This window comes from Spea bombifrons, chromosome 1 (genome assembly GCF_027358695.1).
Source record: "Spea bombifrons isolate aSpeBom1 chromosome 1, aSpeBom1.2.pri, whole genome shotgun sequence".
NCBI lineage: Eukaryota > Metazoa > Chordata > Amphibia > Anura > Pelobatidae > Spea > Spea bombifrons.
In genome coordinates, this window is record NC_071087.1 from 125,348,983 (window position 1) to 125,627,755 (window position 278,773).

At 39.2% G+C, this 278,773-nt stretch overlaps 13 protein-coding genes across 25 annotated transcripts; 5 read left to right on the top strand and 8 right to left on the bottom strand.

Annotated features, from left to right (window-relative positions):
• Nucleotides 1-6,171: 6,171 nt before the first annotated feature.
• CLIP1 (CAP-Gly domain containing linker protein 1) lies at nucleotides 6,172-49,527 on the top strand. Of its 10 annotated transcripts, none has more exons than XM_053472470.1 (28): nucleotides 6,172-6,269; nucleotides 14,799-14,981; nucleotides 15,270-15,811; nucleotides 17,440-17,564; nucleotides 18,115-18,340; nucleotides 18,613-18,810; nucleotides 18,959-19,062; nucleotides 19,288-19,348; nucleotides 22,290-22,394; nucleotides 23,151-23,177; nucleotides 24,089-25,033; nucleotides 26,045-26,161; nucleotides 26,297-26,354; nucleotides 26,699-26,782; nucleotides 26,863-27,019; nucleotides 28,323-28,485; nucleotides 29,271-29,486; nucleotides 31,118-33,856; nucleotides 34,503-34,640; nucleotides 35,713-35,819; nucleotides 37,122-37,242; nucleotides 39,367-39,419; nucleotides 41,786-41,806; nucleotides 43,032-43,149; nucleotides 45,970-46,129; nucleotides 47,133-47,188; nucleotides 47,717-47,844; nucleotides 48,675-49,527. In XM_053472470.1, exons 2-28 carry the CDS (start codon nucleotides 14,891-14,893, stop codon nucleotides 48,901-48,903), a joined length of 7,089 nt encoding a protein of 2,362 aa, XP_053328445.1. In that variant the 5' UTR covers nucleotides 6,172-6,269; nucleotides 14,799-14,890; the 3' UTR covers nucleotides 48,904-49,527. The 10 variants fall into 10 exon arrangements, with proteins under 10 accessions (XP_053328445.1, XP_053328486.1, XP_053328454.1 ...); XM_053472511.1 differs by having other exon boundaries at nucleotides 24,089-24,805; XM_053472479.1 differs by lacking the exon at nucleotides 41,786-41,806.
• A 3,797-nt stretch (nucleotides 49,528-53,324) lies between these two features.
• Nucleotides 53,325-57,858, top strand: LOC128475005 (uncharacterized). The gene is made up of 4 exons (XM_053457457.1): nucleotides 53,325-53,446; nucleotides 55,140-55,269; nucleotides 55,540-55,673; nucleotides 56,815-57,858. Exons 1-4 carry the CDS (start codon nucleotides 53,327-53,329, stop codon nucleotides 57,631-57,633), a joined length of 1,203 nt encoding a protein of 400 aa, XP_053313432.1. The 5' UTR covers nucleotides 53,325-53,326; the 3' UTR covers nucleotides 57,634-57,858.
• A 234-nt stretch (nucleotides 57,859-58,092) lies between these two features.
• Nucleotides 58,093-59,260, bottom strand: LOC128472120 (hydroxycarboxylic acid receptor 2-like). The gene has a single exon (XM_053454224.1). The coding sequence runs from the start codon at nucleotides 59,017-59,019 to the stop codon at nucleotides 58,093-58,095; it is 927 nt and encodes a 308-aa protein (XP_053310199.1). The 5' UTR covers nucleotides 59,020-59,260.
• A 3,129-nt stretch (nucleotides 59,261-62,389) lies between these two features.
• VPS33A (VPS33A core subunit of CORVET and HOPS complexes) lies at nucleotides 62,390-71,238 on the top strand. Its single transcript, XM_053457468.1, has 13 exons — nucleotides 62,390-62,529; nucleotides 63,608-63,673; nucleotides 63,787-63,914; nucleotides 64,330-64,519; nucleotides 65,610-65,726; nucleotides 65,867-66,041; nucleotides 66,170-66,363; nucleotides 67,510-67,636; nucleotides 68,309-68,376; nucleotides 68,947-69,084; nucleotides 69,592-69,729; nucleotides 69,917-70,085; nucleotides 70,463-71,238. The coding sequence occupies exons 1-13, from the start codon at nucleotides 62,428-62,430 to the stop codon at nucleotides 70,654-70,656; spliced, it is 1,806 nt and encodes a 601-aa protein (XP_053313443.1). The 5' UTR covers nucleotides 62,390-62,427; the 3' UTR covers nucleotides 70,657-71,238.
• Nucleotides 71,239-85,149: 13,911 nt separating this feature from the next.
• On the top strand, nucleotides 85,150-92,290 carry DIABLO (diablo IAP-binding mitochondrial protein). Of its 2 annotated transcripts, none has more exons than XM_053472555.1 (6): nucleotides 85,150-85,219; nucleotides 85,881-85,995; nucleotides 86,380-86,508; nucleotides 87,423-87,533; nucleotides 87,865-87,961; nucleotides 90,294-92,290. In XM_053472555.1, the coding sequence occupies exons 1-6, from the start codon at nucleotides 85,170-85,172 to the stop codon at nucleotides 90,524-90,526; spliced, it is 735 nt and encodes a 244-aa protein (XP_053328530.1). In that variant the 5' UTR covers nucleotides 85,150-85,169; the 3' UTR covers nucleotides 90,527-92,290. The 2 variants fall into 2 exon arrangements, with proteins under 2 accessions (XP_053328530.1, XP_053328537.1); XM_053472562.1 differs by having other exon boundaries at nucleotides 87,423-87,509.
• Nucleotides 92,291-96,741: 4,451 nt separating this feature from the next.
• On the bottom strand, nucleotides 96,742-98,933 carry B3GNT4 (UDP-GlcNAc:betaGal beta-1,3-N-acetylglucosaminyltransferase 4). Its single transcript, XM_053457491.1, has 2 exons — nucleotides 98,869-98,933; nucleotides 96,742-98,197 (listed from the first exon to the last, which is right to left on the bottom strand). The coding sequence occupies exon 2, from the start codon at nucleotides 98,171-98,173 to the stop codon at nucleotides 97,079-97,081; it is 1,095 nt and encodes a 364-aa protein (XP_053313466.1). The 5' UTR covers nucleotides 98,174-98,197; nucleotides 98,869-98,933; the 3' UTR covers nucleotides 96,742-97,078.
• Nucleotides 98,934-105,838: 6,905 nt separating this feature from the next.
• Nucleotides 105,839-129,544, bottom strand: LRRC43 (leucine rich repeat containing 43). Its single transcript, XM_053472575.1, has 12 exons — nucleotides 129,403-129,544; nucleotides 128,234-128,473; nucleotides 126,562-126,672; nucleotides 126,314-126,453; nucleotides 124,887-125,125; nucleotides 121,499-121,680; nucleotides 119,746-119,827; nucleotides 110,240-110,376; nucleotides 108,099-108,203; nucleotides 107,462-107,662; nucleotides 106,146-106,227; nucleotides 105,839-106,043 (listed from the first exon to the last, which is right to left on the bottom strand). Exons 1-12 carry the CDS (start codon nucleotides 129,487-129,489, stop codon nucleotides 105,913-105,915), a joined length of 1,737 nt encoding a protein of 578 aa, XP_053328550.1. The 5' UTR covers nucleotides 129,490-129,544; the 3' UTR covers nucleotides 105,839-105,912.
• Nucleotides 129,545-133,933: 4,389 nt separating this feature from the next.
• Nucleotides 133,934-174,360, bottom strand: MLXIP (MLX interacting protein). 2 transcript variants are annotated; one of them, XM_053472595.1, is made up of 17 exons: nucleotides 173,971-174,360; nucleotides 148,613-148,719; nucleotides 146,662-146,747; nucleotides 145,915-146,004; nucleotides 144,877-144,918; nucleotides 143,449-143,605; nucleotides 142,206-142,295; nucleotides 141,536-141,645; nucleotides 140,690-141,284; nucleotides 139,606-139,715; nucleotides 139,030-139,201; nucleotides 138,089-138,201; nucleotides 136,847-136,948; nucleotides 135,756-135,883; nucleotides 135,415-135,538; nucleotides 134,346-134,475; nucleotides 133,934-134,211 (listed from the first exon to the last, which is right to left on the bottom strand). In XM_053472595.1, the coding sequence occupies exons 1-17, from the start codon at nucleotides 174,291-174,293 to the stop codon at nucleotides 134,090-134,092; spliced, it is 2,601 nt and encodes an 866-aa protein (XP_053328570.1). In that variant the 5' UTR covers nucleotides 174,294-174,360; the 3' UTR covers nucleotides 133,934-134,089. The 2 variants fall into 2 exon arrangements, with proteins under 2 accessions (XP_053328570.1, XP_053328563.1); XM_053472588.1 differs by having other exon boundaries at nucleotides 139,606-139,727.
• A 6,067-nt stretch (nucleotides 174,361-180,427) lies between these two features.
• Nucleotides 180,428-191,504, bottom strand: BCL7A (BAF chromatin remodeling complex subunit BCL7A). Of its 2 annotated transcripts, XM_053472607.1 has the most exons (7): nucleotides 191,278-191,499; nucleotides 186,917-186,998; nucleotides 186,010-186,072; nucleotides 184,678-184,774; nucleotides 182,661-182,828; nucleotides 182,142-182,260; nucleotides 180,428-181,920 (listed from the first exon to the last, which is right to left on the bottom strand). In XM_053472607.1, exons 1-7 carry the CDS (start codon nucleotides 191,367-191,369, stop codon nucleotides 181,843-181,845), a joined length of 699 nt encoding a protein of 232 aa, XP_053328582.1. In that variant the 5' UTR covers nucleotides 191,370-191,499; the 3' UTR covers nucleotides 180,428-181,842. The 2 variants fall into 2 exon arrangements, with proteins under 2 accessions (XP_053328582.1, XP_053328589.1); XM_053472614.1 differs by lacking the exon at nucleotides 186,010-186,072 and having other exon boundaries at nucleotides 191,278-191,504.
• A 2,714-nt stretch (nucleotides 191,505-194,218) lies between these two features.
• CFAP251 (cilia and flagella associated protein 251) lies at nucleotides 194,219-216,273 on the bottom strand. Its single transcript, XM_053472796.1, has 22 exons — nucleotides 216,240-216,273; nucleotides 211,709-211,994; nucleotides 211,079-211,399; nucleotides 210,148-210,288; nucleotides 208,796-208,905; nucleotides 208,193-208,301; nucleotides 207,900-207,980; nucleotides 207,400-207,477; nucleotides 206,617-206,661; nucleotides 205,394-205,611; nucleotides 205,065-205,259; nucleotides 204,084-204,334; nucleotides 203,218-203,369; nucleotides 202,671-202,844; nucleotides 202,263-202,447; nucleotides 201,252-201,363; nucleotides 200,175-200,338; nucleotides 199,073-199,163; nucleotides 198,340-198,483; nucleotides 195,865-196,093; nucleotides 195,278-195,379; nucleotides 194,219-194,530 (listed from the first exon to the last, which is right to left on the bottom strand). The coding sequence occupies exons 2-22, from the start codon at nucleotides 211,982-211,984 to the stop codon at nucleotides 194,400-194,402; spliced, it is 3,309 nt and encodes a 1,102-aa protein (XP_053328771.1). The 5' UTR covers nucleotides 211,985-211,994; nucleotides 216,240-216,273; the 3' UTR covers nucleotides 194,219-194,399.
• A 2,166-nt stretch (nucleotides 216,274-218,439) lies between these two features.
• PSMD9 (proteasome 26S subunit, non-ATPase 9) lies at nucleotides 218,440-224,939 on the bottom strand. The gene is made up of 6 exons (XM_053472771.1): nucleotides 224,765-224,939; nucleotides 224,217-224,319; nucleotides 223,316-223,509; nucleotides 220,319-220,420; nucleotides 219,556-219,644; nucleotides 218,440-218,665 (listed from the first exon to the last, which is right to left on the bottom strand). The coding sequence occupies exons 1-6, from the start codon at nucleotides 224,882-224,884 to the stop codon at nucleotides 218,638-218,640; spliced, it is 636 nt and encodes a 211-aa protein (XP_053328746.1). The 5' UTR covers nucleotides 224,885-224,939; the 3' UTR covers nucleotides 218,440-218,637.
• Nucleotides 224,940-229,590: 4,651 nt separating this feature from the next.
• On the top strand, nucleotides 229,591-238,737 carry HPD (4-hydroxyphenylpyruvate dioxygenase). Its single transcript, XM_053472676.1, has 14 exons — nucleotides 229,591-229,611; nucleotides 229,793-229,819; nucleotides 231,474-231,536; nucleotides 232,126-232,230; nucleotides 232,323-232,365; nucleotides 232,543-232,625; nucleotides 232,720-232,809; nucleotides 235,305-235,408; nucleotides 235,658-235,735; nucleotides 236,169-236,331; nucleotides 237,142-237,213; nucleotides 237,330-237,452; nucleotides 237,548-237,664; nucleotides 238,082-238,737. The coding sequence occupies exons 1-14, from the start codon at nucleotides 229,609-229,611 to the stop codon at nucleotides 238,190-238,192; spliced, it is 1,182 nt and encodes a 393-aa protein (XP_053328651.1). The 5' UTR covers nucleotides 229,591-229,608; the 3' UTR covers nucleotides 238,193-238,737.
• A 5,192-nt stretch (nucleotides 238,738-243,929) lies between these two features.
• SETD1B (SET domain containing 1B, histone lysine methyltransferase) lies at nucleotides 243,930-264,156 on the bottom strand. Its single transcript, XM_053472784.1, has 18 exons — nucleotides 263,944-264,156; nucleotides 263,616-263,770; nucleotides 263,227-263,325; nucleotides 262,482-262,752; nucleotides 259,242-259,354; nucleotides 257,451-258,590; nucleotides 253,339-254,109; nucleotides 253,010-253,183; nucleotides 252,233-252,320; nucleotides 251,836-252,056; nucleotides 251,170-251,254; nucleotides 250,292-250,750; nucleotides 248,198-249,706; nucleotides 247,146-247,312; nucleotides 246,768-246,899; nucleotides 246,481-246,600; nucleotides 244,801-244,938; nucleotides 243,930-244,503 (listed from the first exon to the last, which is right to left on the bottom strand). The coding sequence occupies exons 1-18, from the start codon at nucleotides 264,014-264,016 to the stop codon at nucleotides 244,330-244,332; spliced, it is 5,889 nt and encodes a 1,962-aa protein (XP_053328759.1). The 5' UTR covers nucleotides 264,017-264,156; the 3' UTR covers nucleotides 243,930-244,329.
• Nucleotides 264,157-278,773: the final 14,617 nt, after the last annotated feature.

A 278,773-nucleotide genomic window follows, 5' to 3' on the forward strand; every position in this document is an offset into this window, starting at 1 on the left:
CTGTGTTAATATTAAACTATTGTATTTTTTATTTTCTCTTTTTTTCCTATATTGCTGAATGTTCATATACAAGAGATATTTTCCAAGGAATATCTAAAGGTTAAGGTATTTCTTAGACGTTTAGATTTGTTGCATTTAAGCACACTTTGGTTTGTTTTTTGTGTGCTTTCACACTTGAGTGGTTATAGGAAGACCCAAACATACCATTTATTGCTGATCATATATATATATATATATATATATATATATATATATATATACTGGTATATATATGTATATATGTTTTTTTCAGTGATACTGTAACCTTTACTCAACTATACAGCAGGTACGTTAACAACAGGTTTGGATTAAGACCAGTATTATAAAATATTTATTTATTTTTATTCCTATGAATAAAAATAGGAACTGCAAGCCAAATGATTCCCTAATATGCCCTCAAGTAAATTTTCTTTTGAATGATACAACAAATACAGAGTGCATGGTAAGAATGATAATTGTGCAACCATTAAAAAAAAGATTAAAGTGTAATGGTACGGAGAAGGGTATAAAGATAAGATGGGTTCCAGCTTCATATACCCTGCCCTGCACCCTCCCTGAAAGGGTACAAGCTGTAGTGTATTTCCCAGTATTCCCTGTCTTTGTGTAGATGAAACATGGCTAATTACTGTATAAACTCTTTATATAAACAACATTTGATGTGTTATTCCATTTAGAAATGCAATACTGGATAATTGAGCATTGTTTTAAGGGAACACATATCTAGGATGTTTTCCTGAAATAAACTGTCTTTATAAAAGGCATATTGTTCCAAATACCATTCCACAAATATAGCTGTTACACAATATGATGACAGATGATGCTGTCTGTGTTTAGTGTACACCGTATCACAGCAACAGTTACAGAACCTCTCCACTGCTATAGGGATTTCTCCACATGCTCTTACCAATATGGTACATAACACTGAAAAACGGACCCACTGATCATTCAAAAATTACAAATCTCAGCGTGAAGCCCGATCATATTTTTGCTAACTTAGTCAAAGAATTCAAGGCATTGTTGATGATTTTATTATTTTGCTTGTTATACTATATAATGTAGGCTTGTGCAAATGTGGCAAAAACTATTATAATTTTTCTTTCCATTTTTGGTTCATTCATTTTCGGACAACAAATTTCAGCTCCTGCCCTTTCAGTCCAAAAAATTGGAGGGCTTTTTCCATTCAGAAACTAAATTTGTTCTCACTCAACCACACCAACGGTCTCTCATTGACTTTCTTTCTCACACTCTCATTGACTTTCTCTCACGCTCTCTATCAATGTCTCCCTACCATCTTCACCAACCAATTTCATGTCCCTGTCTCCTTTTCCGTAACTTCTTCTCTGGCCTCTTTTTGTTCTTCTTTCATTGTCTGCTTCTCCCAGGTAACAGCTCCGATAACCAGGCCTCTCGGAGCGCCTCTGCAAAATGGTGATTGGAGGAATGGGGGAGAGACTGTCCCTAAGGGGGGCGCCATGGCTCTGCCCCAAGAAGCCAGAAGAATGCAGACAGATTTCTGAGAGAGAAAGAGTGAAAAGGCAACAAAAATGCAAATGAAAATTAAGAGCTTCCTTTTCATTTGTTTCGTTGGAGCCCTTCCTCATCTTTAGGCATTCGCACGAAATAATGAAATTACAAATTTTTTTTTGTTTTATTCGTACAAATGCACAATACCGCAATATCACATCATATTCTACAAAAGATTCATTCTTGCAACTAATAAAAACCGTTTACTAAAAGAAAAACAAGCTGATACATTAATTAGTTGATAATTTAGCTGATAATTAGTTGTCACTTCTTTACCGATTTTCTGCATCTCTGTCTCCTTTTCTGCAGCTCAGATTCTATTTTCCACTTTATTAATCGTCTGGTTCTTCCAGGTATCAGCTTTGTTAACCAGGCCTCTTGCGGCGCTTCTGCAGAAGGGTGATCGGAGAAATAGGGGAGAGACTGTCCACGTGGGGTGTTCCGTGGCTCTGCCCTTTTGCGGAAGTATTCCAAGGAGCCGGAATAATGCAGACGGATTTGCGGGATTAGGGATTGAGAGGTGGGGGGAAAGAAGAGGGTAAGCGTGAAAAAGCAACAAAATGTAAACGGAAATCCAGAGCTCTCTGCTTCCTTTTGCGTTTGTTAAGTTGGGGTTTCTCCTCATTTACGGACATTCGTATGAATTAACGAAGTTGGCAAATTTAATAAAAACTCATACTAATCCAAATACACGTTTAATATAATGGTCCTCTCTCAATATTTTGTTCACCAATCATACCCTAGCCTGCCTGTGTCAAATCACAAAATCACATCATATTCTGCAAAATTTTGCAATTCACTGTTGCAATAAATAAAACTGTTTGCTAAAATAAAAACAAGCTGATGGATTAAGCTATTAAAAAACCTAATAAAATTTGTTAAAATGTGAAGCAATCACTATGAAAACCAAAGTATGGTTCCTGCTAATTCATTATCACTTCTTCCTGACTACTTTTGTGGCCCTGTCTCATTTTCCACAACTCTGCTTCTTCTCTTGCCTCTATGTGTTCCTCTTTCATTATCTGCTTAGGATCTCCTAGGTATCAGCTCCATTATGCAGGCCTCCCGGAGCGCTTTTGCATAAAATACTCTAAAATTATCTATACATTATCAATAACACAAAAGATTTGAAAAAATAAATAAAATACTGTATATGTATATATATATATATATATATATATACATACAGTATATACAGTATCTCACAAAAGTGAGTACACCCCTCACATTTTTGTAAATATTTAATTATATCTTTTTCATGTGACAACACTGAAGAAATGACTCTCTGCTACAATGTAAAGTAGTGAGTGTACAGCCTGTATAACAGTGTCAATTTGCTGTCCCCTCAAAATAACTGAAAGCACAGCCATTAATGTCTAAACCTTGGCAACAAAAGTTGCCTTGCTGGGTCTGTCCTGGTCTTCTAATGAGTAACAACAGTTCAGCCATGAAGCAGTAGAACACACACACTCACAGAGCAGGGCTGCCAAGTGCTGAACCGGTTAGTGCATAAAACTTCCCAGTCATCTGTAGTATCACTCATTACAGATTTCCAAACTGCCTCTGGAAGCAACATGAACACAAGCGCTGTGTGGAGGGAGCTTCTTGGAAAGAGTTTCCATGGCCGATCAGCTGCACACAAGCCAAATATCACTATGTGCAATGCCAAGCGTTGACTATTGAGGTGTAAAGCACACTCTGGAGTGATAAATCAATCTAATGAATGATAGACAATGCTGGGTTTGGAGGACGCTAGAACACTACCTACTAAAATGGATAGCGCCTACTGGACTTGTGCAAATGGACAAAAAACTATTCTGAATTAAAAGAACAATAGGTAAAAGTGTACATGCACTACAACACTCTGTGGGAATCCCACTCTCCCACACTTCAACAAGATAAAAGTGCAACCCATAAACAGTGAGCGGACCGACAGAAGTAAATATAAACGTAACTCACCCCAATGGGTTATGTAGAATAAATGACAAAAAAAGGATAATAGTGCACTCTGTATGATAAAATATAGCAATTCTTTTTAAAAAATGTATAAAAAAACTCACATTCTGATGAGTCAGACAACGCCTGGTGTGATTAGGGATCACACACCCAATTGTACTTGATTGGAGATGTCTTGCGTAGAGCCTGTAACCTGGCTCCAGGGATAAAGAACACTGTACTGACAGGCAGTACTCCCCCTTTAAGGTGATGAACAGCAGAGTGGATCCAGCAGAGTGTATGAAGTATATGTATATAAATATAATCTAAAAAGTGATGTAAAATGTAGAATAAATACTTTATTACATAAATTACAACACTATCTTAAAATATACTCAATTTAAGTGTCCCTGTGAGTCCTCCGGTCCTCCGTGGGCTTCCTTAAGTCAGTTTCTTGCCCACCAATACCTGTCTTTTAAAAAACAATTCTGGTTCATTCACAAAGCAAATGTCCAGGGATTAAAGGCAGACAGCACAGGATCACAACTGGTTAACAAGGAAAGGAGATAACCAGGATAATCCAGAAACAAGCTAGAGGTCAAAAGCTGGGAGGTCAAACAAGGCCGAACTGGGTCAAATAAGGTGATATGCTGCAGCTAGGCAAAGGGAGACTGGTGACTGTATAGAGACACCAAAGCTTGGCAATACTCAAGCAAGGTAGTGAAGCTGGCAGGGTTAAAAAAGGGCTGCAGGTGACCAACTCCTTGCAGTAATTAGTTGATATATTTTTGCAGAGTGGGATTGGCCAGATATGTCTATCCTAGAATTCCCACCAATAAGGACGCACACAGGACAGTATGACACACCCTTCTAGAGCTGCAGCTCATTCAATCCACTACACGTGGAGTCTAAGGTACTCGGGGACGGGGATGCAGCCTTTTCCGCAACTGCGTCACCAGATGCGGCATGAGCACTACTGGAAGCTAGGGATTCGGCCTATTCTGGAACAGACACTTAGCGAGAGAGCGTGAATTGAAAGTGTGGAAAACGTTAATGAGAGTGTGAGTGGGTGAGTGTGAGTGGAAGAACCAATGAAATCCAAAACGAAAATTCAGCTCTTTGCTTTGTTTTCATTTGTTTCGTTAGGGGTCCCTCCTCGTTTTTCGAGATTTGTACAAACTCACAAAATTGGCAAATTTAGTTAAAGTTGCAATTTGTACAAATCTAAATGCACAAGATTACTGTAAAGTTTTCTGGGATAATAGCCCTGTTTTTCAGGGTTTGGGTCCCTAAGCTCCAATGAAGGGTAGCGTTAATGCTACGGCATACCAAGACATTTTAGACAACTGTATGCTTCCAACTAGAGCCAACGGGGCTGCTTTTTTAATCCCACTCCCGCAGATTTTGTGTCCAATCCCGCCCGCTCCCGCAACGTGTGTTCCACTCCCACAACATGTGTTTCCAATCCTGTCCGCTCCCGCCACATATATGGTCAATCCCGCCCGCTCCCGCCACAGCGTCTCTTTTCTTGTTCTGCCCAGGAACACAGCGGAGTCACGGGAAGCGACGTCACATCACGTGACTCCACTGTGTTCCTGGGCGGAGCAAGAAGAGACACTGTGAGGGAGCAGCGCGAAGGCAGCCTTGCGGGACTACTGGGACCCGCAGGTACAGTGTCTGACCGGCCGTTCCTGCCTCCCACCAGCAAGCCCGCCGCAAGTTTTTTGGCGGGACCCGCATCCCAAATGCAGTCCTCTACTTCCAACTATGCGGGGACAACTTGGGGGAAGCCCCTTTCTTGTCCCAGACCTTAACAAACACATTTGGGATGAACTGGAACAGAGATTGCGCGCCAGGTCTTCTTGTCCAACATCAGTGCCTGACCTCACCAATGCTCTACTGGATAAAAAGACAAAAATCCCCACAGAAACTCTCCAAAATCTTGTCTCTTCCCAGAAGTGTAGAGGCTCCATATTAATGCTGATGGTTTTGGAATAAAATGTCCAACAAGTTCATATACAGTAGGTGTGATGGTCAGGTGTCAACATATTTTCATATTTTTCGTCATATAGTGTATGTATAGTAAAAACTGCTCTGGGCAAATTGTTGGCACTGTATAAATAAAGAAAAATTATATATATATACCGGTGTTTATATATATATAATATAAAATATATATTAATATATATATTAAATTGTTGCCAATTCCTTGGAATAAAGTCCCTGCATTGCTGGGCACAACTTTGGTCAGGCCAGGTAATGCTAATTTACCTAAAAATAACCCTCCTATGTGGCCTTTAATCAATACAAATATGATTTCCTCAGTGGTACACTTCTGATGACGACTTAATTACAAATAGTTTAATTTTTTAAAACCTATACTTGCGCACTGCTCACTAAGACATCACATTCATGCGCACTGCATTATTCCTTTACATGTAAGAACAGAGGAAGCGTCCCTCCTGCAGGAACCGCCAGCATACGCCGCCACCGACTGATTGCACAATGTCCTGATCAGCAGGTTCCCTCTACTCCAGCCAAGACTGCTGACTCCCGCACACCCAGTCTCCCTGGCTGCCAATCCCGGGGCGCGCTGCTAATGACGTCACGTATGCGCCCGCCCCTTGCCTTGCGCCTGATTCTCGGAACCTACAGCGCCTGAGCTTGAGGTGGGGCTGCGCGCGCAGGGTGCTCGGTGACCGGATAGTGTATTTTTTTTTTATTTTTTTTTTGGAGAGCCGCGGTTTGTTGGTGTGAGGGAAGCCGGGGAGGTAAGTGACAGCTGTGTCACCTTAACGTTCACGTCCATTACCTTGAAGTGTCAGGGTTGTTCAATGACAACTTGATAGGTATCAGCAGCGCTGACGAGCTTCGGGGCTGGGAGGAAAGGCCTGCTAAACGTTGCAGAGCACGCAGATACCGAAACGGCCGGGACGGAAACCTGGAAGGGAAGGTGGGGGGGGGGGTGCTTGTGTAAAGCGGACTATGGGCTTCCGAAGCACTGAGCAGCAGCTGGTGCCCTGAGAGGTAGCAGCAGTCCCGGAGGATGTATCTGCTAAGGCAGCCCGGCAGCTATTAGACCCCCTGGCTGTTTACATGTGGCATGCTGGCTGCTCAATTGATTAGATTCCTTAACACTGCTCCAGGAGCTACAGGAGTGTAGGCTTGTGAGCAGGCCCCTCTTTACCTCATCTATTTGGCTGTCTCAGTCTGTCAGTTCTAGTTTTGACTATATGTGCTGTAAGAAGTGCTGCATACATTGTTGGCGCTATATAAATAAACGATAATCAATATTGAGAAGTCATGTGATTTTGTGTTCTAGAGCCATTTCACCCAATATAATGCTGTAAAGGTGTTTGTGTGGTCGCCCAGGAAATATTTAGTATTGCTGGCTATTGTCTGTATGTGGTTTGTAAATCTTGTTGACACGGAGTTATGCTGTGTCTGTATCAGTACAGGTTTTACAAGGTAATCATACATAAAGCACCTCAAACTATTCCTGGAATGCTTCTAACGATTTAAATATGTCCCATATGAGCCTGTCAAGTAGTTTGAACAAGTAAATGTAAGATAAGCTTAACTGGCGTTCAGTTTAAACATTTTCTTAGTTTGTTGTGAGAAACATGTTTGTAGTTTCCGTTGTAAACAATGTCTCTTCTTGGAACTTGTATTTGGAATCTATAATGGAATTTGTCTAAGCGGGTAACAGATCTGGTTTGTAATCACATCTGTTTTTTCAGTGATTTATTATATAGATGCATAACATTTCTCATTAACTGCCACTTTTTCCTCCTTGTAAACGTTACTGTTTTTTACGTTAAATAAACCTATGTCATGGTATTCAATGAGACAATGGGGTTTATTCATTCAAGGGAGAGTTTAAGAGGAGTTGTGGTTTTAGTCCCGCTTCTCTATGCTTTACGAATAGCCAGCGCTAGGAAGTTTCTCGATTGTGTAGTGCTGGGAAATGGGCTGATGCTTCTGTGGAAATGTAATGGGGCCATGCATTAAAGTGCATACGATGGCTGGAGTTTCCCTTAAAGAGCTGATTTGGCCCTGTATAATGTAATTCAAGGGCGAGGAGACTGTGATGAAATCTCACTTAATGATACATTATACAGGCCGTGTCCCTTCATAATAGTGAAATCAAAGAACTACAGCTCTCCTGCAAACCCTCCCTTTAGTGAATAAACCCAAATGTTTCAATGTTTACCAGTTGTCGAACTTCTCCCTCGCATTCAGTAGATGTCTCATCTTAACTTTTTACCTCGGTTTGTCTTATCCTGTAATTTTAACATATATATATGGGGCGTGCCTTTCCATTTTATTGCATTATAAAATACTATTTTTGCATAGTATCAACAGATTCTGTAGCGCTGTACAATGAGTTTGTACATGCAGTGGTATGTTTAGACAGACACGGGCGTTGAGATCTCTGCTCGCTAAGGCTTTTAAATCTCCACCTTGTTCTTTTTTTATTAAACACAACTAATTTTTGGGTTACAACCTTATATTTATAATGTTTAATTGCAAAATTAATTAAAATTAATCACACACTGGTAATTATTGAATTTCTTAACGCATGTTACTTTCTGGAGGCCAGTAACGTTTAATTTAATCACACATTGCATCAAAGAAATTTTCTTGTTTCATAAATTCTGCATTTGGCTGAATCTTGGAAGTTCCATAATGTTTCTTATTTCACCATTTAAGAAAACCTCATAGTCTCTTGATTGTGTATAAATTACTATTTCTGGATTGGCAAAATATTTATGGTTTGTTGTAAAATGGCCAGTATGATTGCTATTCCGCAGCATTTAATTGTTAAATCCTTGCAGTGGTTTTTGTTTGAACAGAATTGTAACTATAGAGCTTTTACATTTTATTACTGGCTTAAATCCATCTTAAGCGTCCTTTCGCTTATGACCTGTGAATGAGCTAATGCTGTGTTGTCAAATTATATGCAGGTGTGCCAGTTTCCCATGAAGCGCCTTAAGATTGTCAGCAGCATAGTCCTCACCCATCATACCTTGGATTTCTTACTGCAGGCTAGTCAATTTCCAGCCTCCCCTTCTAACATTGCATAGATATGCTAAGCAAAACAATATTTGCTTCTTTCTGAATTCTTTCCATTCCTGTGAGCATTTTCATAGCTGCTGTAATGCTGCTATCAGTCAGAGAACATAGTCTGTTGGTAAAAAGAGGTCCACACACGCATAGTTCAACAGTCCTGAGCAGTGGGACTCTTTGCACCAGTTCATTGTGCTCCTGATGAACTGATCCTAGTATTAGACTTTATACAAGCTCGCTGCTGTTTTTGGGGAAGGATGGTACTAAAATCTATACAGCCTTTCTTGTGGATATTATCTTTTATTTGTATAGCGCCAACAATTTACGCAGCACTTCTTACATACCGTATTTGCTCGATTATAAGACGACTCGATTATAAGACGACCCCCCAAAATCTGAATATTAACTTAGGAAAAAAAGAAAAAGCCTGAATATAAGACGACCCCAAAGGAAAAAAGTTTTACCAGTAAATGTTAATTCATGTAAACTATTTTTTTTAATAAAAGCTATGATTGAGAAAAATATTTTTTTTGTTTTTATTTCTTGTATTTTCCAACCTGTCCCCCAGTTACGCACATCTGCCCCCAGGCTTGCCACTCCAATATGGCACTGTGGCCCATGATATGCCTTTTAACCCTCTATATGCCACTGTGCCCCATGGTATGCCTTTTGACCCCCTATGTGCCACTCTGCCTCCAGAAATGCCTTATACCCCTATATCCCATTCTGGCATTTAGGGGGTTAAAATGCATATTATGGGGCAGAGTGGCAAATAGGGAGGTATAAGGCATTTCAGGAGGCAGAGTGGCATTAAGGGAGTTAAAAGGCATTGTATAGAGCACTCTGCCTCCAGAAATGCCTTATACCCCTATATGCCACTCTGGCATTTAGGGGGTAAAAAGGCATATTATGGGGCAGAGTGGCATATAGGGAGGTATAAGGCATTTCAGGAGGCAGAGTGCTCTATTAAATGCCCCCTTAACGCCACTCCAGAAATGCCCTATGCCCCCATTTAACACACACACACACACCCTATACCCCCATTTAACTAACACACACACACTCTCCCCCCCCCCCTCTCTCACCCCCCTTCCCCCTCTCTCACCCCTCTCAGCCCTTTCTTACCGGTGCTTCCAGCCGGGGCAGCGGGTTGACGTCGCCTTCCGCTGCAGCCGGAAGGAGGTGGAGTAGGCAGCGGGGGTTGTCTGCGTCCGTCGCGTATACTTTCCCCGGCTGTCAGAGATCAGAGTTCCCCGCACCAACAGTCGGGGAAGGTCTACGCGATGGACGCAGACAACCCCCGCTGCTAGCCACACCTCCTTCCGGCTGCAGCGGACGTTGTCTACGCGGATCGCGTAGACGTCAACCCGCTGCCCCGGCAATACAGCAGGAAGCACCGGTAAGTGTGTGTATGATGGGGGAGGGGGTGAGACAGGAGGATCCAGGTCCCCTGCAGCGGTGCGGGGGATCTGGATCTTAGTCTCCTAATCAGACCTCTATTTTAGGTCTGATTAGAAGACGACCCTGATTAGAAGACGAGGGGTATTTTTCAGAGCATTTGCTCTGAAAAAAACCTCGTCTTATAATCGAGCAAATACGGTACATTCAATGACAAGACTAGTATTGACAGACTAAGACAAACCGATACATTAGGTGGAGAGAGCCCTGCTCGCAAGCTTACAATCTTGAGGGAATGGGGATGAGGACAAACATAAGGCACAGAGAAAGGGTGAGAGGTAGTGTAGTGGTTGTATCAATGACAGGGAAGTTCTAACAGGTAAGATGGTGCAGCTTCTCGGTGGGTTTTGAGATGTTTCTTGAATGTTGGGAGGGAGGGTGAAAGGTGAAGATTCGGTGGAAGTAGATTCCAGAGATATGGGGCGGCCCGAATTAAATCTTGTAGACGGTGGAGGAGAGCCATAGCCCATGAGAAGAACGTAAAGATTGAGTAGGGGAATATCTGGTTATGAGGGCAGAAATGTATGGAGGGTCTGATATGTTAGTACCAGGATTTTAAGTTTAATTCTAAAGCGTGCACGGAAGATAAGCCTAGCAGCAGCATTAAGGACAGACTGTAGAGGAGAGAGTCAAGACAGTGGAATGCCAACCAGAAGAGTGTTGCAGTAGTCAAGATGGGAAATAAGTGAATGAACCAGAGTTTTTGTGGATTCCTGGGTGAGGAATGTGCGGATGCGGGAAATGTTTTTTAGGATCTTGCAAGGGACTAACTATGAGAGATGATAGGGAGATTTGAGTCAAGGATGGCTCCAAGGCATCAGGTATATGCCAGAAAACAATGGAAATTTAAAGTTTATAGATCCATACTTTTATATGAAAATGTTTTCTTCACTTTGTTAAGCTCACATGCTGTTGTAAGTCTGTCAAAAAGTTTTTTTTTAATTATAAATTAAAAACAAAGTTCTCCCAGCATTTTTGATCTCTTGGTTAAACAGGTTAACACATTAGTTTTAATACCGTTAAAGTGCGATGAGTTTGAGTGCCTTGCCTCCTTAAAGCTTATGCAGAGCTGTGATTTTTGTTAGATTGTAACATTGTACATGATTGTTGCGATTATGCTTATCATCTTTGCTGCTGGAGGACCAAGGTGTGTTTCAAATCAATTATTTTTTTGTCCTCTGGTTAATATGGATTTTGATCATGTGTTCATATTTTTTAAAATTATATTTTATAAAGTAGTGTTTGCAAAGTTCTAAGAAGTAATTAACATTTTCTGCCTGTTCAATATTGGTTATTAGTTTTTCAATAAAGGATCAAACACAAGTAGCATTGTGTGGGTTTATCATATTGGTTACAGCTCCTCCAAAAACCTGTGTTAGATGCTGCCTGCTGCAAGCTTACAGTGACGCACACTTTCTTTTACGGTAGTAATTGTCTAATTCACTGAAATCTTAGAATTATATGTACATTGGTTCTTGATGGGTAATCTATGTGATCATTGCCTCACAAGTTGGACATGCCAGCTGTAAACAAAATAAATGATAAATACGAACGCCCGTCTTATGAGCATTTCTACTTAGCTGACGCCTTCGCCGTTTAGGCCTTACCAGTGATTGCTTGCTTTCTTCCTGATATTTTGTACTGTTTAAGATAATGACTACAAATGCATTTGTACTTCTTCATAAAACTGCTGCTTATTATAAGAAGCACTTTTATTTCTTGGCTACGTACGGAGCATTTCAGGTCATGGAATACATGAGTTGTCTTGCGGCAAAATAAAAGAAAACAAGCAAAGACAAATCAATTCTGAAAAGGTTATATCTGAGGATATCTGAGAAAAATAAACTCACTGCTTTTGTCGCTGGGAGAGTTGTAGACAACTGACAGCTAGAAGGTCAATATTTTGCCACTGTCCTGGACCTTGCTTAATCAGACAGTATCCCAGTAAATTGGAATTTACTGTTAATTCAAAAGTCATACTATAAGAGCAGAAATGCTTATCCTTTTTTCATTTTGTGTATGTATATGCTTAAGCGATAACAGATTCCCTTAGTGTTTTTACGGTGTAATAGGGAAGGGACTTGTGTATAGTGGTCTACAGTGCAATAGGTATGAATACATTAGGGATGGAGGTCCCTGCCCCCTAAAGCTTGGTCTAAGTAGGTGGAGGAAGTGGGCAGATATACAGATGTGATGGAGTGCAATTCTATAGGAATTCTGAAGCTTTGTAAGTTACTGTAGTGCTAGTATCAGAATGTGTTCCTTGATTATTATTTTTATTTATATATTTCTAACAATTTACGCCGCACTTCTTACAGCACGTACGTTTAAAAGGTATGACAAACTAGAATTGGCAGACTAAGACTCACCGTTACGTTGGGTAGAGGGCCTTGCTTGTAAGGTTACACTTTGTTTTTGATGTTTTAGTATTTTTCCAGGGCTTGAGGAGAAGAGCAGTTCCATAAATGTTTGTTTGATCAATGCATTCACAAGCATGACATTTTTCATGCAAACTCTTTGGTCACCCCTCTATCCCCTCCCTTGCACATAACCTGACATTTTCCATGATGCACCACATCCTTTGCACAGTACACTAATTGTACATGCATGGAATTCTCAACCTTACCTAAGTCCTCCAATATTTATCCTTGTGCACGCCAGTCATTCCTGCGCATGACCCAAGCTCCTCAATAAAAGGCAAGGAGTTATTGACTCGCTACGGATTGCTGTACTGCCCCCTGGCAACATACGGCCCAAGTTGAGAACTCGGACCACCACATCCAGAGCTATACTTCGACACAAAGCATGCCCGTCGCAAGGTGCTCAGTTAAGAAATTCACATTCCCCCTTATTAGTTACTACGGCCCATGAATAGAACATTCGTTGCCTACATGTGCAAATATAGGCCCCACCCAGTGCAACCAACAGTAATCCTATGGGTTCCGTGCCAAGGAATTAATAAAATACATGCGGCATTGAAACTATTGCACATCTTTCTTAGATTTGCTTATATGCTGTTTATTACTTTGATGCTTCACTTTTTTGAAATTAGATTATTAGTGTAGCCATTAGTGTAGTCATAATTTGTCTTATCTGAAACTCTGTAACTCTGTATTTGCCTCAGTGTTCTTGTTTTTCATGCATGACCAACAGAAGTACCCGTGCTAGTTAACGCAAACCAGACTTCATTGTTGGCAAAACAATCCAGTTGTACTACTTGAAGACAATTCAAAAAAGGAAGCATTGGCCGTAAGCCATAATTATCCTTCAGCAATGTAGCAGCACAAACCCCATACAGTACCGGAAGACAACCACACAGAAGTATACCTATAAAAACAAACGTGCGGTATAGTCTTTGAGATCCTTCCCTGCAAGACCGGCCAAGTCATTCCCCGTTTGATTCATGATGGGTGGTTTTACTCATTTAAATATGCGTTATACAGGCCTAGCTTCGCCTTTGGTGCGGTCCTTCATGATGTGTGTGTGTGTGAAGTTGAAATGTTACTGTGACCTCCCATGACTTACACATGATGCTTTCTCAAGATTCAATGGTTTTAGGTGTAGAGCAGCATTTCTCACACAAACTTTGATGGTGGAACACTTCCTTCACCAAATTGAAATTATTCCCTGAGGTTTAGTGCCTGAAAAATGTTTGGCAGCCCAACCCATTACACAATCTAATCCCTAGCTCTTATACACATACAGTCTACGGAAAATAATTGTTACAACCTGTAAAGCCTTTTTTTTTTTTTTGTTCTAAGCATCTCATGTACAGCTAGCGTATATCGACATTATTTAATGTGTATAAAACATCACTTACGCAAGACTAGAGTTTAGAATTTGTTTCACAGAGCGGGATTATTTTTATACACTTGTTTGTTATATTTACATGAAAAATGTAACCCATCTCGAGAATTTTAGCAATGTAAGGGTTTGGAATATTCCATATCTGGTAACGATCCTTTCATGGTTGGGACTTGGATTGCGTTGTTTAGAATGGAAGAAACAGTATTTTTCATTATTGGCCTATAAGACGGAGAAAAACCTAGTTTACAATTTTGTATCTCCTAATATGAAAATGGCTTATCATAAAAAAAAATAATAATAATAATTATAATAATGCTTTACCACTTTGCAAGAAAATCTAATCAAATAAATGTATTTATACTTGGTAATATTATATAGAGCACTTACTGTTTATTATTTATAGATATCATAGAATTTTTGGTGTAGACTGTGATATTGCTCGCTATATTAGTGTGATAATACAGACTACAATAATGTTTAAACCTGCCTAAATGACACGATGAAATGCAGCATTGCATCACAATTTAATTATACATTTAAGTGCAATCTTTGAAACTCAACTCTGCCGTCTCAGCAATGTCACTTTTAAATATTTTATTAGTGGAGAAGACTACCGGCTGGTATATTGTTAAACACCTGTCATTATCAGCAGTACAGTTGTAACAAAAATGAATGCAATTTTTCAAAATGTTTCTTCAGTTTATGAAGAATGTAATGCTAGCGCATGGAAGGGAAACGTGTCAGATACTGATCGTTTGGGGCTACTGGCTCTACGTTTAACTATTTAACCTTCTATGAGCAGGCAAGTGAGACATTTTCTAGGTACCCTAAGCACCTCGTGCATTACATCTGGGGAATAACAATGTGCCTCGTATAGTAGTCAGGAAGTATGTTATGTTATGTTTGTATACATTTAAAACTTTTTTTTTCTTTTTCTCCCCCCCCCCCCGTTTTCTTTTTTCTAGGTTTGGTCTTTTCAAAGAGAACCATTTTTTTTTATCAATGGTTACAAAAAGATAGCAGTAATTAGTGGGAAGTCATTGACTTGAAAGGAAGAATGAGTTCACTTAAACCAAGTGGGCTTAAGGCGCCATCGAAGATAGCAAAGCCTGGAACTGTAGCTGCTAAAACATCTGCTACTGCAACTAGTAAGAACCTATATATTTTCACCTATATGAAAAGGAGGTCTAAGATGAAGATTTCCTAGTGTAGCAAATCTTCATTTTAACCTTCATTTTGTTACCTAGTAAGAGCACTGCAATGAGACTTGACATAGTGAGAACGTAATTTAATACAATCTTCTTGTATTTCTTCAGACTGAACACTCTATGTTGATGTCTGTTTTAGTGATCACTAATTGCCCTTGTTCCTAATCAGATTTATTTGTTGTTAATGACATATGCATTGATTTTAACATTTAATCATTTCTTTTGTAGATCCCCCTGTAAAAGCTGTAGAGAAACCCGCCACATCACCAGCTTTAGAAGCTCCAGAAGGTTTTGTGGATGATTTCAGAGTAGGAGAACGTGTCTGGGTAAATGGAAATAAACCAGGATTTATTCAGTTTCTTGGTGAAACCCAGTTTGCTCCCGGACAATGGGCTGGAATAGTTCTAGATGAACAAATAGGCAAAAATGATGGGGCTGTTGCTGGTGTCCGATACTTTCAGTGTGAAGCCTTAAGGGGAATTTTCACAAGACCCTCAAAGTTGTCACGGAAACCTTTGGAAGATGAGAGCAATGGCACCCAATCTGCGGCTGCAACTAGAGCTACCTCGCCAACCTCAGTGTCTTCTAATTTGTCTCCACTGCCGTCTGCCCCAACACCTCTGAAAAGCACAACAACTCCTGCCAAGGAGTTCTCAACACCGCCAAACAGCAACCTGACCCGAACAGCAAGTGAATCCATATCCAATCTATCGGAAGCTGGATCAGTGAAAAAGGGGGAAAGAGAGCTCAAGTTGGGTGACAGAGTCTTGGTAAGGGGCTTGTAATTATTGGTCATATTGCGTTTGCTTTCGTTTGTGTTGGAGAAAGGAACATAGGTAGTGGCTGCTTCAATTAAAACAAACGTTGCTTTATTATGTTTAGTTTCGTTTGCTGTTTTGGTGATATTCTTAAAGTAGCTTAGTGCTCCAGGTACAAGTTATAATGTTCCTAAATTCATCTTAAATTATTTTATGTATGTATTTCTAAAATAACCAATTTAAAATGAAATAGTTTAGACAGATGAATGCCAAGCTTGGTACTAGAATACACAGGCAAGGATTTATATTTTTAGGAAATAATTATTTTGGGAGTATGATTTTCTTTCTCTTTTTTTTGGCAGCAGTTCAAATTAATATGGAGCCCTTTTATAAAGGAATAAAAACAGTTTGTGTTGCTTAGATAATGCCCTATATTTAAAGAGTCTTCTTACTTTCTAGGAAATAGAATATAACCTTAACCCAGGTAAACCTAGCAAAGAAAACCGATGCATAAGTTATTATACATTCAACATAGTCGATCCCAGTTTTATTTTGAGTTGGATCTGATCTTTATATTAGTAGCCTGTTTTAACATTACTGTTATACCCCAAAAGGAATGGATCTGTTTTGTATTATTAAATAAGTAAAACACTATGTTAGACCTCCAGTAAATTGAAAATAATGCAGTTTGTGGCTATTAAATCCACAGCATGTGCTGGTGATATGAATTCTATATACAGAATGGGGACAATGGTTATAATGAAGTAACGAAGCTAGAGTGATATGTGGTTCTATCATAAGCCGCGGTGATGTTACCACACCCCAGACAACTATAGGTAGATGCCTGGGTGTTTCTGCACAAACAAGGGCGGAGGAGATTTTAACATCACCGTAGCTTGATTTTATTATCCCCAGCTGATTCATTTCAAATAATGTCTGCTTCCTGGTGCCCTCCCCCTGTATATTATTTTAATCCCAAATTTATACTAGCCACATCTTGCCTTGGATTTATTTTCCTCCATCCTGATTTGTGTTTGTGTTCGATGCATTACTTCAACCCCCCCCCCAAAAAAAAACCCCAAGTCATTAGAAAAGGAAATGTAATGAGGCTTATTTATGGCTTATTTATTATCTGTTGACGAAAATGTTCGGGTAAACAGAGCAGAAGCAGGTTGTGGGTTGCTGATCCCCTGTGCCTCTTAGGATACAACTAAAGTGAACAAGAAATGAGGCTAACTCATCTACCAAAGCATGTTCTACTATTTACACTGACTGAAAACTATCATCTTAACCATGGCTTTCATATTGATGAGCTCTACAATTCCTTCTTGTGTGTGCAGAATATATTAAATGTTGACCCTACGGTCCTTTAAATAATTGAATATTTTGGGAATGTGCAGCCATGTAGGCAACCTAAATGCAAATCCGTTTATATTTATTTTACATAGAAATATTCACTTTCTCACTTTTAAAGCTTTCTAAAATGTAAAACATTTAATATATATATGCAATTTGAAATTGTTCTCCGTCGGACAGTACCGGTAATATAGCAAATGGAAAGGCTCTTTAAAATTAATAATTCTGCCCACTTCCCTTTTAGAAGAAGTAGTAGTTTGTTTTTTCTTTCTGTTTCATATTAGGTAAGTGGTTCCAAAGCTGGAGTAATCCGCTTCTTGGGGGAGACAGATTTTGCCAAAGGTGAATGGTGCGGTGTTGAATTAGATGAACCTTTAGGAAAGAATGATGGGGCAGTTGCAGGAACAAGGTGAGCTTTGCAACATGAAGCAACTAATATATATATCATTGTAATAGTAATTGTTATACCTATATATTTTCTATTTTAAAATAATTTGTCTTTCCCATTTTGCCCTCTGTAAGAACAATTATTTTACCCTTGCTTACTGCGTTATAGCTTAATTCTTCTTCTTTTGCCAAGTATCTGAGCCCAATTGGTTCTGACTGCTTTTTAAGATGCGATAAGACAAAGTTTTAGGCGTTTATGACAAAATAAATACAATGCTAGTCTATTGCCGCATCTCTGCTTTCTTGTAATCATCAATATACAACCAAAACACTGCCTGTTAGCTAAGGGAGTTTAGCGGAAATTATTGATGGCAAATGTTGTGTTCCGTTTAATACAGACTGGGCTGGGAATTGCAGCTAGACATTTTCTGTCCTGCTAGTGACTTTTCATTGGTCATTGAAATTTAAACAGATTTTCCAAGCATGGAAATAGATAGAAAGGATTAACATCCTTGAAGCATGCGTGGTCCTACTTAAATAGGAGCTAAAACGCTGTGTTTTCATTGGTTTAGGTATTTTCAGTGTCAGCCAAAATATGGATTATTTGCACCTGTGCACAAAGTTACACGGATTGGATTTCCGTCAACCACCCCAGCCAAAGCCAAAACCTCCGCAAGAAAAGTACCTGCAACACCAAGTACTCCGGCATCCTTAAAACGTAGTCCTAGTGCATCATCCATTAGCTCAATGAGTTCAATTTCATCTTCTGTAAGCAACAAGCCAAGTCGCACCGGACTGGTAAGTATAGTTAATGACCACTGGACAGTAATTAATAGAAGAATTAAGTCAAACGTTTTGTTGCAAAGATGGTTGTCCTGTAAAAACAAAAACCTCTTGTAGCACTTTTAACATCCTTAGGTGGTAAGAGAGCTTTTTAATTGTATATTTGCATTACGTATTTAATTTAGGTATTAGGTTTAAGTTTAGCAAACTTTGCTTTACTGTGTGCTTTTGTTTCGATCATCCGTTAATCCTAAATGTTGCCCCTTGTATTCATTGTCAATGAGCAGTTAACAGAAACATCGTCCCGATATGCAAGGAAAATCTCTGGAACAACAGCTCTTCAGGAAGCGCTGAAAGAGAAGCAGCAGCACATTGAACAACTTTTGGCTGAGAGGGACATGGAAAGGGCAGAAGTTGCAAAGGCAACAAGCCACGTCGGAGAAGTAGAAAACGAGCTAGCAGTCATAAGAGATGGACATGATCAGGTAACATATTAGCCTGCACACTATTGTGTTTTACGACGGTATAAAATGTTTTAATAAAAATAAAAAGTACCAACTATTTTTACGGTGGTATCCATCTTAAACGAAATACGTGAATTACCTTGACAGTTTGAAATTTTTCTAACTATAGTATGTGATGGAAATGGAAGCAAAGATGGATCAGTTGCGTTCCTTAGTAGAAGCAGCCGATAGAGAAAAGGTGGAACTTTTAAACCAGCTGGAAGAAGAGAAGAGGTAATTTCCATAGTCACTTATATGTACATAGTGCTTGTGGTTTCCATGGTTATGTTCAAATTATGGATAGAATTCTCTTGCTGGTCTGTATCTGATTTGTGAGTTCACTGGTCCAGGCTCTCCAATAACTGGAAATAGTAACTTAATGTTTTTTTTTTCTTTTTGAAGTGATGACCTTTTTCCAGCTCATAGCCTAAAGGAAGTGACTTCATTTTTATTTCGCAGGAAAGTTGAAGACCTTCAGTTCCGTGTCGAGGAAGAATCTATAACTAAGGGTGATTTAGAGGTAAAACCTTACAGGACTTATATGTTATTTGCTTTCTGTTTGTGTTTAAAAGGTATTCTGATTTGAGGGACAATTTTAAAGGAAAAGAAAGCTTTTGGTAGGAAGGAGTTAACTTATTGGGCAACTACCTTTTGGTTCATTGTACAGCCACAAATAAACCATATCTTCCGGAAGCTCACTAAAACGAGGCTAATGTAGAACAATGTAGAGTCCATGTACACACTCAGTGGTTCCATCATCTTCTCTAGTCGGTTGCGCTTCTTGCTTGCTATTGCTTTTATCTTTATTCTAAATTAACCTATGTGAAGTTTTGGAGATCTATAAAACTTGGTAATCTTAAAGCAATGTCCAATGAACACTTTTTGGTGATTTGCTTTATACTTCCAGTTTTATAAACAATGCTTTCTATATCGTGATAGAAAAAGATAAATGCTTTCCTTAATGCTTCCTTTTAAAAGGTGCTAATTTAGTAATTTCCAGTTATTAGCTTTATAAAAAAAAAAAAAAAACACCACTAAATTAGCCATTCCTTAACGAAGAACAGTAAGAAAACATATTGACTGCCTGTATGCATTATTTCCATAATGGCATTTCAGTATTTCCTTCCATATTATGAAAAAACAACTTCCATACATATTTTTTTTTTTTTTTAATCATCCGATTCCAAAATAATTTTAAGGCTATTACCATGACCCCCCCCTTTTTTTTCTTTTCTTTTTTCACCTACCTGGGCTGTAATCTTTTTGCAGATCCGTTTTTGTTCACAATCCTTATAGGTTAGCTTAGTAAAAGATAGTGAGCAGTCCTGGCACTTATACTTTACTCTATTAAGCACTAATTTAAAAGTCTACTTTTAAAACGTGAGCATAAATTCACTAGCGCATGTTGCAAATTACTCTGATGTATGAGATTAACAAATGAAGCAAAATTCTAAATGTATAACCACTTAACAAGTAAGTCATAAACATATTACTCCCGTGTAATGACAAAACATTTAACACTTGTCCAGCTTTTAGCAACGTGGGTTCAGTGTTAATTAGGACAATCCAAATTTGCTTTACTGAAACTTTTTTTTTGAAGTAGTGCCATACCATGGCGTAAAATACAAGGTTATGGCTATTAAAGGGGCAGTAATAGTTATGCTCTTAGTCTTTGCTTTACTAGGTTTTATCTTTCATGGAAATGACTGTCCCAGGCATTAATTAGCTTAATAATGTACTTTTTATTAATAAAGACTTAGTAGAATCGGTAAAGGCCACAGGGAAGCTGGAAAAAAGCTTCTAACCATAACAAGATCAGTGTAGGGAATCGTTTTAAGACTATTATATTTATACATGCCATTTGTATTTTTGAAGCATCCTTGGTTACAACAGAAGGGGGGGATAACATAAAAAAAATCTTGCGGTTTTTGTAAATGTTACTTATGTCCTAAGCATTATTTTTTTACATTTACCTTTCTTATGGTAGGATGGGAGGACAATGAAACATTAAAATGACTCCCAAGAAAGAGACACTTTCCCATGCGTCCTTTTATAAAAATAGATTACTTTTAGATGCTAAAATATTTTAAGAAAAAAAAAGTGACATTTGTGAGGCATAATATAATTTTAACCAGTTGCTATATATATATTATATAATCAGTTATAAATGTCTGTATCTGATAGACATATTTTTTTTTATTTTTATTTTCTCTTAGTCTGGGTACTTGTGAGTCCTTAAGAGGCAACATACATTTTACCCATAGGTGGTGGTTCTTTCATAACATAAAAAACAGTAGGTAAAGCTAAGTAACTTCAAAATATGTGAAGCATGAGCCTCTACAAAAATCTTGGCAGACACTCATAGATTATTTCTTCAGTTGCCGCAGTGCAAACTTTCTAGGCCCCTCTGATGTATGAACAACATTTATGGGTTTATTTACTGAACCGTAAGTTAAGATGAGAGAAAATGTACCATCTCATTAACTGCGTAAAAGGCGTTAGCTCTACATAATACATGTCAATGAGAAACCTTCCCTTAAACTAGGAATTGTACAGGGCCAACTCAGCTCTACTTGCAAGAGTTGGTCGTCCTTTAATTAGGTGAGATAAAATGTCTAATATTGCCCAACTCACCTGCAAACTCACAAGTGAATAAAATTATCTGCTGACATTCACTCAATCTAGGCTATAGCCTGCGAGCATATTTACCCTTTGATTTAAACGCTAAATTTAATTAAACTGTTTTTTTTTTTTAGCCCCCTTGATATTGTCGGCAATGTAATTTTGCACATTAAAGCAAATAGGAAAAACCAGGACATGATCCCTATAAGGTTGAATGACCCGCTTTGATTGGATAAAACACTCGCAAATTGTGAGCATTGGCTGGACAGAGTACCTGCTGTTCTTACGAATGCCTCAGGTGTAATTATATCATATTAGGCAAAACTATTGTTTGTGCGTCAACACAGAGGCCTAGAAACTTTACACTGGATCTTTACTCAATGTAATCTCTGCTTTATATAAAGCAACTGCTCTGAGCTCCCTGAAATTTTTACATATTCACGTGAGGTTTAATTTATTAAAATGTTAAAAAGGGATTTATTGCTTGTCCAATTATTAACTTTCTAAATTATGCTCTAACATACTACTTATTTTTCTGAAAAAAAACCTAAAACAAAACATACTTGCTGCATGCACCTATCTTATGTTTCTGTTTATTTCCTTTCTTCTTGTGTGTCTTCTATCATTTAATCCCTTTACCTATTGATCACCCTCATTCAAGCATCATCAAGCCATCCCCTGTCATCTGTTTCTTTTCATTCCTTTGTTCCCCCACTGCATCTTTTGCTCATCGATGGTCCAGTGGTGCCGGAGCACAGCCTGCATGTCGCTCCTTCCTTTCGTGCTGGCATGTGATGGTGGCACTGTTGTGTTCTCTTCCTCTCCCTTTTTACTAACAGACGCAGACCAAACTGGAGCATGCCCGCATTAAGGAGCTTGAACAGAGCCTGCTCTTTGAAAAGACCAAAGCTGACAAGCTTCAGCGAGAGTTAGAAGATACTAGGGTAATGGTTTTTAATTTTTGATGAAAACTCTCCTGGTAATTATGTTTTAAATATTAAATATGGGTTAGTAGACCCAAGAAAAAAGTTGGTCCCTTAGTGGACTTAAGAAGAAAAAAAAAAGAACTTGGGCAAGTCAGAAAAATGTTTTGAAACAATATTTTTTCCATTTTTGTTTTTACTTTTCAAAGCCTCCTAATATTGGTTCCTTCAAAACCATGGAATGTATTGATCTATGTGATTAAAATTGTACATTTAGTGTGATATCCAATATGCATGCACTTTTCTTAAATGTGCTTCAAGCAGTGCAGTCTGTTTATTTTCTCTAATAAACGAAATCCCATTGGCAATCTCTGGGCTAAAATATGTGCACATCAGCTAACTTTAGAATAGAACTCCCATCAAGCATATTCAACTTGAGCCTCTTTGTGGCGTCCTCATTGCATATTCTTGCTTCCTTTTATAAATAATGACCCGCAAAACACACTATTAAGTATATCGGACCTTTTATCTTGTCAGCTGTAGGATATTGTGGCCCGGAAATGTGAGGTGAAATGTTTAATGTTGCCTCAACTTTCCTGCAAACTCACAGTCTCTGACATTGCAAGTGTCCATTATTTGTTTAGTAACGGTTTGTGGCTGTTTGTGTGCACATGGCGATATCTAGATTATCTCTGGCTATGTGATTCTGCTTAATCTTAGCACTGTGTGGCCACTGAAGAAAGTGTTTCGTATTTTGAAATTTCTTGTTACTTTCAGGCCATAACAAGACCAGTATCCCTTAATGTGAGTATTTGTGTGTATGTCAGGTACCATATCTGTGTTTGCAGCTTGCGGTGTTAGGGGATGCACTAATATTTGCTTTTTCATCGCGTAGGTATTGAGTAGCTCTGGGTCTGTTATTGTCTAACGTCATTACATGTAGCGTCAGGAAAACCAGCAGCATATGTGGATGATATACAGCATCTTAGACGTTTGCCACTAGTGACATATATTTCAGATCCTTTCGTCTGGCGTTGAGGGGTTAATAATGCTTGTTAACATGATTCTTGCAGTTGCAAAGTTATGTTCAGATTTGATTATATTGTGAATTTTTTTTGTGCATAATATTGGTTGGCTAAAATATAATTCATGACAATTCCATGCACTCAGGAGACTGTTCTACAGGTAGCTCGGGACACCTTTTAATTTAAGTATGGCCCAGCGTGTTAAGTGCATGGAACGCAGGACCTTAATATTTATTTTATTTAGTGTTCTATGGTAAAACTTTCCCTGTTTTAGGCTTTAGGAGCACCTGACTGACATTTGCATGATAACTAGCTTGGTGTGCCTAGATATGAGGGGTATTTTAAGAGAGAGACTAATTGTGCCTTGCATTTAAAATTCACTAAAATGTTCCAATAGACGGATAATGTGGTTTTATGTTTTGCTGGCCCATGCAGTTCAGTTATATGAGCACCTAACGCCACACTCCGGTGTGAATCTTTGCCCTGTGTTATTGGCTTCCTATTTTCGGTACTGCTTTATATCTGGACACTCGTTAATGAATTAGGAATGTAAGGTTGTGTTTACCTTTGCACAGATACTACCACATTAAATATCATCCTGCTTCCAATAGTCATTGTCTAAAGACTGGATACAGTCATACCTTTGAATATGAGATCTTTGTCTCCATGTACTAACTTTTATAATCATAGGTGGCAACTGTTTCTGAGAAATCTCGCATTATGGACTTGGAAAGAGACTTGGCTCAGAAGGCAAAAGAAGTAGTGGACCTAAGACAGAAGCTAGTGGAGTGTACCAAGCAGCCTGGGGATGTAGACACGTCTCTTTCACTACTACAAGAAGTGAATTCACTACAGGAAAACATAACTGTTTTGAACAAGGAACATGAGCAAGAAATAGCTTCTCTTAAAGAGAAACTACAAAGTGTAGAAAACAGTGAAAAGGAGGTAGCTACTCTCAAGGCATCCGTGGACAAGTTCTCTAAGGAGAACGACACGCTGAAAATAAAGCTCAACCATGCAAATAAAGAAAATGCCGACGTCATAGAGCTTTGGAAATCCAAATTGGACTCTGCGATCAGCTCCCATCAACAAGCAATGGATGAGCTGAAGATTTCGTTTAGCAAAGGCCCCAGCACAGATAACTCTGCTTTAATTGAACTCAAGGCGCAGATAGAGAACCTCAGGTTAGAGTATCAGAAGGAGACTGAACAACTTAAATCTAAACAAGACGCAGAGCGTGCTGATCGACTGAGAGAAATAGAGCTCTTGAAGGTGAAACTGCAAGAGTCTAATGAAGAAAAAGAATCTGAGCTCGATGTCCTAAAAGCCAAGCTGGAGAGTGCAGAAGAACAGCACCTGATAGAAATGGAAGATGCATTAAACAAGCTACATGACACTGAAATTAAGGTAAAAGAGTTAGAGGCTCTGCAAACCCAATGCAGAGACCAGAGTCTTACGATTGATAAATTAACAGCCCAAGTGAAAGACACAGAGGAGAGACTGTTGAGTCTTGATGCAGGGCAGAAAATAGAAACTGAATATAAAGAGGACATTTTGAGATTTAAGGAAAAAATTGAGGCAGCAGAAATGCAAATAAAAAATCTTGAGTGTGAAAAGGTTGCAGAAAGTATTAAGGTTTGTACATTTATTTTTGTTTTTTGTATTCCTCTTTTTCTTTTCCCATTTGAAGACTTGCATTAATTTTAATGACCTGTTCTCGCACGTTATCCTGGCGGCATTGTAGTATTGGGATTCAATAAGAACTATTCAAAAGTCACATCAAAATCTCCACATAGCTTACAATATTTTACATACATGGTACCCAGCTAAAAAATTGACACTTCATTATAGTACCGCATGTACTGATGTTTCCTGTTTTAGAAGAAGCTTATTGGTATTGAAGAACATTCCACTTAAGTGTGTTATCTATATTAAAATGTTATAGGAAACCAGATTATTGAAGTCTGCTGCTTGTTTCTGGTTCATTTGTGCCGTCAGATGGACATCACAGCCTATAGACTGTGGTTACCGGTCACACAGAAGCTAGAAATAAGTAAAACTAGCATTTGTTATTAAAATCGCTATCATTCTACAATTAGTCACTATCTTTACTATTCTTGGTTGTTCCTCTTTGTCTACACACTGAACCCAAGATCCTGAAAATATGTCAGAGTAAAATCACTTTGACTGCAACATATTGATTAGTACTTAATCTGCATTAAAATGCATAGAAATATAAAAACTATGAAAAACCCTTAAAAACACATGCTCCTGATATTATGCCCTACCTCAAATTATATGTAGAAGTAGTGATTAAACATTGACGCTCCATTAGTTATTATAACATCCTCTCGTTTTAAAACTGGTTACATTGATCATTTTTATAAAGGCTAAAAATAATTAGGGCAATTGGGGGTAAGAAGGCTTACTAAGAAATATTTTCTGAACTAAGGGAAAATAACATTGATTAGCAAGTTGCTATAGTACACACAATTCATCTTTAAACAATTTCATTAAATTAATGCACAGAGCTTCATTTTGTCCACACGATATTTTTTGTTCTTTTTTTTTTATTTTGAGTTTGTTACCATTCTATTTATTTGTTCCATTGTTTATTTTTCTTTTTAATTTTTACAACTTCATTAGTCCAATAACTTAACTAACGAGTTGCTGAAACGTGATGAAAAACTTGCTGTCCTCGAGAGCAAATTAAGTTCATTGACTGAGGTCAAGGCTTCCTTTGAGAAAGAAATAGAAGAATTGGTAAGATCATCATATCGTAATTTATATTTGATTACATAGAAACTAGGACTTTGCATTCATTAATTGTTTTTGGAATACAGAAGGGCAGGAGCCATAAACCCCATTAAACTAATCCTAATCCTTTTTCCCCCCTAGAAACAAAATGTCAGTAACTCTACTGAGGATGCAAACATTGTTAAACAAACTATGCAAGGTAAGTGATCAACATTGCAAGTGATCTCTATGGTTTAAACTGGGAATTTATGGCAGCATTGTCGAAATTCTTAAGGTGAGCTGAGCAATACTTGCACATTTTTAATACTTTTTAACACTTTAATACTGGGATGAGTAAGAGCTTAAGAGGATGGACAGTATCAAAATTGAAAAGTGACACAAAGTTCAAACCGTGAATAAAAGTTCAGTACCAAATGTGTGAATCTACACTTATGTAAGACATGTGGACTGTAATGTAGCATAACTTAAGAACTGAGTGTTTTAGTTCCCACTGTTATCCGAGGATCTTATTTAAATATTTAGGTTTTCTTTCCCCCCAAATAGAGACTCTGGATAAGCTTACGAAGAAAGAAGAAGAGTGCGTAGAGATGTATAAAAAGCTGGAGCACCTGCAGCCACAGTGTACTGGTGAGTTAACAGAATTGTAAATACTCACTTTCTTTATTTTATTTGATCAGTAATGTATTAAGGAAACTGTATTTTGCCAGCCCTGGAGAAGAAGTTGAAAGAAAGTGAAGAAAAAGAACAACTATTGCTGACGGCAAAAGCAAAATTAGAGAATCAGATATCAGAAATGATTCAGTCTTCTGGGGACAGCTCCTCTCAGCTTAACAAATTAAATGAAGAACTACAGTCCAGAGAAAGGTATTTTGAGTTTTAATCTGTATTATTCATTTTGTATCTTAATGTTAACTGGATTAATTGGGCAAATATTGAATTTACTCACTGTGACAAATGCATGTACATAAATAATGCCAACAGGGTACAGTGGGTACATTGCCAGGAAAGAAGCTGCTCAGATTGTAGATAGACTGGGGTAGTAAACATAGATCGGATCGCTGCTCCTGAGGGGAAAGTGCCATGCATTACTCTCCTTTATAAATGGATTGTTTAGTGTCCCGTGCAGACCCTCCAATGAAGAATACATGTTAAAGAACTTTAATATGCATTATTTAACCTGTAGGAGAAATAAATGCTGCAGCTCTAGAGCCCTTTTCCATGGTATGGTTGCTTGAAGCAGCCAATTAATGGCAGGAAAGTGCTCCCGTTTAAATCAATGGAAGCGCTTTCTGTTAGTTTTGGCTGAACGCATTTCCTGCAAGCATAGAAGGCCAATGTATAGGAGTTCTTCAGAAAAGATGTTGCTGAACACATATTGGAGGGTGTTTGACAGAGACATATACCAAGAGCTGTAAATTCACACCTGAACTACTATGAGTGTGGGGGAAAAAAACAAAATACTACCACAAACTTTGACAACAGCTGGTAGTAGAAATAGTGCCTGAAAAGGGTTAAAATACTAGCAATTTCAATACTCTGGGGTGTCTAGTCATCAAACATATATGGTTTGATGAAGGTAAATTTTATTGGTTGGCTTCAACGATCTTCCAAATAGGACATGGTGCAGAATGACTACATTATAATCTTTTATTGATTAAGCGCCAACAAATTACCCAGCACTGTACAAGTTAAGTGGGGCAGTTAACACACACAACACACACATTAGTACCTACAGACACATCAGCAGATGAGAACCGTGCCCATAAACGTGTCATCCAGTCTTATGGTACTTTTATACAAAGTTCCAGTCAGTAATGGTGGGCTTTTGCAGGCCCTTCTTGAGAGCTTACCATCTAAAGGATGGGCAATTTAAAAAAAGGAGGGATGAACAGAGGGAGTAGTAGCTCTTTAGCTCTGTAGCAGTAATTAGGACTGAGTGGTTTTAGCATGAAAAAAATGAATTGCGCATGCATGTTTTGCTAGTGGTGTCTCAAGGGTAAAGACTTTGACAAGTAGACTCTACCTACATCAGCGAGATGGGGTTGCATGTGCCACTGGATTAATTTGACTTTATATGTTGTCTTAAAACAAAATGGATCCTCTGTCTGTGTATGACTTTTTTTAATTGTATGGAGATGTGTGATTTGTGCTTGTTTTATGTGCTTAGGGATTCTGAAGAACTACAAAAGGAGCTTTTTAAAGCAAAAGAAACGATAATAAAGCTTCGTGAAAGTATTGACGTATTCAAATCTAACAAACTTTCATCTGAAGAAGCTCAACAGTCTCATCAGGCTGAAATAAAGAAAATGGCTTCCCAGATAGAAGATTTGGTAAGGAAGTATAATATGTTATTTTTTAGGGATTATGTATATGATTGTAGTCCAGTTTTTTAAAAGTGGCCTTATCACTTCACTGGACTGTTCCCGGCCTCAAACTGTACATGAGAATCTCTTATTATACACAATCCCCATTGTATTTGTTCATTCTTTCATACAAGTATGTTTTTATGATATCTGTACATGAACACATTGTAGAATTTTGCAGAGCTTGTAGCTTCTTCACATCAGTTCTGTACACTAAATAAAACCATGTATCTGCAGTTACAGATTAAATGAGAAATGTATGAGAATATATTCCCATAGGGAAGGTATCTTAACTTCAATTTTTTAGGGATATGCAATGCTAATTAATCTTAATTATGCTGACCTATTAGATTGCTGGTTGTTGTCTATGGAGTAGGGTTGGGTGGGGAAAATAAATCATCTCAGCACATGTAGAGAGGCAGGCATTCTAAGATGCAGGTTTTAGTTTTCATGTGGTTAACGTTTTAATCTAAATATCTCCAAAACACTATCATACCTGAAGCACTGTTTTGGGCCCTTTTCTGCGTATGTAGTTTATTTGTTCCTTTATTCACCCCTTTATTACCTTACAGTCCATTACTGCTCCTGATGTGGGTTACTGCTGTAGAAATCAGTGCTATCCTTTGCTTCTGAGAGCCCGTGTTGCAGTACTAAAACAGTTATACATTTGTATTTAAATATTTCAATCTGATTTACATTTTTGTCAGATGTGTGTTAAGTTTGTTTTATATGTTTGTTTTTTTTACTTTAAGAAATCATTAGCTGAAAAAAGCCAAAATGAATGTAAGGAGCTACAGAATATGCATGAGAAATCCGTTGCTGATTTGGTCTCTCAGCACCAAACATTGATAACTGAGCTTAAAGATAACCTGCAAGCTAAAGAGGAGCTGTGGCAAGCCGCACAAGTCGGTCAGACCGATATGGTGAAACAAATGGAGGAGCTGAAGCAACAGGCTGAACAAGCCAAGGTATTTGTTGTATTACTTTTTCTTTGTTGATGAATATTTATTATGGGACACTCTGGTTCGGGTGTGTGTGTGGGGGGCGTCATTCCTGTGCTGTTGCAAGATGGGCAACATCAATTAATTTTCTGACTAGAGTCCATAGCTTAAAGCGGGTGGTAGATAAATGAAACATGTAAATCCAGAAGATGTGGTGGAGATCAAATACAGTGAGGGAATTTAGACGTGCATGGGAGAGCCATAACGCTATACTGAATATAAGACCGAGGGCCAAATAAGGTTTGACGTTTAGGTCAATAAAGAATTGCCCATTGGGTAGAAAAGTCGAGTTTAGCAATAACCATATTGCTGGATTAGAATGAGAAAAATGTGACTTGGCCCCGAGTCCTGTCAAACCTTCCCAGTAGACTATTGGCCGAAGTATTGGGAATTGCAGCCCAACAAGTAATGAAAAGCCGGTTACCATCTATAAGATTCTAGTAAATGTTCCCACAAGTAGAGCAGAGACAATAGTTAAATTTAAGTGGTTAATAATACAGGTGTGCCCATTGTTTAAAAGTTTCATCTCCAGAAACCGTTTTTTGTTAAATCATGAAATCTTCTTGACCAACTTTAGTATTGGTATAGGAGCCAACTTACCAATACCCTAAAACCCAATGCCTTGAGGATATTCCTACCTTGAACTAGTGATGAGTTACTGTGGTAGAGGACTTAAGACTTCCCTTATTCCCTGGAATGCAATATCCCCCCCCCTCCCACCATGAGGAGGAAACAAATGTCTGCTATTTCTAATAACTGTTGAGTCACTTTTCCCATGGCAAAAACATATGCCTATTTATCAGCTTATGGCTAATACACACAAATAGCTCGCACATCATTCATATCCACTGCGCATTTATTATTCTCACAGAGGTTTTTTTCTTTAGTCAGATTTAACATGTTTGGTTGGTCATTTCCATAACCATTAATTCCTCCCCCTTTGTTCTATTTTTTTGTCTTTGGGCTGCCTCCCTGGTGTCTTTTTGATTTAGAATTTTATATTGCTTCCGTATACAATGTATGAATTGACACATTCTTTTTTTAATTCACACTAGCGGGAGTGTAAAGGCTGGGCTTTTTAAATGGACGGTGGCAAATTGTATGGATGGTGCCAGAAGGGTTTTGTATTCTTTAACAATGATACGGATGCTTGTTTCAAAAAATAAAACTAGTCTTTAAAAGAATAATTGATGGAGCCATTTTCTAGATGTCCAACATACAAATAGGGTTAATTAAATGGTTATATTTAGTACTTTACAGGTTTTTACAACCGTCTGGGCCCTATTATATTCCATATTTCAGAAGGCTCACTTGGAAAGTTGTAACATTTCTATGTAATTAAGTATAAGAAAAAATAATTTTATGAAGGGCACCATCGTAAACGGGGTCATCTATTTTCTACACTAAATGTTTTTGGGCATTTATTTTTAAACAGACTTATTATCCTCTAATAAATAAAAAGCACACACACACAACTCACTCATTAGATTGAATGTGTCAACCCATACATGTAATTGCTGTATCTCTGCTTAGCCCACATTTCCATTTGTCTGCTTGATTTCATTTTTGTTTCCTTCTTCCCAACTTTATCCCTATAGTCTTTAACCTCTGTGTTAGCATCTACAAGGAAAGAGTTTGAAATAATATCTGAAGAGCTGAGGGGTTTGAAAGATGAAAGAGACACACTGGCCCAAGAGGCAAACAGTTTAAAGCTAGGGAAGGAATCACTGCAGTTAAAACTTACGGACTATGAATGCCGCGTTGATACATTACAGCAAGAGCAAAGACAACTAAGGTCTCTAACAGAAGAACTGAGTGCTACAAACCAACGTATCTTAAATGAAAAACAAGAACTTGAAAACCTTTCGGTAACTCGCACTATCGATGTTGATGCCCTGACCACGGAAAAAGAAACACTTCTGTCTGATCTAGAAAGTATGAAACAGGAACTTTTGAGGATTACTTTTGACAATGAAGACTTGCAGTCTACTGTGACCACAATGGACAAGGAGATAAAAGATCTCAAGCAGAACAATGATACCATGGTTACAAATTATCTGGATCTTCAGAAAGAAAAGCAAGAAATGCAGGAGATTCAGAAGAAGCTTACAGAAGACAAAATTGTGCTTGCCAAAGAAAAGGATGAAATTATTGAGATGCTTCAGAACTCCACAGAAGACATGCATAGTAAGCACCGTTCACTTATGGAAGAACTTGCTCTTCTTAAAGCAGAGAAAGAAACTACTCTATGCAAGCAGTCAGAACTTGAACGCAAGCTTTCTGATTTATTAGTGGAGCAAGAGAGATTGATGAAAACTTCAACGGATGTAACATCTGAAAGAGAGCATCTTTCGGTAAAGCTTAGGGAGTTAAATACACAGTTTGAAAACGCGCTTCAAGAAAAAGAAACCTTAAAGTCTGAGCACATTGCGCTAAAAACAGAACTATCTGCTGTGCAGGCGCAACTGGACAGATCCATGAAAGAAAATAAAGAGCTTTCTAGTAGTAAAGACGCATTGCTTATCATGTGTGCTAAAATAGAAGAAGAAAAGCAGCAGTTGGAAGAGTGTAAAAAGATGCTGAAAGAGGAAAACCTCTTTATTTGTAATGAAAAAGATGGTATTATCCAAGTGCTCACAGGCTCTAAGGAGGACCTGGCAAAAGAGCAGCTTAACCTTACTAATAAAATATCTGCTCTGGAGACGGAAAGGGAAACTATGTTAGTAAAAATTTCAGACCTTGAAAGTAGGTTGGTTGTTTTAACCGGTGAGCGCGATGGGTTTGTGATAGTCAACAAGGACTTATCATCTAAAAACGAGGAACTCTTATTTAAACACGGTGAGCTAAATTCCATATTAGGGGACGCACTTAGGGAAAAGGACAAAATAAACATAGATTATAATAATTTAGTATCGGAAATGAGTGCCATTAAAACTCAACTTGACAGGTCAATCAGGGACAACGAAGAACTGCAGACTGCTAAGGAGAGGCTATCCAACTGCCTTGAAGAGATCAAAACTAGCAGTAGTGCCACTGACTCTGAACGTGTCGGTTTGCTGCAAGATAAAGAAAAACTGCTTTCATCGGAGAGGAGATTGTTAGCGGAAAAGGAAGATCTCCTGAAACAAAATGAGGAGATTACAAATACATTCCAAAAGTCATTGGGAGAGGCCGAGTTGGTTCAAAACGAAATGAAAGAAGAGATAAATCATCTAAAAAATCAGAATGTGTCATTGGGCTTAAAAGTGGCAGAGTTAGAAAAACAACTTCAGTCTGCTGCTGAAGAGAGAATTACAATGAAAGAAAAGTTCTCTGAGCTTGAATCTCAAGACAAGCTGCTCATGAATGAACTAAAGGTTAAATGTGAGCTTTCAGAGTCTTCAAATATGTTACTAGCTCAAGAGAAGAACAGTCTCTTAGAAAATATTGAGTCTATAAACACCAAAATGGCTGAAGCAACAAAGAAAATTGAAGAACTGACAAAAGCTAAAGATGATTTATCAGCGTTATTGGAGCAGACGCTACAAGAAAAATCCCTTTTGGAATCGGAACATAGTAATATACTGTTAGAAAAGCAAACGTTGCTTGATGAACTCAGTAAACGTAGCTCTGATATGGATAAGGTGATGAAAGATAGAGAGGGACTAGAGGAGAAGTGCAAAGAACTTAATAAGGGATTTCAAGGTTTTGAGCAAAGGTTGATACAAGAACGAGAACTCTTTGAGACTGAAAAGTTGAAAAATGCTGATCTCCAAAAGCGTCTCGATGTCACTGTGGAGGAGAAGGAACAGGCGGAGATCCAGAAGGAAAAGCTTCAAACTGAGATGCATAACCTTGCCCAACAAAAAGAAAACGTCGAGAACAGTTTGCACTCCATAACGGAAGAAAAGGGCATTCTAGAAGTGAACTATAACAATCTGTTAGACAGCATTAATCAAGTTAAGTGTGAGTTTGAGTCGCTGGCAAAATCAAAAGCGGGGCTCCAGGACTCGTATAACAGCGTTTGCAAAGCATTGGAAGACCTTCGTGGCGAACATGAAGTGACCGAGTCCCAACTGAAGAAAATACTTGAAGAAAAAATGGAGTTAATATCAGCTCACGATAATCTAATAGCATCAAATGCCAATATCTTAAAAGAAAAGGAATCCATAAATAATAATTACGAAAAGCTTTCCCTTGAAACTGATGTTTTAACCAAAAAAAACAATGAAGTTTCATCCTTTGCTCGGGATATAGAGAACAAGTATAAAGTTTTGATGAGTGAAAAGGAAGACCTGGTAATGAAATTAAATGACCTCCAGACTCTTCGCGGCAACGCCGAACAGAAAAATAAAGAGGTATCACACTTGTTAAGGGAGTCCCAACTAAGATACTAACACTGCGCACTAATTTCCAGGGCTAATGAGATTTTTACTTCCACTTGCATGTCTTGCACTTCACAGCATGTCTTTGTGTGATCTCATTTTGATTCTTTGTTTTATTATTCTAATTGCACATGTAATCAAACAAATAATAATTTTAAGACAACCAATGGACTGATACAGAGGAACTTAAGGTATTGTGGGTAGTAGCAACAAGCTTTTTAATTCAGTAGAATTAGTTGCTATTGAAATAAAATAACAACAATAGAAACATTGTTCCCAATGCATGGAAATGTATCGCTAATGTACTACTTGTGCACTTTAACACACTAAGGGAAAAGTTTACCTTGTCGTTTTTTAATATTTATATTTAAGCTTTATTAAACATACTTTTCAATTTGTGCATGTTAACAACCAAATCATAAAGGATTACTTACTTTCTATTCAAGAAACTCCTTTATTCGAAAGCTTAAATGCTACTGCCCCAAATATAACGTTTCTCCTGGACAAATAGTGATTTTGTATGTAAAATGATTCATTAGCGTTTAAGGTGGTGTCTTGGAAATGTTTTAGCATTGCTTGCTGCTGTATTTTATAAAATATTGAATATTGATCAATACAGGTGAGTCAGATGGCAGAAGAATCATTGCAAATAGTTGAGCAGTTAACCGCGGAGAAAACGACGCTAATCAAAGAAAAGGCAGAGGCTGTAACAGCAGTAGAAGAACTCAAGAAGTTGCAGAAAGAAGTACAAAAGGAAGTAAGTAACGCCGTTATATAATTGTTATGGCCCGTACATCTTGGTACAATAACTTTGTTTTTGGTAGGTTTCGTCCGAGTACAATGTATCCAATCGCAACCCAGCACACGTATGCAAGTACCAACGATTGTGTTTTCTCACTGTTAATATGATGCGGTACATGATTATCACATCGCCTGGGAACTGTAGAAATATATTTGCGTATTAACCTTTTGAAGTCCCTAACGGCTAGGTTATCATAAACAGCAACTAACTGAGCAGCTATTCTATCTGTATACAATATATGAGAGATCTTCATTTCTGGCATTTATAAAAGTTTGAAGCAATGTGGTCTGGTATAACCCCTCATAAGACTATTTCAGAGAAACTGGTCAATGCATTCCTTATCTATGTATCTTTCTTATCAATCCCTATTTTAAGTTTATTTTTAATCCTGCAATTGTCTGGTTGACTAAGAGTTAATACATTCTGGTCATCGCAGTAATGTTTCACGTTCAGTATGACATCTGGTGGAATGAAGACATGTTGCAGTTGCTTTGACCCTGCTTGTGTAGGGGTTTAGTTGTTTGCTTTTTATTTAAAATGAATCTGTTATCTTTTTAAAGTCAGAAAGCAATACGTTATTTATGGCCTAAAAATAGGCTGCACCCTAACATCTTGGAAATAAAATTACTATTTTATGGTAGCTTGTTAAGCTTTCAGTCATGAAAGGCACATATTTTTAATATTAACCCCTTAATGACAAAGCCCGTACATGTCAAAATGCATTGTTTTCAATGGGTTTAGGGGACCGGCCATTGTCCTTAAGGGGTTAATAAAAAGAGCAGGGCAAATATTCAGCCCATTAAAGTATTCTAGGCCCAGCAGGGATTATTTACGAGACTACTTGTTTACTAAATTGTATTGCGGACACACATTATTAGTCTGATGCAGGATTATCAGTTACGTATATAAAGTAATCCTCTCATTACAAAGTGATTAAAGCAGATGGATAATTCTTTGTACTACAGAATTAAAACAGACACCACAGGATCTCCTGTTTAGTTCTTTCTTCTGACATATATTTTTCCAGTTGGATGATCTTAAAGTGCAGCATAAATCAGCAGGCGAGCAAATGCTTAGGACGAATGAGCTTCTAAAAGGAGAATGCTGTAAAACGGAAACTCTCAAAAAAGAAGTGTAAGTATGTATGTTTTGTTAGACATGAACAATGCAATTCGTTAAAAATGTAATTACAATAACCTGACATTTGCGCAAAATATTATTTTGTCTTTAGAAGTAATAGTGCAACATGTCGCATCTCATGACTATATTTGGCTCGCTTGTATTGAATGAACAGATTTACTTTTTAATTCTTGCATTGATTTGTTGATGCAATCCCAGTGGATTGGGATCCTTTCTTGTGTAATAAAGCAGAGGGAGAGCAGAGGTTTGGTTATTGCAAACATTCTTTGTTTCATAGGTCAGTCACCGCAAAATGCATATGCTTGTAACTTGTAATCGCATTCTCCAAGATTATTAATGCCGCTTGTTATTTTATCGTGATGAGTAGCCAATAGGCCAGGGAGCCTGTATACAGTACATACAGGGGTAAGATTTAAAAAGGAGGATTTGAGGAATTCTTGATTATCAGCGATGATACTTCATCTCTAACGACTTTAGTACTTGGCATTGTTTCCTATCTGTTATGGACCATCATTTTAACGGTGACTTGAGTCTGCTTGCCACAGTGGGATACCGTTTCAGCTTGTGTGTACTGTCAGAACCCACAGTACATCGTATACGCATCTGTTGCATATGGGGATGCGTTGCCGCAGTCAGGGTGCCCATGCTGACCCCTGTCCACTGCTGAAGGTGCCTACAATGGGCATGTGCGCATAAGAAGTGGACCACTGAGCAATGGGAGAAGGTGGTCTGGTTTTCTTTTACATCACGTGGATGGCCGGTTGCGTGTGCGTCGCTTACCGGGAGAAAACGTGGCACCAGGATTCATCCATGGAGGCCCCACCTCACAATTTACAGGTCTTGTGGAGTCCATCCCTCAGTAGGTTAGGGCTGTTTTGGTGCCAAAAAAGGGAACGTCACAATATTAGACGGGTTGTAATAATGTGATTGGTGATCGGTGTACGCACATGTACATTGAAATATATACATCTGTCTCTGATATTACTGAAAACCACAGGACTTTGTAAGAGCTGGGCAGGTGGGCGGCCCACTTACCATTCAGTCCTGCTTACCATTTTCTGTGTACTGTTAATATATAGTAGACCTAGCCTGAATGCCTTATACATGTTATCGATATTGTATATCGTGTGTGTGTGTGTGTGTGTGTATATATATATACACATATATATATGTATGTATATATAATTACACATTCAGAGGAATGATGTGTTTTTTGAGCTGTGAACATGATTCTATCCCACAGTTTTTCTTGCCTGACATGTTTCCATAGTAACTCTGTTCTCATTGTACTCATAGGGAAGAGCTGAGGCTGGCAGCTGAGCACAAGTCCCAGCAGTTATCAGCTCTGCAGGAGGAGAACCTCAAACTTGCAGAGGAGCTTGGAAGGAGCAAGGAGGAGGTGACAAGTAACCAAAAGGTTAGTAGGACCACACTTAAAAAATGACAGTCCTGGCTAGGACGTTTGGCTTGAGTGTATATGTGCTTGAGAACATCCAGTCTAATCGTGTGTACCATATGTTGTTAAATGCCTCTAACTTACCCTTGCATCAGTAATTCAAATGTTTCAAATATTTTGGTATCTAAATCTTCAAGTGCTTTGTGGGCTAATGTTATGGTATATGTTTAGAGGTGCCTGTTAATGGTTTTTTTCAGAGGTTAGCTTGTATGTCATATGTAAAATACACCTAATATACACCTTCATTTCATGGATTTAACGGTCAGTATCTTTTTATAAACGTATTTACACACTTTTCTATAATTTATATATATATTTGGTGAGGTTTTGTGATATTTGTCGCTATGGCAACTGCCCATTTTATTTGAATGTCCAGGATGGAGAGATTCCCTTTTAAAGACATGGCACACAGACAGTATCTTATACTATAGTTAATTAGACCACAATATCTTGTTAAATGTCAGTTTTGAATATATTCTTTGCAAATATTTTTTCACCTACTGCATCCTTAACTCAATTTATTCTTGTACATGGTGTGTACTTTGAGCTGAAATTCTGTGTGTATGTGTGTATATGAATGCATGCGTGTATATAACATATTCGTGATAACGGTATTCAGGGGTATCCAGCCGCTGAATCGTTGGTGATTGGCATATAAGGTGGAAATGAGAGATTCTGTGTTAAATAACATGCATAAAGTCCTTATTAGTATTAACATTGTGAGCGTGTGAAATATCATAGATTTATATAATAGAAATATCAGTTACTATATTGAGATCTGTGTTTAAAAAGACAAAGCAATTTAAAGAAACGGCAAAATGCTGGAAATGCTTTGAGATAAATCTGTAATTAAACGTTGGAAATGATTTTTTTATGGTAAAATAGCAGGAATAGGTTGTACAGTCCTCCTGTGTGTGGGTGTACGCTGTTGGAATGGAATTGCTATTTTTGGCTTGTGACAAGCTCCACAAAGGTGACAACAGCAATTTCAAGAATCCAACAGGTTTTTTTTTTATACGTTATACATACAGTATAAAATATATCAAGAGTTTGTTTGCCCTTACAGCTGACGTGATTTTGTTTGTTCAGAATCAATTAATCTTTGTAGTGTATTCCGCAGAGGGGCTGAGCTGGCCCTGTCCTATGCATAGCTAAAGCAGTGAGAAGAGTTTTCAGAAATCCCCCACATTGGGAACGGGATTACATAGCTTTTATTTCTTTGCGTTACAAATGTCATAAATTTGTAGAAGTATAGGTGCAGATGTACAGAGAAGACTTTTGATTCTGTGCAGAGATGCTCGTATTTTGCCTACAAGCAGATATCAAGTTTGTATATGCGGAAACTGTTCGTATACATATCTGATGGACTTCTTCCTCAATAACAAATCCCCACATGACCTGTGTGTTATGCAGGACAAACTCTGACCTTCTTGAAGGAGGAGCTCATTGAGTTTTGCCTTGGATAATGCGTAATGGTATGACCGGGTTCAAATGTTCAGCGCTCCTGCATTTTTTACATTTTGTTTCATTTAAGGAAATAAAAGACTCATCAGATCTGGTTTCATCTCATACATGGTGAAGGCAGTGACTCGAAATGACTCGCCCCATCTTCAAGTTAACTTTTCATCACATGCATTACTTGTGATACTAAGGCCCACCTTTTTATGAAAAATGTTTTATGTTCTCTTTCCCCTCACCTGTTATCCATCAAGTATATTAAATGCAAGTCAATGAGTTCCTTTTTACTATTAAACTAAGTAAAATGTGAAGAAAACTTACCATCAAAGGGAAAAAAAGCAGCGTGTGTTCCCCTTCTGTAGGTCTTAGTTCTGTTTTGTGTTGTCAGTGTTTGTATAACTATTGTATTGATTTAAGGGTTATTATATTTGATTCGCTTGGCATGAATAAAGAAACTGCAAGATCTCTAAAATGGTCAATATAACACAAGCTTTAACCCCTTAAGGACAATGGGTGGTCTCTAAACCCATTGAAAACAATGCATTTTGAGCACGTACATATACGGGCTTTGTCATTAAGGGGTTAAAATGCCCTACGCTGAAAACAATTTACTTTTGTTTCTTTTAGCTTGAAGAGGAGAGATCAGTATTGAATAATCAGTTGCTAGAGATGAAAAAAAGGTATGTTTGTCTTCCCTCTTACACGTTCATAATCTGTGAGAAACCCTGCATCTTACTAAAACTTTGAGCATGAGAGCACATATACGTTGCTGTTGATTTGCATTTTATCAGTGGCACTTGAGTTCTTTGCTAAACATATAGTATATGTTCCATATCATATAGCCTTTAATCTTGTGGGTATAAACACACTATGTTTCCATACTTCTTGAACAAAGTTAGAAGTGTAACTAAATTATAGTAACATCCCATGAGCGCTTAGCTAAAGATGAAAGCACTTGCCAATATGTTCTTGATCTTTTTCGTATGCGCTAACATTCTGGATCAATAAGTGTGTGTAGTTTCTGCGGAGTTGTTTGGAGGGCTTTTGCGGTTTGATTGTTTGGTACCTACAACCACAGTACTTCTAAACATGTCATTCCTTTACCACAATCCCATTATGTTTCCTTGACTACAGTTCTTGTTCAGTTTAGTAGTAGGTTATGGATTGGTGCAAAAAAGAACAAAAGAATTACTACACAAAATGTTATGCTACATTTACTCTATTTCCTCGGAAAACTGAAAGAAATGTGTGCAGAATGTTTTATAAAACCGTTTAAATAGCGTGTAGGATTCTGGAACAGAAGCACTGATTACCATGTAACTGTGCCTTAATTAGAGGTTTTATCACCCAAGCCAGCCACATTGTGCATCTTACAAAGCGTAATGAACATCTTAATATTCATTATACGTACTTCCTAGTCATTTATCATATATTTATATATTTTGTGTGTCTTCACGTGGTAATAAACGGCTTATCTTATTTAGGTATATGATGTAAATCACTGGTGCTTGGGGCTTTTTTTTATTGCCCCAAATACGTTCTAGTGGCTTTTATAAATAGGTACACACTCATACTTTTACTCTACATAGTCCTGGAATAAAACTACACTGCTAGCTACTGATCCACACAGGATAACACTTAAAATGATTATCCTTTGCTTTTAAAACAAGCATGTTTTTCTGGATTAAAATTGAGAGTTAGTTAATCCTCAATATGCTTAGCTCAAGTTTTTTAAGGAACTTCTTACGTGGCAAGCATTCTCTAAAACCTAATTTTTTGACAACTTTTGAAACCAGTGATGGCTGATGGTTTTAGAAAGAAATGCAAGATGGGCAGTTCTCTCCTTGACCGGCGTCCCAGATATCTGTGGATATTTTTCTGTCTTTCCTTTTATCTTAAATCTTAAATTCCAATATTAGATTATCAAAATGTTAGGAAAGAGAAATATGAATTTGAACATAATGGCTATGACAGTCCTTCATTTTCGTCATGTTTTTTTAAACATCTATTTTGTATGTATTTAAGTTGTTGCTTAACATAAAAAATGCCTGCAAAAGGGCCGGGAAATGTTGGATTAAAGATACTGTTTAACCTACCCTGCTGAATGTAACACATTTGTAACTATATGATGTATAAAAAAAGAACATTCTTAGTAGAGCTCGATGCCCAAACCCTGAATGTCATATCATGCAAAAGTAGGCACTGATAGGTTGTTGCTATAGAAACTGAAAACATTTCTTGAACATTTCTTTGTGGATTTTTTTCCTCTGTGCTCAAATAATGTCTGTTTGGACCTGCACCTTAAATATGACACTTTAATTAGATCCTTTTACATTCATGCCTGCAGTCCTGGCTGCTTTGTTCCAGAAGATCAATTCTACTCAATAATAATGCAATGCAAACGTCACACGTCCAGGGGAATGTATATTATACTGCCAGTAGTCAGTCTTTGAACTTGATAACTACGTGTTCTCCAAAATAATCCAAAAGTGAATGCATCTGACCTTAAAAAGCTTTCATGTCCTAGGTAAAAGTTTCTCTTGATTTTGGAATGGTTACTATGTATAGTATGTTGTTACCCACCCTTTGGCATTATGAATTATTGGTATTTAAATAGAAATTTCCCTGTAACTGCAGAACGATTCTTGTTTGTGGATTGCTAGCTGGCATGCTGTGTTCCAGCTTGTGCTGCTAATCAATGCTCATTCCATTCCTCTCTCCCTCTCTACTTTTGCTTCCTTTGCTATATCTGTGTGTCTTTAATGGTAAGACTGAAGAAAGTCTATCCACGTTACAACAAATAATTTTTCCATATCTGTATATTTTTTGTTTATAGTACAGCATTGTTGTACGTATTTTGGCTGCTTATGTCCCAAACTGTCTTGCTTTAATTTTTTTTTTTTTGTATATCTATATATATATTTTTTTTAAAGCTAGCATTCCCCTCTCAGCCAAAAAACACAGTTGTCTTTTACTTTCTTCCGTGTTTCACAAATATTCTGTCGCGTTTTCTAACATGTGGTCTTTGTTATTTTACATTTTTAAGCTTGCCCAGTAAAACAATAAGGTACTTGTTTAATTTATTTGGATAATACTTGCAGAATAGTAAACTCTTAGTATACTAATGGGAATGTAACCATTATCAGCTACTTTACTTGGGGTTCTACTCCGTCTATGCAGAACTGATGCAGTTATACAGAAGTAGTCTGGCACATAAGGTCTGCCAGCGATTGAACAGTTGGGCTTTTGGAGTACTATAATACATTGGTATTTGAAGCGTTAATAGACACACTATTTTATATAATACATATTTTAAAAAAATATGGTTAAACTTGCTAATAGCGTAACAAGTTATAGTTTTGCAGTAACACTTTGCCTTCATTCCCTGCACCATTTGCCATATCTGACCCGTGATATGGTAAAGTGTTCCCTGATACTTAGTAATGGCTAGATTCTCCATTTGCTCCTCTTTTTCTCTGGTACATAGCGTATAAATGTGCTTACACCTCAGTATCTTGGTTTTTGCTTGTTTTAGTATCGCATTGTGTTACATGTGTTGGAAGTCAAAGGTCTTGTTTTATATATTCTAATACCAAGGTCTGAAACACAATAATTTATAGAGAGATTGTGTTATAAAGACTAGTCTTTAGTTCCATACAAAATACATCGCTTTTCCCCACTACAGATCTATGCTATCGTCTACATTCCAGCTACACTGCCAGAAGAGCTTGTAGTTGCATTAACTTTCAGATCTTCAAAGTCTCCTCGCATAGGAAAGACTTCATTTTTTTTCAAATCTTGGGCCAATATGACATAGAAGAAAATGCACTATTAACTGATTCCCCTTCTTTATGAGCATTATACAGTATGCATGTAACCTCAGTGACAAGATATAGAATCACTAAACATACCTTTCACATTGTTTGAGGACCAACTGATAATTCCATCAACATAACCAATGCTTTGCATGATGACTGTTAACTTTGTAAAGTATTGCATGTAATTGTTAACTGTTCAAAAAAACACTGTAAATCTGAAAGTAAATGTGTATTGCGTTAAACCTTTAATTGCCCCTCATGTGAAAAATGTTAAATATGTTTATCCACATAGTATTAGTTGTAGTCAAACTGTCATTTTAGTGTAATTGGCTCATTTCCCATAATTCTGGCCATTGTAAACCTTGCATTGTAGATTGTAGGCTCATAGTTAGAACCTAATTGCAGGCATACATTATTCAAATATGTTCTCCAGTTTTTTTTTCCTGTTTGGTTTCTGACTTTATTTCTGTGCAGAGAAACCTTAAAAAAGAAAGAATTTGATGAAGCGAAGGCCTCTCTACAGAAAACTCTTGCCACTACTAGTGCCTTGATCAATGAAAAGGACAAAGAGCTGCAAAGGCTTAGAAATGAGGTAAGAACTTTGACATGTATTTGTTTAGTTCCTTGATGTTGTTTTTTTTTCTCTCTCGTTATGTTTTGTATTTTACTATTTGTTATCAAACTGTGTGCCATTGATTAAAAAAAATAAAAAATGCAACCCCAATTGACAATGACAGGAACAGCATTGCAGGCAACCAACAAAGTTAGTGAGACTAGTATTCATTGGGGGATCTTCTTGCTCTGATGTGAGGCCATACTCACTCCCACTTACAATACATATGGAGATGTGGTGGCATACTCGCTTCCTCTTACAATACCTGTGGAGATGTGGTGCCATACTCCCTCCCCCTTACAATACTTGTGGAGATGTGGTGGCATACTCGCTTCCTCTTACAATACCTGTGGAGATGTGGTGCCATACTCCCTCCCCCTTACAATACTTGTGGAGATGTGGTGGCATACTCCCTCCCCCTTACAATACTTGTGGAGATGTGGTGGCATACTCCCTCCCCCTTACAATCCTTGTGGAGATGTGGTGGCATACTCGCTTCCTCTTACAATACTTGTGGAGATGTGGTGCACTCTGGCTGACAGTGATGAGACTGTAACAACCGTAACTGAACCAGTCTGCACTTGTCTGGCCTAGCTGTCCCATCTACTCTACTGCATGCACTGAAAGAATGGGCTTCAAACTCTTTACACACATAATTTTGGTTTTAAAAAAATAAAGACCCATGCATGTTCTGTTTTTTGTTTTGTAGGGTACATGTCCTTAAATTAAGACATAATTGCTGTGAAGGGGTAAAGGTAGTACGTAAAGAATCTTGCAGATTCATTGGAGAATTACTATTGTAGATGGACTTATACAAATATACCAAAAGCGATTCAGACAAGTTTTTTCATTTTCAGACAGCGAGTTTCATTTCCTGCCCTTTCATATTCCGCACAAATTATAAATTTGTTGTCATTAACGCTCTCTAACCCTCTCTCTCAATGTCTCCATAACTTCTTCTCTGACTACTTCCATGACCCGAATAATGCAGACTGATCCGCTGTGAAAGAGCAGAGTTTTACCACCTCTTTCTCCACCTCTTTTGTTTATTATTCTGGCCTCTCGGAGTACTTCTGCAAAAGAGTGCAGCCACTCGCTGTTCCTCCATACAGGGGACGGGGTGTGATGGTGGCTTCGCCTTTTTCCGGAAGTGTTCTGGAAGGCCAAATTAACAGCGTTGATACAGAGGAGAAGCGGACAAAGAAAGAAGAGGCAAGAGAAGACGTGGAAGTGGTTGGAGGAGAAGGCAGGAGCCATTGAGGGAGACGGGAAGCTTTAGTGCCAAAGCAACAAAATGCAAATGGAGATCTAGAGCTCTCTGCTTCGTTTTGTGTTTCATTAGGGTCACTCATCATGTTTGGGCTTTCATACAAATTAATGAAATTGGCAAAATTGTCACTGTGTCAGTACCAAACATGGCTTTCGGAAAGCTCTACATTTGCCAACGTACAGAATAATATTGCAAGCTGTTTATCATTCAAGATATTCCAGAAAATTAAATCCAGATACCCCTTTAGGGTAAAGCAACAAAAAAGAGTAACTGTTTAGAGTCAGTACTTCCTCCCTCTTTACTGTCTGAAGATCTACCCATTATTCATGTCAGCTTGGATTTTTGAGTAATGGGACCAATGCGCCATCAATGAAGAGGTTGATTTTCAGAACTTCCCAATAGACCTGTTGTACACTTTTGTTTGTACAAGTTAGTTTATAAAACTATACAAATAGAATTTTTCAAATGGATCATCTATAATATTTGTAAAAGTTCTTGTTTAGAATATAGAATGCACAAACCTAATTGTGTGTATTTTAAAATATTTGTAACATGTTTTGTAACTGTAGCCAAAAGTAAAAAATGGTCTTAGAAATAGAGCTTTCCACTAGCTAGAGTCATAATTAACATATTATAAAAGCACATAAAGAATATAAGGCATCATTTTAACATGTGTTCTGATTATCCCATTGTTCTTTATATATTTTCCACCTATATAACACATTATTTTCAGCCAGTATTATAATTTTGCCCACATTTAGTTCTTTATATTTTCTTGTGCATTCGTTGCAAGAAGGGTATGTAAATTAAATGTTTGTCTTCTTGAATAAATGTCTACTATGAGCTGGTCCCTGCATCCAGCTTAGATTCTGCAGATACAATGATTTGTTTATCGTGAAATTCATTTGGTAGCCACCTCCTTGGCATCACATAGAATCTCTTTGAGCATCAGTTACATTCATCAATACTTGTACTGTTCAAATTACTGAGTGTCAGAGAAGACAGAGAGGAGGAAGCCGGGTAACTTCATTTCAAACCACACACAGCGACTTGTAATGATGGCAATTGTTGCAAAGGTTCGTATCTAATATAAATATAACAAATGTTTGCAGATTGTACCCCAACCATTGTTTTAAGTAAATATTTTGGCTTTCTAATTGAAAGCTGCCGTTGTTTAATCGAGATGCCTTTCCTGTGCTAACTCCGGGTTGCTCCCAAATGTTGGCCTGTTTGACCTTGAGACCTGAGGTTGTGGTCTGAGGTATACATCAAGAAAAAAGGGCCAGACTAGAATGGAGGGATGGTTCTTATCTGCTGTGAAATACTATGTTCCTTTCAGTGTATGTTTTTTTTTGGAAAGGGAAATTATGTTGCAGTAATGGACGTTGTTTTGGAAAGATGTATATGATTATGAAAACCTTGTAGCTTCCATTTGGGTTCATGCCTCTAGGTAAATGTCGATGACATTGTAGCTGCCCTGGTAAAATAGCTTGGTTGTATACTAACATTGCCTTCCCATTTGGTAACAGGTTACAGAGCTGCGGGGAGAAAATGAATCTGCAAGAAATTTACAGTCAATTGTAAAGTCATTACAGTCTGAAAAAGAGAAGTTGGAGAAAAGAGTGCAAAATTTAGAACAGGAACTCAATGAAAACAGGAGACAACTGAGAAGTATTTCTAACTCTTCAGGTAATCCTACATACTGAACCTTAACAACCTGTGAAAACAGGCTCACGTACTCAAATGTTGAATGAATTAAGTACATTAAAAGAATGGTCGAGAAAGGGGGAGCAGCAGTTTAATATTAATAAATGTAAAATAATGCATTTGGGATGTAAAAATCTTAAGGCAGAATACAGCATTTGTGGTGTTGTAACAGTGGAAGAGAGGGATTTAGGAGTAATTATTTCCAATGACTTAACGGTAAGCAGAAAACACGGTAAAGCATCTGAAAAAGCAAGAAGGATGCTGGGTTGCATAGGGAGAAGCATTAGTAGCAAAAAGATGGAGGTGATTATGCTACTTTACAGATCTCTGGTCAGGCCTCACCTAGAGTATTGCATACAGTTCTGGAGACCCAATCTCCAGAAGGATATAAACACATTGTAGAGAGTTCAGAGGAGAGCTACAAAAATGGTAAGTGGTTTGCAGGACAAAAATTATCAGGAAAGGTTAAATGATCTTAAAATGTATAGCTTGGAGGAAAGAAGAGAGAGGGGGAATACAATAGGAACATTTAAATAGATAAGCTTATTTGAAAGGTGGAGAGATGTTAGAACAAGAGGTCATGTTCTAAAACTTGAAGGGCAGAGGCTTAGATGTAACGTAAGAAAGTTCCGCTTTACTCAGAGGCTGGTAGATAAGTGGAACAGTCTCCCAGCAGCAGTGGTGGAGCATGGGGTAGACGTAAAGCTTTCCTCACTATAGGACCTGACCAAAGACTTTATAGCAGTTTAAACCCCTTAATTAGGAAAAATGGACAGACTAGAAGGGCCGAATGGTTACTATCTGTCGTCAAATTCTATGTACTTGCTGCTTTGCCTTGTATTACATCATTTCCTACCTTTTATGTGCTGTCCAATCCCCTTTCCCAGTTGTTATTGGCTTCCCTTATTTCCTATAGCTTGTCATGTAGCGTGGCATCTTTTTGCTTCAGTGCTCAACCTAATCTATATTTAAATATACTTTAAAGGTGACGCGTCTTTTAACAGCCAATCCCAAGAAGAAAAGGCTTCGCTGGAAAGCCAGGTACAAATTGATATATGTGTGTATATATATATATATATATATATATATATATATATATATATATATATATATATATATATATATATATGTATATATATATGTATATATATATATGTGGCCCGATATGTTGTATAGTAATGTGTGTCACAAATAACAGTATGTCAAGTTGAATGAAAGAGAGGCAAAACAGTATTGTGTTGTAGGCCAGCCATGTGTTATCAAAGTTTTCACTTTGTGCCCACTTTGTGTTTCCCTTGTCCCATGTGTAAGCATGTAGAAAAAAAATCTATTTAAAAGAGTTGAAATTTTAGAGGTTAGATACCATGTTTTGACATTAAATGTTACCAGTCTCAAAGTTATCAGAGTATACGTTTCATGTAAAATGTTATGATTAAATAGTCTGTGAAAAAAGGAGATATGGAAATTGCCTGCTAACTAGTGGAATCTGCAGATATATACTATGTTAAAATATGTTTAAAAAAACAACTATTTTGGGGTCAGTTAAACCGCTCTTTGTTTTATCCGTAGGTTGATTTCCTCAATTCAGTCATTGTAGACCTTCAAAAAAAGAATGATGATTTAAAGCTCAAGTTAGAGAAGATGATTGAAGCATCACTGAATGGCAATACAGTGGAAGAAATGGATAATCATGACAGGTATTTAGAAGTTTTAGTTTGGTATGGAATTTCCTTGTCTAGGACTCTAACTGCCCTGGAACTGTGCTGCATATACATGTATGCTCTCTGGGCTCTTTTTAGACTAAGGCTAATTATTATTTGCAGTATTTAAAGGATTTCTGGGATGCCTTACCAATGTCTTGGAAATGCTACATTTTCATTAACCATTTTGCATACTTCCCAACACTTTGGAAAAGAAAGGATACTCTTTTCAAGGGTTCTGGTGGTTGAGCATTATAAGTAATGTGTAGATAAAATGAAGACCCACTCATAGTTTTTTTTTAATATTTAGAATACAAATTCATTTCTGTATACAGGATTGTTGAACACATTTACAGCAGCTTATACATGCATTGCCAAGAGACTTTATTATTGTGAAGCACTGTGAACCCGTTATACCCATCAATCATTCTAAACTCCAAACAAAAGAATAGAACATAAGAGTCACTCTTATTCCAAAAAACAAATGAATGATGCTTCAGCTGGTTAGAATACTATTTTATTAAACTTTATATGTAGGAGCAACAAATTCATAACTCTTTACCTATACAAAAACAAAAATCCATACTTTTTTATAGTCCATAACAATTGGATAACATATGATAAAATTGTTAATTCTACCAATGTTGGCTTCTTAAGACGGCACATGACTGCGAGGTTCTTATTGGCTGCAGAGGGGTTAGCAAGGCTTTCGAGTACTAAAAACCGGAGCTCCATGGCTGCCGAAAATGCAGCTCTCTGTCTTGATATTAAAACATTGTAAAATCTGTGATTGTTAATAAAATTCCACCCCCCCAATTCCATTTCAGCTTGAATGGCACTCGGGCCAAGAAGAAGGTCCCCCCTCGCCTTTTCTGTGATATCTGTGACTGTTTCGATCTCCATGACACAGAGGATTGTCCAACCCAGACTCAACTGCCCGACTCTCCACCTCACTCCAACTTCCACGGGAACAGAAAAGAGGAACGTCCCTACTGTGATATTTGTGAGGTGTTTGGCCACTGGACAAGTAGCTGCAATGACGATGAGACCTTCTAAATGAATCTCTCTCTACAACTGTCTCATTCTGTTTTATGACTGAACTCTCACCAGCATTGTGTGCACGTGCTTCAGAAAACTGTAGAAAAAGGTTTACACATCCAGTGAGAAATATGCATTTATTACTTGGATTGGCTGAATTCAGACTTGACCTATAAATCCATATAGTCAAATGTTTTTGTGCATTAACTGCTGCTTCATTATTCCATTAAGGGCTTGTAAGGAAATAAGATATAAGTAGCGTGACATTTTGTGCAACTTAACGTTTATTTTACAAAAAACAGATATCTGTTCAGGTGTGTTAAGCATAAGGTTCATATTCGCACATAAATTGGCAATTACGCATTTCAATGCCTTTTGATAACATGACACTGGATGTACTATACATATCAGTTTAGTTTTACGTTTCATTACTACAAAACCGCGATTACAGTAAAAGACAATTATCGTACCACCAAATAATACAAACACGCCTCTGAAGATTAATGGTGCTGCGAAAGGTAAAGAGAACCGAAGGATTCTGATGTAATATGATGAGCGTTTAGTGGTGTGGCATATCCAAGGCAAAGTTTTCTGAAATTTCTTTGCGCCAAAGTGAACTGACTAAACCTCTACCATACGGTATCATTTTTCTGTTTTTATTTATATAGTAAACTGTATTTATTCGATAAGACGCGACTTTATTGAATATATTGGCTTCATCAAGTACTGCTGCCACTATATTTTATGCCGCCGAACACAGTATAAGTTACCGCACCCATCTGTGCCAGACAACACACTTACCCACAATGTATTATTTTTTCATTCACATATCCCAGTGTCCTGGGTAAGATCTCCCCGGGAATCTATGTACATATTTGTTTTAACTGTATTCTATCCCGTGTTAACACATGTATTGAATGTCGAGCGTGACATTCTGCATTATTTGCCAGCCTGGTGCTCTAAAGATAAAATGCTAGCAAGCAATATTGGGTGCTTACAAAACTTTCAATAATAGTTTTGTAATATATATCGATTAAAGGACAATAGTATGTATTAATCAAAAGAAAACCAATACAGTTACTCAGTTCTCCCATAAACCATCTGCATATACCTCATTTAAATGTTCAGACTGCCATGAATTTTACTCCAAGCTTATGAAAAAGCGAATAAAAATGGTGAAAACGTATGTTCTATAATAATAGATTTTCACAATCGCTGCATGTCTGTCACTTCACATTAGTGTCCTATTAAGGGGGTAAATGAGTATTAACTTTGAAAGAAACCTGGTAACTACAAGATCAGCAATCAGCATCTTACCTCTGAGGCCTCACATTACCCGGAATACATAACCTTCCAACTCTGCGTTCCAATCAGCTAGTGGAATAACAGGGTGCATAGTGGGCTCCAACGCCTGAATTGTCTGGAAAATCACTAAAATCCAGTTCCATTTGTGCCTACGACCCCACAAAAAGAAAATCCACATTTTTAACCCCCGCGTATCATTTGTAACTGGAATTGAAATGCTACGTACCTGTATCGGTAAATGTTTCCCCTTTTTAACTTGAATTTACCAACGCCCCCCGAACCTTTATGTAACAGATATCAATATTTATCATACCAATGGTGTACTTAACAATTTATGCTATTACTGTACAAAATATATTTATAGAGGACGTTCCTAAGTTAATTTGAATTAGATACACTTGAACTAATTTGAATATGTATATGAATTGGGTGATGCATATTAAATGTATAGTAGATGTAAGAATGGATGATTGTAAATATACATATTCTCCAAATAAAGTTTAAAATGAGTCATTAAAAACCTTTTGATCGGCATAATGTATTGTTATCCACTACATATTAGGTGTTCTTGTAATATGTATGTTGTAAGTGGGTTTTCTTATATTGAGAATTATGTACCTGGCTTTCCATGGATGACTTTGTAATTAGTAATAAAAAGCTATATTTAATAAACACATTTGCTGATACTCTGTGTCATATTACAAACCAGGGGCAATATAACAAATGGACAACTGATTGCCCTGCATGCCGCTTTCATGTGCTTAGGGCGCATAAGCAATGTTCATGTGTGTTTGCCAGCAATTAGCTCTTATATATAATTAATTTAATTTTTTTAAAATCCTTTACAAAATGATACTTTTACCCTTAGAGCCACAGATTTGCCGTTTGGGTTGTTCAGGTATCGCTGAATACCAGAATAACTACTGAATTTGTAACTTTAAAGAAATTGTGCCGCTGTGATCAGCCGATAGGTTTGGCAGGTGTAAAATAAAGTGCACTTTTTCCAGAACTCTCTGGTGTGAGAGTGCAGTCAGAATCACTCAAAAAACTGTTAAACTGCAGATCATCAAACAGGCACTGGGTTTAAAACTATGATCTATATTATTTCATTAGCGGACAGGCAGTTGATGTGAAATGTCCAAGGTATCTCATATTGGGTGATGACGGTTATCATACATGGAACTGCTAAGTGACTGATAGGACTGGGCAACCAAGTGGCAGATGAGATTTAATGTTGACATACAAGGTTATGTGTTTTGGGCAAATTAATAAATGTGTAAATTATACCTTAAATGAGGCTTTGCCACCTACTGTATCAACAGCATGGTCTTGTGGGGCGGACTTACAGATAGAGCCGATGTAGGGTAGCCTAAAATACGGGGAGATAGCCCTTAGCTTATTGGTCCCCAAGAAAGCAGGCAACATATGCCTTATGAAAAGCTTGAACTGCTTTATTTTGGGGTTTTCAAGGTTTATATATATATATATATATATATATATATATATATATATATATATATATATATATATATATACATACATACATACATACATATACACAACAGGAAGGTTTGTGATTTTAAAATTATCCTACCGACTGATTGTAAAGCGCTATATAAATAAATGTGATGAAGGGCATAGCTAAAATAATCAATCATGGATTGCTCGGATTCTGCTACTAAAACGTGATGTCAGTGCCAAGATAACAGTGACAAAGGTGACAAATGAAGTCATACAGTTTCAACATCCTGATTACACAGATGAAATGGATTAACACCATTTACATTGAAGATAGACTTGTGTCTTTAAATAATGTGATTTATTATTGTACAGCCTCATCAGGCACACCTGAGCACAGTATTAAGCATTCAAATCATAGTTTAGACATCTGAAGGCATGTTAGGTCCTTATTTCAATATATTTCCAGAGTCATTTGCGTTTACCAGCACAATAACATCCACACCTGTGGCTTCAGTAGTAGGAATACCGAAACAGTACAATATGTCCAATCTGACGTGTCATAGGCCATTTCATTACAGCCAACACAGTGTTAAGTCACCTTTTCACAGTACCTTCACCGGATGCTGAATTTGTCACGTCTGCGGTAACGCAAATAGAAAAAAATCATGAAAGAGTCACAAAAGGGCCACGTAATACGTTTATTTAATCGTAACCAACGACTCATAACACTTTAACCACTCACGAGCACCGAATCTACTGCCATCAGCAAAGATGGCCGCTTGCGCTTCAACCAGCGGTGACGTAGAACGGTGGCGACAAGAATCATTTGCTGTTGCGAAAAGTAATTTTTTCCCTGCCAGGTAAACTGACCTTGTGTGCATGTCTGCGTGTGACTTGGAGTATATTCTCCAGCACGATGGGTATTCACAACCAGGGGGGGGGTTCGTAAAAGAGAATCGCATACTGGGCTGTTTTGCCATTTGGTGTCCCTGTAAATGCCTTACAGTCCACAGCTGCGAAGATTTAAGATTATATACAATACCCCAAACCTTCCTGGCCCAACATAACCTATTACTTATCAGTGTACTAAATACACATATATATATATATATATATATATATATATATATCTTAGAATCTCACATGTATTTAGAATGAAACAAAAATCTACATGTGCAATGATAAGTAAAAGGTTAAAATATTATAAATGAAATAGAGCTTGTTTGAGCAGGGACCCTCCTCACTTGTTGTTTCTCGAATTGTTATATTTTATACTACTTATGTCCTGTCAATCCATTGTGCAGCACTAAGGAATACGATGGCGCTATATAAAACAATAATATCTATATAATAACAACTATATATAATATAATATATATACACACACTTCTGGATTATCTGTCGTGATTTAAAATACAGTTCACTAATTTGGTAAATCCATAATTTGAAGAATAAAAGTAATTATGGGGAAAAAATCTAAATTGGCTTGAATTGGATTTTATAAAATCTAAGAAATTTAGAGTTTCACGTCAATCTGTTTTTAAACTAAGATTCCCTTTGAAGAAAAGCCTCCAAATCTTATTTAAAGATTGCATTATATATTTGTGTGCAAGTTTGGGAATGATTCTTAATATTTGGCTGGACTTCGCAGAAGGAAAAAGACAATTCAAACCAAATGTCTGCAGAAAGGGGAGCGTTGCAGTTTTCAGAATGGGACACCGGCAAGAGAAGACTGAGATATTTGTATATCCGCTCACCGTGTGCCTTTACATTGTGCCACGCGCAGCAAGCAGAGGTTGGTATTGATAATACAAATTCAGAATGTATTTTAAAAAGACAGGTTTTACCTAAAACCTTTTACGTCTACCATCTGCAGACCAAAATGGGATCACTAAATATATGCTTTAGCATTAGTGTATCCACAACAGTGTATCTTCATAATAATGTTTTTATGAGCTAAATAGTGCAAAACTAATGTATTATGTACCATGAGTCAAAGTTCTAATGGGCCATTTAATATCTTTCCATTTCATGAAGGTTCTGTTTGACAAGAAATGGGTTTACTTATTAAATTGTCCCAGCGAGTCACCTAAATAATGAATGCATGTTAAAGTACTTTGTAAAAACATTTAAAGGGACCTCTCGGTTATCATATGCGTTACAGTGCATATGATGGCTGGACTGCCTCTTTAAAGTGAACGTTTACAGGAGAGTAAACACACGAAACGTGTGCCACAGTGCCATCTTTGCCCTAAACAACTTGTGATTGCCACGTTTGCCCCCAAACAGCTTGAGTGCCATTGCCCCCAAGCAGCTTATCACTGCCACCCTAACCCCCAAACAGTCTGTCTATACCATCTTTGCCCCTAGCTTGTTGGTGCCCCCAAACAGCTTGTATGTGTCAACATTGCCCCAAACAACTTGTCTGGGCCTTCTTTGCCCCTTGCCCCCCATTCCAACATACACGCGCACACATGTAAAAACACACAAATTACACACACATACAAATTCATTCTAACACACACTCCATCACACCCAAGTTACACATCCATGCTCATATATATACTGTACATACAAACACACATACATACCCCTGCCCATCTCCGCTTACCTCTCCCCTCTCCAGCAGCCTCAATATCACCGTGGGGTCACGTGACATAACGTGACTCCTATACATTCCTGTTTCCCCGTGTTTATTGTGAACAAGTACAAGGAGACAGGAACAAGGGGTCGCACTGTAGTTACAGCACTGAACTTCACTGTCCATTATTAAGAGAATACACTAGTGAGATTCAACTGGAAGAACAACTTGCTTTGCCCTGCATAATGCATAGTCTAATTAGTGACCTTGTGAACTATACATTATTAAGGGCCGGCTCACCCTTTGAAAACAATAAGCTCACTGGGGTTATCTTTTCTGAAATGCATTGTGAAGTTAAAAATCTCCTTCAAACTTCTGTTTTAGTGAATAAAGCCCACAATCTCTGCATAGTTTTTTGGACGATTGTGAAAAATAGCACATGCTGTTTGTCAAAAATAGAATTGTTTTTCTACATCTATGAAATAGACTTGCCTTGAGGATCTCTTGTAGTGAGGGTTGACCTTACCCAGTTGTGCCTTGTCTTTTTACTTTACGATCTTATTATCTTGATATTTCCTATTTTTTTAGGGACACTACAGTAAGTACTTTCAGATGTTTTATTCAGATATGGTTAAATACTTGAAGCAGCCAATCAGTGGCAGGAAAGCGCCTCTATTAAAATCAATAAGAGCAGGCGCTTACTGGTGGTACGTATATCATGGGCAGGTAGGGTGTTTAAATCAAGCACTGCTTTACCCTCCATGACACCCACAAATACCATAAAGATCAAGTGTGACATAGCTGTAATCCAAAAATAATGAGTTGCAGCGCAACTTTTGTATGACTATTTTTTTATTATTTGAAATGTATTGCTCGATAGATATGTATTCTGTATCGTGTTTTACAGGAGAACTTGATTCCAATGTTTCTTGGTGCTGACGTTGTTGCGCAGACAGGCATTCGGACAGAAAATCACCCCAAGCTCCATGCGAAGTTTGCAAAGAAAGGCTTGGCAGCAAAGCTTACTTTCAGCCCTGGTGCGTGGTCCTTATTGTTTGTCTTGGTTTATATACTTTACAGGAGTTGATTGGCGCTGACAAATCCAATCCTTCAGATCCATTTAAATAGGGTATTTTAACCTTTAATTTACTCAATTTGATGGCTTTTCTCATTGCCCGGGCCTGTCTGTATAGTTTATTGCACAGTTACTGTTAAAACACGCATGGATATAAGAATATTAGTTAAAATCTAATAGACTGGTAAAGGTGAACACATTTCAGATAATTGTATAACTTGCATTGTTCCAGATTTCAAGTTTGAGAAGTTAAGACTACCTTCTGGCGTGAACACTCTGTGGTTTTATAGCATTCAGGGAGTATTTAGAGTGGCTTTTGACCTATACAGCAGAGATGACCAGCTGGCAGTCATCGAAAGCCTACAGGTATCCCGGTTTTGTTAACTGCTGATGTATTGTTTGAGTTTTGCATGTAGACATGCTACACTGGCGTGTTATATTTAGTTATAATGTAGATGCATGTTAACATAACCAAACATGTCATGCAAATCGAAAAGAGCTGTAGAAATTGTGCTGACAACGGACATTTTATTTTGTTTTCCTGCCATCTCCATGGTGAGTTTCCTTTAATATAACATGAGAAGTATGATTATCATTATATTTACTAAAGAACTGGTTCAGTGGCATGTGTTGTACCTCAGACAAGCATTGGGAGAAAAGCCCCAAACAGTAACTTTTTGTTCCAATGTGTTCTCCGTGCTTCCACATCCCCCTCCTTACGCTAAACCAAAGCCCACCACCTTCATGCATGACGTGGAGATCTGCGTACACCCCAATTGTTGTGAGCATTAGGGGCTCCTGTGTATATTATGTATATTAGGGTGGCACAAGTATTTTCCACCATTGTATGGAAGGTCTGATCCTGGTCTTCAGCTGATTCCACCGTAGTTCGAATGCCAAGGAATGGGCCGGCAAGGTGCGTGATGGAGCTCTGGGATCTTTGGATATTTTTTTGCCATTGTAAATACAGTGCTGTGAAAAAGTATTTGTCCTCTTCCTGAGTTCTTCTGTTTTTGCATATTTTTCACACTTAAATGTTTCAGATCATCAAACTAATTTAAATATTTAAAATAAATAAATATTCGACAAAGGTAAACTCAGAAGTATCCAACCCTACCTGGCCCTATGTAAAAAAGTAACTGCCCCCTCAGTTACTAAATCAAAAACGGCATCCATTCGAAAACCTCTGCTGGCCAAAAACAACACAAAGGCTCGTCTTACATTTGCCAAAAAACACTGCATTCAACAATAGGAACATCATACCAACAACCAAACATGAAGCACACAAGCAAGTCCACCTCTGAATGACTCAAAAGAATATATATATATATATATATATATATATATATATATATATATATATATATATATGGGACAAACAATCGGTCACTAAGCAGCTGGTCCAGCAGATAACATACATTCGCATTTAAATGTTTTCTACATAAAGGTGACTTTAATGCACGGAAAGCATTGTTTTTCTTACATAAAATATCATTGGTTGTTTCAGGAGCTCTGGAGGTCTCGGCTCAAAGACAGTCCTCTGAAGAAATGCTACAACTTAAAGGAGCGCCTCGAAAATACAGATCATGTAGCTCAGATCTGTAGCCATGCAGACCAACCTAGGGCCCAAGAGCAGCTGGTGACCTGGTCTTCTGATTTTATACACAAAGGACCAAATGTTCTTCATAGCATTCCAGCATTTGGAACTGTAACAGAACATAATTACTGTAAGTCGAATACAAGTCACCCTCCGGAAGCCACATCCAGTGATGTGATCGTCCGAGGAGCTAGAAATGTGTTGGACATGTGTACAGATACGGTTATCCAATTGAGCGAACAGTCAAAAACCGCTGTTCTGATGCTGTTTGATGTCATTTGTCAGATGCTAAAGGGACAACAGTATATGGATAAAATGATCGTGAGCATAGTGCAGCTTCTAGATGCTGCAAGTTATATGTTTGACAAAAACAGCTCACAGAAGGAAATACCCTCTGTTTACGATAACAAGTTATTACTTGAGGTCAGCAGCTGGCTGGGCAATCGATTTCAGAGTGAGTATGAGTGTATAAGCCAGCAGGTGGAAGAGTTCAAACGGAAACATATAGATCGAATCTCTGACCTTCCTCCTGCAGAGGAACTGGTCTCTGCATTGTTCCCAAAGGCCATGAAAATTCTATTACTCAACTGGATGGGGCTATCTGACGAGGCTTTTGTATCAAAACTCCAGAGCGAATACCCAATCCTACTTCTCATCTTAGAATTTGCAAATCGCAATCTGATTACAGGAGTAGCTCACGTTTTATATTCAACCCTTATATGTAAATAATGTATGTGCACCCAAAATCATATGCTCTCAGATTTGGTATTCAGGCATCCCTAACTATCTGGGTTTTTTAGATCTCCTTGCTTGTGTGAGGAGATCATGAAACCACCAAAGTGATATCGCTTAGTATATTATATTATATTTTTATCTGCTTAGAAAGAATATAATGTTTATAATATTTACCTGTTTTCAAAATGAATTGTAAATAAATGGTTTGATTATATATAATTATATAGAAGTCATTTGTAATTAGGTCTTCTTGAGTCTTAAGAAAAACTGATATCAACCCTTCAATGCATGCATTTAATTAATAAAATAAGCTTAAATGGCTCTTTTAATGTGGTGAAGGAGATCAAGATACGTAAACATAAGCAGTTTGCAAGTAAAATACATCTACGTGGATCTAAGGCTATTTTACCACATTGAAGTCTAAGTTAAAAGAATAACAGAACAGTAAAAGAATCATGATTGTGTCCCTTTAAAAAATCTATTCCATAATCTGTGAAATAAACCATTAAATGACGTGCTAGAAAAGTAATACACAATGGGATTGATCATGCTGTAAAAATAGGTAAAGCAGATAGTGATGTAAAACGAAAGGCTTGAATCTCTATAATAGGCACAGTCTTCTTTCCTCTGCAACTTAAGGATCCAAATGGCAACTCTGACCATCGTGCTGGGCAAGTAACAGACTGTAAAGGCAACAGCAATGGACAGAACAAACCACATAGCTCTCTTCACCTTCCCATTGGTGTCAATAGTGTTGTTTTTTAAATGCAAGTAAATACACACTGTACAGTATACAATGCCAGCAAGGGATAGTGTTGTCATTAATATAAAGAAGATATCATGCCAGGCAAACCCGGAGAATGATTTAGGACAAATGTTAAAGCTCTCGCACTGCAGTTTGTTGTTTACCTTGAAGAAATGTGGCTCGGTGAGCAGGTAGCAGTATAACAGGATAGAGCATGACCACAGAAAGCCGCAGATGACGAACGCTTCCTTCAAAGTAATGTTATTCACTCTGTGGAAAGGGTGTAGAATTTTAAAGTAGCGGTCAACGGCAATTACAGTGAGGAAGATCACGCCAGCACATCGACACACACTCAGCGTAAAGAGCATCAGTCTACAAAGGATGTCTCCATAGACCCAATCTTTTCCTCTGATATAGTAATCGGCGCGGAAAAGGACACAGAATAAGACGACAAAATCAGCCATTGTCAAGCTGAACAGATACAGAGAGTTCGGCTTCCATGATTTTAGCTCAAGGCAGATCATCCATAAACCAAGACAGTTACCAATGAAGCCCAATATGACCTCCAACAGTAAAATAGGCGGTAGAACCACATCTAGTATAGGCTCTTCAAAAGCACAGCAGGTGGAATTCATTCTGCAGGCTTATGGGGTCTTCTCTTCGGCACAGATGTGATGGTAGTCCAGGGACTGGAGACGTTGTTATATATGTACACAGCATTTTAGCTTAGTGCGGCAGAGCTGAAATATTTGGTTTTTCAAAAAAACTGCGTTACTTCACGGTCTTCTATTCAGCATTTCATGGTGTGTGTGTGCAAAGTAAGATGCAAATGTGTATATATTTATTTTGTTCGTGCAGCGGTTAACGCAGGCCCAACTGGACATAAAATACAATGGTAGTAATTTTGCATTTTTTGACACACGCCATTTTCATATGTGATAATGAACCCAAAAGAAGGCGTTTGCATGTAATCACGTTCTTCACTGAGACAGGCACAGACGACAGACTCAATGTATGCCATGAAATGATGTCTACTAAATGTGCGCAAGCCTGCATATGGAAGGTTCTTGCAAACGCCTACATGAGAGGAGCATGAACTGGTTCACTTCCAGCTTGGACAGCGATACTACGCCGCACGCGTTCAAGAAAGGGACCACGTAAACTGGAGTCCCTCTAACAAACGTCCTATTGGTTCAGTACATCAAATTCATCATTTCATGAATTTCCATATACACATTGGGTATAAAAGGTCTACACACCTCTGTTAAAATGCCAGGTTCTTGTGATTTCAGCTGGTTTTGCAATTGAATTGTTCATGTTATAGGGCACATCAAAGGTGGAAAAAGTTCTGACATGATAGATCTTTGTCCCATTATTTAACATCACAAGGACCTGGCATTTTAACAGGGGTGTGTACACTTTTTATATCCACTGTATATGTATTCAATTCAATATGTAAGCCACTAAGAGAAGATGGAGTCATAGTTAATATTTTATTGGACTAACATAGAAAAATGTAGCTTTTGTGATCCGTCTGACTCTGCATCTGTTACGCCAATAAACAAAGGAATCCATCACGTTAAGTTTTGTTGCTTTTTTTCACCAAACTTTCCATGTTTCTTAGGATTGTTTGCACTTATTACATGTAACTGTGTGAAAAACCAACAAAAACATATTCAGCTGTATCTCCACGTTACAGAAATACCCCACAAGAATAGACTTTTTATTCCTTTTGGAAATTACGGGGCAAAACATGCCCGCTCACTTTTTCCAGACTTCAAATGTCCCAATTTTTTTTCTGAAGCCCATGTCTCATTTGGGACTGTTTAGCAGCCCATCAGCTCAAAACACCTCCACAAAAGTATATTTTTGTGGGGCTATTTTTATTTTTTTTGTTGAAGAAAATAATTTGAATCTTCAAGAAAAAAATCTCATCTAATTATTACCAGACTACTTCCCTGGAGTAACAGAAACAATCCTTCCTCTGTATAATATATATATATATATATATATAGAGAGAGAGAGATATATATATATATATAAAGAACAAATACCCTAAATACAAATTCTACCTATCCTTCCATTGAGGGAACACAACACCTCAAGCAAAGGTTACTTTAGATTAACCGTCATCTACTCTCTGATAAAGCCTTATGGCGAAATGCGTTAGGGTATCCATATAAATTCTACCAGATATTTTGGCATCAGAAGGATATTTTTGCATGTAAGAGGATAAATGAGATGTGTTTTATATTTTCCTTATTGGAAGCATGATGTAGAATAATACCGTACCTTCAATTGGTGGTAGAAAATGTAGCACAAAGTTCTTAGCCCACAACAGGCCAGTTAGTAATTGCTTTCCTCGGCCAGTACACCCAAGTAGATAAAAATATTATTTTTAACATTTCATTTTAAGAAATAGAGGACTATATGACATGAAAATGTTTCTTTGAAGGGACCCTCTTGCAAACCAAGCTGCACATCATGTTTTCCATGCAAATCAAGGATGAAAATCAGCGGTAGCTGTAGAAGCCAATTTGTATTTTGCGTTTAGTGTTTCTCAGAACAATTTTCTTAACATATTCTCATATTATTCACGTATTCTTTACATGTTATACATGAGGGGAAAGCAACCACTGCAACTCCAGCTCCGTGACTACTGTTCTGATTCCCAGTCAGGTAATAACTGCTGAAGGTATATCATTTATTTTGAAACATATTTTATTTATCGACAAATCTATGTACACAAAAACTTAAAAAGCCAATGAAAGCCAAACCAAGTACAGCGTGTGAAAGCCAACAGTGACTCAAATGTCTGAAGTCAATTTATTCATGTTCTAGTTGTCCATTTATTTAAACCCTAGTAATAGAGAGCGTGGTATTCTGTAGATCTAACTCCTCTATGAGTTTTCTCAGGCTAGATTCTCATCGTTTAGACAGCAAGACCACCCAAGGGTCCAGAGGAAACATATTTTGGAACACCGTCATGAAAACGTGATTCCAGAAGTGTTACGGGTGCAGGTTAGACCACCACGTGTGCAGACAAGTACCTTTGTGGCTATAGCCTCTTCACCGAAGGTACATTTTGAAACATACCTGGACAAGGCATACAACCTTATCCAACCGTATTTGGGATGAAGTACCATTTTGTTAGAGAGGATAATGTGCAGAATATGAACTGTTGGAGCTCTTTCTTCTGTGTAATGTCATAACCACAAAGGATTCCAACTAGAGGACTTCTCTAATGTGCATTCCATAACTTCCAACTAGTATATTGAATGCCAGTTTTCTACATTCTCATGTAATCAGTCATTGCTGAATGCCTCACTGTCGAGGCATCGCAGCAACATCAGCTGAGAGTAGAAAACAATTGTTGATCACTTTCTAAGCTCATTTAACCCCATGATGGGCCTTGAATCTCAGTTAGTCAAGGGGTTAAGCAAGAACCAGACAATCGCCATAGGCACTGATGGATCACGGCAGGGTTCAATGCTCAACTGCTACAACTGGAGGATACATATTTCCAAAATGTTTGTTGGGTATCACATGTATACCCAAATCATGGAAATAAAATACATTATTATTCTTCTAAATGCCATACTCTCTTATATCATTTATCCCGAAGCTCTGTCCCATAAAACCAAAGTTTTTCCTCTTTTGCAATTTGTAATGTTGTGAGGCATACAGATTGACCAGCAATGCTGTTTGCCTTTCACCAGTCTTTTAATATACTCAGATTCTCCTTTTAACATTAGAAATGTACACACCCCTCAAGCACCAGTTTATAATTATAACACATTACATCACATTCTTCTCTGTCGATTTTACCATTGTGCGCTACAATTATAAACCACCAAAAACATGTCTATGTTGGGTACATGTGATAAATGTAATATAAAAATTCAGCCACGCCTCCGCTATAACGCCACCTTCCTACAAGGGGAAAACACACGACCCGGAAGTGAAGCCTCGCGTGCCCTTCTTCCTGTCAGGTGACTCGGGGAATTGTGTCTCGTGACTTGGGCTGTCAACAAGCTTCCAAGATGGCGTCTCACCTGTCTTGTGGTCGGGTGAACCTAAATGTATTGAGAGAGGCGATGCGAATAGAGCTGCGGGAGTTTTTGGATAAATGTGCCGGGAGCAAGGTGAGGAGAAGCTGCCAAGAAGAACATCGCTAAATCCGCCATGCATTACAGCATTAATATACTGTCGCGATAGTGCCAAGTTCGCCGGGGAGATTAACCCCCTTCTAGTGAGAGTTTCACTATTTAAACGATGTGTGCGTTGCAATACATTAACCCCACAGACGCTCATTGTATCCACTTGCTATCTAATCTCTATCCAATTATATCGTTAAAGAGTTAAAGAGATCTCACTGCTTTAGCTATACATTATACAGGGCCAGTCAAGATTGCTGCAGCAGAGATGCTCCGGGGTTGTTCCTTCATGATGTATAGTGAAGTGAGGAACCACATCTCCCTTTAGTGGAAAAGCCCAAATGACTATTAAATAGCAGCTTTTCTGCCTCATTTTGTCAACAGGCGCCCTGCGTTTGAAATTCTTCCACTATCCCATATTTAAGATGAGATCCCATATTTAGAATTATGCAGACATATTTTGACCTATAAATGTACTAAAAAGTGCTTATTAAAAACATTAAATGAAAGAATGTTTATAAAACAAACCGTAGCAGATTTATCATTATATGCTCGGTTTCCATGGAAACGTGGTATGCGGACTTGCTTTGTGTTTCGTGAAAATGAAGCATTCCCTGCTATACATAACCCAGCACTGCTCAGGTCCAGTTAGCGGAACGCTACATTCTACATGCTTTGTTTATGTGGTGCATTAAGAGTTAATAGTGGTAGGGGTTTCTATTAACTGACCAGAATATTGGTGGTCTTGTGCGTTGAATAGATTATCGCGACATATTTGCTGTATTACTGCTCGCCTGTTGACGTTCTCTTTTATATATGACTATGGTAATTGTTTTTGTTTATTTCATTTTCACTATTTTTACTTTATTAGCACATTGTTTTATATGCTATTTTGTGCACCGGAGGTAGTTATATGTGTATACTTGCCCTTTGTGTGTATTATTTGAATAAAATGTATTGTTTAGCATGTTTACCTGATTTCTTATTATACTGTAACTGTGAAAAGTGTGACTATTCTTCCAATGTGTTTACTGTTTTTATATAAATGTGTTTTATATTTTTGCAGGCAATCGTATGGGATGAGTATCTAACGGGACCCTTTGGATTAATTGCACAGTATTCACTTCTACAGGTATAATTCCTATTCATTTTACAAAGCTGTTTCTAAGGATTTTCGTTGAAATAACCTTGTTTTCATTATCATACCCACTGTTTAAGGATCATTTGTTTTCCCTTCTCTTGTAGGAACATGAAGTTGAGAAAATGTTTACACTTAAGGCAGGACCACTGCCTTCATGTGATGTTAAAAACATCATATTTTTTGTCAGACCTAGGCTAGAACTAATGGATATCATTGCTGAAAACATCAGAAGGTATTTCTTCTTTTGCTTTCCTACGTATAGTTATTTTGTTTCTGACTTGCATTGATTATAAGCAGGCTGTTGGATCTTCAGGTCTTATTTGTTTTCTGCCCTATGTGTCTCATGTAGTCAGTAAATTGGGACATGCAGAACTTTTGTGGCCTTGCAAGTACATTATACTATCCGGTGGTTCTAGTAGCACACTGTTCATGATTTAGTCTAGACCAAATATTTATCATCGAAAATACTCGACAATGTGTGCACTGGACAGCACAGGAGACCTTTTCTTTTAATGCTATACTTTCATCAATGATTGAATCCATCACAGATTGGTCCATGAAATACCTAACCTTAATCTTTGATTACATTTTTATCATCCTTTCCAACTTGTGATGTCGTTGACATTCTGAATTCTGCTCTCACGCAGGGAAGACAAAGGACGCTTCCCACAAAGGGATTTCCATATCTTGTTTGTGCCTCGCCGTAGCATGTTATGTGAGCAGCGGCTCAAGGACCTTGGTGTCCTGGGGTCTTTCTATCACCGAGAAGAGTACCGTTTGAATTTAATTCCTTTTGATGGTGATTTGTTGTCCATGGAGTCTGAAAGTGCTTTCAAGGTGAGACACCATTTCAGCAGAGTTGTTAGAAATGGCAGAAGGAGATGCATGTTTGTAACTTGATTATGGGTAAACTTAAACCCTATTCTGTTATAGGAGTCTCTACATAAGCCTTTAATGCCATTGACTGATAAGGTTTGAACAGTGTTGACCATTGGCCAAGCTATTATTGTTCTTCTACTTGATGATTCTCAATTTAAACTAGACCCTGAGCTTGCTCATCCATGTTTTCATTATGTTGTGTTGAATTATAAAGCAATATAGTAACATGTAACTAATAAATTGCGTAGCTCTTGCTACAGGCCAGGCTTCTTTGTCAGCTGTCTGATGGACATATAGGAAATCCTAGCAAGAAAAACACACTGAGTAATAATAACCCCCCCTCGCATCCAATATTTAAATCTCCCAGGAATGCTGACAGATGTTTAAAATTGTTTGCAAACCTACATTTGCATAAACACGGTCTACAGTACAGTTGTTTAGATACTATTAAAGTCTACGTTGGTTTTTAGTCGATTTCAAAGTCTGCGCTGCTCATTGATTTTGTTTTTATGGTTGCACTCCAATGCCTGTGTCTAGACATGGAGGCTAATGTATTTTCTTTCTTCCTTCTTAAGATCTATGATGTCTTTTAATGTGTAAAATATACACCATTTTCTATTGATCACTGGAAATGCTATTTTCAATAATAATTTTAAGTGGATATTTACAAATTGTATTTAAATGTATCAGTGGCATTTATAGATAAATTCCCTCTCTCTTACTACTTGTCTTTTAATAGAATAAATCATAAATATCTTAATTTCATTTTCTTCCACCTTTGGCTCATTCTTCCATTATTTTGTTCATTCATACACTCTTTCATTCTTGCTTATCCCCAGGCTCTTTGTTGTTGAGAATTCCCTACAAATCTAAGACTGGGCACGTCTCCAAATTTTTCAAAATATTTATCAACCTCTGATTAGTTGGGTTGAACATGCTAGTAATATGACAAAAAAAAGCAAGTTTGGTATGAAGTGTTGTGTCACTTAAAATGTTTAGTAGTCACCGAAAATGTTTCTGTGTTTTTGGTTTTTTTTTTTTTAACTAGGAATGCTATTTGGAGAATGATCAGACCACACTATACCATGCTGCTAAAGGCTTGACAACTTTACAGGCCTTGTATGGGACAATCCCCCAGATTTGTGGGAAAGGTGAATGTGCCAGGGTAAGACATTTCATTCCTCCATTTGCAAGTTGTAGAACATTCATAAAAAAGGGCATTTGGGTCCAAGAGGCAGAATGTCTCTCATGAAGCATACTTGGGATGATCTATAGGTTTGGTTTAATATATGTTTGCTTCCCTAGCATGTTGCAAGCATGATGATCAGAATGAAGAGGGAGCTTGGTGGGACCCAGAACCAGATATCCCCTGTGTTTGATACTCTGTTGCTACTTGACCGTAATGTTGACCTGTTGACACCACTGGCAACCCAGCTCACTTATGAAGGCCTTATAGATGAAATCTATGGAATTCAGAATGGTATGTTTTACAGAACTTTTTTTTCTATGTATCAAATCAATAATGGGGTTGATGACACTCTTCTTTTTATAATGACCTTTATGAATGTTGTCTACTGTGTACAGTTGCTAAATAATTATCTATGATAGGTAACGTGAAGCTTCCTCCTGAAAAATTTGCTCAGAAAAAGCAGGGTGAAAGCGGGAAGGATCTACCTACCGAGCCTAAGAAACTGCTGCTAAATTCAGCTGAGGAGCTGTATGCAGAGATTCGGGACAAAAACTTCAACGCTGTAGGCTCTGTGCTGAGTAAGAAGGCCAAAATTATTTCTGCAGCATTTGAGGTAATACACGAGTACCTATACCTTAAAAAATATGCATTTATCTGGGAGGGAATGATCTCTCAAAATAACAATTAAGTGTTGTGTTATTTTATTTGGAAAATGTCATCTTTGTCATTTATCAGTTAATCGTTTCATGCTGAGGTAATATGTAAATGACAACTGTGCTGATTTCTCGATAGTTTCCCTGAATACCAGCAGGTGATGCTATAACACAAGGTGTTCACTGGCACCCCGGGAAATTGCTTGGTAGGCAAGTGGCTGATAATGCCTCCTATCTACATTTCAAACACCCCTGTGATTTATTGGCCACTTGTCTTAACATGCTAAGGAGGGTTTTCTAGCCCAGCCTAGTTCTGTGTCACAGTAACTACATAGTGGATGTTATAGTTAACGTGTTTGATGAAACAAGGTCCATAAAGACATGATTGGATGAGTTTGGTGTGTAAGAACGGAGATTCTGAACCAGGTCTTCTCGACCAGCATCAGTGCCTGATCTCAGAAATGCTCTACTGGATGAACGGGCAAAAATTCCCACAGAAACTCCCCAAAATCTTGTTGTATGCCTTCCCAGAAGAGTGGAAGCCGTTATAGCTGCAAAGAAGGGACCAACAACATATAAATGTCTATGTACTTAGAATGCATTAAAAAGTCCCTGTGGGTGTAATGGTCAGGTGTCCCAATACTTTTGTCCATGTAGTGTATATGTATATATTTACAATGATAATAGACGCATCACATTGTGAGCAAGATAACATTCCTACTCCTGCAGTGCATTTCAAAGGGTACTATGGTAATGTCACATTGATCTTAAATATGCAGATTTAGCAAAGGGCATGTATGTAATAGGTGTTAATGAGATTACAATGCCCAGCAGCCCACCAGGATTTAAGCGCCTGGAGTCATTATCACCTCCGTGCCAAGACTTGCTCAAGCCATCTCACCAGGGCATTAAACATTAACCCTTTTTAATTAGTTTGTGTTAATTAGTTTTAAATTATAGTGACTCAAATTTCAACCATTTCATTAAAAGATTTCTGTGCGATTTTCCAAAAATCCTCTGTTGTTGTGAAAAGGTTTCCTGAAAGATTGATTGTTTTTTTTTTTTTGTTCATGTCAAAGTATTTTTTTTTTTTTTAACCACTTAAGGGAAGACACAATGCTAAGACAGTGGGAGAGATCAAGCAGTTTGTCTCCCAGCTACCTCACATGCAAGCTGAAAGAGCTTCCTTGGCCAACCACACATCCATTGCTGAACTTATTAAGGATATAACAAGTAAGAAGACATAGCCCTACATTGTGTGCGCAGGGCATTGTCATGTCATTATTTTGTGCAAGATAGTTTACTCTGTTATCCAACTTCTTTTTAAATTTATTCTATACATATCTCTAGCTCTCTAAAACTAAATTCAGATTAGAACAAGCCCATGTTGATTTGCTACATTACATAGTTAAGGCTGCTGCAATTACCAAGTATAATAAGAGTAACTGGGATTGATTCCAATTTAGGATGTTGATTATTTAGTACATTCAATCATATTCAATGCTGTATTAAGTGAATAGTGATGAGAGCGTGGCATATTTCTTTCTGTCTGCTTATTAATACTATGACTTGGTTGAACACAGGTAAGACTAGATGAACCCCAGTGTCTTGTGCACAAAGAATTCACATTAAAGTACTTTATAAGTACTCTGTAGAATAGCCTGGCGCTTGCAATGGACACCACACAAAGATTTAAAGGGACCATGCGGTTATCGTATGCTTATGATGGCTAGAGTGTCCCTTTAATACTTATGAAAAATATCTGCCGTATTGTTACGTTTTTGGGAAATATATAATTGTCAGTTATATAGAACCAAAGCAAGTATTTCAGAAATCATTGATCCTGTCTACATGGTGTGCTGCTAAAATAAGGTTTTAATATAGAAAATGTTTGTTTTTTCCCAGCTTCTGAAGCGTTTTTCGACAACTTAACTGTGGAACAAGAATTTATGTCTGGGTTTGACACTGATAAGGTAAGTGATGTCATTTCCTTTGTTTCTGCATAAAGCAGAAAGAATATAACCAACCATCGTTATATATGTTATGACTTGCGTTGTATAAATGAAATTGGTGGGGGCTGAAGGGAACATTCCAGATCATACACTTGTACACAGCGTCAGATTTACATTCTAGGTGCCTATAGACACAGAAGTAAAAAAACACAGGGCATGTGTGGGGAATGGGCTATACTGCCTCAGATGGCTCGCCAAAAATGATTGTGTTCCAAGCACATCTGCCTCATAGAAAATGCAGCGCAAACAATATCAACTCAGGTTTCATAGAGCTCAACCCTTAGCTTTAGTGCAGGCTTCGGTCCATTACTGTCTGAAACTTACATGTCACTGTCATTCAGGCAACCCTCCAGTCTAAATTCTTAAACCCACCTCCAGGGTAAATTCTGACTGTGACTTTTCAGACTTTTTTTTTAATGTTGCCAAATATGCATTAGTCTTTTAACCAACATTCTTTCCCCATTATCCTTCTATTAAAGGGTTACTTATTCGCTTTTGTAACTAACATGTCCATGTGTTTGTGCGTGAAAGGTTAATCCGTACATAGAAGACTGCATCGCTAAGAAAGACCCCCTAATAAAGATATTCCGTCTGGTCTGCATGCAGTCCGTGTGTAACATGGGGCTGAAGCAAAAAGTTCTGGATTACTACAAGAGAGAGATTCTGCAGGTAATCACTGATGTTTGTGTAGCTGCAATTGTGGTAGAAATGTACAAATTGTATTTGGTGATGGTCAGTGTAGCAGCCAGTACAATATGGCTTCTGTTTGCTCCACTTTAACCAGTGTGCACCCAAATTGTCTTTTATTGATAGTAGGGTCAGTAGTCTACTTTTGGGTTTCCTTTAAAAGGTCTTGCGATATCATCGGTATAAATCTCTCTGAATAAGCCACCATCGTTAAGTTTTCCTTTTCCAGGTGTTTGTTATTATGATATAAATTTATTTACATACATTTTAATAATGCTAACTTCATTCATATAGTTTTGATGACGTCACAGGAGCCAATTTATGCTCTTGCTATTTTCCCTGGAATTCTTCCATAAACTATAGCCCTTGGTGCTGTTATTTCCAGCAAAATAAAGCCCAAAAACCTCCCAATTCAGAGGTATATCATATATATTTAAATTCAATGGTTGTTTGGTTGGTCTATTTATTTATTTTTCCCCCCTCCGACAGACCTACGGATATGAACACATATTGACGTTACACAATCTAGAAAAGGCTGGCCTTCTAAAACCTCAGGCCAGTAGCAGAAATAATTATCCAACAATCAGGAAGACCTTGCGTCTTTGGATGGATGATGTCAATGAACAGGTAAACTGGTCACTGAAAAATACAATACAGGGAAATTCATCCCATAAAAACAACTAATGTCATAAGAATTTGTATTTAGTCTTTTATAAATAAATTAACCCACCTTCTTGCTGCCTCCAGAGTGATTGTGTTGTGTTTATCTTGTGAAACGTTTGCTATGTGATGTCTACCTGCTTTTCTTTTCCAGAATCCCAATGACATCTCCTATGTATATAGCGGCTATGCACCCCTGAGTGTCCGACTGGCTCAGGTGCTTGTGCGACCCGGGTGGAGAAGCATTGAAGAAGTACTCAAACTCCTTCCTGGACCGCAGTTTGAAGAACGTCAGTCCCTACCTGCCGGGCTTATGAAAAAACGTAAGTGATCATCGTAAATTGACTCTATTATCAGTTCAGATGTGGAAGACATTTCCAGTACCCTCCATGATCTCGGCATGAATTATTTTATAAACTTGTATCCTGTAAATATGTCAGCAAACACTTGATAATCTATTTGTATGTTTATTCTGCAGCACTTGTATGTGCGGTACTTATTAAGAGCACACTAGAGGAATTTATATTCCAGAAAATACCAACGTGTTTACAAAGAGAGACTAATGAACAGGTCAATGAGGGAGGGGGCTTTTGAGAAATGTCCTGTGCACAAACTGGGGAAGAATGTGGCGAAAAATATAAATAAGAACATTTTTAAGGTGAACATTTTACTAACAAATTTTATTTTCTTACAACTCCAGGGCAGCAAGGCGAGAACAAGGTGATGCTGATATTTTTCCTGGGTGGAGTGACATTTGCCGAGGTTGCCGCCCTGAGATTTCTGTCACAGTTGGAGGATGGAGGAACAGAATATATTATTGCCACTACCAAGCTGATCAATGGAACAACGTGGATTAAGTCGCTAATGGAGAAGCTTGAGCCACCCCCGTTTTGAAGCTGAAGCTCGTTTCAAACCAAGGAACCTGAAGACTTGATTGTGGGAGAGAAAAGGCTTTTTTATGAAGTGCTTCACCGGGGATATAAATGAAGACATTAACATTTCTGACGTTTTTGGAGGTCACAAGCAATAGCATTTGTGGATTATGATGATATTTTGAAATAATAATCATCTGAAGTGTATGGCATAAATGGCAATTGTGAATGCCTTCAAAATGGCCCTAAAAAGGATTTGCTTACCTTGCACCAAATGAGTGCTAGTTAGCATTTTCAGTGCGAGAAGTCAACCATCCTTATACTAAACTGTAATAAACCACCAGGATGCTGCCATTGTGCTACTTTTATAGGAAGCATGCATGTGTTTGTATCAGGCGTGTCGGCCGGGTGTCTTAGGTGTCGGTCATGCACTTATCTCATAACTGTTATAAACAGTGCCAAGAGGAATTCATCCATTTATTCCACAACTTGCTGTTATGTTTGCTATTCAGTGTAAAAGCTTCGCTATTTGATTGTATATATTTATCTATGGGATTATTTTAACTAATAATACATTACACTGTTTACTGTGTTATGAATTACAGCTGCTGATTCATTATTGATTTCCAAGGAACTGTCCGAAGCATTCTCTTCCTGTGAAGGATCCAAATTCTAAAGTAACAGCACATATAGGGCATGTGTGCATATTGAATGCGTATTTAAAAAGGAATTGGACACAATGTTCACTAAAGAGATTTAGGTACCCAAAACACACACCTTACACGGACCCTTCTACATCACTGAACTTTGTTTTGTCAGATGGGTTTATTTGCTAAACAGGGAACATTTCCACTCTCTGGTATTCGTATGCTTAAGGGGTTAAGAGGGCTGAGCTGCTCCTGTGTAATGCACAATTAAATCAGCGAGGAGAGGTTTAATAATTTTCTTACCTGTGTATTATACAGGGCCAACTACTTTAAAATCCCCATATTAAATGCATTATTTACCCCTGTTTCATGTGTGTATTATACAGAGTAGAAATGTGTTTATGCAGTTTGATTGCTTCATGAGGAAGATAACGCTAGTGTCTTCAGTCCCCACAGCTATATTATTCACACAGCACTCAAGGTAACATTTATTTCAACTTTTGCTAAAATGAGAGGTGCAATGAACACACACTGAGACAGTCCAGCACATAGTGGTGGGGTGTAAGATGCTCGCAGTAATAGCATACACTGAACGGCACAACCAAGTAGCTGGCGTTGTGTACAGGAATATCTGTACAGTGTACAGGAATATCTGTACAGTGTATAGGCTAAACCAGGGGTGTCCAACCTGCGGCCCTCCAGCTGCTGCAGGACTACATCTCCCATAATGCTCTCTCAGCTAAGGGGTTGGCTGAGGAGTATGAGATGTCGTCCTGCAGCAGCTGGAGGGCCGCAGATTGGGCACCCCTGGGCTAAACCCTCTAAGGTCCAAATGGGAGATTCCAATCAACCCGATCGACATTGTGGTGGTAGACAAGGACCAGAAGACAGCGGTGGTGACAGCTGTAGTGGTGCCAAGTGATAGCAGCATCAGGAAAAAGGTATGAGAAGCTGGAGAAGTACCAGGGCCTGAAAGAAGAACCATAGAAGATGTGGAGCGTGAAGGCCAAAGTGGTCCCAGTGGTCAGAACTGGTGCCTGTGACTCCTAGGTTGGGTGAGTGGTTCCAACAGGTTCCAGGAACAAAATCAGAACACTGTCCGGAATAGTGCAGCGCTAGGAACAGCTAAGATACTGCGCAGAACCCTCACACTCCCAGGCCTCTGGCATGGGACCCGAGGTTGAGCAAGAGACATACCACCCGGAGGGCTGAGAAGGGAATTTTATTTTAACAAATTATTATTACAATATACTAAATATATTGGATATAAACTCTTGAGACGTTTTTGAAAACACTGTCTTGGAGGTTCAGAACATATGTACAATCTTCATAGGCTTGTGAGGACCAAAGTCACAATCCTACAGTCTTTAACCTAATAAATTGTTATTGATCAATAATGAATGACCCTTTAAGGCACTGATAATTGATCACTTCCAGCAATCATGAGGCAGTGACCTATTCAGGCAGGTGTATATTATACATAAGTACTTCATTTTCCCCTACATAATTCTGTGTAAAGTTATACCTGCATATTATACACATGTGCGTATTATTATACCTGGGGTTTTATGGTGTAAGGGCTTCTTGCAGGAAACTCTGGGGTTTGTCCAGATAATGTAGAGTGTTATCAGGGAGTGGAAATGTTCAAATATTCTGCAGTTGAATAGACCTCGTTGTTCATGTTACATGTATGGTATAGCAGATGGCATACAAATGGGGTCGTTAATTATAACACCTTCTTAGTTATACATAATGCACATATTATTGCCCGTTTGCTTAATTGAGAATCCTCTGGTAGTTGTGTGGATGACCAGGCTATCCCAGTGCTTTGTCGCCCCTCTCTTCATATTTACCTCTTCCATTTATTTGTGTTTCTGTAATATTTTGGTGCCTGCTGGCTTTTCCCTCTTTTCACTGTTTGTTATTCCTTTATTTCATTTTCTGTACCTGTTGTATGTTACTTAGTTGGCAGTTCACATTTCATTATTAATATTTGTGTTTGTACTTGTCTCTGATGTTTGTATGTCTATGTCAATGAACTGTCTTAATATTAATCAAAAAAAATTCAGATGTGTGACTCTAGCTAATCGAGCATCAGGCGCTCAGAGGATAAAAGAAACTCCCTAGACATCACAAGCTAGTAAATGTGCATGTACCAATAGTCTAAATGGTTAATTGTGGGGGGCAATTGGGAGGTGGGTTGGGGGGTAGTGTTAGGGAGAATATGTTAGATTGTATTCCATAAGGTAATGCAAGTGTATTTTGTGCAATGATCTTTGCTGCAGCATTTTTTACTTGTTTTTCTTTTGTTGTATTTTCTTTGGAGGTGGCTTGTTTTAGGTTAATTGGTAAAAATGTGTTGTTAATTGTGTATTTATTATAAGAAGTGCACCCACACACACCTGCTCGATTGCTTGTTAACACAAATAGCTCATCAGCCAATCACATTGCAGCAACTCAATGCATTTAGGCATGTAGACGCGGTCAAGACAACTTGCTGGAGTTCAAACCGAGCATCAGAATGGGGAAGAAAGGGGATTTAAGTGACTTTGAGCGTGGCGTGGCGTGGCTGTTGGTGCCAGATGGGCTGCTCTGAGTATTTCAGAAGCTGCTGATCTACTGGGATTTTCATGCACAACCATCTCTAGGGTTTACAGAGAATGGTCTGAAAAAAGAGAAAATATCCAGTGAGTGGCAGCTGCGTGGCCGAAAATGCCTTGTTGATGTCAGAGGTGAGAGGAGAATTGGCAGACTGGAATGCAGAATACCATCTCTAAATGCACAACACGTCGAGCCTTGAAGCAGATGGGCTGCAGCAGCAGGAGACCACACCGGGTGCCTCTCCTGTTAGTTAAGAACAGGAAACTGAGGCTACAATTCGCACCGGCTCACCAAAATTGGACAATGGAAAACTGGAAGAAAGTTGCCTGGTCCGATGAGTCTCGATTCCAGCTGTGACATTTAGACGGCAGGGTCAGATTTGGCATAAACAACATGAAATCATGGATCCATCCTGCCTTGTATCAACAGTTCAGGCTGGTGGTGGTGTAATGGTGTGGGCGACATATTCTTGGCACACTTTTGGCCCCTTAGTACCAACTGAGCATCATTTAAACGCGACAGCCTACCTGAGTATTGTTGCTGACCATGTCCATCCCTTTATGACCACAGTGTACCCATCTTCTGATGGCTACTCCCAGCAGGATAATGCACCATGTCACAAAGCTCACATCATCTCAAACTGGTTTCTTGAACATGACAATGAGTTCACTGAACTCCAATGGCCTCCACAGTCACCAGATCTCAATCCAATAGAGCACCTTTGGGATGCGGTGGAACGGGAGATTCACATCATGGATGTGCAGCTGACAAATCTGCAGCAACTGCGTGATGCCATCATGTCCATATGGACCAAAATCTCTGAGGAATGTTTCCAGCACCTTGTAGAAAGTATGCCACGAGGAATGAAGGCAAAAAGGGGGTCCAACCCGGCGCTAGCAAGGTGTACCTAATAAAGTGGCCAGTGAGTGTATATATGTAATATGGGAGATTTATAAAAATTTATAAAAATCTATTACAAAAATAGTTACATTAGAAATTTGTCCAAAACTCTTGGCTACAAAAAGTTATGCCAGATTTAAAGAAATTAGAGATACTCTATTAAATATAAATAAAACAGTATTTATACTTTAATTCTAATGATTTTGAATGACATGAATTGTTGCATAATGTCAGTACACATCACTCTATTTTACTTTTTTTGTTATAGGCTTATTTTATTTTTGAGATGTTTAATACAATGTATTTCCCTAGCAGAAGACCCTTGCATGAAATACATAACTAATAGTGTTTTATTTCAGCCATGTAAAGTTTTATGGCAAGACCAACATGTTGGGCAACTACAGACATGCCTTTTCCATCTGGTTCTGTCGGTTCACACCGTGTGTGTGTTAAAATACTGATTATAAATGGCGCTAATTCAGGGCAGCAAGATATATGTGAATTTTTAATTAGTGACGTTTGATTATTGACAGTTTGATTTCTTGGTTTTCTGACATTACTATAGAAGAAGCTGTCTGACTACATGCCTCTTAAGACTATTATTAGTATTATCTGTGATTTATTTTATGCAGCACTTCTTATAGTGAATACATGATAAAGCGACATATGGCCGACTAAGAGGAACCGTTACCTTAGGTAAGGAGGCCCCCACTCTTGGGTTCTTATTATTAATAATCATTATTTTCAAGCATTAGAGATTGGGAATGGAAGCCCTTTGTCTCTAGGTTGGAAGCCCCGTTATGCTTGCCTATTGTTTTGCCGGTGAAGGTCTGCGGATGTTAGATCAGCTCTAATGATCAAAGTGTCTGTTTTTACTGTGCATTCGTTTATATTGGTTGCAGTTTCCAGCACTGTGTATCTTTTATGACTCTGTATTCTTGTAAAGTTAGTGATATAATAATAATATAATAAGGAGGCGCAGGTCAGCAGACAGGGAATGCAATAGAAACATTTAAAGGAACAGTCTAGATTCTAAAATGGACTTCAATAAGTATTTAACATTAAAATAGGACATGATCGCTCCCTTATGTACATAAATGGATTGAAGTACAAGGGGGCATCTTAAAGAGGGAGAAATGTTCACAAAAGGGTTCATAATCTAAAACTAAATGATCAGAGGCTTAGGTCTAATGTAAGGATACCAAAGGTGGTAGTAGCTAAGTGGAACGTCCGCTCAGCAGAAGTTGTAGAGAGGCCAAGGACCAGATAAGGTTTGAGGTTTTTAGTTGGTTTTTTTTCTTGTTTTCTGCCAAATTTTAGCCTTCTAAGTTGTAGGTTATAACCAGTGATCGTGGAAATATAATCTATGTAATAGAGTTTCTCCGAGTGCGAGATGTCCGCTATGTTTGAAACAGTTCCAACAAGGCTACTTTTAGATTTACAAGGTTGTTGCTCGGAACCCATAATTGTGCATATGACATTTAAACTCACTTATATTATGGAGCAAAGAAACAGAACATACCAATTTGTTCCACAAAAATGAGACAGTAATCTGATAAATACATCTTATCAGTTCTTAGTAATAAATAATTATTGAGGTCCTTAGCAGCAGACGTCGACAGTGCAGCTACAAAGGGCCTGCCTATGCATCAGAAGCCAAGGGGATCCCCGTGAACAGCAGGTGCCTATATTACACCCCTAAAACAATGAGCGGAAAGCATTAGGGTGAGCAGGGGCCTATATTGCACCCCTAAAACAATGAGCGTAAAGCATTAGGGTAAGCAGGGGCCTATATTACACCCCTAAAAACAAAGAGCGTAAAGCATTAGGGTGAGCAGGGGCCTATATTACACCCCTAAAAACAAAGAGCGGAAAGCATTAGGGTGAGGCGTGTATGGAGTCAATGTTTCCGCCGCATACCGTGTGAGTAGCAACACATCCAAGTCTTTTACTTGTAGGAGAAAGCCCAGGGACCTTCCCATTCCATCCACACAAATGACATTATGCCTTTTTTCTTTTCTGCCACATCATATTTCCCTTGATTTAATAGACTAATTATTAAGCCAATTTATTATATGACATTGCCATGTTCATCAGAGACACAGAACAACACCACAACTGAGTGTCCCTTAATATTCTGTTTTCCCCCTACTTTTTAGATTCTCGGTTTATGCTTTATTACCGTAAGCTTTTTTTTTAATTTTATTTTCATCCATTCTATTGTTTTCTGTGTAGTCGCATTGTCTCAAGACACTGTCTCGGGAGTACCAATTATCCAGAATAAGCTTCCTGCTTGTACTCCTCTGCTGCATGTCGTTCTTGTGCCAGAACGGCAGTAATCTGATAACCAGAGCTGCTGATTATATTAAAATGCTATTTGCTTCTACTTGCCACTACCTAATGTATTTCTGAAACAAAATAAAATCTGATTTTTGGTAAATAAATCTAGTCAGTATGGATATCACTAGAACATTTTTTTCCAGCTCAATAAAAAGTTGATAATTATAAGAAACCTGTATTTCTGTCATTGTCTAATAAAGGTTAGGAATACACAGACATATTCTCACTACGCATCACGTGTAGTTCAGACTGTGGCGGTCTCCTTCCCTAACCACAGACAAATCAATCAAAATGAACAATCATTGGACTGTCATGCTTGTGGTGAAGGTACCTAAACCTTAAAACTGACCTCTTTAGGTCAGCACAGGACGGTGATGGACAATAAGAAATAATATAGTTAATTACAGTCACACTCAGAGGCCATTTGAATTTTCAGTAGTTGCTGTATCTACACGTGGAGCATGGAAACCAAGCCGCCCGCACACATATGACCTATCGCTCAATCTGTGCTCTACTGTTACGGTATATGTTTTAGAAATACATCTCTGCCTGGCACCATTAAAAGGTTTTATTATGGGTTTCTCTAAACCTTTACTTTTAGTTATACGTATGACTAGTGCTAAGTCCTAATGAAATGTTGATATTATTATTATTATTGAAAAAAATGACCAATTGCAAATTTTTTTGTTGTTATTTACAAGAAAAGTAAACATACAATGTCACGTTAAAAAAATAACAAATATTGACATAAAAATGATATTCATTCCAAAATTGAATACTTGTTTGGAACCATTCTAGTTTTTGCTATTAAAATATATTGTTCCTCTTAATTGTACTCTCTAGCATGTAAATGTTAACCATAGAAATGGCGGATCAATTTGCCCATCTAGGCTCAAAGCTTAGTCGGTCCTTGGTCTCATCTTAGTTTCGGGACAGCCGTGTGTTTAGGCCATGCATGTCCATATTCTCTCATTATATTAGCCTCTACCTCTTCTGCACGGAGGCTGATCCACTAAGTATAAAAGTAGTGCACTCAGTAAATTGTTATGCCCTTACCATTTAGGACATTGACAATTACTCGCAGATAATTATTTTGCCATTATCTTTTGAAAATACCTAATTCTTGTGGTTGTAGCCCCGGGTCTTATTGGTCGCATGCAACTTTCACATTGTGAATTATGTGTCCTGGGCTGTGTGTGTATAGAACCAGAGTTTTCAGTTTTTATGGCAACAACCTATGAGTTTTTGCTTTTGTGTCACATGACAATTGCATGTTACCAGGGAGAATTATGTATGGGACAAAAAAAATGTCTTGAAAAAGTGGCCAAAATATCTATCACGACAGCATAGAACATCATGAAGAAAGTAGCGGTGTGCATGCCACTACACTGGGTTCCTCAGCAATGTGTTATATAAAAACAAAGTAATAAAAAATTAATAAAAAAAAAAGAAAAAAGTTTTAAAAAAAGTTATCCTGTAGCAGGCTAGATCACCGTGAACAACAATTCCTAGTGGAGGGGACTGCCTTGCACCCAAGGCTGTCCTTGGGAACCGCCATTCATGCTCCCCTACGTAATGACGTGATCACACAAGGCTTCCTCTATGAAAGGATGCCCTGCATTTTCAATTAATGTGGTCAGAGACTGAGCAGGAGCCTTAGGAGAAGTTAATAATAATTATAATAATAATATTTTAAAAAAAGGAAAACATGTAATCCACAGAGAGTTGGTATTTTAACTCTCATCACCCTCAGAAAGGCTAGTAATATTGGTGATGAGATTTGTGGCCCAGAAAAGCGAGTGCACGAAAAAATCAAAAGGCTGGCAAAATTGTGAAAACGTCTTTTTTTTTAATCTAAACTGTTTTGACTATAGTGTGTTATCATTTAACCCTTTCATTTCTGTGTGCCTACCTTGCCCTATTCTGTGTACTGAAATGAGCGCGTCATGTATTGTGCCCTGTAGATTGCACAAAAAATAACAAAGAATGTATGTGGGATATTTCTGTAATTTGGAGATGAATACATGTTGGTGGGCTTCTCTACAGTTGCATCCAATCTGTCCAAACAATAAAAAAAAACCCGTGGAAGGTTTGGTGAAAGCATGAAAAATGAATGTTACTGCTCCTTTCGCCAGTGATTGGTGACCAACTATGCCTAGTGCCTGGTTTGTCTTCACTCCAAAAAATTATTGCTACCTCCTCCACTTTCCATGTTGCCAGCACCACTGGTAGTACTGGACCCCAAAAGAAGAAGACTGGGGGGTCTGTGGCCCACTGAACAAAGCAATAGCAGCTTATAGAAGAGTAAAAAATTATTTGAGGATGTAGTCATCACATCTAAGCATCTGACCTTCTGGTTCTGTTGGGCTAGCCCTCTGCAGAAGTATGTTTATCTCTCAGCAAAGTGGGCAAACTTACAATGTTGTGCATGCTGGAGCTGTTGTCCTGGCTGCTAGGTCAAGATTAAAACTTGGAATGTGTTTTTCTAGTAGCAATGAGAGTTTTGAGTAAAAAAAAAAATCTGTTGAAATATTAGTCTTTTTTTGGCATCCTACTAAAACTCTGATGGTGACAAGGTGCGTTAATAAGGACATGTTGCCAGCATACCATTCTCAACCAATTCATTTGAGAAATATCCTATACCTAACTGGGAGACTGAGCATACTGGTCCTATGCAGAGTCACTTAGCACCATAATACGGGTTCTCTGACCACACCTAGTCCATTAGTAATTGCACAGACTAAAGACAAGATCATTACTGTAGGATCTGGGGATTAGCAAGCAGGAAGAGGATCAGGCAGCATCAACAAGCTGCCAGAAAGCAGACAATCACAGCTACAGGGCAGAAGGGAGCCTCGTGCAAGCAAACATTACCTTTGGAATAAAAAACACATTTTAAGGTAAGAATTTGATGGGGATTTGAGAAGCAATATGATTTTATTACAAAACTTCTATTTAAAGTATGGAAATGTATGTTATGTATAGCTACATGTATTCATATCTATTGAACTTTGTTTGCATTACCGTAATTTGCTTTCCAGTTATAGAAAGCAGTGATCCATATATATATAGAAATGCACATTTTAATTCACAAGTTTCTCCAATGCGTATGTATATATCTAAAATAAATAGAACATAGAAGTATAATTTTAATAAGTGAACAATATCAGTTTAACTACATTTTTTTTTCCATGGGAAAAATGTTTCCATTTTGGAAAAGAACAAAATGTAATGTAAATCTATAATTATATTTGAGTTGTGCAAACAGCTTTGATCCTTCTCACACTACTTTACAAGTACATTATAAGCAATTATAACATTAAATATTAAAGCTCCTGCCCTTGGATAGATAGATTTATGTTTACTGCAAGCTGATGGCAGCGAACCATCAACCCCATAAAGGGAATAGACTGACAGGACGGTTTTATCCTTCCTTCCTGTAACTTCTTTACATGGAAAATATTAAGAAATAAATAAAATATAACCCTCTCTGGTAATAGAAGCACCAGACAGCACACCTTAAATTTCCCATGGAATTTAAAGTAACAAAATGTAATTATTATAAATAATAGTTCTATGTAATTCTGTTACATATTGGATGGGGCTTCATAACTAGAAACTGGAATAAATTACAGGAGACTTGCCTAAACTTTTATTTTGCTTACCTTATTTTTACTGATCATTTTTGCTATGTTCTGTTTCTTACATTTAAATAAAAAAAAATGCTAAATAGCTTTTTTATTACTGGGGTAATAGATCGCATGCCATATGTTTCTGAAACTACTAAGTATGTTTAGTTTCTTTTATCTGAATACCCTGTATGTTTGAACTATGGGTCTTTTGTATACACTTAGGTACATTCTAATATGTGGTTTCATTCTAAATGTTTGATATTAATAAAAACTTTGACTTGTGAACAGTGATTATTATGCTAGAACTTTGATATACCCCTCCCTGGTAGGCATCGATTATCAGTAGTCCGTGCACTCATTGTTAGGGTTGGGGCGCTCCTTGTGTTTTGTGTCTGTACGTCCAAATTGTTATGTTATGCACTACTTGTGTCCTGTTTGCCCGTTGTACGGCACCACTGAATATGATGGCGCTATATAAATCAATGACTAATAATAACTTGTTCTCTGTCTAGGGTGATAGCAGCTCCTTGTCGCAGGTGCTTATGGCTCCCAGGCACTCGTTCGCTGTCCACTACCTGATGGTGCTGAAGGAGATGCTGGCTTTCGTGCTGTTCAGTTACACTGTTTTGATCGGAGCTCTCTTGGTGGCCGGATGGACAACTTACCTTCTTGTCCTAAAATGACCAAGCCTGCTTGTTCACATTTGCATCTCCTAGAACAGGGGTCCGAAGGGTATGCGGATGTTTTATCTTTCAAGGACAAGAAATAATGACTCTTCAAAGTAAAGACTGCCAGAGTTCTACTATATGTTAATAATAATTCTGATGAAGATATTGGTATAACTTATTTCCACATTTAATTTATTAATGAAAATACTTCTTAATTATTTATATTTTGTATCAAGTAAGCACACCATTATCCTATATATATATATATATATATATATATATATATATATATATATGTATTAAAAAATGTTAGAACACTTGCAGCACAAAGAATGTAATAGATCCATGTTGATTTAGGGAGTGGAAAAGCTTTTTTAGCACTATGATTGTTATTATATAGGGTGAAGACGTAAAATATAAATAAACAAATGTAGGAAAGTAAAGGAACCTAGTGCCCTGTTACAATTGTATTTTATTTGCTCTAAATCATTAATAATAGCACAAAACAAATGTCTGTCATTCCCGCTGGATTTGTTACTGTCTTGCCTTATGACATTTACGGATTACACCCGAGGTACTCACAGTTCAGTACTTTTATGAGGATGAATTTTGCTGAATTTAACCAGGAATATTTTAAAGCTTATAGCACTTTATTTTCTGATGTTATATTAAAAGAAGACACTTGTATACAAGACTTAACACAATACACAATGCCCATTTTCACTATATGTCTTAGGCTATTGTATATTATTATATATTATTTTCAAAAATGAATGTTTTATGGACATGTATACCACACGCATATAATATACCTTGTAATAAACATGGATTGCTTTTATTTTATTTACTTATGTATTTTTTTTAGTCCTTGTAGGACTTATCTATTCAGTGTTGTCCAACTTTGGAATATATCTAGAACATCATAATAATAATTGCAATAATAATAATAATGTATTTCTGAGAAAATAACGCTGGTTTTCTAATACTGGTTAGTTTAGGAGGTTTTTTCCCAAGGTTCTACTACTACATTATACATTTCTTGTGAGCGGTCTCTAGGCTGGAAATGAAGACTTCTTTGGGGGAAAAAGAGGAATTATCCCCATCACAGCTTAAAGCATAACTAAATTCATTGGGCATTGAAGTTCTATATTCATGTTTAATGCGTATTACTGAATGAAAATTAGCGCAGGCATTCCTTAGTTACTGGAGTTAGAAAATGACACGTCCGCCTCATTTAACTCCTCCCCAGCTACTGGAAACAAGGAGCATACTACAGTTGAAAACAATGGGCGTAAGCAGCAGCCAATCAGATGTATCTGAAAATGTGATGTTTTCTAGCACATGTGTGATTGGCTGCTGCTGCAAAATTAATTTGCAAGAACTTTACATACTATTGCTTTCTGGTTTCGGTACAAACGAACAGGAGAGGATAAAAAATGTTCCATGGACAAACAAATATGTAGAATGCTGCATACACTACTTTTTGCACTAAAAAGATTTTTGGTTTATTCCTTTTTGTTCCAGTAAACTTTTTTTTTGCAGACCCCAAGTCTATCATTGTAGACAATCGTGATATTTTGGGTGACATTCCCTGTTCAAACATTACACCCCTTACCAATGAGAAACTTAACAATAGGGGTGAAATTACTCAATAGGGAGGAGTAATTATATGAACAAGTTAGAATGGGTAGTCAGCTCCTGCACACACATATATACTGTGGGTAGGTGTGTTTGTATATATGACTGTTAAATAATGCCATTTTGTCTTAGTTCCCAAAATAACATATTTTTAAGGCTCTACGCAATACCACAACAGAATATTGGGGCTGACACTAGCTTTTTTATAATCAGTCATCCACTTGCTACAATCATATAGCTTACCATTCCTATGTAATGTTCCATAAAATGTGCACTTCAAACTTTTTCTAACATTGTAACAAGTAAAACATCATGTGAATAACATGTGCACTCACTGGCCACTTTATTTTGTATACCTTGCTAGTACCGGGTTGGACCCCTTTTTGCCTTCAGAATTGCCTAAATACATTGAGTTGCTGCCATGTGATTGGCTGATTAGGTATTTGTGTTAACAAACAATTGAACAGGTGTACCTAATAAAGTGGCCAGTGAGTGTATATACTGTATGGTGACACTGCAAAGCCTGGGTGTATGTGCAGGGCTAGGCACCAACGTTACTCATGATGGACATTTACCGGGATCTGTGCTGGACAATTTAATGATGTTCTATGGACCTTCACAAACTTTGCCATGGACACTGGTGTCCTTGTACAGCCACTCTGCCTAACCTTGTGTATGTGGCTAATGCCTATTTGAAGTCACAGAAAGACCACGCTTGTGTTTGAGTGTACTTCCGTGGAAATCACAATTTAGAGACCATATAACATATTCAAATTATAATACAGTTTCAGAAGAGGTAGACACAGCGGGGCTTGCAACTTAATTCTATAGCCATAATATGTCCTTTTCTGCTAATTTCAATATGGCATTACCCAGGATCAGCATAAGACATGTGTCCAAGGATCAAAGTCTTCCTCCTCCACACCAAAGCCATACCAAGCAAAACCATGCCTACACCCATTATTTTATATCATGATGAATAAATTCACTCTTTCAAGCTCTCTCACATGCTCTTATTCACACTCTCTCTCTCAGTGTCTATCTACCTTCTCCACCAACTGCTTCCGTTTCCCTGTCCCCTTTCCTGCGGCTGCGCTTCTTCTCTTGGCTCTTCTGTTATCTTTCTTCTATCACTTCTTCGTGAACCTGGCCTCCTGGTGCTCTTCGGCTAAAGGAGCAGAGTTTCTGGGCACAAACTCTCCCCTGATTGGAGGAACGGGGGAGAAGCTGGCCTTATGGCTCCGCCTTTTTGCGGAAGTGGCCAGAATAACGCAGATGGATTTGCGGAGAAAAAGTAGTGCAAAAACACTTCTCTTTCCCCACAAATCTATGGCATTACCTAAATATCTGTATGTTTAACATTGGCGACCCAATGTTCACAACCGATACAGATTTGATGTTTTAACTTTAATTACTATTTTTTTTCTGATCTATTAGAGATTTAGTTCCCACTACTAGTCCACTATTCCCCTAAACGGTGAAGGTGATATCTGTATATGTATTCTTATTTCCATCCTATCCATGCCATTGACAGCTATAAAACAGCATTATACAGAAAGAAAAAAATAATAATTCTGGTGGTCACATATCCTATACATGTATCGGTTTCAAATCATAAGTGTGGCTTATGTCACCCATGACCAAGCATAACAGACACAGTACAGTACATAAGCCATTGGTATAATACTGTTTTCCCTTTGTTGTTTACTGTACATTAAAATTATATACGCTACCATTTAACTGTTTGGGGTCACTTACTGTCTTTGGCTTTAAAAAGCTGGAAATGGCAGATTTATTTTCCATGTCTTATTTTGTAACTATTATTATATTTTTCCATTGATAATTTCATTTTTATTCTCTGCATAAACTGTAAAAAAGTAAGTAGATCCACAAAACCGGTTTTGGTACGTCGAGAGCAAATTTAATGTGCTGCCTGCCGTATTTATATAAAGATTACTTCTTTTCCTCTTAAATTTACATTACTACTTTCTCACAAAACATCCTTGTATGACTTAACCATGAGATAACCTCAGCTTGGTGACATTCCTTCTGCGTACGGTCACAACAGCCAGTAACGGCCTGACGTCACTTCCGCTTGCCACACGAAACATGGCGGCGGTCAGTAGGCGGCTGATTTGGGGCTTTTCTTCCCTTCTCAGGTATTTTCATGATAATCTGCTTCTTTTACTTAGTGGTTGCGTGTCACGGGCACGTTCAATGTCATTTCTGTCAGATAAGGTGCGGTTATAGTCCTGGCAATGAAAAAGGTAGCGTCGGGGAAGCTTTGTTCTATGAAGAAGTATCTTGGGCAAACTGTGAATAGTGTATGAGTTGTTAAACTTCCTGTATATTGTTGTTCAGTATGCATATTCATAACTTTACACGAGCTTATATGTGTTCGCAGTATGAATGGTAACTATCCATATAGGCAAACGTAGAATTACTGTGTGTAAGCATGAGTACACTGTGTATATTTTAGCTTCTACACATATATATATATATATATATATATATACATATATACATACATATACATATATATATATGAAAATACACACACACACACACGTAGATAGTTGTAGCCTTAATTTAAGTCTGTCAGGTGAGCTGAATATTGGAGGAACGAGGTTATGAGCACAACGTTTTAAATCCAAATGAGGAAATAATGAGATATTTAATGCTTCTTTAAATGGTTTTGATATGCTCCATAAAACGGTTGTACTGTTAATGTTATCGTTACTAAGCAGCTAAACTATAGTCATAGCCACATCTGCAAGTCTGGGTGGTGGTATTAGAGTAAACTTATGATTGATTTTTCAGGCAAAGCTTGCCCTTTGTCCCAAGGGGAACCTGTATCCGAATTTTGAGAAGTCCATGGCTTAAAATGATTCCTGTGGGTGTTGGCACCAGCCTGTGTGCGGTTCCAGTCGGTCAGGTAATATAATGATTCGTAGATCTGCAAAACTATTTTACGGTATATGAATAGTAAAGCACACGCCAGATATATGAGATTTAATGATAAGGAAAAAGGAAAGGAGGCCGAGTGAGCACCGACTAATGTGATTACGCAGAAGCTGAGTCCTACTTCCCTGTTAGGAACAGTACAAAGTCGGAAGATCAGAGCTGCTGCTGAAATACTTTTTGTCTCACTATACATTCCCTTTGCTAGCTGTAGCCTTACATCTTCTGCTCCGTAAAATTGTAAAAAGAATTAGAGACCGAAACCATGAAACACAGTTTATTATAATTGCTAATGAATCAACTCTGTCCCATTGCATATTGTTTGTATTTACAGCTTCAGTTATGTTTGTTGTTTTAGAGGTCAGAACCCACTCTCTCCAATGAGTCCTTAATAAAGAGGGCTGCATCTCTGCTAACAGACAGTACACAAACCTTCCTGTCGCAGACGACGTATGCGCTCATTGATTCACTAACAGAATACACCACGGTAAGACATGCCCATTGTATATCTAGAGGGATTTCTTGAAAAGGCAAAATTGGATGACATCAAAAAGCTTTGGCTCCACTTAGTTTCAACATAGAAAAGGTTCTGTTCCACTTACACAAAACATTTATTGCAATCTCTGGTATTAAATATGCAATCCATCGATGCACTTTAATGCATATTATGGTGGTGTTTTTCCATATTAATTGGTGGGGTACTGTAGAATCCCCCCATATGTATTTGCCAATTTCCCCACCCCCAGCTATTTTGCATGCAGGGGATGTCTTCCCCGACCACATCTTCTTGCATATGATGTACTTGTTGCCAGTAAGCTCCAGCAGTGGCTTGGTGAACACTGCAGGCGGTGGTCTGTGCAGACCCCTGTGTGCATGTGCAGCAACTGTTCTCATTGAATTTAAGGGGATGGCTTTCCTGCCACTAACTGGCAGTGTCAAGAATAGCCAGACCTACAATGATTTTAGAGACCTATACTTCATAATGTTTACTGTAAACAATTTACACGTTTGAGTGTCTTATGTACACCACTCTATTTAATTTGTCCAAATGTGGCCTTCCATCTTTATAACAGGGAATTATTTCTCTTCTATTTAATTTTTCGCTTCAATATTATAGTATCTTTTTTTTCTTAAGGTCTTATTTATAGTCTTCCTTTCTAGGGTGCTGCATGAGTGATTTTATATAATATTCAAAAGATATATGAGGGAAGGGAGAAACACTGTGGAGCTGTTATTAACATTGATTATATATATATATATATATATATACACACACACACTTAATGGAAATAAACTTTGGAACTCACTGAGACCACAGCTGTTAAATTCCCACTTTCAAAGCAGGTACTTGGCATACTCATCAGGCCACAGCAGTAAGTGTCCGCTTTCCCCTGTTTGCAGGCTGTGTACACACTGATCTCGCTACAGCAGAGATACACTGCACTTCTCGACAGAATGAATCCAAATGAGGAAAGTACCATTTGGCAGGTGATTGTTGGAGCCCGTGTACAGGTAATCTCTCTCTTTAAATGTCTGGAACTTTTATATATGTTATGTTACAAATTAGTCTATTATTTATGTAGCCATTAGGTGGCTCTTGAAATTTAAAACCGTACAATGCATATGGAATAAAAGCCCATCCTGTGCAAGAATTCCATAGGCTGTATTATAAACATCACTGGATTAAGATAGCTCTTAAATATGTAAATATGTATATTCACATCATGGAGTACCAGGTTATTGTATGTGTAGCATAGAGTGTCATTTTCTATTAATAACAATTCAGTTAGTAGTATACTTTTCGGTTGTTCATAGTTCTTAGATTAAATTGTATCTTTTTCAGATGAAGAATCTAAAGGAGCAGTACTTGAGGTATGAGTCTAGCTGGGAGCGCGCATTGAGTCTCTCGGAGATGGCAGCAGAAGCTGCTTACCAGGCTGGTGAGTAGCCACACTCAGAAGATATGGTCTACATTGGGTCTGCAATATTCATCCCATATTTTAAAATGCGTACACTCACACACATTTTAACATACAGCTTGTTTAAATTCTTAGATTTTTATTTTGACATTAAAATGTTTAAAACAAATATATCGAGTAAACATAGCTTGACGCACCCCTGGGATTTATGGAATAATGTATATAGAGCGTGCATATTAGAAAACGTGTCCTTGTGCAGGGAGCTGTAGGAATCCATTTGTTGACAGTGTTTACCTTGGATCCTTTTGATGTTTTACAAAACTTGTACTTTGGGACTACTAAAAGTGCATATATATATATATATATATATATATATATATATATAATATATATATTGTAGGGAACAGCTCACGCATGGGGCGGCAATGACAGTATTCACACAGGTTTCAAACGTAAAGCGTTTGTCCGTTTGTCCGGCTCTAACTAAACATCCGGATACCTCTCTGTCTGGCACAAAGCAAAGTAACAGGTTTTCCCTAGGTAAAGCTTCATACCTGGTGGGCTGCAGGGCTGGTTGTAGCTGCTCCTTCACTCAGTTTCTCCTCCCCCCTGCAAACCTAACAGCCCTCTCTTTTAAGGCTTCCTCCCCAGTAATGAGGTTAGGAAGCCTCACCTGAGGGCTCCTGGGTTTGCCAGCGTGCCTGGATGAGGAAACCAGGTGAGATATATATCCCATCAACCACTCTCCCATACACTTTACCACTATATATATATATATATATATATATATATATATATATAAGCGCCAGTGATTCCCCCCCTCCTGAGTTGGCCCTACCTGGCAAATGTAATGTGGGGGATTTCATAAAACTGTCAGCTACTGAGAAGTTATCAACTATCCAGCAAACTTCCTCTTTAGAGAATACATTTTTTAACATTGTTTTTTTTTAAACTTCCCCCATTATATGCAGAGTGTCTCTTGGATTAATAGCATCTATAGAAAAGCACGTGTTTTGCTTTAGACTGATCCCAGCAGAGTTCCGTTGTGAACTCTGCTGCTAAAGGTGAATGCACTTGGAGATGTGAATACATACACGGTAGAGCAATCACTGTCAGGAGACAGAAATACCACTGATGTACTTTCCAGGTATCCGCTGCCTAAATGAAACGCTGCTCTTTTTGCTTAAAGAAGGATATAGATGAGAAAGAAATGCACACCTTTAAGAACACACAGCTTGCCTCATCAGGATAGTCTTTTACCTATCCACACATCTTTAATTTCCTTCACTGTACTAACCTTTATTTGCTTGAAGAAAATGTGACACAGCCACTACTCTCTTGGAGATTAAATGGTTTCTTACATTAAACACACTTAAACTGCTGGCCCTCCAATTTTAGTCTCAGACCGATTGTTCTAATATGGCTTCCTTCCTTGGAATATACTTCCCTACTGGATTTCTTTTAACCCATTTTATGTCTGTCATGCCTCTCATGTCTCTTCACTCATTTATCATCTTATTTTCATCTGTACATGTCATTACATAGGGTTATTTCGGAATGTAATGTAAGGAAATGTAGACATGCATGCAATAAGCATATAGATATCCTGACTACATGTCAAGAGCAAGGACAGATAAAGGTCTTGGAGCATATCTATATCTCAGAATATTTATATCCTTCTGGACATGTAGTCTCTAGTACTGTGCTGTTCTCTGGCTGAAGTCTGATAAGTAATCTCTGCAAACACTGCATCAGCTCAACTGCTTTAATTTCTTAACTCAAGACCTGCAGTTTTGCAGTTCCAAATGCCGTATTAAAATAGGCATTTAATTTTCAATAAACTAGTATTATATCCCTTTTATTTTCCATAGTTTTGTTAAAAAAACATTCAGGTGCATATGTAATCGCTTGCTTTGGGTATTTGCTTTATATCTCCTCCACTCCTACATCACACGGGTCAAGCACAGCGTGAGCTCCAGACAATAGCTAAAGCAAAAGATATGAAAATGATTGTGGGAAAAATGTTTTGTTTTATTTCATTTTGTTGTAGTCAACATCATTTATCAGCAGACCCAGAGACTGCCATTGTTGTTGGTTATGTGATATTTTGTGTAACTTTCCGTGCAGCGTTACCACACTAAGGTGATTCTTTATGGCAACACTAATGAAGTCCGTTCCATAGACTTTCATTAGTCAGTGTCAGGCTGGTTGATTCAGACTAAACCATTGTATTGTTTGCTGCAGGAAAGAAGTTAGAGTATTTGTCTAGTAGACTAGGTTAGGATAATGGAACTAGAACCCAGACAAATTGGCCGAAATGCAGCTGCCTGAAAAGCCTCTTCTTTGTTTACAGGTGCAGACCAAGCTTCTGTCACAGTCCGCAACCACATCCAGTTGGTACGATCTCAGGTGCAGGAGACTCTGGAGTTGGTGTTGAAGGCTGAGGCCCAGCTGGCTGCTGCAGTAACGGAGGAAATAAGGAGAACTGTCACAGAGGACAACGACGACAAACCCGCTGGTGGAGGAAGCCCAAACAGCAGCCAGTCGGAAGAGGAAATCCCTGAAGCATATCTTCGTGAAGATTAAATTATGTTGTCTAGCATTATCCCCTTATTTGCTGACAATGAGCATTGGCATGTAAGCCCACCAGGAACACTATACGGGTAGTGAGCTTAAGTCTAACCTTGAATGGAAATTGCAAAGGGGTCAGTGATGTGGAAACAAATAACCTATTTCAACTATTTACCAGTGATATAATTACTGGATTGAACAGTGTTGCCTCATTACACAAAAAACTCCTTTGTCTCCCACTGTATGCCTAGCTTGTGTTACTGTAAAGCAATGTGAAAGAAATGTGATGCTGAAGCAGTCCTAAAAAGAGACTGTCATGGCTATCAATTTCCCCCAGCTGATGAGTGAATTGCAAGGGTCTATTCAAGACTCCTAGAATAAGCGATGAACTTGAGTTTTTGTCCCTTTGTGTCCTGTTGATTATGGAATCAGTGTCTTTCTTTCTTTCCATATCGCAAATAGCCGCCTTCTAGACTTAGCACCAACAAAGTCTTGCTTCCAGATGCACCATATTGCAAGTTCTTGGCAGTCAGTGGATTAAGTGCCTTACAGCAAGATTGCATTTTCAGTATTAAGGCGCTTACCATGTTAAGGCACTTTTTAATACTATGTTCCAGCAATGGCCACATAGAATGGGCTTTGTATGTTGAGGGAGTCTTAAAAGGAAAAACAGCACTGAAAACGAAAGTGTTATTGTATGATTCTGTAAGTGTTTGGGTGGTCCGTTAAACCAATTCTTCAAGGGTTTACAATAATGTGTTGAAATTAGGAGCCATCTATAAACTTCTATGTAAAACGCATAAAAATGTTAGTTGCCGATTTATAACTTGTTCATGGAACGCAAAGCATGTTTATAGACAGAGCAGTTCTGGTGCAAAGTTTTAAAAGTGGTGCTGTCACCATACCAACTTACAATGCAGGGGACAAAGCATTTATTGCAGTTTTGTAAATAACTTATATTTTTTATTTACATGTCCGATAAGTGTCTTTTGCATACTTTCTAAACATAGCACTCGGGTACAAATTCCTTTTCAGACGTAAGGCAGCAGACTTATCAAGAAACTTGTTCCACATTTACACCACATCAGGAACGCTCATTGTACGTTAACCCCTCTAATCCGTTACCGCTCTAGAAGCACTAGTATAATTAAGTCATTCGGACATTATGCAACTTTGATGGTTTTTGCTGGAAAACAGGCAAATGTTTAACCACTATGGAATGACACAATATTTTGTTCAATTTCAGAGCCACATTTCAAAGTTTGATGAAAGAAAGACGTTTAAATGTAATTTTGCAGGATTATTTTTGCTTTAAAACAGCATGGTCTTTGATACTGAAATTAAACGGCACTTAATTTTTTTTACAATCTTTAATACTAGAATTAAAACAGGTGTTTAATTTTTTACATTTGTTAATATACTATTTCTAGACAAATTTGTGCTATTATTATCAGGTTAGAGAAACAATCTGCATTATACTATCCTCGCAGGAATTAGGAATGCTTTACTAATAATCACAATATCCTAGAGTGAGTCTTGTGTGATCCTCATTTACTTAATAATACCAGACATTAATTTAATGTCATTTAAACAGACATTTTTAATGTAGGTTTGAATTAAATAACACAATTTAGATGTGTCAACAATAAACTGTGTAGCTTGTCTTAAGTTTTCTGCAGAAACTACCATGTTTTGTTCCTACTGTGCATGCTCCAATTGTTTTGAGAACAGACATACAATGTTTCCCATATGTGACTAAAATGTATTTGCCAACATAAAGTGGTTTTGCCAGTGTTGACATTTTTAGTGTTTGCCTTCTATAGTTTTATAGTAATCCGAGGGCTCGTTTACTTACACCGGGTACTATACATATACATTGAGTGGCAAATCTTAAATTCGCTTTTTGTGGAGGTGTAGTTATACAATTCTATGCACAAGGTGACTACTCCTCCACCTAATGCTAACTGAATCATGCTAAATAAATGGACATGCTTTGATATGTATTGTTTAATCCTTTGAGTGCTGTGAGTTGGTGGCACAGTTTTCATTGTGCAAGACCTGACCAATTTTCATAGTTTTGCTGTACCGATTACTTAAGGAAATTATTCAGTGTGTGCCAAAAGTAGATACACAGTACTGACCAGGTCATGTTTAATCTCTAATGTGCTACATTACTAAAACCTGCCATCGTTCTCAATGCCTGTACAGAACGATGATAAAATGCCATGATCTGATTAGTACTGTGTGTGTGTGTATATAGTTATTTTTTTCTTTTCAGGACAGATAACACTATTGATAGACAAACACAAAATATGAGGGAAACATATATTATATGTAGTGGTAAATACAAGTGGATTGCGCATAAAGCCATTTTAGGTGATCCCTTTACCCTACCCCATCTTTATAAAGATTCCTGAAATTAACAACAGATTAGGCCAGCATCAAGTCAGGTGCACAGCACCCAGGTGGCAGGGAGCTGACAAGAGAGAGGGTCGCTGAGTGGTTGCTGAAAACTTTCTTGCGAACTTTCTGCTCCTGACTGCAGTGGCAGGAACGCAATGACTCTTTCCCCATTCGGCACTTGATGCTGAGTGTCAGAATATGACTTCATATCCCGGCGCTCAGCGGTGAAGCAGCGTGCACCACAACTGAAAAGTGAGACATCGTGCTCTCACTGCAGGATTTCAGCAAGGTAAGTGAATAAGAATGAGGGTGGGGTTGTAGATAGTGAGAAAGTGGAGAGAGTGAGAAATAGAAAGGTGGAAGGTCCCATGTGTGCAATCTGGGTGCAGATCACAATATAATGATAGGAGTCATACTGTTAGGTTGATGGGAATTGTATACCATCGTCAGGCTCAGTATATATTGGTGGGAGTTATGCTGTATAACCTTAAGTGTCAAAATGTGAATAAATCACTACATTCAGGGTTTTTTTTATAACTGTAGTTCCTATATCATCAATGTCCTTGTTATTTATCTACTGGGCACAAAATGGCATCAACAAGCTGTTTGGGGGCAAACACGGCCCTGACAAACTGTTTTGGCACAAACATGGCACTGACAAGCTGTTTTGGGGCAAAGCCGGAACTGTGGGAAACTACATGTTGCAAGGTGAAGAGGTGGTCCCTGTAGAAAATGGGTGTGGTTAAATGGGTTGTGCTTAAGGGGAGGGGTTATCCATATTGCCACACCCATTCAGGGGCACCAAAAAAACAAGTAGTGATCGATCAGTTCCTCATTCGGTAAAGAAATTGGGACCTGCTCCTTCATGCATTATGCAATTTACTGAGAATTTATTTAATTTACCGACATTTGTATATTTTTAGCACAAGCGAATCATTTCATTTACTGTGAGATTTCCTTTTTCTTGCTTGTGTGTTTCAGATCATTGCATCGCTGCAAGCCGCGTTTTTACCAACGCCCGCCATATTTTATTACTAGTATCAGATTAAAAAAGAAGTTAAGAAAAGACTAGGTTGTTTTAATCTTTAAAAATATTTGCATATCAGGGAGCTGCAATGTATGTGCTCTAGTCGTGTTATCTTAGCTCAGTCGGCTAATCATACCGCCTGCGCTTAACAATAAAATCACCCGGCCAGACACTCAGACTAGCGAAAGTTACGACAGAACAAACTCTATTAGCATTACCATAAATAATCAGCTAGGATGTGGTGCTTGAGCAGGAAAAGTCACCTACAATTTCACATTTGGCAACAATGTCACCTAAAAAAAAGTTTATTTTATACAAAATTAGATAAAACCAGGTTTTTTTCAATGCTAACCTACATTACCGTATACAGTAAATTCATTTTATACTCAAGGCAAAAGATTTTTTTCTCCATGGAACTCGGAAGCTCACAGATGGATGGCCGGACAGTCTTCTGTAGTAGAAGAAAGCAGAATTTATGATTCCTTTAAGGATGGCAAGGTGGTCAACTTCTAATGCAGCAAACCTTCTCCAATGGCCAGTGACACGGTCATCATCTTGTTTGACAGAGGGGGTTAAGTTTGAAGGCATTATTTACTTTTCATGAGACATACCATGGACGGTCATCCAAACAATTCTACTTTTGACTCATCTGTGCACATTGCTTCAGAATTCTTTAAAGGGAACCCCCACCTTTTTTTTAATTATTATCAGATTAAAACAGTTCTGTTTTTGCGTAGCAATGTTTTCACAGCTGCATTTCGCCACTTGTAGGATTTGTTTTCCAACTTCCCCTTTTAAACTAGATAAGCATTCACTTTCTTATTCTTTTTATGAGACACTGGCACAATGATGGCCATTCCAGTGACGATTCACTACTTACCAAACTGTCTGTCTTTGGTCAATATGGCGTTGACAATCAACCTCAAAAGCCTTAAAATTATCGTGTAACCTTTTCAAGGTTCCTGAACACTTATGCAAACCTTTGAACGTTGCACAATCAACTTCAATCTGATGGCAAGGACCAACTTTGATCAGATTTATAGCGGGCAAGGCTGGGTAGATTTGTCACACCATGTTTGAGGACCTAGCACATAGAAAGTCCCTCTATACATTACTACAAGCCACAAGCTTATCTGGCCAAAATTAATGTGAAACAGGTATATAGAACTGTTAGTACTTTAAAATGCCACGGCTGCCATAGCGGCCCAGAGTTCTGCAACAGGATTCTATGTCATCCCGTGGTTTCCGAAGGCTGATTGACAAGAACACAAAACCAAACTGTGAAAGATAGCAATAAACCACACTTGGCTTCACGGGTTCACTCACCTCAGCATCCCTGCAGCACTCCTCGACATTTTTTAATCAATGCAAGCTTGTGAGTAGGTCATAGGGGTCCTGGGGAAATCCATTAACAAATCAACAAAGTCCAGATAGTTGTAGCAGATGATCTTTCTTCTTACAAATAAAATATAGGAGAGGAGATAAAGGGAAACAAGCCTAAACATCTAAATGCTTGTTACTTGGTTACGGCTTTCTTTTGAAACCACACGTATATTGAATTTATATATATATGTATATGTATACACACACATATACACAAAATTATTCATTTAATAAATTATTTTAATTTATTGCTTTTACATATATTTTTTATAGGGGGGGCACTTGTTATCAGCTATTGTTTTATTTTACTAGCATCCCAGCCAGTTTATCCCACAGAGTATGTTACCCTATATCACTGGCTGTTCCAGGGGCCAATTCCTGCCCAAAGGCAGCAATTATATGTTAACTTTAGTTTTTTTCCTGCTAGGGTTCATCTACAGCCAATCGACAGCTTGCTCTTTTTTTATGAACAGTAAATGCGCAGGATCTTGGCTTCCACCTGAGCTCAGGAACAGTGAGAGAATCTGTGTGCTGCTGTACACAGCAGTAATGTTTTTATGTGATCACGTCTAGCAATCTCTGATAGGGGATCCTATAGTGCCATTATGTACATAGCCCTTGTGGAAGAGCTACATACCACATTACAGTGGCACTCAGAGGGTTAAAAGTCAGTGGGGAGTAGCAGCAGCCAATCGCATGTTAGTTAAATAGATACATAAATTCAGCTAACATACATACTATTGTCTGTCCCTACTCCCTTTGATTTTAACAGGGGGGGGGTTCTACTCAGCATTAGAAAGAAGTGTACCTACAAATGCTTCCTGTTTTTGAAACATGTGCCCCTTGTTTTTCAGCTCCCCTCAATCTGCCGCTGTATTGTTAGATGGCCTGAATGTTTCTGGAAATTATTAGAATCAATCATTTACAATTTTGCCAAACTCATATGTTTCAGCCAGGAACACTTGTTACGTATAATGCAAAACCAGTCTCTGAGAGGTTGGTGGAACAAGCTTCTTAAAATGTTCCTGTGTGCTTACATTTTATTCATTAAATTACAGTGTTTCTTTACATATACATTTCAAACATAGGCACAGACCTCTTCCGTCTGGTATTTGTATGCAGGGTCGGTGTATTTTAATGTTTCACCCTCTCTTTCTCTCTCCTGTTAAGTACCGGTTGCAAATCCCAGACATAACGCTATATTAATGGCTAACGAATAGGGAAATCCAAACAAAACTGTTTCAAGCAGAATGAAAGCTAAAACATATTGCACAACAAATACAAAGGCTTACATAGTGTACCTTATTCTGATTTAACCCCTAAAAAAAAAAAAAACAAAAGGACAGTGAAGCTAAATTCAAAAAATATCATAACTGAGGGAAAAGAACCCACACATACTATAGAAAAGGATTCTTGCTTTTGTTTTTCGGTCTTGTTTGGAGGGACAAGTTTCAAAATAAATGCCATTTTGAAAATCAAAGACAATTAAAATCCCAGGCTTAAAAATAAGGTTATTCTATAGGTACAATGCGGCAAGTGTATTCAGTGGGAATTACATCAATCTAGAAGTGGCTGTGCTCATGCAGAAAAGACGCATCAACCACGGAGAACTCAAAAGGCCTAACTGAGCAAACAAACCAATAATGTACAGAATTGAAATTACCCGACCTGTAATACAGTACTTTATGGGATGAGTAAACAAGTCTCTGATGCTCATCAAATCACAACACATAATAATACAATTTTTGCTTGCGTCACAAAGTTCTCTTCAACTGTGCACACCTCATCGCCTTATCTTTCACCAAAGTCCACATAATCCACATTTCTGTAGGATTTAATTTGTGCACCAACATAAGGCCTTTATACAAGCATGGGTCAAATGGATTTACTGGACTTTGGATTCCAAATGTTTTAAAACCTGCATGAAATTGTGGTGTCACTTTCATCTTTTCTAGACACATGCCCACAAAAACGTCATCTATTGGAAAGAGGTCGGTGGTTTCAGCGGTGGTATGAAGACGGTGAGTAGTCCTTCTTGACATAAGGTAGCCCCCACCACCAGCATATAAAGGGTAATTGATTCCACTGTACATAGAATGCGGGATGAAATATTTCACTTGGGTGTTACGGATGGGGATAGCATTTCGGATCACATCGCCAACTAAGAAGTCATCATCTGGATTCAACCCTTCAAGAAACTCAACAATGTTGTACGTGTTGATAAAGACATCATCATCTCCCTTCAACACAAATTTAGCACGTGCACAATCATTGGCAAACCACTGTAGAAAATGTATCTCCTTAAGTGTAAGATTAAAAAAATTGTCCACAAAATCCCACTGGATTAGGTCCTTAAATTCGGCGCTTTCATAAGCCAGAAGTTGGTGGAGTGATTTAGAGGGTGAACTGGCCTCAGTTTTACCGAGTAGGAACAATAGCTTGATCTTGCGGTTCTGAAAGTCTTGCTGCTTTCCCCATGTATTCCTGATAGCGATGCGACGGTCTATATTAATAGGAAGAGACTTGATGGCCAATACCAAAAAGATATCGTCGTCACATTTTTGGGGCTTCAAAAGTGTTGAAAAATTGCGGCAGTGTTTGTACATTAGGAATAAACGGTGGGAATGAGGAAGGGGTTGTGAAGCATTGATTGCAGATATATTTGGAGAACAGTGAATTGCTTTTTTCGAACGAGGAGCCCAGAAAAACTGTTTTTGCTTTATTTCTACTGGTTGTTTAGAGGCGACAGAATTCAAACTGAACTTCATCTCTTTTTGGAAATAAACAAAAAGGCCAAATATCGATAGAGAAAAACCATAGAGTAAAAAACTTCGAAATCTTGGAAACATTGCTGGGCTGAAAGTTTCGACTTTCTGCGGTGCAAATAAAAGAACAGATAGTATTAAATTCTAAAATTAGGTTCTTATTGCGCATCGACAAAAGTTCTAATAATGTTCTAGCAACAAACATCTAGTAACGTGCTGATTTCTTGTACAATTAAAAAGGGACACAGCATCCATCATGCATTAGTGCAAATAAAAGAGAGTGGTCCCTTTAAATTTGTGTGGTGCCCCTTATAAATGAATGGAGGAATTCTGGAGAATCCCCTCAAAGGAATGCTTTTGTTTCCTTCCCAGCTAGCTACTTGGCACAAAGTAGCTAGGGGCTCGAAACCGCTAGCAATCGCATAGAATAAATGGCATTTGGCCTCCTATTTTCTTCTCCTGAGGTAAGTGGTTGATGTGAATGGAATTCATCTACTAACTGGAGTACCGTATAAAAATGTATATCCTCCATTCCACGGGTTATTATAGCAATAAGATGACTCTAAAAACTTTGCCCCATCATCCCCTTTTTATTATTGGCAAAACTTTAAAAACTGAATTACTATAAAGTAAAAACACATATGTAGTTTTCTACGTTTCATTCAATGACATTTTTTTTTAAAAAAAAACCAACAAAACTACAGTTTTGGAGCGATTTGTGAATAGGGTGCACATTCTACTTAAGGTTTTCCATTATTTCTGTGGCGGGATATACATACCTCGTTCTCTATTATTGGCTCCTCATTGCTTCTCTCCCGTCCCGCGGGGCAGCAGTTTCCCGCTATGTCAGGTTCCGCTTTAGGAGAAAAAATAACATAAATAGGCTTGGTGAGCAAAAACGAATTAGAACATACGACACTCTTCATAAAAGAGAGAGGCGTTCCTCAAATGAAAATACGAGGGTTTATCTGTACATATGATTAAGCCAAGTCACTCGCTACACCTGCTTTGATACAAGCGATTTGTATAAATCACATTTGCAAAATTGTGGTATTTGTAGATCAATGTTAGACCTGTCCAAACACTGCCTGTACTATTAGAGGCGGTGAATAGGCGTATTTCAGGATGACTGAACGGTTATGGAAAATCTACGCGAGCAACCTGATGAAGGAACATTTTGCCATCTTGGCTGTCCGGATGTGGCTGCACAACAGAAAACCCAAATAGACTTCCACTTCCAGGCATAGTTGATCTGGGCATGGCAAGTTGGTCAAATATAACTTAAATCCATTTAGGCCCAAGCAAAACCGGTGATTTTATATTTTACAAGAGAGATATGGAAGCTGTGAAATACGTATATTCTGCACCAGTGAGACTCTAATAAGGTGGAGAATGTGATATATTTACAATAACTTATGCAACTTTGGAAAGATAAACACCGCTAAGTATCATTTTCTATCATTTCCTAGGAAACAAAACTTCAGTGTTGTGGCAACATGCAAAGGACCGAAAAAGGGAAATAGACATTTTTAAGCCACAACAGACATTATCATCTTTGTTCATGTTATCTTTATATCTAATGAGTATCATGGCAAGTTTCCCTGCACATGTCCCCAAGCTCAACCGTACCGGAGTGCAGAGTCCTCGCAACCGCCGTTCCCTGCGTCACGGTCTGTACATTGCCTGCTGCTGGTGTTGGGATATGACATCATGCGCAGGGTACGAGGAAGGGCTAGTGAAGAGGTCTCCGCCAGCAGCTGCACAGACTTTATATTCCTCTAGAGCAATGCATATACTTGCACAAGATTCCGAACCCTTTTTCTCAGACACTTGCCCATGACGCTGGGTGGCAGGAAGTAGGTGTCGCCAAGTGTTACCATCCAGCAGCATATTTACCGTACATTTGGCATCATCCCCCAGATGCTCTCTCCATGGTTGCTGGAGCATACGTCATATCGCTCTGTAACATAAGTGGGCCACTTGGGGAGATCAGAGAGGACAATCTGCACAACGGTCTGCAGCAGGGGAATTGCTGCCCCTGGACCTGCCACCCTATGCCCAGACCGGGATACATCACTGATCAGACACATCCACACAGGAGTGTGAACAGCCGGACCGGCCATGTCGTGGCATACCGGATAAATGGCTGCTGGGTCGCTGGCCAACAGAGCTCCATTCAGGTGTGTCCAGCCACACGAGTTTAAAACACATTGTGCAGCAGTGGATATCTAGCCAGTTTCTCATTTGGTAGCTGCTGATATTAAAGGTATCCTCAGCCATGCTCTGTTTGCCAAGGCAGTGGAGCTGGTGGTGAGTGTGGCACATGCAGGGAGATGTGGTCAGTGAAACACAACTCCAGCAGGACATTTAGCTGGGGTGTGTGGAACGAGGCAAATGCATTTGGGGGATTGTGCAGAACCTCTCGTGCATTTGCAAGCAGACAACACTAAAAATTAAAGGGACCACCCAGAACAGCATTCAAGTGTCCGTTTAACCTCTACGTGATGTAATGTCAATAACACACAATACATTCTTCATTTTAATTTTTTTTTAGCAGAGTTCCATGACCTTGAAGCCACACACTAGTTTTGCAGAAAATTGTTTTCTTTAATTTCGCTAGGAAATAAACCTCTTGCTTACTCTTCACTGGCAGCAAAGAATCCGCTGTAACAATTCTGTTACAAGACCATATTGTAAACCCCATCAGGAGTACAAGCTGACACAAGCAGATTTCACACCCAAGCATTAGCAGAACTCAGCGTGGATACCGTAGAGATACCAACGCTATAGAGACCAGACCATCTAATCTAATCCAGCTTTCTGGTCATCAAACACCCATTCCAGACAACAGGTTGGTAGACATTAGCAAAGCAAATATTGATTGGGAAAAAAAGACAGTTTGTTAACATAGAGATCACTGCTATTATCTAATGTAACAGATGCTCTCTTTGTCACTACAAGCTTGATGTTGATCAGAAGAAGCAAAGTTAAACATCTGGGGTCAATGCAACACATAGGGCAAAATCACTGCGTCCGCACAGCAGGAAAGAACAGGTTTTCTGCTGACTAAAAATACTAGATAATAATTGTCCTCTGGCGTCCCTTAACTTACTAGATAAGCCAAAGTAAAAAGCTATTGTAAATAATTCAGTATGTTTTGCATTTTCACAAATGTTGAAAAATTCAAAAAAGAAAAACAGACACAATAAAATATCACCCGGGTCATGCTATTATTATTATTATTATTAATTGATTTCTATAGCGCCATCATATTCCATAACGCTGTACAATGGGCAGGCAGGACATAACAAGTAGTATATAAAATTACAATATCACTTACAGAAACAACAGGTGAGGAATTTCTTGCAAATGTTAATTCATTATATATATATATATATATATATATATACACATATATAAATAAAAAAGGACAACTCCCTAACAAAATTCTAACACATTTACCGCACAAGCTCCCAACATGCTTGTGATTGATTAGAATAATATGCAAGGATAACACATACAGATTGTACCCTTTTTCCCATGGAAAAAAAAGAATTCATTCATTAAATGGAATGCAATATATTATTCAATGTCTGATCATAAATATGTTTATATGCTCTTGACGTCAAAGTGATTTTCTGGGCAATCATGTCCCTAGGACTCAGTTAAAGAGAAGGGCAATGCCGTCTAAATGATGTTATAAAGAAAACAAGACATGGTACTAAAACCAATCATTTATGCATTTTATGACATATTGTGTGAACAAAACCACATATCCGGCTTCAATAAATTAACAGTACGTTAAATATATGGACTTTTGATAAAAACCCATCACGTATCCATATGGTGACATTTAATGCACTCCCCTGCGATCATCTATTTACTGCTAACTTGTAGAACAAGTAGCCTTAGACCAGACAATATAGGCAGGATCGCTAGCCACAGACTTATACCGTGTAGGTCCGCAGCCGACCTTGAAATCCACATTGTATTAATAAGAGGGGGTGGGCTGGCCTTAATATATAGGGTCTTATGATATATATCTGCAGGCTCCCTCACATAAAGCATCCGTCCCCAATTTAGTATTATGTCTTACCTGTATACCAGCTGGTGTGGGTATCTTTAAGACATAAAGCACAGTTAACCGGGGCCGCCCAGTCTCCCCCGCCTTCTCCACACCTTACACCGCTTCGTAAACCCGAATGATCGGCTGACTCCGCCAGCAGCTGCATCCAATACCCGCCCGCACCGGCTCTTTAAAAAAGTAACCAATGTGCATGTAGCAGGTCGGCCAGGCGGCGGTGGTTGCCCGGGTAACCAGATTCCAGAGCGCGGGCTGCGCTGCTCATTCAGCGAGGGTCGGTGTGGCGCAAGCTACAAATACAGAAGCGGTGTGTATGGATCGAGGAGATGACGTATTACAGCAGGCTTAGAATATAACCGCTCGGTGTACCGTGTCTGTAGGTATTACACCGGGTGTGATTGTGGATCTCTCGCACGCTGGAGCGGTCACAGACAAGCAGCGTGACTTTTTATTACTCGTGTGGGGGAAGTCGGCATTACGCAACACTAAACTGAAATAACCAACTCGGTGTCAGCAGTAATTGGTTTACCATTGAAACGGTAACATGCATTGCGCAGCACTACGGAATATCAGCCAGTCATAAAGCATCCCAATGTGCATTTGGCGGCAAACCACACAGTCCCACTACCAAAAGGCATATTAAAGTACTTTATTAGTCACACACACACCCTTACCTTGTTAAAGTACTCCAGCACTCTCACCCTCTGGGTTTGGCAGCCAATCACTGGTAGGAAAGAGTTCCCTTTGAAATCAATGGTAGAGCAGAATGTGCATAAGGAAGGGGGGGGGTTGTCTCAGAAGGTCCTCTGGCAATGCCATGCAAGCTGCAGCTGGCTGTTGAGTATCCGCATGCACACCGGTACGCAGGAAATGCGTTCACCAAGCACGTCTCCAGCAAACCAATGAACTGGGGGCAGGGAAACAGCGCCTGGATCCCATTAATCTCTCTATGCATTTGCAAGGGGGAGGGGGGTTTGATATAAAGGGGACAAGGCTGTCACATTCACTAAAGAGCATATCATGGCTCGAGTGTCCTTAAGGCAGTGGCAACACAATCCTCTGGCTGTCCAGTAAAGTATGTCTAGGCCCCAGCTTTGGGTCTAAATAGCCATATCTCGGAATATGTTAATGAGCATGTAAGATTAGGTCTCACTGATGTGTCCTGCTAAGGCCTGGGGATTCATCTGCATGCCGATGCTGCAGGGGGCTACATTATACACCGGTCTTAATATATACAATCTAGTCCCGTCCAATTGTCCACTTCTACTACAAAAGAAGTGCAAACAATGGCTCATCTACCTTCCTTGCCAACCCTCCCCAGGTTCCTTAAATCTAAGGCAGTATGTAATGGTTCATTCTTTACACGCTGAGACGCCTGTTTTTGGGGAGTCCACATTTTCTGAATGATTTTTTCAATATTTACCTTGTATTCTGAAATCTATGGTATTTGCTTTTCTCTTAGCATGTTTAATAGCACAGGATTCAGTCTAAGCTGCTTCCTAGCAACACACATCCCATAGAAGCCGGTAGAATTCTGCACAAAGGAGAACCGGGATGCTTTGTGAGTGAGAAATGTCTGACTTGAATATTAAGAGGGAATGCACAAGGAACCTGATGTTTAAAGGGACAGTGAAGCCTCACGTAAAGAAGGGAGATAGAGCTGAGGAATGGGAGCTCTTGAATGTGTTGGAAATGGCCCTGGATAGATGTCATGTAGCTTCCTTTCACATAAAATGTGTGTTTGAAGATACCCAAGAAGCCCGGCTTTCTTTTAACGCACATAGTAACATAGTAACATAGTTCATAAGGTTGAAAAAAGACCAAAGTCCATCAAGTTCAACCTATATACATATTGTGTCCCTACTGTGTTGATCCAGAGGAAGGCAAAAAACCCTTATGAAGCAGATGCCAATTGCCCCATACCAGGGGGAAAATTCCTTCCCGACTCCAAATATGGCAATCAGAATAAATCCCTGGATCAACGTTCTGTCCCTATTAATCTAATATCCATAACTTGTAATATCATTGCTTTCAAGAAACACGTCCAGGCTCCTTTTAAACTCTTTTATTGAGTTTACCATTACCACTTCCTCTGGCAGAGAGTTCCATAGTCTCACCGCTCTTACTGTAAAGAACCCCCGTCTGTACTGGTGTAGAAACCTTCTTTCCTCCAGCCGTAGAGGATGTCCCCTTGTTATAGATACAGTCCTGGGTATAAATAGGTCCTGGGAGTGATCTCTGTACTGCCCCCTTATATATTTATACATACTTATTAAGTCCCCCCTAAGCCGTCTTTTTTCCAAACTAAATAACCCTAATTCTGATAATCATGTATACATAAGTTTGCAAAGTCAGGAGATTGGTTTTGTACTGTTACAGTATATGAAAAAGCGGCCACAGCCCCAGGGTTGAAGCTGAATATTAGGTGTTTATTACACATAAAACTTTAAAGAAGTGGCGAGGAAGTGGGATATGTGTTCATTACTAATTAAAATTTCCTTCCAGTGAAAACACTCACACCACGTGCTGTGTCAGGGTCTCAGCCTACCTATTAAGTGCATTATTAGCAATTCTAAAATGACGGGGCTAGCCTGCACAGGACCTTGACTAACACCATCATTCACTATAAGTCAACACCAGGACCATGTTAACAGTTCTACAGGATCCCACCATACCAAGTTAAAACAAAAACTTACGCTGATCAGCCATAAGATTATGACTGCCTACTTAATATTGTGTAGGTCCCACTTTTGATGCCAAAGTATTCCTGACCTGTGAAAGCATGGACTCCACTAGACCTCTGAAGGTGTGCTGTGGTATCAGACCAGACCACCACCTCCCTTTGCTCCGTTGTCCAGTTCTTATGCTGACGTGCCAGTTGTAGGCACTTTTGGCAGTGGACAGGGGTCAGCAAGGGCACCCTGACTGGTCTGCGGTATTGACCACTGCAGACCAGGAACACCCCCACAAGAGCTGCAGTTTTGGAGATGCTCTGACCCCGTCGTCTAGCATCACAATTTGGCCCTTGGGAAAGTCACCCAGATCCTTACGCTTGCCCATTTTTCCTGCTTCTAACAGGAAGTACATTCTATGCTGACCAGTTGGTGGGTTTGTAATCTCTCACTGTTTATCGCTCATATGCAATATTATGCAGAAATTCATTTAAGATTGCGCAGTGCAAACTAACGCAACATTTTAAAAGAAGTTATAAGTACGTCAGCTAAAATTGATGTAAAGTGAATTGGAATTACTGTTGTTTTAATTTGACATCCAAATTTATTTTGAATTTATACGATCAGAGTGTCACAGTGTGCTGACCTTGGAAGGTGCGCTGGGACCATATACATCCATAAGCTAAAGTTAAGTATTGCTATTAACTAAAGAATGGTGTCAGTGTCTTTCTTTGTCTGTACGAGGGGGCGAGTTGATGTTCCATCTTTCAAGCTAAAAATTAAGGTTATCAACCTTTCCAGAACAAATATAGATAAAGCAACATGAAAGCTGAAATAAAAAATCGAATTACTTTTTACTGTACACTATATTTTAATGTTAAGCACGGACAACTGAATGAGCCATGCAGCTTAACACTTGTAAGAGATCATACAATTGCTATTTGACACTGCACATTACAGACAGAAATACATACAGATATCCATAGATTTAAGTTGTTAGGTCAAGTCTTTATTGTTAAGGAGCGTACAGGGTGATGAAGGCTCACGCTCGCAGTTGTAATCTTCCCTCACTTCTTTTGAGGTTCTGATGGTGAGTTCCAGCGAATGAGCTGTACTTGGATCTCTGCAGTTATAGGCACTGGCTCAGGGGACAGTTGGTCTTCTGGGGGTTTCGTTTCAGGAGCCTGTTTCCGCTTGCCTTTTCATATGAAAATATAAGCAAACACAGCACATTAGAAGGCACATTTCACATTTTAGGTTTTGTCTCCTGCAGCAGCCATTGTCACTTTGCTGAGTTTACCTGAAGATGATCCAGATGCCTTATGGGTCTCTACACTTTCCCGCCCACCTGTCAGTTTCTGGTCTTTGCTTTTCTTTATATTCTGATTAAATAAAACACATTGTTGTCATTGCTTCACATCTATAAAAAACAGCAGCCAGACACCATATTTTATAACCAAAGAGTATTTCTAAAACTGAGAATTTTAGTTCTTGTTTTATTTACTAGCCCACAATACAAAGAAATAAAAATAGAAATGGATGAGCACAGGTTTAAGGTTAATATGATCACACAAGGACACAATGGGCCCAATATACTGTTTCATTTCTAGGAAAAAAATAATTAAACAATTAGGTTCAATTAAGCTAAACTAGCTGTAAAAATGTGTCTAAATCACCTTGATATGAACTGAAACTCATACAAGACAAATACAACTTTTATATATACATTTAAAACCCTGCAGATTTTCATATTCATCTAACAACTGTTTTGCATATGGCTGTGAGTAGTAAAATAATATGTTTAAGTATATGTGTAACAATTAGCAATGATAATAATACTGACACTAATAATAATCATTCATAATAATTAGATACCAGTACCAGGCAATATATTGATGTATATAGCATGTGCTAGATCTAAAACGTGCACCCCTTGTTTAAAAGCAGTACTTCATGATGTTATAATTACAATATTTCAAAAAGGACATCTGAAGTAATCAAAAGAGGCATTTAGGAAAAAAACATGAAATACCTTAATTTAATATCACAATCTATATTTGTGTACATGTCATATACATATAATTTATTTACATTTCATGTAGTAATTGCAGAAATAATAATCATAAATGCAATGAAAAGTCATCTTAATAGGTAATTGTCCTTGTAACCATATTGTGATACATTTGTAGCAAATTGTTAAATGAAAAGTGTGTGATGTGGTTACTTCAAAGTGATACTTTTGTAGCATTACTACCTGTCCCTATCCAGCCCCTGATACAGCGGTAGACTAGAAGGCATACATTTTTATGTACTCAACTTTTGCCATAATGTGAATGTTACTATGTATGTAAATTATAACCCTTATAAGCTTTGCATTACACCCACCAAACCCTCTTTTGCTGATATAACAGTCACCCCTAATAATAGGGTATAGGGCTTTAACTCTGCATATATACTCTACGGCCATACAATTGTGAAAAAGCTTGCATTCTTTGAATCACGGTACCCCAGGGTGCTATTGTCCACTTGCCAATCCACACCTTCCTCTGCTACAACGTTTATGCCTGTTATATTAAATAAATGATTGAAGTAAAAGACAGTAGAATAGACTGTTACCTTTTCACATGTGGCCAGTGGTTTTTCTATCTCCGTACATGCTATTCCAAAATTACAAACACTGATCACCAGCGTCTCTCCCAGCACAAGACCTTCTAAGGACGTGTTGACAGATCCAAGTGTCCTCACAATGGGAGGATCGTGCCGAAGCTCTTCTAAATGCTCTTTCTTCTTTTTATTCTTTAAACCATATTTGCTACCCTGTGGCATTGGACACATAGATTACATGTCATCTTGGAAAGCCAAGCATACTCATGAATTAAATATAGAAATACCAAACCAGACAATTTTTACTGCGCTATATTTATTGTGCACTTACACATAAGAAGTCAACAAATTCAACATAATTGCAAGCACTAAATACCAAAAGGACAGGGCTAATAGCAATGCATACATCAGTTTCATACAATAACTTTACTTTAGGTTCAAATACAAAATGGCAAGTCTAAAGGGCAGCAATAACTTACTTACTCACTGAAGTATGCACTCTGAACTTCTGAACAGACCAAGATATGTATACAAAGAGTTAAGTAGTCTGTGTGACATACAATTAGTATTTACCAAGGGGCCTGAAAAGAGATTACGCTGTAGTGTGACTTAGAGGTTATCAAATGTTATATGCCTGCTGTAAACTTACCTTGGAGCTGCTTCTACCCTTGTCCTTGCCGTCCCCCTTTTTCTCTGGCTTTGAAATGACTGCTCCATTCTGGGTTCGCTCTGGATCCAGTGGCCATGATAATGTCTGAAGGAAGGAAGATACTGTGCCGTATAATAATGTCTCAGTGCTGTTACTGGTGTTTGGGAAAACAATGCTTACTAAGGAAGAATCCCAGTAATTTCAACACAGTCCTGTGGTACACATTTTCAAGAGCTTCCTCCCTCTTTAAACACTAAGACAGTTAGGAACTAACACAGCTATCTCAACAAAATAATAATTCTATATTCTATACATATGGCCCAAGCAAAACTACCAACAGCCAAGATCTTGCATGCAAATGAATGACCTAAAATAAATGTAAACATGTCACTACTTATGCAGGAAAAGGTAAATATGTGTCAACTGCCTTAGTGCTCCCTCTGCGCCTATGAATCCTATACATTGCAGGTCAGTATGTCAGTATATATGGAGTGTAAGCGTTTTTCATACAGACTGCCTGGCAGTGTGTCACAAATTTCAGGTATTTGATGCCCAAGGCGGCAACTCTATTTTCTATTGGTTGCTATGGTAATCACGCCAGTTTTCAAACTTTTCACCACGATCACTTCATACAGAACCTCAAAGGGCTCCTGCAGCAAAAAATGGTTTTACTTTAAGAGTCAGAGTTTCTTATACTCAAAGAGCGGTGTCTCCATCTACTCCGAAGGCTTTAGCACATGTTGGTTTAGAGGATATATGAACAATGCATTCTCATTCCTCAATTTGTTAGTAAATGCTGAATCTTCAAATAACAAAGCCATAGTTTGACACTTAACTCGTTCATAAGTTTCTCATTGCCACACTCCTTCAGTCTAGCATTACCATTTTCCTTCCTAAAACCAATAAATACCTTTAACTCCTCTTTTCTCTTTAATTCCCCTATAATCCTAATGTCTTATTGCAAAATACTGCATATTCTGCATATACACTTTGTCCAGTTCTCATTTCCTAGAATTGTGGTTCCGCATGTTCACAACGTGACAGATAACCAGCTTGGTTAAACATTTGACTTCTGCTTTGGGTATGCTTTCCCATCTTGCCAATATATAGACCCTGAGTCACTGTGCTAAACTATGCCACCCCAGTTCCTTAGTTTCTTCCTCTGCAAGGAGGCAATTATCACAACCACAAACTATTTTGCTTTGTAGTCTTTGTACACTTTTCCCTTGCATATGATCTCTGATATTTATAACGCAATTGATGGATATTCTGTTTTGTTTTCTGAAGGTTACATTTTATTTATCAGGAGGCAGCAGATTGTGTTTCCCTATTACAATGGGGGGGAGGGGGCAGTGAAAATCAACAATATTAAATTTGACCAAAAACATGTTGGGAACTTCTGGTACAGAAGGAGAAGAAGGGTCTGCTCTTGTAAATGCCATTAGATTTTCAGGCTATCATTTCCATAACCTTTAGACCAGATGTGTCATGCTACCCCTAATGTACTCCTGAAACATTGTTTGTAGACAAAAAAATAACATAGAAAAGAAAAAATGTCGGTGCGCTAAGCTAGTCACAGGCTCAAATAATACAAATGTGTAATACGAGGCCTTCCAAACAGGTGTAAGCATGCTGCAAGAAACAGTGTATTGGCTGTACAATGTATACAAGAAACAAAAACTGTCTGCGCTTCTTACCCTAATAAAGTTGGCAACAAATATATAAACATAATATAAATGAGAGGTTTTGGTTATATGAATTGGCCAAAGCATAATTAAGCTCACCCGCCACGTCAAGGCACACTCTCAATAGGGTGAGAACCTACTCTCACCTCCTACATAGTGGGCACACAAAGCAGTTTATACTGCTACCAAAACCTTATTAATGTGTTGGGGGAGGTGCAATTAAACCTCCTCCCTATTAACCCCTGGACAGCAAGCTGCAACCAGACTGATAACATAACCAGCTCATACTTTTTGACCTTGTGACAAACCCCTTAGCTTTGGGCACTGACAGTCAGGTACAAAACAGTATACGTTAGTGTAAAGTGACAAGAGTACATGTTTATTCCCCTCTATCTGGTTTAACCATACCATACCATTGTACATATAACAGAATATATAAACCAATTACAACCGTACCTTTTCCTCTGTAACAGATACTTTCATTCCAGTGAGAAGGAAGGCTTTCAGTTCCAGCAAATCTCTCACAGCGTGGGTATTTTTATAATTACATTCAATGACTTCCAGCCAAGGCAGTGCTGGGGTCTTGTAGCAACCTGATGATAAAATAACACACTACCATGTAAATGGGTACAATATTCAGATGTTCACCTGAAACAATGGAAAACTATAGGACCAACAAGTACGGTATTTTGTTGCAGACTAACAGCTTGCAGATTGCCAGATACAAGTAGATTTCCCCTTCATGTTTCACAAAGACACAGAAATGTGTGATTGTATGCGAGAGGTTCAAAATGATCACTATTTGCTGTGAAGTAAAAAATAATATACACAGGCACAACATATTTTGCACAGTGCAAAGGCAGGCTAGGGCTGGGTTATGAAGAATTAGACGGCAGGGTTAGAGCCTTTAAATTCACTGGTAGTGCGCCTTTTCAGAGTTAACAAGCAAAGGTGTTGTGTGGAGGAGAATGACTTCCACAAAGGCCTTGTTAGAGCAGCTGTGTGCTGCAGCTGGACACCAAGGTGAAGACGGACTACAGCAGCAAATCCTGGAGGTGCTCAGCCAGGCTCTGGTCTAGAGGGTGAGTGGCATTGCAGGGCCTGTGCACAGGCATTCAGCACAGTCGTGTAGCACCAAGTAGGCCTCCTGACCGCATGTCATGAGGCCTGCAAGTGGGGCTGGTGCATGGAATCAGCCTATGTGGAGGATATCCCCCCATCAGTCTACTTACATGGACTACAGGCTCCATCTCACGGGATGGTGGTGCCTTCTCCAGAAGCCATCTTGGCTCCAGATCTGGAAGAGGATTTACTAGGCACTAAGGATGAGACTTTGTCAGATTCCATGGGGTCTCCTTTTGATGCCATGCAAGGGATTGAGGGCCTTGGACCTTTAGACATCTTCAGAAACAGTGGTGAGATCTTGTCAGTTTTTGGGCATTGAGATTAACACATCCTGAGTTACCCTTTCGCAGTCTATGTTGGCGAAGCTTAATTTTGCATGTAGAATTCTTCAGTTGCTGCCCTGGCGCCATGTGGCATCAGTACATCCGGATCACAGGGACAATTTCAGGGCGTGTGATGGATGTTTGAATGACTATAATAGGCGGTTGTGTGTAATTGTCCCAGTTGTGTCAACAAGTAAAAACAAGGCATAACTGATGGGAGACATAGTCTGTGCTGGCACTGAATTGGACCAGGAAGGTCAACAAAGTGGCAGCACTCTTTCTTTTCCAGAACTGGAGGTGGGGGTCCATCATGATGTATTGACATCATGTTTGCCAATAAAGACTGTGACCACTTCTTGCCAAACGGTCACATATTATGTCGTTATTTGGGACAAGAAGGTTTGGAGACACGTGAAGGGAATGGCACATGCAATCATCAGGTTAGTTTGAAGATATTCCACTTATCTTCTGTGTATCTTCCTGCAAACAATGTATCCCAGTCAATTAACTCTAGGGATGCCGTCCGCCTGTTGAAGTTCACTTTCCAAAAATTCAGTGTTTTGGTGGAGCCTTTACTAGTTTGCATTTCCAAATTATTTTGCAGCCTCAGCATTTTATGGACACTGTTCCCTAGATGTTTACTTACTTGAATATTCAACAAAAGCTCTATAATGTGAGTTATCACCAGGAGCAGACAAGTGTCTCCACTAATTGTGAGCACTCATTTAACAGGTTCAAAAAATTAGCTGGGTAATTAAAATGTCCCCTGGTTAAAATGTGAACCAGATGGGCAGCTTTTTTAGTTTATGTTAAAACCTGATCTTATACTAATATTTGGGGGCTTGATGTATATTCCTACAATTAATGCACTGCACCTATTCCCATAAGTGCGCATTAGCACCAGCCACCATATACTATTTCTTTAATACCAGACCTTAACTCAGGTTTCATATAAAGACATAGCACCCCCTTTCCTATTTACTCTATCCTTCCTAAAAAGTATGTAATATTTAAATGTACTGCTCAGTCACGGGAATCCTCTAGTCATGGGTTTTTGTGATGCCACTTAGGCCATGCTGCTGCAAGCAACTCTAGTTCCTCCATTTTGTTTGGCGAGTTTCTTGCATTTTTTAGCAGGCTTGTCAAATTATCATCAGTCTGTTACATTGCTTTATGTTAAGCAACTTTTAACGTACTGTTAAGCTATTTCCTTAACCATTCCCAAAATAAGCCCTTTAATTTTACATTCAGCCCACATATCCTAGTTTAAAATATCCTCCAACCATTTTCTCCCCCAGTACTGTAGATTATAATATACTGTTGTATGAAAAGAAAGTACACTCTTTTCAATTCTATGGTTTTACATATCAGGACATAATAACAATTAGACTTGGGCACCAGGGGGCTCTTCGTGTTCGTCTTCGTGCTCTTCTTCGGGAAAATAAAATCTTCGTATTCCGCGAATATTCGCCTGTTCCTGTCTTCTCTTCGGGCGAATATTCGTGGACATTCTTCGTGTTCGTTTTTTCTTCGTTTTTTTTCTGGTTAAGGGGTTAATACGGGGTTAACGCGTACCGCAGCAGCTCTGGCGCCAGGAGTTTAAATGTCCGTATGAGCAACTCTATTGGTCGTCAGCAGGGGGCTCGTCTGCCAATGGTTGATGGCAGACGAGCCCCCTGCTGGCGACCAATAGGGTCGCTCGTACAGACTGTTAAACTCCTGGTGCCGTAACTTGTCCGGCAGATACCATTGGTCTCCCTGTTCTATCATTTATTAACTGATAGAACAGGGTGACCAGTGGGATCTGCCGGGTAAGTTGCTGCATCAGGGTTTTAAAAGTCTGTATGAGCGACTCTGTTGGTCGCTCGTACAGACTTTTAGGCTCCTGGTGCCGTAACTTGTCCAGCACATCCCACTGGTCTCCCTGTTCTATCAGTTAAATGTCCGCACAAGCGACCAATAAAGTCGCTTGTACGGACATTTAACTGATAGAACAGGGAGACCAGTGGGATCTGCCGGACAAGTTGCTTCATTAGGGGTTAACTTTTTAAAGTTTTACAGACCTTTAGGCTTCTGGTGCACTTGTTGCACCTTAAGGGGTTATGGGGCCGTGCTAGTGAGCCTATTGGTCGCTTGCACGGCCCTTTAACCTATGGATTTCCGCTCTCTAACTAACACAGCATCCGTTATCTAACACAGCATCGAAGGGGTTAACGGGAGCGGAAATCCATAGGTTCGCTGTCAGGGGTTACAAAGGCCGTGCGAGTGAGCCTATTGGTCACCTGCAGGGTCTTCCTCTGGCATCAACCAATTGGTTGATGCCAGAGGAGGTCCCTGTAGGCGACCAATAGGCTCATTCGGCACATGCCGCGAAGATAAGGTAAGTTAGATGGGGAAGGGACCGGGGAGATTAGTAGGCGAACACGAAGACGATCACGAAAATCTTCGTGGTGTGTGTCTTCATCTTCGCCTACGTTTTACCGCCGCTGTCTTCTCTTCGGCACGTCTTCGGAACAAACACGAAAACGCACTCTTCGTGTTCGTTTTCATGTTCGCCCGAAGACGAATGCACAAGTCTAATAACAATCATCTGTTCCTTCGCAGGTCTAAATATTAGGTAAATACAACCTCAGATGAACAACACATAACATATTACACTCTGTCATGATTTATTCAACCAAAAAATGGAGAAACCATGTGTGAAAAACTAAGTTCACCTTATGATTGCAACACCTTGATTCTTTTCTTTTTCAGCTATTCTGTTGTAGATTTGCTGGTGTGCTTGGGATCATTGTATTGGTGCATGACCCAATACCAAAGTCTTGTGGTTTGTTCAGATGCAACTTTGCAAACCTAAGCTGTGCTGCCATGTTCTTTCTCCTGGCAACCCTTCCAAGCAAAGCATACATGTTCAGTCTTTTTTCTAATTGTACGGTCATGAACTTTAACATTTAACATGTCAATTGAAGCCTGTAGAGTCTGAGATCTAAATCTTGGGTTTTTTGCAATTTCTCTGAGCATTGGATGGTCAGACATTGGGGTGAATTTGCTGGGACGTCCACTCATGGGAAGATTGGCACCTGTCTTGAATGTTTTCCATTTTTGAATAATGTTTCTCACTGTACAATGATGCACTTTAAATTGTTCCTTCTTGGGAATCACAAATTGCGGATTATCTGCAACGCACGATCCGTGTGCGCATTTCTGCTGATGATGCGGCCGGGCTAGACGCCCCTATTACCCTCCCGGAGTTACTCTTCGCCATCCGGTCGTCCCCGACCGGGAAATGCCCCGGCCCTGATGGGTTTCCCCTTAAGTATTATTCGCGGTTCCGCGACCAACTGGGCCCACGGTTTGTTGAGGCCTTTAACTCTCTGCTACGGGGTGGTCACATCCACGCCCACACCCTATCCGCCTCTGTCACTCTTATCCCCAAAGCCGGTAAGGACCCCGAGAACTGTGGCAGCTACCGGCCGATCTCCCTCCTTAACTCGGACCTCAAGCTTTTTGCCAAAATTCTCGCCACCCGACTCAACCCTTTCATGCCGAAACTTGTGCACCCTGACCAGACGGGGTTCGTTCCGGGTCGCGAGGCTAGGGACAGCACCATCCGCGCTGTGAACCTCCTTCATTTGGCCAAGCGTTCCAACCTCCCCACTATCCTCCTTTCTACGGATGCCGAGAAGGCCTTTGATAGGGTCGACTGGACCTTCATGTTAGCTACTCTCCGGCGCATGGGCTTTGGCCCCGGCCTGCTGACTTGGATCCAGTCACTCTATGCATCTCCTACGGCTCGCCTCTGTATCAACGGATCTCTCTCGGACCCTTTTCCTATATCTAACGGCACGAGGCAGGGGTGCCCCCTGTCGCCCCTGCTGTTTGTGCTCTCCTTGGAACCCCTGCTCCAGGCCGTTCGGTTAAACCCGGACATTCGGGGTCTGACGGCAGGGGGGTCAAGCCACAAGGTCTTGGGCTATGCCGATGACCTTCTGTTCACCATCACCCGGCCTCGTCTATCCTTGCCGGTCGTCCTGAAGGAGCTTTCTGATTACGGGAAACTTTCTAATTTTAAAATAAACATGTCCAAGTCGGAGATTCTCAATGTCAACCTATCCCCAGCGGACAGGGACTCCCTGGCTGCTTCCTTTTCTTTTCAGTGGTGCCCTTCCCAGCTGAAATACCTGGGTGTTTGGCTGTCAGATGATTTCTCTCGCCTCTTTAGCCTTAACTTCCCCCCCCTCTTGCAATCGATTCGATCTGACCTGCTCAGGTGGTCGAGACTTAGGGTGTCCTGGTTGGGTAGGGTTAACACCATCAAAATGAATGTTATGCCTCGCCTCCTCTACCTGTTTCAAACCTTGCCAATCTCCATCCCACCCTCTTTCTTCTCCTCTGTCCGTTCCGCCTTTATCAGTTTCTTGTGGGGCCCTCGATCGCGACGCATCGGTTTCGCTACGCTGATCCTCCCCAAGTCTAGGGGTGGCCTCGCCCTGCCCTGCCCGCGGACGTATTATCGCGCCTGTCATTTGCTGCGTATTGTGGAGTGGACCCGCTCCCCGGCCCACAAACAGTGGGTGGGAGTGGAGAGCGCGCTGCTGGGCCTCCCGATCTCCTCCCTCCCCTGGCTAGCTGTGGATACGGCGCGCCGTCTTGCCTCCCCTCATCCCTTCATGTGTGCTACGCTACGGGTCTGGCATTCCTTGCTCCGCATTACGCGGCTTTCTTCAGTCCCTTCCCCACTCACTCCGCTCAGGGATAATCCCGACTTTCCGCCTGGGCTGGGACTCAATCTTTTCCCTGCAGCGACCCCGGAGGGTGTCCCGAGATTACGATCTTTCGTGACCCCTGCGGGGCTTAAGCCCTTGGAACACCTTGTCGGCCAGGGGACGACCTCTCTGTTGGCTAGGCTTCATTACCTGCAACTGCAAAGCTTTTATCGCTCCTTGGCTCGGAAGCATAACGTGTTGCGTGACCTCTCCCCTTTTGAGTCCCTGTGTGTGATGGATGCCCCTCTATCCCACGGTATCTCCAAGCTTTACAGCCTCCTCCTGTCCGCCCTGACCCCCTCACCCCCTGCATTCATGGGGAGGTGGGAGACGGCGCTACAGGTCGTCCTTACTGAGGAACAATGGAGCAAGATGTGCATCTTTGCACATCGCTGCTCTCTCAGCGCTAAAGACCAGGAGATGTCTTATAAACTGCTAGCTCTTTGGTACCGCCCGCCTTCGGTGTTGTCTCGCTACCGGCCTGGGTCGACGGACGAGTGCTGGAGGTGTGGGGAGTCCCCGTGCTCTCTCCTCCATCTCTGGTGGAACTGCCCCCGTATCGCTCCCTTCTGGTCCGCCGTGCACGACTGCGCACAGTCCCTCACTGACAAGGTCCTCCCCTTCACCCCGGAGTTTTACCTCCTACAACATATGACGTTCTCCTTCTCCTGGTACAAAAAGACAGTTGTTAGGCACCTGATCACGGCCGCTAAGGCCCTCATACCTCTACACTGGGGTGATCCCTCCCCTCCCTCTTTTAGGGAATGGTTCCTCCGGGTGGACAATAAGCGCTCCTTGGAGGAACTGGCCCTGTCGGCTTCCAATGCGGTTGAGAGATACCAACGCACTTGGTTCCACTGGCTGGCCTATGCCTCTGGTCCCCGCGCCCGTTCCTTGCTGTCCCAGGTGTCTGCGGACTAATCTATAGCCCTTCTGTCTTCGCCCTCTGCCCGACGATATTGTAGCGCTCTGGTCCACATCCCCAGTCCTCTCCCCTCCTCTTGCCCCCCCCTTGTTCCCTTTTTTTTTTTTTTTTTTTTTTTTTTTTTTCTCCCTCTTCCCCCGCGCCTGACTTCCATCGCGTGCCGCTCTTGACTCTACCCGCTCGACCCCCCGTTCTCTTCTCTGCTGTTACGTGGGCAGTATGCCCGTGCAGGGTTTTCCCTTGACAGGCTGCTTCATCCCTGGCGCCTCTACGCCGGTAGTTGCGCTCATCTAGCGCTTAAGGCCACCGAGGCCATTCAGAGCTGAAGTTAGCAACCTTTGAGGCTCCGCACTCCCTCTCTTAGGCGTGCTGCTTAAAGACATGTGTCGGTCAAGGGTCTCCTGCTGTTATCTTGTCGCTATGCGGGCCACTGTCGGGGGGTGGGCTGTTGGAGTGATATTGTTCTGATGTGTACCAACTGGGATGTCACGGTTTGTTCGCTCCCCTCCCCTTTCTTTTCTGTATCCCACATATTTGAAAAAATTTCAATAAACATTGATTTACCCTAAATTGTTCCTTCTTAAATTAATGGGCAGCAACAATTGATGTTTTTCCTCCTTGGCATTGTGTTAACACACACTTGAATGCTCCAGACCAGCAAACCGCAAACACTTCAGTGGTCACACTTGCTGATGATCATGTAATTAAGGGCATTTGATTAGCAGCACCTGTCCGCTACTTAATATCTTAATTCCCATGGAAGCAGTACGAGTTTACTTAGTTTTTCACACATAGCTTCTCCATTTTGGCCTTATTTTTGTTGAATAAATAATGACACAGTGTAATGCCATGTGCTGTTGTCCATCTGAGATTGTATTAACATAATTTTCACACATGCTTAGTAACAGATGATTTTTATTATTTCCTGATGAGTAAAATCATAGAATTTCTTTTTCACATAACTGTAAATCTGACTGTGGACACATAAATCAAATAGTTGGCCACATTTACAAGATGTGATTGAACACTTGGCGCATTCATTAATTCATTTACAAGCCTGTTTCATCAGTCGTACCACACTACCCTCTAATGTGCTAACCATTGTTTGCAGCCACAAAACAACTCAGTTATTCTCTGGTTTTTCTCATTCTTTTACACAAAATCAATCAGGAGTGGTGCTTCTACGGTGTTCTGAAAAGGTATTTAACCTCTTCCTTATTTCTTTTATTTTTGCTTATTTGTGATATTTAAATGTTTCAGAACATTTAACTAATTTTAATACAAGACAAAGATAATGAAAGTAAACAAAAATGAACATATGAAGCTGAAACTAATGGTCATTTCATTTATTGAAGGTAAAGAGTTAATCAAAACCTATATCACCCATCTGAAAAGTAATTGCCCCCTTAAACCTTGGAGGCAACAACTGCAATCAACTCCAGTTTACAATGAGTCTTATACATGGCTATAGCAAAATTGCTTTAATTCTGCCACACAGGAGGGTTTTCGAGCAGGAATTGCCTTTTTTTAAGGTCATGCCCCAGCATCTCAATTGGATTCAAATCAGGACTAGGCCATTCCAAGACCATCATTTAATTTATTTTAGGCCATTTAGAGGGTGGACTCGCTTGTGTGCTTCAGATCATTTTCCTGCTGCATAACCCAACTGCGACTAAGCTTTAGGTCATGAACTGATGGCCGGACATTCTCCTTCAGTATTTTCTGGTAAACAGCAGAATTCATGGTTCCATCAATTATTGCAAGTCACCCAGGTCCTGAAATAGCACTGTTTATATGATGAACTTATTGTGGAATGTTGTGTTAGCTTTACGCTAGATGGAACAGGACCCACATCTTCCAAAAAGTTACTTTTGACTCATCAGTCCACAGAATATTATAAGATGTTTTTTTGTGGGCTAGGTGTACTTTTTGTTTTGTCAACAGTGGTTTTCACCTTGCAACCCCACCATTTTTGCACACCATCTATTATTGTGGAATTGTAAACACTGACCCTAGCTGAGGCAAGTGAGGCCTGCTGTTCTTTACATAATAGTCTGGTTCTTTTGTGACTCCTGTCACTCCTGGGAAGGTTCATCACTGTTCTTTAGTTCTCTGAAGTCCCAGACCCTTAGACATGGCTTTGTAACCCTTTCCTGGCTGATAGATGTGAATGACTTTTTTTCTACTCTTTTCTAGAACTTCTTTAGATCACGGCATTTGTGGACATTGAGACCTTTTAGCGTACTTCACTTTGCAAAACAGGTTCTACTTCATTGATGTTTAGATTCAACAGGGCTGGCAGTAATCATGCCTAGTTGTTTTTTAGTAAAATTTTACCCAATTCTCAATTAAATTTGGTTAAATGGTTGAATTAGTAACTAAGGAGCAATTACTTTTACATGTAATCATCATTTAAGGGCTGCATTTTGTGTTTACTCAGGTTATGCTTGTCTAATATTAAGATTACTGAAACATTAAAGTGTGAAAAATATGCAACAAAAATAGAAGAAACTGGGAAAGTACATTTTCACAGTACTGTATATACATTTTAATATACATTATTATAAATGTATTATATAGCATTGTAGATTAAGCAACATCCCATCAGCAGGTCACAAGCTCACCACCACATCCCCTTTCAAATGTTGTCCACTTCAAATGTAGAGAGGTATGGGCTATGATATCAAGGTACCAATGATAAAAATGGTTTTAATGACAGGAGAACCATTTATAATAATTCTACAGAGTTAGCTCTCGAAATGAAATATAAGAATAGTAGATGGCATATTTTATTTACTTTGGTGGCAATATCACATCTCTTACCGGTATGAAAGTGAGAGGTTAAGGCAACAGGTTGTTCTGTTTCATTCTTCGTAGGAGTCTGCTGATGCTGACCGGACACTGTCTGGGGAAACGGTAATACATGATATTCAGATATTCCTCAGATGATGATGATGACATTTTGTTAATTCTCTTCATTTAGCATACATTAAGGAACAGCACCTTTCTAGTAACAATGGCCAAGAATGCTTTACATTGGTAAGTGTCACCTTAATGACCTGCTCTAGGCATGACAGTACTAATTTGCAAAATGACATAGGATATGAAACCAAAACCATACTATTTGATGCAGAACACAGTATAAACCCTAGGACAGATGTTTTAAGATGGTCAACCTCACTCCCATCCTTTTCCTAAAACTACCAGCAGAACAGCGCTACAGAATCAGATGGCTATTTGAAACAATAAATAATAATAATAATAATAATAACAGAAGCAGATGGGAAACAAGTGAGGTGTTGGCATGTATTTTAATGTGGTCTTCTAAGTTAAAAAAAGTGGACTATTTGGCTCTGAATGCCTAACATTTGTACCTGCTTTGAAGCGTAACCACATTTTCTGGGAATGCTGCCAAAAATGCTAATCATAGCTTGTTGAAGCCAGGGCTCGACAAATCCCAGGCGCCAGGTTGCCATGGCGACTGATAATTTTGTCCTGGCGCCTAGGTGTTTGTGAGCCAAACCTATAATTGGGTTTAGGATCCAGATCCCCCGCGGCGTTGCAGGGGACTTGGATCCTCCTTTCCGGCAGCAGCGGGCGTCTGTGCGATGCAGACAACCCCGCTGCTGCCGGCGACTCCGCCCACCCTCCTCACTGAACGGGGCTGTCACCGCCCACGAAGGTCACTGAGTCGCGCTGGCCAGCTGACTCAATTCTATTCTTCTTAAAACGCCACCCCTGTCGATTTGAAATAGAAGTGAGTCAGCCGGCGCCGCTCAATAACTTTCGCAGGCGGCACCAGCGCTGCTCAATGAGCTTTGTGGGCGGTGCCAGCCCCATTCAGTGAGGAGGATGGGTGGAGCCGCCGGTAGCAGCAGCGGGAATCCAACAGAATGCAGGTCGGGGTCAGGTAAGTGGAAGTAACTGGGGAAATGCTTGGCAGTGGGAGGCTGGGACAAAGATGGCTATGGGAGACTGGGGGCAAAGGCAAACTCTGTCCCCAATTTCCTATAGGCATCTTTGTCACTAAATAGCTTCCCATAGTCCCACTTTTAATGACAAAGATGCCTATGGGAAACTGGGGCAAAGGCAAATTCTGTCCCCAGTTTCCCATAGGCATCTTTGTCACTTAACATGGGACTATGGGAAGCTATTTAGTGACAAAGATGCCTATGGGAAACTGGGCACAGAGTTAATTAATGGGATTAAGTGCTGGGGCAAAGTGTAAGTGCAGGGTAAAGTGCAGGCTAGGGTAAAGTGTAAGACTGTGAGTGCTGGGCAAAGTGTGACTGTAGGACAAAAAAAATTCCTGGCTCGTAACTCTTTTAGCTGGCTCCTAGATTTAAAAAAATTTGTCAAGCCCTGGTTTAAGCCGTCTAACCCCAGAAATGTCATCAAGTCTAGTTGTTTAGTATTTAGAAATTAAGTTGCAGCTATTTCTGGTCCGATCTGATTCTGGGATATACGGTTTTAAGTGCACAATAAACCTTCTACAAACCCTATAAGAAAAGTATGGGAACAATTTTCTTACAGTATGTCATCATATGGCTCTGGTCAGCATCAAAAATACATGTACCTCAGGTGCCGGAGTATACTCTGTCCTTTTCTGGTCCTCAATAAATTCATACGTTAAATAGTAACTGTATGTAATCAGCGGGAATTCTCCACCTGTTTGTTGCTCTGATGCATTTAGTGGGTTAGGAATGCCTTGTAATTTGCCAATGCTTACAAGAATCTGTGCTGAACTTCCAAGATCATCTGCATGCAAGAAAATTTACTATATGTATAGGCAAAAACAGTTATAAAAATACAAAATCTACTGGAAACAAAATAGACTGCTACAATGCATATAGAGATTTACAAAATTAAAGTTATATTTTTTAAGCATTTCTAGAATAGATCTAATTTATAAAATGTATATTTTAGTTATAGTATTTTTTACTATAACAAACATGAACAAAAACATTAAAGTAAAACACATGCCACAGAAAGATGAAGGAGTGTTTAGCGTGTGACGGGAACTACCCTGGGCTGGAAACACTGGGATCCAGGCTTATGGTTGCGATGTGTTTGTGTCACAGTAACTCCATGAGACTGAGGACATACGGGGTAGGTTTGGGGGGCGCATGGCAGATTCATGGGGAAGCTTCTTCCTCAGCTTCCCAGTCCCCTCTTATGGCTAAATCACCCTGTGCGTATTGGGGGCATAGGGTGACCAGGAATCCCATTCTGGCCTGCCCAATCCAGACTTTTACAGACTAACCCAATATGAAGGCTCCATGCGCCTTAACTAGAAACTCAGTGTTATTGCAGCGCAGATGGATAGGAACTTTGCCCCTTTATGTTAGTTAATTCTCCCCGCTCTGTCCTTATGCCTATTTCCTGCTCCCTGCAACTCTTCCTCCACCTGCTGGCGACGTTTGGAATTGCGATACACAGAAACTTACACCTGGACAGCAGGACTTCCCTGAAAATCTCAGGCAGATCGCCAATCCACTGTGGTCCGTTAAAACTTTGAGTAGTTGCCGCTCCCTCATAAAGCCTCAGATCAGTATGCTAATTTGGGAGGCAATTGTGAGAGGCATCCAGAGATATACAGGGTTTGGCGTCGCCCCATTAGGGGACTCTGTTTTCTGTACACCGGAACATTTCACAGGAGGGTGCCGGAAGAAAGGGCAACCCTACACTGTGTCTCGGCAAGTGACAGGGTGAATGAAAGCCATAATTACTTGGCTGCCTAATTGGCAGGGGAGCTGCTCATCTCGAGTGCGGGTCTCCGTTGTACAAAGGGTAAAATCAATGCAATCACAGTAACACTAGGGGACTAGAAAGACAGTCAAGCCTATACATATCATGATCATTTAGCGTATATTTAACCATAGCTGAGGGCTGATTTATTTCCTGGGTCCAAATGTGACCTTTGAAACAGTTTGATATTTCAGAGATTCTATGGAAAAACTATTGTTTCCTGTAGAATAGTTCACTAACGTCTGCCTCTTGCTGACCAATCATATTTTACTTACTGTATTTGCTCGATTATAAGACGAGGTTTTTTCCAGAGCAAATGCTCTGAAAAATACCCCTCGTCTTATAATCAGGGTCGTCTTATAATCAGACCTCAAATAGGTCTGATTATGAGACTGAGATCCAGATCCCCCGCAGCGATGCAGAGGACCTGGATCCTCCTGTGTTAACCCCCCCCCCAACTTACCGGTGCTTCTGAGTCCCCGGTGCTTAGTCCGGGCTGCGTGTAGAGCTCTACGCGATTGTATCGTGTAGAGCTCTACGCGATTGTATCCACGATTCGCGTGGAGCTCTACATGCTGCCCGGACTAAGCACCTGGGGCTCAGATGCAGGGGACTCCTGTGTTATGCCCCCCCCTCCGACTCTGAAGCACCGGTAAGTTTGGAGGAGGGAGGGGGAGTGTTAAATGGGGTGTGTAAGGCATTTCTGGAGGCAGAGTGCTCTGTGAAATGCCTTTTAACCCCTTTAATGCCACTCTGCCTCCTGAAATGCCTTAAACCTCCCTATATGCCACTCTTCCCCATAATATGCCTTTTAACCCTCTAAGTGCCAGAGTGGCATATAGGGTTAAAAGGCATATCATGGGGCACAGTGGCATATAGGGTTAAAAGGCATATCATGGGGCACTGTGGCATTTAGAGGGTTAAAAGGCATATCATGGGGCACAGTGGCATATAGGGGGTATAAGGCACTTCTGGGGCAGATGTGCATAACTGGGGGGCAGGTTGGAAAATAGAAGGAAATAAAACCAAAATATTTTTCTCAAGCATAGCTTTTATTAAAAAAAAGTGTTTAAATGAATTAACATTTACTGGTAAAACTTTTTTCCTATAGGGTCGTCTTATATTCAGGCTTTTTCTTTTTTTCCTAAATTAATATTAAGATTTGGGGGGTCGTCTTATAATCAGGGTCGTCTTATAATCGAGCAAATACGGTATATAACGCTTACTGATCATTAAGCATTAGGCTTACATTCACAGATTAGATTTTTAATCCATTATCACAGGATATGGCAAGCACTAGTTTCCTATCCTTAGTAATACCCAAGCTGTTCTTTTCTAGTAAATTGTGCTCTTCCCTTATAATTATTATGCTTATTTTTTCCATATAAAAAAAAACCTTGCCATGAGTACAAAGTACGCAATGTGGCACCCAGTGTTTGTCAAGTCCTGATGTAGAATGAAATGTTCCAGATGTTGGGTTATTACCTCTGTTTCTGTGCAGACCCTTTCCGGTTGGTAAGTGATGGGGCAGAATTAGGCAGACTGTCAAGTTCTTGGATACTATATTAACTAGCCATTTTAATGGATTGGTTCAATGGCGTTACCAACATGCCCCGTTCAAAACAATATAATTGTTACATTTTAATAAAAATAAGATGAATAAAAATAAGAAATCTCTATGTGCATATTTGTAGTTGCGTATTGTTCATTGAGTGTTGCCTGGGCACATTCCCATTATTTATGTAAAAGCAGATATAAATTAAGGTGGAAGAAAATGCATAAAGTTTTTCTTTTTATCTCTGGCACACAAGTGATTAAAGAAAAAAATAATTAGCTATAAATAGAATAACATTAATATTTTAGAGCAGGGGTGTCCAACTTGCAGCCCTTCAGCTGCTGCAGGACTACATCTCCCATAATGCTCTTTCAGCTAATGGGCTTGCTGAGCAGTATGGGAGATGTAGTCCTGCAGCAGCTGGAGGGCCGCAGGTTGGACACCCCTGTTTTAGAGCTTCCAAGGAGAAATCCAATTGCCTCTTGGAGTCAAGAAGGATTTTTTTCCCCTGATGGCAGAATTCAAATTAGCTTAATTAGGGTTTTTTTTGCCTTCTTTTGGATGAAGAATAGGAAGGTTAGGTAGAAGGGTTGAACTTGATGGACTTTTTTCAACCTTATGAACTATATGTAACTATTTATGCTAGCACACACACACATACCTTTCCTCCTAGATAGTCCTCTGAACTGATGTCTCTCATCTGGTAGTATGGGAATGTCATCCAACACGCACATCGCAGGAAGACTGTCTATTGCGTAACCACGGTAGTAAGGAATAAAAGTCAGGGGGTTTCCCTGCAGAACAAGAATCCGGAGCTTTGGCAAGGTTGACAGCTTGGGAACCAGGTCAAAGATATCTGTGAGGTCATTGAAACTCAGGTCAAGAGAAACTAAGCTTGGCCTAAAAAACAGACCCAGAAACAACATATTTTAAAATTAAAATCCCTTTGCTTTTGTGTGTCAAAGAATATTTGTCCCTTTTATAAAGAAGCATCTCTTAACAAACCATAAAACAATATTCCCCCTATTTTACTTTCACTATATATATAAGATTGTTCACATTCTCCATCCTAAAATTGGGGAACCTACAGTGCCCTCCGCTAATATTGGCACCATTGGTAAATATAAGCAAAGAATACAGTAAAAATGTGTCTTTACTTTCCTCAAAAAATACTCTGCTCACATGGATATCAAACAATTGCAAACACAACACAGGTTTCTCCCCCCCAAAATAAAAATAATAATAATTGTTAAATATATCACCAGACATCCCAACCTGAAAAAAGTAATTTCAGGGAGGTGGCTTCATCGGCCACTGCATAGCCTGCCTACCGAGAAAACTGATAGGTTAGTTAGCACAAAGGGAGACCAATCAGGGTGCGCCACATAGGATGACCAGGGCACAGGAACACCTGAGCGCAGTCTATTTTGGGGATGTCTGTTTGTGGGCATCAGGGGGCCGCTATCAAAATGTGGTAGACTCCCAGAACTTCCGGGAGAGTTGGGATTTCTGTGTCACTAGTAGTCATGTCTCGTAGAGTTAAGCACATCACTAGTAATCATATTGCGCATGAGTTACCAATGGTTATACAAAATTAGGACACTGGTCTACACAGCCAACCAACAAGACATAAGAAGAAAAAAAGCAAAACAGTGACATGGTTAAGAGAGAAGAGAAAACATGAAGCTGAAATGACACACTTTTCGATTACTTCAGCAGTGAATTATCCTATTGATTAGTGTTTTGGTTTCTAGAAAACCTGCCATTATAAAAAATAAGCTGCTGAAATCTTTTGCAAGTAAGGTTTCATGGTGGAAATCCCCGACACAGAACATAACTATGGCTGTTTGGTCTCAGCCACAGCAAAATATCACATGATTCATTCATTTATAATGTATGATGAACACTCCAAATAATATTTTAGTGATGATGTCACTTTTTTTTCAATCTGCATTTTGCCACATCAATCACCAAACCGATAGCCAGAAAGTTTTTCATATTGCACCAGGACTACTATTCAAAGTATAGAAATGTGCAAAACACAATGCTTTTGTAAACAATTACTAATGATAATAATGTTAAACCTACCAGATATCTGAAGTTAAGTATATGTTTTCAGAAGAGAGTTTTATCCGGTTGTAAGCAAGACCTAGATGCTGTAATGTGGCAGGTGGGTTTCTACTTAGATCCTTTAAGCTTGAGATTTGATTTGAGCAGAGCTCCAGTACCTGAGATTTAACAGTAAATAAGGATGTCAATGTGACAGTAACAGTGTCAGAGTAATCGATATCGTAATTCTACTGTAAAACAAAAAAAAACTAAAACATCTCAATCACCTTTAATGTCCTAGGAAGGTTAGATGACTGAATTGTTGTTATTTTATTTGCACTGAGCACAAGTTCCTCTAAATTATGGAATCTGAGCAGATGTTCATCTACTTCGCTCACCTATAGCAAGGAAAACACATAAATAATATATGAAATGAAATACACAGAACAAATTAAAAACATAATCACATAATCAGCTATAAATTGTTAACAATGCAAAAAAGGACATTTTCTGACTTATTTGGAAAATCTTTTACTCATCTATAAAAAGCTAATTAAAAAACCTGCGAAATAGATTCTATCATTTTCCTGAATTTAGAAATACCCAATGTTTTTATGTTTTGGGTTTTTTTTTTGCTTTTTTTTTGCAAGTTATAGGGCAAAGGATACAAGGAGCATTTTGCTATTTAAAATATACTGGCCCCTTGTCCTATTCGGGACATTTTTGAAGCCGATTCAACTTACACTATTAAACCCTGTATGTTTGAAAACTAGACACTCAAGGTATTTTAAATGTTAGTATTTCAACACTTACCATGCCCCTATTGTATTACCAGCCTTTATCAAACTTTATCTTTGTTTTTTTTTCACACACATTGTACTTAAAGTATGAATTTACAAGTCCTGGTATATGTCACTGACAAACAGCACCCCAATTTGTGTTTAGCAACATCTCCTGAGTACAATGAGACCCCCAAAACCACCAAACACATGAAAAATTAAATAAAAATATACCTGACACGTTCTGCAGCTCCCAAACAACACTCCTCACAAATGCTCATATAGTCAATGTACCAGAAGTCGTGCGCAAGAACATGTGGAAAAATAATAATACAAAACAATAGTGTAATAAGCTCTGATTTACTTTTATCAGAGCTTTTTACACTATTGTTTTTTATTATTATTTTTCCACATGTTCTTGCACCCCACTTCTGGTACATTTACAGTGATACCCCCATGCATGGGTTTGTCAGGTTGTTTGGCAGCTAAAAGGCCACATTTGTGAAGTGTGCATTGTTCACTTTGGCATTCTGACATCTGGCCATCCTGCCACTCATATGTTATTTGGGACATCTTTGAAGCCGGCCAATTCAATCTACCTCATCAAATCATATATTTTTGAAAACTAGAGAACCCAGGCTTTTCCGAATGCTAGCATTTTAACTCTTTTCATGCACTTTGTCAATGTTTGTGGTAGTACTTTATGTGTGTTTTTCACATTCAAGTATGAATTTACAGCTTAGGAGGCATTTAACTTCTTTTAAAGCAGGCGGACTGCGCCATATTTAATATAGTGCACGTTGACCGTCCGGGGTGTGATCAGACGGGGCCCCTGCTGCAGTTTTTGGTGTTGCTGAATGCCTCGACATCAAGGCATTACAGCAACACCGTTTGGGAGAAGAAAGCAATCTGCGTTCTCTTTCTCAACTGGATGTATTTCCATGATGTGCCTGGAAGGTCAGTTGTCATCAATGGGTTAATACAAAGGCTGGCCCTGATGGTCACGTAACACAATGATATGTGACCTCAATGTGCAATGTTAGTAAATAGAAGTGCTTATTTTGCATGTTTTAGGTGCCATTTAATCCAGCTAAAGGGCTGCTCTGAGTATCTTGATCAAAGGCATGATGTTAAAACAACTAAAATGAAGCCAGAGAAGTGCAGTAATATGCCCACTCACCTGTTTGTCCACCAGCCTCACAGATTTGAAGTATGAAAAGATGAATTGATCAGTGATATTTTCGGGACGTTTTATTGCTAGTTGTCTCAAGCTCTGGGTCTCTGGACTACAGCCTTCCAACCCCCACGGAGACCCGTTACAGGTCAAGAGATCAGTTAGGCTATCCAGATTCTCGTTTTCTGGATTATCATTTTCAGAGTGGAGAAAGACACTCTTTCCATAGTTCAAAAGGGAGTTGTTCTGGAGAAGATATTAGTCACATAATGACTTGAGATGACCTACTAAGTTATAACATTTATAAACATTATTCATATCTTTATATATTATGTGTAATATCTTTATCACACATCAATGTTATTAATGTTATTAATTAAACGTCTAAAAGCCCAGACTGAAAAGCCCATACAGAAGTTCTCGATGTGGAATGTAAGGTATTCCAGTAAAATAAATGGCTACTCAGTATTTTCATTGCACTACAAATCACATTATTGTGTCACAACACACAAACTAATATTATTAATGCTTTCGCACCAATGCGCTCTACACTGCGCTGGTACTCAAAGAGGGAACTGGGATCACACAGTAGATAGTGGCTTGAGTAATAGGTACCTTACACTATATTAATTAAAAATGAATTATTAATTTAAAAGATAACTGTCATCACAATGGATTTAAACAGCTAAAAATAGTTAATTTCTGTCTTTGATAAAATAACCAGTTACAATAAAACTACCAGTCCTTGTGGTCTCTAATATCGTATTGTGTGTCTGCGATCTTGTGTGCTCTGACAACAAGCGACAATGAGGTCTCAGCAACATTGTTAGTTGAGATTTTTTTTTTTAACTTCTATATCACTTATAAAATTAGAACAGGTAACTAAATACAATTATTTTTAGTACCATTACCAAGATAATTCCAAACAGCACAAAAGCACATGATGTTCTTCATCAAATAGAGAAATTAAAACTCCTCTCTGTAAATTGTATTAACAACAGGATTTATAATGTTTAGTGTGCTGAAATATTGTTACTAATAAGAAAACTATTTGGAGTGGAAAGGAAATGAGAACATTATTTCTAAACTCTGATGACAGAGGATGTGGATGGATGTTAAATTAGTTACACGATCCCTCCCAATGAACTCGGTCTATTATAAGTGTGTTTAATTACCCAGCTCCCGGTGCCACACGGGAACGATTTCAAGCACAGAGATTTAAATTGCTGTTTCAACGCGGCAGAAACCGAGATCTCCGCCATAATGATCTGCCACCGATGCCACCTCAGCCTTGTACACAGTACTTCCAGCACTGTGAACCACGTGTTTGTTGCCAGGATACCGCGTCCTGTTGCTGGGCAACTGAAAGGACACGCCTTACCCCTGCGTCCTATTGTGTTTGTCAGCATTCCGATCTGCTACATCCTGACGTTTTATTGTAAATATAAATCCATAAATTCAAGTGAATTGCTCACTTAGATCACTGGTTCTTGGCTCAGTCCTCTTGTTCTACCGAAAGCTTTGTGATGTAGTGGTGTTTACGCTTACCGAACTGAATGATTGATTTTTCAAGGGGTGTATATATATATATATATATATATATCTATCTTACAGGCAAATACTCGGGTGTTTCATATGAGAGGAGAGAGAGAAGAATATAAAGATATATATAACTTTGTCACAGCAATGCACACCAGTAATTGGGAAATTGATGGAAAGCATGCTAAAGAAAAAGATTAAGTACCTCGATATAAATGGTTTATAAGATCAGAAGCAGCATGAGTTTTACTACAGGGAGATCGAACTATATTTATTTATTTTTGTAAGTGTAACTAAAATAAAGACCACGGAGGAGCAGTAGATATCACATATCTTGATTTCAGTAAGCCCTTTAACACTGTCCCTCTATAAGGCTCATCATTACATTGCAGTGTTTGGATATGAAAATAGTTAAATGGATAAGACAATGGTTGAGTGATGAGACAGAATTTTGTTAATGGTGTATATTCAAAGGAAGCTCTTGTAACTAGTGAGGCATCTCAGGGATCTGTATTGGACCCATACATTTTAATGTTTTATTCGCTATATTACAAAAGCTCTTAATGGTAAGATACGTATTTTTGCAGATGATACAAAAGTCTGCAACATGATATACATTCCCTGTGGAACAAGTGAAATGGTAATAAAATAATGCACCTGCGATGTAAAAATCCATAGGGACTGTTCTGTCAGTAATTGTTTCTGACGACTTTTATGGCACTGCCTGCTTACATTTTGCACTGGTAAAAGCAAGGCTCTATTGCTAGAGGCATTTGTAGCCAAAAGAGAGAATTAATCTTGACCATTAACTTCCCTTATTGAAATCTCAAATTATGCCAGCCAAGGGACTGGGAGAGAAAAATGGGGCAGGATTACTTTTCAGCTACCAATTAACATTAAAATAAAGGGCAATCACTTAAAAAGAAGGTCTTACAAGATGGCACCAAACTTCTTGCCGAGTAGGCTGTGCCCTCATCCATTTAAAGTTGACAGAAAACTACTTACAAAAATAGCTCATCCCCATACTGTCTAAAAATGTATTACACTCTTTGTGGAACTTCAAAGTCTACCAAGAGCATTTGGTGTGGGATAAATTACAGTACCACTTCTAGGCTGGTGTGTTCATTTACCTTTAACCATCCTGGATATCATCCCATTGCCTGAAGTTCAACATTTCTAAGACTGAGATTCTGGTCATTCCCCTATCACCCCTCTCCCCAGTGCCTGGAATCTCAAACACCCTTGATAATTCCTCAATCCACTCAACAGACCAAGAAGTTTGCCGTAGCGGTACATCTGACTCCGCTCTTACCCTCAGTCCAGACATCCAATCGCTCACAAAATCCTATTGCCTTCATCTGTAAAATATCTTTGACATTCTTCTTTTCTTCATACAAGAGAAAACTCCTGTGCCTGTTCATTCCCTTGTGATACCCAGTCTGGATTATTGCAACTCCCTAATAATTGGCCGCTGGCAGACTCGTTTTCTTTATTGCCATTTATCTGCACTTGTACCTATCACTCCACTGTCTCTCCACACTCTCCAGAACATATAAGCTCCTCACTTTTACTTACCAAGCCTAAAAGAACACTACACCCATTATGTCTCTGCTCTTTCTTCTAACCTTCCTCTTTGTTCGGCCAAATACTCTCTCACTTTAACATTTATCACTTCTTCCCACTTGTGTGTCCATGATTTACCTGTAATGTTCTTACTACATAATACAGACTGCATCTGGTTGTAAGCAGCAAGGAATAGAAAGAACTTACCAAAAAACGGTAGTTCAACAAATTTAAAGATTTGCTAACCACCTAACCCGCTCACCAAGCAGAAGGCACGGAACGCAGCAACTAACCGGCTTCAGATGCTTTGAAATGAATCTCATCCACACGGTGGCTCAGATGATGTCAGATCTTTATTGCTTTATAACTCTTGCTGGTAAACATTATAACTCATGCACTGGACAATAAAAATTTAACAGCAAATGGATTTATATATTTATGGTAACTCACTTAAAAAAATAAAAACAAGATGTAACAGGTAATTCGGAAATTCCACTGAAGCACAACCTATTACAGAGGGTGCTGAATTTCAGACCTCAAGGGCCACAAACGGCAACTCAATAAGAATAAAAACTGATGAATCCACCTATATTCAAGCAGGCGTAACATAGCTGGCAACAGTCCTGACAGCTTGGCTTACGTCTTGGCTGTCCTTGCACATGTTCTGCGTAGGACTGCTGGTAGCAAAGTCATCCATAGTGCCTGGATTGGGCTCCGTGCATGCAGGAAATTAACTGAGATGGGTTGCTCTATGGGCAAAATGCAGCATCATTTCATGACAATACCTGGGCATGGCGGGCAAAGCCGTGACATCATACAAGCGCAAGTATGCCTATGCGGGACCCCCACACAAACAAGCTAGTAAATATACCCACAGATGTTCTAGATTTGCCTCGAGGTCTTAAAAACACTAACCCACAACACTTAAGACAAAAGCAGTATAGGAACAAAGGAAAGCAACTGCCTTCTAATGCGTCATTTAATTCACTCGAGTAGGAAAGAAATTCTAGTCTGGCCCACCCAAGGGAGCGTAAATCAATCTCTTTATTTGAGCATTTGGTAGTTGTGCTTTTTACTTAAGCAGACTTTGCCTTATTATTTTTCCATAATGTATTGTCGTTTTGGAAATGGTGGGAATTTGTGCTTCAGAAAATGAGAGGAATTTTTAGACTGCAAATATAATAGACTTTATCCTGCTAAAATACTGGATAACAAAAAAAAAAACACTATAAAGACTTTAATCACATCTTACAACCTCATTTTTATCTTCACATTTTTTTACTATACAAGCGCCTCCTTTTCTCCACTTCAATAAAATATATTCGCATGGCCCAAAATAATGGCTAAAATAGCTTAACATGTGATGGATACTGCCCTTCACAGAACAATACAGGGGGAGCAAACAGGTGCCTTTCCAGGTGTTGCTGCTGAACTACAACTCCTATGAACCTCAGAGAGTCTTCATCTTGCTAAAAAGTCTTCTTAAGAACCAGGAGATTTGTTGTTCAGTAACATGAAGAGCCACCTGACATTACCCCTCAAATGCATAGGCTTTGGAACCTTTATGTTCCATTACATATACACAATTTTATTGTTTAAAAAACAAATACATGGTGCAAATTACCTGCAACAAAAAGACCCCTTGACTAAGCCTAGCTGGACGATAAGGAAAGAGCGAGATCAGAGACTTGCAAATCATTGCACATCGTCCTAACTGGCCCTCACCATTATGTGATTTTAGGTAGTACTTCTGAAGGAAGCCTGATTACAATAGATCAAGTACATAAACTCAGAGGAATAATAATAATATGCATACATATATTTTTTTATATTGTCAATCTGTTGTTATAGAGTATAATATGACCTTAAGGGCGAAGCATTGTCTTTCACGACCCCCACCTGTCGGACAGGACATATCTTTTGAAAACGAGCATTGATCATGTCTTATAACAAATCGGTTCGAGTGTTTGTATATGCACTACATACTTGTTCATTCATAAATACAAATCTTGCAGTGAAACTGCTCACCGAGTTCCAGAAACCGTGCAGAAAAAGGACAGGAATATAGAAGTGTATAACAATGCGTTATACTTTTTGCAGCCTTCCTCTTTAAACCTACAGGTTATTGCTACTTTTAGGGTATTTATACAAAAGGTTTACATCTTCCCTGGCACTGAATGCATTAACCCACAGCACTTTGCCCCAAGCAGCTGCAGAAAATAAACCATTGGACGCCAAGACTCAAAAATGTTTTCATTAATGGGTAAAAAGGAAATTATAATTGCTTTAGGAAAGCCATATTGTATTATTGTATGTAACAACCCATTGCGCTTACCCCTTTGTCTTTAACCCTTTTCAGTGTCGGAATGGAACTCACTGAAATCACATGCTCAGAAGCTTAAGTAAAAAATATAAAGATTCAGTCACCAAGAACAAAAAAATACAGAAAATAAAAAAAGCTTTTTAAATTAAGTCACAAAATTGAATTTCCCTTTAACTATAAATTTGTTTCTGTGATTCCAAAACCTGATCTAGATACTTTTTTTTTTTTGAGGTCATTAATGGAGAATGTTAATTTCGGTTTTTCACAGAGGACGTGACATCTTGCATTTAAAGGGAATTCCAGATGAACATGAATGTGTTTGTAGGTTGATCTCCTCTGTCAAGACTAGGTACACGGTATGGAGTGTTAAAGATCACCTGTGGAGACCTATGTAACATAAGACCATATTCACTTTCTTCTGCCTATCTGTCCATGGTTTAGGTATCCCTTCCACCTCTACTGTTCTTATGGACAGCCTGCTTGGCTTGATCAGGCAGACTTGACGGGTCCATGAGGATGGATGTAGTTGTGCTCAGCTGACGGAGGGTACGCAGCACCACTGGGAAGGAAAGAGATAGAAAGAGGTCATTATAACTTACACATACACACACATTACACCACATAGTTTTATATACACACACATACATATATCTCAATATAAAAAGATATTTTAAGACGCGTGTAAGTACTTACTCGGCCTCAAAGTAGGAAGAGAACAGTGCAGGCTGAGCCAATCGTGTGTGGTGCTGTACATCTCCTCGATGCTGTTTGTGGATACCATGTCATTGAAAGACTCAAAAAGAGGCTTTATGATGATACTGAACTGAAGTTATCAAGTAAAAGGAAATAACCACCGTTAATACGGATAACCCATTAAATAAGCATCAGTACGCTTTTTACACCATAAAACATAAAATGAACACAAAAACGCCTTGTGGTACGCTCCAGCTTATTTTTCAGAGCCTTTTAATATTCCCAAAATCTTACATACGGGGAGGGTTGAACTCTTTCACTCCCCAATATCACCAGGATCATCCCTTTTGGGGTGCGGGCCCAGGGTGACTAAACTTTTGTAGGACCCCTATTGGGGACAATATTACTTAACCATGGATGTTGCTAGGTTTCAAACAGATCTGTGGTAGAGCTCAATAACAACTGTGAGAAGCACCATGTTTTGTGTGGCACACCAATAGTTTCACCTAATTAAATCCAGCTAAATTAAGGGCATAAGAATTATTCTCTAGGTCGGATCATGGAGCCCAGGGCAACTGCCCCATCTCCACAGAGGACATCCCTGGATAATATGATAAGTGCTTTGAAGTGATAACACTTATAAAATTAACTCCTGAGATGATTTTAAAAAATAAAGTTTGGTCAAAGACCTCAGTTAGTTCAAAATCTGAGCTCATGTTGTAGAGGGAGGAAAATAAGAGTAAAATACTATTTACTATTCCAAATAATATCCAACCCTCTATACAATTAAGCTTCTCTGACTACAATCATTTCTTGCAGTCATTCAATGGCATGTAGTATGCCTTTAAATATGTAAGTGAACTGAGTTTAAGACAGGGGCATCAGTAAATTATATATATATATATACATACATATATACATATACATACATACCACTATGGGATAAGGGATAATCAGGATATAAAAAGCAGGATAGCCTTGTGAGTTGACTCATAACAACCAACAATTATTCAATACACTTAAGCATAAGCTATAATACAGTACTAGACAAATAGAAATGAAAGGATACAATCCAGAACTTCCAGTTCTGTAAAGTCTGACTCTTCACATATTTCTCAAACAGATCCCTCATATGATCAAATCTCTGTGGGGTTATGGGAACTCCAGTGGCTGGCAGCTGCTGTTGACAGGAACTAGAGAAAGGAAGAACATACTGTATATATATGATGTATGAAACCATTCACAGAAAAGACATCAAATGTTGAAAAGCTGACATGTTCAAAATGGATTAGAATTTAGAACCTTTAAAGTTGTAGCAGAGTCAATTTCTGTTTTTTTTAATGGTCCAATGAAGGTGGATTACATAAATCATAAGTATACACGATGATAACAAGGTGAACGAAAACATACTTTATGGCAACATTCAGCTTTTCCACTTCTTCCCTGAGTCTTCTTGTCTCCTCCAGCACGTGGGATCTTTCCTGCTGCAGTTTGGCAATATACTCCACAGTCTTCTGTAGTGTGATGGCATGGCTAATCTGAATTGGCAAGAATATATTTATACATCATCAGTTATATGTTCTTGCCCTGCGTTATTAAATACATCATAATGCAGCCCATTATGGAAATATACAGCCATGCAATGTAGCCAAGGAACCAAAAAGAAGTTTCTTTCTAGTCATCTACAAGCCTGATTGCTGCTCTTTCGGCACAATGTGCAGTTTTGTTTCTAAAAGGTTTGGCCCTTACAATGTAAATGGCCAGCGCCAAGCGCCATACCCCTGATAAAGCCAGCACACTGACGGGTGAACCGCACGCCGGACGCGCTCTTTTGGGAAAAAATCAATTAGGGGAAGTTCAGCAAATCTGTTTCTTTTGAGTATCTCCCTCTCCTCTCTATTGCTAACAGCTTCTTCTGGTTTATATCGCCTTGGGTTGATAAGATTAGTTTCATGGCTATTTGTAGCTTATTACCCAATTGAGACCTGGGGAGCAGGTCATCCTAGCCTAGTAGTGTTCTTTTTCCCCCCCTTCTTGGAAGTCTTCATATAGGGCAGTTTATGTCTTACTGTATTTTAGTTTTTATTTCCATTTGACCATTTCTGAGCCATTTTTTATTTTAATTATTAAAAATGATGTTTTATGGGGGGTGGGGACACATTTCAATGTTTTTTCATTGTCATTTAGATTGGGTAAACCCCTAGTGGGCAATTTTCTCTCTCCATTAATGTTAAGAACTGATACATTGGGCTATTAAGAACATCTCAAGAAAAATATACTTTTTGCCACAACTTTTTCTTGGGTTGTTTCTGGGAATTATTTGCTATGTATTAATTACTGGTCTTTTACATGTATTCTGACCCCCCCAAAAAAAAAAATTCAAGATATTAACCCCCCAAAAAAATAATATATTAAAAAATGTATTTTCCCCCTCTCTCCCCTGTCCTTGTTTCAGCACCAATAGCAGCATCTTATAGAGTCAGCTAAAAAAGTGAAATTACCGGTTTTGTGCTGGATGACACAAAACTGTTTAGTGTGTTGAAAGCGACCTTTATATTAAATCGCCTCATCTGTTCTGCAGCAATATGTTTCAGTCGTTTATTCTGTAAGAGAAACACAGTCTGGTTATAAAGGTATTATATATAATATACACACATATAAAGAGAAGGCATACACATATTACACACAGGTATTATAGTAACAATACATAGGTAATTATGAAAGCAAAAACCTGCCCAGCAAGCAAACGGGGTGCATACATTTAAATTAAATGGAAATGCTAGTTCGATGGTGGAAATGTGGCTCGCAGAGTATGTTATCAGAGTATTGGAGTGGAGAGAATGGCTTGTCCAATATCTAGCACTGTGCTTTAGTAATATTTTTGTAGTAAACAAAGTACATGTTGATACAATCTCTTGGCACGAATAGTAACGTAACAAATGTAAAATATGCATTTCACTACTAAATGGTGGACCCCTGAAGGCAGAGGCAGCCATTTTCTGGCAGGTCACAATGTTTTGTGGTAATCATGTACTCAGGATTGTTGTTTCCACCTACAGGGTCATACAAGAATCAAGTGAAAGTTGCATTTCTGTGAAACTCTTACCACCTCTTTCCCCTTCTGCTGTTAATAGAAAGAAGTATTTAATTTGCAAGGGTAAAGATGGTGAAAGCATGTGGAGATATGAGTGCATGGTACCATTATTTTAGTTTATAGTCAATTAATTCAACCCAATATGCAAAGTGTCGAGACTAGTGTAAGGTTTCATCAATAGTACTTAATAGTAGTCAATTCTTCACTGAAGGCAAAAAAAAACTTTATTGGTGGTATCTGGAACTTACAAAGGGTGGTACCCTATGGATCCAAAATGCCCTGTAAATTTATACAAATATAAATAATATATCTTATATAATTAATGTATTTTGCCTCTATTAAATAAAATACTACATTTCAAAAAACATATCTTGCGATCACTAATTTATTCTCATCCTTTCGATGCCTTTTGGCTGGGCATGTCCACAAACAATTGTTGGCAATCATGGCTACTCCAAACTCAAAGACATTGTACAAAATCACACAGCCAGAATGATATAGCATATCCCAAACATGGTCCACGTATCCTGTATCAGCAGGTTCCTCTGTTAATATGTACTAATTAAATGCAGAAAAAATGATTTTTGACACATAATTATGCTAAACAGACCCCTTAAGCCTGCAAACCAGTGACATTCAGAAATTGTACCTTGCAACTGAAGTTGTGAGAGTCGGCTGTGGATTTTCCTGAGTTTTGTGGTGGGCTGAGGCTGTGTTCAGATGCACAAGGGGATCCCTGCCTCGAATTCTGACAATCTCGGCCTTAAAAAAAGACAATGTAGTGGTAAACCAGGATAGAAATACAACAAAAAAACGCCATTTGTGTTACTAAATCACTTGACATTCTAGCAACATGTTGGTAGAGCTCCAGCCCGTATAGAAACTTTCAGGGGATTGGATCTCAGACTGTAGTTGATGGGGCATCTACAAGCCACACAGTTTATAAATAAAATAAATGTGTTCATGGAAAGAATACACGTGCTGAAACTTCAAAAGGAAGAAAGACCATTCTTAAGTGGACCTGTAACACTTCCAAACCCTACAATTTTACACATGCAATAATATGTACAGATTAACTGAAGTGGATTAGTACATCAATGATCATAACTACATGCCTTCTCTTCTCTAAATGATGTCACTTTCCCAAATCTTACATTTTGTTGTTGACTCAAATACCATACCTGCATGAGTATAATAAGCACACAGGATCTCCATGACAATTCCTTGCCATCAAGTATTATTTGGTTTGTATTAGTTTATATGCTCTTTTCTGACACGTTGAGCTTTTGTACGGCCAGATCAATGTATATAACCACCCAATTCCATTACCTTTCAATTACATCGAAAAAAGCTGCACAAGCTATAGTCAGTTTAAACAAATGTTAGGTGACATGTCCACGTACACTATAATCTGATAGAAGTAAAGAATCTATACATGTATCTTTCCATTTGTTTTTGGTACTACTAATTGTAACACTATAAACAAAAAAAACTACTGGCTAACAGCTATCACCTAGTTTAATAGCTTTCCAGACTGCAGAATAGATAAAAAAAACATTTCTACAAAAGGTCTATAACCCCTGAGCTCACAGGATGAAGGTGAAGGAACAGTTCTGCTGGTCTGTGACGGAGTCTTTTCTCTCTTGACCAAAGGCTCAGTAGATGGACTGGGGAAGATCCGGGGCTGAGACTTTTGGCTACCCTGAGATTGCTGAGCTGGCCCAACAATAATACTGCCATGGAACTCTGCCACACCAGATGCCTATGAACGGAAGGAGAAACAAGAGGATCAGAGGCTTAGATGTAATGTAAAGGAAGTTCTACTTTACTGAAAGAGGGGTGAGATCAGTGGAACATCCTCCAAGGAGAGGTAGTAGAGACCAATACAGTGAGGGCATTTAAACATGCATAGGATATGCATAAAGCTATATTGAATCTAAGATGAGGTCAAATTATGGCTGTAATAGAAATAAATACACTAAAGATACAAGATATCTATCTCGACTGCTGTAATACATATTAAAAGCATGTTATTGTCTTAGACACAAGCACGTCCAAATAATTGGCAAATGTACGGAACATATTAGACAGCACAGCACTACATATGATATACACGTTGGTGCACAGAGCCTTAATATGAAGAAAAGATCAAGATCAGCGTCTTACTCCTGCAATGCCAGCTGGTGCAATAACTACGTTGGACTGCGTTATCCTCGAAGCCAGCATGGCGTCTGTCTTGAGTGGGGCTGGGGACACTATCACAGCTTGCGTCTGACCTGTGAAGGAAGCTGAAAGAACCATTCAGATGGCAGAGGGAACATTCACCATCATGTCTAAAAACAGTTTGTACTCATTAAATTGTTCATTTAATTTCAAGGTCCATTGTGATCTTTAATTTACTAAACCTAATACATCATAGCAGCAATTGTATACTAGTAGAACTAGAAAGACCCACATCTATCCAGAGCAACTCAAACTTCAAAATCTATATCCAGCAACAATGCATGCTTACAGGATGTAACTTCTATAGCTAAATACAGATCAGTTAAATACCGTACGATCTTGGGTATAATACACACAATTTAGACCTTTTACAAGAGTTGGGAAAAAGGGAGTGCATATTATACACGCTGCCGGCAAAGTGATCCCTTAGTCCCAGCATGCCGTGTCTGAGTGCCATGATATGACATCATTGTAACATAACTTAAAACTATTTTCAAGCTTGTGAAGTTGCAGGATGGGCTTTTTATGAAAAATAAATCATCTTATGGTACTCCATTTTAATGAAATAATCAGAGAGATTGACTTACCCAGACAATGAACAATAAGCATTTAGATCTAAATTGGATAATTATGTTGAAAATTATTGAACTAATACAAATTATGATTTTGATGTTCACAAGTTTAAAAAGTAGGTAAGTGGTGGACCAAACTGTCCACGTATAGTCCCCTATATATATATGTGATACCCCCTTCCCTCTCCTAAAGAAAAAGACAAAATTTCCATAAATCTAACTGAAAAACATTAAAAAAATATATATATAATCTAGGAAACCTAAAAAAGATTATTCCCCAATAAATATCTAATCTACAGGTGTTGCACATTTTTAACCAATAAATGAAGCAAATACAAACTTAAACTTCATGTTGGTACTTACCAATAATAAGAAGCAAAAATCTAAATTAGAACAAATAGCAGATAGTTCTCCGGGACTCACAAAAATGTCCAAATAACTACATTTATACTTACCAGGGGCAAATAATAAAGATACAGTCTCTGGCTGAGGAGGAGCAGGCACAATTTTCTGAGGCTGCTTATTTTGCTTGACTCCAGAGGTGGGGAGGGCAAAGTATGTATGGTGGGTACTCTGTGGAGTTACCCCTGTTGTTTGCAGTGAAATGTTACAAGGCACTTGTTGCTGAGTTGTAAGAATGAGGTTCTGGCTCTGGCTGAAGGTAGTTGCTGCAGGATTGTTGGTAAGCGTGGCAGAGGCAGTGTGTGTGATAACAGAGTTACTGCAGAATGGAAACTTATTAGTGTCCGCCTGAACAAAAGAAGGCTGGGGTGCTAGGCGCGTATTTGGAGGCACAGTTGGTTGGGCAGATTGGGTTGGGAAGAGCGTCACTGGAGGGGGAAACACTGGGAAGAAATTCTGTTGGCTGCTTATAGAAGTCTCTGAAGTAAACTTGACTGGTTGATGAGCGCTAGACATGCTTCCCGCGCTTGCTGCTTGTTCTCTTCTCACTTCTGGGACACGTGGGAGGATGGAAGGAGGACCAGGGGATGGGATAAGCTCCTCATCTAGGTTCACAGGTGCTAGGGTGCTACTAGGCACAACAGTAGGCTAGAAAAGAAACAATTCATAACCGTTATTATTTGAGCTATCAAAAACTTTACATTGATTCTCCAAGGGTGCCATTTGGCTACCCGGGTCACCGTTCTGTCCACAGTGGTCAGTGGACATGACCTGCTGGTGAGCTCATTATCAGGAGAGCCATGTTTTAATCAAAAGCCAGCAATAAAAAGTGTGTGTCAAATATTTGTTAAATTGCATATATGATTGTTACTTACTCATAAACATAAAATAAGTCTTACCTGCAATGCCTGACTACAAGAGCGTAAAGTAGTGTCAGACATTGGGACGGGGGGAACAGCAGAGGCAGAATTGAAGAATCCTGATGGCAGACGATTGGAGGGGAAGATATCTGGAATAGAAGTTCCAAAGGGTCAGGAACACACACAGAGATTTGACCTTTAAGTATTTCCAATAATTAGTATTTTGTTTTCACAATGGGAGTGTACAAGGGAATTACATGTACAGATAGAAAGTTAAGTCAATGAGGAGTTCGCTTTGGAAAGCAAGGCATCAAAAAACTGCAAGACTTATCTCTGACATCCTAAATGCAAAACAATCTTTTAACTGATCATTTCTCACTTAGTTTATCAATTAAAATGAATTTCCTATGTGTAATTATTTGCACATTCATTATAGTGCAGTACTCTATAGATCCCTGGTGAGTTTTGGTTACACAGAAAATGTGTTTTCTTAAAAATCTTAGTTTTTCACAAAATTATCCCTGTTTAACCTCTCTCTCTAGACCGGATTGAACAAGCCAAGGCCAAGCAAGACAGACTCCCTTGAATCCTAACTCAATACCAGGAAAGTCTTTGCACAGACCAACATAGCATTTAGCTCCACATTATACTGTATAGACTGAAGGATAAAGGTTTTCTCAGATGATGCAAATGATGCTCACCCACTCACCCTGAAAGGTTTCAAAAGTGTCCATTAGATCCAAGTTGGGCTGGAGCGGAAACAGCTCAGGTTGTATCATATCTGCATTCCCGGCATGAGCTGAAATACACACCAAGTAATAATCGATACAAGGGTCTCAAAATATAGATTACATAAATGTAGCTGCTATCTTTCTCCTAAAGAAAGTAACTGTAATGAAAATGAAAAAGTATAGTAAAGAGTGTCAACAGCAAGACGGAGAGATATGGGGTATTATGTGTCCTACAGAAAACTTAGGTCGGGAATAGATACAAGGTGCATAGACTGCACATTAACATAATAATGCGATGGATCATATTAAGCTGAAATGGTCTTTGGCGTTTACCTTAATATAAACAACAAATATTTTTGGAGACAAGAAATAGGTTGGATAGAACAGGGTACAAACATGGGAATGAGACCCTTAAGGAAAGTATGCAAGGAGACATCAGCATGTGCTGTTATGCTGGTGAAAGCTTCTTTTGAAGAGTTGGTAGTTTGAAGTGATTAAATACCCACTTGATATTTGGACCTATCTACTAGATGTCCACATCGTTGTCACCCCATGTTGTGAGCTGTAAGTTGTTTAAAGCGAGTGCAGTCTGCTGAATACGGGGCAGTGATATTTCACCTGTACACATTCTTTAAGGATGCTGGAAGTCCTCAAGACACACCAACAGGGAAGGGTGTATTAATTACCATTCTATTGTAATAGGGAGATTCATAAAAAAAACTGGACCCTCTGTGTGCCTTTGAGGACTGGGTTGGAAACCACTCTCTGGCATGTTATCTGTTCATTCTAAAGGATCATTCCTCTTTTTGGCATTTGTTAATTAGGGGAAAATATACAAGTTGGAATAAGTATAGAAGCGCCTAGAAAGTAGTTTTCATGAAGAGTTGGGCAGTTCATCCAAATTTCAAGCATTGCAAACATAAAAATGGTAAAATTCACCAAGAATGTTGTTGCTGATCAAACCTTAGCCAACGACAACCTTTTCTAATACATAACACTGCTTATTTCAAAGGCTTCAGACACGCAAGTACTTGCCGATATTGCAGAAGGAGTTGAGGAGCGAGACATGGGTTTGTATTCTTAATTGCGTACTAAATTTAATGTTATAAAAGTCGATAAACCCAGTTCCCTATTACTACTTTCCATATTGATGCAAAGTATCAAAGTACAGAATTCCCTTCATTACGGTGTTAAAAACATGAATCTAAAAAAGGTACTTACATGTCTCTTTGGGGTATTGCTGATGTGAATAAATAGTAGAAAATAAAGTGTCACTGAACTCCGCCATAAGCAGTTCCATGTCCAAGAAAGGCTCTTCCTCCATCGGGACTGGGGTTTCTCTGCCATCCACACGTTTCCATGGGACAACATCATCATCCTGAAATGCGATTATTATTTTTTAAATTACCTCAATCTTGAATTGTAAATACGGGCCTCGACTGACAGACACTATCACCATTATGAGTTTGATTACTATGGGATTCCACTTAAAGTAAGTGTACAGTCCCCCTGACATTGCTGTACACTATTAGTGATTGGGTTTTTTTATTTGAAGACAATTCTGGCACTAGATGTTGGTTTTAAGTAGGGTAATTTACATAGAGTATATTGTTTAGGAATATCTGATAACCTTAAAATGTATAACGCAGTTTTCCGCCCAAAATCTTCATCTATAAATCTATAAAAATGAAGACATGATCAAGGAGAACACGCTCACCAGAAAAGCTTCATAAATTAAACGGATTACATAGATATGAATGCACAACAAAATGAATAAAGCAGGTGGCACTCCTGGGAGGATTGTGTTATGAGGTGATGGCATCCATTAGCCATCACTTGCCACTAATAAAAGGCTTTAAACACGCATGAGGGATTTATAAGTGTGTACCATCTCACACACTGGAATACAGAATGAAAAGTAATAATTTATGGTCTGCGGTTAGAACTTATAAAGAATAAATATACTCGCTTGAGGCTGTTGAAGAGACACTTACAAACAAGGCCGATGTACAAATAAACAAACATGGCTCAGGAGGCCAAAAGGTATTCGAAATAAATCTGAGATGTAATTTTGGACAGCAGAGGTAATATAGTGCACCGCCAGGTTTTACAGGGTTCCAATTCACGACATAAAGCAATCAATTCTTTGTATGTGCAATCAGGATACCCAATATGAAATGTGTGATTTTTCTTTTCTTTTTAACTACTATGTGCAATGTTTCAATGTAAACCGCTTCTTGCTGTGCTGAAATATTGGTTCTATGAATGTAAAGAGAGACGACATTTCGTTAATGTTGTTTTAAGGATCTACTATTATGGTCACAACGATGGCTCAATGTAAATGGCTTATTAAATGGGATCGCTTTATATTTCCACGTAAATAAGAGCAGGTTTTCCCTTCGGTGAAAACACACCGAGGCCTACACCCTGCCTCGTCAACCAAATGGCTTGACGTAAGAACATTGTGGAATGTGCAACCTATGCAGCTGTTGCATAACTAAAAGGAAGTACTACAGATCTACAACGATTGGTCTGTTTTGGAACATATGTGGCAATATGCTGCGTGCGCTAGCATACCTCTGTAAATAATTCACAGATTCGGATCTAACTAGTTTGCTCTGTATTTCAGTATATCAATGCGACACTTACTTTAACCAAGCTGGAGAGGTCCTCATCTTTGTGCTTCTGTAACTATTGAAAAGAAATAAATGGGTTTGCAATTGATCAGTACAACATTTATTATTTTTACAAGGTAACCTTGGCAGAAACCCACATCGCTCGATAAAAACAAGGCGCTAGCATTCATGTATAAAATGGTCAGATGCTAGAAGCATTCCCAATAAAGTTAATTAATCTTAAAATTCTTTAATAGGCAGCAAAGGACCAATCAATACGAACATCACTGTCTGGACAAAATGTAGAAATATTAACGACACACATTATGTACAATACATGCTTTAAAAAATACAATTCTAATTGCAGTAGTTTGACAATCGGCACTATATGACATCATAGAAATGATTTCATTTTTGCTGCATAGCCTTTATTACTCCTTCATACGCTTAATAAAGACTATGTGCATCTGAGACACAGAAACTTCTGTTATAGTTCAATGAAAGTGCATTAGCAGTGTGCTGGACAATCTTTCAGTTATATTTGATGAGTTGTCTGACCCTTGATTTTTCACCTATATTTCGTGTTGTTGCCTTATATTCTATATTTATCTTTTATTCTTAGTACATTTATTTGTCTTAGTCATATCACATGTGAAAACGACCAACACTGAAGATCAAGCAGGGTGAGACATTTCAATGAGTGATGAAATAGCTAGGAAATGTAGGTATACTATTATATATATTAAAATCACATCATACTTCCGTGCCATCTGCTATGTCACAGATCGCTGTGCACGAAATTGGGAACCAATCAAACAGGCACACATGCTCATACATACCATTTACAAACAGCCGTAAAAAACACATTTTACTAATACCAGATAGCATTGCTTTTAAAAACTCGAAATAAAAAAATATGATGTTAACTATAACATCTTCACGGCATAATGGACCTCTCCACGCGTATGTGTATGGCTGTTTTGCTTTGGAAATACAATACAAATATGACAATTCAATAAAAGGTACTCTCAAACACTGATTCAACAAGGAATTCTTCCACAAAGAAACCTACCCTTTTCTTGAAGTATGTTCTCCACTTGTGATATTCTCGAACTACTATCTCAATTCTTCTTTTCCAGTACTTTCCATCCGTAGCTATTGCCTGGAGAGGAAAGACAGATGTATACTAATTTAAAAGGGTTACACAGACAATAAGTACAATATATATAAGGGGCAGTAATGCCATTTTATGTCTTTCAGGGATCACTGAAACTCCAGTTTTTATCCAACAGCATAGCGGGCTAGCATCACATACATTAGTTTATAATTTTCCTACGACCGTGTATCACCAGAGGATATCTGTCAAAAACTGAGCAACAACTACAGAATTCTCACCGACATCATCAATTATGACGGTACGTAGTATAAATGAACCCATTAAAATTAAAGATCAGTATTTAATTGTAAGTATAAAACATATAAAGACATTCATGAGATAAACATGCAGACCAAGGGCCAAACAAGCAACATGTCAAACAATCAACTTATTCAAGATCCCAGAAGTTATACACGCAGAGCTTCTTTGGCACTACTTTACAATATTATTATATTAATGGTATATAGTATTTATTTATTACATGCGCCACAGGTTCATAAATCGTCAAAAGCGCGTGTTTATGGCCTAATCTACAGCATCTTGGTTGTATGTCCTAGAAAGGAATATTGCATCTTAATCTCTGCCACACAAACAGGAGCCAGAATATATACAGACACAAGTACATTTTTCACATTATCTTATAAAATAGCTAGAAACCCATACCTCAGGCCGACGGTGCTCATCAAAATCTATTGATGCATCGAGAGGGGTCACAAAGTGGCACACTGGGTTTTGACGTTTTTCTATATCTGGAAAGAAAAAAAAATAGTGATCTTTAGAAAAGACATAAAACACAACGTCAACACAAAGCTCTGACAGCTTTTGTTTTTTGTATACATTGTACAGCCAATACACTGTTTCTTGCAGCATGCTTACACCTGTTTGGTAGGCCTCGTATTATACATTTGTATTATTTGAGCCTGTGACTAGCTTAGCGCACCGACATTTCTTTTTTTCCCACAAAGCAGAAATTGTTGTAGGAAATAAAGAAGGTGCACGTCTGAGGAACTATAAACCACTCCATAACTCAGCAAAGCATGCAAATGCCCTGCAAGACATTTTATGGGAAAAATGAATAGGAAAAATTGACAAATCCTTTCAACTATGCAAAACTCACTGCAATGAGACAGAACAAGCAGATAAGAGATACCAACTGGTTCTTATATGCTCCAAGATAATGAGGCTTATTCATTAAAGCGGGAATTGATGGAATTTGCAGGAAAGTTGTGGCTTCAACTGCGCTTATTAAAATGCCATCCTACAAGAAGGGCTTAGCTGGCACCGTTCAGTGGGTAAGGCGACTTGCAAGAACCCACTGTGGAAACCGCAATTCTCCTTTCAACTCCCGCATTTGTGGATAAACTCATTATCTTTTATATAAAAGAACTTCCAACATCGCAAAGATGTCCATGTCAAAATGAGTCTGTAAACTGCGGTATAAAATATAGGCAAAACAAAATCTCATTTTAAATGTACTGCACCTAAGTTTCACAGCACTTTTAGATTTTCGTTGGAAACGGTGAAGGCGGGAGGAGTAATAATTGCTTTGTTTCAATAAAATTAAATTATGTGTGAAATGATTCAAAGCGATAGCCCTGTGATTACAAAAAGTGCAGTTAGGCTAGGTTTCCACTTGGGTTTTTGTCCGGCGTTTTTTTCTTGATGAAAAACGCCAGGAAAACTGCCAAGAAAACTGCCACTGCATTTAGCTGCGTTTTGGCGTTTTTTCTGCAGTTTTTTCTGGCGTTTTAGCCTTTCTGTGGAAATTGCTTTTTTTGACCTTAGGCAGTTTTTCCAGCCTTTACAAGTTAGAAGTTTCACCCAGCTAAAAGGGATTAGGATAAATGGCAAGTATCTGCCCTCTCCTGATGTCATTTACTTGGTAGACCCTTTTGTCTCTTTTCTGTGGTTTGTAAGGCATGCTTTATTCCGAATGTCTGCTCCTCTGGGAAGATTGGCCCCAAATGATGGTGCAAATTGTTTGCTGTTGCTTTTGGCACGCAGGATCCGGTCGCGTATGTTTGTTTGTAATGGCATGTTTGTTCCAAATGGTGTAAAATTCAATATGAACCAGTCCAGGACTTTGTTTTGTGTGAAACTGTTTGTTTTCAGCCTATTTCTCGTAGGACACACAGATACTGGGTCCATCCTCTGCATTGTAACTGTGGAAAAAACGCCATAAAAAACGCCAAGGCAATAAACCCACATGGCTTTTTCATGGCGTTTTTTCTCTCCCATAGACTTCTATTGGAGAAAAAAAGCCAAGATTTCTTGCAAAAAACGCCAGAGTGTCAACATGCTGCAGTTTTGAAAAACTGCCACAGAGCCCAAAAAAGCAGAAAAACGCCAAAGAGGACTAAAAAAACGCCAAACAGAAAAACGCCAGGTGGAAATGGCATTTTGCGATTTCCTATTGAATTACAGCTAACATCTGGCTGCATGCGTTTTTCACAAAAAAACGCCAGGTGGCGCTATTGGCGTTTTTATAGGCGTTTTTAGCTAAAAAAACCCAAGTGGAAACCTAGCCTTATAGAGTCATAGAACGCAAGTATTTCATTACATCGCTAAGTCAAAAAAAGGATTAGACATCATACTGTAGCCGAGCTCTACTTACACTGCATGTACCATGCGCGCCAAATGGCATTATTAAGACGGATTTTATCTCTCCACTGAAGCTTTAAGCCCTTGAAGTTCTTCCATTTGGGTGATACCAACTTCCCACTAAAAAGAGACAAAATATTAAGAATAAAATGATGCTGTCCCAGACATTCAAAATAAAAAAAAAACATTGACAGGTCCAGTATCTGGAATTGAATAGCCCCCACCTTCAAATATCTGCCCTATTGTTTTTATTTCAAATAATGAGGTGTATCTAACCGTGTGAGAAGGTTGGATAATTCTGGCAAACACGTATGTTTTATCATTGGCAATGTGAATGTATATTCTCAGGCAAATTCATAACAGAAGACGTTATTTATCGTACCCTAACCACTGTGAATATTTTGAGAACTCGAGCACACTTCGTGCCAAAGCAGAGCACAGCAAAGCTTCAGTCTTCCAGTAGTTCTAGGTGACGTCAAACAGACCTCTTTTTACAGTTGTGTATTCTGTGCTGGGTAAAGAGCAATGACCCAAGATAATTACTATAATGGTAAGTCTAGATAATCACCATTCTACGTATTCAGAAACCTCAGGATGAAGCTCGCGACAGGCCAAAGTACTTCAACACAAAAGTTATTGTCAAGTCAAGTCCTCTTTGATAATCAGCAGAGACTCATCAGAGATATTTAGTAATGCTGTTCTGTCAACTTTTTAACCAGACCAAAATACAGCGATCACTGTTCATCCACACAGATCTCTACATTAAGCTGCGCCCAGAGCCACAGCAGATCCAAATTCAGCCCTAAGAGGAGTAAGTGGGGAACAGGAAAGACTCAGTAGGTGGCACTGCTGGAGAGATTTAACCGTCCGACTGAGAGCTCAAACCTGTAAACATATCCTTCTAAAGACAGCCAAAAGTTTTCCGCACCAAAAAACATTAGGGTTGGGCAGCGAGCAGTAGTCTACGTTGTTGTTTTCAGAAGTAGGTGAACACAAAAGGTTGACATCAACCAGAACGATATCAGAGGAGGACCCAGCCGGTATGCTGGGATACCCTTAAATTACATTTTGTTTCGCAATCTTTTTGTTTCAAATACCAACACAGGGGAGATATTTAACTATATCCACTAACTAACACTATATATAGCTTGTGCTTTAATCTCCATGGACCCAAAATGATTTGCTATCTAATCAATTTCCAGTCCTGAAACTTTCTCCCTCGGAGATAAGTAAAGGGGAGGAATAATCATGTAGATCCTGAAAACAGGAACCTAAGATACTTTTCTCTCCAGTACACACATACGATGGGTTTTGATCAGTGGCGTACCTACCGGGGTCGCAGGGGTCGCGACTGCGACCGGGCCCCGGCGGCAGGGGGGCCCAACCCAAGGGGCCGCATGAAATCGGGCCCCGGCGGCAGAGGGGCCCAAGCAAAGGGGCCGCACGAAATCGGGCCCCGGCGGCAGGGGGGCCCAAGCCAAGGGGCCGCACGAAATCGGGCCCCGGCGGCAGGGGGGCCCAAGCCAAGGGGCCGCACGAAATCGGGACCCGGTGGAAGGGGGGCCCAAGCCAAGGGGCCGCCCGATACCTTTTTATGTTTTTTTTTTATTATTTTTTTTTTAAATAAGGCAAGCCGCGCCACGGAGCTGGCGACGGCCGCCTAATCATTGATGCAGCGTGAGGGGCGAAAGCTCCGCCCCCTCACGCTCAGAGTGTAGGATCACATAGAGCATGAGGGGTGAAAGCTCCGCCCCCTCATACAGACTGCAGGAGCACTGGATCGTGCCACAAGAGCTGTATGAGGGCTGAAAGCTCTGCCCCATCACACAGACTGCTGGAGCACCGGATGTCGTGTCAGTCACGTACATCCAGTTTGAAAATAAAACGGCAGTCTTCATCTATCGCTCCATCAGCACTACATCAGGGCCCCAAAGTGGAAGGAATAGGGAGGTCGGTACAATAATGTATTTAAAAAAAAAAATATTGTATATGGCATTAAATTATTATTTCATTATTATTTCAATTATAAACATAAAAATAAATATATGTGTGTGTCTGTGGAGGGGGACAAAACGCATAAAGTTTTTTTTCTTTAAAAAATGGAGATTTCTAGATTTATTTTTATATAGATATACATATATAAACACTTATATATAGATTAGACACACAAGTTCAGCTCCCGAGTGTCACCTTTGTCCCCATCCAGCCAGGCACAGGATGGGCTGTTTGGGGACAAAGATGGCAAACCCTACGTGTGTTATCTGGGTGCTGGTCAGGTTCTATGTGGGCAGTGTGGAGGCCAGGGCTGGTTTTGGGGTGCGCAACCTGTGATCTATGCCTATAATTTAGGGGGTTTTAAATATACCTTTAATGCAGAGTTTTTATGTGAATTCTATTTGATCTATATCTGCAATGCTGGGTTTGTGTGTTATTCTGTTGATCTATATCTGCTATGCTATGCTTCCATACATTATTTATGTATTCAAAGAAAAAGGAGCGCATGTACAAAAGGGGCCCTATGTACATGCGCCCCTTTTTCTTTGATTATGCCCTTTGTACATGCGCCCCTTTTTCTTTGATTTTTTACAGATATGATTCAATATGTAAATTTAATTTGTTGAATATTTTGAAAAAAAATTGTTGGGTAAAAATCATGTTTTTTTGGGGTGGGGGTGGGGGGTACCTTAACAGATTCTCGCACCCGGGCCCTGAGGCGTCTAGTTACGCCCCTGGTTTTGATACATATATACAGGATTTATTGTATTCTGTAAACTCAACAGTATGTGTTTATTCTGCATGTCGAAAACGTAGGGCCTGCTGAAAGCGTCAGATACCGTTTAAGATTTGTCCACAAGCTGTATGTGTAGATACCAGTTACTACTTTAATACCTATACGTGTCTTATATATACACACAAATACAGTTACATATATCAAAATTCATCAAAAATTATGGCTAATGTTAATCAAGTTAAAACTGGAGCAATTTTGGGACAAACATTTACATTTAGCACTTTATGAGGTATTTCCTTAGCATTTGCACCTATGGCCCAATAAGACTATTACCCGTAGCTTTGGCTTACGACAGATTTCCTGCAAAGTAAGATCGCAGACAGGCTGGGGTGCCAGACACGACAGCTGTACGTCGTAACAGGTGATGTGCTTAAAAAATCCCCAATAACAGTATTGTCCCGAAAAAGTATTGAAAAGATTCGCTAAATGCCTATAACTGCACAAACAAGAGAATTTATTGGCGCAGGTGTAAACATATAAAATGCAGGGATGTTAACGGGGGGGGTTTCATCCTCCCCCATCACACTGATAAACTAGAAGTGGTACTTTTTTAAAGCCAGCAGCAATTTTTTTGCGACTGCATTTCTGCAAATGTTTGGCAAAAAAAAGTTAAGCTGAACTGGTCGGTTATATTTACATCAGAAACCACTTTGTTTGTGCTAAGTTGCATTATATACATAAGGCATATAAACAGCTTTGGTTTATGCTCCTTAGGTTAATGTAAAGATTTTTTTCCTGACATGTCTTACTTAGTTTGGAAACAGCTTAAAGAGTTTTACTACTGAATGTATTTTCTAGATCTATAAGCCACAGCACTTTATGATTTGCACAATCCGAGTTTTGTTCACTTATGTAACTCGGACAGAACCATCAGGGTTCCAAGCATACGTAACATCTAAGGCAAATTGGTCATTATTATTATTATTATAATACTTTATTTATAAAGTGCCGACAGATTCCGCAGTGCTGTACAAGATGAAAATTTTACAGATAACTTCAAGTACAACACAGCAATTGACATACAGATACAAGAGGAATGAAGGACTCTGTTCCCGCAGGAACTTACAATCTAGGTGACACCTAGTCACACCTCTCCATGGTATGCTGGAGTTATTCTACCTGAGGATCTGTCCCTCTGCGTCTGACTGCTACCCATACAAACCAGGGTGATGCAGAAGAAGAAAGATGTTTGCCAACAAATGTCTCCCTATTAGACCGCCAAGGAGAGGGAGCCATATTGGGTGTCTTGAGGGAAAGCCACAAGTGCGTTCTGTGCAAAGTGTATAACAATTTCACCAAGATCAATAATGATTTCTGCATGTTTACATTGTCAGATAATTTGAATACAGCATCTCTCTGTCAATAGCTGACACTGTCCACATACACATTAAACTATGCTACAGGAGGGCGCGGGAAACTTTTGATGCCCTTTTGTAAACCAGCTTCTTAGTTTACATTTACACATATATATATATATATATATTAGTCATCAGGATAGTTTCACACTCATTCTTAAATTCCTTTCCGGGGCTTCCAACTTGCCCTCGTTGGCACCCAGTGTCTGTTTATCTAGCTGCTCGGAACACTTCAATGAGTGCACTGTAAACGTTTGGCCATTAGCTACACCTACCTCACCCCCTTCAAAGAGTAAAATAGAATCAATGCATACCGTGAGCTCTTATAAAAGCAGAGTGCCCAACTTTAGTTTTATTGCCTATACTTGGACAGTCCCCAAATATTTTTTACATTTCTGCTTGCCTATTGTGTTGTACTGAGAAACACATTGGCACCTAAACAAACATTGCCTACTAAGAATTAAAAGAGCATCATTTTCCGACACATATGCTCCATTTTTAGAAATCTAATAGTTCCTAAGACCTCTCCTTCCCCTATAAGGTGGCAGCGTCTACTCCACACTCAGAACCAGATCTCTGAAGGATTCCAGCAACAGATCACCCACTAAAATAGAAGTATGCATTGCACAATACAGAACACAATAATGCCTTATTTAAATTTAAGGTCAAACAGTATATTTTTGGTAAAGATGGATTAAGATACCACTGATGTGTCCCTGGTGTCTGGGACTGTAGTTGTGGATAACCCATTTCTGATAATCTGACAATATAAACCCAATGTATAACTGGGACCTGGTGAACACTTCAAACAATGAATATGTTTTTCAGCATTAAATACAATGTTGCATACATGTTGCAACGGGTAGGTAGGTTTTAGGCTGTACGACCAACCACTGTTTATGGTTGTTAAAATAGCCATGTTTTAAAAATATAATGAAAATTCTGAGATTTAAACCACACTTATGACAGACTGAACAGTACCAGACACAGGTCGTGGTATGGGGGACTGGCATATCTTTTCTAGAGTGACAGATGCGGTGGCAGCTCTTGGGATGCTTTACTGTGGATAGATCGCCCTATTGGGTCACAAATCCATGTTCTTCCTCTTATGTACGAACTTTCTAAGAGGTCAGAATGTTTTCCGGGTGTGAATTTTAGATAAAAATGCAAGGCAAAAGTAGAAAAATGTAGACAAAGTTGTGTAAATACAGGATCATTTTGTGTAAACAAACTCCTATCTAAAATAAAGGGAGTTAAAATTGGGGTCACCAAACAGTATTCTAGCCTGAGTGCTCTTCAAGTTATCACACACTTTAACAGTTGAAAGATGATAAACACCTTTCTGTGTGTGACAATTAGCCTTTAGATCTATAACCTACAACATAAAAACATGTAACATGTTAAATGAATAGGATCTGAGGATTCACAATACGGTATTAAAGGTGCACCCATTTGGTATCATCAGGACGTTTGGGTTCCAAATTTTTATGGTATTAGTACGAAGTTCATGGACACCACAAGACAAGGTATAAACCTGGACTCTGCTCTGCATGATCACGTTGAATCCACCTAGACCTCTAACTGCTCTGTGCGCACAGCACACAAGTAGTTGAACCTTTACCCAGTTTGGATGGGAGATATCAGACACCTGGACACCTCCTACTGGGAGCTTTGAACTACCCCCCCCCCCCAATTTAACAGTCACACACACACAAAAAAGATAATTCCTAGTGCTATCGAATGGCTAAAACATGGTCTCTAATCATTAAATATTATTTTTCCTCATTCATAAATTGTACTAGGAACACTTAATTGTCATGTGACACAAAAGCAGGCATAGAAATTGAAAAGGCTCCTTTGCACTGTATTTTTGTGTGAAAAAACCATTAGAACATCTGCTTCTGTTTATTGGATTAACATTTTAGAGCATTTCGTAAAGTTGCACTTTTAATAATAAACATTAACTGATTTCTTACGGAATTCATTCTGTGACATCTATGGCACACGGCAGGATTACCCTCATCTACATACCTAGGAACTCTCCCGGTATGACCTGGAGAACTCCACGAGAAGCACCACTTTCCCCGGGTCAACACCCGAATCCTCCGGGTCGCGGGAGCTGGGTCTTGACATGCCACAGTCCCTGCCCAATTCCCCTTTAAATCGGGGTACCGAGACCACCGACCAATGTCAGCGGGGACCACCCAGTCCTGGCTGGGTCCCGATAGGGTAGGCTCTGGATAGCCGGAGCTCAGAAATTCCTAGGTATACTCATCTATTGAGGCCTTCAATAAAAATATTAACTAGATGAATACAAAAAATGAGTAGTTTAATGAGTTACATATCTGACCAAAACGTCCTTTTAACAAAATAAGCTGTTTATTTTAATGGATGAGCGCTTCTTTTGTAAAAGAAATAACGAAAAGCATAGCGTTCCCTTTTAGACTGAAATACGTGTGGATTTTACACAGAGCCTTTAAGGTCACAAATGATGAAACACAAAGTCTAATGGAGGAGACATTATGCAACACCGCGCTCTTTTAGCACATTCCTAGTTAACCCTTTATTGCCCCATAAGTACCGAGCAGTGGATAAAGATGCAGCAAATGTAATGGTTTTTATTCTGTAATATCGTGATGACACAATAGTACAATGTCTTATCCTGCGTTTGAAGGAAATGTCCCTCTTTGGGATCCAAATCCTACTGTTCCTCTTTTCTGTGAGTTTAGAATATTGCTGGGTGTGAGTTATGAGTATGAGTCAGCGTTCTGCAGTCCTAGGGTCACTATAATGTAAAGCAGGAAATGTTTATACAAATCAACATCTAGGGTTGCCACGTGTCCCAGTTTAACCTGGACAGCCCAGGAATTAGGAGACAATTCTCGGGTCCCTGATTCAACTCTTTTATGTCCTGGAAAATGCTGGGCTGGTGGCCGTATCTGCATTCCATAGGAGTGGGAGTGGGTAGTCTTCAGACAAATGAAAGCAGATATTACTATACCATGTAGAACCCAAAAACACGTGTGTAACGTTCCATGCACGTGTCTGCTGACACATCAGAGAGAAGTTGGGTGTGTAGGCCTACCCGTGCTGGAGATTTGAACTCCTAGACGTGTAGCACAGTGTCCTTCAGTAATGTGCTTATAAACTGGAGGAATGTGCTTATAATAAAAGTTGTGTGAATGAAATACATCATTTAAGTAATTAATACATAACTAAAATTACATAAACAGCCATCTTTAGAGCCAATAAAAAGTTCTGGTAAGGGCTTGCCCCTAGCTAAAACTGTGTCCCTCTCTGACCATGCCAGATGTTGGTAAATATGAACAAGCGATACGTCTCACTGAATAAAGAAGCTGTTCTTTTAATAATGAAAAAAAATAATAAAGATTTCCTGCTGTCAAGTCGTATTACGGCATAGTTCTGCAAGCTGCAACAAGAAGGGGTAAGAATTTAAATTTAGAATTGCCACTGGCTTATATTAGTCCCAGTTCTGCAAGTATCATGTTGCTATGACCTCCTGTTCAGTTCCTAAAATACCCCTGAAGTATAATCCAAAAATAAAAGGATCTCAGATGGACAGCATTGTCACTAGTAATTGTATATCAACATACTCTAGATAAACAAACCCAAGCATGTATTGCCTTTAGTTATAAAACATTATATAGAACTATATCTGAACATCACCCAATCTTAACACCGTGTTAATAACATCCAAAGAAACATTATTACATACCAAAGAAAAAGTAACGACACAGACTATTCCCTTTTAAAAGCGACATTCCAGTTTGGATATATGAACACGATGGCTTCTAAGTTAACATTTTCCCTCTACAAAGACATGGAGCGATTCATTAGAGCCCCATCTATGCATTTGCAATACCCCCCCCCAGTATTGAGTTGAACAAATATCTTTTTGGCAGTAGTGTGCACATACAGATACTCGACCGAGTACAGAAAACGAGTGCATGATTGCATGAGATTTTCCATGAAGTATGACAAGACCCCTGCTCCCCGCACTCATGCTCAGAAAGCATTGATTTTAATGGCAGATATTTCCTGCCAGTTGTTAGCTGCTTTTCGTAAGGTGTTTTGTACGGGACATTAAACTGTCCCTTTACATAAAACTGAGCTCCATGTACCCTGCAGAGTTTCTGCCAGAGCGTCATGTTCTTGTCCCTTCCCAACACTATCCCAATCCGAAAGGGTGTTAATAACACCAAGGGAACACACTGGGAGAGCATGAAGGCATGCCTCGGCACAGCGACGGGCAAGTACAGAATCCCAGTGGTGCTGCAAGTAAACAGATAATATTTCTTAAATTTAAGTAATTAAAAAGAGAACAAGTTGTTTTCTTAAGAGAAAACAAATTCAGATTTCAAGGGGCAGATTTCAAACAGCTAAAGGCTTCATTCAACTTTTCCTAAGTCATATTTCACTTAATTAACTCAACGAGCAACTTGGCCTGGGAGGAATGGGGATTTTAGTCCCCCCGGCAAGGGACACCTTGGAGCAACATGGCTGGGAGAGAAAAGAAAGTAAGTGGCCCTAAGCACAAGGAACAAAGGGGGGGATAAGAAATAATTTAAGTAATTTGCTTTGCATATGACACAAGGGCCCTATAAAGCTGCTGAACTGGTAAGACCAGTGGCGTCGCTACAGGGGGGCAAGGGGGGGGCAATTGCCCCCCCTAGGTTATTCCTTGTCCCCCCGCCGAATTTGTAACCCCTTGACTGCTAACGACGGCATGGTGCCGTCGCTAGCAGTCCCAGTCAGGTGCTAACGACGGCACCATGCCGTCACTAGCACTACCTTACCTTGATGGAGGTCTGTGGACCTCCATTACCACCTACCCCGGCGATCTGCCCCTCAAACTGAAGGGCATCACCGGAGCCACCCGATCTGCCCGGTAACGTCTCGCGCAATGACGCGATGATGTCACCGCGCAACTTTATTAACAACTGACAATTGTCAGTTAAAGAGGTATGGGGGCATGCTGCTTAGATGCCTGTATCTCAGGCATCTAAGCAGCTACAGACCCCCAACATATACCATTGGAAAGGTAATCGCCTCGCCTTTCCAACGGTATATAGCTTGTAAAATAAAAAATATTAAGTTAAAAAAATAAAAATGTAAAAAAAAAATGATTTGGGGGTCTCTAAAGGCAGATAAAAAAGATCAAAATTGCCTAGAGACCCCCAAATTAAATTATTTAAACAAAGTAGATTAACTTTAAAAAAAAAAAAGTTTAAGTATTCTAGCTAAATGATCACTGTGGTAGCCAATGTTACCACAGCGATCATATAGCTATAAAAAGTCGCATTCCCTTTTTAAAAATGGCCGATACTAATTTTTAATCCTATGATCCCTTTGATCACGGGGTTAAATTTAGCCAACGGTAGAGGGAGGCAATTTTTGAAATCCTGATGAACTGCAAATATTATTAAAATCAGCCATTTAGCCTGTGCGGTACGTGAGTAACCATATTATCCCTGGAGCACCTTGCATTTTTACTGCAAAACTTATTTTTGCTGTAAAAGTGATTTTTTTTTTCTCCCTTTACCATGATTTCTTTGGGATTGTAAGGGGAAAGAATGGTGTGTGCTTCTGTGAGTGAATGTATGGAAAGTATGGTGTGTGCTTCTGTGAGTGAATGGAGATATGAAAGGCATGTGAATGGTCAGTAATTAGGGTTGAAGCCTTGACGTGGCATTACTGCTCACGTAGGAAGTTAAATTATGGCACAAAAAGTACACATTTGCAAAAACGACATCCCTTGGCGCATCAAATGAGGGGCTGCATGTGTTTCTAGTACAAACCTGGAGTGCGCAAGACACAAATGAACATGTCGCTATGGATAGAAAAAACATATTTTCTAGCCAAAGCAACATATTCCATCATTATTTGTGCACTCAACTTTTGTCCTAGAAATACATGCAGGGTTTCTGTGTTATTCTGTAGATCCATATCTGCTATGCTATGTTTCCATACATTATTCATGTATACCTGCAAATACAGGGTTTGTATGTCTTGTTCAGTTGATTAATACCTGCAGTGCTGTTTCCATGTATTTATTTGATCTATACCTGCGATGCTACGTTTCATTTATTACCGTATTTGCTCGATTATAAGACGACCCTGATTATAAGACGACCCCCCGAAATCTGAATATTAACTTAGGAAAAAAAGAAAAAGCCTGAATATAAGACGACCCTAAAGGAAAAAAGTTTTACCAGTAAATGTTAATTCATGTAAACTATTTTTTTTTATAAAAGCTATGATTGAGAAAAATATTTTTTTTTTGTTTTTATTTCTTGTATTTTCCAACCTGTCCCCCAGTTACGCACATCTGCCCCCAGGCTTGCCACACCAATATGGCACTGTGGCCCATGATATGCCTTTTAACCCTCTATATGCCACTGTGCCCCATGATATGCCTTTTGACCCCCTATGTGCCACTCTGCCTCCAGAAATGCCTTATACCCCTATATCCCATTCTGGCATTTAGGGGGTTAAAATGCATATTATGGGGCAGAGTGGCATATAGGGAGGTATAAGGCATTCCAGGAGGCAGAGTGGCATTAAGGGAGTTAAAAGGCATTATATAGAGCACTCTGCCTCCAGAAATGCCTTATACCCCTATATGCCACTCTGGCATTTAGGGGGTTAAAAGGCATATTATGGGGCAGAGTGGCATATAGGGAGGTATAAGGCATTTCAGGAGGCAGAGTGCACTATTAAATGCCCCCTTAACGCCACTCTGCCTCCTGAAATGCCTTATACCTCCCTATATGCCACTCTGCCCCATAATATGCCTTTTAACCCCCTAAGTGCCAGAGTGGCATATAGGGGTGTAAGGCATTCCAGAAATGCCCTACCTACCCACACACACACACACACACACACACACTTACTTACTTACTTACTTACCGGTGCTTCCAATTTCCTGCTGTATTGCCGGGGCAGCGGGTTGACGTCTCATTCCGCGGCAGCCGGAAGGAGGTGGAGTTGGCAGCGGGGGTTTGTATGCGTCCGTCGCAAATACCTTCCCCGGCTGTCAGAGATCAGGAACTCTGGAACTCTGATGTCTGACAGTCGGGGAAGGTATTTGCGACGGACGCATACAAACCCCCGCTGCCAACTTCACCTCCGGAAGCACCGGTAAGTGGGGGGGCGACGACAGGAGGATCCAGGTCCCCTGCAGCGGTGCGGGGGATCTGGATCTTAGTCTCCTAATCAGACCTCTATTTGAGGTCTGATTAGAAGACGACCCCGATTATAAGACGAGGGGTATTTTTCAGAGCATTTGCTCTGAAAAAAACCTCGTCTTATAATCGAGCAAATACGGTATTATTGTATACCTGCAAATACAGGATTTGTATGTCTGATTCTGTTTATTTGATATATACCTTCAGTGCTGAGATCACAAGTGAATTTCAATTGATCTATACATGCAAAGCTGGGTTTGTGTGTTAATGTGTTGATCTATACCTGCTATCAGCAGCAGGGTCTAATATTTATATATATATATATATATATATATATATATATATATATATATATATATATATATATATATATATATATATATATATATATATATATATATATATATATATATATATATATATATATATATATCGGCAGCAGGGACTAATATTAATATATATATCAGCAACTGGGGCTAATATTAATATATTTGGGCAGCAGGGGCTAATATATATATATATATATCAGCAGCAGGATCTAATATTAGGCCCTTAAATCATTTAGTGCAAAAGTTAAGGTATTGTGTTGTTTAAAGGATTTCAAGGATTAGTCTTACTAAATTGTGGCTTCAGGCTTCCCATGTTGAATGATCAAGTATTGTATTGTCCAATAACAAAAGTATCATTCCATAGCACATTACTTTTGGCTATATATATATATATATATATATATATATATATATATATATATATATATATATATATATATGTGTGTGTGTGTTTTTTCAGTGGTATGATTTAATGGTGGAAATTATTAATGCCCCCCCAGTTTGACTGTGGTATCTTGTGTGCCCCCCCTATATATTGTTTCTAGAGTCGCCACTGGGTAAGACCAACAGTTAAAAAGAAAGAACGAGCTATGCAGTAGTGCAGTAGTGCAGCAAGAAATTTACCGTATTGGCTCGGATATAGGCCGCCCCCGTATATAGGCCGCACCCTAAAAGTTTGGTGCTTTTTTAAAGAAATGTTTTTTTCTTTAAAAAAGCACCAAAAAAACATGCTGCCACTCTGCCCCCCCGAGATATGCTGCCACTCCCCTCTCCGAGATATGCTGCCACTGTCCCCCCCCCCGAGATATGCTGCCACTCTGCCCCCCCCCCGACTTACCAGAGAAGACTCCCGGGTGTCTTGCGGGGCCGGCGGGGGACATCTACGCAATACGCGTGCTGGCACCGGAAGTTGTGTACGCGTAAGTCTTGGGGGCAGAGGTAAAACGCATCGTGCGGAGGGTCACCGGCTGTGGTGATGTGGGTAAACAACCTCTGCTGCCAGGACATCTGCACGATGTGCTTTAACAATCTCCCTTGCCGGGACTCCCCCCGTGGGAATTCCCGGCAAGGGAGATTGTTAAAGCACATCATGCAGACGTGCCAGCAGCGGAGGCTGTTTACCCGCATCGCCGCAGCAGGTGACCGTCCGCACGATGCGCTTAGACAACCTCCCGTGCCGGCACTGCCCCCATGGAAAGTGCTGGCAGGGGAGGCTGTCTGAGCGTATCAGAGAATAGGATGCAGGTCACCTGCACCGCTGTGGGGGATCTGTATCCTAACTCTGCTGCCTGCCCGGCGCCCGGAACTGCATGTCCCGGGCGTTGGGCGCAAGACCCTGAATATAGGCCTATATTCGAGCCAATACGGTAATTATATTTCTTATAAGGCTACCCAATGACCACTATTTAGGTAAAGACAAAAATATATGGCAAATATATATGGTAGGATGTCCTACGGTGAATGTGTTAACAGCGTGTGAATAGCGCAGGCGTCTGTCCTTGGATGTTTAAATTGCCCATCTCCTTAGTTAATTAAATCTCAACAGATCGTTTTTAAATTAATTTTTAATGACAAAAACAAACACAAAATACTTTTAAGAAACATTTCCACCTGCTATGGTGCTCATGTGACAATAATGTGTTCCCAGAAAAAAATGTAAAGGCAAAAATGTACTTGATTAAGGATTGATTTCAGGAGGACTAGAAATGATGTTTCTAACTGCGTTTAGTTATAAATGTGTTAAATTAAGCAGATCAGGTGGGACAACAGGTTTATGGCGTTTACAGAAGAAGCATTCAAGGCCACTGCTAGACTTGTGGTTAAATTACATTGTCTGTGGCTCAATTTACTTTATTAATTTAGAAGAGTCATGGGAGTTGGAGTACATGGTGTCCATGACTTTTTATCAACATGATAATGATGTCATAATAATGAGGAAGAACAATGGCTTAGAATCTTCACAGGGTTCTCTTGCTATTAAAATGAAGCTTGCAGGTACATCTCAAGCATAGTTCTCAGGTTTTACCAGTTGAGACTTCTTGTTGTCAAATACCTTATGGCTTCTCAGAGCAAGAAGACAGAGAAACCGCTCAAGAGGCGCTCTTCAGTCAGCACATCAGACCTGCCCTTGAAGAGGTTTGTGACTCCATTCTTGAATCAGCAGCCAGAAGAGGATGAACCAACCAGCAGCGGCCAGAACAACGTGCTCAATCCCAACAATTTACCATCACAATGGGTCCTGGGGCAAGCTACTACCACCAAGCTGCTCACATGGTTTGGGAGGTTTGTCTACCACAGGTGTCCTATGATACCATCTCTTTAGCCCCATGGACCCTGTTCGCTCGATTCTTAGTGTGGACAGAAACCTCTACCTCCAAGGATGGCAGACAGAGCGATTCCTGACACCAGCGAATGTCACCTTTCTGCACCTGGTGTGTAGAGAGGCCATCTGCCTAGGACTAACAGCAATCAAGTGTAAATTACAACAGACTGGCATGTGTACTGGCATTCATATACTGGAGATTTTTAATGGGACACTATGTCTAAACAAGTTTACGAATCTCCGCTATATTTTACGTTGTGTATTTATTTTTTGTTTGCTTTCATTTTATTTTGCACAAATAAAGAACTTTTTTTTACACCGTATGGTAACCTTTTTGCACTACACCTAAAGGAGCTACTAATCTAAGGCTTTAGGAAGCATTAACACGTGGACTCTGTATCCAGTAATAATAATAATTATTATATTTTTAGGATTAATATATTTAATGATGAACATGGACAGGGCTAGAGTGTATGTGTAATCTGCCAAAAGTATTTGTTCTGCAGTAATACTGCTCATTTTGGTTTTCTATACCATCCCGCACTAAAAGCTGCCAGCCCCAAAGAACAGGAGTTAATCAGCAACCCAGCGTTGAATGCCTTGTTTTATCTTTAAGCCGGCCTCAAATGTCAGCCTTTATTACATTTCTGTCCCAGTAAAGATGGTGGAAATATGTTTTAAAAAACGCCGACGTACTGTTAGAAACTGCACCATACAAGCACAAGGAGAAAGGTAAGTTAACTCTTGTTTTAGAGTTAGTGTATTGTTTATTTTATATATAAAAAATAAATAAATAGAAAAGGGATTAAGAAAAAAAGCCCTGCATGGTATATTGTTGATAATAAGAGAAAATGATAGAATATGAACTATAAAATAAACCAAATTCAGGTTTATGAGATAGGATTACTTATTATTGCACTTGTATGCTACATCCGATGGCATTATGTAAAACTGGCAGGGATCCAGTTTTTGTCCTCGGGATTACAGAGTAAAAGCATAATAATCCATCCCAATTGCCGTATTAAATTAATGAAACACCGGAAAATTTCCACAGGATAGGAACTGCGTAAGTTTGGCGGTACAGACTTCTAAAATTAATTGCATTTGAATTGGTCTGTTTCTTCGTTTAGTTTCTAAGGACATGTTCAATTATATAATACAAAACTGCATAACACTATTAATATAGAGTTATTACAAACGGAGCGCTGCACTTTATTTATCTTTTGTTTGTTTCTTCGTTTATGCCAATATACTGTCACAGTTATGCAACCCACAGAGACATGTTGAAAGAAGCAAAAACACACTATTTCGTGCAGTAACCCACATAATGGAAGTAGAACATAAAACCCACAAAAACAAAGACAAGTATGATTTCACATTAGCAAAGATTTATCTAACCCCCCCCGCATAATCAACATGAAAGTTGCGCAATTCATTACTAGTCGTTTTTTATGACATATACCATCTTTCACCAAACATTGGTCTTTGTTTTCTTCATATTGTACATCGTTATCATAGCTAACTGCTAAAATATTATGTGGCGCAGTACGAATTATGGTTTGGTTATACGATACTTACATGGGCAATCTAGCCTAGCACTTTCATCCAAAGCTCCTAGCAAGAACGTTTGGCTTTCAAGTGCCCCCCTAGTACCTTACTTTCAAAAAATTATTTTCTATTACACCGGTTTGTCCTATATTATAATACTAACAGCCTTATAAAAAAAACTGAATTCATAGTAATTAAAAAACATTATAGGGAGCAAATATATGCATCTCATCTTAAATATTCAGTAGATTTTTTTTTTGATTTTTTTTTTACCCCTTAAGGACAATGGCGGGTCCCTAAACCCATTAAAAACAATGCATTTGAGCCCGTACATGTACAGGCTTTGTCATTAAGGGGTTAAAGTCATTTGTAGTGGAGTTTTGAAAAGAAAATCAAAAAGCAACAGCAACAAATCTCTTTCTTCCTCCAGACAGTCACACAGAAATTAACCTTTATAGCTGGATATGGAGGATAATATTTTACTATCAGTCTGCCCTTGGGGCTATATAACAAACACAATTTAGTTGTGGGACAACTGGGTTAACCTTGGATTTATTTCTATCTAATGTCAATTATTTTGGCCTTGTATGGTTCCTCTGGAATGCTATTAATGTGAGCAGAGGGGAAACAATCATGTGCTAGTTCATACTGCATATATATCAGACTGGCGACATCCTAAATCCCTCCTAATAAACTGCATTATGCCACAACCACCCAAACAGCATATAGTTTTATAATACCTTTGATACATTTACAGTGTATGTAATATTTTATCTGCTTGTATAACGCACCTTAACTCCCTCTAGATTGTAAGCTCATTTGAGCAGGACCCTCTTCCTAGCATAAAGCTTTTCTGGATCTAAGATGTATAACACATAACATGGCAGAACCAATCTTCTATGATCCACAAATCTAGAAAAACGGAAACGCAATCCCGCCACGGAAGTGCCTGCTGCTTTATTTGCTATATCAATCATTGAACTAAAAAGTTCAATGGTCATCTTTGTTTAAAACAGATTTTAACAGTAAGCTTTCCACTCTTGTAACTTGAAAACTCATGCAGCTTTACTTTACGCCCGGAGAAGTAACACATGCCCATGGACGAAACAAAAAGAAGTAGATAGCGCAGCACTTATCTCAATACTAGGTGGGACTGGGCTCAGTGTCCCAAAGAGACTGCACAGCAAGCGCTGATAAACACTCAAGAGGTCTTTGAGAGATCACAGCAAGTGCTCTTTGTAAAATCATCACAATTACGGGCATCACCCATCTACTGCCAAACCACACTCTACATGGGAGACGCGCAACCCAGAGGGGTGCCGCTCCAGTGCCAGGGTGATATTCAAACCGGATCTGCCAGTGATTGTCACAGCCATATGACATCATGCCAATAACTGCAGGGAATCATACTGCGTTGGGTACACGAGAGCATATAACAGTTAAAGGGACACTACAAACATCAACTGCACTTTAATGAATAAGACAGTTGAGTGTCACCTTATATCCTAACTTCTTTTTGCATCCAAACGCATAGAGATTCAGCAGAATCCTCTCAGCTCATAGGCTTGCTGGAGATGCGTCCGATAAGCATATCTCCGGCTTGCCCCTGCGCATGCGTGGTATACTCACCATCACCAAGTCCAACAGGGTCTACCTACACTACCCGCTTGGATGCACAGAATCGCTGCCATCGGCGCAAAACACGGAAAGAAAGGGATGGGCAGTAAGCTGCAGGCTTTTTGTTTCTTAAAAGGTAAAGAACGCATTAAAGTTCATAGACAGTTGCTATTGATGGCGCTTTATGGGGAATTCTAGTGTTGCTTTAAACGTGAGGAACCTTCTCTGGGGTTTATTCATAATCTGTATATTTGCAGGAGAGCCAAGGTGAAACAGTTCAACTTACCATGTTCAATATTACACAGCCCAGCCAGCAGCTGCAAGGCAGCCGGAGCTGGCCCTGAATAATGAATAGTAACATAGCGACATGACAGTAAGTCTTACTGATTTACTTATTCATAACTCAAGGCCAGTTTCTTGCAGGGAAGCTTGCTGGCCACGGAAGGCTGATGACAACAAAGTGTGAGAATTTCAGGGAAACTACGACACTAGAAACTTTATACAAAGCAAATAAAAACAGTTAGTGACAAGTTGACAACCCAAATAAATGCACATAGAAGATGTAGAGAAGAGGCTGTGGGTAAAAGACACGTATACATAATGCCCAAGGCCATACGCTATCCACGACTCCCTTCAAATAAATCGCCTAACCTTCACACGTGATATGTGAACAATGCTTTGTGTGTTTGTGTTTTATCATACACCCTTACACCATATCAAAAACAAATGCATGACCCAGCCTTCTATCAGCCAGGGTGTCTCCAGATATACTAGAAATAACCTTATAAACCTTTTAGGACTGATAACGCAAATCACCCCTGGTAGAAATTAGCTGAATAAACACGCAACTCCACTATCGAGACTAGACAGAAAAAAAAGCAGGACCAGACCAGCGATAGCTGGTGGCCCTGGCACATATTTGGCGGCCACCTGATACGTGGCCGAACACTACTTTGTTACACTACGTACAGAGTACGAGGTGATGTCGGCTAGCAGCCCATTGGCCATTTCCCAGTGTGCCAGATGGCCAGTCCAGGTCCGCAAAAAAGTCTAGCCACAGGTATGTTAACAGGTGTGTTACGGCAAATTGCGCATTTCAAATTTGTGGTACATATGAAAGCTGTGCCCATAATATGTTCATTTCAAGTGCTAAAAACATATTTAACCCCTTAATGACAAAGCCCGTACATGTACAGGCTCAAAATGCATTGTTTTAAATGGGTTTAGGGACCGCCCATTGTCCTTAAGGGGTTAAATAGTTAAGTTTCGATTGCAAGATCCTGCAGGAGAAAACGTCTGTGTTGGTTGTGAAATACACGTCACTATTACAGAGCGCAGAGTGATATCTTCTTAATTTCTTTGGGACTAGGTGGAGTCCTACTCCAGCACCTGAATATTAAGTGCTGCCTGATACTAGCATTGTTTTTTTCATGGAATCCCAACATTACCAACATCATGTTGACCAAATCCTCAACTCCATTTGCAGAAATACATCCCAAAACTTGCAAGAAACCGTTTCCCCACAGACACTTATTCTTGCACCTCTCTCCAGCCCTTTGGCGGACAAACCGCCTTCTGCTACAGCCAAATATTTCACATTTTGACTCAGTCCAGAGCACCTGCTGCCATTTTTATGCTCCATTTTCCCTATGTTTCCATGAATAGTTGAGTCGCTTGGCCTTTCCTTGACACATGATGTGTCTTTCATCTGCTGCACTAAGTTTCTTTGGAGGACCACTTGTACAGAACATCTGGAAACCCCTGTCTGCCTTAAGATTTCTGGTCTGGGAGAGACCTTGCTGATGCAGTATAACTACCGTGTTGTGCTCAGTCTTGCCATAGTGTATGACTTTTCACATTAAACTGTCTTCAGCAACCTCACCTTTTTAGGGAGTTTGGCTGTTTCTCACACAGCGGTATTTCTCCTACACGGCCGTTTCTGTTTCAGGCAGCTGTGTATTAGTCATTTGTACGTGTTTTGGTTGTGTTAGCGACAAACAGTGATTCCTTATCATACCGACTATGATGAACAATGAAAAGGCTCTCTTTAATGACCCAGGCACTGACACTCTAATGAAAGTCTATGGAGGAATGGATTTCATTGGATAAACAGGACTTCCTTAACACTTAAAACTGTAAGCTCATTGGGATGTTTGAAGAAGGTAGTCACCCAAATATCACATGACTGACAACGATGGCAGCCTCCAGGTTTGCTGATAAAGTTTATTGGAACTGCATTACTGTATACAGCATTGCATTTAAAAGGACACTTTAATGCATATAATGGCTGCGTGCTCCCTTAAAATTTTCATGTTGACTATTTTGCAAACCCATGGTGGGATATTATACGAGACTGAAAGCCGCTAAATAATACAAACATTTTTACAATTAATTGCCTAGTATTAACCAAGTGACCAGAGTACCAGAGGTCAGCATTCACATACCATTTCATTTCATTGACTCAGCGGACCTGAATGTGCCCTATGTTAAAACACAAAACTGCTGACTCTCTGCCACGTGACAGACACACAAAGCAACTTTACTGTGTGTAAATATTTGAAATCACATTAAATAAACCCCCTTAAACATTGCAGGTCCTGCGGCGCTCTTCGATCTATAACATAAATACGTGTCATACAATCACTAATCTACAGACATCTAATACACAAACATAACATTACTGATCTAAGACAATAATAGTCACTTTCACCAGACAGATGAGCCATGTGGAGAAATCAGCAGGAATACTATTGATTTTCTAGGCGACTGCTCCGTATATAGCATTCTGTCATGAGTTGTCATCGGAGTTGTTGTCTGAGCTCCTTGACATCACTATACATTATGAAGACGTAACCCCAGTGAGCTTCACACCAGCCAGCGGTGGAGCAAGTCAATGGAGCCAATTTGTTTGTCCGGTATGCTATCCAAAACCGGCCCCTCTGGTTATTGGGCCAACATAGAAAAAGATGTAGAGTATTTTGGAGCTCAGAGGTTTCTCTTTATACATGGCACTAACACTTTCGTATATATCTTCCTAAACTTGTACTTGCTTTCAGTGTCCAAAAAAAGATATTTTAAAACAAGCAACTCAAGGAAGACTAAATTCAACATTTCAGCTGGGTTCTCACACTCAGGTTAGGCTATAATAATTAATCATCTGCTAAAGTGCTTGGAAAATGTGTAACAATCACAGACTGTTTTTTTTTTTTTTTTACCATAAAGGAGAAAGGCGACACCTGAATCAACAGGAAAAAAACGATGTTCTTTTGCAGTCGTGCCAAAGTAAAATTCAAATATAAGGGAGCTGCTTACTTGCATGGTCCCCCTCAACACCGACTAGATTGTAGGCTCGCATTGTAACAGCGCTACGGAATCTGCTGGCGCTACACAAATAAATGTAATTTTGGAAGGAAAAAAAAAAGTTTGCTCTAGGAAGTTTGTATAGGAAGTTTTCGGAGAAGCTGCAGTCATTTCACCAAACCCCCTAAGCAGATGTAGCAAAAGGCCACTGAATCGGTTTAAAAGTGTCTTTGGCTCTGATGAGCTTGTAGATAGATCACTCTCAGAGTCCATAGTTCACGTTTAACTCCCTCCGGTTGGCGTTTGCTCACAGAAATCAGTAAGATTACGGTGAAACCAGTGTAAGTGTACGGAATGGAGCTCTTCCTAATGGAATGTCCTCTGCAAGGGCAAAGAGGGGAAAAGGGAGACATGGAGCTTTCCCTAGAGCCCTTCAAATGGTTCCTCAGAGTGTTATCCGCACAATATGTTCTCAGCTTATTCCGGCTTCCCAAACAGGTCATGACCCCCTGCAGCGGGGAGGGAGCCCTGGTCCGCTCTGGTGATATGGGGCAACTGTACTGAGTGAATGCACCCTGGGGGGAGGATTTATACAGACACTGATACGGGAGAACCAATTTCATAAGGGTTAGCCGAAGCTACAGCGCACTAATCCCCACATTCATGCCCGGCACACGCTGCTTGTTTGTGCTAAAGCCGCAGAAAGCATCATACTGGAAAGCAGCAGCTGGAAATCTTGGCCTGGTACTGGTTACTGAACACTAAGAGGTATTTGGCGGAGAGCACTTGCTAGACCAGTCTCATCTGCAGCATTTTAAAAGTATATTAAAATAAATTCCCCCGCAAACATACATATTATTCCACCAAACCACTTAGCTACAAGTGCAGCTTTATGTTTTTAAGGACCCTAAAAAAGCATGTCATTGTGTAAGTGTGTGTTGGTTATAAAAATCAGTAATAAAATCATTCAGGGCTCGAAAACCTCAGGTCCCGGGACGTCACTGCAACTCAGATGCTTCCTGGCATCTTGGGTTTCACCGACTGGCTCTATACATAATCACTTCATGTGTCCAGCAGAAGCTCTATACAGGGCTGGTTGCGACGTCCACGAGTTGGCTCTTTACCGAGCCAAGTACTCCCTTTGCACGCACCAAGCAGCGGCTCTCAGAGAGGCCGCATAACGCAATGCTGCGTGACCCAGACGCATTCCTTTCAATATCAACTGTTTTTAAAGGCAGACAGTACAGCGGTAATTACCCAATTCTACGTTCCATAACGTATACATGACTGTTCCAGATGCAATAGAACGAAAGTCCCCTCGCCTCTCCATGACCTGCATAGTGTGTTTTTGGAGGGTACGGCAACAAAGCCCCGTCTCCTTAAGCAGACTTTAGTATTAACTACATGGATGTGTTGCAACAGAGTTCAAAACTTAACATTACCTCTAGGTTTCAGTGTCTTTAAAGTCACACATCTTCACAAACACACACATAAGTAGCCAGCACAAAGTACACTAGAGTCATTTCTACATGAAACATTCATGCATAAAGGTCATTCAAACAGTATGCATAACACAGGCGCCAAAGGTGGAACTTTAAAAGCCAGCGATACCTCACACCTGGGACGGACCCAGCACAGTTGTAGGGCTATTAAGAGCTTTTTTTTTCAGCATCATACAATTTATTTTCCCACGGTGACTCACATAAGATTACGTACTTCCAGTTTCAGTTTGCACGTAAAAGCCGTTTCATTACAGAAGGCATCATGAGTGCGCTTTTCCAAAACACGCTATGTAGCCCCAAACAAACCATGTTTTGCTTTACAGCAGTGCAGTCGGTGTACATACAACACGATCACGGACAGACAGCGGCTTGGGTAGCCCATGGACCAACACAAGCGCAAGCGGTAGAGAAACACAACTTTAACAGATGTGCTTAAACAAAGAAAATGTGTGTGCTCAACAGATGGCCTTCCTAAAAACAAAAGATGATAAACACCGATAATGTCCATTCAAACATTTTATGATCAGATCTGCAATCTATACTTTTGACAACTTAACAACCTAGGAGAAAAATCCATAGTGAATTCAGATTCCAAAGTCGGTGTATAAATGCCACTTTTAGTTCTTCTGGGAATTTCCATTGTGACAGATGTGGGAGAGTCTAAACGTCCCTGACTTGTTCTGTTATTATTTAGATAACATGACCCTTCTTTTGACGATATGGCAACATTGTTGTCACGTAAATATAAGCCCTGATAAGGAACATGTTCTCTTCACCCCTCCTGCACCATCAATAAAAAAATTAATACATTAACCTAGAGCTTCACAACAATGAAACAATGTTATTCTCTTTAATATTTTGGGTTGTCATTTTGCGTACTTGAAGCCGTGTCGTGAACACAACGCAGAAAGCATTCATTTCAAACATCTAGAAACAAATATTTAAAACTACCCAAAGAGTACACATTTCTATGCGCACAAGCATCGCAGACAACTTTTCATGCGAAGACAAAGCAAAAAAATCCCAAAGAAATGTCGATTTTGGAATTTTTACACCAGACACCCATTAAAAATAACCTACGTGCATGGCATAGACGGGATGGATTGTTCAAGCACATGGGCAAACGTACCCTCACGCCTCCATCATCCCAAAGACACAACGGCCGTGTGATTGATAAGTTAACATATAAAGAAGACGACGAGTAACTGGCTATTCATTAGCCTTCCACATACATACAGCTAGTCACAATGTATGGCGCATGCAAGTAAATGTTTATGCACCGAACGGTAAGGAGTAGGTGAGGCGGAAAAACATCCAAACTCTTAGCATGGAGACTACATGGGCCTGAGTGTTTCTCATTTCCCCCATTAGGTGAATTCCGCAGGCCGACTCGCCCGAGAAACCTTCCATACTAGGCCCTTCCTAATGCAGCAGCGAGTTCAAATTCTTTCCATCACTGCGGCCCAACCTAAACTCACTAAGTACAGATGGGGACCACGTCTCTGCAAAAGCCTTTTCAGATATATAAAAAACCCAGAGACAATAACAGATTAGAAAAGTACCAACAAGAGCACCATTACGAGCTGGAGACCACAGAACAATTAATTTTACATTCATTTTACGTTTTACCACGCGTAGAAACCTCTGCCCACTGACTTCTCCCATCTCGTGTAAATAAAAGCCACACGTTTGATTAACTGCGCGTTCCAACCCAGCTATGCCGGCATTTAATCTATCACACTTTGATAAAGACGTGTACGTGCAGCAAAAAAATGGAGGCAAAAAAAGGGCCTTGGCAGAAATCTCCTCAAAGTACCGAACATGATTACATTTCCAATTTATGAGCAAGGTCCTCCTTACATAATAGATTGGTTTTATTGAATGAATATATATATATATATGTTTATATTTAATTTAATAGTTAATTTTATAAGTTTATTTTTAAGTTTATAGTTAATTTAGGTTTTTAGATTAATCTGTTAATACGTTTTGGAAAAATGAGTAAAACGGCAATAAAATAAAAACAAAAAAAAGAACGGGTTTAATATTGGAAAAACAAACACTTTGAGGAGAAACACCCTTCAAGATTGTAAGCTTGCGAGCCGGACTCTCTCCACCTAATGTATCAGTTTGTCTTAGTCTGTCAATTCTAGTCTTGTCATATCCCTTGAATTTATGTATTGTATTAAGTGCTGCGTAGATTGTAGGCGCCATATAAATTAAAGATAACAATAGTGACTTAGTGTATTTCTTAGTGTCTAGAAGTCACTTCTTTAACCGAAAAAAGAAGTAGTCCCGATGCTAGTCATGTGTGGCTTTAATATCTAGATGCTGGGCCGCTGACATGTAATTAGGGGGATCTATTATAACAATGCCAGAGGTGCCAGTGACGCATTAAAACGTGTTGCTTGCGCAAAATATAAATTGGAGTAAGAGGGGAAGAATCATAACACAAATATATCATGGGGAATCATAACATAAATATATCATGGGGGAATCATAACATAAATATATCATGGGGGAATCTCTGGGCAATTTTAAGTAGTGCTACCGGAGGTGTTGAGTATTTGGAATACTGGGCCTTTTACAGTACTAGAGATGAACTATTCCAGAATCAGAACCAAGCAGTGCGTATAATCAGACTGATCCACCAGACAAACCGTGCCTTCTCTCTATTACCAGTGCTTGCGAATAGGTGACAAGATTTTCACGTCATACTGGCATATATCGAAGGAAACATATATTACGCTTTTTTAAATGGAACCGGTTACTTTAACAAGAGTGCACATAAAGGAAAATACACAACGGTTGGCACCGTTTCTGTCTATTCCAACTGCCAAGGCACAGTAAACAAACCTAAATAATTATAGGCCTAGTTATGAAATGCGGGTTAACACATAAATCATCTATACGTCCCGTATGAACGCTGTATACGGAATGTATTTTATATCTGGACATGTAACCTAAATATGCGTTTCTCCCACATAAACAGGAAGGGAAACACTACCGATACTAAAGACTGAAACAAGCGGAGCTCTTCTTATAAGTGTGTTTCCTAAATAAAACATTTCTACTATTTAAAGGTTACTACCTGATACATGATTTTATTATATATATATATATATATATATATATATATATATATATATATTACACATACACACAGATATATATATATTTATGGGCACTACATATATATATGTATTTGAATTCTAAAGAATGCCAATAGTGTGAAACATACACACAGGAATCTGCGACATGTGATATAACGATGTGCTATAGTGAACGTGTCATCGTGTGTATGATAGCTAATAACGAACTGTTGGCTGCTATATCGTGTGCCCATATGTTCACGCGCCGGTGGCAGCTCGGTGCACAGACACATGTGTCCCCGGTACCTGTAGGCGAGTGTCATGCACTCCAGCAGTTTGGTGAGGGAGGCATCTATGGACAGATGACATGTGCTGGTCTTGCCGAAGCTGTATGTCTGGCAGGCCTGCTCGTTTACTGTATCGAAGTCGTATCCTTTCTTGGGCGGGTGCTCGCTGTGCGGTGAGGACACCATGAAGTGGCCGCTGTGGATGATCTGCGCCTCGGCGCTGTCTGACTTCTTGAGCAGTAAGTTGGGCTCGTCAATGTCCGAGTCATCGTCCGGCTCTTCCTTGACGATCACGCCCGGGTGCGGCAAACGCACGGGTAGCGCTTTGGCCATCATCATCATCCCTCCGGATCGCAGCCCCGGGACATCCCCGTCCGCACAGCCAATTTCTCGATGCGTTATTGTGACTTCAGACAGACGAGGCCGGGGAATCGGAGGTGGCCTAAGCGCCGTCTCAGAGCCACCGAGCCAATCAAAGGCGGGGATGTTTCAGAAAGGGGTGGAGTCGAAACCGCTATTGGTGTACAAGTGGACCGGCCCCCGACAACGCCCACTAGATGACGTTTTGTGCTGGGTTTCTGGGTGTGCGTTGTACGAATGTACTTCCACTTTCTATTGTTCCAAGCAGGCGAGGCGGCGACACGGAGGGTCCTTCCGCCCATACGCACTTGCAGTGCAGCGAGGTCTGGGTGCGCAGCACGGTTCATGCTCTTTACAGGCGGAGCAGTGAGACTGCAGCTGCTGCAGAACCTCCTGGATAATAACCCAGTTCTCCTGTTTTACGGCACTGCGAAGTACCGGCTCTTTGGAGATGGGCTTAGCTGCGGGGAATGGGGGGCGGGGAGCAGAGACAGTGAGCTGGAAGTTACATTTGTCCTGAGGAAATAGTGAACCAGTCCTGTTTTTTTAACTGTTCAAATAGAGGGACTTTTGTGAGCTATGAGGCTCTGAAGCAACGGTTGTGATCTCAGCAAAAAAAATGTTACTCATCCTCTTAAAACACAGAATTACAATTATCCTTTAATGTTTATAAATATCACTGCATTTCCAGCACTTTGCCATAAAATGTCACTAATCTTAACCATTGCATTGCCGTGGTATAAGTTATGACGCCCAATCTTGAGTTGTGATGCAGCTCAGCGGGCAACTTGTTATCAGAGATAGAAACAGAGAATTGACAGCAGGTAAGAACCATTCGGCCCGTCCAGGCCGCAAGAGAGATTACCCTGCTTCAAAAACAGCCAGTCCTCGGCATGATCTTAGGCGCCCCATAATAACGTCATGCAGGTCACATGGAGTCTATTTTTCCCCCCCGTCTATCAAAAAGTTCCATAACTTTATATAGAGAGGCAGTGATCTGCGCTGTGTTAAAATGAGAAACAGTAACTGAGCGAGGAAATGGTTTGTTCCTGTGAGTGAGGCGCGTTCACATAGGGGTCATGTAAAGCGGCACTGGGGCTGTAGCTGAATATATTTTCATGTTGTAACAGTATGATGTCATTGTCAACAAAAGACATCTTTTTCCATAATGATCGGGTATTGTGAGCATTTGTTAGAGGATAATATGGTACCATAGCTGCTGCCATATCTTGATTTCTGCTTAATGTTTTTTGCAGTATTCACATTATAAAATATATAAATATAAAAAACAATTTGCAGTCCAATTAATATAATCATATCCATAAGCAATCTAAAAGACATTTTTATAATAGGTATGCTTATTCTCAATAGGAGACATACATAGCATCGCCATACATAGCATCCACATATGACATCATATCCTGACATGCAGTAGAGGGGACAAGCTGCAGAATAGGTGCGGGAAGCACCTTTTAGAAGTTATTTAATAAAGCAAATGAAAACGTTTATTTCCAACTTGTTAAATTAGTATTTATTGTTTTATATAGCACCCTCAAATTCTGTAGTGCTGTACAAATAACAAATTTATCCAGTAGTAACTGATTATTATTTTTTTATTTTGTATGTACTTCACACATAAAAACACACTAGTTGTGAGCTTCTGTTGTGAAACCTGCAATAACTATACATTATGAATGGCCAATCCCAGCAAGATTCTCCTGCAAGAAGGGCCAAATTGGCCTTGGCTAATAAATAGTTAAGAAGGACGTATTCTCTTACTTCTCTTGCTTAAACTCGCTATTTGGTGAATAAACCCCATTGTTTTCTACAGGTAAAAGAAATTATTATAGAGCTACCAACAATGAATGGCTTATAAGGTAAACGTATAATTAAACTTCCATCAGGAACATTGCTGTCTTCCAAAAAGTTCTCTGAGTTACTGAGACTCTGTCCCAGAGCCAGCTGGCCCCAAGGTCGGATGATGTGCATTGTGCTGATGACACCAGGGTTGCCATTTTTCAGTTAACAGAAATCCAAAGAAGAATATATTAATATGGGCTGCGCTTTGGTGCCAGTCCTGCAATTACCTTATGACATCAAACCACTCAAGTGTTTTATGCCTAAACACCAGGGTGCTTTGTTCCATATGTTCCACTGGGGCTATGACATGAAATCACAATCTTATAGCCCCACCTAGGGGCAATCATATAAACCCCTGTAGATTTTCAGTTTATGATGTACAATAATTCACAGCCATATCAGCCCGTTTACCAGTTAATCTACAATTAAATCTTAGACTCATTTCGCCCAATCAAATGTCTTAAGTCCTGTTTTCGTCTCTCAGTACGCACAGAATACCATTTGTGTAAACAAACACAAGCACTATTGCAACTTTAGTTGCTATACTGAAATGATTTAGTATAGATTACCATCACTTTAAATGGAATTAAAACTCACTTTTCTTTGAAAAAACTATTTTCACATAAATGCAAAAAAAAATCCACAAAAGGGAGTCAGATCCATTTATTTTTCTCCAGAAGGTTTAATGCCCACCGCAGGCGGCAGATTCCTATCAGGCGGGTAACACTCTAAGCTCAGCAGTCGTGCGTACGCAAGCATTGGGCTCCAGCGGTCGGGCTTAGTCTCCAAACCACCCAGGACCCTATTCACAGCACCCTGGCCTATTTCCCAAGCGCTCGGTATCGCTCTGCAGAGGCTCACATAGACACATTCTGGGGTGATAATTGAGCACGCGGTCTACCTGAACTTTATCATAAAAACAATGAGCGATATTGCTTTATTTTGAATTTTATCAGTTATATTAGTTTTATGACCTACAAAAAGAATATATTTAATTTCAATCCTTTAAACGATATACACGCCAGGAAATGTAATCAAGGTGTGATTGTACTGGGAAAGCCTCTGATTTTCTTCAAAATGTGTATTTTTGGCATCCAACCGTGACCTGCAATCGCTTCTGTTTACTCCTGTCATTGGATCCACATCATTTTCTTGATGGTTCACAATTAACGGCTGTAACCGATGGCATTTAGATTTCTATACGCAGCCGGCCATTCATTGGAATGAATCACTGAACCTGTTTCACGTTCACGCCAAATGATTGGCGTATGAGTGTTCCTGTCACACGGTCGTACAGAAAAATATTCACAGAGCCTTTCTTTAGACTGAAAACCCCCAAGGCCCACCAAGTCACAAACAAAAAACACAAGTTTCTGTGCAATTTGTTGATTATGCGTTTCCTTTTCGAACAGACCGTTACGACCGTATCGAAGTACATGTCTGTATTCCCCAGCTCTGTCACGCTTTCTTTTTTTTCTTGCATATCGCTGGCACGTTGATGACGAGGCTCTGTGTTTTGTGGTGCGTCCAGAAGATTGTATTTACGTAAAAATGTAACTGCGTTCTCTCCAGTGCAGGTGATATGTCTATAGAAATCTTATAGCAGGGTTATACGGCTATAGTGAACTTCTTACTGGTACCTGCGCTTAGACACAATCCCCGGCCATTTAACGGGAGCCCGGGGATTAGCGGTAGACCACACGCTAAAGCAGCACCCGTTCGGGAGGCATGGGGAGACTGCTGGGACGTTTTTATTTTTCATCTGAAGGTTTTAAAATCAGCACAAACGTTCCGTAAGATTTCAACAGCAAGGACGTCGTCTGTAGTAGACCACATACAATCATATTTAGCTTCGACTTGCTGGCATGGCTGAACTCATAGTTACATCTTATAGTTTTGGGATCGACCTGTGCGTGTGTGTTTTGGCGTGTTTTTTTTTTTGTGTGTGTATTTTCAGTTTATTCCTTTCCTTCCTACGATACTTTTTTGACATTTAACTGTACGTTTCATTCATTGCTGCTTTCGGAGTTACACGACAGGTATGAGCACCAAAATAGAAATATAATTTCTTACACAGGTTCGGTGTCACTGCTCAATAAAACTTAATTTATTTTCAGCAACATCTGCTTTGTATTGTAATATTCCCCAAACACACGCTCAACAACTCCTAGCTTTTAATTAATAATTTGGTGTTCTGGGTTACTATTATATATTTCTAGCGGGAAGGTACGACACAGTTGGGTATCTTGTTTGCATCGCTTTCATAATGCGGACATCTCTGCGGGGTTCATCCTAATTTCTTCTCATTTATTGCTATTTTAAATATAAAAAAAAAAGGGGAAATTCATCACCCGCAGACCGATGCCAGCGCTGAATGAATCTGTAAGCTCATCTCTTCTTGACACGAGTCAGGGCTTTCCATCGAGGGTTCTACTAGGGTGGCTGCATTTTATATTACGGACTTCAGGGCCACTAGGGCCAGGGATTCATTGGGAGGGGATTGTTTTATGGAAATCCATGCATTAAATTATACATATCATTACACCTTCGTATTAACAGAGAGAATATATTTGCTTCTGATCCTAACTCCTTTTATTCTGGTTATTTTTCCCCTCCTTATAGCCCCCATTTTTATGTTTGCCGTCTAACGGTACTTGTTGCAGATTTAAATATTATAGGTGCAGTGAAACCAGTAGTAGTATAAAACTTCGCTTAATTCCGCTTGGCTGCTTCCACCCAGCCCCCCCCCCCCCCGAAAATCAACAATATGCCAATTTAACAATGCACCAAAGAATTTGGTTTTGTACATATTCTTCAATAAACAGGCTACCGATTAGAGAAATTTAAAACAATAACAATTTGTAAAGGGTTATTTGATGTGACACACAAAATCAGACTTCAGTATCTATAACAATAGATACACTAATAAAAAATAATTTCAGTGAAAACTAAACGAAAAACGTAAGAAACACAAAATAAGTAGAAAAGGTCATTTTTCTATTTAAATATTGGATAACGCAAGGAACAACTTAACAAATATTCTATAGTATTCTAGATCTAGATAAAAGATGGAAAACAAGCACACCCAGACACATTATTGATTTTCTGATGTCTTCTGCATTTTGTAGGGTACTGGAATGAGCACATAAGAATCTCATGAACTGTACAAACACCATTTATGTAGCTTCCATCTAGGCAACGACCGGGATTTTTTTCCCAGGTCTGTTTATTGCAGAATGAAAATGGCTTATCAAAACTATTAAATTGTCTGCCCTTGTGTGTCCATTAAGTCCTCCATGAACATAACTTTAGGCTAATTGAATGTGAATTCATTAGAAGGTGACTGGGTAAAAAAAGGAAGCAGCTTGTTGTCAAACTCCTTCTTTCTTCATGTAAACTTTATTCCTACATGTGAGCTCTAATAAATAATATGTAACCGTCATGCAGAGGGCACTCGTGGATGGGAATTCAGAACTATCTAATATTGCAAGATAGAAATCTAAAACATGATGATAATTTCACTAACAAGATGTTAAGGAAACATTTAAATTCTGACATGGTAAGTACCGTATTTCCCCATGTATAAGACTTTTTTTTGAAAAATGCGTGGTCTAAAAACTGGGTGCGTCTTATACAGTGATTGTAGATTGCAGTTACTACGGTACACTGCCGATTTGCCCCGCCCCCTTCCTCACAGTATGCACACTGCTCAGATAGCAACTCATCTAACAGTAAGTATAAAATTAATAATTTGGCTGTTGAAAGTTAGGGGAGGTGGGGGTTAATTTAGGGGCAGTTAATGGATGGGAGTGATGAGGATGAGTACAAATTTTATGATAATACATTTTCTTTTCAAAATTCGGGCCCCAAAATTAAGGTGCATCTTATACATGGGAGCGTCTTATACATGGAGAAATACGGTATATGGATATCCAGAAATCTCAGCAATTAGCAGGTTACAGCAGCAAATCTACTGCAGTTATTCCATGTGCATGATGGAGAGGAATATCACAGAGCGACAAAACAGGGCTGCAATAATACTAGGTCCGTATGACGTTTTAAAGATCATAAAAATAGCACTCCTTTCCCAAAACATGGTACTTCAAGGAGACAACCATGAATTTTTAAATAAAAACAGGCAAAAAGAAAATTTCAGGTTTTTTTTTTTTTTAGTGTCCAACATTTGCTAAATAGGCAATTCAGAATTAACCTCTCAGATATTAATTAAATGTACTTTATGAGCAATAAAACAAAGATTTGAAAATGTATATTTCCTTAGGTAGGAACACATTTATTGGCCAATAAATGACTGGTGACAGCCAAGCCATCAAAGCCATTAAAAACAGAGCAATCCACAAAAACATTCAGGTTGTGCATTTCCAGAAACATATATGCACACATACAAGCAATGTATTTGTAGTAGAGCACCATCCCGGAGCTATCTCACCAATCATTTTGGGCAGGAGAAAGTCAAGTGTCCTAAACTGAACAGAAGCCACCTTGAAGAAAATAATTCTTACGTAAACTATAGAGGAAGGCATTAAAGTGTTTACAATTTGACCAAGATGTAGCCTGTTTCTGATACAACATATACACACTAAGCAATATCTCATGATTTGTACAGGTGAAAAAGGTCTTCTAAAAACAAAATACAACAAAAAAAACTCTCAAAACCGAGCTCTGCAGGAAAAAAGAAAAAACATAAGGGTCGTCCAAGAAAATGAATGTTTTAACATGTTTTTTTAGTAGCTCAGAGGGCCGTCCATCTTTTAAAGAATTAGCTACATAATCCCAAGAAGTGAAATGCATCAAAATAAAATAAAGACGCAGCTCACCTAAAAATTTGATATTGGAACACACAACAGTAATCCACAAACACGCATGAACCACTAAGAACCTATAAACACAATTGAAATATTAATTTAGCTGCCTGCAAGTGAGATTATTTGATTTTGCTTCCTAGTTTAAAATATAGTTTGTTTCTTGTAAAAAATATACTAAAATGATCGATCTAACTTGTACAGTAAAACAAAAATCCTGGAATGTATGAGCTGTGATAAAATTTTTTCAAAGAAAACATTCACATACAATAATTACAAAAAGCGATTAACTCCACATGTGGAAATGGCTTCTTTTGTTTAAAACTTTGTGACATGCCAAAGAGTTTGCCTAAATAAATTCATTTTCTGTGGCACTGTGAGTAGGTCTATTAATAAAGCAATTACTAGAACACAAGGCACAAAAAAACAAGCAGAAGTAAGGAAATTCACATGGAGGCTAAATCTGAACGGGTACCATTTTAAATATCTTACTTGTTAAATAGAGAAATGGAAAATACATATACTTACAGCAGCAACACAAAAAAAATGTAAAAATGACTACGGAAAACAGTGCATAGACCCTCCTGAGTGTTAACATCAACCACTTCAAAGACAGTCACTGGGGATTCTGTGCACTCACAGAAAATATGTCAGTTTCTTTGAAGTCCTGGCCTTCTCTCCAGGCATTGTTTGATTTTTGCTTTGTAAGTCAAAAAAAAACATAAAAAGAGTCCTAAGTCTCATCCGAGAGAAGAAGATGCTTTAAGTAAGGCTGTCCTATAGTCAAGATAACCAATGTACCTTACAGTAAACTGACCCAAATTAAAAGTAATAAATTTGAACAGGATAGTCTAGATTGCCTCTGTGGTTTGTTGAGGACCGTTGTCCGCTTTCGCCTTCTTGGATGGGGGCGCTCCATCATCAGAATCCTTTGAGGTGCAATAAAACGAGGGGAAAAACAAAAGAAATATAAAGAGTCATATGAGTGCAACACTGAAATAAAACAGTGCAGAGCATAATGTGTAACAAAACGACAGCAAACACAATTTTTTATGCACAGAGGATATCTTATCACAAGAGCCAACAGAAGAATTAGGGTCATTACTTTATTTGTACATTGCAAACACCCAGAAGCCTTATGAATTATTACCTGAGAGGTTTTGGATGCTTCTGGAGCGGTGTCTTTATCCCCAGAAGTTTGTGTTTCTGCTTTCTCTGAATTAGTTAGTGAACTTTCCACTGATGATTGAGAGTTTTGTCCCGAGGTGGCTAGATGAATAAAATGTAACTGTTAGTATGACATCCAGCATCTTGTTTCATTTGAAGAGGCCTCCGAGGTTCCTATGCTGGCCCAATTAAAGGCATTAACATCAACTAAAGATTATGTTAAGAAGTTAGCACCATTCTTTCCTACAAAGGCTGCCAGAGGGGTTTATAAAGATTAGATGACATGGGCTTAAATATAATCAATTTGGATAATCTTAAAACACAACCTTAACCTTTTTCAACAGATCACGATTAAGTGGTATGTATTCACCTAACAGCAGTAAGCATGTCGGGTGATACTGTATGCTTTGTTTTACATTTATATCGGCATCTCAGGGCATTGTGCAATATTTATGTACATTCACATTCACATTTATGTACTTTCACATTCACAGCTTCGCACCTTCAGAATCCTGTTGCTCACTGCCATTGGAATGGGCCTCTTCTGATTTGATTTCATTGCCATCCGTCTGCGCAGATAGGTTCTGTTCAGGAGCAGGGCTGCAGTTACTGCTGTTTTCTTGCTTCACCGGGGAAGCATCAGCTATGGAGCTCTGATTGCTGTTGTCATCTGCAATATACAATGAGTGTCGTTAATATGAGAACACATACTTTGTTATATCTCTTTTCATTAGTACACATTTCAATTACTATACGAAATTGCAGGTCGTCATTTATGGTTGCAACCGATCGCTTCCTAAGCTGTTTTAGCCGGCGCCGCCACGATCTTTGATGATCGGTGCGGTGCCAGCCATTTTTCTTCCGGGGAGGGCTTGTGAGGGTTCTGTGGATGCTGCTATTTAACGGCAGCCCGTACATGTTCGGGCATTGTCCTTATCACGTTGCACTGCAACCCCGTACATGTACGGGCTTTGTCGTTAAGGGGTTAATATACTACCTGTGGTAAACAATAGAATGGCTCAGTCTGAATCACTCAGCCAGACTGACTCAAGACTAATCAAACTGACTTTATTAGCATAGCCATAGAGTCAGCTCAGTTTAATGTTTAAGCAGGGAAGGGCATGCAGATTAGCAGCCTCCAGGTCTGCACATAAAGGACATTTAGTGGAAAAAATTGAGTGCTAACTCACATTACTGTATACAGCAATGTATTTAACGCACAAGAAGAAAAATATTTTTCTATGGGAAGTCTCATGGGAAAGGGAAACACTTTAGCTACATCAAAGAGGCCGCTGAGAGCCTCCATTTTGAATTTTTTTACGTAAACTGAAAAACTACAGTGAACTCACTCCCGAGACAGTGAGAAATTCTTGTCTAGATAATGTTATTTATTATTAATGTATCAGAAAATACATTCAATAAGCCTTATATACAGCTCTGTGGAATAGGACAGCGTTATAAAGTCTAAAATTAAGTAAATGCACACATGACATTACACCGTGTCATCATTTATTCAACAAAAATAAAGCCAAAATGGAGAAGCCATGTGTGAAAAAGTATGACTCAATAGCTTGTAGAACTACCTTTAGCAGCAATAACCCTTCCACAAAAAAAACAAAAAAAAAACAAACATACTCGTTCAGTCTTTCTCTAATTGTACTGTCATGAACTTTAACTTGATGAGGCCTGTAGAGTCTGAGATGTAACTCTTGGGTTTGTTGCAATTTCTCTGAGCATTGCACGGTCTGACCTTGGGGTGAATTTGTGGGGACACCCACTTCTGGGAAGACCGTCAATCCGCATGTTTTCCACTTTTGAATAATCTTTCTCACTGTAGAATGATGGTCTTTATAAATTGTTTGGAAATGGCCTTATAACCCTTCCCAGATTGATGGGCAGCCACAATTGCTTCTCTAAGATCATTGCTGATGTCTTTCCTCCTTGGCATTGTGTCAACACACACCTGAATGCTTCAGACCAGCAAACCGCAAACACTTCTGCTTTTATACAGCTGGTCACACTTGTAAAGGGCGTTTGATTAGCAGCACCTGTCTGCTTAGTATCTTAATTCCTATGGATGCAGCAAGGGTGCACTTAGTTTTTCATACATGGCTTATCCAGTTTGGCTTTATTTTTCTTAAATAAATCATGACACCGTGTAATAAGCAATGTGTTGTTCATTTGAGGTTGTATATGGTGTAAATGGGTTTCTATTTTGTGGAAATTAAGCTACCCCCCCACAGTATTTACCTAATTTTTAGACCTAAGGAACAGACGATTATTTGTCCTGATGACTAAAACCATAGAATTCAAGAATGGTGTACTTTCTTTTTCATACAATTGTGTGTGTGTGTATATATATATATATGAAAAGAGTCCATTAAACATGTTCTGCAATACAGCAAAAGCTATGCCTTATAAACTGGTAAGAGCCTCCTGACAGAAACAAGGGCACTGCTTTGTTCCAAGACACAAAATGGATACCATATAAACGTTTAAGGCTTCGTAAAGGACCTCACCATGCATGTCCATCATTCCTGGGGATGAGCTATTTTCTGGGGTAGTGAGCTCGGAGCCGCATTTTTCATCCTTTGTCTTTTTCTTGTTCTTGGTCTTCTGCAAATAAACAAAGGTGGTCAACTCAGCACAAACAACAAAAAGGAAACATACAATACCATATACAGAAAGAAAACCCTAAAGAAAACCCTTGTAAGAAACCCAAAGTAGAAAAAGGAGTTAGAACAAGTAAAAGGAGAGCAAAGCAAACATTAGTACAAATCATCCAACTGACGTTTAGTGGTACATAACCTACTACACAAAAGAGAAAAGTTAAAATGTAAATGGTAGGGTTTGGAGGAAAAAAGCTCCAGTTTAAAGGGACGCTCCGGTGCCCAATGCAGCCCCACCAAAAAAGAACAAATATTAAAGTACTTTAATATGCATTCTTTGGCGGAAAGAAAGAGAAACCCTCACCTTTAAGAGAAGCAACAGCCCCTGAGCTGAAGCACACCACCACCATTGTGGTTTAGTTTCCGCTGTTTGAAGCAGCCCATCACAGACAGAAAGCACTCATACTGAAATCAATTATAGTGCTTTCTGTGTGTGCATGCCATGGGAGTCTCAGACTTTGTTGCTTTTTTGTACCAGAATAGTTCTTTAATCTGACACAATGGTGCTCCAATGCTTCAATTTAATTGAGGTCATCAGCAAACACTGATCGCTATGTTGTTATAAAAAAAAAAATGAGTAGCTTTGTCATTGACAAATGATACAGATATATCCACTTATAGAAACAGACATGTAAGCTCAAGTGTCAGTCTCAATTTAAAACTACAATTCAAATCTAATACCCTTTATCCCTGTGGGAAGAAATCTATTCTGCATAGTAATACTGAGAGAAATGAATCCTCTACTAAATGTAGCCCACCCTTTAGACTTGCCAATTATTCTCAAGAACTATTAGATCGGGCTTGCAGTCTCTAGTGTGCAGAAGTAACTGACACCAAGGACATTTAAATATATATATATATTTTAATACTATAAAGCTACATGATGTCTAAAGGTTAAGTTCATATTACATTTTTAGAGCTGCATAGAAAATAGCAGTCATTTAAGAAGAAAAGTGCTCCCTCTTTAACATGACATTCGCAGTAAAAGTATCTTCCCTGTTCATCGCAGTGCTTGAGCTTACATAGTATTATATTTAAGACCATCCTGTGTGATTTAGCTTGTGTTAGAGGACAGTCTGAAAAGTGCATGCCTGGTTGTTAGTAGTTAATCCTCCCCTATAAACATTATGCTGAATAAGAAAGAAGGAAAAAGGCACAGTGGTAGAAAAGACAAATTCTGACTTTTCCACAGGGTTTTGGTCGTCTCAGCAGTCCGGAGTTCTCATCTGTCACCTTCAACTCAATCTGAAGGGAAAGAAATGCACATAAGTAAGTAATCTGGATTTTTTCCTGGAACAAGTAAATCCAGTGGTTATAAGTTAAAAAAAATTATATATACATTGTCCCAATGAGTACTTATCTATAATAAAGTGCTCAATTTAGACAATGTAGGAAGGAAATAAAGAACTATGAATGTGATAACTGTGCTTAGACTTTTTCCAACTTTATATCTTATTAATAGTTTTTTTTAGAAACGGGGAAACAACCATATTAGTTAAGCGTCGTAGTACACAGACATCACAGATAAATGCTTTGCAGAAATAGGTTATATGCCAGCATGCGTGTTTGGTCAAGTCGCTCAAGCAGACAGAATATAGCACCTGGGATAATGCCCCTATGCATTTACCTCTTTCGCCCGCTATCTGGCTTGTAGGAGATACCAAACACATACCCGACTTGCCAGTGCACGCATGCGCTATACACCATGTTGAAGAGGTGCTCCCATTGATTGCAATGGGCCAGCTTTTATGCCAGCGATTGGTTGCTTCAGGCAGCCAAAACGGATATGAAAAATGGAGCTGTAGAGGGGGGCTGCAGCTCCTCAAGTTCTTTATTTCTACAGGTTACTGAATGTAATTGAAAGTACTCACAACGCACTAATACGAGTTCTTAACTGATGGGTCTGTATGGGACACAGGAGTGCCCCTTTAATGCTTGCACAGTAATTACCATCCCTTTTGTGTCCAATGACGTTTCATCTCATGGAGCAGACACCCAAGAAAAAAAGCCTTGATTAGCCTTGAGCTGGACTGATTTCTGATCAAGTGGTAGAGAAAGACAAATGACACAAAACAGTTGTGTAACTTACATCATCCACTTTAGGTTCTGCCACAGGCACCCATTTGTAGATTCGGAGAGATGTGTCTCCAACTGTGACCCACTTCTTTTCCCTAGAAACATAAATAAAACAAAAGCCATTTATGGATCCCTTATAATACTTTAAAGGTAAAATGCAACATTTCCCATAGACGGCGCCATATGCACGCAGGGTAAACGCAAAAGCGGCTATTTTCCATAGCGGTAGTTCCGGATCAAGATTGTTAGCATTTGCCTGGGCAATCTAAACGTACTTCCAGACCACATTCAGCTACCACCTAGCATTTTAGAGTTTGATTACTAAAAAGTGTTATCTAAATACAAAAAAAGGAAAGCTAAAAACCTGTTGTAAGTTTGTCATTTAAACATTCTTGAAAAGATTATATGTTGCCCTAGCAGGAATAATAATAAAAAAATAGGGCCAATTACAAACAAAAGCAAAAAAAGTCAGTAAGTTAACACTGTCAATTATTAAGATAATTAGGTCTTCTACATGTTTATTCAAAGGGATTTTTATCCTGGGTTCTCAATTTGAAAGATGGGGGGGGATGTACTGGCACCGCTCCTAGCGTTGCATAAACACACATCTGGTGTTTGGAATAAAGCAACAACTTAGCTCAGTGATATACTGGAGAGTAACTTAAGAATGGAACATACTAAAAAAGTGTGATGTTAAAAAGAAAACAAACAAAAAAACCCATCTCAGAATAATTGAACACAAAATGCATCTAAGAGGTTTTACGATTGGCTAGTTACATGAAAAGATGCAAATTGTATTCTATATATGTAACTAACCACAAATTGCACAGCCACAGACCCTCAACAAAAAAATAAAAGCAGCTGTCACTCTAACGAAAACCTTGCAGGTTACAGTCCTAACCACTAAATAAAGCTACTGTATGTAATGTTACTTACATATAACATCAATTTTACACTTCGTTTGAGGCCTGACTGACAATGCGGATTGTGAGATAGTCCCAAAGCGCTAATCTATTTAAATAAGAGGCACTGTGGATAAGCGAGGAGCTACCCTTTCTTCTGAGGTCACACTCCCCTAAGCAATATTCAATTCTTGTCTTCCCTTCCCAGGCCAGATGCCCAGCAGGAGTGCCAGATCTGCTTATTCCCCAAAGAGGTCTTCAAGAGCAGATGGCAGCCAAAAGGCTTTGAACCTGGCTCCACTGATATCATTGACTGATTGATTTAAAAATGAATCCAAGCTTATTGGGTTCAAGCTACTTCAAGGCCAGGAGTATTTGTCTGATCTCAACCTAAGAGGTGCACCCATAGAAAAAAAGCAAAAATGCTAGCGCAAAGGAAACTGCACCATTTTCAAACATGGAAAGTTCAAGCGGTAGAGTGGCGTATATGGAGAGCGAGAGACCTATCGGCCTATGGGTGTATAGTGCATTTTTAGACACATATAAATATGTTTGTTCCATAAGGGAGAGGAGTGTTGCTAACATAAAATTGTGCTTTACATGCATGGATAATAGAAATGAAACCATTAAAAGCCAGATTGATCCATTAACCCCTCGCACTTAAATCAGCGTCTACCTTGTAAGGACCTTCAAGGTGAGAAGGAAAACTATTGATAGTTGTTTAAGGTTTTTGTCTATTCTATGACTTTTGGATGCAAAGTAATAACAGCAATTACACTTTTTTTTTTTTATAAAGACCATTGCTACACACCATTTTGTTTATATAACAAGGTTTTTTGTTATTTTGTCGATGTAGTGGATTTTATTTTTACCGATTTTTGGTAAAATAGATGAAAACAAAAGCTGCACTTTTACAATGCTTTTTGTCACCAAATAAAAATATGAGTAACTTTATACAAAGAGTAACAAGGAGGGAAGAAGAACTGTCCAAGCTTGCATGAATAACGGACGGAGAGAGTGAGTGAGTGTGTAAGTAAGTGTGTGAGTGTGTCAGCCTATAGTATGGTGAATAAATATGACACTCCTTATTGTAGGTTTAGTGTATGGCCCACCAAGATATTTTACAGCCCATCAAACGATAACTGGATACGGCAGTTAATTTATGTTTTAATGACATTACTATAATACTCTATTCTCTCTAAATACCTGACTTAACCCACTAAATTCAATAGATTGCCTAGGCTACGCAGTTCAGGCATGTAGCTAGGAAAATCACCTGCTGATAATTGTAGCGCTGGCATTACAAGCATCTTAATTCCTCCCAAAATATACTGCTGGAGAGCATTCATGTTACATTTACACTTTTTTTTTACATTTCCCTCAAGTTTTTATGGTAATACATGTCAGGCATCATTCAACATATTGATGTTCTTTTTCCTGTTGTGATGTTTTTATTTAAAATTTTAGTGGTAAGTGAATAAAATAATGGACCCCTAAACATAGGCAGGCGTTTTAAAATAATTTTGGGTGTTCTAGGTTTAGTTTTATATTATTGTCTTTTGTGGCAGTGAATTAGAAAAATGAATAACGCGCATATGTTATACTCATGTATTTGAACTAACATAGCATGTATATACTCTAATTGTGCCCAATCATGTTAAAAATACAGCAAAAAAACAACAAGATCAGGTAGCGTGAGATCATCAATTTGTGTTCCATACAAGTTTTCTGATGTTCTGTTTAGATTTAGTTGATGTCCAGCTATTCCATGGAGTGGGCCCTACCTCCTCTAAGATTCCTACGTACGCTGTTAAAATTATAAAAAAAAAGGTTTATGGCATTTATAAGATCCCATACTTCCACATTACACCGTAGAATGAATACAGCTAATGCCATGCGCTGGAAGCGATGGGGAGAAGTTTGTAGATTGTAAGCTTGCGAGCAGGGCTCTCCACCTAATGTATCGGTTTGTCTTAGTCTGTCAATTCTCGTCTTGTCATATCCCTTGAATACATGTATTGTATTAAGCGCTGCATAAATAAAAGATAACAATAATAATAAAGAAGCGGTAGAGGTTGAAACAGCTAGGGAATTTAAACATGCATGGGAAAGGCATGAAGCTATCTTGAATCTAAAACAAGGCCAAAGACCAATTAAGGTCTGAGTCTATATCAGGAAAAAGGGGCAGACTAGATGAGCCAAATGGTTCTTATCTGCCATAAAAATATATGTTTCTTTCTATAATACTGCAAATCTACAAAGACAAAACCTTGGGAACGATGACCTCATTCAAACAACCCACTAACAAAAACACGAAAGCAACCGTTCCTTTGTTAGTGTAAACGGGCATCCTGTTTTGCAATACGTTATCCCTGAGTTACCGGTTTGTAAGTCAGATTCACTACTCTTAAATGACATTTAAATGACTGTCCAATAGGAAGCCTCAAGGTCAACCCACAATACAAATGCGGCATTCTATTGGCCGGTGATTGTCTGATGAACATCTGCTTCAAAGTTTGCATTCATCCATGGAACATCATCATAACACCTAACATTGTTGCCCAAGAACAGCAATCTAAAAACACTATCAAGCAAGGGGTTAAATCTGTTCAACACTGTAAGAAAAATAAACAGTTTATGGAATGCGGCTGCAAACAACAGAAACCCTTTTTAAAAGGCTGATTTAGCAATTAGACACTGAAAATTATTTGAATATTTAAATTAGAACATATTTGCACTTTGTTGCTGGAATAGTAGCAATTTACCGTAAAATTGTTTTTGTTTATGGAAACAGTGATCTTAAACAAATAACTCTGACCAAAATATTTGCGATAAATACCCACTTTTAGCAAAATAGTCTTTAGATGTGAAAAAAAAAAAATGATGCAAATCTTCAACCCCTTGAGGTAAGTTAAAACAATGTCTGGCCGCGGAATAAAGGGGTTAAACTCTTAAAAACAGGGAGTTTAAATGGAATTCTTGCTCTTAGCGAAAGCTTTGGAGCTGCACTTCCTCCTCCAGCCCCATCTTTTTCTCCATTGAGAAGAACAAGGCAGCATGAGGAAGGACGAGGGAGGGAGCTCCGAGCCTCAGGGCCAAAGCGCTAAATTTAAAAAAATAAAAAAAGAAGAAATAAAGAGACATCTCCTTGCTGATAAAGTCTGTAAATAAGTGCCGTGCAAGCCTGCACTGCGTTCATCCAGCAGCGGGAAGTGGCCGAGGCCGGGTCACCACAATGGGCTGCCGCTCTCCACCCCTCTCGCCGGCTTGCTGAGACCGTGCTGAAATGGCTGCCGGCTCCGGTTCGTTTTGGCGGGAGCCCCGCACACCTGTGCGAGCGGTTCAGAACGTTGTAACGAGTGAGGCGACCTCGGCAGTGCCGGGTTTATATCCTCCCACCCCTCCACAGGCAAAACCCGCTCTCCACCACCTTCCTCCATTCTTCTCCTTTGTTGTCCTTTTTTTCCCTTACCATTTCCGTACTTTTTCGATGGCGGCCATAACCCGTTTAATGTCATCTTTAGCTCGGCTTCTCGTCTCGGCTCTGACTGAGCGTCCCGACATTGTTGCGGCTGTTTGTAAGGAGTAGGGGGGGGGGACTGGAGGTTTCGCCGGTTACTTGTCGCTCTTTGCTTTCTCACACACTCACCGCTCACACACACATACGGACGCGCACAGGGAGAGCCAGGCCGCGCAGGCGCATTGTGCTCAGTGCAGCGGCTGCTGCGGGATCACACGGGGAGGGGGAGGGGAGAACTCACAGTACTGCAAATCTGTACAAGGAGCGCGGTGCTCTCCATTCCTCCCCGGTCACAAGCTCCTGGGGCTTGCGTATTATTATTATGATTGATACAAGTTATTATAGCCTGCTCAGTGCACATCCCCGTTACATGTTTGTGTGTTTCCGGAAAGGGATTATTATAATAATAACGTTTTTGGTACATTTAGCTTTAGATGGCAAACCCTATGGGTAGATCATTGTCATAGCTCCTGAGTGTCACCCACAAGAGGACCAGTTTCCTCCTCGAGATGTTTAAATGATGGCGCTATATAACACAATAAATAATAGTAAAGGGTAACGCGGTGTTCTACTTATCGCTAAGTTATAATGATATAAGTATATATATCTCTGATGACCTGTTAAAAATTAGGACTGGACAAAGAACAAGAGGTCATCCGTTCAGATACTCGCAGGAAGACATTTTCATCTAAAGCAGTAAGAAGAATAAAGATCCGCTACCCACAGACGGTATATGCCTGTAAATATGGGCCTGGTGGGGTGTTTTTTTTTAGCAAAGGAGAACATACTGAGGTAATTGTTTATACGGACAGTATCAGTTAAAGCTCATTGATCCTGTGAGAAATTGGCATTTTCAAGGCAGTATTGGAAATTATTCCAAGAGGGTTTCTGCCTTCTGGATCACCAGGAAGGTTAACTTGGATGTGTGCCTTTTTTGACCTACATTTCTGTGTTGGAAAACATGTTTATAAACGGAATCGTGTTAATGAAATACATTTATCTTTTAAATTCCTTAATTAACACAATATATGTATATATATGTGCAAGCGTTTTAGGCAGTGCGAAAGATGCAAAGTGAGTGAACAGAATAAAAATGTAAATAAAATATTTGGTGTGACCTCCCTTTGCCGTCAAAACAGCATCAGTTCTAGGTATGCATGCACACGGTTTTTTAAGGAACTCGGCAGGTAGGTTGTTCCAGATATAGTGGAGAACTGGAGTGAACACTTTTTCTGTGGATTTAGGCAGCCTCAGTTGTTTCTCTCTTCATGTAATCCCAGACAGACTCGATGATGTTGAGATCAGGGCTCTGTGGGGGTCATACCATCACAACCGGGATCCCTTGTTGCTCTTTATACTCAAGGTAATTCTTAATGGCTTTGGCTGTATGTTGGGGGTCATTATCATGCTGCAGAATAAATGTGGGGACAATCAGATACTTGATGGTACTGCATGATGCATAAGAGACCAAAACCCCAACTCTGTTTGCAGAAATGCACCCCCAAACCTTCAAGGAACTTCCACCATGCTTCTCTGTTACAAACACTCTTCAGCTCTTCAGTGAACAAATAAGCCTAGAGCTCCTGCTGCCATTTTTGTGCACTCCAGTTCTTGTGTTTTTTGTGAGTAGTTGAGTCGCTTGGCCTTGTTTCCACATTGGATGATGTTTTTTTGGCCACTAGTCTTCCATGAAGACCACTTCTAACCAGACGGTAGATGGGTGTACCAGGGCGCCACTGTTTTCTGTCAATGTTGAGCTGATGGCACTGCTTGACATCTTCTGATTGCAAAGGGAAGTAAGCATGATGTGCTGTGCTAAGTTTCTTTGGCCAACCAGTGCGTCTACGGTTCTTAGCATTGACCGATTCTTTGTGCTGCTTCAAAAGAGTTTGGGCAGAACATCTGGAAACCCCTGTTTGCCTTGAAATTTCTGCCTTGGAAAGACCTTGCTGATGCAGTATAACTACCTTGTGTCTTGTTGCTGTGCCTAGTCTTGTCATGGTATATGACTTTAATGTTTTAACTTGAGCAACCTCACCTACATATTAAATTGATGATTATTATCACCTGTCTGGTATAATTGTTTAATCATACACCAACTATATGCCTACAAAACCACTGACTATGTGCAAGCATACCTAGAAGAACTGATGATGTTTTGAAGGCAAAGGCAGGTCACACCAAATATTAATTTGATTTAGATTTTTCTTCTGTTCATTCACTTTGTATTTTGTAAAATGATAAATAGGTCTATATTTGAAAGCGTTTTTACATTACAGAATCTTTCACAGCTGCTTACAACTTACAGTACTGTGCAAAAGTTTTAGGCAGGTGTGAAAAATGCCGTAAAGTAAAAACGCTTTAAAGGGTAGGCACAAATAAGATGAAGTAAAATCCAATCAACAATTGACACCCCATGTGTACACTTACTGCATGGCCATGTGCATGTGAAATGCAGTTGGCCATCTAGGTCTGCTTTACCAACAACTCATACATCATTGGCACTGTAATGATTACAGGAATAGTCATGGAATTGTTGTAATTAATCTAAATAATAACAGTCCCCTTATCTTCTATTCCTTACAGAGTGTTTCCATGAAAAACTGGAATTGGTGATATGCCATTCCCCTTTTGATGAACCCAAGTAACACTATAGCGTACGGCTGGGTCCAAACATAAACCCAGCTGCTTGGGGACAATCAGTAGATGCACAGGAACACATACTTCCAATGAATGTGGAAGCGTGTACACATGCATACAGCATGTCATGATATAGCCGCTGGTAAAGGGAATGAATTATGTTCCAAATGAAACACTGCTTGTTTTGCCAAAGGATAGGGATCGGTGAAGAATGCATTCCTGCCCCCCACTTGGTATTGGTTTGCAACCCAAATAAAAAAGATAGTATTTATTTAGTTACAATTTCTTGGAACAAAACAGTTATGGCAAAAACAATTATGTTGGTGGAATACATATCAAATGCCTAGTATCAACAGTATTTATAAGAAACCTTTTCTTGTGAATGTTACCATATTGTAACATTATTAGAAATAGCTAAGTAAGAAAAGTGGCCGCTAAGCAGAGACCTTCCCTAGCGTTTCTTCAAAGGTATCCTTTGTGTGGACGGGTAAACCAAGGATTTCTGCAGAAAACACATTCGTTGTAACGTCTTCTGGGATTTCTTGCTCTAGTAATTCAGAAGCACCTGTAACATAGAATTATATCTGTATATAAGTCTCTGTAGACACCATTTGGAGTATGTGACAAACATTTTAGAAAAGCTGTGTAAATATATAGAGATATTCACATTAATCTGCCACAGGTGTTGTAAAGGCTAAGTGTTGACACTTTTATTCAGGGTAATGGGCCATTTCAAACATCTCTCATTTAGTATTTTGGTCCCTGGACTCCAGTATTTTGGTCTGACTCGGCTTGTGCCACTCCACCGGTGTCTGCTGCCACTCCACCAGGCTGGGTGTCTGGCTCGGGTTGTGCCACTTTACCGGTGTCTGCTGCCACTCCACCAGGCTGGGTGTCTGGCTCGGCTTGTGCCACTCCACCGGTGTCTGCTGCCACTCCACCAGGCCGGGTGTCTGGCTTGGCTTGTGCCATTCCACCGGTGTCTGGTGCCACTCCACCAGGCCAGTGTCTTGCTCGTCTTGTGCCACTCCACCGGTGTCTGCTGCCACTCCACCAGGCTGGGTGTCTGGCTCGGCTTGTGCCACTCCACCGGTGTCTGGTGCCATTCCACCAGGCCGGTGTCTTGCTTGTCTTGTGCCATTCCACCAGTGTCTGCTGCCACTCCACCAGGCCGGGTGTCTGGCCACCAGGCTGGGTGTCTGGTGCCACTCCACCAGCCAGTTGTCCTTAATAGTTCATTTGCAATTATTAATTTCCAATACATGCACGCAGTCAGACATTTAACCTACTTTTACTTATCGCAGAGACATACCTGTAGCATCGTAGCTGCTTAGTTCCGAGCGGCCACCTTCTGGATTTAATCCTAACAAAGTGGTGAGATATTCAGCAAGCTCATCTTCTGTCAAATGCTCACCTGGGAAGGACATTTTCATTTATTTTTTTTAAATTGTATTTTCCTACAAAAACTTTGGGAGACAGTGCAGTTATCATTTGCTCTGTGGGAAAAGAGTTAGGGGTCCACATCTAACAAATGAAACATATAGTAATGTAATATTAATCTGCCAGGTTTCCACTGTTGCTGCTTTTCCCATTTTATGTGCAAATTGTGATGTAAAGCCTATGCCCACTTTATGTAAAGTTCTATATTCAGTCCTCAATTGGCATATCCATGAGGTGTCAGCCCTATAGAGATTTACACTTCTCCATTAACATATGATATGTTAAAGACCGGTGTTATTTTCCACTTAATTAGACAGAACCTATTGACATAATAATCTAGAAGCTGAGGATTATAGGTACTTTGTTCCCAGTATACATACATTTGTAGGTAATTCCTCCAGTACCCGCTATTAATTATTTTTGGTGCGTTTGATAGGCAGTTCATCACTTTGTGCTCACCTCGTGTTTGCAGCAACTGCAGTAAATCTGCTCTGTTAATTGATTCTTCTCCTTTCTCATTAGCAAGACCAAGCACTCGGAAAGCATTTTGTATTTCATCCATACACAGCCCAAAAGCAGGCCTATGATTTATATAAAGTTTTATGAAATCTTCCAAGTTGATGTGCGTGACTTGTTTTCCGGTATCAACGTATTCACTAAATTTAACTTCGTTAAGCATATTTTCCACCTGAATCAAAAAGATGCGAGTTACTAAAACAAGGAAATAGACCAAATAACACAGAAAACATAATGCTTCCATACCTACAAAAAATCAGTCCACCTTCAACTTTATGAAAGCTTTACTTAGCTGGCTTTAGTGCCATTGGCATGGATGGGTCACATCTGGGTTTAGCCCTGAACCCAGCTAGTGGGGGAGAATCCATTGATATATAATGAGGAAGCAGGTGCCGAGGAAATAGGTGAGCACTAATTCTGTGAAATCCTAATTGATCAGCATGAAGAAAGTGACTACTCCTTTAAAACACTAACCATTTGGAATAAAAGGTACACAGATCTGATGTAACTGCTCATCGAACCGCTTTTTAGTTTATCAAAGCTCTTACTAACAAAGAATTAATATAGGTCTCTTATATATAGGATTATTCTATAACACAGGGCAGCTGAGCTTGACATTTTTATATTGTCTTCGTTCAACTGTGAATACACTGTTTCTGTGTACTAGTGTATACACACAAATTGTATACTATAAGCTTTCTTTTCTTGCCATATGCATTTATTACATAATTTGGTAAAACCATAAACATAAATAATTATTTAGTCTACAACTATGGCAGCTGGGTTTAATAAATCATGTACCTATAGGCTACTTTCTGGCATTTATTAAATCAATTTTTTTAGCAGCTGTCAAGTATTCATATTTGGTGGTCTTTTAATTAATAGTGGTCATTAAAGACATTAAAGCTACGCCACAGAATTATGCAGTTCTCAAAGATGCATTACCCATTGCACAGATGTCATTATGAGGTTTCTAGTACCGGCTGTGACCAGACACGGTGTTTCCATGTTATATATGTAGAAGGTGTAAAAAGGTGGAGAGACTGGTCTGAGAGATGGCAAACAAACAGTATTGGATGGATATGATGGCAGAAAGCTCCAGTTGCCCCTGGACCAAAGTGTTTTGCTTCTTTCAATTCTACAAAGTGTATTGGAATTATTTCATTTTGTTTGCTAACAGAGAGTAGGGGCTTTAGAGCAACTATTAGACAGGAATTCTAGTCACGTCATCCCTTAGATAACTGTGGTGGATGCAAAGCTTGCTATAGCTGACAAGTACGTTTGGGACCGTTACATATCTGCTCAACTATCAAAAAGGGATGGCCCACTATAAGGCATAATCTGTAATAATTGAAAATGTTGTTTAGAAATCTCTCTTTCTGTAATTTATCATGGGTTTGCTTATCAGAGATGTGACACTGATAATAATTTTTAGTGTTTTGTACAGTTTGTATTATCATTTAATAACCAAACTCAAATAATCAAAGTTAGAAATGTGGATTGTATTCTTACATTCATGGGAAATCTCTTTAAAAGGTCTATTTAATCCAATGCGTTTACGCAACACATAGTTACCTGTCCATCTCTACCTCCCAGGCAAGCATATTTAATAATTTAGGCAGTAGCCAAGCTTCATAAGCCCTACTAGCATATGAAAATAGTGGGTTTTTTTAACAATTCTTTATCAGATACCATGTAGAGTTTTCTGTCAGAGCGGACGGGATCTGTAGAAGAAGGTGTTTTATGCAGAGGTATGTATACTGTTCATTCACCTCCAGACCATATGCTTCTCTTAGTTTAGGGAATGTAGCATGGTGATGGCAAGGCTTTGGAAATATGCATGAGGTGGAAAGACTCTCTTATTGTTTTGCCAAGAAAGAGACTAGGTATTAAGATCAACCCTGGCACTTTATGGCCAGTGCTCCATGCCGGCCAAGAATGTACATTAATGTAAATACCTTAATAAGCATGTTTTTTCTGTAAAAAAAAAAAGAAAGGCACTTTTGTGTTGAAAATGGTGCACTCCATAGCTGCAGTGTATCACACCCTCCACTGTCCAAGTTTTGTGCCAATTTTGGCTACCAGAAGCAGGCACTCACTAGTAGGAAAATCAATGGGAATGCTTTTTGCGCATGTACAGGAGGTACCTATCCCAAGCCAGTGCTGGCTGGTGTTGAGTATATCACAAATGCTAACCTGTAAGCAGGTTCCGCTGAATAATTGCCTCCTGCAAGACAAGGACCTTATTCACCAAATACATAGATTCTGCTGAATCCTTGTATTTTGATTAAAAAGAAAAGCATTTGATAGAACACCGCGCTAAGCTATCAAATGCATTAAAGTACATATGATGGCTGGAACGTTCCTTTAGTTATATTCTGCAGAGATTCACTATTTTGAAGCGGAAAACTAAATCACCTCTTGCTCTGACGGATAGAATCCCAAAGCGCGCATGATGAAAGGGACTTCCTTCAGGGGAATATGAGTCGACACTTGTCTGGAATCCATTGTGTCAATGCCCTGGTTACGTAGCTGTGCATAATAGAAATAATCCTCTAGCTCCTGCATAAGAATAAAAACACGTTATCATAGTAAATGCAGTTTGCAGCAGGCCACCAGGTACAGAATATGTGTTACAGAAATCTAAAATATATATCCAGCTTGCCAAAGGGAAACTGAGTTGAAATATATAAATTTGGCGTTCAATATAATATACATTGGAATGTAGGAGAATGTTCAATATGTATATTTGGTTTATTTTCCTTATTTTGTTGTAGGGAACAAAAATCGTCAAGCTGACCACAGCTAAATCAAGGATTCTAGGGTTTTAGACTTCTTGTGTGTGCTTTGTAACGAGGTTACTAAAGGAACGATAAGACTTTATGTCAGCATCAGATTTATCTTATAAAGTCATGATTTATCTTATAAAGGTGATGAGCTACAGGTTCGCAGCCGAGTAACATTGAAGACGTTTTTAATAAATACAATAATACATACAGCTTGGTGCATGTAAGTAAAAGAGTTCCTTCAATTATTATTGTATCTAGCAATGGTCAGTATAGAGATGTGAATACAAATTACAATAGGAATAATATATTAACAGAGTGCCCATAAGCGGTACATCAAGTGAAAAGAAACATCATTCTCCTACCTTGAATAATGGCCCATCTCGTCCTCCTTCAAGCAATCCATAAAATGGGGTTAAATCATTTCCCCCAAGTGAAGCAACAGCCTCCAGAGCTCTGTGACATAGATAAGAAGATCATTTATTTTACTTATTGAGTTGTGAAATGAAAGCAATTTACTCTGACAATCACTGACCCTGAGAAATATACCAGATTCACAAAGTGGTGATGGACAGAAGACTTTTGCTCAATTTCTCATGGTACTCTATTTTTTTCCGTCTAGTTTAAAGCCACTATTTATAGTAGAATCATATTCCTTAACAAAGTGGTACTGATGAGCTGAGGTGAAAAAGTCATCTAACTGCATAAACCATGCTGGGCTTGCTAAATATGCGTACAATTTAGAAGCCAAATAAAAAAAAAATCTGAATTAAATTTTAAAATAAGTATTTTTTTTTTTTATTTAAATTTTATTTCAGAAACAAGCCATTTTTTATACATATCTGAGATGTTGACCATTGTACATATATTTTTGAACATAGAAAAAAAGAGAGGTAGAGGTGAACAATAGGTATCGAGTCCTATTCTATCGGCTTGAAAGATTCTGAATAGTTCCTGCTGAGTTAAACATATATAGATACCAACATTACACAATTGTACTAACCCATTCAACCGTCAAACATAATAAGTATTATGTAATTTAATGCCATGACATGCCAGGCACGTCGCCGGTCGTTAACTGACCGTTTTTTTGTTCATTAGTAGGTCAATATTTGCCTGTAAATGCCAAGGACAGATAAGAATAATACGTGTATGAGGTGTTTTCAGACTCAAAGCCAATACATTTATATAGTTTAAATCCCCCTCAGCATTAACTGTGTAGCATTAAAAAAAGAGTAAAACTGCATATGTGTTTTCTTCAAAACAATGACAAATGATAGACCTCTTTTTGCAAAAACATATAATTAACATTAATATGATACATATGATGCACAGTGATATTCAGATCTTTAGGGTAAATATAAACCCTGACGCAGGAACCGATATTACATTGCAATGATGCTAACCCTCTAAAATCCATTTAGTGTTGTGCAGACCAGTCCAACTATATGTACATTTAGTACTTACTGCAAGTTTGTCTTCCACATCATCACTGTGCAGTCCTCTCCACCGGCTGTAAACACGTAGTGTCCATCGTGTGAGCAGGCAAGATTGGCAACTCCATTTGGGTGGCATATGGCAGCCATTGACTTGTGTGGGTTTCCATCTATAGGTAAAATCTGAAGCCCAACCTACATGGAAAAGATCTCAGTTATTGAAGAGATATGTATTTTCTTTTTCATGTTTGATAATTAAATGATCGCAATTCTCCTTGTGAGTACAATCAAGAAGACGGATCACAGAAAAAAATGCACAATTATACACGTAATATAAACAGAAGCTGCCGTACCCCTGTGAAGTGTTGCATGCAATCATTTATTACAAGCAATGATTAAGCGGCACATTAAAACATCAGAAAATCCAAAACATGATTTATTGTTCTTCAAAAACAAATGACTTTATGGTCTGATAAAGATCCACAGAGGAATCCTGCTCCACTTGTTCTGATAAACTGCTTCAGATAGTTTGTTAATACTCTAGATTAAATGCTGGTATGAAATAACATTTTATTTCCTAAATGTTGCACAAATATAGCTTTCTAGATTACACATTTAGTGTATCTATGCATTATATAGGGGCTATTCAGCCCTTCTTGTATGAGAAACTCACCAGAGATGACCCATCATAAAGCCAACCATCGACTCTGATGACCCCACTGTTTCATCTGCCATTGTTTTAATATTTAGTTCTATGTTTAGTGTGAGATCACCCAATACCTTAAGAGATACTTTTTGTTTGTAATGTATGTTTCTTATTAGAGCAGACCCAATAGCAATATATTGTAACTTTATAGTGTTCTCACTGCTTAATAAACTGTACAAATCCCGCGCTCTACACAAGTCACGGAAAGTAGGTCAAAGTTTCACACTATATCTATTTTAATATACGTTTTTCATGCTTAATCTTGGTAAATTTTCTCGAGATTTGAGAATATATTCACAGGGAAATCCGATTAAACTTTTATTTGCTGATTTATGTATTTTTTGCTAAATAATATCGCTAAATGAAATATGAAATTATTCTTCAAATAAACAGTAAGCATACCTTATCATCTGTAATGTAGGCCAAGAATCCCTTACTGGTATCAGGATTATCTGAGGAAAGTACTTCCATTTTTCGAATAGGAGAACCAAATGTAGGCCCAAGGAGAGTCTTTCTAAAGCGTGAAGGAAATGTAAGTTACCTTCATTTTGCATATATTAGTTCCCTTGGTATTCTCTAATTAGTAACTAAGCATTAATGTGCCCGAGGGAAGGCTGGCATCTTTTGTCATGGGGGCATGTAGAGCCAAGTGGCCCCCTGCCTAAACCCCACATAGATACTAAAACACACACTTACTGTAACACACACACACACACACTAACAGCAACACACTCAGTCACTTTGCAAGGTCATGTAGACTTCTGTTACATGACTTCACTGAGACCTAGAAGCTCAGGCCCAAAGGCCAGTCTGGCCATGAACATGCCCCCTGAGCACATACGTATCAAATATATTTGGTCTAAAATATGTTCAAGTAGAACCAATACTGTAAAAGACTTCCCCGAGATATGGGCTGTAATGCTCGTTTTATGGCTCTCGAAACAACTCTAGCAATGGATATTTACTTACAAAAATGGCAGGATCTTCTAACTGCTCCATTAGTAAAATACATAAATATTATATCAAACATCTGACTAACCGTCTGCCTTCCCTTTTCTGTATTTATATTTAAAAAGAGATAGATGTTTTCTATATTCAGTAATATGTCTTTAGCAAACATTCGCACACGATGTAAACATGGAACTGGAAAGGCTAAATGTTTAGTCTGCACTGTATTACTCATCCCTCCTACAGACTGAAAGATAGTCACTTTGTAGGGAAAGTATCAAGAAAAGACACGTTTTTTTTCCCCCCTTAATTTTGAAATTATGTTGATGTTTTGTTTTAGTAGGATGAGCGTCATTCTGTTTTACTTTTTGTTTTTACTCCTCTGGAGCACTTTGATCAGAAGGTTGCTGCAGTCCACAGCTGGAACATAGAGTGCAAAACAGAACTGGGACAATGACGACTTACCTGCACATTTTTGTAGTTACATTGAACAGTTTCATTTTATATTGATCATTTGCCACTAGCATAAAGCTTTCTTTAGTCACAGGCGGGTACCACACTAAATATTGTGGCACGGCACTCTGGTCAATCCGGTCAGTGCTGCTCACAAGAAGATGACCTGTTCTACTGTTGGCAAGGTCATACTCCACCTATTGTACAATAATAAAAAATGGATTAGACTAGTGGTACCAAACTCCCTTATGACCCACAGCAGTGCGGGTCTTTAGGATATCATCCCAAGCCACCCAAATTGTGCTTTAATTTGTCCAAATGGATCCCCCCAGTGGACCAAGTGACAGAAGAGTCTTTGCAGACATGGTCATAGCTGAAGGAGTATGTTCATTTTGCATGCATTTCAAAAATCATACTCACCAACATTCGATCCATTCCAATGGATAAGAGTCTAGGCTCATTGCTATCCAAATGAGTGGCGAATATAATATTCTGAATAGGTTTATAATGGCTGCGATATCTTCCGAAGTATTCAAATGCAGCCCCGTTATTCTGGGATACTAATTTAAACAGCGTCACGGTGAACTCCTCATCCTAAAATGAGATGGGGCAAAGCCACATTTTGGTGGATAATGTATAGATTTGACAGTAAATATGTTAGGAAAATGCATATTACCGTAATAAGGCTGTTGTAAAATGGTACCGTTACCCACCAGTAACAGAGCTAATTCAGATCCAATAACTAACACATTTGTACATAGTTAAAAAAGACTAAGAGGTATTAGAACATGCTGGCTACATGAACGTTGGCGACACCTTCACAAAAAAAAAAGAAAAATATTAATTGACACAATTATAAGGATGGTTATTTTGCTTTATCAATTTCTAGACTTTTGAAGGGTTGACAATAAATGTAAAACGTTCATCACGTGTTCGAATAAACACACATATGTTTCCAGAGACTTACAGCTGTTGCAATGTACTGGGAATCATGGGAGAAGCTAATGTGAGTTATGGATCCTTTGGCATACTTAAAGGGTTCTTTGCGTTCATCTTCCAATGTCATGGCATCGAGGATATGGACAGATCCATCTGTGAAACCAGCTGCCAAAAGAATCCCTGAAATCCCAATCAAACTGTTATTAGTCATTCCACCAAACACACACTATGATAATTGCTTTTAATGACGTAATAAAACAATACCTTTACACCCTTCCCTGTGTGCTGTCTCTCTGTTAAATGCTAAGCATTGCCCCTGTCAGCTTGATACCCTCCTTATGTATCATCAGGGTATAATGCAGAACGCAGCTGTTAGGGCAGGGTGTTCAACCTGCGGCCCTCCTGCTGCTGCAAGACTACATCTCCCATAATGCTCTTTCAGCTAAGGGGCTGGCTGAGGAGGATGGGAGATGTAGTCCTGCAGCAGCTGGAAAGCCGCAGGTTGGACGCCCCTGTGTCAGGGTAAGGAGAGGAAGAGGGAGTGCTGTGCAAGCTGTACTGATGATGGGAGAAAGGGAATGAGTGAGTGTGTGTATGTATGTATCTATGTATGTGTAGGTATGATGTAAGAGTGATCAGGTCTCACTGTATGGCAGTAGAGTCTGTGTTAGTGTACGGTGTTAGAATATGCATGTGAGCATATGAGGTGAGCACAAGTGTGTGATACTGTATGACATTAGAGTGTGCATGTGGAAGTGTATGGTTATAGTGAGTTTGCATGTTAGTATGTGCATGTATTTTAGTTATACCCAGGCACCACTAACCCTTGGATCATCTCTAATCGGGTCTTAATGTAGGGGTTGAACCAGTAGTCACAAACATGGTATATTTTACCTGTTGGATCATATGCCAGGCAATGCAATCGTTTGTCTTTGCCAAAGATCCTGCTGATAAAGTAATTCTTCTCTTTGTAGTTCCAGACCTTGAGAACCCCGCTATAACTTCCAATGGCTATTTCTGGCTTGCAGGGATGACTGGCTAGCGCATGAACAGCTTCACTGGGCTCCTGCAAAGCTTTCTTCAGCACTGTACCATCCGTGAACACATGCAGCATCACAGCATCCAACGTCGAAACAATGAAATTGCTGAGGAGGGAAAACACCAGAACTTGTTTTACCTGCACCAGTTTCTGTTTGCATATCTGTCTTTCTTAGCCACAGTGACATGTCAAGTTTACAGACACTTTAAAGCCAATTAAACATACTAAGTCAATCAAATAAAAAGTAAATGTTAATTGTTAGCTTGCACCTGTTAGGTTTATTAGTACTATTATAATTTTTATAGGGCCCCAGCAGATTTCATACTGTTGTTTCAGTAAAGGTAGAATAGAAATTAAATAAAAACATCCAAATTAACAATATACAATGTTATCAATAACATGACAAACAATAAGAGATACTGATATGGAAGGAAGAGAAGGGTCTGTTAGGGTGTCTGGGGGGGGGTTGTGACAAAAGGTGAGGCTCTTAAACTACACCATATATACTGGGCACAATTAAGTTAATGAAGTTATAGAGACTCACAAACAGTGAATTTGATGATATATACTCAAGATTCAGATATACTGTACTGAGCAAAAGTTTTAGGTAGGTGTGGAAAAAATGCTGTAACGCAAGAATGCTTTCAAACATAGACGTTAATAGTTTATTTTTATCAATTAACAAAATACAAAGTGAGCGGAACAGAAGAAAAATCAAATCAATATTTGGTGTGACCTGCCTTTGCCTTCAAAAACAGCATGTATAAAGAACAGTTTTAAGTGTTTCTAGCTAGCGTTTATCTGCATGTATAGATATAATTCAGTTTTTAGCTTACCTTATAGAAAACTGATCGCCCTTTTTTGAGCAGTCCCTGGGGTATCTTGTCTTTTCACTTGCAGGTACTGGGGCACATTTTGAAAAGGAGATGGAGTGGATAGGCGCCAGATTGAAATGGCTGTACCAGTTTACAAGCTGCAGTTGTTGATCATAGAACTTCACATGGCCCCGAACATCACCCGTTACAAAATATCTGAAAGAGGGCACATTTTAAAACATCCACCATTTTACCAAAGTTAACAATTAGTAGTAGATTTGGTCAATACAGATGCTGTCCAGCTAGTGTGAAAAAGCCACTTAGCGTAACAATGGTTATTGATTCTGTACCTGTCATGGACAGTAAGCACAGTAATGCTATCTTTCTGCACATGCATCAGCTTCAAGGCCTTCTTGTTGTGTGGTTTTATGGAGGACTTTGCTTTGATAGATGGAGGGGAGATGGTCTCCCAAACAACCAGGTTCCCCGCGGTAGTTCCTGTCAGGGCTCTTGCAGGACCAAAGTCAAAAACTGATTGACTAAAATCTCCAACACGTTTGTTAAATGTCTGCAAATTAAAAGATCAAATATGTGTACAATTTACTGTTTAAGATGATTATTTCATACCAGTATAAAGTGCTATTGAAGATACCTGCATCTAACCAATATAGCTACTCATTTGCCTTTGGCTACGAGGATAAGTCATCCTTATCTACAGATGCCATTCTACAGCTTCATAAATGTGATATGGATCTACACACTTTCTAGACTAACCTGAGTTCTCCAAGCAGACCTTTGCCCTGATCCCTAAGTAGTCATTCTGATCAGGGATTATAAGACCTAAGAACCAAAAGGCTCTACATGGCTGACATCAGCTCTGACTCATTCAGAAATAGATGGCAAGGTACAGTACATCATTACCATGAAAAAAAACTCATGGCATACATCCTTTTCAAATTACTTATGTTGTGTGCATCTGTACAGCCCCATAAAACCAAACAGGGACTGTAGTCACTCACCAGATTATCATTGGGGAATTGGGGGCGCTGGAAGAACTCTCTATGCTTTGATTTTCACGCTGCACATATACACGTGATGCTACCATAGGGCAGGTGAGTTATTAATATATAGACAATACAAAAAGTCTGATGTGGCTATGCAGTGGCCAGGACCGGACTGGGAATGAAAAGCAGCCCTGGAAATATTTGGACACCGGCCTCATATATTTTATTGTGTGATGAGCCCATGTGCTGCACACCTCTGCCACCTAAACAGCCTGCCCGTGCCACCACTGTCCCCAAACATTTATACATTCATTCATTCATTCACTCACTCATTTACTTACTAATTCACTCACTCGTTCATTCTCTGTGAGTCTCTTTTGTATTTTGACCGGTTAATGTTAAAAGTACTTTCTATTATGAGTTTCATTTGAGCAGGATGAAATTGTTGTATGCAATAAAGTGTGACCATATCTCCCTCCAGTGGTTGGGGGCACACAGAGCACGTTATTTACCTAATGGCTCATGCAGTCTTGCAAAAATGATCAAAACTATGTAACTATGTAACTTACTCTGTCATCTAATGAAGGAGCTACATAATCCAAACTGGAATCATTCTGTTGAGAAGAATAGCAACAAATTATTTTTTCAAACAAAACTAAAGATTACACTTTCAAGTAGCTGACTATTCCGCATTTACAAAAATATAAGAAAGAATACACTGCAAGATACTGCTTTTATGGGATGCGCTGCTTATAAAACAATGGTACCTACACATTAGTATTATACATTAAAACACCAATCCTACATAACTGGGAACTTTATAACCGAGCCCACGCTGATACTATGTCAAAATAAGTTAACCCCTTAATAGCCGATCCCAGTGATTCAAATGTAGTGTGGACATACTATTGGTCCTTGTGATAACTTGTTAGGAGGTATACAAAGTATGAATTAAGACACATGTATTCAAGCAGGGAAATCCGTGAGAAAAAAAAAACCCAACTGGGATGCTTTGGTACCATTAAATTTGATCAGAACACGAAGAAGCCAGCTCCAGACTGAATGAAGCTGAAAACCTGCCCAAGAATGGAGTAATCCATCTCATACTGGCTGCCCAGGCTGCCTACCCTTAATTCTATAATCTTCCTAGTGTGTCATTTGCAACTGCAGGCTATAACAGAAAAGTATTCGTGCAGATACTTATGATGACTATGAACAAATCTATACCTCTAGCTTTCACACAGGTGTACATGCCCTTTAAATTACTAGGAGCAAAACTATGGAACTAATGAAGCCTTAACAGCTTAATTATGTTTTTTAAAAAATCATTGTGTTTTCAGCATTTTACTCACCCACAAATAAAAGATTACTTTTGTTTCACTATTGGTCAATAACTGCGTGTGATCTTGAGGATTAAATGTGATGTGATTCTAGAAAACAAACACACAAATGTACAATTATATTGTCAATTATCATAAGGATGATTATAGTTTTTTTTTTTATGACAGCATACATTATATGAAGTTATGAAAGTTACATATAATAAGACAAATAATCGGTAAATTTACATACATCTATATTCATAGCAACACTTTTTCAATCTTGTAATCGATTACAATTAAATGGTAAAATAATAGTGGCCCCTTAAGCTTATGTGTGTTAGTGTGTGTATGTGCTTGTGTTCATAGTTAAATACGCAATTTTACTACATGTGGACTATAGTTTTACAGAGTTTCTTTCTCACTTAATGGAATTTCTTCATTATTTTATGGCTGAATAAATGTATACTTTGACAAGTAACCAAATAAACACTAAGCTATTCACTTATTCACTTCCCTGCAGTTAGTCGTACCTGCAATCCAAACTGGGCATCAAGCTCCGCAGTGCAGACGGCTTCACCAGCACCAGTGGTCCAGTCCCAAATACGAACTCTCTGAAATTGTGGAAAGATACTCTCAATACAAGGACGTACAGAAACAATATTCACACTATAGGCACCTATGTAAATTACCCAAGTCAAAATACAGATTTTCATGAAACATATTAAATGTTTCCCTTTAATGATATCTTGTATTGCCACACCTATGACCTCAAAAAGACACATATGACACTTATGTTCACATAACCTCATACATGAAAACATACCTGAACCGGTCCACCTCCGACAGTTGCCAGATACTTTGCGTTCTTAGACATAGTTATGGCTACCACACCACCTTCTGGGTGGCTATGGAATATTGTATGAACAGGGATGCTGGGGAAAAAAGAAGAATGTACGCTATTAGTGCAGGCTTTGGTAAAATCAGCCGTCCTTATCCAAGCTTCCGTTTCATTTATGTTCATTATTCCCATGCTGTTGCTGATTTTCAGCAGGGTCGTGCCAGGCTAACAATCTAGTTTCTTTTAGAGACACCTTGCAGGACCTCGGAATCTTTCCGTGGAACCTTGCTAAAGATTCAAGTGTGCACCCAAGTATTAGTGGGCAACCAAGGAACATGTCTATGCATAGATGAATAGATGGGTGGCCAAAATTGGCACCTGATGCCTTTCATTTTACCTCTGGCGGCATCCCATGAAAGTATATTTTGTTCGCATTCTCTCTGCAATAACCCAGCTTGACAGCACAGTTAAACTGGTCTTCAAGCACTTGTCTTGAAATATAATTTGCTTTTTAGAGTTTTTAAACTACTTTGCCATGTGCTTAAAAAACATACACATCACAGGTGTATAGAAAACATTTTTTTATACCCTGAGAATGAATCCCATATAATAATAAGACTTTCTGGGCCTTGGTCAGCTGTAGCAATCCATCGCCGGTCTTCACTCACACACATGCATGAAATGCAGCTGCAGTGACCCTGTGAGTATACAAAAAACATAGAGAGGTATTAGCAGTAGGAAGAGGGAAGTGCTCATGCCGCTGTACAGATCACTGGTGAGACCTCACTTGGAGTATTGTGTACAGTACTGGAGACCGTATCTCCAGAAGGATATAGATATGTTGGAGAAAGTGCAGAGAAGGGCTACTAAAATGGTTTATGGATTACAAAATAAACCTTACCAGGACAGGTTAAAGGATCTTAACCTATATAGCCTGGAAAAAAGACGGGACAGAGGGGATATGATAGAAACATTTAAATACTTAAAGGGAATCAACAAGGTAAAGGAAGAAAGTTTATTTAAAAGAAGAAATAAAACCACAACAAGAGGACACAAGCATAAACTAGAGGGGCAAAGGTTTAATGGTAACATCAGAAAATATTACTTTACGGAAAGGGTAGTGGACGCATGGAATAGCCTCCCAGTGGAAGTGGTAGATGTTAATACAGTAAAGTCATTTAAGCAAGCATGGGATAGGCATAATGCCAAGCTAGATATAGGATAAGGGCAAGTACTAAAGGAAAGTACTCAGAGGTTGGGCAGACTGGATGGGCCTTCTGGCTCTTATCTGCCGTCACTTTCTATGTTTCTATGTTTCTATATAAACATATATATGCTCAAATCGCTAAAACAAACCTAAACCTTTGGTCGACAGGACTATTAGATTCTCACTTTAAAACCATTAAAGGTATATGACAACTTTCATAAATGTAAAACTGTTGGAGAAATATGCCAAGTATTCCATTCACTAAAACCTGAACAGTACTAATATTACTACAGAACAGATAAAAACTGACCATCTCATCTAACAGTTACAGTCAGTTATGAGCAATGGTCACCCCAATCCCAATGTTTTTTGGGCAGGTACAGATGGCCAGGTGTTCTCCAGTTGTTTTGGATATCACTCTTGGTGTGACTAGCCATAACGACAGAGGCTGAGATCCCAAACAAATGAATTTTCCGTATACCTGAGTATTCCTAAGTGTCTCTTACGGATTCAAGCCCCACCACCACCACCATCTTCTCGAAATACACATAAAAACTCGGTAAAGCTTTGCACCTTAAACACGACTCTAACCAAACCAACTAAAGCAAAAGTTTCCCTTTTTGAGCATTTCACTTGTGAGGAGGTATGTGTCTGGGACTCAATGTGTGGATTGCAAGTCCTGTTTTGGTCACAGGCATTGGCCATGACAGACAAGAAGTATTTTTTATTGTACCTGCAGGTGGCGCTGGCGGTTCAGTGAGAAGTCATGAATAACAGCAGTGTGGGCACACGCATACACCACCACTTGGTGGTCTTCATCATGAAGGTTGAACGCCGGGATGTTTTTGTTCATACCAAATGACCAATTCAAGTTCTGAACATATAGGAAATAATGTTAGTAATATGTATTTTTCTATACCAAAAGACGAAAAAAGCCACAGTAAACAGAATCAAATATTTCATCTAAAGGGGAGACATCTGAAATCACAAAAATGTATACGACCATTGTCCTTATTCATTCAGGTGTAAACTATACTTCTTTGTCTTCTCAATAGAAATGTTAGAGATCTATTAATTTATTCCAGAATAGTGAAAAGCTGCATAGAAGTTATTTAAAAAGATACACATTTTATAATTTTAGAAACCTTAGAAATGGCAACTAAACAGACCATACCATGTTTCGCATTAAGTGTATGTGAGTCATATTATACAGCATCCTATTTATACCATTTTTCATCCACGTGGCTTTGAAGACGTCATAAAAAGGTGATGTGCTCCTTTAAGACACGCCGGGATATGCCATCATATCCCAGCTCTCTTTTTCTTAAAGGCGCACAGTGCCATTATTATACCTGGATGCCGACCTTGAGTGGGAGGCAACTGGGGGCACCTAGGGTGGCCCCAAGGAAAATGCATCACTGAGATTCCTATCTAGGTAGCTTAAAGTTAAATACATTTTCCCAAGCTGAACCTAAAACCTAGATCTCCCTCACGATTTGTTGAAAGGATAAGGATGAAAGCCGCCATCCATTGCGTGATATGTTTTAGTTGGGTTGAAATCTCTCTTCTCTACCCCAATAAATTGTACATGCACTGGAACAGCAATTTTACTTCCAATGGGAAAAAATCAGTACTGTGCAATAATTTATACTTTAAATACTCACCAGTGGCTTGTCTGTGGAAGTTAACCCCTCATCCTCAAATAAAGTCCTAGGGGTGGCAGTGTAAACCAAGGAGTCTTCCCCAGGAACATCATCATTATTTCTCATAAGGAGAAGCTCTGTGGCTTTTCCTTCCAAATCATGCGGTTTGGCTTTGTCTTCAGAAACTGATGGATCATTTTCTCCCCCTGAGGAGCCATTGTTTTTGGAATTTAACGGTAGCATTTCACCGACCACAGATGGCCCGGAGTGAGGATAATCTGCCCTTATTTCATCTTTTTCCATGTGCAAATCATCTCCTACATTTTCACATTTATACTCGTGCTGTAAAAGGAAAACAGCATTTCAGTCCAGAGACAGATAATAACATATCTTGAACATCTGAAAATAAATATTTGATTAACACAATGTTTGGTAAAGTTCTATTACAGCCGATACAGTATTTCACTGCACTGACTCCATCGGAAGGAGACACATCTGAGGTCCTTAAAGCGTATGTAATTTTATATCTCTTTTCATGATGGCTCAATTAAAGGTATCAACCACAACTAAAGACTCCATTTTCTCTAATACGGCTACATAAATTATTTCTTGTTGATATTTGCTAAAAAAATGTGTCCAAAATGCTCTTACATTATGGTCCTTCTTTTGAAGTGTTGTGATGGTAAGAGTTTGTGTGAAAGGTAAGTCTTCATTCCTCTCAGATTCCTCTTCTCTAAGACCAGTCTCCATATGTTCACTATCCTGAAGGATCTGTACTCCAGGGGTATCAACGGGTTGGCATTTTTCCTGTTCTGTATCCAGATTCATTGCTTCTGTACCATAACTTTGGTCAAGGTCATCATGACTGACACCATCAACACTGGTATCACCTCTGATTTTATCTTTATTTGATTCATTCATTGACATTGTGATCTGCCTGGAAGAATGCAAACAAGTACCACGGAGGCTGTCAATAAAAAAATTAAAAAATGATATATTGCTAATGCATATTTTAATACACAAGAAGTTTTATTTCCATCAATGGTGAGATGTAATGGTGGAAGGACCATTCATGCAGATGCTTCTCTATGGCACTGATGTGCAGTGGGTTCTCTGTTTAAGCAAAACAACAAAACTAGCAGATCAGTACAAAACTCAAGGGAGACGACCATAACCTTCACCACTACAAATCTCAGATCCAGACAATGCACTTTATATACAGTAGGAAAAATGGCCAGGCGAGATGGGCCGAATAACTATTGTGTGGAGCAGCAGACGAAACGTCTTTGCATTGAATCAATTTCTAAGCGTCCTCCTGGTTTCACGTAGTTCCAGCTATACAGTATTTGTTCTCTTAGCATAGGCCATGATCTTAGCAGTGTCTGTCGCTACCATGTCAAACACTTAAGTTGGGGTTAGTTAAAGTAGGACATTTTGGAATTATCATCTGATTAGCGAATATGCCTGGCATGGCAGGCATCTCCTCGTCAAAATACACTTGGTTCTTGTTTCATACCTAGTACTCCTACTTTCTGCATATGCTTCCAGTCAGTGTATGGAACTAGTGGAAATCTATTAGTGCACCCAATGTTTATGTGATAACACATGCAGCATATCTAGATTCAGCCTGCCTTAGTACAGTAAATGGGACCTGGAGAAGGGACCATTTTCAGAAATGACCCAAGGAATTCTGATTCTATATATATATATATATATATATAAATATATATATATACTGCTTAAACGTTTGGGGACAGTTAGAATTGTCCTTATTTTTGAAAGAAAAGAAAATTTTGTCCATTAACATTACACCAAATGTGAACAGTGAAGACCTTGTTAATGTTGTAAATGATTATTATAGATGGAAACAGCTGATTTTTATTAGAATTTCTTCATAGGCCTACAGAGGCCCTTTATCACTCCCATCACTCCTGTGTTCCCATGGCACGTTGTGTTCGCTTTGATCATGAGAAAACCCTTTTGCAATTATGTTACACAACTAGTGACCCTAAACTGTTGATGATAGTGTGTATATATTGTATTATTTTAGAATCAGAATTTCCCTTTAAATGCCTTGAAAATTATATGATGACATTAGAGTAAAACAGAATCAGTTTTCAGATGTATACAGCATTACAGCTGATTGGCTTTCCTATTTACATTTTTAAATTTTTATTAAAAATAAAAATACATGATGAGCACTTGTGTATTTTATGGGAAATGCCCATAACTAGACAGAGTAGATCCAGTGACTTAATATATATTACAAACTAAGAAATGGAGTAAGATCTGAAAATATCCGAATCGGTTCCCAGCTCATTCACAGCGAGACCACCCACTGAGCTCCTTCATTTGCTAAAACTTGGCCAGGGACACATCGCCTCACGTATAGCATGCCAGTGCCTGGATGTATACAGTCACACATTGCAACACGTATAGCATGCCAGTGCCTGGATGTATACAGTCACACATTGCAACACGTATAGCATGCCAGTGCCTGGATGTATACAGTCACACATCGCCTCACGTATAGCATGCCAGTGCCTGGATGTATACAGTCACACATTGCAACACGTATAGCATGCCAGTGCCTGGATGTATACAGTCACACATCGCCTCACGTATAGCATGCCAGTGCCTGGATGTATACAGTCACACATTGCAACACGTATAGCATGCCAGTGCCTGGATGTATACAGTCACACATCGCCTCACGTATAGCATGCCAGTGCCTGGATGTATACAGTCACACATTGCAACACGTATAGCATGCCAGTGCCTGGATGTATACAGTCACACATCGCCTCACGTATAGCATGCCAGTGCCTGGATGTATACAGTCACACATTGCAACACGTATAGCATGCCAGTGCCTGGATGTATACAGTCACACATCGCCTCACGTATAGCATGCCAGTGCCTGGATGTATACAGTCACACATTGCAACACGTATAGCATGCCAGTGCCTGGATGTATACAGTCACACATCGCCTCACGTATAGCATGCCAGTGCCTGGATGTATACAGTCACACATTGCAACACGTATAGCACGCCAGTGCCTGGATGTATACAGTCACACATTGCAACACGTATAGCATGCCAGTGCCTGGATATATACAGTCACACATTGCAACACGTATACCATGCCAGTGTCTGGATATATACAGTCACGCATTGCAACACGTATAGCATGCCAGTGCCTGGATATATAGAGTCACACATTGCAACACGTATAGCACGCCAGTGCCTGGATATATACAGTCACACATTGCAACACGTATAGCATGCCAGTGCCTGGATGTATACAGTCACACATCGCCACACGTATAGCATGCCAGTGCCTGGATGTATACAGTCACACATTGCAACACGTATAGCACGCCAGTGCCTGGATGTATACAGTCACACATTGCAACATGTATAGCATGCCAGTGCCTGGATATATAGAGTCACACATTGCAACACGTATAGCACGCCAGTGCCTGGATATATACAGTCACACATTGCAACATGTATAGCATGCCAGTGCCTGGATATATACAGTCACACATCGCCACACGTATAGCATGCCAGTGCCTGGATATATACAGTCACATATTGCCACACGTATAGCAGGCCAGTGCCTGGATGTATACAATCACACATTGCCACACGTATAGCATGCCAGGGCCTGGATATATACAGTCACACATTGCCACACGTATAGCATGCCAGTGCCTGGATGTATACAATCACACACTGCCACAGGTATAGCATGCCAGGGCCTGGATATATACAGTCACACATTGCCACACGTATAGCATGCCAGTGCCTGGATATATACAGTCACACATCGCCAAACGTATAGCACGCCAGTGTCTGGATATATACAGTCACACATCGCCACACGTATAGCATGCCAGTGCCTGGATGTATACAGTCACACATCGCCACACGTATAGCATGCCAGTGCCTGGATGTATACAGTCACACATTGCAACACGTATAGCACGCCAGTGCCTGGATGTATACAGTCACACATTGCAACACGTATAGCATGCCAGTGCCTGGATATATACAGTCACGCATTGCAACACGTATAGCATGCCAGTGCCTGGATATATAGAGTCACACATTGCAACACGTATAGCACGCCAGTGCCTGGATATATACAGTCACACATTGCAACACGTATAGCATGCCAGTGCCTGGATATATACAGTCACACATCGCCACACGTATAGCATGCCAGTGCCTGGATATATACAATCACTCATTGCCACACGTATAGCAGGCCAGTGCCTGGATGTATACAATCACACATTGCCACACGTATAGCATGCCAGTGCCTGGATTTATACAGTCACACATTGCCACACGTATAGCATGCCAGTGCCTGGATATATACAGTCACACATTGCCACACGTATAGCATGCCAGTGCCTGGATATATACAGTCACACATTGCCACACATATAGCATGCCAGGGCCTGGATATATACAATCACACATTGCCACACGTATAGCATGCCAGTGCCTGGATATATACAGTCACACATTGCCACACGTATAGCATGCCAGTTCCTGGATGGATACAATCACACATTGCCACACGTATAGCATGCCAGTGCCTGGATATATACAGTCACACATTGCCACACGTATAGCATGCCAGTGCCTGGATATATACAGTCACACATTGCCACACGTATAGCATGCCAGTGCCTGGATATATACAGTCACACATTGCCACACGTATAGCATGCCAGTGCCTGGATATATACAGTCACACATTGCCACACATATAGCATGCCAGGGCCTGGATATATACAGTCACATATTGCCACACGTATAGCAGGCCAGTGCCTGGATATATACAGTCACACATTGCCACACGTATAGCATGCCAGTTCCTGGATGGATACAATCACACATTGCAACACGTATAGCATGCCACTGCCTGGATATATACAGTCACACATTGCCACACGTATAGCATGCCAGTGCCTGGATGGGTACAATCACATACATCATCCCCCAAACAGAACGCAGATCGCTGCATCAAAAGCAATGCTCCGGAGGCTCTATCGTTCATAACAGCATCGGATCGATACCCCGTAATACAGCGGCTCCGGTTCTTCTTCACTGCATAAAAACGTTTTAAATCGGGTTAAAATAACAAATATTCGTTACTCACGTACCTGGCCTTTCCCGCAGTACGATCTCTTAGCAACAACAAGTAAACTATGAAGCGTTGTCCTGGTTACACACAGTCGTAAATTACCACGCCTCCCAAATGGGGGGGGCAGAACGTGGAGGTGTGGAAATATGAATAACATTTTAACTGGTTCTTATTTTTTAATACGGTTAAATGAAATACAACAAGAACAGATGTAATATTGAAGTTGAGTACGGTGGGGGCCCTCAAGCTACACACACACACATTAATATTTACACACATTCTAACACAAACTGCAACATACACACAAACTAACATTAATACATACATACATTCAAACACACTGCAACATACTAGCATACCTACATGCACTAACACACACACATACATCTTTCTGTATCTCTGCCTATGTGGGATGAGGAGAGGGAAGCCCACCACCAGTGACAGCTCTTCTGCTACTCACACTTTGCATGTGAGTGCCAGGAAATTACATATCCCTGCACTCAGACTATGGGGGATAGTGAAATATAATGACCATACTCACAATCTCCTTTTCTCAGGCTCCACTAGGCTCACCCCTTGACACTCCTAACACCCACCTAACACTAACACACACACACTCTTGCCAACACCATACACTAGCATACAGGTTTATAAAATCAAGCACATAGGCAGCCATCTCCATAGACAAACATTGGCATTAAGATGGGTCGTACAGAAGAGTTTAGTGACTTTAAACGTAGCACTTTCATAGGATGTCACCTTTCATCACAGGTCAGTTTGTGGAATTTCTGCCCTACTAGATCTGCCCCGGTCCACTATAAGTGCTTTTATTATGAAGTGGAAGCGTAGACCACGTTATTAGTGTATTAGAGTACTAGAGTGTTTAAAGAGTAAAAAATGTCTGTCCTGTGTAGTATCACTCACTGCAGAGTTCCGAACTGCAACTGGAAGCAACATCGGCACAAGCGCTGTGCGTCAGGAGCTTCATGAAATGGGTTTCTATGGCCGAGCAGCTGAACACAAACAGAACCATCCCTATTCACAATGCCAAGCTTCGTATCAAGAGCACTTTTGGCTAAATTGGCAAAAAAATACCACAGAAACACTTCAAAATCTTGTGGAAAGCCTTGCCAGATGAGAAGAGGCTAGTACATCTGCGGGGGGGGGGCAGACACCATATTAATTCCCACGGATTTGGAATGGAATGTCCAACAAGCTCATATAGGTGTGATGGTCAGGAATCCACATACATTTGATCATATATTGCATTTGAGGATAGATGTTGCAATCTAGCCTACCTACAAGTAAAAACCCCTGACAAATAATCTTCCAAGCGCGTAGATATCGCATATGCCTAATGCAGGGGCATCGCAGCGGTTAATGCAGCACGGTAACTCTCATGGGGTGACCCGTGCAGCAGGGGAAGGTCGGGGATAATGTGAGGACTAAAGATACCCTGCTTGAAGTCCCTGAAGCTACCAATGGCAGCTGCAACGTGATCGCAATAGGAACATCCCAACCGCACGATCGCTCTCATACAGATATTGTGCAGTTTTTGTAAAAAAAAACAAAAGAGCTGCCCTGCTTTGTGAGGGGGGATTCTTTCCTCTATACAGAAGCATTTGAAGCGTCTGAAAACTGCTGATTCGGATGAGGAGAGGAAAATGCGCCTCTGTGTATTTCCTATGTAGCTGGCCGTGAAGGCCCACTTTGCCTGCTATGTAGGACATAGCTGGCACTCTAGGAGTGAAATCTACACATTTTCAAAAAAAAAAATACAGATTTCCATTGGTAATCTGAAAACTTTTCCCAGCAATTACAATTAAACGCAAAGATGTGAAAACTTTTAAAAATGTCCCGGCTACCCAGAGGGAAACAATTGGCCAGATCTCCGGCGCTCAGAGAGTTAATGGTGGAACAGTACCTTTAATAGCATTTCATCAATTTAAATCATATTAACATTTTATAGCTTTTGAGTCAAGGTCAAAAAACTTTCCAACACAAAAGCTGAATTCTTCTATAAAACTATCATATAATTATATAGGTTTAACAGAACCAGTTCATGTTCTTCTAAGTGTTGTTTTCTAGGTGTGATGAGTTTGGACCAGCAAATGATTGGATAAAGTACATCGGAATCAGAAGGAATGTTAGCTTTTTGTTACATTGTTCTTGTTAATGTTGTATTCAAATAAATCTGCTAAATAAACACAAGGACAATATAAGTCAATTTTACTTTATTTCATCTTAGAAATAAGCTAAATATCTAAATGCAGAAAAAAAGCCTAATTAAGGCCAATGTGAAGTCAACAGCAATCCGGTTTCTAACAGCAGGATATTGCAGAAAACTGTAGTTATTGGTAATGCAGATCAACAAAATAATCCAAAAACACCGGCAAAACCGCCTCATGGCACCAACTTTATCTTTTTAATGGAATGATATTGCACCTGTGAAGACAAAATATATACAAAATGGGTTAGATAAGTTCCATTATGGATAAAACACTGATTTGAGCTTATGTTCATTGGGATTCAGTAAGTTGTCAAAAATTAGATTCCTATATATATTTCATTTTATTTTTATTTATTTTTTAAATGCTTCCCTCATTGAATCTGCTACTTTCCTCTTCTTTATGCGAAAAAACATGCAAAAAAAGTAGTGTACCTCAGTAACAGTACTCAGGTTATATTATAAAAAATATAACATACAATATTATGTAACAGAAGCACACAAGGCATAAAATATCATTTAGATTATGTCGTTTAAACTTTAGATGTATACATTTTTTTCTTTTTTTTTTTACCAGCATATTTATTTGCACGACTCCCCCTATCATTTAAATATAAAAAAAGAAGATAAGATAAAAGTCTCACCCATCACATCCTAAACACTGCCAAATCCTTAATCCCGCTATTTTGGAAAAGAAGAGATCCCCCTACCATTGCAATTTGGTTTACAAAAACAGAGGTTCTATACACACTGATTTGTAGTAGCCAGAAGATTTGATTGATGGAGGACAGAAATAACGATGCTCTCACCTAGGACTTTCTTGTCTCCTTTTTTTCTTGCCTTTTATTCGCTTTCACACTCACAGATATTACGCAACGAGTTACAGAAAACAAACGCAACTTTGCTTTGATATATAATCGTTTGCAAAAAAACTACAATGTATTTGTACGGCTTTGTTAATTGGACTTAAACATAACTCATTACATCAACCTTGCAAAATAAAAGAATGACAAAAAAAATAAGATAAAATCCTTGAGTAACCAGCAACCAACACGATTTTAACAAATAGTTTGAATGATCGATAAAAACGTTCAATGAACAAACCTACCCCAAAAGTCCTTTTCCGCTCCATCTCTGGGGTGTAAGACTTAAGGGGATGGACTTTCCACCTCGGATAACAGTTACACTCAGTGGCTTCTGTAAAATATATATTAACCATTTAATATAGTTTGCAAAATAACACAGGACATGTAGATATCTGCAGTGGTCCTAATATTTATTTCATTCTAATCAACAAATTACATTTGTCTAAACCATTTTGGGATCTACAACATAAGTCACGGGTTGGTAACAGATCTTTAGCTGATTGAAATGCTTCATCTCCAAGTCGCGTTCTGAGGATCTCGGTCTCTGTAGTTTAAGGTGAAATCTGGACTGGTCATTAGACACACAAAGAGCAGCTGTCCAGTGGGCTGGTACCCTTTGTGCCCCCGACTCCCATGCAACTGATCCAGTCCTTTAATGTGCGGCAGAACGCTGGAAAAGTCTAGACGGCTGATATAGGAGCACAAAGCGTGGCTGCCTTTATTCACCAGACAGGCACAAGGTTTATTGTCCACGGACGATTGTTGCTGCCAGTCTGTTCACGACATTGTGTTTGAGTGAATCGTTTAAGGATCTCTATGCGCTATTATGTATACTGCAATTTAGTTCAATAAATATAACACAATAATAATTGTGTCTTCTTCGCTTGAAAAACATCTCTCGAATTTGCCCATTTCAGTTTACCAACACTGCCTTCACTAAAAGATAAGGCTTACGAGGCATATGCAGGACTCTGATCTATTCCTATATAACCCCATCACACTTACCCCCTCACTGTGTTGCACCACACTGGCAATATTCTGCAGCGTTTGGAAATTATTTGCATTTACTGACCCAAATGTGACAATCTCATCTCCAACTTGCAATCCCTAAATAAAAAGAAATAGATCATAAAATTCATAGTATTCTGAAACAATAATGATAAATAATGTACAGACAAATATATGTATTTTCATGAAGTTACAACTCTAAAATGGGAGTTGATAAATTACATTTATATTGGGTTATATAAATATACTGTTTTTTAACGCTCTGGAATTCAGTAGGTAATCAATGGCAGGACTTCTTTGTGCAGGAGACGGCTTTGGCACAATGAAAAATACTAGGTTATAAATCTCTTTTATATCAGCAAAGCCGTAAAACTCTGCTAATATTCATGTAAAAACAGAAGCATGTTTCCTAGTGTGGAGTAAATATCGCCAGAATGGTGGTGGTACCTGTGTCGGTATCTATGCAATAGAGATTAAAGGAACTTGGCAGTCATAGGACCAAACAACGTCGCCGTTCTACCTGTCCTCTCTTTTCATATTATACAACTTAAAACGAAAGGATTTGGGGTGAAAGCAGGAGGGAGCTGAGTGAACGATGAGTGTGATGGCACAGAAATTCCTCCCCTTTTCTCTAGCGAGGCTCCTGACATCAAAAGCAATCCCGGCACAGAATGTCCTCCATTATCACTGAAAGGGGTGAAGTAGCAGATTGACCCACTTTGCCCCAATAGATACACAACTGGCTTTTTATTTTAATCTTTATTTATTTTGATAGCACACTCACCATTTGTACACTTTCATCAAAAATACATTTAAAATACACTCACCCTTTTAGGTTTAGATTTATTGGTGATTGATAATACTCATTATTGCAGCAAATACTTTGAAACAATGGAATAAAAGTATGTTTTCATTTGCGATGGAAATATATCATAACTGAGAAACATTTAACCTTGGCTTCCCGGTGAGTCTAGTGAGTGACATTACAGCAAAAGATAAGAATATTTTTTAGGCGATGGACTAGAAAAACTATTTTAAAAAAAAAATCTCTTTTTTTCTAAAATAATAATTGAAAATTAAAGATTTAAAATGTTCATGACATTCCATGACCATGGTTGGTGGTATGAGTCAGCAATATCCAGAGGTCCGCATCCCTCTCGTACCAGATGTTATAGGAACAGAAGAAGACATCAATAGACCAGATGGATCTAATTCTCTCTTTAGGAAAAGTCTCTTTGCTCTTTCTATAAAACATGCAGCAATTTCTGGCAGATGTGGGACATCAATGACTTTTTTTTTTAAATATATTTTAAACAATATAATATTTTCAAATAGTTGTAAGCCAGGAGTTGATGAATTTGCTTTGGATCTAGGAGCCAGCCAAAAAAAATTGGGAGCCAGCTTTTTTTCTTTTCCAATCAGGTTTTTAATTTCATATATCACCCACAGGTCTGCAGTTAAAGGATGTTTATCGGGGCAATACAACATTAAACAAACCTTTCTTCGGTGCTGGACCACTTTGTACAGTATCGCAGTTAACCACTTCAGGACAAAGGGTATTTTACACCATAAAGACTCAAGCTGGTATGTTTAACCATTATTCGTACACACACACTAACACCATGCAGTAACAGGCACACCTAACATCTTATGCTTACAAAGAGTAACACCTTACAGTAACACACACAGGTTAACATTCTACACCCATGTACACATGCTAACACCATATATGCTAGCTTATACACTCATGCTAATGCCATAATGCCACCCCTTTGCCTATCTTCTGCTATCGTGAATCCAGTACCCTACACTTTCCTGTGGATGAGTGCATTATGTGTCCCCCTGGATGCCTCACAGCGTCCACGCATGAAAGAGTAGGGTGAAGGATTCACAATGGCAGCCATGGCAATGCTTTCTAATCACCAAGGCGACCTGGTGCACTGGGTTTTTATCGATCCCTGGTTTTAAGTATGGCAATTTTTAATTATATATATATATATATATATATATGTTATAGCTCTGTTATCTGCCTAGTTTTGAACGATAGAATGGCTTGGTCTTAATCACCCAGAAAGGGACACTAGAAAAGAAAGGATTTGACATTTTTGATATGCAGAACTCTAATAGCACTGCCATAATCTGCGAGCCCTGTGGGATGATTGAGCAAGGAAAGCCACCCAAAGCATTATGGTTGACAAGCCTCCAGGTCTGCAGATAAAGTATGCAGACAAAATTAAATAAAGAAAGAATAAAGAAGAAAAGTTTTCTTCAATACTGTATACAGTTATTTATTTCTGCATGGGACTTCACTTTCACATAAACTGCAACAAGGAACACCACACAGCGCTTGAGTAGGTGGTTTTAGTACAAATCTCTAAGCTGATAATAGTCAGATCTAATTGCAGGATTTCACACCATCTCAGTGATTCCCCTCTCGTGGCATTTTCCCAAGGTGCCAGGTGGCCAGTTTGGGCCTGCTGCTGAATTACTCAAAGGTGTTAATATACCGTACAGCCATTTTCAGCAAACCTAAACAAATCAATCAATCTTTATGGGTCGCTCTGTAGCACTAGGCCAATGCAAACCAGACCATGGACTATATCGTTCAGCATTAAGCTATTTGAAACAAGACTCAGCCCACGGCAAAACGCATCTGACTCTGGAAGATGGCTGATTCATCAAAATATGGATTACACCAAGCTTGGATTGCACCTCATGCTCATGGACATACCTTTAGCATATGTCCCTGAAGAGGGCGATAACACTTTGCTACAATACTACCCCCTGTTACATCTATGCTACGTATGTACATTTTTATATACACACATATATATATCTATTGTCTAAATTGTATTGTCTACTTTGTTATGGTTTTTTAACTTGTACACATACACCAGCGCATTAATATTCTATTTACAATAGAGCTGTAAGTGTTAACACCTTCAATAGATTAAAGCCACCTCCAATTAGATGGGATTACATAGAATTACTTACTGATATACTCGCTGGAGATCCAGGAGTTACTGTGTCTACTTTGGCAAAGGCTTCAGGTAAAGGCTGCTGGTGGTGCCGAGCTTCTGCTTGAGCCTCTGCTTCATCCTTGCTCCGCTTCTCCTTTTCATGGGCGTGCAAACTGTAAAGAGCCTCTTCTATTTGCTTCATGATGTCTTTATGGTCATTCTGCAAGCCTAAAAACATTTCATTATTTGCTGGTTTCATTGGTTGTTTAAAATAGCAGAATGAAAGAAAATATACACTTGATCGAGGCTGATTTATTTCCTCTTGCTAAAAGAAATGATTGTATTTTATATGCATTTCTTATTATTACTGATAAATTTTATGTTTCTATAGGCAAAACTGTGATAGCAGATAAAAAACATTCTGCCCATCTAGTCTGCCATGTAAAGACTTAGTCCTTGGTCTCATCTTAAGACTCAGGATAGCTTTCTGCTTATCCCATGTACATTTAACTTCCCTCACTGTATTAGCCACTACCACATCCGCTGGGAGGCTGTCCCACTAATTGATCACCCTCTTACTAAAGTAAGATCCATCAGATAATTTAAACACATAAAATAACATAGCCAGTTAAGTAAAAAAAATATTATATCCCCTTTTTCATTTTGCAAAATAAATCAAACCATAATACCCATAATAACAGTATAAAATATATTAATATGAGAAATGTGCTAAAATTCCAACTAGCTCATTTATATAATAATTCCATAAAGAACTATTCCAAACAAACAATAGTTTCAGTAAATTATCGCAGCCTCTCTGATTACACATTCGTCACTGTTATTGGTTTTGTACACGTCGTCGTCTTCTTCTTACTGAAGCATATCGTACACAATATACAACAGTCTAAACAATTTTAACACAATTACACACTTACATATAATGTTGTGCCGTGCAGTACGGACTTGATAAACGTCTACATCTGCTCGGGGGTAGCCTTCTCTGTCCACTAACGGCGCATCCATTCCAACCCCTTTTTGCTATAGAAAATAAAACAAAACGACAGATACAGGTGGTATGAAACCGCATAATCCTCTCTAGATTGGAGCAGGGCCCTTCTCGCCTGTTGTTTCTATAAGTCAAATTGTTAGGTTATATACTAATTGTAACGTCCTGTCTACCCGCTGTACAGCGCTACAGAATATGATGACGCTACAAAAACAATAAATAATGATAATCATAATAATACATTTTTAAAATGATGAGTCACCTGTTGCAATGGCCCAAGATGCAGATGTTGCTTATTACTGTATACAGATTTAGTCAAACAGCTATAATATACATATACATTAAGATATGGCTTCACAACATTTTGTACAGGCCCTTATGCATGCTTATATTTAGTTTAAGTTCCAGCTAGTGTAAGGGTTTAATACTGAGGCAATGAGTCCATTTATCGACACAACAAACATGTTTAATACTTACATCCTCCAGGACATCATAATAAGCCTTGATTTGAGCCTCGATCTCATCCTTCTTGGCTATTAGCAGCTGTACGTCTCTCATGGTCACAGCAGATTCGCACGGACCTCCAGCATCCGACATGTCCCGGCCAGACAACAACACAGCACTACGGGTACCCACGCGTACCAAACATCGCGACGTATTGTGTAGCGCGAAGCAGGAAGTCTGCAAAGAGCAGTCTGACTATAGTCCCGAGTCACTGCTGTTTGTTGTGGAACGCGCATTTCGCACAATGAGGAAAAGTCGTAACGCGTGTAACATGTTGCACTCTATTCATTGCAATTGTGTATTTAGGAAATTCTAATTATATTTTATCTTTAATAGCGCAAACAAGCTTCTTTTATCTCTGATAACCGCAAGGTTTCTTACAGGGTATGACAAACCGATATATTAGATAAACAGGGCCCTGCTTGCAAACTTTCAAAATGGTCAAAAATGTTTTAGATGCCTACAAACCCGCAGATTGCAAAATATGTAGAGTGATTCATTTAGAAAATAAAAGTATGTTTATTTGCACAAAACTATTGGGTATGTTGTTGAGATTTGGGAAACGGCTAAGGATCTTAGGATGCAGTGAGGTCCAGTCTGTGTTTCTGGGAATGGCAAGTCGGAGCTATCTTGTGTGGCTCAGCTTGTCATTTAATAGGATAACCAAGTCAAAGAGAAGACCTACATCTACTGGCAGTATTGCAGGGCATATCTTTACCATGGATCACATATCTGTCAGTATATTATTATTATTATTATTATTATCTGTACAATAGGAGTTGAGGACCCTGCATGTGAGCTTGCCATCTAGCCTTATGGATCTTTTATACAAGAAAAGTGGACTTATTAGGGCCCTGTTCATAAGCTTACAATCTAAAAGTACTCATCACTGATATTTTACCAGCTCTCCAATGGTGATAGGTATGATGCTGGATAAGGTCAGGGCTGGCCTGGGAATTACAATCATCCCTTGCATTTCCAGGCCAGTGGACAATTAATGACATGTGACCATCTATATTAACTATATAACATACGCTATATGGACAAAAGCATTGGGACACCAACAGTGACTTTTATGACATTGTGTTCTAAATAGATAGACATTAATATATAGTTGGTCCCTTTGCAGATATAACAGCTTCCACTCTTCTGGGAAGGATTTCCACAAGATTTTGGAGAGTTTTTGTAGGAATTATTGCCCATTCATCCAGTAGAGCATTTGTGAGGTCAGACACTGATGTTGGACAAGAAGGCCTGGCTCGCAGTCTCTGTTCCAATTCATCCCAAAGGTGTTCGATGGGGTTGAGGTCAGGGCTCTGTGCGGGAAAGTGAAGTTCTTTCACACTAACCTAACCATGATATTGCTCTGTGCACTGGGGCACAGCCATGCTGGAATAGAAAACAAACTTCCCCAAACTGTTCTTGCAATGTTGGAAGCATAGCATTGTCCAAAATGTCTTGGTATGCTCAAGGAGACATATGAAGACTTTTTAGACAATGCAATGCTTCCTACTTTGTGCCTGACCTCACAAATGCTCTAATGGATGAACATTTCCAGAGAAACATCCCAACATCTTAGGGAAAAAATAGTCTTGGGCTGTTTTTTAGTGTTTGGGTCCCGTTGTTTCAGTAAAAGGGTAATGTTAATACTACAGCATACAGAGATAATGCTATGCTTCCAACTTTGTGGGAACAGTTTGGGGAAGGCCTTCCTGCCCCAGCATGATTGTAACCCAGTGCACAATGCAAGGTCCATAAAGACATGGTCTGACAAGTTTGGCGTGGAGGAACTTGAGTTGCCCACACAGAGCCCTGACCTTAATCCCACTGAACAGCCTTGAGATGAACTGGAATGGAGATTGTGAGCCAGGCCAACATCAGTGCCTGACCTCACAAATTCTCCACTGGATGAATTCCCACAGAAACACTTATACATCTTGCGGAAAGCCTTCCCTGAACAGTGGAGGCTGTTATAGCTGCAAGGGAGTGGGGCAACTCCATATTAATGCTCATGGTTTTGGTATGAGATGTTAGAAGCTCATATTCTGTAGATGCGATTGCTGGGTGTCCACATACATTTTATCATTTTGTATACTACACTCGTTTTTTTTTCTTTTCTTTCTTTTATTGTTTTTCGATGTGCAGCAACTCATTTTCTTTCAAACACACCCTGACTAAATCAAATACACAAGTGTATATACTTATATTTGGGAAGGGAACTGATGGTTATGTGTTTTGATACCGACTCTGTTTATCTCCATAGGACTTCCTTTGGTTTATTGCTCTTGGATCCATCATTTGTAAGACCAGCAGTGAAGGGCAGCTGATAGTATCACCACATGTTTGGTAAAATAATAAAGCAAAATATTTGTTCACAGTGCACGCCGTTCATTTTCTTCAAGAAAGCCAAAAGCATCAACATGTTGACCATGTTTAATCTAAACATAAACAACTGGATTAGTAGTAGTCAGAATTGCAAAATACATCAGTGGGGCTGGGAATCTAGAAATTCATATGATGATTATGTTAAATGAGCATAATTATTATTGATTATAAGTAATTTGATGGCGATGCAGCTGAAAGAAAATGTGACATCACAATGGACTAAAAAAGCTAAACAATAATGAAGGTAGGGCCAGAATAGAATATCTTTATTATAAGCATTGTATATGATTTCCATGTTTTCCTCTTGTTTTGCATTCACGGTGTCTTGTTCAAGGATTAAAGCTGTCAACAGGAGCAGTAAATTACACAATGAGTGAAATAGCTAGCAGCCAGGCCATAAGCCCTTTGCCAGTACTGTTTACACAAACTTGAGACTGTTGGAAGCAATTTTCAAGTTTAGTAGAAGTGGACTTTAGGATAGAAATGTGTAATGCTAGTCACCTTTTGCTACAAATCTTCCAATTTTAGCTACATATCTACAAATATTATATTAATTTGATCAGTCTAAATGTCTCCATCATTTGTTTTCTCTCCAGCCTTTCTTGTGGACTCTCCTTCTCCAGTTTCTATGTTGATATTCAGCACAGTCATTTCTAATCCCCATTAACTTTTTTTTCCCACACCTCTTATAAACAGGAGCAGATTACCAATGGGGTAAAGGGGGGCACTTGCCCCATATTTCCTGGTGGCAATGGGCTCTAACTTCATGCTTACCTCTGTGGCATTGTTCCCATGATAATGCCTACCTACTCATTTCTGTCCCTATCTCGTATCCCCCTTGATCATTTATTCAATACATATTATTATATTTATTTCTTTTAAAATGATGTCAATTTTATATGCGCTAATCAAAACTTGCAGATATTGGAATGTTGCACACGCCCAGCGCCATTGATGCCATTTTTACATGCGTGCATTTTCCGTCAGAAATTGGAGATAACGTTTGTACATAGAGATAGCATTTTTCATTGCAATATGTGCAAACTGTCCAAAAAATGCATGTGTATTTAAACGAGCTCATCCAATTTCATTAATGGTTTTCAAATACCTCACAGTAGGAGGGAAGAACTACACGGGGAATGCGTTTTTTTATAGAAAAAATTGTATTCAGATGTTCTCAAAGTGCTGTCTCTGACTTACCTAAAACAGTACCATGTGATATTTACATTTTGGTACTAATACCAGTAATATTTTGAAATGTCCATATCGTTTTAAAGGTTTTCGATGCATAGTATACAGTATATATATATATATATTATAAATGGCTTTTCTCTGCTAATATAAATTCTTTTTGCATACCATGTCCCACCATTCTATCCAATAGAAATGTCTTTGCAAACAACGCCTCCCTACTTAAACCCAGTATTACAAAGCAGATGTGCAGGCAGCCTACTGTGCATCACCTTCGCTACAGGCTTCTGCTTTGCTCTTTTTTCTTTTTGAAATCTGATGTTGGGTGGCATTTTGCCAGTGGCTTGCAAATGACCAAGGGTCTATACACCATGCACACTAAAATCTCTTTTTACACCAACAAAACAACTGATGATATGAAATTCTGATGATATGGCGTTCTAGCATTTGAAACTTCACTAGAATTGTGTGTATATATATATATATATATATATATATATATATATATATTCAACCAAAAATGCTTGTTTAATGTGCTAATGTGCTTGTTTAATGCGATAAGGTCCATTGGTATATACTTTATATTGGTCCATAGTAATAGACTGAAACATTTATTAGGATGACCAATGAGTGGACATATTTTGTTACTGTTATTTTTGACTTGTTACTTACCTATTATTAATATTATTATTATACTTGTATTGTTTCAGTGGCGTCAGTGTCTTTAAAGTCTTTAGTGACTAAAAGGAGAACTGACAGGAGAGTTGTGTTTCAGCTCCTTTACTTCATCATTCCTTATGATGATCCATCACTGGCATGTTTTCTCCAGAAGTCTAAGCTTTCCTTGTATAATGCATAATTATATATATATATATATATATATATATATATACTTATTGGGGTAGGCTCTTCATGAGTAGACATCCATGTATATATGTTAATACAAATTTCTTAACAAATTAAAACATACATTGAGCTATTATATAATCCTAACATTTCCTCCCCAGCAACACAACGGTAAAATAATGTCAGCATTAGGCATATATGCAGTCAACAGAATTTAAATACAATTCTGCATAATTAAAACCACTACATAGATAGGAATGCCTCTTATTGCAGAGGATGAGGTGGAGCACAGAAGGGTTGGCCTTTCTCTCAAACATACCGTATATGAGTTGGCTTTCTGTCCACATCCCTCTCACATCCATTTGCAGTAATCTAACACCAGATTGTCTAAAACAATGGTAAGTTATTGATACGTGCTTTATATTTACAGTAACATTTTAATGTGTTAGGAATTGATTACTACATTACTGCGTAATGCAAAACTTTATTTGAATTTTATTCCAATATTCAATTTTATTCTACATCCAAATGTAATATGTAATATTAATATTTTTATTTTTTATTATTATTTTATTCCAGACTTCATATACGGACAAAGGAGAAAAGGTATGATTTGTCTTTTAAGATGTTTTCAGGTTTTAATACGGTTGATGGAATCAGTTATGTAGACAGTTGTAATGTTAACTTCTAGTAAAACCTATTTACATGTTTATGAAACATAAAGCACTGCAGTAGTGCCGATTATTTTTATCATCATATTTTTCTTTTATATGTTTAAATTATATAATCAAATCCCTATGCATATGAGTGAAGACTCACCTAAATAAGTTACGGTACCTTCTCTGAGAAGGGCTACAGCTGTAAGGTATCTCACCGAGTACAGTTGTCTCATCGGTCATCTAGAACGGTATGTTGTTTATGATGATGACAATGAAAATAAAAAAGGCAAAATAAAAATATACTATTTTGGTTTAAGATCTCATAATGGAACTAAGGGTCAAAGAGATATGGTTACCAGATGTCCCCTGGACCACTGCATACTTTTACCACTTTTTACCAGATTTGCTCTTTACACATAAACTCCGTTGCTAACTGACAATTAATACTCATTCGTTCTGATGAATAGTAAGTCTAGGGTAACCCCTTGTTATAGTAATAATTACGGAGCCAAGTACATGCAAGAGAATATGCTACATAAATCCGAGTGACGCCGCTGGCAAGTCAGTTCCAACTCCACCTCCCTTTTATATTTTGGTCCTTGCCAGTGTCTGCGTGGGTGCTCATGAGAACTTTTTAATTGTGTGGGTGACACACATATGTCTTACATATGGCTTGGCAAGCCATTCCTTAGCCCCAGTTCTGCTCTTGTCCTGATACTTGCAGGCTCACACACATCTAAACACAGCCAATTGTATTATTGCATTAGTCATGATGTCTGCTATCTTTGCTGGGTTAACACCCTTTGACAGCATTTTTCGTATTTGCTATAAAATTCCTACATTTGTTAACCAACAATGAATCCGTCTTAATACCCTTATCTTAAAAACTTTGCTTAAATCTATCAAGGGCATATTCTGTCCTAATCAGAGGCATCTTATTTAGCTCATCCCTGCAGTCTGCGTTCCTTTAACTGGCGAATGTCTATTACATTTCTCAGCTTCTTATAGTGTATTAGTTATGGATGTGTCTTAAGATGTCTATCAGTGTTCCATCTTTACTCTCCACCCTTCCCAACCAGCAGCATACACCGTAATTATTAAATCTATCATTGTGCATATTTTTGGTAGCACATTTTTAGCCATCTACTATTTTTTAAGGAATCTTTATAGGAATAATTACTGTTTTGCTGATTGGAGACTGGAAATTAATGCTAAATAAATTACATTATAGTTAAAAAGACAAATTGAATTCAACCGCACGATCGTCCAGTGTTTAAAGGCTGCAAAATAATTAAAATAACTGTATAATCCTCTAGACCAATTAGAAGTATTTAAATTTATTTTTAATGTTTTAAAAATCTTCTTTTGTTCTTTTGTTAGTGAGTACATTACATAGCTCTCATCTTCTTTGAATGGATCTGATATGATAGTGTGATCTTGCTCAACCTAAAGACGCTTAGTTGTGTACATTAGGTATTCAAAATGTGCAGCCTGTATTTCTGGGATGTGATATATTTGATTTTTTGTTTATGTATGTTGGTGTTTAGCTGTGTTTTTTTTAATTACACAATTATTTCCCCCCTTTTGTTTCAAAAATATAGCATGAACAAGGTCGCTTCCTAAGTTTTCACTCAATAACACTATGGGTGAGCAATGCAAAACAGGTAGGTAACTTTCTCATCTGAGTATTTCACAGGGGTTAAATTAAAGAAATGTTTAGGTCGCCCAACAACTGCCTGAGATTGTGATTGGTTAACAAAGAGGAGGATCTGCCCCCCCCCATGGAATCTGCTTCCACTTAAGCTCGGTTCCACATATGGTTCTCCTGCTGGTAGGACCGTATCCAGCTGGCCTTAGATTAAGATGATCAGATGTGTCACAATAAGTCTATTCAGGTCATGCAGATAAAAGTCACAGTCTCATAAAAAGGCCAACTTGCAACCTTCTATTTATTTGTACATTCTGATCCAAGTTGAATGTCAGTATAGCCTACTTCGTGATGTGAGTTAACCAGGTGGGAGAGAGGAGTTCTGGTTATAAGAGGAAAGAAATGATCCAATAAATGAAATTAACCTTTATTGTTGCTTTACATGTCAGGCAGAAACATTGGCTTGCCTCCTTGAAAAGGGCAATCACCTATGTAAACCCCCTCAACTGTTTACCACAAAGATATCATCTGGCTAACTAACTATAATTTTACTTATCCTCCTTTTGTTCTTAAAATGTATGTTCTAATAAAACTTTTAATCACAGGCAGCATCATTTTATTGCAATAAATTGGGATTTGAACCATGGGCATACAAAGGCCTAGAGACAGGCTCCCGGGATCTGGTATCTCATGTTGTGAAGCAGGACAAGGTATGTTGACATTATTAAACTCATGAAATATCTTCCCTTATAACGTGACTGTACATATATGCTTTACAATATTCTTCTTACTTTCCTTACAGATAATATTTATATTTGTATCTGCACTTACCCCAGGCAATGAAGGTAAACTTAAGACATTTATTGTGCCTTCCATTCATGATGATAAAGTTAAAGCTTTTGAAGTTTTGTATCGTTCACAATTTTAGTACCCTGTATCCAGCTGTAGTTTGACGCCTAGCCAACTAAAAAGTGGTTGTAGGTGTTATTCAAATAATATTTGCTGAAATATATTTTTTACAGAATTTGGAGCCCATTTGCAGAAGCATGGTGATGGTGTGAAAGATGTGGCCTTCGAAGTAGAGGACTGTGACTTTCTTGTGCAGGTGAATCATAAAGCTTGATGGTTTATCCTATAGGGTATCAAGTGTAGCTAATCACCATTAAATATCTGACACTGTCTTTTCTGATATCCTACAGAAAGCAAGGGAGCACGGAGCTCTGATCGTGAAGGAACCATGGATTGAAGAAGACAAATATGGCAAAGTGAAGTTTGCAGTTATTCAAACGGTACTGAAAACAGTTTCATTGAAGGGAACATCATCCACATACAATGTTAACTAAACAGGGGGTGACACTCACAATGTATACTGCATGTAGAATTTGAATGATTCCTAACCCACTCTTTACAGCACACTGACAGTGCTGAGGACTTGGCTGGAAACATTTTATCTAGAATGATGATCAAACCATTTGCCAATCGTTGTATCCCTTTAAAGATTGAAATTTAGCACTAGCACCTGTCCACCTGTGTGCTTCTCTTGAGAAGCATATTACTAAAATCATGTGAATTAGGCATTAGTGTCTGTGCAGTTATATAGTATTTCGTTTTTTCATAATACAGTGTACTTTAGGGAGAAAAAAAGAAGGTAAAAACACAACATTTAAGCAATTCCTATTTGTGACTCAAAAAGAGGAAAAATTCCTCTGATTTCTAAATGGATCAACAAGAGAGACGCACTTAGGCAGGTGTTGGTTAGGCACAGCACCCAGGCACCTGGTAACAGGGCTGGCCCAAGGCAAAATGCCGCCTGGGGCGAATTTTAAAATGCCGCCCGCCCCCCTTATCTACCCTTCCTCTCCCTCCATCCCTGCCGCCCCCCTCCCATTATCTACCCTCTCCCTCCCTATTATCTACCCTCTCCCTCCCTCCCTATTATCTACCCTTACCCCCCTTGTACTTACCTTTCAGCAGTCCTGCGGCGAGTCTCCCTGTTCGGTCTCGGTGCCGGCTTGTAATGCTGGGCGCTGGAAATGAGGTAATCTTCCGGCACTCAGCATTACAAGCCGGCACCGAGACCGAACAGGGAGACTCGCCGCAGAGGAGAGAGAGAGGGGCGCCGAGCGGGTACTGACAGCTTGGTAAGCGAAAACCACTCGGCGCCCCTTTCTCTCTCTTTCGCTTTAAAAAAAAAAAAAGGGCACTTTGCCGCCCCTTCAAGAGTGCCGCCTGGAGCGGTTGCCCCACTCGGCTCCATTGTCGGGCCGGCCCTGTCTGGTAACGACAGTAATGTGCATTACGTGACCCTATGGTGGTAGAGTGCCAACTCACATGGAGAGTGCGAGCTGCAGTGGCGATAGCACACTTCATAACAGGAGATGGAGAGGGAGATGTGTGTGAGCTGCATGGATTAACATAGAGGGAGAGGGAGAGTGAGTTTGTATGGTTGTAAAAGTTACTTTTAGCACGGTTTATCCACATAAAAAGCAAAAAGAAACAAATAAACTAACATAGTGTGAAACTTTACTTAAAAGAATTGGTGAATTGTGTTCAAAGTGATATACTGTATTTGTTCAATTATAAGATAAGGTTTTTTTCAGAGCAAATTCTCTGAAAAATACCCGTCTTATATTCAAGGCCGTCTTATAATCAGACCTCAAATAACCTCTGTTGCTACCGGCACTTCTGCTGGGGCTTCTATGACGGAGCGCCAGCAGCAGCGAAGGTTGTCTACGCACATTGCGCAGACGATCAACGGCTTCCAGAGAGGGTGATCCCCCACAGGGCTGCAGGAGACCCGGATCCTCCTCTTCGATGCACACAGACAGCCTCCGTTGCTACCCAACAATTCCACCAGGGTTTCTATGAAGGAGCACTGGCGTGATGTGCTCAGTCATAGAAGCCCCGGCTGAAGCAGAGGTTGCGCTCAGGCATCCATCGGCTGCCACCACTTGACACCAAGGAATCTGGAGCACAGTGGGACAAGTCTAGGGATGCATCCGTATAATCGAGCAAATATGATATATGCACTTACAAACGCCAGGAGACACAGTCATCTCAGATGCTGCCACAACCTCATTTGTGGAACACCGCAAAATACTCTACACCTCCCAAGCTCTGCTCCCGGTGCCCCGATTTGACAAGCGGTAGAAGTTGGGAGATATGCAATGTGCTTCTCTTCTCCACTTCTCCTTCAGTCATTGGTCAAGATAAAACACACTCCCTACAGCTGGCAGTAATTAAATGCAGATGCACACGTTACAGAAAAGTGTTCGCAAGGAAAGGGATGCAATATTTCCATAGAATGTGAACATTCTAGAAAATTTGGGCCTTTGGTCCCAAAAACCCAATGTTTTAAAGATCAGAGAGCTTGAAGCTATCATAAAATCAGTGTGATGATGATAAATCAATACATAAGGTAGAGAGGAACTGTTTGATGTAGGAATATCTCATATTAATGGTTTGTGCACGTATCTGGGGCACCTATTTGGTTATTAAACTTATATAAAGGAACCCAGTTCTACCAAAGAGTAAAAGCCACGTGTTTTCTTATCCTCTTATTATTTTACAATGGCTGTATTTTTAAATGCTTGGATATTACAAAACTGGATATTGTCCTTCTGCTTTGTCTTCTTGCTGGACCATACGTGTCTAAAGTCCAGGCTCAGATCTTATCAGATATTATCAATATAAATAATTGCTGGCAAAGCCTCTGGGCTTAATTTGCAGGGGGAAAAAAGAAAATATTCAGTGTAAAAGGTGTAACTTTTTTTATTGCCAACAGTATGGAGATACAACACATACTCTGGTAGAGAAACTGGACTATACTGGCATATTCCTACCCGGCTTTGAACCTCCTTTGTTTAGAGATCCGCTTCTTCCAAAATTGTAAGTTGTTTTTTTTTATATAGTGAATACATATAATAAAACGTTGCTTATAAAATGACATGATGATAAAAATCTTTCTGGAAAAGTAACTTCGGAAGAAGAATTTATCCATTATAAAGTGTTTTATGCCAGTGTTGCCATGTGTATCATAGCCTTTATTGTGGAAATTGTTTAACTTGATCCTACAGTGCAGTCTGTTAATCAAAGAAATGTTAAAAGATGATTTGTTTTATCCTTATCTCTTCATAGACCCTGTTGCAAATTACATTTCATAGACCATGTTGTGGGAAATCAACCAGATGGTGATATGGTTCCAGTTACTGAATGGTAATTGTTTATCTTCTAATATTTAACCATTTACAAATGTGGTTTTCGCACTGCAGTATTACATACATGCAATATTGAGTGGCTGCTGGTTAATAACACATACTAATTATTAATGATAATGTAACTTAAATGAAAGGAAATTAGAATTTTGGATTTACTAACTTATTAACAATAGAATAACTGATCAATTATTTTATTTGGTTCTCAAGAAAACATGATGTCATTATTTTTTAATAATTGCCTTTTGATTGAAGATGTACTCCCAAATAATCATGGAATTTAAAAGGGGTATCAGCCTTCTCTTGGATAATGGGAAAGATGGGTCATTATGGCCTTGCTTTACCGATGCAAACCCCTGTACCCCTGTGTGACAGAAGTAAGTCATAAGAGTAGGACATCCATTCAGATGAAATTCTTACAATTCATTCTGCAGGTACCAGAAAACCCTCCTGTTTCATCGCTTCTGGTCAGTGGATGACAAGCAGCTTCACACAGACTTTAGCGCTCTCCGCTCTATTGTGGTTGCCAATTATGAAGAGACCATCAAAATGCCAATAAATGAACCTGCCCCGGGGAAAAGAAAGTCCCAAATTCAGGTGTGTTGGATTTCTAACTTCAGTCTCTAAAAGCTCACCAAAAAAGCATCTGCTTAATAATAAAGCCCAGATTTCTTCCTATAACACCATTTTGTAAAGCTAATCTTATCTGTGCTATAGCTTGCCTTTTTCTACTATCCCAGGCAGGTCACAGTGTGAATATACATTGAAAAAATGGTCCGATATTTTGTGGTAATGTTACACTTTCATACGACTTCTTCGAGACCCCGTCTATTGTGGAACCATACAATCGAAAGCTTGCTTTATAGTAGTCTTTTTAGAGGCCGGGCGGTTGACTATATATCAACTGAGATGTTAGACACATAACAACCATTAACAAAACTTTTACGTTTGAAATACACTGCATATTTCCTATTTTTTTTTTATATCCTGAAGGTATAATAAAAGTGTATGTGTAAATTTTGATCCTCTTACAAATTAGGGTTTATTAGCTCTATAATATAATTGCACATAATTGAGTTGTAATGACAATTAGAGATGCAGGCATTTAGATCCACAATATGATCCTATTGTGGATCTAAATGCCTTTTATACAGCTTGCAATATGCTACAACTTTGAATCACTATATCTAAACAAAGAAACAAAGAAGTAGGATACTGAAGATAAAAACAACTAACCCAAAGTATGCTGGCAATTTTCAATAAAGAATCCATATTTTTTAAATCCTACCAATGCCTTTAATGTCAAAATCACTGATCTGGGTAGGTCTACAGTGCAAAGTATGATTTATAGTTGTTGTTGTTTTACATTTAGAAGTGTTATAACTGATATTCTCTGCTTGCTCTTAGGAATATGTGGATTACTATGGTGGCCCAGGCGTGCAACACATTGCCCTAAATAGTTCTGACATAATTGCAGCTGTAAGTACATCTGTACTCTATTACAGATCTGTGATATTCAAGTAAACTAAATGTGCACGCACAGTTGGTCTATATTTAAAATAGTTGTAAATAGGTACCGCTTTGATTTTCTGCAGATTACCAGTTTAAAAGAAAGAGGCATGGAGTTTATGTCTGTTCCATCCACTTATTATCAAACGCTAAGAGAGAACCTGAAAGTGGCCAAGATCCAAGTGAAGGAGAATATTGATAAGCTGGAGGTATTTTGAATCCACTTTTCAGGACTCTTGTCCCTGCAGTATGTTGTTGTCTCTCATCTGTACCAGAACATTGTTGTTTACTGCCGTGATTTTAGGAACTGAAGATTTTGGTGGATTACGACGAGAAAGGTTATTTGCTGCAGATCTTCACCAAACCAGTTCAGGACAGACCAACTCTGTTTCTGGAGGTTATCCAACGACACAATCACCAGGTAGGATGTCAGAGTATTTTAATGTGCAAGCAAAATGGGTGTTCCTAACCCCAGTCCTCCAATTTATAAACATTTGTCTTATTTAGGATTTATTTTTACTTACTCGTTTTTAGAGCAATTATTTACTAGTATTTCCAAGAACAAAATGATGTAGATGATACTATGCTAAATTAGTACTGACTTTTTCTAGAAGATGCTTCTGTGGGTAACTAAATGCATTGGATCTGGATCTGAGTTGCATGTTGCATATTGAGGAACTGCCAATGCTTATATACCAAGGCAACACAACAGGTGCTACGGATAATACTTAGTTAGCTGCGGAATTAATTTGCGTTAACTTTTTTCCTGAATACCTAAAATCAGTGACATCTCTGAACTTACTGTTTATAAAGTAAAACCCCTCATCTAATTTTATAGGGCTTCGGAGCTGGAAATTTTAGGTCATTGTTTCAAGCCATTGAAGAAGACCAAGCGGCCCGAGGAAACCTCACAGTCCTGACACCAAATGGTGACCTGGAATTTCTCTAAACTTGGAAGTCCAAGATTTGCTAAACAAGCCCACATTTTGCATGGTCTAATTATTAATAAACGATACAGAGTGGTCCTAAAGCCAACTCTTTTAATCACTTGGCAGAAAAACTAGAGCTCTCCGACATTTAAAAAGCAAGGTTTCTAAAAACATTAGATATATTTCATTCACTGCTGTATAATATAGAGTCTGCCCCAGTAAAAAAGCAACCCTGCATTTAATGAAGGTTTAGTTAAGTATTAACTAAGTCTGTAGATCACCGTCCAATATTTTAACGGGCTGGATTTACCTTTCACGTGCAGCAGGTAAAAGAGGCTTAATGCATGGTGCGGAGCACACAATCTCAACATATCAGCGCAAAATATTATTCCATCGTGCTCCCTATCTTGTAACAAATGATTTTGTAAATATGGGCCATAGACCTAAGAACCAGGACCTTGCCGTCACATACTAACCAATGCAATATAAATTTAGTAACACATGTATTAATATAATATGATGCATGTCATATAACATGTTAACAATTAAACATAGAAACACTGCATAGAGTTTCATTTCAGGATTTCTTTTTAGAGCCTTAAAACCTCAGCACAAATGAGCCTTGTGCTAAAGCAGTGTTGGTACATGTGTATTTTTTCCCCTTATCTTTCCAAATATAGTCCTCTTTCTGGATATTTGTAACACTTGGACAAACTGACATTGTAATAAAAAAGAAAATGTTTGCCATAGAATATTCACCATATTGCGTTCCTACACAACTGATACTATTAAAAAAACAAAACAATGTTAGATACCATTTTTATTTCACTTTGCCCAAATCCCTGTGAGAAACACTGCCAAACCTATTCCATTACATGACATTGGTACCTTAACCAGGTCATTCTCAAACCAAGGGCTCATATAAGATGGGTCTCATATGCCATCACCCCAACATTTCAGGAGCCCTCAGTGTGGTATCCTTTTTGGGGACATGGTTAATTGCTGAGCCATGTTCCGTTCCCTGAGAAATACAAAGGAGTAAACTTCTATGTGGAAATGTTGATGTGAGAAGTTAGGTCTGGTGAGTTTTATATAATTCAGATGAATTCAAACTTTTAATACATCCTCTTGTCCTTACATCTACAGTAGATGACCGTTACCAGCTGCCATAATTGTTAATTAAGGAGTACACTTCAATTACCTTCTGAAAGGACGCTGCGTACTCCAAATGGGCAATCTTGTGCGACCAATAAACCCTCCTGGACACGCTCAGCTGATATAATTCCGTTTATTATATGACAAAAGATGCTTCCGCTGAGCTTTTATAAATCATTAACTATTTAGAACCATTTTTTCCCTTACATGCTGGTTCCTGGCGTCAAACCATCTAAGCAGCTGCTCTCTGGTTTCAGTGCCTATTATATATCTAAAATTCTTATTTTGGTTATCTCGAGATATATATAATATGTTCAATAGCTCTCAAACTGTCAAACCACATTGTGACATATCTGAAGACTGCAAAAAAGCACAATGATACAATTTCTCTGTAAGAAAAGTGAGTATATTTATGGTTTGCTTTATAAAAGTTACTATAATACAATGGTACAGAGTATTGAATTCACAAAAATATGAACAAATATATACAGGCAAGACACACCCACAACAAAAACACTTTTTTTTCCAAAAGAAGATACATATCCAAGGCAGTTTTTAAATGCACATAAAAAAAAAGCTAAACGTAGTCTTTTAAAAAATAATTATATACGACCCGCAAAATCTCTACAGCAGAGATTTCAAAACAAAGGCTAATGGAGCTAATGAAAAAAATAACTTTTTATTGCAAAACCTGTCACTTGGCTTCTGGTTGACTTTTGCTTTTTATACTTTGTGAATTAAAAATACCCATATGTACAAAATAGTCCCATGGAACTTTCAGCAATGTGCCATTAGATTTATTCTTTTAAACAACCCTTTTTTTAAAATATTACAGCGTTTTATTTTAACAAAATACTACAATGGCAAATTGTATCCGAGAAATCATTTTAAAAAACCCTATCCAGTGGATTGCCACGGTGGCAAGGAATATCATCAACATATTGATATTGCCGGCCTCCTTGCTGTAAAATTGCAGAGCTTCTCCACTAGACGTCTTTTGTAGCTTGTGACCAAGCCGATTAACACTTTTGGAGTTGGGGGGTATGTTACTCCCTCCTTTAACAGAAGAGTTCGATATTGTTGCCAATTATAAAATGAAACGGTGTTCACTTTTAATAAATACATTTTGCAAACAATTTTTGTCCTAGGGAACCCTCCATATGGCCTTCCTTCAGTTAAATTTGTTAATGCTCCTAAATTTCATCTAGCATAACGAAACAAAAAAAAAAAACTTTTACAGAATATACATGGTATAAAGCTTGACACAAGCTAAAATCTGCTACTGGTTCACTCTGATACACAATGCCTTTTCGCTCTGATTTCCTTTTCAATACGGTAGAAAGCTGCTTTTCAAAAGAAAAAAAAACAAAAAACAAAACTTGCACCTCTAAATCATACGAATTAGGTTTTTAAACTTTCAGATTAAGTTTACCACAGCATATTGAATAGAAACATTTATATCTGAGCTGTAACTTAAAAAGAAATTTCAAAATTACAATTATTTTAATAAATTATTTACACACTTTTCAAATACAAAGAAATCAGCAAAAGAAGAAAATCAAATCAACTTGTTTCTACAAGAAACAAATGTTCAGAGATTTGAGTCTTTGTACAGAATGCAGTTTCTAAGTACACTGAAGATCCTTTGTATGTATATATATATGTATGTATATATACATATATACACTCGCACACTTATACACATATATACTTTTCTTCCTTTTTCTTGTATTTTTTAATTATTTTTTTTTAAACAAATGCACTGAAATTATCCCTGAAAATATCCCAAAGTGATGTTGCTGATTGAATTATCAAGTTTAAAAGCATTTTTCATTTTGCTAACAAACAGCCATGTGTAGTAGATAATGTTAATCAGGGAAAATATTTAAAAGATTGATATAAAAAAAAAACAAAAAAAAACTGTCACACTGGGAAAACGGGAAAACACAGGGCTTAGTGCATTAAAATAGTAACAATTTACTAGCTTATGTACACTTCAGACAAACACACATACGAGCATTAATTTACAAATGAATATGGTACAGTTAGAAAGTTCACATTTACCCTTCGGAGCTGAGGATTTAAACGGCGGGGGGAAATATTTAGGTAACATCAAATGTTAAGCAAATAATAAGATGAAATTGTTAAATGCTGTAAGAGGGGACAGGGGAAAATTCAGCTTATAATGGAAGACACTCCATTTTCCTTCAACAGCCCACGGTCAAGGACTTGTAAGGATGATGAGAATTGTACTCCAACATTACCTGAAGGACTGCATGTTGCCCACATAAGCTAGCAATTTACAGTAGGCGTTATTTGAGGAGGAAAGGATAGAATGCTGTATACATTATTTCTTAGTAGAACACAAAGTGTCATCTCCTGCCGCATTAAGTGCAGATAAAAAAACCCCCAAAAAAACGGTGACCTGGAATGGGCACTTAGCTTCTCGGTGGAGAGTTGGCAAAGGTGGCAGCGCATGATCATGAGCCAGTTAGACCACACAGAAGCAAGGCATGAGTTGCTATACAGAGTTAATCGCTGGTTATTAAAGACAGTCAGTGACTCTGGTTCTTTGATTTGGAAGGACAATCATTTTACTTTTTATGTTGGCTATTACTTAATCCCTAACACTAAGGGTTTTTCTTCATTAAACTCAGTTTCTGGGGGGGGGCATGGTGGACTTTGCTATGCATAATTAACAATAGCTATAAACAATAGACAAACCAATTAGGGATTTTTGTACTTACGTCTTCATAAGGCAACTTACTCCCTACTTGTGTCATTATATGCAGGAACCCTGTGGTAGCAAAAAGACTAACGGCACCACATTTCTTGGTATTTGCAAACTTTATTCTGGTGAAGCCCAAACTGCTAAAGGCACAACGGCAAAATAAATAAATACATTATTTAAAAATGGACCTGCAGTCTTTGGAAGAATTTTAAATATGGGACAGAGAGGGGGATGGAAAAGGCAGATTAGCAGTTCAGCTGCTGCTTATAGCTCATCAAAACTATTCATGTGAAGCATCTTGAAAAGAAAAGTACAGCAAATCTGCTCGGTGGGTTCCTTCAGCCATATTGCTACCACAGGAACTTGCATTCACTTGTGCGGCACCTTCTGTTCTCACCGTGCACCAAAGAGCAGAAAAATCAGGGTTCAAACCAGATACCTAGCCATGTGCTGATAAAGTAACTGAGAATCATACGGTTTTAGTCCAACAGCGTCTGAGTTACTAGATATACACTAGAGAACCTACCATAATGCATTGCCATAAAAACACACATTAATGCAGCACCAGGTTATTTTGTTCATCATCTGATGATCTAATAACCTAAGGTTCAGAGAGGTATGGGACAGTAATATATTTGTAAAACGGGATATGATTTTGGGGGTGATTGGATGGTACCCCTAATTATTTCAAAGGCAGCACAGACCAGCATATGTCTGGTTTTTACAGGACAATTCCAAACAGCAGCAAATTAGGCCAATCTCTGCTGTCTGTATAGAAATACTTTCTCTAAAAGTCTTTTTTGATTTTACAACATAGAATATCTTCATTTTTTAAATTGTAGGTGATTAGAAATAGGTTAGGACATGGTTGATTTCATCTTTATTGAACATCTAGTATTAAAATGTATATATTTATATATATATAAAAAAAAATTCTGTTCCAGATTTCTCCTCCATTAGACTGGAGTAGTCTAATAACCAATGACAACAACTTTACTTTTTAAATATAACTATATCGCCCGGCATATCCAGCAATTATAAATATAAAAACATACAATGTATAGACAGCTTCTAATACGAAACCAATATTTTAACTCTCGTGAGTCTCATAAATCTCTGGTTAGATGACCAAGCAATTCAATCTGTGGCAATTACTCAAAAAAACAAAACAAAATCTGCTTCTAAAAGCAGAGCCTGTACAAGTGATGCTTTAGTACTATCATGGTAATGAGGATTAAAAGCGGGAACCCACATGGAACCGCAGAGCTTACAGTTTATCCCTTAGTAAGGATAACGCTGGTGTCTTTCCAAATATTTCTCCTGGTAGGTAAATGTTGTACATAATTTAGTATGCTACGTTGGATTTGCACATTTAAATCACAGTAATAGCTGCCTGCTAACATTATACATGACGAGTATAACTCTAGCTCTTCAACATTCACGCTTTGGATTAATTGGTGCCATTAATATTGGTTTCTAGAACCTGATTGCAGTGCATTATGGGAAGTTTTCTAACAGAAAGCAGGATTTCAGGTATGCTGTTAATTTGTTTTATATACAAACATTTCATATTAAAAAAAAAAAATTTATGAATATGGACCACCTGAATGAAATGTCTGGCAAAACACAGGGTTTAGAAATTTCCCTCCAAAATTTCTTCAGATGAGAATGCCAAGAATAACACGTGATGTCACACATTCCATCCTGTTTGGCAAGAACAAGTATTCTACTATAGATTTTGAGGGCAGGAGTTAAGGCCAGTAGACCGATCTAGAAATATTACAGCAAAAGAAGGAAGAATAAGTTATTGGCGCAGCAAAGAGCCTTATTCTCTGCTAAGAAGAGAATTCTCTCGGAGCCAAGGAACTGAATTCACACCCAATGGATAACATAACAGCATTTCCTCTTCACATTTAGTACGACCGTTTTGTGAGGAAACTAGCAGCAGCATTTATGAGGGGGGGGGTACCATTTTATGCCCAGCAGGGAACAAGGGTAACTGATGATAGTGTTTTTTGTTTGTTTTTTTATTATTTTTTCCTTTATAGAACATATTAATTCTGTGCCACTGAGTGGTAATTACCCATCATTTTCTTCTTGAAGAAAGAGCACCAGGATCCTTACATTCTGAAACAATGTCCTAATGTACATGTGCTCTTGTTGCTCACAAGCCCAAGAGAAGTGCGAACCTTTTTTTTTTTTTTTGGCAAAAGTGCAACTTACACCTTATATCCTGCAGTCCAACATGGCTGAAAGGTGTCAAGAGGAGACTTAATTCAGTGTTCCTCTGCAGTTCTCTGCTCCACAAAGACAGGGGATCTTGACATCTTCTATGGGGAACTTGTAATCATACGTTATCTCTTCATTCACATTTATATACTGTTTGGAGTAGATGACAATCTTCTTCTGGGACTCCACAGTGATGACTTTTGCATAACAGTTAGGCTGAAACATATAGGACGCGAGAAATTAGTGACTGTGCTACATAGTATTTAGTAGAAATAAGGTAGCCTTCTCCAAAGGGATTCTCAGCTAATGCAACTATTCCTAACGCCACAGAATTTCTTATTCCAACTGTAAACGTTGAAGAAGAAAAAATGATAATGATCACAGTTGTAGCTCATTAGTTGGGATGCCACCTCTAAATAGCACTACAACATGTCACCACAATTAGATGAAGCTTTCTTTCAGCATATGCAAGCACAAAAGGACAGGGTCAATCGCTACAAGCGAACTACTTACATTACAGCTATGGTTAATGAACCGAGCAAAATTCCCACATTTGGTGGCATCAATGATGGTGTCATGGTCTACCCGGAACATGTAACTGCTCCCGATTCCTTCGTCCTCATACCTCTTCTCCCGCATATCTGCTATGACCTGATTCAAGAGCAACAAAGATTTTAAATACAGCACCTGTTCTTGGTATTGGTTATTGCCAAATTTATCAGAACAGTTTAGGATAAAGTGGGTTAATGTGCATGGCCTAAAATTTTTACTACAGTACTATACAGAATAAGGCAGGCTAAATGCCCCATGGATTTCAACAGAGGTGATGACATTGACAAATACTAAATCCCATTTTGCCTGTGAAAATCACCATGTGTTGGATAAAGGTAGCTGCTAGATTTGAGCATTTGGTATGAACATTATACTTTTCATGATATGTGTGTGTGTATACATACATACACACACACACACATATATATATATATATGGGCAAAGGGGTAGGAATGGAGAGGCGAACATAGCGATATTGAGAGAAAGTCTTTAGCGTGGGAACACTGATGTACCAGGTTGGCCTAGAAGAGGGCCCCTTGTGAGCAAAGAAAGAAAAAGGAAAAATGTAGATAAAGAGAGAAAAGGAAGTTAAAGAAGGGGGACCAAGGGAGGGAAACACGAAGACTTGGTGGCGATGTGGAAGAGAGGCACGCTTGTTTTAAAGACAATGCTCCTCCCACAACTACAGGCTAATTAAATTAACACACACACACACATATATATGACATATCACACACACACCTATCTATTTATCATGAAAAGTATAACGTTCATACCATATCTTCAACTGCAGCTAAACGATAGAAGAAACATTTCTGACAATTTAAAGGCTCTGTGGCTGGACTTTGGGGTCTATAAGTTGACTGGTTTTGTTTAAGAACAATTGCGGTGTGTAAGGTGTGTAAGCAGTTTAATTAAAAAGTCTGACATAATTGATACATGAAAACATACAAAAAGGCTAATCTACTAAAGACACAAATCTAATATGTCAAATCATAAGAAGCGCTCTCGAGGCAGTTTGGACCCCATTCCCGATTACTTCCATTGTGCCATGAGTGTGTGTGTGTGGGGGGGGGGGGGCGGTTGGTTGGTCACATTATATTCCTATATAAACAGTATTGCTGTGTGATGTTTGATGTCGTACAATAGACTGCTAAGAGAACAAGTAGGACAGATAACATGTATCTCTCTAAACAATCAGGACTTGGGTGTCAAGGAATTCACACACATTCACACACACAGCTAGTGCGTGTATTTAACACTGTACCAGATAGTAACAAACACGGATCAATCTAGTCCTACTATCATAGGCCTTGAGAGATCTGTCCCAGTCATTCCGAACAGATGGCTAATAATATTACAATGCTACAAAAGTCATAAACCATCACAACATATGCAACTAAAGTAAATTATAATAATAATTGCACCATATCATTTTGAGAACTCAAAGGACAAACCGCCATGGGTTTATAGACAGATTGTATAAATTATACATATGTCCATCCCTACAGAATTATTTTTGTAACTACATCAAGGTATGTTCGGTATTACAGCTTGTAACAATACTGAAGAAATTAATTCACAGAGACAGACTTGATCCCATTTACGTTTCCGAATTTGTAAAAATGGATTCTCGCTTACCTGTCGGATGTTTTGACCCACATACTCAATAACCATCTCATCAGCCGCGATTGGTTCCAAGGCGAAAAGGCCCCAATCGTGAATATGGCTCTTGCAGAAACGTATTTTTTTCTTGCGGAACTGAAAATAAATGAAAACAAACATGAAGAGTAGTAAGCTTTACACAGGCTATGTTAGAGCTCTCTAAGCTATTCTGCAATGCACCAACAGCACCTTTTGGTGCCCATTTCCATAAAGACAAAAACAGAACAATATCCCAAACATGTTGCTGCATTAAAACTTCTTACCTTTAACTGATTAAATTTAAGGAGGTCACTGTCACAGCTTCCTGTAAACGAAGACAGCAGTCTGCGCTGTTCTGACCGGCGTTCTGAGCCTGCGCGGGTGGAGGCATGAGGCTGAGCCGGGATACTCATTCCCTAGATACCAAAAGGAAACTCAGTGATCAGAATGTTCTAAACATTATCCCTCCCCATCACAAACCATTAGTAAACATGATTCAGCCCTGCTCGGTTTTGTGCCATGCTGCAGGCCAGTTTCCCCACATCTAATTAAAGGCGACAGTCATTGAAATGTAAACGGAGCTCCATTCATCTTCATCTCTACCCTTCTGTAATTTGCATATCTTTAGTTTATCATTTTTTTTGTGCAGACAGACAGCTAACCTGGGTATCAGCTGGAGGCTCATCAGCCAAAGATCGACTGTCGTTGAGGTATTTCAGTTTATCCTTCTTATCAATTTTATAATACCCCTCACTACGAGCACATCCCGTCAAATGCTCCCGTAAACCATCATCTCGTTTCTTCTTCTTGGGAGAATAAATATTGGTTGGTGGGAAAAAGTTAAGGGAAATATAAAAAATTCCAACAAAATGATGCAGAGAAATTAATTATATATATATATATATATATATATATATATATATATATATATATATATATATATATATATATATATATATATAACGCAGCATTGTTATAAAAATATTGGTGACAATTTGGTGACCTCACTAAAGCTTAATACGCAACAGTGGCGATAACTTTAACTGCATACAACGCTCATACATTCAACAGTATGAACACACAGAAAACGCTAGTCAAACCACTGAAAACCCTGCCCTTAAAGCATTTTTCACCAAGCCTCCACAAAACCTGACTAAACTCAACGTAGACAACATACAAGAAAACAACACAGTGCACGTGCGCAGTCAAGCAAAAAGAAACTGGAGTAAAAACATCAACCCTCACAATGCTGACAGTTTAAAGTTCTGCGAATACTAGACCTCAACAAATATCAGAAGAAACACCTTTCCAATCTGAGTTGGCCGAGTTCCAAGATTTATTCTGGGAACACAGCCAACTCAAGGTCATCACTAAGTAGGCTGAGAGCCAAGATCTTTAAAAAAAAAAAAAAAAAAAAAGAGCTCACAAAATGTTCACTACAATGCTGCTAAGAGTAAAGTAACTCACTCTCTGCTCGAATTGCTACATTATCTGCCACAATTGGACAGTACTTTAACACTGGGGCAGGTTGTTAGTGGTAATACTGCTCCAGAATCAATTACTTTCAATCATACCTCACTCACTTCTAGTAGAGTTAGTTTTTTTTCTTTTAAGCTTCAAAGCTTTTTGTAAAAATTTCAGAAAATCACCAATATACAACTGTAAAAGGCACATTGTACTCTTTTTGATAAATCGCACATGCCAAAAAGGATATGAGGATGGTAGACCCATAAAGTGTCATTGAGCCAGTCCATGCCATTGTCTTGCTGTAACAGTCTCTCGTAGGTGATGCACATGTACTTGACATCTTCTTCGTCTATCCCTCCATTCCATATATCATAAAGAATTGTCATCTCTTCAAATTCAGAACGAGGCTTAAACAGTGGTCTGGGTGGGGAATATTCAGGTGAATGTATAATAGAAATTTCCTCCAGCCTCTTCTTCTTCCAGTTCCTTGTTTTTTTAGGTTTTACTATCTCCTCCTCTTCCTTAAGTTCTTCACGCCACTGATTTTCCAACTCTTTCAATGGAACTTTCTGGCTTATGGCTTCATGTTTTATATTATCAGGGTGTCCCTTATTCCTGAAGTCAAGTGGTACAGCTTCAGGATCTTTTATTCCACAAGCTATGTCAGTTTGACCTACAAAATGCTCTTTATCCACAGCATTTTCTTTCAAGTCAACCACATGAGGAGACTGTGAGTCTTTCTTTATATAGGAATCTATATCAAGGGCTGAAAGGAGAGGCCTCTTGGGCCTTCCGGGTTTTCTCCTGCCAGCAAGGTGAGCTGGAGAAGAAGGTGCAGACTCCTCGGTAGATGGAAGCTGCCCTTTATTAACCTCGGACTCACTATCCTCACTTAAAAGTTTATCAACAGAAATCATGGTTTCAGATGATTCCAGATCGACTGCTAAGCTGATGTCTTTATGGAGATCTCCTATTGGAGGGCTTGCAAGTGGGATTGGTGAAGGAATACTGTTCATGGTTAAGGAAGCACTGGCTGGTTCTTTAAATGATTTCTCATCTGATTCATCCACAGAGGATTTCTTGCTGGATGGGTGATATGGGAAGTTCGCATTAGATTCAGGGAAAGTTGGCGTGAAGTTGAAATCTCTTCCTGGTGTCCTTGGAATACCGCTGTTAATTATTCCAGGGGACTGATAAAGATATGAAAATGGGCTTCCAGGAATGTGGGGAGAAGTTAGGGCCAAGCTATTACTTGCGAGAGAAATGTCACTACCTGGAGTAGCAGGGACAGTTTCAGTGCTTTGGGACTTTCCAAGGTGAGAAGATTTAATCGGGATATCTCTCCCAGGAGTACGTGGAAGTTCTTCTTCTGATTGCACTTTAGTCACAGTTAGCTGCCCACAAATCTTGTCATTTGGTGGAGTCTCTGCTTCCTTACTGTGACTCTGTAATAGAGGAAGTGTGGAGAGGGCCACCTTAGGCAAAATTGTAAAAGGTGCTTCAGAATCTGAATGAATTGCTGTTTCTCGTCCAGGCGTCCGAGGGCATAGTTCCTCATCCTCTGAGGTAAAGGGTGTTAACTTTGCATGATGTCTGGCCTCTGATGTGGCCTCCTCAGGCTTGGGTAGGATGCTTGATTCTCCAAAAGCTCCTGTGGGTGTTAAAGGACGAATAACTGCAATCTCTTGTGCCTCTACATTTGTGTTTTCTATTTCCAATGGCACAGGTTCCAAGTGCAGTTCCACATATTCTTCCTCTGTAAGGAAGAAAAAAAAATCATTTGTTGAGAACCACTTATATCAGCAGCCACATAAACCAGGACAACTAACAAATCATTGTTTGTTATAGCGCTACTATCTCATTAGAGATTTTTACCTTTAGCTCAAAGCAGCAAGGTGAATTGTTCAGTGCAGGACTCGCCTAAGACGGTTGCCGTGATGTGGCAGGCGAGCTTCCACTTTAAATGACCATTGGAGTGAAACTAAAAACCTCCATTTGTCTAAATAAACACAGGGATTTGGGATAGCGCGCAGATAACTATTTTTTGGTGTTTACAGAGCTACTATTATCAAGATGCTCAGCAGCTTAAGATCACTATTGCATTTCTAAAATAGTTGGATTGGTACAAGCTGGCCATACCAACTAAAAAAATAAAACTCAATTACTTATTTTTGTAATTGTCAAACCTGATTGGGAGCCTCTTTTACAATAACAAAACCGTAAGATACGTAATAATGCTTTTGAATGATTATTTAAAACTGCTAAAAAAAAAAATTATAAAAAGTTAAATGAAAATAAAGCAGGGTAGACTCTCTGGAATGAACACAAAGAGGATTAATACCTTCATTTGATGGCGATGGTGCTTTCTCAAATCCTTTACCAATATCTACAGTCACTGATGTTTCAGACACCTTCTCCACTCTATCCAATTCCATTTCATACTTATGTTCCACCACAGGTGGTTCCAACTCTCTGGTTTTTAAGAAAGATGTCTCCACCATTGTCTCAGCCACAACATTATCTTCTGTATCCCCTTCATCAACCTCCAATTCCTCATCAGCCTTTACTGGACTGCTTTCCTCCGACAGGGCACTCTTTAATAGGTCTTCTTCCTTTTCAGTGTCTTCCTGTTCTGTGTCTACAAAATCATCTTCCAGACCTCCAATATCTACATCATCATCCTCCTCCTCGTCATCATCTTCATCCTCTTCGGAATCAGAACTGGATTCATATTCCGAGGATTCGTCACTTTCATCTGAGGAGTCCACTTCAGCTTTGGAGGAGGCATCACTGGAGGCATCTACACAAATTGGTCAACAATCAGTCAATAAATAAACCTTTACAAAAGTTATTTAAGTGCATTTAGAAAGTCTATAGTAGGGATTACAGTAAACCTTGCCAATATCTGTATGGAAAGAGAGATCTTTAATGTAGTATACTAACAGCAACTATTTCATTTTATATGGTTATCTAAGAATTTCATATTCAGTAAAATCATACAAATATTGGACACCTAGAAAAAGAGAAAAGAAAAAAAAAAGGATTATAATAATGACACAACTGTGTCTGTCTAAACCACAATTGGCATGGTTAATGTAGGCCTGTGTATGAAAGACCCGATGGTAGTTCAGAATACAGTCAGGTAGCAGCCATAGCAGAAATCAATGCCTGGTAAAAATCTGGGACATGGCTTCTACTTTAAAATATTTTCATTCTTACCATCTTCTGAGTCTGCTTCCTCCTCTTTTTCACTTGTTTCCAACTCATCGTCATCATCGTCATCATCATCGTCGTCAATATACGGCTGTTCAATAAAGGAGAGATTTGAAACGACCACTTATTAGATTAATTTCTATGCAAATGGGATTCCCATAGGCAAGGCAAACCAAATAATAACATGAACACAGCCAGGAACACAATGCATATTTAACCATTTGTAGATGGTAAATAAGAAAACAGACTACAGAAGGCACTATTATAGATTTTCCTTTTGTATACATTATCAAATATATACATGCTCAAGACTGTAGACAGTGAAAAAAAGCCATAATGATGCAGTATATAAAAAGGGAGGGAATGGAAATGAACATTAAACATTTTTTTCAACAAGCATAATACATGTGAAATGTATTTTAAAAATTGTGTTTTTGACGATGCCAAAATCTTATTGGCTGTATAGATATACTTTTTTTTTTCTTTACACAGGAGGAGGCAATACATACTAATTGCATTTCAAAGCTTTTTATATCTCTGAGACATTTAAAAAGTTCAGTCACTGTTCAGAAACGAGAGAACGTCACATAATACATTGGCTGACAGTAACGGTCATACTAACATGGTCATGATCAGTATTAGAAAAGGCGACAGGAGGATGAATTGACTTACTTTCCTGGTCAAGGCTCCAACAGAACCGTCCTCTTGCTCTTCCTCTTTTTCAGAAGACAGGTCCTCTTTTTCAGAATTCTCATCTTCCTCTGCTTCACTTTCAACCTCCTCTTCTCCTTCACTGTCTAAGGGCCTAACCTTGTGCCGAACGTTCACTGAATCTACATCCTTCTTAGATAAATCAGAAGTAGCATCTAATATATCTCGATCTCGTTCAGATTCTGGATAAACAAGAAAAAAAGGGAAATAAAACAATGTTTAGCTATATGGTCAGAATGCTGAACGATTCTTGATTTTAAGTTATAGTATGTTATAGTATGTAGGGATACACAGTGGGTGGGGACAGAACAGTTATCATTCCTAGTTGGATAATATGTTAAAAGACTGAACAGCATACCATCATCTTCATCATCTACAGAAGGCGAAGGACGGATCCTCTTCTGATCACCACCTAAAGCAGATTCAGGCGGTTCTTTCCTTTTTACCTATTAAAAAAAGTTGAACAGTATTAAATAGCGCCATCAGGAAACAACACATGAAAAAACAGTGACAACCATAAACGTATGCAGAAAAATCTACACAATTTTAGTCCTTTTACCAAACTGTAATCATTGGGAACACCTAAGACATTTGCTTAATATTAACAGTTTACAAAAGATTTTTTTTTTTTGTTTTTTTTTTTATCCATCTTCATGTTTTATATAATTTGTAGTATTATCAGTAAGTAGATTGACAAAACACATTTCATCGCTCTAAGTAACGTGTATGACCTGCTTCTAGTTATATTGATAAATTCTTATTTATGCCACGGGCATTGTTGTGCCAACCAAATAAACTTAGAAAAAATGTGAAGGGTGTCGTGGACACTAACATTTCCATTTACGCAGCATATTACATTTTATTAGATTTTGGGTAAACTGTAAAACCTACACAAATAAAGGCAATAAATCAAGTGGAACAACTAGACTGCTTGCTTAGTGTTTATGAGTCAACACTGCAGAATAAAGGCAAGCGTTTTAAATGTGATATTCTCAATCTTCTTTGCCGAATTGAACACTTTTGTAATTGAATGCAAATCCAAAATCTTCCCAAAATTTCCTGGGAACATCTAACGGTCACGTGGCACAAAATACAGCATTGGGAGGTTGTTGGCAGAGCCTTAGGGCAGCCTTACCTTGAATGAGGGCAGCCTGATTGCTCCACGCAGCCCAATGCCCAAGCCTATACCTTCAAATCCCAGTCCTTCCCCTTTGTTCCAGCTTTCCAGAAGGCTTGACGTTATTTGGTCCTTCGGCTTTGGTTTCTCATCATCTTTGCTCTCTCCAGACTTTACAGGAGTTAAAGACTGCTATGAAATAGAGAATAGGCTAGTAAACTTACCATTTATAAAACTTAATAAAAACAGTCCTATGTTATTGTTATAATTGAATTCTAAGCGTCAAGACGTTGCAAAAACAATTGAGCATAACACGTATAACTTCAGTGATTACAAAAAGATCATACCTTTGCTAAGTGCTCTTTCTTATCCCACCACTCATCAAATGCCCTGAAAGCAACCATCTCAACCATCTTCCGATTCAGATCTCTTTTCATTATGGCTTTTAGTTCTTTAACAATGACTTGCAGTACTCCATCCACAGTGGCCTTGTGTGGGTCTTCCTTTTTGGGCTCATATCCAGGTGGCGGCACAGATGGGTCAAACTTTGGGAGCGGTGGCCAAAGCTGTCCTCGAGAAACGTGCGAAGACAGGACAAAAGGGCGGTATTGATGGAGGCTACCAAATGGCACGGCATTTCCAACAAAATGGTGGTAAGGGTAAGAACCTTGCCCCTGCATCATGCGGCTGAGCATTTGAGTCTGCATTTGGAAGGACATTGGCATTCCACCCCAATGGGTACCTAGGGCATTAATCATTTCACCTTGCATCATGGGAAACATACTTTGATGGTACGGTGGAAGAGGAGGCAATATGTGTGGTGGTGGAGGCGGAGGTACCCCAGGTGGGGCAGGTAACGGAGGAGGTGGTACTGTGACAGAAGGGTGGGTGGGAGGTGGAGGAGGTGGAAGAGGAGGTGGCATGGGAAACCCAGGTTGTGGAGGTGGAGGAGGTGGGAGTGGGGGAAATCCTGGAGGAGGAATTGGAATGACAGAAGTCATAACTGATGAATTGGTAACAGCTGAATTCATGACAATTGTTTTGGAACAGTCAGCATTAGGAGATGAATTCATTTCATCATCAGAAATCTCCATATCTTCTCCTGAGGAAGGATGTCCCTGTAAAGATAAGCAGACATTAGTTAGAAGACTTCAGTGTAAGAAGGTGGCAGTATACTTAAACAACTGTTTTAGAATAACTCATTCATGTAGAAGGAAACGTAAGGGCTTCACATGTGGAAAAAAAGTAAAGATTTCATACCTAGCAGAACAAGGGTACTAAAAATGTTATGCACTTAACATTTACTTTCTAATCATTTCCACGCAGGGCAGGCAAAATGGTACGAGTAGAATTACTTTTAGAGAAGGGTGAAGGTAGAGGGATTGTGGTACAATATGATGCTACATGTTGGCGTACAGCCAGCAAAAGAAGCATGAAGGTGAGTGAGGGTAGACTGAAACATGGGGAATTTCTGGTCTTCCATCTCACCAACTGATTCAAATGAAAAACCAGTACACAAAACATTCTGCAATATTCATATTCTGGGTAGCTGTAATGAATGCACCGAAATCCTTTGCAGTCTCAATCAGAGCGTAAGTATAATTGAATCAAACCACCACAGTCACGCTACAAACTGATCTCTTCATGTTTTCCAGAATCTTGGAAAACATGCAGACACGGGGTAAATTCTTCAAAATATAATCCTGTTTTAGGTCTTCACTGAAACTTGGAGTAGGCTAATATCTTATTAAAAGAACGGTAAAGCTACACAACACACTATACGGCACTGCGGAGCCTGACAGCACTTTGAAATAATAACACTTGTGGTAGTATTCTATCATGCAGGTATTGTAGATAACCACAAAAACACGATGATATAAATTTAACAGGAAAATCCACTGCAAACGACTATGATCCTCAGGTAAGAGCCACATAAAAAGCATTGTTCAAAGACTCCAAGGTTGGTACGCAATTGTGAATCTATTACCGCAAGCAGTGGATATAATAATACACACTGTACTCCCAAATCATTTAATCGTTTTTCAGAAAACTCACAAAATATTGCTTTAAAGCGCACCAGCCTTGTAGCCGTCACGGTGATAATTTTTCTATGTGGTTCTTTTGGCTAATTCATGTTTTAAAGTGGAGCCCCACAAAATGGCAGAAGCCACAGCTACCTGGCTCCTGTTATCCCCTGCGTATTATGTGGTTTTTTAATGACATCTGCTGGTTCAAAGTGCACAAAGTAATTCCAAGGTGTTTGTTTTTGCAGGTGCTGTATTAGCAATTTAAATACGTGTCTCAGAAAGCCTAGAATTAAATAATCCAGAATAAAATGGGAACAGGATACAGATGCTTTCTCGCAATATCAAGGCTACCACGTGCATGGTCTACACAAACTGTTCAGCAGCCATAGTTACTGTAAATCAGGTGTGTGTTCTAGTGATCTGCACTAATGCATCAGTCATCAAATCAGATTATGCCGTTTTGAGGTTAAAATACAAATCGACAAGCTTACCCGCGCGTTAACCTGGGAACACAGGTAATGAAAGATTTAACAGTGATCATGAAGCTATACATGAAGTGCCAATTATTGTGTAATTTTATGGATGGAATCCTCAGCTATTCATTGCTCAGGTGTAATATAATCCAGTTAAGTCTCTACAATCCTAGGAAGACCCTGGTGTGTGTGCGATTATATATATACACACACACACACACACACACACACACACACACACGCCTGGGTTTCTCACAATATGTATCCCAATAAGAAGGTGTCTTAATTACCGTACCTTCCTCTACCCTAAGTGCCTGCGGCCCCTGAGAGTACAAAAGCCATTCTGTAAAGAAACATTTTGCTGTGAATAGTTATTATCCTCCGGAATGAACGTTCCAAAAATAAAATTAGTTATTTTCACTATTATGACACTTGTGGTACTAAAATTCTATGATTTAACACTGACTGACAGAAACTACAGGCGAGGAGGGCCCTGCTTACAATCTAGAAGGAGTTGGTGTATTACACAAGAGTTAAAAGATTTTAACATTTCACAATGTAAATGTATCAGAGAGAGAATAGAAACGCTTGCTCTATGCACCTAGGGAGTTTATTAACCTATTCTGTATGTATGTATATAATCACATAGCTATGTGTTAAATTGATTACACCATCTCACATTTAAAAGGAGACTATAAAAAAATACCATTTCACTGGTGCAACCCTCTGAAGTTGTTGATATACACAAAACCAAAGCTATTTTGTGAGGGACAGTGTCAGTGACAATGAGAAGAGAGTGGCTCATTTTTCCTTTTTTTCTGCGTTCTGCTTTTATAGTGCTACACAAAGGAATTTCCATCACTCCTCCATAGGGCTGCCGAACAGAAGACAAAATAGCCATATTGAGGCACAGGTACTTCTGCTAAATGCTTTGCTGATTTTGCATTTTAGCTGTGCTTCATACATCGATCAGGAAGCATTGGGTACCAAACATGTTCCCAGAGAGCTGCATCTGGCCCCTTTGGGCCCCAAGTTGGCAGAGGAGCCATCTAGCAATCCTTGTCTAGAGAACGAGGTGCCCGTCTCCTCCTCGCACACTGCACGGAGGGCTGCACAGAGCTGGCTCTACTAGCTAGAGGGGATTGATTCTTCAGATCGAGCTGTGTGCAGCCCCTGCGCTGTGCGTCAGGTTGAACGATGTCCCCCTCTGCTAATTGGCAGAATTCCAGGGCAGTCTGAAAAGCATAAAAGCTCCCTCTAGTGTGAAGTGGAGAAGCCAGCAGGCAGGAAAAGGTAACGAAGTCTGAAGGATGGAAAATTGCTGTCCGAGTACGTCTGTGAGTAACGCGAGTTACGAGAGGGCCGATGAATTACGTGCCTGAACGCTGAGAGTTGTGTTCTTCTGTTAGTGCTTGTCAAAGTGTTGTGAGTGCTGTGTTCTTGTGTGCCCATCTGAACAATGTCACTTGTTCTAGTGTCTCGCTGCAAGTTGTGTCAATTCTGTTTGATTTAAGAGTGCCTGTAACTAAGCATAACTTAAGTGATACTCTTCACTGTTTTCACACCAAGAACAAATCGCTCCTGACAGATGTCTGTAGATTAAAAGCCGCCCTCCCAGGGGATGGGATGGGGCTTTACAATGCGCAGAACATCATCACGGATGTATTGTGGGTTGAGATGTGCATGATGTCCCATGTGAACCAAAGCTCAGGTATGGGACAGTGAAAATTACATAACTGTAAACATACATTGTAAACAACTGCTCAGTTAGGCACGAGCAGTAAAATCATGGAAGCCTGGCTCTTGGGATTAGCCATGACCTGATTTTAATTTTACATATAAAGACAACAACCACAGATACACATTAAAGGTCTGTCGGTAGTAAACACTTCACATAAACAGATGATCCCAACAAATTAATTAAGACATACCTACATGGCTCTGTAGAGAAGAACTCACCTCATCCATTTTTTCAGATGTCGGCGTTTCATCTCCAGCTAGTGGTTCATTCACATCTGAGCTATCCGCTTTTCTCCCAAGCTGACTAGGCTGTTCAACAGGCGTTGTAGACCTGGAGTTCTGGCAAAGAGATGCCGTGCCAGGGATCGGCTCATCGTCATCCGAGTCTGGCAAAGGGGTGGGACTGATGTCCTCCAATCCCGTACTAGAAGGCCTGGAGGAAGGAGTGACATCCTGGTAATGGGAATTTGAACCAAAAGGAGGGATGGGTGAAAGCTGGGAGGAAGAGGAAGATATAGGGCTTCCCTCCATCCTCAGTTCATTGTCTGAGTTCTGCTCGTGAAGGAAAGGTAGTTTGGTTCTTTGTTCTTTTAAAAGCATTTCAATCCTAGAGTCTAGACTGTTGTGTTGCAGTTCAGCCTCCAGAGTTGGTGTTCCAGGTGTTTGACATCTTTCTGGGGTCCGCGCAACAGATGGCAGTTTCTGCTCTATTTGACACTCAGGCTCTGGAGGAGGGGGCTCCTCTGGTTTTTCTTTCACTGGTATAAAATCAATATTTATAGAACTGCAACCACTGTCAGGATAAGGCTCTGAAGGTGGAGGTGCAGACCTCCTAAACTCCAAATCTCTTGGTGTCTGCTGGAATTGGTTCTCCTCAACAGTGGGGTAAGCTGCCGTTGCTTGATACGGTGAAAATGCAGACTTATAGTTTGCCCCAGAATGGCTCACAGGTGGCGTTTGGGAAAACTGTACCGCCTCTGGCTGGGCTCTAGGGGTGTTGATATTATGTTCAGAGCCTCTAAACGCACCAGAGTTATGTACGTAGTGGTGCCCTGGCCTTCGGTTGTATGCGTCTGTAAATTTATTCTCTGCCCTTCTCGGTTTGTAGCTGGAATCCTGTCCATAAGAAAAAGCTGGTGTTGTCTGTCGACTGGAATAGCTGGAGTCTTGGGAAAACGGAGTTCCTAATCGGGGTGTGTGAGGTGTCCCTTGTGATTGTGGGGTAAACTGACTGTGGGAGTTTGGGGTGTCTTGTCGACAACTTGAATAGGCTGTATCCTGGGAAAATGGGGTGCTACTATTTGGGGTAACTGATGCTGCCATACCAGTGTCTTTCTTACGCTTCGCCGTTTCATTCACCTGTTTGAAAATTAAAATGTATATCAGTAACACATTAGGTTTACATGTGGAACAGCAGTTCTGTATGTATTCCTGTATATTTACTAAGCCAGTGCCCTTCCATTTAAAAAGGAGTGAAAAAGGTACAGCTCAACAATGCTGGCAGCAGTGATGCTGCATTACTGGTTTCTGTTTAATTCAAGCATATTGCATGTCATGTTTGCTTACATGTAATATTCAACCACAACAATCCTACAGATTTAATCAAAGACCTGCAATACTCAGTAAGCAACTCAAACTGTTCTCTGTATTTGCAAGGGCAGTACAATAAAAATTATTACATATAAGTAAAACAAGGGAAGACATAAAAAACACAAGGTAAAGAACAGGTTACCTATACTAGACAGAGAATATTCTTCTCTGTGTAGTATAGATAACCTATACTGGTGCGGGGAGATTTATTCACTAAATAATGATATACAGAGGTGTTCAATTTTTCATTATTTCACTAAGGCAATGAAAGTCTTAACTGATGCTATGTAACAGATAACTCGGTTAAATCCTGAAAAAGTATTAAAAGATTTTAATTACCAGTATGCTTTAAGCAGTGCATAAATTGGTAAGCTCGATAATAACAAAACAACAAATCACTATTTTCGATCAGAACGGTACCTGTGGAGCTTCATTCACAGTGGGTGATGTATCCAATTCACCTCCGACCGGAAGGGTCTGAGGTGTATAGAGACCGTTAACTAAAAGTTCATAGAACCGCATGCGTGTTTCACCTGTAGAAAGGAGAACGCGTTATATATCAATGTTCAGATTTCAGCATACTCATTGACCTTTATATTACTCATTTAATTTTGGAAGGTGAGGAAGCCCTTTAGCAGGCTGACAGACAGCCTTTTTTCTAAAATATTACCAATAGTTCTAAAGTTCATTTATGAGAGATATCAAACCAAGGTTATCCAAATCTGATCATCGCTCATATATATCAGCTTTGAATCTCACCTATTGTAGAGAGGGTCTATATTGGACAATATTCTATGTTCTAGGTATGATAAGACAATTTTCTGAGCTTAACTTTTGAAGGGAAAATAAAAAAAAAATGTATAGCCATAACACCCCAAGTAGGGACTCTCTGGTAAATAACGGACGTGAAATAAATAAGACTACTAAAAAAATATTTGAGTTTGTCAAATCATTACAGGGAACAAACAAGTGTGTACAAGACACAAGCAAATTTTAAACATGTGATGGGAACACTTCTGTGACTTACGGCAACTCTTTAACGACCTGCACATATTTAATCTACCCACATAATGTAAATAGAGGGGTGAATTTAATTATGTAAAGAAAATATCACTTCTCATCAGTAGCCTGAGCTACCTGAAACTCGGTAGGGTCTTTAACATATGCAGACACATACAGCATGTGTTCCAATGAAACTCTTTGACAATCTAAATTGCACAATTCTATGAAAAATTAAGACATGAGTTTTTTAAGAAAGAACAAATTTTCCCTTTACATGTGGAACTACATCAATGTGACAAAGTTGCAATTTACATGCCAATGAACAGCGCTGTGGAATATGATTGCGCTATATAAAAGAAATATAATCTCATAGATGAAAAAAATTGACTGAAAGCAAAAATTAAAAGAAAAAAAAAGGTATGAGTGGGATCACAAACCAAACTGCCACTGGAACAGTGCAAAAAAATTGGAAATATTTTTGTTTTTCTATTTTTTAAAAAAGAAGCTCCCCTTAACCCTACCACTAAGCAAGATTGCAAAACATTTTAGTATAGTTTTTTTCTTTGTTTATTAAATCTAATAATTATGTTTTATGTAGTTCTATGATTTTAAAAGAAGGCCCTACTTCTCCTGAACAAAATTATGTATAATTTGTGCAGGTTCATGAAAAATGTTTAAAAGGGGAGTTATGGTCTAACAAACATATGGTAAAATGACAAGATATTTTGGTGCTTTGTTACGAAAACCCCATGCTTGAAGAGATTAAAACTATACCTTATTGCTGTGCTGTACATTTTCTTGTAGCACATGTTTTAAATTGCTATCTAACCCTTAGACGTTTGTTTTAACACCTTCTTCTGCCCTATGTTTTTTTCTAGGCTGAGTTTTATAATTCAGACTTTGCAAACGGATAGCCTAACCTATGCAATTCATCTCTGCAACTCCCCCCCCCAAACATCTGACTTATCCCATTTATACACAGCCATGTGAACTCAAAATGTATCTAAACCCGGACATTCAGACCACCACATAATCTATAGGTAAAAACTATTCTAAAGTAGAAGAAATAGATGGGTCAGGTAGGAAGCTTACTGGTCATTTATTTATTCAGCTTTATACTTAGTTTTGTCCCATATATACATTACATATATTTCTTCTATTAAAAGTGTTGGCTATAGGGATTCATAGTGCGCGTTTTAGTATGTTTTAACCCTTTGAATGTAGCCCTGATTATACACTTGGTGCATTTAGCCACATGCACATGTGTCGCGTCAGTGTGTAGCAAATTATTTCATACCTATCGGGGAAGGTTTATTCATTATCATTTATTTTTAGTTTTATGAATTAAGTTATATTTTATTATAGAATTTATATATGGGTTTTTCTCTTTGAACCCTTTCTTTCCTCTTTGGTTTTGGTATCCAATATTGTTATATACTACATTAGCTATAAATAGACTTCACATAGACAAGCTTGTGTAACTTACTTTATTAAAAAGTAATATTTTACAGGAAAAAGTCTAAGGTTAGTTAAAACAAAAGAGAACAGGGTAAGTGCAATAAATAAGAGGTGAACTGAAATTTATTGCACAACTACAGCTGTTGCAACAGTTAGACAGCTAAAGTCAGCTCAGTTTTGGCTTTATAACATGGGCTAAACTATTCTATTTAGCAAGGTGTTTGCTTTAACAGCGGAATCCAGCTTAAATACCAAAAAAGTGAATATAATGTCTGCAGACTCACTGCAATCCTCGGTTTTTAATTAAATCACAAGTATGTTCATAGAGGAAACATAACATCAATAAAAACAAAAAGTAATCAACTATCAGATAAAAAGTAGCTGCCACTAAAAAGAAAAAACTAGATAAGAGCAGTCATTTAAATGTCCAATGACATTGTGGGCTACTTGATTATAAATACCCAAACATTTTGCCATAAAACCTTTCACTTAAAATAAAAATGGGAAGTCTTCTACATTGTTTTTTATTTTGTGGTCTTTTAACATATTGGTGAAGCCACTGCCAAAAATGATGGCATATTTTGAAATTTTACATATATATTCTCCCTTAATGTTTTGATAATTTTAGAAGACTTCAGGTTGATAAAAAGCAGATATGAAATTAGCTTTCTGCTTGAAAAAGTTATGCTTCACTATAGCCATCTAGGATTGACAGATCAGTTTTATGTAAACTATATTTACTGCTAATGTAAAATTATATAATTGTAACTGAATACTTGCCTCACCAAACTATAAAGCCAATATTGAAGTTAAATAGGTTTGCTCAATGAAACAGTGTCACTCTCATCCAAGCTTGTCATTTGTAATGTATCAAGCATATATTGTTCATTATATCTGAGATAAACATATAAAGTGTCAAAATTAACTTCAACATAAAATGTGCTAATGACAGCAGAAATGTTTGCTTTAAGAAAATGAGCAGCAGAACTTTTAGTGATCTACAGCCCAGATCAGCAGTCTCCTAGCAACTGACAACACACTTTCCACACGTGACTCGCATGGAACCTGGAGAATCTGCACTCGCACAGTGGTCTCTGGGTTGTGTTTCTAACCCGATTTAAAAACTCGGTACCGATCGGGCCAGTTGCCCATGGGGGGGATCGAACCCGTAACCCTGTCCCTCGGGCCCAATTCACCCACCTTTAGTATCCAGCTCCACGTGGATGATGTTGCCCATCACGGAAGTGTTGTGCAAATGCTTCACCGCATCCTTTGCCCCTTTCACGGATGCAAATATCACTTTGGCAATCCCCAGGTGCTTCTTATTTTTGGGGTTATACAAGATCTCCACCTCTTCGACCTCCCCGTATTTCTTGCACATATCACCCAAAAAGTTTTCTCTGATGTTATCGTTCAGCTTCGCAAAAGTAACTTGCTTCGGGGGTACCGGCCCAACGTAAAACTCGTCGATCTAAAGACAAAACATGGTTTAAATGGGATTTGCCTGGAGTTTCACAAATACAGAAACGCAAAGAAACGAACGCCGGATTGCTAAAGACATAGCACGACTTCACGGTTAACAGCCGAGATCCAGATAAAGTAACGAATCAAATCGGAAAGATGACAGCCCGAATGACACATTGTATACACTTGTACCGTAATGACTCGAAGAGGGGGGTTGGCTGTGTAAGGAAGCATGTGTGCACAAGGGCTTGTAAACAAACACATAGCTATGTTACTATTACATATTACCACTACAAAAAAATATTACTTCTAGACGGTAATCTGGAGGTTTAACCCTGTGAGTGCCAAAGCAAAGGTGCTCCACTTCCATCGTTCGCATAACTTGATCAACACGTATTATTTGCAATAGCAGCTCGTAGTTCCAATTCGACTGTGTGAGTAACATCAATGAAACGGAACAAAACTCCTCGCTGCGGAATACCTTGAGTTTGGGGACAGGTAAATCCAGCTCTTTATTTTTGGTCCATATCCGTCCAATTCGGGGGTCCCTGACCGAGTCCACTGGAAGGACTCCCGAGTTCTGCAAATAAACAAACCCATAAATTAAACACGAAGCCTCCCAGAAGTAACAATCCACCCGGGTAGCAGTGATTGGAGGGAGCACTGGGTCGGAAAGTGTACATATGACACAGTTGTCAAGCTGCACACATGGGCAATTTACTATAGGGGGCCGGTTCCATTCAGGAAGCAGTGGAGATACACAGCTATATCCTGGATCACAGGCACACGGCACTTCTGGATGCAACTTCTGTGATCACTGGGGATCTCCTGCAAATAAATGAACACCCGATCCCGCGTCGATGCACATACAGGCATATTGAAGTGAAGTCCATCGTAACGGTAGAGTTTGTGCTGGCCCTTTTTGAGAGCGGGGTCTATGATCAACTTGTAACTCCTCCAATGGTGATTTCGCTTCTCGCCCGAAGTGCTGGGTTGGTTACCGGCCTCCATTCCGTTGATCCAGCCTGTAAGCCACAAACAAGAAGACATAAATACAGGAGCAGCACAGCCGGTAGCGCATACACAGACATAAAGTATGCAAGGGATCAGGGCTGCCCCAGTCTCATCCGTAGCCCCGCAGCCTTAGTCCCTGCGAAGGGGAAGAGGAAATCAGATTAATAAAAGGGTCCGGTCTCACTTGAAGTCTGCTTTCTGCCATGGTCCTCTGGGTTCTTGCTTTTCTCCCCAGGCTTGGCCTCCTTGAAAGACATGCCTGCCCGCCTTCCCCACACCCCCAAGCCCCTGCTTCCTTGCTCCCAGGGTCGTCTCAGTGCCCTGCAGGAAAGGCCAAGCCGCTTCACAGGCCCCTTCTTCGGTTACATGACATGCTGTGGAAGGGACCCTGTCTGCTCCTTTTTGGCGAGCCAACACATATTGTGTGTGTGCGAGCTGCTTCTGCTCGCTCTGGGGCGGCCCACAATGCACCGCGGCCTCCCCCCCTCCTCTCTGTCCCCAGCCAGCCAGTGGCCCTGGGAATCATCCTACCTCTTCCGCCTGGCACATTCGACACGGCCAAACGTTACCAAACCTATAATACGTTCATTGAAAAAATAACGTATGAGCACAACATTAGATCATAGCATGAAAAATACGTTCTCTACATACATTAACCCGCGCGTGTTGTACACAGGATGCTTTTTATACGCAACCTTTAATTTATTGTATCGTCTTGCGTTTATTTCCTCGTGTTTTAATTACGTCGTTATTTAAATACATAGGAAGACAAGTGTCCTGTAATTTATCAGCAGCTTATGTTGATTCGCTTGGGATCACCTTCGGTGTAGGGGGAGGGATGAGGGTTTCTGTGGAATCTGCGCACTTTGACTTACATGGCGCCTCTAGATATTCGCCAGACAAGATGGACCTGCCGAGGGTTTGCGCTGAAGGGCGGGCAGAAAACGCATTGGGGGTTTACGTTATGTACGTTTGGTGCACGCATGGGGTGACTTGTGAACACCCCACCAACCGCCATCGTTTGCGATGTTCCGTTTTCCTACCCTCGTCTTTTAGATGCTAATCCGATCAAACCGAGTTAGGTTTCCATTTTGTTTTACCATTGGAGGGTTGTTAATAAAGGATTCCCAGCCTGAGCGCTTTTACGGACTCTATTTATCAGGCTCTTAAAACGTGTGTATATTAATTCATACGCACAAGCATTCGTTTCGTTACACGTTATCGCACACATCTATCGTAAGGCTATTTGCTTTTTATATATATATATATATATATATATATATATATATATATATATATATATATATAATTCCGACGAAAGACATGACAAAACAACAACAATAATAAACATAAGCTGGGCTCCGTTTTACGGCGGGTTGGGGGGGTTGTTAGAGGGTGTCCCTAGTTTGGGTCTGGGCCAAGCTAACGTCATGGGCTGCCGTAAGAGGCTCTCCCGGTGTTCAGCCAATCAGCGATCAGCTTGCATACGCCCTTTGAGTTATTACTGAGCTCTGCAAAACATCCTTCAACAGACAAGCAAGGAGAGGCCGAGCGAGGAGGCGGCCATTATCCAAGCATGGAGTGAAATGGCTAACTGTGTGTTACACCCCGGGTGGTTTTGGTTGTTTTTTTTCTTTCCTCCTCTTTTTGTTTTTTTACATAAGGGATGTTTTTAATTGAATGCAACACTTCATATCAGGACTCCACTGTGTGTATGTTCCCTGTACTTACAAGGATTTGTATTTTTGGAAGAAGGAAGATAAAGTACATAAATGTTACATGTCTGGATGTTCTCTCTATGATGTGGACTCCATCTTTGTATTAAGTCATGGCACACCCTAAGTCAGAAATAAGTAAATACATTTCTCTTTTTGCTATTTGGAGTGGGGAGGGGGGCTTGTTTTGCAGCATATAACTGCTTGGTTTCTTCTGAACAATAAATAAGAATTTCTATATATATTTTTTTTTGTATATTTTCTGATTTCTTAATCCTTTGGCAGTTAACATTTGCTCCATTTTTTATGCAACGAACTTTATTTAATTAGCATGTTCATTTTGTAGGCATTTAAAACAAGATATTTCATTGGTTAGTCGTGTTTTCGACACAACACAGAAGGAACTAACGTATTTTTTTCTCTTGAAGTCAAGTTATATTTTCAGACTCCTCGACTGACCAGAAATTGCTGGTTTTTGACTATTTTTGTTTTTTTACTTTGGTTCCATACTTTTTGCTTGTTTTGCTAAATGGAAAGGTAAAATAGGACTGATGCGAGATGGCTTCCTGTAATTTAAAGGGAAACCAACTACTGCAATCTCCAGCCTGTGTTAGCAGGTAAGTAACACGAATTTGCCCTTCAAGTGTATGAGAAGAAAACTGGGCCTGAAAGCAAGTGTAAGCCTCTTAAGAAGCCTTATCTCCGGCTTGCGCAGGAATGCTTTTCAGTATGTTATTCATGGGCACGACCCCCCAGTCTCTGGATTTCACAGATCAAACCAATAACGTGGGTAAAAATACCCAGATCGTTCCCTTCTTCGTGATCAGGCTCCCAAGTCTGTGTGTTGCTGTAAAACCGCACGCTGCTCTCCGCTCCTGCAGCGTTTTAAGAGCGGCCACACCCTACCAGCCTCTATTTTTATTCATGTTCCAGTGTATTTTAGAAGCGATCCACGGGTAATGTTCAACACATAGTATTCCAAATATGATACAGATCCATGGGTTCCGTGATCCACATCGTCTCCCTGCGTATTTCTGTAATAATATACAATCCGGTGTTCCTGGCCTGCACGTTTTGCTGGTGATAATCGTAGCCGTGTAACCCCCATCGTATTACTTGTTACCGCACATTTATGTGGTATATGAAGCACAGGGCCGTGCTGCTTACATAAGGGGATGGAAGCTGTTTGGTGCTTGGCCTTCATCTGTTAAACCGGCAGGTATAGGACATTTAACTCCCTGGCAGCCTTAGGCTTTACAGATTGCCCCCTCGTTGATTTACTCTTGTACCCGCGTTTGCCCTTTACGAGCTCCATTGACTTCCGCTAGGAATGTGGGGATGAGGGGCAGGCAGAAGCCATGTTTTAAAAATCCACTCTAGGCAGTATGGGAGCAGCTGTGTCTAGGTTTTGAGGTGGAAATCGTTTCTTTATTACCCTATTCTTTTGGCATCTCCGGTTATATGATGTGCCTCCATCTCCAGTCTTTCCTATAGACTCGAAGACTCTTTCCCTATCCCCGAATTATAGACCCTATTTGTAAGACAACCAAAACTTTAACCCTTTCGGTGTCAGGGGCACGCAAACCCCCTCTGATTTGTGAATGAAACGCTTGCTGAGGGAAGAAGTGGCCCCTTGCAGCGAAATGCACGCGTTGCGTGGCTGCACGTTGGTTGTGCTGTTTACGGTTACATTTGAGCTCCTGTGTGCGGCTTTATTAACCGGTATGTTGGTGGATTGGGGATATGTGAAGATTAAAGCCATGAGGAAAGCAGGCTGTGTGGATCAGGCAGCTTTTATCTCTGGTATGTGCTGGTTTTGGCGGGTTAACCATATGATCACTTGAGGAAAACAAGACCAAGGCTGAGAATGAGAGAATCTGCTACCTTAATAATAATAATAATAACCAGGTGGAATAGACAGGTTCTGAAAAGTGCTTTATGGTAAATATGCCAGATTGTAATGGAGCCGTGAGTTAAATTGACATCCTAATGCCAAATAACTCTGAAATGTGAATTTACTAACATATAATTCTGCCTTGTGTGTATTACATGGTGTTTAATAGTAAATAGGGAGTAGCTTTGTGTGCCCTGGCATCTAGAACAGAGGTTTATTGTAAATAAGGCAGAGCTACTGGTCATACCGGTTTGGGGATTTGCTTTGCGCTGTCCTGCCCCTTTTTGGCATTGTGCAAATGTCCCCTGGCCTCTGCCTCTAATACTATTAACGGCATCAGCAGGTTTCGCATAGATGACGTGTCACCGGCAGCGACCTCTGCCACTCATGTGATTAGTCTCGCTTGGCAGTCTTTATGTAGTGTCTGTTTTCTTTTGTTAGTCGTTGTGTGTTTTCTTTCTTGATGTTATCAATGCTTTCACTGTGCTAATATGCAACAGTAACCAGGTATGATCTGGGATAATCGGGTCTCTTTTTTAATTTAAAGATTTTATTTTTTTTTATTTTTTTTTTTAACTTCCAAATGCAGTCATCCATTTGAGAAGCGGAAAAGCCTACCATACAGCGCCCGATCATAATTCACTCCATGGACTATTTGCCGTTTTCCAAGTAGTAGCTTCCTACTATTGCTTTGTGGCCGAGAAGTTGGCTTCCCGCTTCTAATTGTTAGATATTGTTTGTGGGCTGTCGAGGTGTTTTGTTACCCGTTTTTATGATTTTCGAGAGATCTGCCTGGCACACTGGGCATTAGTTCCGGACTGGCGGATCTCCAGTAATGGGGTTTGGGTGCATATTGTGAACGCTTCTCTTACTGCACGAGTTCAGTGCTGTCTCTACTAAACCTATGTTAGATGTTCTGTACATTGCATGTTAATTCATCTGGTTATGCTTGGAAGAAACTCTACCCAGTTGCACACCAAGTTCTCAATCGCTGTGTGATGGGATTTTAGGGTTAGTGTGTGTGTATATAATATATTTCACTGATTTGTTGTTACTGTAGTACTATATAATATGGGTGTGTATGTATAATATACATAATGCATGTTACAAATATTATATTATGGCAATTCTGTTTTGCTATGTCCTGTAAGTCTCCTAAGAATATCTCCTTTTTATGCCAATAGAAGGCCCCCCCCCTCTTATTTTTACTTTTGGAGGAATAGCAGACATATGTTATTTGGGCACCACAGAAAAAGTACCCGCCGTCCAAACACAACATCGTGCAGTAGATCTCATGATTGGGAAATTACATTTATGACATCTGGGGGCCAGGATTCGGCTTGGAAAGACGATGGCAGGTACTGTTCCTTTTTTGTGGCTTTACGTCGGGAACAGGTGGTCAGAGTATCGTGTTAACCCAGACAGCTGGCACACACCGCCCCACCTGTCAAATTGCCGTGCCGACGTGTTCGCTTGGTGAATGACTACATAAAAAAACGATGGTTTTGCACCTCCACGCATTTTTACACACGGCAGGCATAAAAATATATAATTCAAAGGCAGCTTTTACTTGGAAAGGAAAAATAATGCTGCAGCCAAGGCATAGTATACCCAGATCATCGATATCCATAGAATAATATGGTTGTATTTATTACTAGTCCTCCTTGCTGTTTTGTGTTTATGTGCGCGGCTGTGTTCTGTTGGCATGAAGCCATGTGTGATTTCACACCATTCTCGGCTTCTACAGCATAAAAAGGAACGCTGTAATATTATGGCTTCCCACTTGCTACTGCAGAGGAAACGGTAACAAAACAATGTGAGTTATTATATTAAGCTTGTATATTTAGTAAATGTTTTGAAAATCTACAGTCCTTTTTGATTTGCTCAAATAAATTCTGCTGCTTGTGATGGCAGATGTCACACTAGAGGGCTTATGGCCCTTTGTCCTACTGACCAGAATCGTTTGTTCGTAGTGCAAGCCATTAGAGACAAGATCTGTCCTCTATGATCTTGTGAGGTGTCGGTAACCGTGTTTCTCCTCCCTGTGTCCTCCGAGCCTTGAGTATTCTCCAGCTGTGTAGTACTGCGGTATTTGTTTCTGGGTACTTTGAAGCTGGGATCTAGCAGCGGTCTGTGGAGAATACTGGTGCTGAAGTCCACAGCAGTTCACTTAACAGCAGTCTTTCAATCTAGTCAAGTTTTATAGCAGGAGATGGGGGGAGCAGAGTTAAGGACATAATCTTCTTTCTGTTTTGGTAGTGAACAATTCTTACTTTTGAGCGCTTTCGACACTTGAAAGCATATCACGCTTTCCGCAAAGTAATATTATATCTCAAAACTTTCAATGCCCGAGAAGCTGCAAATTGTGCTGAAAAGTCTTGTTTCGCTCTGTTTCTGGCAGGTGTTGTTGTGATTGCTGCATCCTGTGAACGCTTTGTGTGTTTTCAGTAACTCTCGCTTGTTTTCTGAAAGTTCTTGAACATTCTGGTTTTAAGCCAACAAAGGAAATTCCCGTCTTCCGCTCTTGCATCAGTTTAGTAACCCCTTCTCTCCGCTTTTTCGCATTGAGTTCAGATTGGCCACATTGGTCAGGATTTTGTTTACGATGATGATGATTTAGGACATTTTATTACAGTACACCTGGAAACAGTTTATTCCTTCTTAAAAAGGATAGTAAATGCACAGCTGGTCTCCATTTTCGTGTTGGTCTCTTAACCCCTTCAGTGCCAGCCTTGCATTACTCACTGATATAAAAACATTTTCTTTGCCCAATTTTGTATCTATTAGCCTTTTGCGACCTGGTTACATTATATTTGTTAGGTATACATATTTCAACCTATTCATGGCATACTTGGTACATTACAGCTAGGTCCACCCAGACTTCCAGAATATTGCAGTGCTCTTCTACTAGTTTGCTAAGACTAGAAAAAATGTAAACATAAGGATTTTTTGTCTAATTTTTCCCTCGCAAAAAGCCTTTGGTCCGTTGCCATTTATCCCAGTGTGTTTACCGTTTGATGGCTGGTCATTGTACAGTCCCTGGTAACAAAGTTCCAACGAAGAGTACAGTGTCTTGCAAAAGGATTTACCCCCTCTTGGCATTTTTCCTGGCTTTTTTTGTATTACGACCTGGAATTAAAATAGATTTTTATTTGAATTTTATGTAATGAATATTCATACACTCATCCAAATTGGTGAAATAAGGAAAATAACGAAATAATGGAAAAAGTGGCGCATGGATACGTATTCACCTCCTTTGTGATGAAGCCCCCCAAATAAGATCTGGTGCAACTAATTACCTGCAGGAGGCTAACACAGCTAGCTGCCAAGAGCGGGCCACCCACCAAAACTCACATACCAGGTAAGGAGGGCATTAATCAGAGAGGCAACAAAGAGGCCAAACCCAGATTCATCTGGGACCAGAGCAGATTTGGCAGGCCAGAAAGTTCATAAACTGATTTAGCATCATATTACTATGTTTTAGAGTTGCATTAGTATTTCATATTCATCATTCTCCTGCCAAGCTGATAAGGGTGGTGTGAGTTGCGGTCCACAAAAGCATGAGGCTATCTTTTGTTTGATAATTATCACATTACTCTTTATTTTCTGTGTGCCAAAATGAGCGTGTCATGTAGTGTGCCCTGCTTAAAGAAAAAATACAAAAACCTATGCATGTGGGGTATATCTGTAAACAGCAGAATACACTTCAGTGGGTTTCTTTATGGCTGCACGTAATGAGTGCAAGAAATCCAAACAGTCGTAAATGAGACGTGGACACCGCAAAATAAAACTTGAACGTTTCAGGTTTGGAAAAGAGCGTGTGGATGTTCCGTTTTGTGGCCCATCACTTTCGACAAAAATGTTTTTTCCTCTCAAAATCAGGACCCTTAGATTAATATACTTTGGTATTTGTGGCAACTGAGCAGGTTTGGGGAACATTTCCATAGTAAAATATTAGAAAAAAAAACATTTGTAAAATTTTATTTCGTCATACTAAATGTTAGACTATACATCTACAAAATGTATCAAAAGAAAGCTTTAGTTCTCCTTAAAAACACTTGGGTGGGTGTACAAAATATTAAGATGGAGAATCAGGGTTAAGGAAACATCTCAGGTGTTTGGGTACCGAACGCTGTCAGTAAAGAAAGAGTTAAGGTTTGTCCAAGTCCACGTGGAGGGACAGACCTGCGGTGGCGGGGTTAGAAGATTGTTGAAAACATTGGAAGAATGCGCCATCGTTTTTACAATAAGAGGACAGCAGCGACCTCTCGTGGAAGAACAAGCGAAGCAACATTATTTCCGCACAACACTGCAATTACAGCTTTGTTACAGCTACCATATGAATTACTGACACCTGTTTAAATAGACTATACTTTTACATTCTTCGTGTGTGATTTATTTTGGAGGATGGATTACTTAGGTGAACATATTAGCACGATGCCTGAGGGGTTCACAAAGGTAAATATAGCTAATAAAGTCAATATCTCATATGAAGTGAAAGGAAACTGGGAGTATCCCCCTGCTCATACTGTTTTTTTTGTAGGGGGAAGAGGAAAGGGCACCATTATCAACCACCTCTGGGTGATCAGCACCTGCTATACCGATGGACTGTGGCAATGACACAAGTATAAGTACCTTGATTGTGTGCACTTGCTACTAAGTGTTTTTGGGTATGCACAATAAAACAGATCCAACAATGGTTAAAAAGCAAGGAAGCAAGAACTGACATGCTGATTGGATGGCTAGTACCTTCTGCTCATGGGGGGCAGGTGAGCTCCTTGCAACCCAGGGACCAATACACACAGTAGCACGCACTCGCACATGAACACTCAACCACACTATACCTATACACTAAAACATCATCACTAGCATCACACATCATACTCTCGCACTTTGCCTGGAGCCTTTCCATAGCTGGACAAAAATGAAGTAAAGCAAAAAATAATTTCATTATCCGGCCCAAAATGCATTTGCTAGATGGTCAATAATCTTCTGCCTGCTACAGGGGCTGTTATGCCTGGTTTAGGTGCTCCATATCACAACCTCCCCAGTTGTGATGTAGTAAGTGATATGATGAACAGATGTCCAGATCTTCAAGAAGAAGTCCCCTAATTAAGACGTAAAAAGTATGTTCTATGTTAAAGTCGTGTCACAAGAATCCTGCTTAATCTTTTGTACCTCAAGTTCAGTGTGATCTTGAACTAAAATTGGTCCTGGAGATCATGTTTCCAGGAGATAAAACACTTCAAATTGGACACATACAAAGCATTGGAAATCCTAATAGTGCAAGTGCAATAGGAAAGCCTCTTATCAGCAACTATCTTAATAGTGGACTGAAGAGTGTCTTCCAAGGTTCTCTTTCTTAATAAAGGAGTGCTTGTGTAGTTACACTCAATAATACTAGTTGACTATATTGGATGGGATGAGCCAATAACAAGTCCCTGGAAACAATGGCATATTTATTTTCAGCACTGCCCTATGCCTAACACTTAGGCTCCACTGTCCTTACTGCTGAACATGGGATATGACAACAAATCCTGGCAGTCCAAAATAGTGTTAGAGGAGATCAGTGATTTCCCTTTTTAACTGGCCCATTCAACAGTGGTGCTACAGCCTAATAACGCAAGAGGGTGAATAAGCTCTGTGTTTTAAAGCCGGAGGGCTACCTCCCCTCTGGACCTGCCGCCCTAGGCCAGAATATGCTGCTACCTATAAAGGAGCTATATTGCTTTCTCTATAACTCCCTGTAAGTTCTCAGGTTCATTTCATAGAGCCCGAGAAGGACATCAACATGGAATCCCAGCTAAAGACCCCTGGTTCTTGTGACAGTCGGACTTGCTTTGGGACCATTAGTGATAACGCCGGATTCTAACCTATGTATACCTGGTGCTTTCAGTTGCACATTGGCCTTGTGTGGTTAACAAATACTGAGTAGTTATTCTTTTTTTATCTACCCCAAACTCTACTCTTTTTTTACATACCCTTATCACGAGCGGTTTCCTCGTTTATATGAACCCTGTCTGTATTATTGTTGTTTTTGCTGCTTAGATACCAGCGATGCTCAAGGTACGTTAGGTATCATCTGCAAGTTCTACTGTCATGACAACCTGGGTCTCAACCTGTGGTCAAAAGTGCTTGTTAATTTCATGTCCGGAGGTAATAGTTTACAGACTGTCTGCAAAACACACTAGTAAAACAGGCAAGACTTTATGTACCTTTTATGTACCCTGCTCTTCTGCTTCAGGTAACAAACTCCACTCAGCACATACAGTATATCTAGGTTGGAACGATAAGACATTTGGTAGGTCCTTTAAGGTATCATAATATGCACTTATTGTACAGCCAGCAGAGGGCACACAAACCTAAGTGACAGATATGCCTATTGTTTCTTAACTAGCCTCAGTTATTATGAATGCTCTGCTGCAAAGTAGTGTAATATCCCATTATTTAGGATATGAATCTATCCACTGTGCTCATAATAATATGTCTCACCAAGCTTGGGATGCTTTGACGTAGCAGCGGGCTAAGCAATAAATGGTCGTATAGTGTGACGGAATACCCGATATTTATGGTATTTACTGGGCATGCAATGAATTATTGCTTTCTTTTGTCATATTAATGTAGCTATGCATTTATTTTTACTGTTAAAGGTAAAAGCTTCTCAAACTCCTCAAGCTGATATAATGGCATGCCCCCTGCAAACATCACAGGAAAGCATTGCTTCCTAGTTTGGTTGTTATCAATTACTGTCAAGTCTTCTGACTCGATGCAAAGTGCAACATGTTGAAGTTGGTGGTCTATGAATAATAATTACCTTCCATATCAGGTTAATCCTTTTGGCTTTAGATATAGCTGTGTTTCACACAGTAGTTGTACAGAACTTGTATAGAATATTAGCAATGTGCAGAGTATATCCAAGGTCTCAAAGCAACAGTCATGCAGAGTCGCATAAGCTCAGTGTTCACACTGGTGCTAATAGCATAAGGAAGGCTTGTGGGAGTTTTTTTAAATGGCCTAGTTCCATTTATTAGGAAGGTGTGTCCCAAATACACGTTCCCTGAGTTAAACAGAAAAGCCGGAGATTCCCAAGTAAGAAGTTAACATGAAAATCCTAACTATACCTACCCCCAAGTGTCCGTCTTTAACATATCTCCCAACATTTAATCCTGATGAATTGGGACAAGATTATGGGGAGTTGTATTTGCAGCAGGCTATTTATGAATAGCAGTGCTGCCTTATGATTTCATTTCTATTCTTCTTTAGCTCGCAATGCAAGGCAGATGTGTGGCGATATTCTCTGATCTCCCCAACCGATCTCTGATATTCTCTGATCTCCCCAACCGACCCATGATCACCACAAAAGCAAGACACTGGGGCAGCTATGTGCAACAGTGTCCATATATTGTGTCCATCCAGCTTAAAATTGACCATTGTCAATATATTGTGTCAAATTATGCTGTAAGGCATAATACAGAACAGTTGTGAGGTATACATGATATGCTGGGTATGGACATACCTTGTGAACTCATCAGTGTTCACCTGGAGTGAAGCAGGGGAGCAGTGTTTAGCCATGGGATCTCCCCACCCAATGCCCTTACACACCTAACCCAGTAAATGTTTTCTGGTTAGTCAGAACCACCATATGGCTAACCACACCCCTTGAATGTCTAGCCCCACCCTTGAGCATGGCTAGCCCCCCGCCCTTCTGAAGCACTCCTCCAAAAGTGGGAGAGTTCTAGGTAGCCTACCCAGGGAGGTTTCCAGGTATGGTGTTGGACATCCCATTCAAAAACCATAGACACACGAAGTCCCTCCACCCCACACACATACCCTTTGCAGCTGTAGCAGCCTGCACTTTTCTGGGAGTGATTTTGGAGTGTTTCTGTGGGAATTTACGAGTCTCCGTCTCGGATGCACATTTGCTCTAATTTGTAATTAAACTTGTTTGTAATTAATAATGCAATTTCATATAAATTGAGGGCTCTCCTATACACGTTTCAATACTGTCACCCTTCTTTGGCACACTTTGATGCTCTGGTTTGATATGATGGGGCCAGTCCCGAGTGCATCTGCATATATTTATTAAAATGTTTACTGTGAAAATTGGTAGTTAACACATAAATGGGAATCCAGTTTTGTTAGAGCAGTAGATGAAGAACTCTAGAACTCTTAATAAAGTGGAATATAAGAGATTGGGACTAGAGATAAATGGGTTAAAATAATCATATAGTAGTTAACTGAATATTCTATAGCTTATTCTGCTTGACATATGAATAGAATTGTAGTTATACTGAAAGATAATGTTGTTTGATATGCACAGTGAATAGATATTCATTCTTGGACATAGGTCAAAGTTACTTGGTAATACAAATCAGGTCAGAGCCCTGCAGGGTATGCAAGCAACATTGGTAAATAATGAGTAGGTCAACCATTAAAATGCACCTGCCATTCATAAAATGATACTGGGTACAACTTAAGGAAGGCAAAATTCCTCCCATGCATTGTCCTAACAAATGGATAGCAAATGGTATGAACTGATATCATTTTAGACTAAGCTCTCTTCTTACGAATAGTGCATGGTGTTTTTTTTCTGACATATCCATTCTTTTTAGATTCTTTATTTAATATTTTGCATTATGCTATAGAATGCAACATTTTTGAGAAGACATTTCAATTTTAACTTGTGCTTTTAAACCGGTATTATCCCCATAATGTGTCATTTTGTCATTTTATCACATTGCTTTATGACTATTGGATCTCCAGGGCCTGTCACATTATATCCAAAAGGCTTACTTGTTGTTATTAAAGGGTAATATGCTGTAGGTACAACATGTTTAATATGGATTGCTGTATCATTTTGTTCACCTTACTCCAACCAAAGACTCGGCTACATAGGCAAAGCATTCCTCAGATTTGTTTTTCAAGTTTTACAAGTATTCTATTTTATTTTTCAAAGTCTAAGAAGGGTTAAACATTTTCAAGCAATCTTATTTTCCCTTCCAGTTAAGTACAAGTACTTCAAGCAAAATAACATCGTTACTGTGTGCTTCAGGCAAGGGAGGGACTTCAAGGAAGTGTCCTACATCTTGGCCTGTTAATCACAACAAAGAAGTGTTTTGGCAAACAACATGATCCAAGAGGATATGTAGCACAGAGGATTGTAGTGCACACACACATAGGGCTGGCATGAGGGCATCCACTATACATAGAAAAATCCCGGAGCTCTCCTTTTTCACAAGGAGCGCCATCGGATAGAGGAAGGTCTTGCTACAAGAGAGACCAGTATTTATTAGTCAGGCCTCACTCACCAAAATAAGATAAATTGGTGAGTTTCTTGGCTAGAACCACACCTGGTATGAACTCATTGCAGGATTAGTTTAACCCTTTGAGACTAATTCATTTTACCAACCACAGGGAAGTCATTCATTATGGAGACCTAGTAGTAAGTGAAAGGGCACTTGGTTGTACAGTTTTACAGAAGATACCCATAGAACCTAAAAGAGGCTCTTCAAAGCTATATTTAATATTCCATTTAAGGAAGAAGTAGCGTAAGCAGAAGGTCAAGAGGCCATAATGCCCAATCCTGAATATTATTTTGATTAATTTGTTGTTTACTAAACCTACTTCCTAGCAAAAAATAGCATGCAGTGATTTCACACTAATTTATTCATTGAGCAATATGTTTATTTTAATTGAACACCTATTGTACTGTTACAGTTACATTACAGTAGAAGGATTATTGTATATGTGGCCAATAAAATACAAAATATTAGCAGTCACTAATCCAGGACCATCTTTTGTAAATGGATATGTAGTTCTAGTAGTAGAGGTGGGTTACCATTGGGTCACATGCCCCATGAGCTGCTCTAATTTTAAAGTTTTGGTATACTGCCTACCAAAAGCTTTTTTTCATTCTGTGGTTTGCATGCAATTACAAATGAAGACGCCAAGGTGTCTAGAAAAACAAAGATGACATTTAACCCAACGCCTGTATATATTCTCTGCGCCTTTTATGCTTCTGTGCTTTTCTACGCAGTCCTGATTGTTTACTGTGTTTTGGGCAGAACTGAATAGTGTTACCTGGGCATGTTGTGTGTCACTTGTGGTTTGGGTCCCTATGTTACTGGGCTACTTGGCGGGACTAAAAGTTGCCAGCACTCCACTGTCTAGCACTGATTTGTAAGACCCATTATGAGACTCCTTTCTAAATAGTCATTATGATTAGCAGCAGCAGTTCGTTTGGGACTGCTCTACTATATTGTTGTGGTTGGGTCAGTGGAGTGTAGCGCAGAGATTACAAAAAGAAAAGCCTCTTTCCTGGGGTTCAAAGCAGGTGGTGGTTTTAATGAAGCAAATAACACCAAGGTAGGGCAGTTAAAGAAGAAAGCAGAGTCCAGGTACTTGGCCAAGGTTGGGTCAATAGGGTATCACAAAGTCCAGGAACAAGCAAGGTCAGAAGTCAGGAGGTCAAAAACTTAAATAGGAATCCAACAGGAACTATAGCTTTAAGGCAACAAACTGGTAGGAGCACACAAGGTAAACCACACAGCATGCAACAAGCAAGCACTGAAGGGTTGGTGTTTGTGGCTTTTATAGGGGAAGCAGGGCATATGACTCTCTGCACTTTCCTCAGTCCCTCTCTCTGCGTTGACCATTAGCGACACGTCGCAGTCCACAAGACACGCTCCCCCTGCTGGTAGCAAGATGCATGCTTGCTATTCCGGAGGTGCGCCTAACTCCATGCCGAGGATGTGGCCTGCAATGGATCGATACGGCCCCAGGCCTCTACAGAGGGGATGGTGCAGTGCGAGAGGCAGATGGAGGACTCCCCTGGAAGGTAGGAGTCCAGCCAGGAGTCTGACATACGATATATACACATGCCATGGAGGAATGCTAGATCAATGACTGCATTCTGACACAATGATTGTTCCTATTATGTAACTCTCTTTAAGTGTCACAAGTAGTAAGCAAAACATTACTTTACATTGATTGATTTATTGGCGATTTTAACACATAAACATGACCCTTTTGTTTGCAATAACAATGGGTGATTTCATACAACATTACAATAAATATATGAATGTATCAAAAAAATATGTCAGATTACATGAATTTTGTAAGGCTCATTTTTATTGCTCTTAAATAAAAGAATTAAGAAGGGGATGACAGCAGGGACATATTAAGCAGATCATCGGTATTTATGAGTTCTATAATAATGAATGACCTCGTCTCTGCCATGAACAGTATGTAATAAAGCGGGAAAAAAGAAGAAGCGCTTTCACCATTGTCGGTTAAAGTGTCCTTTTGATTTGGTGAATTCCTATATTCAGTCTAATGTGGTTCCATACGGTTAGAGTGGCTATATATGATACTTAGCATTTAGGATGAGTGGAGCTGAGGAATCA

What these genes read in the sequence shown, in the direction of transcription:
- CLIP1 (XM_053472470.1), top strand. Translation starts at nt 14,891, where the DNA reads ATGAGTTCACTTAAACCAAGTGGGCTTAAGGCGCCATCGAAGATAGCA. An exon ending in TAACTAAGGGTGATTTAGAG is followed by an intron (nt 19,349 to 22,289) that starts GTAAAACCTTAC and finishes TTTTACTAACAG; the next exon opens with ACGCAGACCAAACTGGAGCA. An exon ending in AGGTTGCAGAAAGTATTAAG is followed by an intron (nt 25,034 to 26,044) that starts GTTTGTACATTT and finishes CAACTTCATTAG; the next exon opens with TCCAATAACTTAACTAACGA.
- LOC128475005 (XM_053457457.1), top strand. Translation starts at nt 53,327, where the DNA reads ATGTCTGCAGAAAGGGGAGCGTTGCAGTTTTCAGAATGGGACACCGGC. An exon ending in GCCACGCGCAGCAAGCAGAG is followed by an intron (nt 53,447 to 55,139) that starts GTTGGTATTGAT and finishes CGTGTTTTACAG; the next exon opens with GAGAACTTGATTCCAATGTT. An exon ending in AAAGCTTACTTTCAGCCCTG is followed by an intron (nt 55,270 to 55,539) that starts GTGCGTGGTCCT and finishes GCATTGTTCCAG; the next exon opens with ATTTCAAGTTTGAGAAGTTA.
- LOC128472120 (XM_053454224.1), bottom strand. Translation starts at nt 59,019, where the DNA reads ATGAATTCCACCTGCTGTGCTTTTGAAGAGCCTATACTAGATGTGGTT.
- VPS33A (XM_053457468.1), top strand. Translation starts at nt 62,428, where the DNA reads ATGGCGTCTCACCTGTCTTGTGGTCGGGTGAACCTAAATGTATTGAGA. An exon ending in ATTGCTGAAAACATCAGAAG is followed by an intron (nt 63,915 to 64,329) that starts GTATTTCTTCTT and finishes GCTCTCACGCAG; the next exon opens with GGAAGACAAAGGACGCTTCC. An exon ending in TGCCGGGCTTATGAAAAAAC is followed by an intron (nt 70,086 to 70,462) that starts GTAAGTGATCAT and finishes TTACAACTCCAG; the next exon opens with GGCAGCAAGGCGAGAACAAG.
- DIABLO (XM_053472555.1), top strand. Translation starts at nt 85,170, where the DNA reads ATGGCGGCGGTCAGTAGGCGGCTGATTTGGGGCTTTTCTTCCCTTCTC. An exon ending in CACTAACAGAATACACCACG is followed by an intron (nt 86,509 to 87,422) that starts GTAAGACATGCC and finishes CCCTGTTTGCAG; the next exon opens with GCTGTGTACACACTGATCTC. An exon ending in TTGTTGGAGCCCGTGTACAG is followed by an intron (nt 87,534 to 87,864) that starts GTAATCTCTCTC and finishes TATCTTTTTCAG; the next exon opens with ATGAAGAATCTAAAGGAGCA.
- B3GNT4 (XM_053457491.1), bottom strand. Translation starts at nt 98,173, where the DNA reads ATGTTTCCAAGATTTCGAAGTTTTTTACTCTATGGTTTTTCTCTATCG.
- LRRC43 (XM_053472575.1), bottom strand. Translation starts at nt 129,489, where the DNA reads ATGGCGGAGATCTCGGTTTCTGCCGCGTTGAAACAGCAATTTAAATCT. An exon ending in TATCTGTTACAGAGGAAAAG is followed by an intron (nt 108,204 to 110,239) that starts GTACGGTTGTAA and finishes TCCTTCCTTCAG; the next exon opens with ACATTATCATGGCCACTGGA. An exon ending in CACTGGCCACATGTGAAAAG is followed by an intron (nt 106,228 to 107,461) that starts GTAACAGTCTAT and finishes TTATTTAATCAG; the next exon opens with AATATAAAGAAAAGCAAAGA.
- MLXIP (XM_053472588.1), bottom strand. Translation starts at nt 174,293, where the DNA reads ATGATGATGATGGCCAAAGCGCTACCCGTGCGTTTGCCGCACCCGGGC. An exon ending in TGCATGACACTCGCCTACAG is followed by an intron (nt 148,720 to 173,970) that starts GTACCGGGGACA and finishes GTCTCTTTTTAG; the next exon opens with TGGGAAGTTGGTATCACCCA. An exon ending in ACCTCTCCAGCTTGGTTAAA is followed by an intron (nt 143,606 to 144,876) that starts GTAAGTGTCGCA and finishes ATCGCATTTCAG; the next exon opens with GATGATGATGTTGTCCCATG.
- BCL7A (XM_053472607.1), bottom strand. Translation starts at nt 191,369, where the DNA reads ATGTCGGGACGCTCAGTCAGAGCCGAGACGAGAAGCCGAGCTAAAGAT. An exon ending in GACCAAAACCCTGTGGAAAA is followed by an intron (nt 184,775 to 186,009) that starts GTCAGAATTTGT and finishes GTTTATTTGCAG; the next exon opens with AAGACCAAGAACAAGAAAAA. An exon ending in TGAGCAACAGGATTCTGAAG is followed by an intron (nt 182,261 to 182,660) that starts GTGCGAAGCTGT and finishes TTATTCATCTAG; the next exon opens with CCACCTCGGGACAAAACTCT.
- CFAP251 (XM_053472796.1), bottom strand. Translation starts at nt 211,984, where the DNA reads ATGTCAATGAATGAATCAAATAAAGATAAAATCAGAGGTGATACCAGT. An exon ending in CTTCCACAGACAAGCCACTG is followed by an intron (nt 210,289 to 211,078) that starts GTGAGTATTTAA and finishes CTATATGTTCAG; the next exon opens with AACTTGAATTGGTCATTTGG. An exon ending in TCGGAGGTGGACCGGTTCAG is followed by an intron (nt 207,981 to 208,192) that starts GTATGTTTTCAT and finishes CCACAATTTCAG; the next exon opens with AGAGTTCGTATTTGGGACTG.
- PSMD9 (XM_053472771.1), bottom strand. Translation starts at nt 224,884, where the DNA reads ATGTCGGATGCTGGAGGTCCGTGCGAATCTGCTGTGACCATGAGAGAC. An exon ending in GATCTCCAGCGAGTATATCA is followed by an intron (nt 220,421 to 223,315) that starts GTAAGTAATTCT and finishes CTTTTTATTTAG; the next exon opens with GGATTGCAAGTTGGAGATGA. An exon ending in TGGTGCAACACAGTGAGGGG is followed by an intron (nt 219,645 to 220,318) that starts GTAAGTGTGATG and finishes TATATTTTACAG; the next exon opens with AAGCCACTGAGTGTAACTGT.
- HPD (XM_053472676.1), top strand. An exon ending in GGGTGAGCAATGCAAAACAG is followed by an intron (nt 231,537 to 232,125) that starts GTAGGTAACTTT and finishes TTTTAATCACAG; the next exon opens with GCAGCATCATTTTATTGCAA. An exon ending in ACTGTGACTTTCTTGTGCAG is followed by an intron (nt 232,626 to 232,719) that starts GTGAATCATAAA and finishes GATATCCTACAG; the next exon opens with AAAGCAAGGGAGCACGGAGC.
- SETD1B (XM_053472784.1), bottom strand. Translation starts at nt 264,016, where the DNA reads ATGTCTTTCAAGGAGGCCAAGCCTGGGGAGAAAAGCAAGAACCCAGAG. An exon ending in TACCTGTCCCCAAACTCAAG is followed by an intron (nt 262,753 to 263,226) that starts GTATTCCGCAGC and finishes TTTTGTCTTTAG; the next exon opens with ATCGACGAGTTTTACGTTGG. An exon ending in CATCTGAAAAAATGGATGAG is followed by an intron (nt 254,110 to 257,450) that starts GTGAGTTCTTCT and finishes TTATCTTTACAG; the next exon opens with GGACATCCTTCCTCAGGAGA.